This window comes from Pipistrellus kuhlii, unplaced genomic scaffold, assembly GCF_014108245.1.
Source record: "Pipistrellus kuhlii isolate mPipKuh1 unplaced genomic scaffold, mPipKuh1.p scaffold_m20_p_27, whole genome shotgun sequence".
Taxonomy (NCBI): domain Eukaryota; kingdom Metazoa; phylum Chordata; class Mammalia; order Chiroptera; family Vespertilionidae; genus Pipistrellus; species Pipistrellus kuhlii.
The window spans coordinates 3,468,904-3,678,722 of NW_023425526.1; the positions used below are offsets into that span (position 1 = coordinate 3,468,904).

The 209,819-nt window shown below is 50.7% G+C and overlaps 4 protein-coding genes across 13 annotated transcripts; 2 read left to right on the forward strand and 2 right to left on the reverse strand.

Annotated features, from left to right (window-relative positions):
- Positions 1–8,886: 8,886 nt before the first annotated feature.
- On the forward strand, positions 8,887–56,984 carry FHL2 (four and a half LIM domains 2). Of its 7 annotated transcripts, none has more exons than XM_045587271.1 (7): positions 31,433–31,451; positions 39,098–39,272; positions 49,661–49,835; positions 50,723–50,892; positions 53,751–53,937; positions 55,734–55,908; positions 56,570–56,984. In XM_045587271.1, the coding sequence occupies exons 1-6, from the start codon at positions 31,441–31,443 to the stop codon at positions 55,883–55,885; spliced, it is 870 nt and encodes a 289-aa protein (XP_045443227.1). In that variant the 5' UTR covers positions 31,433–31,440; the 3' UTR covers positions 55,886–55,908; positions 56,570–56,984. The 7 variants fall into 7 exon arrangements, with proteins under 7 accessions (XP_045443230.1, XP_045443231.1, XP_045443228.1 ...); XM_036453987.2 differs by lacking the exon at positions 56,570–56,984 and adding an exon at positions 56,528–56,547; XM_045587274.1 differs by lacking the exons at positions 31,433–31,451; positions 56,570–56,984 and adding an exon at positions 8,887–8,974 and having other exon boundaries at positions 55,734–55,966.
- On the reverse strand, positions 55,606–82,841 carry CUNH2orf49 (chromosome unknown C2orf49 homolog). Of its 4 annotated transcripts, XR_004990726.2 has the most exons (7): positions 82,685–82,841; positions 81,052–81,218; positions 77,208–77,559; positions 75,054–75,128; positions 73,006–73,189; positions 71,712–71,719; positions 55,606–55,617 (listed from the first exon to the last, which is right to left on the reverse strand). XR_004990726.2 is itself a non-coding variant. In XM_036453989.2 (5 exons), the coding sequence occupies exons 1-4, from the start codon at positions 82,781–82,783 to the stop codon at positions 75,072–75,074; spliced, it is 675 nt and encodes a 224-aa protein (XP_036309882.1). In that variant the 5' UTR covers positions 82,784–82,841; the 3' UTR covers positions 62,931–63,185; positions 75,054–75,071. The 4 variants fall into 4 exon arrangements, 3 of the variants coding, with proteins under 3 accessions (XP_036309882.1, XP_045443233.1, XP_036309881.1); XM_036453989.2 differs by lacking the exons at positions 55,606–55,617; positions 71,712–71,719; positions 73,006–73,189 and adding an exon at positions 62,931–63,185; XM_045587277.1 differs by lacking the exons at positions 55,606–55,617; positions 71,712–71,719 and having other exon boundaries at positions 71,970–73,189.
- An 8,591-nt stretch (positions 82,842–91,432) lies between these two features.
- On the forward strand, positions 91,433–142,563 carry TGFBRAP1 (transforming growth factor beta receptor associated protein 1). The gene is made up of 12 exons (XM_036454014.2): positions 91,433–91,491; positions 112,484–113,181; positions 119,588–119,782; positions 121,995–122,149; positions 125,787–125,869; positions 127,851–128,192; positions 130,445–130,502; positions 133,526–133,669; positions 135,850–135,993; positions 136,680–136,827; positions 139,006–139,433; positions 140,177–142,563. The coding sequence occupies exons 2-12, from the start codon at positions 112,494–112,496 to the stop codon at positions 140,351–140,353; spliced, it is 2,562 nt and encodes an 853-aa protein (XP_036309907.1). The 5' UTR covers positions 91,433–91,491; positions 112,484–112,493; the 3' UTR covers positions 140,354–142,563.
- A 9,786-nt stretch (positions 142,564–152,349) lies between these two features.
- GPR45 (G protein-coupled receptor 45) lies at positions 152,350–185,186 on the reverse strand. Its single transcript, XM_036454073.2, has 3 exons — positions 185,096–185,186; positions 172,627–172,749; positions 152,350–153,773 (listed from the first exon to the last, which is right to left on the reverse strand). The coding sequence occupies exon 3, from the start codon at positions 153,544–153,546 to the stop codon at positions 152,437–152,439; it is 1,110 nt and encodes a 369-aa protein (XP_036309966.1). The 5' UTR covers positions 153,547–153,773; positions 172,627–172,749; positions 185,096–185,186; the 3' UTR covers positions 152,350–152,436.
- Between the last annotated feature and the right edge of the window lie 24,633 nt (positions 185,187–209,819).

Here is a 209,819-nt window from a genome sequence, read left to right on the forward strand (position 1 = left end):
ACATTAGGGCTATTAATACTCTAACATACATATCATAAAATTTTCCTCCAGTTTGTGTTTCCTTTTACCTTTGTTTTGTTTTGTTTAAGGTATTACAAATAGTAGTACATATGTCTCTCTCTTTTTTCTCCCCACTGACCTCACCCCAGCCTCCATACCCCCTGGCACCTGCCCCCAGTGTCTTGTGTCTGGTAGTTGTGCTCCTATGCATGCGCACAAGTCCTTTGGTTGATCTCCTACCCCCCCAGCCCGCCTCTACCTTCCCATGTAGTCTGGTAGTCTGTTTGATGCTTCTTTGCCTCTATTTTTGTTCTACAGTTTGTAATGTTCTTTATTGTCCATAAATGAGTGAGATCATGTGGTATTTGTCTTTCTCTGACTTATTTCACTTAGCATAATGCTCTCCAGTTCCATCCATGCTGTTGCAAATGATAAGAACTCCTTCTTTTTTACTGCAGCATAGTATTCCTTTGTGTAGATGTACCACCATTTTCTTCCTTTTTACCTTTGTACAAGATGTTTTTTGCCCTGAGTGTGGCCTACTTCATTTTTTTTTTTTTTTAATCCTCACCTGAGGATATTTTTCCAATGATTTTTTTTTTTTTTTTTTTTTTTGAGAGAGAGAGAGTGGAAATGGGAGAGGCCTAGAGAGAAAGAAACATTGATGTGAGGAGAGACACATCAGTTGGTTGCCTCCCACATGCACCCAACCAGGGCTGGGAGCCTGCAACCGAGGTATGTGCCCTGACCAGAATCGAACCCGGGACCCTTCAGTCTATAGGCCGAAGCTCTAACCACTGAACCAAACTGGCTGGAGTCTAATTCATTTTTTATGGTTTTCGTCTTTTATGTCTTCCCTTATCTCAAGATTATGAAAATGCATTGAATGAATTTTAGCATGAGACAATTAGTTGGATATCAGCCTCCAAACTCAGAAATTCTATGTTTTACCTGGTAACTTACCACCACCTTTGTCTCCTGAACCGGTACCAGCGCCCATTCCTAAATCCTCTTCACAGTGCTGCGGGGTCAGCACCCACCTGCCCTCCGCCACAGGCTCAGAGGCTGTCCACCAATCAGCATCTGGCCAGGCCAGGGCCAGCGCTCCGGTCATCAATTCATTGACAGGAACGTCTTTGCCAAGATCGCAGAAAACAAACTTTCGTTATCACAGCAGCAGCTGTGTGGCTGTGCCTCCTGCCTTCTTTCTCACTCGGGCCCATGTCTGAGGTTGTGCACATGTGCAGAGCATAAGCTAGTGCCAGCGACAGTGGTCTTCAAGGGTTTTGATTCTCTCTTAACAATTTCATACACATGAGGTGAGTTTCCACACTGTAGGAGGCCCACACGTTTAATTCCACTCCGCAGAGCTAGAGTGCTAAAGATGAAGCAAAGTGAGTGAAGGCCATTAGGAGCTCAGAAAGAAGTCACTAAACATGAATTTCCTCTGGAAATTTCTCCTTAATATGGTGAAAGTAAAGGTATTTTTGAGGTAATGAGAAGCCACTCTGAGAAGTAAATACCTATGTTATGTATAATAACACAGCACCTTCCTCATAAAGGGCAACCTGTAAGGATGTGTTGAATGAATGCATGAATGAGTGAATGAATGAACCTTTCAAAGCACATTACTGGTGGCTAGAACAAGGCTAACTTACATACCTGTGGCTGGTAATGACAAAAAATAAAAAATGAAAAATGAGGAATTCTGATGTCTGGTTTCTTCTTGAGAAAGGATTGTCATAAGAGCCTTTGAGGCTGAGTTTGGAGCAGAGGCAGGGATTCTGTGAGCAGCTTCTTAAAACGCAACGCAGCCTTGTTTCCTCCTGGTGCGATGGTGCACGCAGTCCCTCCCTGAGCTCGGGTCCCTCAGAGTTCTGACCTCTGAGGAGACTTCAGCCTTTGGTGAAAGGGCGCCTGTGGGCTGAGCCCTCCCCTCAGGCACACGGTGTCAGACCTCAGGCACACGGTGTCAGAACTGAACTGAACTGCAGGACACCCGGATGGTGTCCAGAGGGCAGGAGGCTTGGCTGGTGTGCGGAGGAAAACACACTCGGTGTCGAAGTGAGATGCTGTGAGAGTACAAAGGAAAAGGTTTTGTTCCTTCAGCCAGTCACAAGGAGAAACACTTAGGATCCCACTCACATGAGGTCCCTGGAGCAATGAGAGAGAGAGAGAGAGAGAGAGAGAGAGAGAGAGAGAGAGAGAGAGAGAGATTGGGAGTTCCTGTGGGGTCTGGCAGGCTCCCAGGATGGGCTGTGTGGGCCTGCGGTTGTTTTGAGCTGAAGGCAGGGAGACCCTGCAGGCACAGGAACACTCTGCTCCCTCTTACCCAGAGGAGTTCCCATGGGGGTCTGCCCAGGGAGGAGCTATGGCTGGAGAAGAGAGATTCTTCCTGGCCGTTTGCGAGCAGAGCAAACCCCGCACTGAGCCCTGCGCTCTTATTGCCGGCAGCGGCCTTCCCTCCAGCGCCCGCGTCTCCCGCCTCAGCTCGGGCGCCCACGCCACCTGATTCTGTGTCTGCCTCCGAGCCTCCCCCTGTGGGTGTCCGAATGTCCACATGTAATGGCATTTCGCTGGTTTCCCTGGTTGCATTGTCTCGTGTCTGTGTGATGCTGGGACCGGCTGAGGGAACGGAGGGCGGAGGGAGGTTTCTGCCTCCCCACGGCCGCTCACTGGCCACAGAGCTCCATTCGGAAGACGGGAAGTTCTGGCTGTCAGACGATGTAAGCGTACGGCAGTGTGCATGTAGGCAATGCCACCCACTAAGCGGGCCACTCAGAGCGGTTAAAACAGTAAATTTTATGTGATGTGTATTTCACCACAGTAAAAGTGTTTAATTAAAACATGTATTTACCCTATGGTTTTCCTCCTGAGCCTGGGCATTTGGGGCGTGCACAATTACTGGCTTCTGCATGTACAGTGTGAGTCATGGGCCGGCGCTGTGAGTCACTCATAAAACAGCCTCGCCATCCGCCTGCCCCCGCTGGCCTGGTCTTTGCCATGAGGTGACCTACCTGGCCCTCAGGGAGGTGGCTGCTCGGTGCGCTGGGCCTGGCCTGGGACAGCGGGGACTTACCTGGAGCGAGGGGAACTCTGTCCCCTACTGCCCTGGCGATCGGTCGGGCAGAGTCAGCAAACACCCGGTCACGGGGACGGAGGAGCGGGCACCTCCCTGATGACTCAGGAGGGAAGGGCAGCCTGTCCCTGTGCCCTGCGGCTCCGGGGCGTGAGGAGAGTGGGCAGCGGGGAAGTGCAGCCTTGGGGAGGGGGCACGGTGTCTCCCTGCCGGAGAGCGGGGTGGGTGCAGGTCTGCTCTCTCCCTCTGCCCTCCAGGGTGGCATTGGCCTGGCGCTGGGGGCGCCCTGAGGACAGCCAGGCACTCAGGAAAGTGGGGGTTTCCAGCAGCCGGGCGGCGCCGCTCCCGAAGGCGCCCTCTTTGGGGACAGGCTGGGTTTGCCTCCGGACGGTCGGACGCCCTCAGCCTGGAGGTCGCCCACCTCTCCTCTGCAGGAAGGATACGAGCAGATGAGGACTGGAGTGACTGTAACAGTGACAGTGATGTTCATCCTGGCTTCCCGGGATGCTTCCGCCTAATGACTGTCCCGTGACCCGCAGGCCCTGAGAGGAAGGGCCCGGTCCTGTGAGTAGCTGCACGCCCGTGAGCGCCTCCCCTGCAGTCCTGCCCGCCCTGGGACTCAGCAAACGGCAGGCGCTATCCAAGCACGTGTGTGTCTCAGCCTATAAGCACGGACTTGCGGGAAATATTGCTTTATTTCCCAGGAAACAACTCAGGATTCTGGGCACCCACTCTCCAGCAGCATGGCAGCAAATCCCGCCTTGGCATTACTGGGACCCCTCCCCCCATCTCCATTGCACCGAAGTCTGGAGGCTTATGTGCCCCACCAAGTGGGTGCCAGGCGATCCCATCCTCTGAGGCAAACTGCTGGCCACATGGTGGCAGCACCAGGTGGAACCCACACCCCTCCCGGTCTCACAGCTTTGGGGAGGGGGGAGGGGGGAGGGAGGGAGGGGGCTGTGGACCAGTCCTCACTCTAACTGCGGTGGAAGGTGCTCGGCTTCCTCTCTGGGTCACTCTGGGTCCCGGCAGGAAGAGATGCCGCACCCCCCCAGCTCAGTGGAGCTCGGGTTTGGAAAGGAGCTGTGTGCAAAGGTGTGGGCAGCAGCTAGGGGTCAGCGAGGCCAGCGAGGACCCGGATGCAGCAGCTGTGGGAAGGCCATGCCTAGCCCTTCTGGTGGAGGACAAGGAACTGTTCCCTGGCTGGGAGAGGCCCAGCCCACCTGAGCCTTCCTGCCAGAGGCCCCCGGCCCCCGGCCCGTGGCCCTGACCTAACCCTCGGCTCATCTGATGGCAGGTTGCCGCACTGGCTAACCAACCAAAGCGCCAGCGAACAAAGGAGCCCTCTGATGGGCATTTACATCAGCCACCGGGGCAGGGGGGAAGGGGAGGGAGGAGGATAGGGGAGGGGGGAGCGGGGAGGGGGGAGGAGGTCCCTGGGGCCGTCCCTCCAGGAGGCCTAGCATCACTCTCGGAGGAGGCCAGGCTTCCCCTGGTCCCACCGCACAGTCCCTGTGATGGGTTCTAGGGTGACAGCCTGCCGGCCTGAGCCCAGCCCCTTCGTTAACTGGGAGCTGCTCAGTGTAAGCTCGCGGACTGGGAATGCCCGGCCCCTCCAAACGCGCCCTCCGCTTCTAACTGAGGTTTGACAAGTCGCCGGTTCAAATTCCATCCTGTGACTGGCCATGTTTGATCCTCTCTGGGTACCGATAACTCCAGGCGGAGAGCCGGCCGCTGTCAGAGGGAGAGCTGGGAGGTGGGGATGGTGGGGCGGGCTGCTGGCGTTTCCGGGAGAGACCGGGGTGCGCGGCCGCTGGCCGGACGGCTGTGCGAGCGCTGGGGCCCGCGTTGCGTGCGGTGCTGTCCTGGGCCCGTGGCCTGCAGCAGAGCCGTGTGCTGGGCCCGGATCCTGACGGAGGCGAGCCCAGCCCATCCCTGGCACCAGGGCTCCCCCTGCGAGGTGAGCACCGCCAGCCCGCACAGGCCACCTCCCTCCGAGGAGCAGCCTGGCTCTGCCGCCTGCAGGCCGTGGCGCGATTGTCCAGGGTGAAGCTTTCCAGAGCGGCTCCAGCGCATTCACACGCCCGGACGTTTATGCCGCCGCTCCTGCGGGTCATTCCGGGAGAGGAGGAATGCTCACGCAGGAATGCTCCGTGAGCGGAGGGGCCGTGAGGCCCTCGCTGGAAACAGGGTCTGGAGCCGGCGCGGCTGTCCCCCGGCCGCGGAGAATAGGCCCGGGGGAGCAGGCGCCTTCGTGCTCGCCACGCCGTGCCCGCCTGTCTGCAGCTCCTCTGACTCGCTGGCCTCCGCGGTCTGCGAGGCATCCACAGGTCCCCCCAGGGAGAGGTGCCGGGCAGGGACCAGCTCCGGCCCTGGGGCCAGGGCCTTCGCCAGTGTGCCTTCCCACCTCAGGGGGCGAGGAGGGAGGCAGGCCCTGCTGGCCTGGTCACAGGTGAGGGCACACACTCCCTGAGCCAGGCCCAGAGCGCCCAGTGCCGCGCTTGGGGGGAGGGGGGCGCCCCATCCACGGCAAACACCTCCAGAGCGCTGGCCTGGTACACAGGAGGACAAAGGCTGCCCACCCCACGGCAGGACATGAGGACAGTGATGGCACAGAAAGGGGACCGAGGGGCCCAGCAGTAAGTGGCACCTGCAGTGACCAGGAGAGGGGGTGCCGGGCCAAAGGCTCAGGCTCAGGCTTGGCTCAGGGTCAGGGTCAGGCTCAGGCTCAGGCTCAGGGTCGGGCTCAGGCTCAGGGTCAGGCTCAGGGTCAGGCTCGGCTCAGGCTCAGGTTCAGGGTCAGGCTCAGGCTCAGGCTCAGGGTCGGGCTCAGGCTCAGGCTCAGGGTCGGGCTCAGGCTCAGGCTCGGGCTCAGGCTCAGGGTCAGGCTCAGGGTCAGGCTCGGCTCAGGCTCAGGCTCAGGCTCCGGCTCAGGCTCGGCTCAGGCTCGGCTCCAGCTCAGGGTCAGGCTCGGCTCAGGCTCAGGCTCAGGGTCAGGCTCAGGCTCGCTCAGGCTCACATGCCGTGTCACAGACACGGCAGGCAGGGTGTGCGCTTCTCACAAAGCTCCCTCTGCTTGTGTGGGCTCAGGAGCCAGCAGCCACCGCAGCACTTGGCCATGGGAGACGTTTACTGACATTTGTGGGGGAAGAATTCATGGTGCTGATGAGCGGGGCGACTCCCTGGCCTGGGACCAGGGGTGAGGGCCTGGGAGCCGGGGTGATGGCAGGCGGTGCCAGGCCAGGCCGGTGCCAGGGGCAAACTCCCAGAGCCCAGGCACTGGCGGGGAGCTCCGTGGCTCCTGTGGGAGCCCACGGTCTCTGGTTCCGGGTGGGGCTCAAACGTGTTTGTGGACCAGAGTCAAGGTGTTTGATCCAGACCAACACGTCCTTCAGTTTGGGGGTCAGCATGTCATCTGGGCAGCGAGGGAGCGAGGCCAGCGCCACTGGTCCCAGAATCCACCACCCCCCCCCCCCGGCAGATGCGTGCTTCCCGCAGGCACAGCCCCCCACGTCCACCCCCCACACACACACACACACACATACACACATACACACACACACACACACACACACGCACAGTGTGCGAGCTGTGCCTGGAGTTTGTGAAGGAGCTGCACAGCGAGTGTGCCCTTACCCAGCCCCCACGGAGGCTGCCCGAGATGTGCGCCCAGCTCCTTGCCGGCCCAGCGTCCTCCAAGTAGAGCCTGCGCAGCCCTGTGGGCACTAACCGCCCTTTCAGGGAAACGCCAGCCCAGCACGGATCAATCCTGGCTACAGTCCCGTCTTCTGGGATCCCTGCAGGGCACGTGCCCATGTGAGAGGGCGGAACCCCAGGTAGGCGGTGACCACAGGCATGAGGGGACAGGCCAAGAAGGGCTTTGGTTCTGAAAGAACACTCCAGAAAGCTGCTCAGCCTCAGCCCCAGGCTCTGCCCCGGGGCCACTGTGTCTGTTTGAGAGTGCCCCCTCCAGTAACAACGTTCAACCCGAAGTGTGAAATGCCCCTCCTCCCCCTTACACCGGATCCGCTCATAGGAGGCCGGGCACTCTGGCCTCTCCAGGCAGAGAAGCAGAGAGGCAGTTACAGGGTTCTGGCCCCTGGGCCAGCAGCCTGGGCCCAGGGAGGAGTCCTCCTTCACACCCGCCCCACCCCTCCTGCCGTGCGCTCTCTGTTGCTGCCAGCCTGGAGGCCGGTGTGTAGGTCAGCTCCATGCTGAGGGAAGGCGTCTCCAGAACATGCGTTCAGTTAGGCCAGTGCCTCCGTCCGTCCGTCCGTCCTGGCCTCAGCTGCACAGGCTGCGAGGGCAGACAGAGGTGGCCTGGCGCTGGCTGTATTCCATCACCCCTGTTATAGTTCTTATTTCCTTCCGCCTCCCTCTTTTCTTTATCTTTTTTTTTTTTTTTTCCTTTTCCTTCTTTTGCCATGCTCTCTCCTTGGCTGACCTTGACCTTGACCTTGACGGGCGCATGAGAATTCTCTTGATGCTGCTGCATCATATTGTTGTATAATATAGCAGCATCAAAGAGTCAGCAGCTGGCATGAAAGGAGCTGCTGGTCCTATACAGGTCTTTTCAAAGGCTGGGGGAGACTCAAAAAACCCTGAAGCCCTAAGTAAAATTGGCCTCATTAATACAGAAACACAGAAAGCTCTCTTCTGATTCTGAGAAACTTTGGTTTTTAAATGAAATTAATGCTCTTATTATAAAAGGAATCAAAGGTCATTGTAAATAATTTAGAGGCTACATATAGCCAAAGAAGAAAATAAAACCGAACAAAATTCTGTCATCAGCCATAACCACATTTGCACATTCGCACATGTTCTTTCGAAGCATATTTACTGTGTGCAGTAATATAACGTATACACCATCTCCCCCTGAAGTGACCTGCTTTTTTCTTACCAATATGGTACAATGTCATCTCTGTGTTACTAAATATTCTTCTAGGCTGTTTCTAAAGGTTACAGTGTCTCCTAATGGCTGTACTATTCCAGTGCCTGTTGTTAGCCATTCAGATTGTTCCCACTTCGCCCAGTTATTTGAAAAGCTGTAGGAAAGATTCCTGTAGCTGTGTCTCTGCCACATCCACTATTTTCCTTGGGAAAAGTCCCTGGGCCCACTGTGTTAGGGCAGCAAGGTTGCCAAGCAGCCCTCCAGAGAGCCTGGGGGGCGTCCTCCACCCCCCTGCCGCCACAGAAACAGGAAATGTGAGGGCTCCCCCAAGTTAGCCTTCCTCTCCTCTCCAGCAGGTGGTTTAAAAGGCTCTGGTCAGGTTTCGGTTCAAATTCTGAAGGGGAAAAGGCATGTGGCTCAGGGCGCCCTCGCAAGCACCTATGAGCAGAGAGGAGGGGAGAGGAGCAGGAGAAAGTGCATCCCAGTCCTAGCTTCCCGCTGCCCCTCGTTAATCACGCTGATCCCTGGTCTTCCTGGATTCTTCTTCATCCGGTCCAGCGCCCTGCACCCGGGCAGAGGGGCCGAGAGCCCTTTCCTGGAGGCAGCGCTGAGCATCCACACCACCTCCCAGCGGTGCCGGGCGGCCTGGGCGAGGGTCCTCCCGCTCCGGGCCTCACGGCAGCCGCCTCAGCCAGGGCCGTGCGCTTGTCTGACGATGTGAGGGCCTCCCTGGCGCTGCCCTGTCCCCTTGGCCGGGACCTGGGCGAGGCCGGGATGTCCTTGAGGCAGCAGGCCAAGGGGAGCTGGCCGCCCCTTCCCCTCTGGATACCTTACAAGGCAGGGCAGCGAGGGGCTGAGCTTATCTCCTGCGCTGGGTGTGCCTTATTTATAGCCCTGGTGCAGGAGCCTGCCTTCGCCAGCGCTGCAGACAGCCGGGCCGTCTAAGGAGCGGCCCCTAGCTGCTGCCGTCCCCCTGGTCCGGCGGGGGAGAAGAAGACAGGCAGGTAAGGGTCCCAGCTTCCTCCTCCCCTTCCCTCTCCCTCGCCATCCATCCTGCCCTGTGGCCTCGGACCCAGGCTCTGTGCGCTGGAAGGAGCTCGCTGGCACTGTGCACTGGCAGACCCGCCGAGACCGGGTGCCCTGAGGCTGCCGCCCAGCACGGCCCTGCTCCCCGGTCTGCCGCAGGCCAGGGGGAACAGAGGAATGTGGAGAGCCCTGGCCAGCTCACCCTCTGGGCTGAAATAAGAATTCACTGGTGCTGGGTTCTGAGCACCACAGAGTTTTTCCTCAATGAGGACAGAAAAAGAAAAACCTAAAAATAAACACTGGAGGGGGAAGCACAGTCTTGAACTTTTCCTCCCTGGCAGGACTTCCAGGGAGCGGGGTGAAGGGCAGATTACTGCGGAGACGGCGGTGCTGGGAAGGAATGTTTGTGCAGGATGGCTTGTTCCGGCCGATGGTCCGAAAGCACAGATAGCTGTCTGTGGTGCTGTCAGAGGGAAATGCTTTTGTGTTTTGCTAACGTCTAGAGCAGACGTAGGGGGAACGCGGTGCTCAGTAACGCTTGCACCAGCGCGAGGAATGCCGACGCCGAGAATGGACGTGGGGGATGGGGTCACCGCTCCCACACCTGCGGAGCCTCCTCCGAGAGCCGCCCGGCTCTGCTCGCCCGCCGGCTCCTTCCTGGAGGAAGCTCCTTCTGTGTCTTGCTGCCAGGTTTATGACGAGATGCGCCGTCATCCAGCCGATCACATCTTGAGATCCATCCCGCTTGACAAAAGTGTTTAACGGACCAGCCGGGTACTCAGCCCCAGTGATTACATTTTGGAGGCTCTTTCTGATATTAATAAAATATTTTTGCGTAGGACTTTCCCATAACGCATTCCTGGCTGCTCACCCACCCTGGCCGTCTTCGGGCACACGTTTCGCTTTTAGACTCCATCGTCCCGGTCTCTGCTCCCACGCCTCCCCGCTGGTCCCAGATCTTGGAGGCCGGGCCACACTCTGCCTCTCTCTACATCCCACAGCTCTTAGCACAGAGACCTACACAGTTTAGAAACTACTGATTTCTAAAACATTTCATATTTAAAATAAAAAGCCAAGAAACTCTAAGTTTAAACTGTCCTTTCCCCACTGTTAGAAAATAAAAGTCAACAGAGTACGGTAAATGTTTTCATCTTATTGACTTTATCCCGTGACTCACAAGTCAGTCAGCCTCCCATCCAGTGGATGAGAGGAACTCCCAGGAGCTGTGCAGGAGGGAAGGCTGAGGCAGGAGGGAGAGGAGGGCACACCAAAGGCGGCTGACTCTGACTTTCCTTCAGGGACGGCAGGGAGCCCCCAGGCAGATGTCCTCGGTGCCGGTCAGGGAGCTCCTGACCGACCAGTTTAAGAGTCCGCTTTTGGGAGAAGCTGAAACTGTAATTAAATTAATTACAGTTTGATGACATGCGGCTTAGCATAAGCAATCCCATTTGGGGCCTGTTGTCTTGTTTTCAACACCATCAAGAATTCAGTGTTCATATTTTCTTTTCTTTTTTTTATTACTATACAAACTTATGTTTAACATAGAAAACATAAACCTGCAGAGATAAGGAAATACTCAGCATTTTATTGTTTATCTTACCTATTCTAAGAGGTCCTTGATTCTAAGACTAATCATTAACTTAATAATAGCTTTAAAAGAGAAGGGGGAAAGTCCCACTGTGATGTATATTAAGATGAACCCCAAAATAAATTATGGGGGGAAAAATAAATTACCATTAATAGGTATATATGAATACAGACATATGACCAGGTTGTCTACATTTTGTCCAGTTTATTATCAATGTATTTTTACTGTGTATTTAATTTTGAATTAATTGAAAGTTGATTATCTCTATATGACATTATGACTTCTTTCATTTAGCAGAATATTAAAATATTCATAACAGTCAGATAATTGGAAGTATAAAGCATAAACTAAAATTTAGAAAAGTAGCCAAAACCGGTTTGGCTCAGTGGATAGAGCATTGGCCTGCGGACTGAAAGGTTCCGGGTTCGATTCCGGTCAAGGGCACGTACCTTGGTTGCGGACACATCCCCAGTAGGGGGTGTGCAAGAGGCAGCTGGTCAATATATCTCTCTTGTCGACATCTCTAACTCTCTATCCCTCTCAATTCCTCTCTGTGTAAAATCAATAAATAAAATAAAATATATAAAAAAAGATTTAGAAAAGTAATTGTTATCAGACTATAACTTGCTTTGAAGGATAATCTGCTAATTTATGAACACTACCTACTGAATAGTGAAAACCTCAGCCATCTTGTACCTGATCTGGATTCTCCCCCAAAACTTCCTTACAGATTTTCTTCATTGCCGCTGATGTGCCAGTCTTTCATCACTCAGTCTCCAATGCACTAAAATAAGGATGAAAAATGAAAAGAAACTAACAAGTTCTGAACAATTTGGTACTTAACAGATGTATTTCATAAATACCATTAATTTTTAAGTGTGAGCTTATAAAAGTAAAATCCATTTGAATGTTGAGGACAATTTTACAATTTGGAGCTTTGTTTGAATTTAACAGATAAATTTGTATAGAGAGAGGAGGAATAAAAATTCATTTTAACAGTCCACTGATACAGTTTTTAAAAAATGACCCCAAAAAGTTAACCAAAATAAAACCATATCAAGGCAACACCACATAAAACATGCTCCATGTGTTTTACTAAGAAAGCTGTGTGATTAGATTTTAAAGGGAAAGGCACGGATTTCATTTTGGATGTAAGAAGTGAGCCTTGGGCTGCCCAGGACCTGCCCGATCCGCATGGAAGGGGCGGGGTGTCTGAAGGGCAGTGGAGCTGCCTGTTTGACGACATGGGGATTGGCATTTGAGCAATGAGCACGGCCACAGCTTGGCGGGAACACAAAATAGAAAAATGCATGATACTCTCTTTTCCATTCTCTCTTTTCCATATCCTTTGTAGGTAGACAAAATGAATAGTATTGAGGCACTAAGGTTTCTATGACAACATATTATATGTCACTAGAGGCCCAGTGCATAAAATTCATGCACAGGTAGGGTCCTTAGGCCTGGCTGGCAATCCTGGTCAATCTCTGGGGTGACCAGTGGGATGATCCGGGGCCCTCACTGGCACCTGCCTTGGCTGGCCTGGGGCCTGTGGGATGGGGGCAGTTCTTGCATTGAGCATCTGCCCCCTGTTAATCAGTGCACATCATAGCAACCGGTCATTGCACCAGTCGTTCAATCGATTTGCATATTAGGCTTGCATTATATAGAATAATTAAAATGCTAAACAATGCAATTGCCCAAAGTTGAGTATGGTTAAATTAGTTGGGATATACAGTCACAGTATGGAATATATACAACCATCAAACAGTTTGCAGGGAATTTTTATTTTTTTTAAATCAAGATACAAAGCTACATTCATAATTTGTTATCTTAACTGTGTAATATATGTATTTAAAACTATTGTTTCTAAGGGATAAGAGTGGCAGAAATTTTATATTTCTCTATGCTAAAATTTATTAAATAATCACTCTATCCAGAAACTATGTATTAGTTCACTTAATTCTCACAGCACCTGTAAGTATTATCCCTGTTTTCAGACACGGAAACGAGTTTGAATCAGTGTTATTCACTGCACAAGTTGCAACCAAGTTAAAGATATGGTCCGGCTTCTAAGCCTTCATGCCAAGTTGGCATTAGAGTAACAGGAGGGTGATGTGAAGCCCGTGCGGTGAGCAGTGTGGCTGAGCGGCGAACACGGACGCTGGGAGGACGGTGGGAATAGTCCCATAGGAATAATACTGGGACTAACGGACCTGCTTGGGGTGAATTTTGCATGGGAAAGAGATGGAGCTAAAGGAAGTAAGAAGTTCCAAAGGCCTGGCAGGGGGGGAATGTGAGCCATACAGACTTGGACATAAATAGAATTTGTCCTGCAGCGAAGGGTGTGGCCTGCGGTGCAGGCCTGTGTGCTACATGCGTGTTGGGGAGGGTAGCGGGGACTTTCTGAGACGTTTCCCAAACCAGCCTTTTGTGAGAGGCAATGAAGATGTCTCCTGGCTCCCCACGCCGAAAACACACACACCCCTTCTGTAAAGACTGAACCGGCAGAATCAGGATTCATTGTGAAATGGAAAGCAGCCCTGGGGGAGGGCTCCCCTCCCGGGTGAGCACCCTGAGGTGCACGGGGAAGCGCTGCTCTGGGCTGAGGGAAGCAGCGGCTCAGAGCCGGCAGAGCTATGCCACGCAGAACAGACTCTCGGTCTGTCTCCGCCATGGGGAGAGGATCTCACCTTAAAGATGACTGAGGGCTGGGAACTTACCCTGATTTCCTGTTTAAACCCTCCCTCAGTTCCAGCGCCTTCCCCAGCGCAGGGAAAGGGGTTCCTCTCCTCCCAGGCGTTAGGGCCACAGGGCTGAGCACGGCCTGCAAACACCTGCCAGCCCAGCTGCTGAGCTCAGGGTGAGTGAGGTCAGAGGGCGGGCCTCCCCCCGTCCCCGCACAGGCTGATCCGCACAGGCTGATCCGCACAGGTGGAGCGGTGAGCAGGGTGTTTCTCAGCTGAGCGGGTATTGGCCCTGAACACAGTGTTTGATGGGAATGTATCTACGGAGTCAATGCTCTCACTGACTTGGCAGTTTCATTCACCAAAGTCTATGTGTGTGGGGGGGCGGGGATGAGGGGGAGGTGAGGGATGGGAGTGTGTGCGTGTGTGTGTGTGTGTGTGTGTGTGTGTGTTTGGTTGGGGGACAGGAAAGAGGTTGGGGATGCTGAGTAAATTCTAAGTGGTGTAAGCTTCCTCTCCGATTTTATTCAGAATATCTTAATTCATTATTAGGAAAAAACATCATTTTGTTTAAATTTAATTTAGTAAACCACAACAGAAATACAGGTGAGAGAGAATAGCCTCCTTATTTCAAAACCCCCACTTTACACTGACTCATGGACCAGACAGTAAGCCCTTCCCATCCCTGAAGCACAGACAGAGGCCAGGGACCTAGCCCACCAGTGAGGAACTCACACGTGCTGTGACATAAGAGACGGAGGAGACTTAGAAAGCGCACAGACTGTGGGCACCGCCTCTCCTCCTGTAAGGTAAAGGCGGCATCCTGCAGCAGGCACTCAGTTCACCGGCTGGGCAGCCGCCAGGTGAGGGCGGGCATCTCACACCACATTTCCATGCTGCCACCAGGATTTGGAACCTGGGAGGGCAGCCAGGAGGCAGCGTGGGGTCGTCTCAGCAAAACTTCAGTGCCGTGTCTGAGCCTGGGAATTGGCAGTGACAAGTCAGGTCGTTTACGTATAAACCTGGTGGGACTGGCGGGGCCTCAGCCCTCTGGCTGCAGGATCCCGCCCGCCCTGGGCGGTTCCACTTCAGTGGCTGGCACTCCCTGCTCCTGGGAAGCAGCACAAACTCTGGCCTCGGTCAGGGGCATGGGCGGCCCCAGGGGCACTGGGCGGCTCCGCTGAACCACAGTCTCTTTTTAAAATGTTGTCATATTCGGAACAAATCAGACCATGCTCTCACCTGCTCAGAACTCTCAAATCAAAATGCCCTCTTTATGCTACAGGACGAGCCGGGCCCACTGGATCCACTGTACCCTCCCAGCACTGAGGCTGGGGAATCTGAGCTCAGCTCCCCACGCTCCCGCCCCACCCAGCACCCCAGGCACAGGGCCCTTCCCCCGCCCCACCCAGCACCCCAGGCACAGGGCCCTTCCCCCGCCCCACCCAGTCCTCCAGGCACAGGGCCCTTCCCCCACCCCACCCAGCACCCCAGGCACAGGGCCCTTCCCCCGCCCCACCCAGCACCCCAGGCACAGGGCCCTTCCCCCGCCCCACCCAGTCCTCCAGGCACAGGGCCCTTCCCCCGCCCCACCCAGCACCCCAGGCACAGGGCCCTTCCCCCACCCCACCCAGCACCCCAGGCACAGGGCCCTTCCCCCACCACGCCAGCACCGCCTGCCCTGGGCCTGGCACTCCCCCAAGAAAATCACACACCTCCCTCCCTCTTCATTCACCCACATCCGAGAGCCACCCTGGACATCCCAGCCAAAATTTCATGGCCTAGCTCCCGACCCCGTACACACTCAGCTACCTCTGTGCCGTGTTTGTCACGCCCTCAATAGCTTGTGAGCTCGGTGGGTGCACAACCGAGCGGGCACAGACTAGGTTCTAAGCATTTGTCAGGGGGCTGGTATGTCCTGACCAGGAATCAAACCTGTGACCTTTCACTGTACAGGACGATGCTCCAACCCACTGAGCCACAGTGGGCCCAGCTCTGGGAGGGACGGTGAGTCTCCTTCGCCCGGTGGCACTGTGAGGAGGAGTTGCTTAGCAAGTAGCAGGTTCCTGCCCAGCGTTTCTCCCTGCCCACCCTCCTCAATCCATCCGCTACAAGAGGACATCAGATGAGCTTTCGTTGTCAAAATAGCCCTAATTTCTAGGATCTTTTACAAATTTAAAGATTGGGATTTGGGGTGAGGAGGAAAACAGAATTCTAACTAAAACAAAAATGACAGATAAGGGCTTCTGAGTTGAGCTCGAAAATAATGAGAAAGAAATGTTGTACATTATACTTTGTTTTCTTTGAGTTTACTCTAAATGTGCGTGACAGCATTGATCTTTAACAATACTCTTTCTAAAGTTATCTATTTTTATTTTTAAAAGTTACATTTAAAACTAACTCAAAGGTAATACTGGAAAATTATGATTATGTCCTTTAACTTTGTCTACAGTTTAAAATATAGTGGGCGTCAGTCTGCCTTAATGTTCAGATCAGTTGTATTAACTGAGACGAGAATGAATGAGTCTAATCACCAAACGTGATGCGGTCCCGTGCACACTGCCCACAGAGGCCCTGTTGGAATTCTTCCATGTCGGCTCACATTCCTGCTCCCTCCCTCAAATCTCAGGAGGATTTGTTTCAGGGCCAACATGGTGAACATTTTATAAACGATAAAATGGAACTTGAAACCTGAGACTAGACCCCTGACATCTTCCCTGGCATTTGTTTAACAGACACGGGGTTGCTTCCTAAACTCACTCAGCATATTCCTGTCACCTCACTCTCCCACATGCTCACGGCCTTCACCGCGCCGCCTGCATGTGGCCTGGCAGCGCCGTTAGCTTCTCTCGGACAGAATGCCCGCCGCCTGCTCCTCACGATCAGGTCTGCATCTCTCTCCGCCTGAGGACCCTCCGGGGGCCGCACGATGGGAGCATGAGCTCATCCTCCGCCTCCCTCTGGCGCCTGTGCCAGGAAGCCCTGTGGCCTGAGAAAGGCAATCCGAGTGCTCGCTGAGGGTGCAGCTGGGATGGCCCAGACACGCCACACCAACAGGATGGGTTTGGACCCCGCCAACAACTAGCAGTGTCACGGATGACACATTCCCTGAGCTTAGCGGTCAGAATGGACTGCAACAGGCAGCGCCCTCGTAAGCCTGCCCAGGGAGCTTCTGGAAGTCCCAGAAGCTCAGACGAAATGGGCTCAAGCAGACTAACCCTCCCCTCCTCTCCATCTGCCAGGACACCAGCCTGCAACCTCCAGGCATGAGAAGGATTCTTTTTCTCACCAGGTCACATGTCGGTTATTGTCAGAATCGTAACGAGGCAGACAAGCCATTTCTAGAAGGTGAAGTAGTTGCCAACGAAAGTTTCAGATTTCCCAGGTCTTCTATGTCCCCTGACACCCTAGGTGTGAGCGCTCCCTTGGGGTCCCGGCCCCCACGTCACAGCCTCTGTGCCCAGCTCTGCCAGGGTGTGGCCGGAACCTCAGAGTGCCCACCCAGCCTCAGCACCGCAGGGCAGGCTTCGGGACTCCGTGCCCCCTGGAACGCCCGTCTCGGCTGGCTCTGCCACAGGCGCTGGCGGAGGGGAGCGGGTGGAGCCGGCTTGCTCTCCTGGCACGGGCCCCGGGGAGGCTGGCCAGGCCCAGCCCGTTAGCAGGTACGCGCGTGCCTTCCCGCCCGCCTGCGGCTGCTCTGGCCCAGGGCAGGCAGGCACCTCCCGAGATGGGTTTCCTGTCCCCTCTGCCCTCTTTCTGAACCAAGTCCCTGATAGGCATTTAAAGGACAATGTCCCGTTCCTGACAGCACCTCACTCCCAGGACTCTCCAAATGGACCAGAAGGTCCCGTTTATCAGTCCTAAGCACGATTACGATGCAATGAAACAGCTCTGTTAAACAAAACCCTAAAGCCTACCATTAATGTGGGCTGCCCACCACGCTGGTGCCCTGCGCCGGTGTGCGGGGCCAGCATCAGGGCTCCCCTGAAATGGCTGGGTGAGTGGGATGCTTCAGCGTTTCCCTCTAAAGCTGTCTGCCTTCAGGGTGAGTAGTGTCCGGCACCTCATTTGCCCGCATAAATAACTAGCCAAGTACCGTGCCTCGCACATTTCCCTGAGGGAAGCTTCCTTCTCCTTCCTCCTCCACGTCCCTTCTCCCTCGCTCCCTGGTCCCCACAGAGTCTCCCCTATTCCCGGGGCATCCCCAGCGGCCTCTGCGGCTCCTTCTGTGTCTCGCAGCCCTGTCCGCTGGACATGTCCCCTCAGGGCCACAGCCCCGCGGCCTTCCCAGCCCCGCAGAGCTCCTGGGGCCCCACGGGCTCCCAGCCTCCCTTAGGTCCTTTCTGCCACCGCTGGTGCCAGTTGGGTGGGAAGTTTCTCTAAAACCACCTCTCCCCCTGGCGTCTTGGACACAAAGGGGAAGAAATCAACCTCCCAAGACTCTGAGTCTAAACCCACACCCACCCTTCTGATCTTGCAAAAGCCAGTGCCACCTGTCAGCCGTAGAAGTGGTGATGGAAGACTGTGGCGGATGATCGCTCCTCATCCAGAATCAGGGATGTGAAGCACATCTCCGTGGACTGGCAGCCCAACTAGTTCACTCACACCGACACCGTCCTCTCCGGGGTGCCTGGCCCGGAGCAGACTGTCCGAACAGCGAGCCAGCGAACCGCACTGCAGGCTGCCAAGGCTCTCCTCCTGAGCAGCGAGCGGGCAGGCTGGGAAGGTCCCAGCGCCTGCTGGTGGGTGTGTGGACGTTAGGATCCCAGGCCGGCCTACCCTGGGACGCTTACATGGGTCACCTCCCAGGGGGGTGGTGAGGGGCAGAGCTATGTGCTTCTGTCTGGCCCATCTCTGCAGCCTTTTTATCAAAAGCAACTTCAGGAGTGGGGGACCCTCTCCCAAGCCAGGGCAGGCAGTCCAGCCCCCCCCCCCCCCCCCCGGCTCCCTGCCTCTCGGCCCAGCGCAGGCCCGTGCAGCTGTGGAGGGGAGAGCCTTGGCTGATTCTGTGGGAGGCGGGAGCTTTGTTTGTCTGTTCCATTGGTGTAGACTGACTTTTTTAAAGCATTTCATAGAAAATCAAACCTGCCCAAGCGTTATTTAAAGACACAAGCACTGCCTTCCGTTGCTAAGACTGAAGGCTGTGACTCCAGTTTGCACAGCGATGTAGATGTCAAGAAGGCCCTCAGTGAGCAGCATTCTTCGTGGCTGAACAGGACCCGGTGGGACAGGGGGAGCAGGAGTGGTCGGAGAAGCACCCCCCACCTCAAGACCTAGACGCTTGGAACACTACCCCATGAACGTCCCCACGCGGCCCTGCAGCCCCGGGTTCGGCTTCTTATCTCCAAAGCCATCTGGAAGGACAGGCCCTTCCGCTTTGCTTGAATTCAAGCTGTTTGCAAGCTGGATCTCAGGGCAGAGCCCGGAGCTGAAGTGCCCAATGGGAACTGGGCAGGGTTTCGTGGCTCAAGGAGGCCCACATGAGCCTGGCATGGCTGCCCGTGTTGGTTTAGGCATTTTAGGAACCAGAACTGAATTCAGTAACTATTGACCAAGTTGCAAACTGCAGAGAATAGAGAAATGAAGGTCTCAGTCCTCATCTTTGGTTGTAAATAAGGGAACAGTGAGACTGTGTGGGATGATAAAAAGGAGCCTAAGGGTGGGCTCCTTACACAGCCTCCTGGGGGCGCCCTTCTCTGTTCTAAAGAACGAACAGGAGCCTGCCAGGCAGAGCAGATGAAAGACATCTCCCCTTACTACACACACACACACACACACACAGGTGGAGTGTATGGGAGCAAAGAGAAGGAGCTGGACCGGCTCAGAGGCCTCCTAGCTTAGGATCACTGACCTGCTCCCCTGACCTGACTTTCCAAACATCCTTAGAAAAAGAAAGCCTGTCAGGCATGTCCTTCACCTGCTTGCAATGTGACCCGGAGACTCAGGAGCCAGCGAGAGCCCGGGAACAGACACCCACACCGACAGGAAGGGAGAGAGGAGCGAGCCCGCCGAGGCTGACAAGCCAGGGAGCCGGCTGCCGAGGCCATCTGTGAGACGGAACAGAACTTCAAACGCTGGAACGTAGGCCAAAGCGCAGAGAAAGGAAAGGGAAAGGCCTCTCAGATTGAAGAACGTCTCGCTGAACGTTTTTAGGAATCTGAGGACATTTGTCCCTGGAGACTCCGCCATCCCTGGGGAGACACGTGACTAACCTGGGACTCTGACAGAGCCGCTGCCTCACCATCTCCGGGCAGGAGTTTCCAAAAATGTCTGTGCAGCGAGGATGGCCCAGAATTGTAAAAGGCAGTGTGTGTGTGTGTGTGTGTGTGTTTGTGTGCACGCGTGCAAATAGTACTGCCAGTATACACTGAAGGTCAGATATATTAGAAAACCTTTTCCTGGTATTTCAACAGTCAATTACCATCTCAGCAATGTAGAAAGAAGCGTATCTGTTGCAGAACGCTGTCACGACTCTCAGGCCCAATGTCCACCCTAAGTAGGTGGACATACACCTTAACTTGCTTTTTAGAAGCGGGCTTTTCACCCGCTCCCCCCTGGAGTGCCACTGGCTGCAGCTGCTGGCCCGGGCTCGGGCTCCTGCTAAGCCAGCGCTGTCACCTCCACCGCCTTCAGGATCCTCTCCCTGGACCTCACAGCCGCAGGGAGCTGCTCGCCCGTATCTGTAAGATCAAGAAGATGGGGTGGGGTGGAGGGGGGATGGTCAGTAGGACGCAGAGTAGCACTGATGACTGCTGATTGGCGGGAATTGCTTCGCTGGAGCCCGGAGGGCGAAGGCAGGGAAAGCAGGATCGCTGGTGTTGACACTGCCATGAACGGTCATGCAGAAAACCACCTTCACAAAAGAAGCCCTCAGGACCTCAGGGCTCCATGAAGCCCATCAGAGGGATCTGGGAGGACAGAGGCCAGGAAGAGCACGGCCTCCTGGGACGGCTGCAGGACACACCCACCCTCCTGGCTCGTTTCAGACCCTCCGGGCGTGGTGAGAAGGCCTCCGCCGCACAGCGCTCCTCTGGGCCACGCGAGGATGCCGTGACCGCGCTGGTCTGCTTTAAGGATGGTTCAGAAATGAAAGAGTGGTAACTAACCTGCCACTGGGACCCACCGTCCGTCATCATACCTGGCTGCTTGTCTGCCACACGCCGGACAAGGACACAGCGGCTCATGTCATCATGTGCTCTTCACCTTGACTTACGTGGAGCGAGCATTGTTTTCAAGAAAACACATGTCACAGAAGTTGTCTAAAAATAAAATGCATTTAAATTGTTTAAAAAAGAACATACAACAACATCTGGCCGAAACTGGTTTGGCTCAGTGGTAGAGTGTCGGTCTGTGGACTGAAAGGTCCCAGGTTCGATTCTGGTCAGGGGCATGTACCTTAGTTGCGGGCACATCCCCGGTGGGGGGTGTGCAAGAGGCAGCTGGTCGATGTTTCTCTCTCATCGCCATTTCTAGCTCTCTATCTCTCTCCCTTCCTCTCTGTAAAATATCAATTAAAAAAAAATTTTTTTTTTAAAAACCTCCAAAAAAATAAGAATATATATAAAAAAAAAATTTGATACAGTTCTTATCCCACACCAATCCCCATCCTGGTGAAGAATCAGACAGGAGAATTCTAGAAAATGTGCAGTTATTGATCAGCCATCAAAATGACGAGAGAAATTGAGTAATTTGAAATAACCCTTTAAGGGAAGAAGAGAGGTGTGCATCCTTGTGTCACAGGGGAGACGGTGGGACGCACAGAGGTTAAGGGTATTCGTTGTTGCCCACTCGGCGTGGCTCAGTGGTTGAACCAGGTCACAGTTCAATTCCCGGTCAAGGGCACATGCCTGGGTTGTGGGCTCAGTCCCCAGTGTGGGGTCACGCAGGAGGCAGCCGATCAATGACTTTCTCATCTCTCCCTCTCCTTTCCTCTCTGAAATCAGTAAAAGTATATTCCTAAAAAAGGGCATTTGTGACCTGTGGCACGCTCTGCCTGGGCTTGAGCTCAACCCTTCACTCCTAGGGCCTGGCTCTTCCTAGGCAGAGCGGTGGACTGTGCTAAGGATGCTGATCAAAACAGAAATAGAGCAGGCAGACTGGTGGCAGGGAGAGCGCTGGCGGTTTACCGTGGCAGCACTGAGTCATGGCGTTACTTCACTGTGACTGGATTCCGGCGTGCCTGACCGCAGCATTCTGAGCAACAAGCGAGGCATGAGAAGCCCCATTCCCTGACGCCAGGGAACTGTCCTGGGCTAAATGTAAGAGCGTCAGGTAACCTTCTCTTGTAATTGAACAAGAATGTGGGGGGGGGGGGGGGGAGAGGGGGGAGGCTTCCGGAATTCCAGGGGGCAGATGTGGTGCATTCAAACTAAGGTGCCAAGACCTTATCACGCTCCCTCGCAGCGGGCTTGGAACAGCGAATGAAGGGGCGGCTGGCAAGCAGAGCCGTGGGTGGGCTGCCACAAAAGGGGCTGGAATCAGACAAAGGATCTCAGATTAGAAGCGGACTTTTCGAGTCCACATTATAAATAGCTTTCATCTGAATCAGTCCAGCATCATTTCCTAACCCACACTCACCACACCGCAGCGTGAACGGCTTCATTTCGTTGGTCATTAAGTCGCCAACGAGAAGCTTCCTTAATGAGTTATCAAATAAGATTAACCAGGGATGGCAATCCTGCACTCACGGAGTTGTTTGTGGATCTGGCTCAGAGTCAGATGTATTTTCAGACTTTAAACACGAGCTCCTCGCATCCATGAACTCCGCTTGTGAGAGAGATAGGAGAAATGAGATATGGTAATTTTGCATCTTCAGGAAAAGCCAAGCATTTTCCCTCCTAACCAGAGCATGCTAAGGGGGAGGGGAGGGAAGGAGTTTGCCCTGTGGAGGGCTGAGCTTTTCCCGGAAGTCTCACAGGCAAGGGGACAGCGTTCCGGTCCTACTAGGACGCACCGTAGCTACAACCAGACCAAGCTCATGGCACAAGCACGAGGCCATCCTGCCTGCAGGCCCTCTGCCCTAGCCTTTCCTGCTTTGTTAGGCAAAATCATGCTTTTAGGAAAAGCGAGTCCGTGTCTGGGCCACCACACTGGGGCTGGTGCTGTGAGGCTCCCAAAGGCCTGCCTCCTGACTCCCCCCTCTCCACCCTGAGAGAATGGAGAGAATTCACCCTTTGACCACCAGCTGTTAGGATGCGAGACACTTACTCACCCACCAGCCATCTGAGGCAATTAGAAGGATTACCTCTGCATCAAGGGCACGTCATCCGCTTCATTCCTGCCTGGTCTGAGAAATCCCTTCTGAAATGGGATAGCAGTGCTCTGAACATCCTCACTGAGTGGTCAGTTAGGGCACTAAGGTGGGGGGGGCGGGGGCTGACACCTCCTATCACCATGTTGTCCCGGGTTTCCCTTTCTCCGGGTGATGGTGGGTCTCCTGGTGCCGGGTGTGGGCCTTGGCCGACTGACTACGCACCACCAGGGCCGCAGTCCTGGCCCACGCCCGGAACTCCGCCTTCCTCGGGGCCTCTCCGTGGAGACAATTCAGTTTCCCCGTTTGTGCCTCTGAGACCCAGGCTGGAACTGTTTGTCTTTACGTTTTCTGCCTGCCGTTGGATTTCAAGTTCCTGAGTCTGGTCTGTGTTTAGTCTACCTCTACATTCCCACTCGCTCAGCCATAGACACTGCCACCTCTCAGGTTTCAGGAAAATGACCGAGTCCAGGGCTGGAATCCCTAGAGGGTTCTCTACCCAGAAGCAGTGTCAGTCATAGAGTTACCTGGGGGGCTGGTTGGCTATGTTTACCTCTGACAAGCTTCCCAGGACCTGCCGCTGCTCTCGGACCACACTGAGCACCATTGGCCTACCAGGGAATTCTTCCCTGCCTCCCCTCCTTTCCTTCCCTTCCCTTCCCTCCCTCCCTTCCCTTCCTAGCCACGCCTCTTCCTGAAACCTCCAGAAGGGAGGAAGAGGTGAGGGCCTTGCTGGCTGGTGAAGGAATTATAGGAGAATTGAATTAAACAAGAGAAGAACTTGAATAACCTATCATAATTGTCAGAAAATATAATTTCTTAATTTTCCTTTTATGAATTAGCCTTTTACCTATGGCAGAGAATTTTTCTCTCAAAAATGCAATATTTTATGTTTAGGACAAGACCTAACCCTTAATGCTTCCTTCTGTTGAGAATTAAGTATGTTTTCTTTTTAAAAAAAATTTAGATACACATAATTGACATATAACATTATATTATGGTGATTGCCCAGTGGGAGAGGGGATGAGGGGAAAGGGGGGATAAATGGTGATGGATGGACATTTGACTTGGGGTGATGAACACACAATGAAGTGTGCAGATGATGTGTTGCAGGATTGTGCACCTGAAACTTAATTTTCATTTTTTTAATCAGTGTCACCCCAATGAATTCAATAGAAAAGGAAAAAACACATTAGTATCAAGTGTACAACATCATGATCAGTATTTGTGTACATTACAAAGTGAGGACCACTGTAAGCCTAGTTAACACCCATCGCCACAATTTTTTTTTTTTGTCTAATGATGAGAATTTGAAGAGTTGCTCTCTTGGCAGCTTTCAGATCTGCAGTAGAGTTTTAACTATTGTCTCCTTGCTGTACATCACATCCCCGGGGCTTACTTATCTTGTAACTGAAAGTTTGTACCTTTTAACCACCTCATGTTTCCTTCTCATTCTAGATTCATCTGCCCAATCACTTGTTGAGGGCCTCCTATGTGTCAAGGACTGTACTAACAATGACTAAGTGGTTTGTATGCGTTGTGTGAAAGGAACTGCCCAACAATTTTGCAATGTGTATGTTATCAGCTCATTTACAGGTGAGCACACTGAAGGTCTGTGGGTGGCCCAGGCCACAGAGCATCATATAGGGATTCAAATCCAGGCTGCTCGCAGAGATGAAGCTGTACTGCCTACAGTGTGTTATATTTTCTACAACATTCTCTTATACTATAACCAACTACAAAATGTGTGATAAACAGTTAAACAGTTCTTCTGTAATCCATTAATTCATTATTATATTTATTAAGCACACACTACGTGCCATGCACTATAGTTAGGTCTGGGGAATACAATGGTATACAGATAGAACTCTTCAAAATTCATTTTACCAGAATGCTTTGTGAAATTTTAGGGTTTTTTTGTTTTGTTTTTGTTTTTTTAAAGATATATTTTATTGATTTTTTACAGAGGAAGAGAGAGAGATAGAGAGTTAGAAACATAGATGAGAGAGAGACTTCGATCAACTGCCTCTTGCACACCCCCTACTGGGGATATGCCCACAACCAAGGTACATGCCCTTGACCGGAATCGAACCCGGGACCTTTCAGTCTGCAGGCTGACACTCTATCCACTGAGCCAAACGGTCTCGGCGGATTTTTTTTTTTTAATAGTTTTTTTCTTTGATTAAAATTGTTCAGAAAAATACATATGCCATTAGGCCCAGCATTGCATCCCTTCTTCCTCTACTTCTAGCAAACCTCCTAATGACTTTCTATAAACTCAGTTGAACAAATTTGTTTCATGTTTTTCTTAAAGGAGATGTGTTGTGTGATTACTTATTTTTGACTGGATGATACATTTATATAATCAAATGTAGACAAACAATGGGTCTCAGTGAAAACTAATCTTGCTTTCACTCAATACCCGCAGCCCCAGGCCTCCCAGAGGCAACCACAAGAACTGTGTGTGTCTTCTCCTCCCTTCCTTTCTTCGTTTCTTAGCACAAATAGGTGTTGCTTTCTGCAGTGTTCTCCACTTTTCTTTTCTCTGATAGAGCTTGAAGATCATGCCAAATCAATCAGTGTAGCTACCTCTCTCTTGTTAACAGATGCACATAGAAATAATTGTTAAATGTGCCATTCGGTCTTAAGTAGGCCGTGCTGATGAGCATGTAATGGGTCGAGTATATGTATTACAAACAATTCCATAATGGCTCCTCCCCTATGTATCTCAATCTACACGTGATCGAGTCAATCTGTAAGGTAATTTGCTGTAAGGGGAAATGCTGGATTAAGGGCAAATGGTATGTATATTTATACTGTGAAGCTATTTATAAGACCTTCAATTCTAAATGATAGCTTTGCTGGGTAGAGTAATCTTGGTTGTAGGTTCTTGCTATTCTACACATTGAATATTTCTTGCCACTCCCTTCTGGCCTGCATAGTTTCTGTTGAGAAATCAGCTAACAATCGTATGGGTACTCCCTTATAGATAACTGTTTTTCTCTTGCTGCTTTTAATATTCTCTGTCTTTTGCTCTTGGCTTTTTAATTATGATGTGTCTTGGTGTGTTCCTCTTTGAACTCCTTTTGTTTAGGGTTTTGTGTGCTTCCTGGACTTGCAAGTTTATTTCTTTCACCAGGTAGAAATTTTCTGTCATTATTTCTTCAAATAGGTTTTCAATATCTTGCTCTCTCTCTTCTTCTGGTACCCCCATAATTCAGATGTTGGTACACTTGAAGTTGTTCCAGAGGCTCCTTACATTATGTTCATATTTTTTGGTTCTTTTTTCTTTTTGCTTTTCTAGTTGGGTGTTTTTTTGCTTCTTCATATTTCAAATCGTTGATTTGATTCTTGAGATCCTCTAGTCTGCTGTTGGATCTCTGTATGTTATTCTTTATTTCAGTCAGTGTATGCTTAATATCTAGTTGGTCCATTTTCATATCCTTGAAGGGCTCACTAAATTTATCGGCTTTTACTAGAAAATTCTTGAAAAACCTTATAACCGTGGTTTTGAACTCTATATCCAGTAGTTTGCTTTCTCCATTTCTGTCATTTGTGACCTCTTTTTTTGTCTCCGCATTTTGGCTGCTTCCCTGATTTGATAGAGTGGCTTTGTGTGCTAGGTGTCCTACAGGGCCCAGTGGCTCAGCCTCCCCAGTTACCTGAGGTGGACACTCTTGGTGCCCCCTTTGTGGGCTGTGTGCACAGTCTTGTTGAAGTAAGCCTTGATTGTTGGTGGTATCACTGGGAGGAATTGACCTTCAGGCCAATTGGCTGTGATGATCATCTGTGTGTAAGCTGGGAGAAATTCTGTGCTGAAGACATCCTTATGGGGCAATATTTTCTTCAGTGGGGCTCTGGTGCTCACTGAGTCTGCCCCCTGAGTGTGTCCCTTATGGAGCAATGAGTTGTGTGCTTGCATGATGAAGATGGTGTGTGTGTGGGGGGGGGGGGGGGAGGGGGGAGGGTCTGAAATATCTCCAGACATTGAGCATCAACCAAGAGAAAGCAATCCAATCGCTCTCCCTTCTCTGTGGCCCGCTGCATGTTAAACACCAACACGGCTCCCCCTCTCCCAGTATTTCTGCTGTGCCTTGGCTTCCAGCCCTCCTCCACTGCTGCCTGAGCCTGGCCACCTCCTGAAGAACAAACATCTCTTTCCCAGGCCGGAGACGCCGCCTGCGCCCTCTCTCTGCAGGTCCCTGGTGCCACCTGTCCCTGCGGGTGTGCTTCGTGCAGAGGCCTGGGCTTCCAGGTGGGGGGCATTCAGAGACCAAATCACTTCTGTTTTCCTGGCGGGGAGAGGATAAGAGACCAGAACCTCTGAACAGCGCCATCACCCCTTTTTCGGGCTGGGGCCTTATCCTGCCCCCTCTCCAGCAGAACAAAGAATTTGGCATTATTCATTCATTTGGGCCATTTTCTGGGTTCATTTCGTGACAGAGACAGCTAGCTCTACAGGGTAAGGTGGACAAAAAGCACACCTTGCAAATACATCTCAGGCGCCATGCCTCGTGCCCTGGAAAGACCTGAGAAGTGGCCGGTCCATCACCCCCCGCCCCGCCTCTCACTGTGCCCTCTGGGCTGGGGCCTGCCTCTGGGTCGGTGGGGGCCCAGCACATCCCTACCACCACCCCCATCCCCACCACCACCCCACCGCGCCCTGGGTCCTAGGACGCCTCAGGGGTGGCCCGGCGCCCTCAACCCAAACTCCCCACGTGAGCTAAGGCTCAGGACGCAGCTCCACGTCGCCCGTGCGCTCTGCACCGCGGGAAGGAAGGACAGCCAAGGACCCGGGTCCGCGCGGCGCGGTCCGGGCCGGAGGCCGGCGCCCCCGCACCCGCTGCCGCCAGCCTCTCGCGGCGCCGGGGAGGCGCGCCCGCGCCTTATATGGTCACAGGGCCCGGGTTCGCGGCGGAGGCTGCGCTCCAGTCCCGGCGGCGGAGCCGGGAGAGCCAGCCGGACCGCCCGCCGTCCGGAGCGCCCGCCGCGGTGAGTGCGCCCTCCGGCCGCGGGGAGAACGGGGAGGTGCCGCGTGGGGAGACCGGAGAGGGCGCCGGGCGGGGAGACCGGGGAGAGGGCGCCGGGCGGGGAGACCGGGGAGAGGGCGCCGGGCGGGGAGACCGGGGAGAGGGCGCCGGGACCGGGGAGAGGGCGCCGGGCGGGGAGACCGGAGAGGGCGCCGGGCGGGGAGACCGGGGAGAGGGCGCCGGGCGGCGGGGGAGGTCCGGGGACCAGGGAGCCGGGCCGGGGAGAAGCCCCGAGAGACGGGGCGCCGGGCGGTGGGGAGATGGGGACGGGGACGGAGACGCCGAACGGGGCGGGAGGCGGGGGGTGAGATGGGGAGAAGGAGCCCGGACAGAACCGTGCCGGAGGCCTCGGAGGTACCGCAGGCGGGGGGGGGGAGGGGGGCCGCCCCCTCCTCGGAGGGAGAGCCCCGTCCCCTCCAGGGCAGACCCTCCGCCGGAGGAGCGCGGGGCCGCCCCCCGCGAGGAGTCCCGGGCAGAGACGGGCTGTCCGTGCGGGTCTGACCTTCCCCTTTGGCAGGAAGACGTGGAGCTCGCATTGACTTGTGCAGAAACTAAAAAGCTAAGCCCCTGGGTTTATCAAAACAGGCCATTTTACAGGAAAAGAGCCGCTCATCTTAAGGTGCGCCTCTGACTATCTTGGCGAGCCTGAGATTGCCGGCGGAGTGGTGGGTGCTGAGCCCTCTCCTAAGTGAACAACCCGGTACCTCTCAGACCCACTCCGGGTTCCGTGGGCACTGACCACCGTGCGGGCTTACAATCAGAACTGCGATCAAACACAAGGCCAGTGCTCTGCTGCTTCGGCACTGCCTCCGTTTGCCTGGTCTGGAAGGAGTGCTATCCCCTGGCAGTGTTTCCCAAACTTTTGACATATGTGTACCCCTTCTATAATTTTCCTAACGCTGAGTACCCCTCATACTCATGAGAACATAGAATTAGGCGCAGCTAAGCCCGGTGCAGTGCATATCCCCATCGAACTCCGGTGCAACGCGGACCCCCACCAAACTCTGCCCGTACCCCTGGGGGTACGCGTACCACACTTTGGGAAACACTGCCCTAGAGGGTATAGACCAAGAAACATCTGAAGCACGTCTTAGAAGTACTTGGGACTCTGGTCGAACAATTAAACTTCCATAAAACCCAAGCCAATGAAGGACATTTCACTGTGCATTTATATAAGCTGTGATCCACCGCGATTTCCAGATTGAGTCCGAGCCTCAGTTTTCTCAGCTGGAAAACAGATCCCACAGTGTTTTGTTTGCAGGGTTGTTATCAAGCCCGCACGTCGAGAGCAGTGTATTGGTATTTGATGTTACGTTTGTTTTTACACGTAAACTGAAGCACAGAGAGGTGCAGGTAACTTTTGGTTAAGGTTTCCCCACCTGTAAATGCCCCTGGTCCTGAGATCTGAGCCCAGACAGCTTAACTCAAGAGCTGGAGGTCTCACCACTCAGCTGTGGGGCACACCTGAATATTGCATTGAGGTTGCATACTTTGACCCAAGATAGCTTGTGAAATCGCTTCCAGAATTGAAAGAACTCTAACTTGCAGGCAGAAATGCCCAGTGGATGTTGGAAAGAATTAGACGGGGCCTCGGAGGCCTGGGTTGCACTCCTGCCGGCACCAGGTCAGTTCCCAGCCTCCCTCCGAGCTCAGGCTGCCTCCGTGGTCAGCAAGGGGGCTGGAGCAGGGAAATTTCTCTGACTCAGATGCCACGCTTGGGTGAACACAGAGATCTTGGATACTTCCTGTCGTTTCATTATGAGAATTTTCCGAAGCCCATTTATCAGATGGAATTATACTGAGAGGCCACGCTCTCAAGACGGCCACCTTGAACACGATGCAGGCTCTTCTCTAGCGCCTCAGAGTCTGCTCTCCAGGGACCGCGCTGGCCCTGGGATTTGGGGGGTGGGGGGAAGGAGAAGGAGATGATGAATTGTCTCTGTTGTAGTAAATTATGGGTTTGGACTTTAGTCCCTGTGGCAATGGACTTTATGTCAGTTTGACTGGACGCTGGGGTGCCCAGACACAAGTTATTTCTGGCTGTGACTGTGAGGGTGCTTCTGGGTTCGATTAGCATTTGAATCAGGAGACAGAGTAAAGCAGATTGCCCTTCTCCTCGTGGGTGGGCCTCATCCAATCAGTTGAAGACCTGATATAACATGAAGGCCCCGAAGAGGGAACACCACCTGCCCAGCTGGGGCAGAGTGCTTTCCAGCTTCGGCCTCGGACGGAAGCATCAGCTCCCCTGGGGCCTTGAGCTGCTGGCTTTGGCACGGGAACTCGCACCACTGGTGTTCCTGTTCGAGGGCTTTGCAACCCTGTATATTCCCTCTCCTATTGGTTCTGTTTCCCTGGAGAACCCTGACTACTGTAGCTCCCCAGGAACTTGTGTGAAAAGTCTCCCACCACCTCTTCGTCGTGCTCTTTAAGACTCCATCACGCCTTTGCTCTGCTGGTCTTGACGTTCCCTTTGCTGTAAACTATAGTGTCTGTCCTCTTGGGAGCTAATGAGGGCTTCGGGGCAGCATTTGGTCTCTATGGTGATCCAGTTCTGATGAGGAATTCTCACACCTGGCCTGAACTTGGACATCACCTGTATCACACTCGTCCTCGGCCTTCGTCACCCTTTACTGCCCCATTTAGTCTATGACTTAGAGATCTCCTCTTGGCTTAGGGTACGAAGTGGGATAAGTGATGTCTATGTCAATGAAAAGAGCAGCTGCCCTGGTTCTGGGGGTAAATAAAATCCATGTCCAAGGGCATCCGTGAAGTCTGCAAATACTTAGGTTTTCAGTCAAAAAGAAAGATCTGTCTGTGATGATACAACTTTTAGAAAAAGGACAGCCACTCCATGCACAGAGTAGCGAGACCTGTGTAAGCGACCCCGACAGGACCCTGCCGCGGTCTGCTGGAAAGCACCGGGAGGTGCGGGCTGGAGGGTGAGGAGGCCAAGGCCAGGCTCTCCTGAAAGTTGGGGTCACCCAAGGAAAAGGCCACATGAGGGCCATAGTAGATGGAAGGCCAGGCAGCCCACAGAGCACAACAACAAGCTGCCTTTCGGAGACTGGGTGAGGGTGATGGTGACGGTGAGGGGGAGGGGGAGGGGGGGAGGAGGAGGGGGAGGGGGAGGGAGAGAGAGGGAGAGGGTGAGGGTGAGGGTGAGGGTGAGGGAGAGGGTGACGGGGAGGGAGAGGGAGAGAGTGACGGTGAGGGTGACGGTGAGGGTGAGAGTGACGGTGAGGGTGAGGGTGAGGGTGACGGTGAGGGAGAGGGTGAGGGTGAGGGTGAGGGTGAGGGTGACGGTGAGGGAGAGGGTGAGGGTGAGGGTGAGGGTGAGGGAGAGGGTGAGGGTGAGGGTGAGGGTGAGGGTGAGGGAGAGGGTGAGGGTGAGGGTGAGGGTGAGGGAGAGGGTGAGGGTGAGGGTGAGGGTGAGGGTGAGGGTGAGGGAGAGGGTGAGAGGCTCACAGTGAGGGAGAGGGTGAGGGTGAGGGTGAGAGTGAGGGAGAGGATGAGGTTTCTGGTGAGAGAGCACGAACGTGTAGATAACTTGCTCCAGGTCCCAGGAAGGCAGTGCTGTGGTAGAGCTGTGCAGTGGGTCCCCCTCACCCCTGCACTGAGGAGATTTATGAACCTGAGACAGCCCACCATTCTAGCTGCATAATTATGCTTGTCTAGCATCGACTGAACTGACATGTTTTGAGATTAACTTACAAGATAGCATCTGGAAGGTGATTTAAATTCTTTGGGCTTGAACTGGACTGGGACTCTTCCAGACATTGTATGTCTTATCTCAGTGTCCCAGTACCTAAGGCAGTTCGTGCGAAATAGTGGTTGCCTCACACATTCCTGGTGACTGAATCTAAAAGTCCAGCAGACATCAATTCTTGTATTTATGGAGTTAAGGTCAGAAATTTGACATTTATCATTTCCCCATTTCTTTTCGGTATTCCATATTTAAAAATATGTGCAGGACAGCAGTTACCTTATTCAAGCATTGTCTTTCACAGAAGACGTTTCTTTATGGAGACTAATCAGATTTTTGTTTTGCCTTTGAAAGTCACCAGTTTATATACCAAATCATGATACATCCCTGGCGCATGCTCATAGATGTACTCAGTTCAGAGTCATTCAATTAATTCATAAATATATCATATTTCTTTAGGCATAGTCAATCTTACAGCTTACCAATAATCTAAAAATCTGTTTCAGGAGAATTCGAAGGCACATTATTATATATTTTTTTTAATAGCAACATCTCTTGAACTGGTCCCTCTCCCTTTCACCAGAATTTTCACTGAAAAGAAGGAGTTCAGCCAGACCGTTGAGAAGTGCTGGCGGTAAGGGTCCTGCTTTCTGGTCACGCGGTGTCAGAGGACATTATATCGCTGATTGATAAAGCTCGCCCCTCTGACACCACACAGAGTCATTAGAACCTTACTGACTATTCCCCGAGCTGTACCTCACATCCCTGGGACTGTTCTGTAACTGCCGATTGGTTCTTTCTAACCCCTTCACCTCTCACCCAGCACCCCCTCCCATCGGCAACCATCGGAGTGTCTCCTGTGTCTGTCTGAGTCTGTTTCTGTTCTGCTTGTTTCTTTATTTTGGTTTTTACATACAATTGGTGATAGATATGTAATTATAGCCATTTTATTGATCATGTTTTTGTTTGTTTGTTTTATCTTTTTCCTTCTCTCTGAAAAGCTCTGGTTGATAGTTAACAAGCGATGGCATTTCCTAGCTGGCTCCCGGTGGCTTTAGAGGTGGCCCTGGCTTTGTCGGGACTGACTTCTCTTTAGGAACTGTTAGAGGAGTGTCCTAAGTCGCAGTTGACCTAAAAGACCTTGGGTTTGGAGAGGGAGAAGGGAAATGGTGTCTTGGGGGTCAGAGCAAAGTATTATAGGTAGTTAGAAAAGATATGATTGGCGCCCTGGCCGGTTTCTCAGTGGTTAGAGCGTTGGCCCATGGACCAAAGGGTCCCGAGGTGGACTCCCCATCAAGGGCACGTACCTGAGCTGCAGTTGGACTCCTGACTCTGGTCAGGGTGCATGAGGGAGGCAACCACGTGGATGTTTCTCTCTCTCCCTCCCACTGTCTCTCTCACGTGGATGTTTCTCTCTCTCCCTTCCACCGTCTCTCTCACGTGGATGTTTCTCTCTCTCCCTTCCACCGTCTCTCTCACGTGGATGTTTCTCTCTCTCCCTTCCACTGTCTCTCTCACGTGGATGTTTCTCTCTCTCCCTTCCACTGTCTCTAAGAAATCAATGGGAAAAAATGTCCTCGGATGCGGATTAACAAAAAGAGAGAGAGAGATAATCAGAAAGGAGGCGTAACTGAGTCTGTTATTGCACATCTGGCCGTGTTAGGTGAAGGTGACTCTGCGGGTCGCCCGTGTGGGAAGAATGGGTGAGCCTGAGAAGCAGAGGCTGGGCCAGCGTGCCCAGCGGAGGCTGTCCACCACTCGGGCCCTCCTGTGGTTCTCAAGAAACCCTCCGGTCAAAACAATGGATGCCGTCTGGCTGCCCATGTCCTCCCTCTCTCCCTTCACCTCCTTCTCAGCACTGCCCCCCTTCCCTCACCGCCTTCCTGTGCTCCTTCTCCTTCTCCCTGACTCTGACACTTACCCTCTCAAACTTTGTTTCACAGTTTTTGAATCTGAGAAGATAAAAATTATGCCCATCTAAACTGTAGACTTTCAAATAGTAATTATTCCTTAGGAGGTGAGCCCAGTGCATCTCTGCCCCAGGGCTCTCCGAACTTGATTCTTGCATCTGACCCAACGTGGGGCTGAGAGGACGCAGATCACAGTCTCTCCCTGCCCCCCCCCCCCCCCCCCCCCCCCCCCCCCCCCCCGCTTCCCCTGCCCCCTGAGCCTGGGACGGGCCTTGCCCACAGCAGTTCGCTCGGCCTGGAGCCACGCCTGCTGCCTGAGACCCAGCTCTTCACAGGCCCTGCTGCTCGGAGCCTGGGTGACGCCGGAGAATAACCTCTCCTCGCGGGGACAGGAACTCAGGACGCCGTGCTTTGGAGTCGATCACTGAAGGAACAAGTCAGCAGCCACACCTTCGGTTTGGGTGGCTCTTGCATGCTGTTGCGTCGTTCTGGCAGCACTGCTGTGAGCAGGCGGTGGACGGGAGGAATATATGTGTACCTTGTTAAGGAGTCCTGAGGTTCAGAGAGGGTCAGCGATCACACACAGTTAGGTTGAAACAGCCCTGATTGAACCAAGACGTCCTGTTTTTACTGAAGAAATGAGTCAGCAATGGACTCTGACTTCCTGGGAACTCATTGAGTCATTGCCCTCCGCCGTGTGGGCTCCCACCCAGCTCTCAGAAGGGCCCTGGGCGTCCCCTCCACGCGCACTGCAAGCTCGGAGAGCTACCGTGCTAAACTCCTGCCCACGTGTTCATGACTAAGGCCCCAGGCCCTGCTGTCCGGCCTCCGACTACCTTCTCCGCCTCATCTCCGCCATTCCTGAAGCGGCACCCCTCACTCCCGTCTTCCTGGGGTGGCCCCCGCCCTCCCCTGTTGCTTGTCTCCATGCCTCTGCTCACTCTGCCCTGGGCCGGCAGGGTCAGCCGCCACCCTTCCCCAGCACAGGAACACCTCCTGCAGGAGGCCTGTCCTGCCGTCCCGGAGGGAGCTCGGCTCCCCTGGCTGTGCCTCTGGAGCGCCTGCGTCAGGCTTTGAGCTGACAGGGAGCCCCTCCTCTGCTCAGAGTGACTCGCTGCAGTTACTTCTGTCCTGGGCTTGTGCACTCGGAGGAGGTAGCAAACAGATGCCGTGGCCACTGCCTTCTAGGAAAGAAGGTCCACCCTCTCACCAGCTGGGAACACACACATGGTGCTCTGGAGAGGTTATCGGAGAAGCCAGCAGGGCCTGTGCTTGTCCCAGCCCACTTGCTCTGAGACTGGGAGTTTGTTTTTTCAAATTTAGATGCCTAGCTCATGTGAAAACTCATGTGAATCACCCTTTCTCATGAAGACTCCCAGCCAGTTGTTCAGTGGTTAGAGCGCCTGCCCGCATAACAAAGGGTCTTGGGTTTGATTCCTAGTCAAGGGCAGGTACTTGAGTTGCAGGTTTGATCCCTGGCCTGGTCAGGGCATGTGTAGGAGGCAACCAATTGATGTGTCTCTCGCACATCGATATTTTTATCTCTCTCTCTGTCTCTCCCCCCACCCCAATTCCCGCTTTTCCAATCTCTTGAAAAATATACTCTGGTAAGGATTAACAATAACAGAAAGACTCCTGGGCTCCAGTTTTGCCTCCATAAAATGAAACTAGAAAATCTTGGGAGTTTCTGGCAGCTTTTAAAATTCCGTGATTTGTCGTTCTGTCTCCTTTTGTTTTTATTTCATATATCCCTGTTTCCTCCTCTCTCTCTTTTTTTTTTTAAATAAATCTTTATTGTTCATATTATTACAAACGTTCCTTCTTTTCCCCCCCTCCATTGCTCTACTCCACCAGGTTCCCACCCCACCCTCTGCCCTTTCCCTACCCCCCATTGTCCTCATCCATAGGTGCACAGTTTATGTTCAGTCTCTTCCCACATCCCCCCTCTCCCCTTTTCCTTGAGAATCGTCAGTCCACTCCCCTTCCATACCTCTGATTCTATTATATTCAACAGTTAATATTGTTCATCAGATTTTTTTTTAAATTTCCTTGGTTTTTAGATTGACTTGTTGATAGTTACATATTTGTTGTTCATAGTTTTTATCTTTATTTACTTTCTCTTCCGAAAGAACCCCCTTCAGCAATTCATATAATTCTGGTTTGGTGGTGATGAACTCCTTTAGCTTTTTATTATTATTATTATTATTATTATTATTATTATTAATGAAGCTCTTTATCTGGCCTTCAATTCTGAGTGATAGCTTTGCTGGGTAGATTATTTTTGGCTGTAGGTTCTTGCTATTCATCACCTTAAATATTTCTTGCCATTCCCATCTGGCTTGCATGATTTCTGTTGAGAAATCAGCTGACAATTGTATGGGTGCTCCTTTATAGGTAACTACCTGCTTTTCTCTTGCTGCTTTTAATATTCTCTCTTTATCTTTTGCTCTTGGCATTTTAATTATGATGTGTCTTGGTGTGGTCTTCTTTGGATTCCTTTTGTTTGGAGTTCTTTGTACTTGCTGGACTTGTAAGTCTAATTCTTTCACCAAGTGGGGGAAGTTTTCTGTCACTATTTCTTTCTGTATGTTTTCGATATCTTGCTCTCTCTCCTCTTTTGGGACCCCCATAATTCTGATGTTGGTTCACTTGAAGTTGTCCCAGAGGCTTCTTACATTATCTTCAACTTTCTGGATTCTCTTGTCTTCTTGCTTCTGCGGAGGAGTGTCTTCTGGCTCTTTACGTTCCAAATCTTTGACTTGATTCTTGCGATCTTCCATTCTGTTTTTAGGACTCTGTATAATATTTTTTATTTCAGACAATGCATTCTTTATTTCTTGTTGATACCTTATTATTTCTTGTTGATGTCTTATTATTTCTAGTTGATCCCTTTTCATATCCTCATAGGTCTTATCGACCTTTTCTAGGAAATTCCTGAAAAACCTTATAAGCGTGGTTTTGAACTCTATATCCAGTCGCTTTTTGTCCTCCATTTCTTTCGTTTGTGATCTATTTTCTTGTCTCAACATTTTCGCAGCTTTCCTGAGTTGGTAGCCTTAAAAGTCTCTGTGTTCTGCTTGGATGGGGCAGAGTTTCAGGGTGGAGCCTACAGCCTTGGCTTCCGTCAGCCCCGCCCTATTCGGCTCCTGAGTTTCAGTGTTCCTCAGGGTCCTTCGGTACTTGCTGCAAGCACCTCTGAGAGTGAGGTGCCCTCGAGTTTTGCCGGCTACCAAACAGTCTAGGCTCTCCCCCAATGAGTCTGGAACTGGAGTTCAGTTCAGTTGGAAGTGGGATTGGAAGAGAGGTTCAGAGCAGTCTGAAGCTTTTGTCTCCTTCCTGCCAGGGCAATCCCACAGCACAGCCACCCGACTGTTCTCTGCGCACAATGTGCGCGCCTTTGGGACCTCCTTTCGTCGCTCCCCTGGGTTTGCGTCTTACAGCCCAAGCTCCCTCTGTATGAGCCTGGGTCCCCGGGGTCTGGCCTAGAACTGGGGTTCAGTGCAGTCGGAACTGGTGCTCAGCACAGTCCGGAGCTTTTGTCTCCTTCCCGCTAGGGCAATCTGGCAGCAGAGTCAACAGTCTGTCCTCTACGCATAATGTGAGCGACTCCGGGGGCTCTGCCTTTCGCCGCTCCCCCGAGATTCTGCCTCACAGCCCGGGCTCCTTCTGTATGAGCCTGGGTCCCCAGGGTCTCACCCAGAACTGGGGTTCAGCACAGTCCGGGGCTTTTATCTCCTTCCCGCTAGGGAACGCCAGCCAGGCACTCAGTCTCCCCCTCCTCTCCGGCTCTGTCCTCTCTGCGCACGCAACCTGTCTCCGTACCTTAGGCTTTTACAGCTCCTCTGATTTTCCTTCTGGTTTTCTCTTTCCTTCTCGTTGTATTGATAGAATTTCCAGTCAGTCAACTTTCCTGTAGTTCTGGGTAATGTCCATTTTATATTTTAGTTGTATTTTATTGAAATTGTTGTGTGCAGCTGCCGTTAAGTGTTTACCTGTGCAGCCATCTTGGATTCTCTCCTCCTCTCTTTCGTTTTTATTTCATATTCTCGAGGTATTATTCTTATATTTGTGTGAATAAAATGGACCATAAACCTCTGGTTCCACAAATAAATGGCAGCGTTTATTGGAAAAGTATGTGTGTTGGAAGGACAGTGTTCAATTGTGATGAAATAAATGACAGCCACTTTCAAAACTGAGGAATTGCAGGAGAGCATCCAGTCTTCTTCCAGCATTGCTGCTGCAGTCTGTGAGGGCTTCTGTGCAAAGTATATTCAGTGTCTCTCTCTCTCTCTCTCTCTCTCTCTCTCTCTCTCTTTCACTCTCTCTCACACACGCACACGCACACACACACGCACACGCATGCGTGGGTGCCCACCTTTCCCCATCCCTTTCTTTCCCAGGCACATTGCCTCTGCTTCCTTCTCCTAAGCTCCGAGGGCCCTTCTCTTGCCTCTGTAACGTGTTCCTTGGGCCCACACAGCCCAGCTGGCTCACTTCTCCAGGGCTCACTTGTACCTCTGTGACTTCCTAAATAAACTTTTGCTAGTAAAAACAAAAATAAAGCATATTTATATGGTGGGTCACAGAATAATAATTCAAATGCTTAAGAGCCTCGTCTTGTGATGTTATTACAGGAACATCCAGACAGTGTTTTCTTTAACTCCAGGAAGAGCAATTCAGAAGGCTGGATCTTACCACATGTGTCCAGCTGCACATTCAATACTCTTGGGGGAAAAATGTTCTATAAATCTGGAAATAACCAAGTCCGGATACTTGAATAATGTTCATTTCTTAGCTTACAGTTGTCAAGACCTTGTATATACAGGAGTACAAAATTAATAAACACTGTCATATCTGCTACTATTATAAACCAGGCAACAATATTTTATTTGCATCATAGGGTTTTATTATGAAATCTCACACTTAACTGGTTTGAAATGACAGAGAATTGAAACAAGTTTAATTAGAATTCATGCAACATGGCTCAGAGTTACACAGCCAGTCTACATATTTAACAATTTATTGAACTTTTTACTTTTCACAAATAAAATATTGCCACTTGAGAATATATTCCTGCAGAATGTCAGCTCTGTGTCTTCCATGCCCCGGAGGTGTCTGTCCACACCGGGTATTTCTGGAAGCGCTCTAACCTGTACGGGAATGGCACACGGGGAGGAGGCCAGGGGAAAACCTGTCCCCGCCCCTCCCTGTCCCTTCCTGCTCATGCACACTCCAGGCTCACCCTGGGAAAGTGCAGTGACTGGCCTCAGACGCATCCTTGATCCTTTGGAAAACCGGGAGGCACTGCCTGAGAGGCCTCCGCCTGCAGGCGGTGCTGATCCCGTCCTCGGAAGCCAGCCTTCCGTGCTGCTCAGGCGGCGGGCATGGGGGGAAGGCCTTCTCATCTGAGGAAGCTGACTCTCCCGAGGAATGCATGGCACTTTTTCTGTGCCAGGGTAGGCGCTTCCCGGTGCAATGTCAAGGCCATGGGGAATGAATGCTGTCCGATAGGCCTCCAACCGAAGGTTCACCATCTCCAAGCCCTCCCTGGGCCACTGCGGTTTCTTACTGTTCACACTGACGAGCACATGGGACTCATGGAAAGTTCGTAGAAATGAACTCATTGTTTGTGAGCCTGCCTTTCTGTCTGGGGCCAGCAGGCAGGGAGGGCGCAGGCCATCACACACACACACTTCTGAAGCACATGCTCTTGTGCCCAAAACTGAGGTGGCTTTTCCTGACACTGTCGACACAAAACTGCCTCCAATGCTTTTTTAAAAAGTATTGAAAACGAGGATCATTTCAAGGCCCAGTTAGTTACTGGCCAGAGGAGGGAGCCACCGGTTGGCGGGAGGTGGCACTGAGGGCACGCCCGCCAGGCCCAGCACCCGGCATTCGCTGTGCTCACCGTGACACGATTGTCTCCTGTTTGGCAGGTCACTGAGGAGCCGGGTCAGGATGGAGCGCTTTGACTGCCACCACTGCGAAGAGTCACTCTTCGGCAAGAAGTACATCCTGAGGGAGGAGAGCCCCTACTGCGTGGGCTGCTTCGAGGCCCTGTACGCCAGCACCTGCGAGGAGTGCAGCAAGCCCATCGGCTGCGACTGCAAGGTACCGGCCCGCTGTGCCCGTGGTCCCTGCCCTCCCCCCACCCTGCGCCCCAGGAACCCGGGCCGGTGCAGGTGGTGCTGAAGTCCCAATGGTATCCCTGATGAAATCCCATCCCTGGGAGCCCCGCCCCACCCCCACTCCGAGGGCGGATCCTTCAGGGTCTTCGAGCCTCTTCCCTCTGCTGGTTCGGTCCCTGCCCGCTCCCCTTGGGTAGGCGTGCCCAGGCTTTCCCAGGCCGGGCGGAGCGTCCACCTACGTGTCTTAGGTCCAGGTATCCACGTCCTTATCTCACGCCGCCAGCTCCCACCCCAGCTCCCTCCGGGGCGACGCTTACTCATGTTTGCTCTGCGCTGACTCACAGAGCAGGTGCTCTCAGCCCAGTCCGCGGCCTGCGCCCCGGAGAGCAGGGAGTGCAGTGGCAGGGGCGGGCTCCTCCCTGTCGTGGAAGGAGGTCGGGATCTGCCCTTTCATTTTCCAGGGGAAAGGCACACGTGTGGGAATTCCCGCTGTCCTGCTGTGAGGGCCCAGCAGGTCCAGCCGAGGCCCCGGCCCTGGTGCCGCCCGCCTGCCCGGCCGGCCTGTGCTGCTCAGTGGGTTTGTCACACTGGCCGCTGAAGGACCCCCGGGGCCGCCTGTCTGAAGTCGCCCTCTTCCTGCAGGTCCGCTGCTGAAACACCCCCAGCGCTGTCCGCGATGGCCCCCAGGAGCCTAGACTGGGCACAAAGTGGGGTCACACTGGAATCTCTAAAGGGATTCCCGAATTTCAGGAAATTTGTGGCATTTCCCTATTTCCTGCTCTCATTCCTTTGTGCGCTTTTGGGATTGTGTCACTGTTATAAATGTCAGTTCCTCATTGCTGACTGACCCAGTGAGGCTGTGCACTGGTGCTGTTCTAACCCGTCCGGTGCACGGTCCCTGCACGTCCTTGCTGGCCACATGGGGCCGGCACAGGCAGTCGGCTGCGCCCTCCGTTCCTGCCGCGAGGCAGGCGGTGACCACCGCGGGTGGTTTCCATCTTGTGCGGACAGAGGCCTTGGTCCTGAGCAGAGACAGAGGCTGTGCAGTGCCCACTCCAGGCCGTGCGGCGTGTGGCTTTGCCGTCAGAGCAGGAGAGGCAGCCAGGGGCCCGGACAGGAAGCTCAGAGGTGGTCCTGTGAAACCTGCAAAAGGTCCAGCCTTCCGGCGCCCGAGCAACTCGCTGATTGCGAGCCTGGAAGTTGAATTCCATCTCCAGCTTTTCCTGGGGTGTCCCTGCCTCACAGCCCTCAGTCCCTGCTCGATCCCAGGGCCGAGCATGCAAACTGCCCGCTCCAGCCTGGCTGGCTCGCCACCTGTCTGCTCTGGGGCTGACTACTTGAGCCCTCTGGCCATCTTCACATCTCTCAGATGGAGGTGACACCAGGGTGCCCACTTCCTGGGGTGTAGGGTGTGTAGACAAGAGCCCTGGGCACCAGGAATGGCAGCCAGGCGTCACTACCAAATCCAAACTGCCACTTTCCTGCCCCTGGCTTCCCTGCCCTTCCCATAACATGTTCCCTCCACACACCTCTCCCTTTATCAGTTTCCATTATAAAAACACCAATAAAGGTGTCCAGTTTGAGGAACAACTAAACAAGCAGGAAAGAATCATCTATACCACACGTGTCAAACACAAGGCCCTCGGGCCAAATCCGTCCCGCCAGGCCTTGCAATGTGGCCCGCACCTCGCTGTCATCACGGCACTCCGCTGCGTTTCCATCACAATGACAGTTTATGGCTGTTCAGTAAACCATTCGGCCCGCGATTTAGGCTGGATTTTAGATTTTGGCCCCTTCTCTGATTGAGTTTGACACTCCTAATCTATACTAATAAAATGATAGTATGCTAATTAAACTGGGAGACCTTCCAACAAAGCCATGGTGGTAGGGCCGAGGCAGAGGTGGTTAGGGGTGATCAGGCTGGTAGGGGAGGGCAGTTGGGGACAAGCAGGCCAGCAAAGGGGGGGAGGGGGCAATTGAGGGCACACAGGCCAGCAGGAGGTTATTTGGCAACAAGCAGGCCAGCTGGGGGTGGCAATTGGAGGTGAGCAGGGGGCAGTTGGGGGTGAGCAGTTAAGGGCAATCAGGGAGGCAGGCTGGTGAGTGGTTAGGAGCCAGCAGTCCCAGATTTCAAGAGGGTTGTCCAACATTCCCCGAGGGGACCCAGATTGGAGATGGTGCAGGCCAGACTGAGGGACACTCCCCTTCTCCCCCCTCTCCCTCCCAGTGCATGAATTTTATGCACCAGGCCTCTAGTTATTTTATAAAAGCTTTACCTGGAAAAGACTTAAGTAGGTGTAAGTTTCACTTATTATCCTAACAAAGAACAACTAGTTTAAAGGAGGAAACATTTTGGATATTTAAAGGTACTCATCGTAGACTGGAGACTAATGTAAAAACAAAACAAACCGGTGTAACTAATTGGGTTGAGTGTCAACCTATGACCCAGGAAGTCACAGTTTGGTTCCTGGCCAGGGTACATGCCCTGGATGTGGTCTCAGTACCCAGTGGGTCATACAGGAGGCAGCTAACCAATGATTCTCACTCATCATTGATGTTTCTTTCTCTACCTTTTCCTTTCTCTCTGAAATAAACACACACACACACACACACACACTAGAGGCCTGGTGTATGAAATTCGTGCATGGGTAGTGTCCATAGACCTGACCAGCAATCAGAGTCAATCGGGGCCTTCTGGTTGCTGGCTGGGGCCTCCCTTCCCTGACTGCCGCCCAGGGTCTTCCTTCGTCCCACGCTGCCCCCTGGTGATCAGTGCACATCATAGTGAGTAGAACTCCCGCAGGAACAATTGGCATATTAGGCTTTTATATACTATTAGATAGCTATATTAAAAAGTAAATAAATGACAAAAATCACTTACCATTTCTCTAATACGATTTAGTGGAAAGACCCACAAACCTCCTTATTCTTTAGCACATACTTTATGAGCAAACACAAGAATCTTCCAAATGGGGCCAAAATCAATACAACTGCTGCAAAGTCAAGAGTTAATCATGCTGAACTTTTCAACCCAGATTATTGTTTGTGGCATTATGCCATGTGACTTTCCACATGTTGGAAGAAAAAGAGATGTTGACTTGAAGTTAGATTTTGCCATTTGGTGCTTTTGAATATTTGGAACAGTTTTCTTAACTCGGAAATAATGATATGATTGACTTTGTGGAGGAAGCAACGGTAGCAAAGAATGTTTGTTACTACTTCATAGGGAGCAACTGAGTGGGCAGAGCTGGGCCATTCTTTTAGAATAGCACAGGCACTTGAGCCTCATGTGATGCCCTCTGAAGGGTGGGGTTTGTGGGAATTGGGCTAATCTTGTGGTACTGACTGCCTTTTATTTTTATTTTATTTTTTAATTAAATCTTTATTGTTGAAAGTATTACACATGTGCCCTTTTTTATCTCATTGACCCCGCCTAGCCCACCCCCATCGCCTGCCCCAGGCCTTCACCACCCTATTGTCTGTGTCCATGGGTTATGCATATACACATACAAGTTCTTTGGTCTCTTCCCACCTACCCACCCTCTGAGATTCCACAGTCTATTCCAGACTTCCATTGTCTCTGGATCTATTTTGTTCATCAGTTTATTTTGTTGATTACATTCCATGCATGAATGAGATCATGTGATACTTGTCTTTCTCTGACTGGCTTATTTCACTTAGCATGATATTCTCCAGGTCCCTCCATGCTATCTCAAAAGGTAAGAGATTCTTCTTTTTTATTGCTGCCTAGTACCCTATGGTGTAATTGTACCACGGCTTTTTTATCCACTCATCTACTGATAGGCACTTGGGCAGTTTCCAGATCTCAACTATTGTAAATTGTGTTGCTGTGAACATAGGGGTGCATATATTATTTCTAATTGGTGTTTTGGGTATTTTAGGATATAGTCCTAGAAGTGGGATGACTGGGTCAAATGGAAGTTCCATTTTAAATTTTTTGAAGAAATGCCATACTGTTTTCTGTAATGGCTGCACCAGTCTGCATTCCCACCAGCAGTGCAGGAGGGTTCCCTTTTCTCCACACCCTCACCAGCATTTGTCATTTGTTGATTTATTGATGGATTGTTTGTCTTCCTTTTGTTAAGTTATATGAGTTCCTTTTATATTTTGGATGTTAACCTTCATAAGATGTATCATTTCCAGATATGTCCTCCCATGCAGTGGACTTTTTTATTGTTTTGTTGATGGTTTCTTTTGCTGTGCAGAAGCTCTTTATTTTCTGTAGTCCCATTTGTTTAGTCTCCTTATTTTCTTTTGCCCAAATAGATGTATCTGTAAACCTATTGCTATGAGAGATGTCTGAGATTTTGCTGTCTATGGTTTCTTCTAGGATTTTTATGGTTTGATGACTTACATTTAAATCTTATCCATTTTGAGTTTATTCTTGTATATGGTGTAAGTTGGTGGTCTAGTTTCCTTTTTTTTTTTTTTTTTTTTTTTTTTTTGCTTGTATCTGTCCAATTTTCCCAGCACCATTTATTAAAAAGACTGTTTTGACTTCGTTGTATATTCTTGCCTCCTTTGTCAAGTACTAATTGAGTGAATGGCTTAGGTTGATTTCTGGGGTCTCTATTCTCTTTCATTGATCTATATGCCTGTTTTTGTGCCAGTACCAGGTTGTTTTGATTACTATGGCTTTGTATTATTGTGATGCCTCCAACTTTGTTCTTCTTTCTCAAGATTGCTGTTGCTATTGGAGGTCTTTTTTGGTTCCATATAAATTTTTGAAGAGTTTGTTCTAAATCTGTGAAATATGCTGTTGGTAATTTAATAGGGATTGCATTGATTCTGTAGATTGCCTTGGATAGTATGAACATTTTAATGATATTGATTCTACCAATCCATGAACATGGTATATTCTTCTACTTGTTCATATCTTCCTCTATCTCTTTTTTCAACATCCTGTAGATTTCAGGTCTTATACATCCTTGATTAAGTTGATTCCTAAGTATCTTAATTTTGTTGTTGCAATGGTAAGTGGGATTATTTATTAAGTTTCTGTTTCTAAGAATTCATTATTGGAGAATAAAAATGCCATTGATTTCGGGTGTTAATTTTGTATCTGCTACATTGCCAAATTCATTTATTAAAACTAGTAGTTTTTTTGGTGGGGTCTTTAGCGTTTTCTATACATAATATGTCAAGGATGTTTCTTCAAACAGGTTCTCTATTCCTTGCTCCCTTTCTTTCCTTTCTGTGAATATTGTTACATTTCACATTGTCCCACAGTTCCCTTAAGCTGTTTTCTTGTTTTTTTTATTTTATTTTATTTTTTTCTTTTTGGTTCTCTGATTGAGTGATTTTTTTCAACCCTGTTTTCTAATTCACTGATCTGATCCGTAGCTTCCCCTAATCTGCTGTGTATTCCTTCCAATGTGTTCTTTATTAGTGCTATGTCTTTATTTCTGACTGTCCTTTTTTCATAGTTACTATATGTTTTCTCATACTGTTGAACATCTTTACCATCATTTCTCTGAACTCTATATCAGATAAATTTATCTATATCAGATAAATTTCTTATCTCCATTTCATTTATCTCTCAGTGAATTCTCTTGTTCTTTCATTTGGGGGTTGTTGTTTTTTGTCTCCCCATTTGGGCTGCCTGTTTGGGTTTGTGTCTGTGTATTAGGTAGATCTGTTATGACTCCCAATCTCTAGTGCAAAACAATGTCAGACGCTCTTTCTGATTGGTCCTGGGGCCCCCTGTTAGCTATCAGCATTCCACAGCTTATGGCTCCCTCTGCTGGGACTGGATGCCTTTGGAAAGGACCAGATGTGCAGCAGTGTCTGCTTTTCCCAAAGATTCAGAGGATCCAGAGTCCTGCCTCTGCCTGCGGTCTAATTGTTATCAGCCTTCACTTGTCTTAGGCTATGAACCATAGGTTGGGCAAGAGTTCTTCCCACTGGGTGTGGCTACTACTCACTCCAGGCCGAAACCACCTGGATAGCAAAGGTCCATAGGAGAAAGGTAGAGTCTGCAGCATGAGAGAATGACTCAGCACAGGAGACCGGAGTGCCCCCACCCCTGGCTTCTACTCACACAGCTCCAGTCCACTCAGCCTCCGTCTGCCAGAGTCCACAGTGAGTGGCTGCACATGCAGTTTTGTGCATTGGCCCTTTAAGAGGATGCCTGCATTTCCAGCCTCTCTCCCTGGCAGACAGCAACCCTGCTGCTATTCACAGCCAGATGTTCTGTGGGCACCTTTCTCAGTCCTGGTTCTCTGGGCTGGGGGGTCCAGCTTTGGGTTTAGACCTCAGAGTTCTCAGTGGTCACCCCCCACAGCTGAGATGTCCCTCCCGACCTTCGGCTGCTGTGTGTGGGAGCCTGGCCAGCCCTTTCACGCCTCCACCTCGCCTGCCAGTTTCCACTTCCCATTCTTGGCTATAGGGTTCTCTCCAGCCAGTCTTCAGTTGGTTTTTCAGGGTGGTTTTTCTGTGTTTTCGTCATTTCCAGTTTGGTCTTGAGAGAGTGTCCGTGTAGCTTCCACTTACTCTTCTGCCATCCTGACAGCCTTCTAAATGAGACAGACAAGACTTCAGGACCAATCACCGTAGTTGGATTATATGTATCTGAATATCATTTCTGTGCAGTCACTCAATTACGTTCTTTACTTCTACTTAGTTACTCTGAGGAAATGCTGTGGTCTCAAAGGGTAAAAACCATTTGTTTTTGTGGTCAATGGGACAGTTGAAAACACGTAATAAAAATAAAACTTTTGATACCCCAACATTACACTGTTCCTGTGGATACTAGCAAAAAAACATTTTTTTAACCTGATTACAGATTTTTATTTTATTTATTTATTTTGTGTGTGTGTGGATGGGTTTATCTACCTATGTTCTGGGCTTCAAAAATTCCACAAAGTACAGACAAGACGGGTTGGGCTGGAGCTCCAGAGATGGCTGTAAGAACCATACATTCATCAAATCAGCGACTTCAGCACACATGCTCAGCTCAGACTGAGTTTTCATGTCTGTGTGAGCAGGTCATAAGTCAGAGAGGCCACCTGACCAAAGCATGTGCCCTAGGCCTAGCCGGTTCTGGGAAGAGGAAGACAGTAGCAAATGGAGATCCATCTGTGGATCTAAGACTCGCATTCGGGGATAGCTTCCAGTCACCAAAGCTCCACGCACTGAGTGGAACTTCTGTTCCAGACCCTGGGAAATGCGCTAATTCCGTGATCTGAACTTCTCATAACACCCCCTGTGGAGGGACTTCTTCGTTCTATTTTGTGGAGAAGCCGCTGAGGCTGAGAGAGGCGAGGGGTGTTGCTGGGTCACAGGGTTGGGAGGCACCTGAGTCAGAATTAAGCCCAGGTGGGGTGACCCTGCCCCACATGCTTCCCCGCCAGCCTCACGCAGCCTTGGGGGGACTGTCTGCGGGACTCGGCCAGCTGCGGCCGGACTGCTGTCTGTGCTGGGGGTCAGCTGTCTGCCTCGCCTCCATCGCGGGCCTCAGCAACGGCTCCTGTTTCTGCTGGGCCTTCAGGTGGCAATGACTGTGCTGCAGAAGTGTCTTCCTTCTAGAACACTCTTTCCAGTCTCCTAATTAGTTAAAGGAGAAGCGTTGAACTGATGATCATATTGTCCTGAGTGGACTCATCAAACTATAAAAGTTTCTCATTTGACATTTGGAAAGCTCTTAAAGGACAGAAATGTCGGAGGCCCTTTGGCAAAAGGCAGCCTCGGGGAGGGGCCAGGAGCCTGGATTAGCCCCGTCTAGGTTAGAGGGAGCCCTCTGTACACCGGAGGACTCCTGGCCCGGCGGAGGGCAGAGTGAGACGGAGCGTGTCCCTCCCGCCCTCCCGCGGGTCACGCGCCTGCCCGGCCGCGCCTCCGGGAGGGCCCCCGCTGCTCCTTCTGTTGTTGCGTTAAGTGCTTCGTGAGTGGATCAGCTTTTAGAGTTTCCGTGTAAAGTGTCGGAGTTTGTAGTGAGCACTAACTATGTGTATGTATTTGGACATCCTCCTCTAAGAGAGAAAGCTGGGGGGACTGAGTAAAGCAGGCATCCTGGAATTGGGAACAAAACAACCAGATGGGGACTATGGGACCTCTCCTTCCACGAAAACCAGGGGTCACGGCCAGGCACGCCCGCACGCAGCCGGGTCACGCCCAGCCGGGTGGCACGGGGCCAGGCTTGCCCTGGAGCCTTGGTGCCCGGGTCTGAAAACGGTCCCTCTCCCAGGGAGCCAGAGGAGGGGCCCTCGCCTGCTCCCTGACCTTTGTTTTCGGGTTTGAAGGAACATGCTGTGGAAAGCCCGGTAACCTGATGGTCTGAGGCGAGGCCGTCGACCATCCGCAGAGCGGAGTCCTGTGGCTGTGGTTGCTCTGAACGCCCAGCCCAGGCGGGAGGTGCGCCAAGGGCGGGTGCCCGCGCCAGGCCCGCTTCGCTTCGGGTGGGCCGCCCTGAGCCCGCCGAGGTCCCGCCAGGACACCAGCCCACCCCTGCCCGCTGAGGCTCAGGGCGGGCCAGGCAGAGGCACTAACACCTCGGGGTGTTTCTGGATCGGGAACTGGGAAATCTGACAGGAAGTGTTTGTCTTACGTTATTCATCAACCTCTTACTGCGATTTATGACGTTCCTGTGAGCATAAGATTAGCGTTGCTGTTTTTTATGGGATGTATAAAAGATTGTTTTCTTTTCTCTTCTTCCTTCTCTCTCTAAAAGACTTTAAAACCAGGACATTTATTTGTTTCTGTTGTTGTTAACCCTCACCCGGGGATATTTCTCCACTGATGTTCAGGGAGAGTGGAAGAGAGGGAAAGACTGAGAGAAAGACTGATGTGAGAGAAACACATCGATCGGTTGCCTCCTGCAGGAGCCCTGACCAGGCCGGAGGCAGCCTGCAACCGAGGTGCGTGCCCTTGACCGGAACGGAACAGGGACCCTTTGGTCCGAAGGCCAGTGCTCTATCCACTGAGCCAAACCGGTCCCGGGTCCGAGCGGAGCCGGTGTCTCGGTCCCGGTTCGAGCGGAGCCGGTGTTTTGGTGTCTGTCCGAGCGGAGCCGGTGTCTCGGTCTCTGTCCGAGCGGAGCCGGTGTCTCGGTCCCGGGTCCGAGCGGAGCCGGTGTCTCGGTCTCGGGTCCGAGCGGAGCCGGTGTTTCGGTCCCGGGTCCGAGTAGAGCCGGTGTCTCGGTCTTTGTCCGAGCGGAGCCGGAGTCTCGGTCCCGGGTCCGAGCGGAGCCGGTGTTTTGGTGTCTGTCCGAGTGGAGCCGGTGTTTCGGTCCCAGGTCCGAGCGGAGCCGGAGTCTCGGTCCCGGGTCCGAGCGGAGCCGGTGTTTCGGTCTAACAAGGCCAGGATGTGTTTTCGCCCCTGCGCTGGCCCTGCTCCAGCTCCCACCTGGGCTGGCACCAGACGTGGTGGGGATGCTCTGGGCGGTGGTGTGAGCCGCGTCGGGCACTGAGCTGGGAGCAGCCCGGAGCCCTCGCCGTGGCCTCGGGTTCCGTTTCTGCCACGTTAGGAAGTGGACGGCGGTTCCGGCCAGAGCTGGGAAATCCAGGAACAATAGAAAGTAATCCCATTTAGGGTAGAGCTGCATGTAAACAGGCTCACTTTAACGTTGAACTGGTCCTTCCAAAGCCCTCTGAACAGCACAAGTGTGAGGAGGCCAGACCCAGGCCGCCGGGAGCCCGCAGCTCCCGGTCACTCGGTCCCTCTTCCTGGAACGCAGGCGCCGTCCCCTCAGCACCTGGCCCACCGGTTCCTCATTCACTCTTTCCACCGCCAGACCCCCAGGCATCGTCTCTGCGGCCCTCTCCCCTCCCTGTCCTCCTCCACCTGCACACGCACGTCCCCTGCACGGCCTTCAGGACGAACCTACACGCGTGCAGGCCTTACAGGGCCACCTGACCCCGCCTGGCTCCCCCTCGTCCATGCACACGCCACTCTCTGCCCGGAATGCCCGTCCCCCCTCCCTCCCCGCTCACAGTCCCCACGGGCGTCCAGCTCAGCTGGTGGCACCAGCACGTGGCGTCTCCTGACGCTTTCCGCCGGGTCCTGCAGGGCCTGTGCCTCGCCCTCCACCGGGGCTCCCCCCCTGCCGCCAGCACGGTGATCCGCTGTCAGGGGGCTGCCCACCTCCCTCGGGGCCGTCGGTGAGGAGCCTGGACTTCCATGTTTTCTGTCTCTTCCTCAGAGATGACACCTAAGGGGATCCATTCGCTCTCCATCCTCTCCCCCCTCTGTCTCTCACACACCCTGTCTGCACAGCGTTCCAAACGCAGTCAGGACAGCAGCCCGGCCTCACTCATCTGAGCGGTAGGCGGAGGACAGGCCCTTCGCCCCGTCCGCCTGGCAGGCTGGCGCAGGCCCTCCGCAGCGCCCTCTGACGGTGTGTCTGGCCTGCAGGACTTGTCCTACAAGGACCGGCACTGGCACGAGGCCTGCTTCCACTGCTCCCGCTGCGGGAGCTCGCTGGTGGACAAGCCCTTCGCCGCCAAGGAGGACCAGCTGCTCTGCACCGACTGCTACTCCCACGAGTACTCGTCCCGGTGCCAGGAGTGCAAGAAGACCATCATGCCAGGTCAGGCCCGCGCACGCCTCTTCCCTCCCTCGCTCCCAAATCTGTGCCGGGGTCCTGTCAGAAGCATGCCCGCCCCCGGCGCCCGGGCAGCAGCGGGTGTCCGAGACCAGTGGGTGGAGAGGCGACCGGGCTCCGTCCGGGAGCTCGCACTCTGCAGACGGCCCACAGTCCGAGCAGCTCCGACTGACTGCGGCAGGGACTTGCCCGTGGGGCGGGGGGGCTGTGTCCCTGGTTGTTTAGGAGGAAAGTAGTTTGTTTTCTTCGGGTTTTTGCAGGAGAGAGAAACGTTTCCTTTTTAAAACTAGAGCGAACAAATACATGTGACTTTAAAACATATCTCTCTCTCCCTCTCCCTTTCTCCCTAAAATCAATAAAAATATTTAAAATAATAATAATAATAATAATAATAACTCTCCATCTGGAGAATCCGTCTGCCATGCAGGTTCTGTTAGACAAGGCTTGCTGCCACCTGCTGGCCATGTTTTGCAGACCTTCTGCAGGTCTGTGCCCACGGGACGCCCTGCGGGGGACCGGGCGGGTTCCTGAGCCCTGGTGAGGAATCAGACTTACTTCAGAAGACACCAAGGATGCACTTGCACAGCGTTGCTTGGGGTCTTATGTTCACTGACAACGTCCTTGGCTGCTTGGTCAGAGGGAAGGTCAGAGATAAGAATATTTTCTACGTCATGTGCATACACACACACTGAGTGTGTCCAGATGTTCTATTATAGCAGCTGGGTGTACAGCAGTGGGCCCTTCTCTACAACCCACAAAGCCTCCCCCTTGGAGGCGAAGCCCTCACTGTGGGCAGATCGAGCGGGGGGCCGGTCCCAGGGCAGACTGCCCAGCATCAGTCACAGCGCCGCTCTGTTCCTGCCTGTCGCCAGGCACCCGCAAGATGGAGTACAAGGGCAGCAGCTGGCACGAGACCTGCTTCACCTGCCACCGCTGTCAGCAGCCCATCGGGACCAAGAGCTTCATCCCCAAGGACGAGCAGAACTTCTGCGTGCCCTGCTACGAGAAGCAGCATGCCCTGCACTGTGTTCATTGCAAAAAGGTACCGAGCCGCTGGGCCTCGCACACACTCAGTGTGGGCCACCCCACCGCTCACCCTTCCCGAAAGATGACGGCTGTGACAAGGAACAGCACCAAGTCACACCTGTCGCCCTCTGTCCATAATGCCCCTGTGCTCCGACACTGGGACCTGTGTTCCAGGCTTTTCAGGCATGAGCACTGTGGTCTGAGAGAAAATCCTCCCTTCCTCCCTCCCTCCCTCCCTCCCTCCCTCCCTTCGTTCCTTTCTTCTCCTTTCCCAGATGTGTGACTTGATGTGAGAACTTAGACCCCAGAGCGGTCTGTTATCTTGCTCTGGAAGCCAACGGCTGTGAAAGGAAAAGAGGCGGTGGGAGGGGGCAGTCGGGGGATGGCCGACCGGGGAGGGCAGCCCATCAGCTGCCCGTCCCCAGGAGCCCGGGCCGTGGCTGTGTGGCCGTCAGGTTAGAGAGGCAAGCCCTGCACCGGGAGGAGCCGTCTCCCTCCCACCTGTCCTGTCCCCTCTCATCTGTGCCCTTCGGGCGTAGCTTCCTTTCCCAGTGTCTGCTCACACACACACACACACACACACACAGGCCCTGACATGCGAGGACTGTGTCCGCTCACACACACACACAGGCCTTGACACGTGAGGACTGTGTCCGCTCACACACACACACAGGCCTTGACACGTGAGGACTGTGTCCGCTCACACACACACACACACACACACACACAGGCCCTGACACGCGAGGACTGTGTCCGCTCACACACACACACACACACACAGGCCCTGACACGTGAGGACTGTGTCCGCTCATACACACAGGCCCTGACACATGAGGACTGTGTCCGCTCACACACACACACACACACACACACACAGGTCCTAACACGCGAGGACTGTGTCCGCTCACACACACACACAGGCCCTGACACGTGAGGACTGTGTCCGCTCACACACACACACAGGCCCTGATACTGTGAGGACTGTGTCCGCTCACACACACACACACAGGCCCTGACATGTGAGGACTGTCCGCTCACACACACACACAGGCCCTGACACGTGAGGACTGTGTCCGCTCACACACACACACACACACACAGGCCCTGATACTGTGAGGACTGTGTCCGCTCACACACACACACACAGGCCCTGACACGGCCAGGACTGTGTCCGCTCACACACACACACAGGCCCTGATACTGTGAGAACTGTGTCCGCTCACACACACACACACACACACAGGCCCTGATACGGTGAGGATTGTGCACCTGCACCGCTACCAGGGCCCTGGCTGCTGTCACGGGACTAAGTCACCCTGCCCCGCCCGCTTTCTGTCTGTGTCATGTGCCCATCCCCTCCAGCCACCTGCCTGCACCGTTGCAGAGGGCAGAGCATTAGGCTCCACTTCCTTTCCTTCTCTTGTTTCCATTTTTCTTTACCATTTTGATTTCCATTTCCCCTGTGCCCCCTCTCACACCACGTGTCTGTGCTGTTTATTCCTTCGTCCCTCCATGGCCCCCTCTTCCCTGCACACTCCCTTTTTGTTGCTGTTCCTCAGTGAGAGCCCGGAGCTGCCCTTTAGCGGGTCCTCTGGCTCGGCCTTCCCCACCTCATTGCGGTTCCCGTGGGGAGATGCTGGCCGCGTGTGGGCTGCCCGTGTGTGTGTTCACAGCACACGTGTCAGCGTTCATGCCGAGGACTCCTTCCTGCCTCTGAGCGGGGTGTGGGGTCTGGATGGCAGAGCGAGGGTGGCTCCAGATGGAACATCTGCCACAGACACGCCTGTGGCCTCAGAGACACTTTGCCACCAACATAGTCTGCATAAATTTGGATAATGATTAATTAATGAAGAGAATACGGGATGGAAGGAAGTCCTGAACTCTTACATACTTTGCGTTTACTTGCGTTGAATTCTCAGGCAAGTCACTTACCGTCTTGGGGTCCCAGCTGTCCATCTGCCAGACAGAGTCCTGTCCGTCCGTATGAGGAGGGAGCAGACACAGGGCGGGCAGGGCGTTCAGGATGCACTGTGAGTGCCATGAGTGTCCTCCGTCCTGCATGACGGCCCGCGGCCAGCTGAGACCGGACTCGGCTCTGTCCTCATCTGTTGGTTAACTCAGTGGTCGGCAAACCACAGCTCTGGAGCCACATGTGGCTCTTTGACCCCTTGAGTGTGGCTCTTCCACAAATACCATGTGCGGGTGCGCATGTACAGTGCGATTGAAACTTCGTGGCTCATGTGCATATGTCTGTTTTCGGTCTGGGCGAGTCTATTTTGAAGAAGTGGCGTTAGAACACTCAAGGGGCCAAAGAGCCGCATATGGCTCTCGAGCCGCGGTTTGCCAGCCACGGGGTTAACTAAGCTCGGAAAGCAACAGTGCACACAGGCAGTAGCGGGTCAGGCGGAGGTGTTGCTGACCAGGGTGTGCCTGGCTCCCACGCAGTCCTGGAGCTGAGACGGGCAAGGAGGGGGCCTGGGGCCCTCCCTGCCACTCTGCGGCCCCGCAGACCCGCCCCACGTGGCCTTAGCCTCTTCCGCAGCAGTGACTGGACCAGGGAGACCCGGTCATTACAGACAAGGCCCCGGGCCCAGGCCTTCAAGGTCAGGGTTAGGTTAGGGTCGCCCTCCTCGCCGCAGGCTCCGCCTTCACCCCGGCACTGCCTCCTGCCCCTGACGCCTGCGCCCAGTCCAGCACCCAGAGGACGCGGAGGGCGGGCACCCTGTACTCACGTCACTAGCAGGAAGCCAGGTCTGCAGCAGGGACTGAGGGCCGGGAAGCGGTTTCTCAGTGACCTTGAACCAGAACTGACGTTCCCTGGAGGCCGCTCTGCCTCAGGACCTGACCCCTGACCCCTGCCCTCTTGCCTCCCAGCCCATCACCGCCGGAGGGGTCACCTACCGGGAGCAGCCCTGGCACAAGGAGTGCTTCGTGTGCACCGCCTGCAAGAAGCCGCTGTCCGGGCAGCGCTTCACGTCCCGGGACGAGTTTGCCTACTGCCTGGACTGCTTCTGCGACCTGTATGCCAAGAAGTGTGCTGGCTGCACCAACCCCATCAGCGGTGAGTGCCTGGGGCCAGCAGGCCTCGGCCCTGCCCCTCCTCACGAGCCGAGGCTGGCGGGGAGAGTCCGACACAGGCTTGTTGCACGGAAGACCCTGCAGAGGCTGCGGCCGGTGCGGGCCCTGCAGGAAAGAGAGCCGTGCGTGGTGCTGGCAGAGGTCCGGCCTTCGGTTTGTAAGAACCCGGCATCTGTGAAGCGCAGCAGCGCCCGACGGTGGGGGAGGCGGCCCGCGCTCCAGGCCTCAGCCTGAGCTGACCTTCCTGCCGCCTCTGGCATGGCACCCTGGGCACTTCGACAGGGAGCGCGTGCCCTCGGCTCACTGGGGCCCTCTGTTCCTGCTGTGGCCGGTTCTCTCAGAACCGCAGTCTGTGTGTCTGTGGCAGCCGTCTGAGCGGTGACGGGGTGTTCCCCTCGCAGCAGGCTGCCTCCCCAGCGTGCACCACCCTGGCCATCGAGGGCAGAGGGCGGCCCTCCGGATAGTTTTTTCCTCTCCCCAACGGCTGGGCAAAGCGGCTGGCAGACAGGCACTGGCCTAACCTGTGAAACACAGGAACCCAGTGCGGGGGCTGGTCAGACTGCAGTCTCCAGAGGGCTCCCCACAAGTGGCCACACAAATCGGGGCGCGGCTGGGAGGGAGAGTGGGAGACGACGCCAGTACAGAAGCTTGCGGGTTCCATCCCCAATCGGGTGCTTACAGGAGGCAAGCGATCCATGTTTCTCTCTCACACCCATGTTTCGCTGTCTCCCTCTCCCTCCAACTCCCTCTCTCTGTAACAAAAAAAAACAACAAACCAAGGCATAGCTGGGAGCCACTGTGGGTTCAGTCTGGAGTCAGACCACCACAGTGCACCCGTGTCACAACAGAGTGAGCTGACAGCTCCTGCCGGTGCGGTCCGGCCTCAGTGTGTACAGAAGGCCGAGTGTGGGCGCAGCGAGGCGCGGTGAGCGAGGTCGCCTCCCCACCCCCCACCTCCCCGTCCCGCTGGGGGTAAGCGCCAAGGCCCGGTCTCCCCACGTTAGCGATTTAACGCTATTCTCAGCCTCACCTGTTGAGTTACAAAGCAACTGCCTTTCCACGAATTACAGGCTTCTCCTCCTGGTCTGAGACGTCAGCCTGTGCCAAGGGGGAAGTCAGTGCGGCTGTCTCATGTTTAATGTGGTAGATCAGAAAGAACTCTAATTGCAATTCATGATCTACATCCCACCAGAATCGATCCCAACTCCCAGACAGCAGGACCCTGATCTACCTCAGTCCCAAGGGCTCTGAGGCCGCACCCTCACTGGTGACAGCAGCAGTGCCCTCGGGCGTGTGACAGGGGTCAGTCATCAGTCCGGGCCAGGCGCCCAAACTGAAAAGCGTTCCCACCGTTTTGTTCAGAGCCTGGCAGTTTCCTGCAGCCCACACACCTTCCTGAGCTGCCGCCTCGCCCTCTCCCGCCACCTCCGGGCACGCTTCCCGGGCTTCTCACGCTGCCCTCCTCCGCACCCAGCCATCCTGTCTTCGCGGTCCTTCCGGCATTCCAGGGGGAAGGAGCCTCTCCCCTCGCCCTCCTGGGAGCGCGCTGCAGGCACTAAGTCGGTGCCGGCCGCCCGGTGAGGGCGCTCAGCTGTCAGTGCCTTCTGGGGGCACCCGGACGCTGGGACGGGTGCGTCCCACACGCTGCTCTCTAGCTGTTTCTCTAGGAGTCCTGGCCCCTCGGGCTGTGCCTGGACCCACTCCCAGGAGCAGAGCCGAATCCCGGTGCAGCCCCGGGCCCAGCCGCTGTGCTCACCCGTCCCTCCCCTCCGCCCACAGGCCTCGGCGGCACCAAGTACATCTCCTTCGAGGAGCGGCAGTGGCACAGCGACTGCTTCAACTGCAAGAAGTGCTCCCTGTCGCTGGTGGGCCGCGGCTTCCTCACCGAGCGGGACGACATCCTGTGCCCCGACTGCGGGAAGGACATCTGAGCGCGGCTCCGGCGCCCGCAGGCCCGGCCCTGCAGCCCCGGCCCCGCGGCCCTGCCTCCCTGTCCCCACAGCCCTGTCCCCGCTGCCCTGCCTCCCCTGTCTCCGCAGCCCTGTCCCCCCTGTCTCCGAAGCTCTGGCCCCGCGGCCCTGCCCTCCCCTGTCCCCACAGCCCTGTCCCCCCCTGTCCCCGCATCCCTGTCCCCGCATCCCTGTCCCCCCCGTCCCCGCAGCCCCGTCCCTGCAGCCCTGTCCCCCCCTGTCCCCCCACATCCCTGTCCCCGCATCCCTGTCCCCGCATCCCTGTCCCCGCATCCCTGTCTCCCCTGTTCCCGCGGCCCCGTCCCCGCGTCCGTCCCCGCAGCCCCGTCCCCCCGTCCCCGCGACCCTGTCCCCCCGGCCCTGTCCCCGCATCCCTGTCCCCCCTGTCCCCGCGGCCCTGTCCCCCCTGTCCCCGCGGCCCTGTCCCCCCTGTCCCCGCGGCCCTGTCCCCGCATCCCTGTCCCCCCTGTCCCCGCGGCCCTGTCCCCGCATCCCTGCCCCCCCCGTCCCCGCATCCCTGTCCCCCCCGTCCCCGCGACCCTGTCCCCGCGGCCCTGTCCCCGCGTCCCTGTCCCCCCTGTCCCCGCGGCCCTGTCCCCACAGCCCCGTCCCCGTGTCCCTGTCCCCGCGGCCCCGGCCCCGCGGCCCCGTCCCCGCGGCCCCGTCCCCGTGGGGCAGCAGGGAGCGCCTCCTCGGGCCGCACCAGGCTTTCCTCTGCTTCTCAGCGATAGTCACTAGTCACATTGTGTAAACCCTCCCCCCTCCTACTAGCCCCATCCTGGGAGGAGAAACCCTTATGGAGACCTGAGATGGGAAGATGGTTGTCAGTTGTTATAACCAAGCAAGGCAAATCCAAGTGCAAACTTCCCGCTGAATATCTTTATAAATGTATCTTCCTTTCACCGCATATTTAATTTTAAGTGCAATTAAGATGTCAGGAACTTGGAAGTAATGACAAGCTGGTCCCTACAGCTGTCACTTCCTGACGTGTGAGGCCCGCAGCGTGATTGTATGACTTGCAATAAAGCTACCCAGCACTGAGTGGGAGTGAGCGCACAGTCAGGCTGCGTGATCCACTGTGCTGCGCCGTCTGTGCACTGTCCGGGGCGGGCATGTTGACTGAAACTGGATCACACCTTTCACTGACAAGCTTCCATCAGCACACGCTGCCTTCTCCGACCCTCCCCAAACTCCTGGACTTAATGCTCTGGCTTGATGCAGTGACATGAGTTCTGAGGGAGCCTGTGACAGTGGAGGCAGTTTGGGGCCCTGAGAGCTCAGAGCTTTCCTGTCGGGGAGCTTGCACTGACCTGCCTTCTCTCCGTAAGGTGCAGGACTGCAAAGGGCACTGCGCCGAGAGGCCGGAGATGGCAGCTCGCTCTGTGTATTCGCGGCGCCTGGGCATCGAGGGCATCTGGCACTGCCGGAAGTGCAGGATCACGGCTGTAAACACGCCACCCGGAGCTCCTGGCTAGGCAGCAGTCTGTCAGTCACCTGGAGAGCAGGCTACACCCCTGAAAGCACTGAGCAGTTTGTGAGCTCCAGCCTTGCATATTCAAAAGAGTAGCAATGCTGACCTGTGGTCCTCCATTTTCTGAGACAATGCCTCATGGTAAAACGATAGGGTGTCCAATCAGGAAGAATATATGCACCCCTCTGTTCATAGCAGTGCAGTTTACAATAGTTAAGATCTGGAACAGCCCAAGTGCCAATCAGTAGGAAAAAAGTGGGTAAAAAAGCTGAGGTTTCCCCAGCTGGTGGCTCAGTGGCTAGAGCACCAGCCAAGAACCAAAGAGTCCCGGGTTCGATTCTGGTCAAGGGCACATACCTAGCCTGCAGGCTCCCCACTCCATTTGGGGTGCATATGGGAGGCCACTGGTTGATGTGGCTTTCCCACGTCAGTGTTTATCTCTTCTCTCCTTCACCCCCCTCCCTTCTACTCTCTCTAAAACCAATGGAAGAGCCGGGACTGGTTTGGCTCAGTGGATAGAGCGTCGGCCTGCGGACTGAAAGGTCCCGGGTTCGATTCCGGTCAAGGGCATGTACCTTGGTTGCGGGCACATCCCCAGTTGGGGGTGTGCAAGAGGCAGCTGGTCGGTGTTTCTCTCTCATCGACGTTTCTAACTCTCTGTCCCTCTCAATTCCTCTCTGTGTAAAATCAATAAAATATATATTTAAAAAAAAAAAAAAAAAAAAAAAAATAAAACCAATGGAAGAAATGGCTTCCAGTAAGAACTAACAACAAAAAAGCTGTGGTACATTTACACCATGAAATACTATGCAGCAGTAAAAAATAATTATCTTTACCCTTAGAGACAGCATGGAGGGACCTGGAGAGTATCATGCTAAGTGAAATAAGCCAGAGAAAAGACAAGTATCACATGATGTCACTCATATGTGGAAGCTAATGAACAAAATAAACTCACAGCCGAAACCGGTTTGACTCAGTGGATAGAGCATCAGCCTGCGGACTGAAAAGTCCCAGGTTCGATTCTGGTTAAGGCAGGCATCTTCAAACTTTTTAAAGTGGGGGCCAGATCACGGTCCCTCAGAGAGCTGGAGGGCCGGACTATATGAACTACTAATTCCTACTGTAACACCTCGGCTGCGCTCACTGCCCAAAAAACCTGGCGGGCCGGATCAGACTCCTCTGCGGGCCGCATGTGGCCCGCGGGCCGTAGTTTGAAGACGTCTGGTTAAGGGCATGTACCTTGGTTGCGGGCACATCCTCAGTAGGGGGCGTGCAAGAGGCAGCTATCAATGACTCTCATCAGTGTTTCTAACTCTATCTCTCTCCCTTCTGCTCTGTAAAAAATATATTTTAAATAATAATAACAAATAAGTAAATAAACAAACAAAATAGATCCAGAGACATGGAAGCAGGGAACAAACTGAAGATTCCCAGAGGGAAGAGATTACCCAAAGAACTTGTATGCATATATGAATAGCCCGTGGACACACACCATAGAGTGGGGAAGGCCGGGGCAGCAGATGGGGAGGGTTAGAAAGGGTCACTGGAGGAAAGGGGACTTCTGTTAATAGTTCCATCAAAAAGATAAGTAGTTATAAAATGGAACGGTGCCAGGGAAAGCAGGTGGAAGCCCCGCCCGTCCGTCAGGCTGCCACCAGAGGGCGTCTGACCCCGTGAGCCAGGCCGCCAGAGTGAGTAAGCTGGAAGCTCTGCTCAGAAAGAATTAGTTGTTTTGCCACCTTCTACTTTATAACGTTAGTTGTTTTGCCACCTTCTACTTTATAACGTTAACGAGAAAACATTCAGACCGGTAAAGAACTTCTGTGCGTTTATTGGAGCCAAACTGTCGACAATGGATTGAGATAATGCTCCAGAGAATGGTGGGTTACACCTGTATTTATACATTGCCATCAAAGAGGGGACGTAGGTGGGTTACATGAAATCCATTGGTGATAGACTGGAGAGGCGGGAGAAAGCAAAGCGGGAACCCCTGGGATTGGATAAAAAGTAAAATGATGGACACATACTTAGATGGGTGCAGGAACAATTAACAGAATAATGAAGGAATTTGTGGTATCAGTCCTGGTGCCCAGCACATTAAGTTGTGCCCCAAGGGGTCCAGAAAAAGGGAAGTTACAAGTTACCCTGACATTTCAAGGGTATGTTATCACAGATGCAAAAGGACAATAGGCTCAGTTCAGGTAAAGGTTGGCCTTGTCAGTGATGATACCAGCCTAGGAGGTGACTACCCACCATAACTGCTTTCAGTTAAAGTCTAATTTCAGACCATCCTCTGTGGTTACTTTAGATCTCTGAGTTTGCAAGACTGCCATGCAGCCTCCCCTAAGCTGTCATGTCAGCATGTGGTCCCTTTCCTCCACAATAACATAGAAGTAAAAGCATTCTGGCAAATGTGCTTTTGAAAATAAAAATAGCAGTATTCCAAAAAAATAAAAGTAAAGCTTTCCAAATTTCATTATGGAACATCTTACTTGTTCCTGGTTAAAAACATAGCTACACTAAAAGTATCCAACCTTAAATTACCCAGCGTGTCAAAAACACAGATCTTAGTGGCAAGCAACTACCAGGGAGCTAGTAGCTCCATGAGATTAATAGCAAAAAGCAAAATGGCAGACTGGCCAGTTTACCCAAAACCCAGGGAAGCAGCGCCCTCAGGAGACCCACTTGCCGCTGGGGACCCAGGAGACAAGTGAGGAGCAGTGAAGGATGGGCAGGAGACGTGAGAGCATTCGCCAAGCCACACACGGAGCAACCACGCTCTTAGAAGCCTTGTCTGCTCAGAGGGCTGAGCAGAAGCTCTGACCTGGCTGAGCATTATTGTGAACATGTTCAAAGACCTAGAGGAAACCATGCTTAGAGAAGAAAGGAACATTTATAATAACCATTGCTCATCAGAGTGAGAATACCAATAACGCGGTGAACCTTTTTAAAAAGAGCCAAATGGAAATTCTGGAGTCTGAAAGTGCAATAACCAACATGAGAAACCACTAGAGAAGCTTGAGCTGAGAGGGGAGGAAATCAGGGAATGCGAAGACAGATCAATAAAGATCATGAAATCTGAAAAATGAGGGGAAAAGAAAACAATAAATAGAGCCTCAGAGAAATGCAAACCACCATTAAGTGCACCAACACATGCAAAACGGGGATACTGAGAGAGGAGAGGGAAAAGGGACAGAGAAAAATGCTTTTAAGAATTTATGGCTGGCCCTAGCTGGTTTGGCTCAGTAGATAGAGCGTTGGCTTGCAGACTCAAGGGTCCTGGGTTCAATTCCAGTCAAGAGCACATGCCTGGGTTGTGGGCTCCATCCCTCGTAGGGGGCATGCAGGAGGCAGCCGATCTATGATTCTCCCTCACCATTGATATTCCTATCTTTCTCCTTCTCCCTCTCTGAAGTCAATAAAAATATTTTTTAAGAAGAATTAATGGCTGAAAACTTCCCAAATTTGATGAAAAACATTAATCCAAAAATTATCCAGGAAGCCTGACACACAGTAGGAAAAAAATGCAAAGAGATCCGTACCCAGACATATCAGTCAAAATGCTGACATGTTGAAAGACAAAGACAAAGGGAAGACTCCTGAAAGTTGAGGACTGCGATCGGAGCCGCACCCACTCGGGGTCTGTGGAGCCCCAGGGGCCTCCACCCAGCTGGGGATCACGACATTGAACACTGCCGACTGGCTCAAAACAAAGCAGCTCTACGACAAACCACTTTGTGAGCAAGACTTTTTATTAAAAGGAAATAAAACATACAGAAAAGTGCATAAAACAAACGTTAGCAGGTAAAACTCAGCGATGGAGACGGGAGTCAGAACAGTGGTTCATTCTCTGGGGAAAGGGTAGAAGAGAACTTCAGGAATGCTGAGAAGGCTCTGTGTTTCCATTGGAAACGGCTCTGGCTAAGTCCTGCACACGGCCCTGCGTCCTCTTAAAAAGGTGTCTGGAAATATAGCCATGTCCCCTCAGCCACACGGCCTGTCCAGAGGCCTAAAATGTATACTGTTTGAATCTTTCTGGGAAGTTTGTTCTCTATCTTGATTTGGGGAGTGGTATCTCTCTCTCTCTCTCTCTGTCTCTCTCGCTCTCTCTCTCTCTCTCTCTCTCTCTCTCTCTCTCTCTCTCTCTCTTTCACACACACACACACACACACACAAAATTTACTGAGCTGTAGATTTTAAACTTTACAATGTTATGACATTTCAGATAAATGTATGTTATACTTTTTTAGTTTCCTATACTGACAGTTAATATAAAGCAAATTTGCTTGATGTGTAGCAGATTGCTCAATACCTGAAGCTCTGGGACCAGTCTCTCCCACCCGATGTTTCGGCAGCACCTGGCACTGAGCGCGTTTCCTCGTGTGCCTGGGTGAGCGACCTGTGTGGTCGCCGCGCCCCGCACCGCCCGCAGCGTTTCCTCTGCCCGGCAGACAGGGCTCCCGGCCTCGGCGGACTGCTTCCCAGGAAGCCTCCCGGGCGTGCTCTGGCTGCAAACTGCAGGAGCCTGCCTGCTCCTTCTTCCCACCTCCCTGCTCTCTCTCCTTCCACCTCCCCCTCCCTCAGCAGACAGGCTGACTTCTAGTTCTCCTCTATCAGTGGGACGGGTGCTCTCTGGAGGCCTGGCCCCAGGTTTCCCGTCCTGCGGGGCTCCGGCCGTCTCCTCACCCTAACACATTGGTTGATGGCACATCAAATGGCCTCCGCCAGTGGTGGGCAAACTCGTTAGTCAACAGAGCCAAATACCAACAGTACAACGATTGAAATTTCTTTTGAGAGCCAAATTTTTTAAACTTAAACTTCTTCTAATGCCACTTCTTCAAAATAGACTTGCCCAGGCCGTGGTATTTTGTGGAAGAGCCACACTCAAGGGGCCAAAGAGCCGCATGTGGTTCTCGAGCCGCAGTTTGCCAACCACGGGCCTACTCTGCTGGGTTCTCGTGGTCTCTTATGTTGTTGTGACAATTCTTCAGGCCTTTGGATTATTTTCAACAGAGGGATGTGTTCTGCTGAGGTGTGTGTAAGGGCAGAGGAAGGGTGTCCACGGCAGGGAACACTCCGGGAAAGGGTGACTGACAGTATCCATGGAGATCCCACACGAACAGCGATGCCCGCCCCACCCCAGAGCCCTGAGCCTTGACACAGAGCAGACACACTTACAGGAGGCATGACAGAATGCCGACAGCAAGGAGGCCGGGAGCAGGAGCCCCTCCTCTGCAGAGACCCCAGGCTGAGGCACCAGGCACACGAAGTAGAGCTAGAAACGAGCAAAAAGCCTTACAGTGCTCCCCGTGGGCTTAAATGCTCATTCTGACAGGGAGGCTGCCTGGCCTCAGAGGCAGCCTGAGGGGCTCAGGATGAGTAGGAGGTGGAAATAGAGAACTAAGATCCAGGAGACCCCGGCTCCGAGTGAGCATGGGAGCCCAGAAGGAGTGATGCTCACACAAGGCCAGCACAGGGGCAGGCTCCTGACGCAGCCCCGTCCTTCCGGGGGGAACTGCCGGCCGCACCTGCTGCGGTGATGTCTGTTGTCCGTTATGTCCCTCCCCTCTCCGCTCGCTAGTGGGCCGCTGTGTGAAAGCTGGGCCAGTGCACTTCACTCCAGGGGTGGGCGGGCGTGGAGGGGCCCAGGAAGGGGCCTGTCTCTGGTGTAAGAAAAGGGCAGGGTCCCGGTGTGGGCCGCTGCTGTCACCAGCCAGCGGCAGCCTTCAGAGTCACTCCCTCCGCACGCCTCCTCTTCCACAATCAGTGCTGCATCCCATTGCCTCCCGTCTGAAACTGAGAAAAAGCCATGGCGGGACTACGTTTAGGGAGGGCATTATTCCTAACATGCAGCACAATTTGTTTTCTCACATTGGAGATGACTGTGGGGATGCAATCTCTGAACACGAGTTTTCCTGAAACACCGAGAAGGAAAGGTCCCGGCATCACTGGCACGGAAATCAGAGCAGGGCGACTCCATCAGACACCATCAGCAGCCATCCCACTAGAAGCACGTGAACAAAAGCCCTCCCAGGTTCGGAAGCAGCTTCTAAGAGAAAATCCACTGTTTTTGGTTGGTTTCCTTAGGCTTCAAGGAATTAAAAACATAACTAGTAAACCATCTGGTACACAGAACATTTTGACTTTAATTATTAAATGTTCTTCAGTTTTTTTCTCAAACTATTTGAATGTTTAGACCGAATCAACGGAGATTAATAAAAGGGTAAAGTCCCTTGGGGCAGAGACATGTCTTATTTCAACTCCTTACGTAGAGTGTGAAAGCACAGCAAGTCCCTACTGCGTGAATGATATGTCTGTCCGGAGCATTCACGTCCGCTAGAGCATCGTCCACAGTCGGGGCACATACGAGAATCAACCAATGAATGCATAAATAAGTGGAACAACAAATCATTGTCTCTCTCTCTAATCAATCAAATAGAGAAAAGTTAACTTGACATCTCCTGTTCATTAAAATATAAAACTCCCATTGTAATTTTAAGCGGCATGACTTAAAGTAACACTGGAAATGAGTGGCGTCCGAAGGCCAGAGGCAGAGGGAGAGTATAAATCACTGCCCTCTATCCAGTTGATATGTTGTTTCCCACATGGCACAGGTGGGCCGTGGCCACTGCTGCACTGGGTACCAGAAGCGAACAGGTAAGTACACGGACAGCGGGTGGTGGGAGCCTGGCTTCTCACTTCCAGGCTGGCACTTAGAAACAAGCACAGGTCTACAGTGGTCCACACAGCATGAACTCACGTTTAGCTCTGTAGAGATACAGTGAGCTAAACGTGAGTTCATGCTTACATATAAAAACATGCACAGGCGTGTGCATATCCCAGGGTCCGCATAAACACATAGGTATTTCCTTGCTGTCACCCCGGTATCAAAGAGCACCCTAGAGCCCAGATCTTGCTTTCTAATACCATCATCCTTCAATGAAAGGAACCAAGACTCCTTGGAGAAATGGCCAAGTCTAGGATTAGAGCAGGAAATATACAAGAGGAACCTGGAGCCCTTTGTACCACCAGAAAGTAAGGAAGTGCTCCAGAGGAACCATGGGGATGTAAGGCAGAGGGACACAGCAGCCAACGGAATCCGATTTCAGTGGCCAAAGCTAAGCAATCTGAGCAAAACCAACAAGAAAGCATTACACCATTACCCAAAGTGCAAGCAGCTGAGCCCACAGACATAATTATTAAATTCTGCAGGGAATTCCAAATGGGTTATGTGGCCACTTGGCCGCTAGGTGAAGGTAATTCCACACTCCTCCCATGAAACCCTTCTCGAGCACAGCATGAGAGGAGGAAAGAAAGTAACCCCTTATAACCTGACAGTGCCTGAGCCAGGTGGCAAGGGTCTCCTCGAAAGTGTTAAAGTCGCCGGGACCGGTTTGGCTCAGTGGATAGAGCATCGGCCTGCGGACTGAAAGGTCCCGGGTTCGATTCCGGGCAAGGGCATGTACCTTGGTTGCGGGTGCATCCCCAGTGGGGAAGGGGGGGGGGTGCAAGAGGCAGCTGATTGATGATTCTCTCTCATCGATGTTTCTAACTCTCTATCCCTCTCTCTTCCTTTATATAAATCAATAAAATATATTTTAAAAAAAGAAGAAGAAGAAAGAAAGTGTTAAAGTCGCCATCAGGAGAAAATTTGGGGATCAACTGAGGTGGGGCACAGACCCTCACCCCCAAAACTTTGCAGGGGCCTGAAACCTGCTGAGGGAGTCTCCTGCCCCCATGCTGCTTAACGTCCCATGTCCAGCTCAGATTGGGTCCCGGGTAAAAGAGACTTGGCTGACAGCAGCTGACCTCTTGTAAGACTAGTTTGAGTTGTCTTGTACCCATGGTGTACAAGGGTTTTTGATATCTAAATCCAGCCTACCACCAGGAATGCTCAGGGCCTACTCAAAAAGGCAAATAATCCTTTCCCCTAATATTTACATAGTAAAATAAGATTGTTTTAGAGTAATAAATTTGACAGTAAAATAGTAGACAAGTTTTCTTTAAATTGGCTAATTGAAATAAGTGAACATCCCAGAAAAAACTAATCGCACTGGACAAAAAGCTGTTCCTAAAATGTTAACTAAAATTTTTATTGGTAGTTCATCTCAGGATAAAATCTCACAATAGGAAAGAACCTAAAGCAGTCATGTTATAGTGCAAAAAATTAAAATTTAAAAGCTATCAAGACTACATTATAAAATTTTCAAAAGCCTCCTAATATTTAAATCAAAAATGGGGGAAAGTAGAAGAATATCATGTAAAGAAAAATATCCTGAATGTAAATTACATCTAGAAAATTTGTACTTTAGAAAATTAATTGTAATGCTATCAGCAAGACACCCATAAAAAACACACATGGTGTCAAAACAAGCCAGAGGAAAATCATTTGGGCAAAAAATGAAAAAGGATCACAAGTCAAATTTATAGAAAATATCCCTTTATAAACTTTTGGTCGAAAATATGTTTGTATATTTTCAGAAAACAACTCAGAGACCATGTGGATTCTGGCAACAGAGAGGGATTGACAGGACTACTCCAACCATGCAGACAGAAGAGAAACAGTCCAAAGATGGAAGACACTTTGACACCTTGCTATACTAGCAGTCAGCAAATGTGTATCTCTGCAGGTTGCCCAGGACCAAACCAGAGAGGGTTGGATCTGCATTACCACCATTTGTCCACCATCCAGAACTGAAATATCATTGTTGACATGTACACATAAGGAACTGTTTGACATTGAAATTGGGTCTCAAAAGAACTGGTGGCCCAGAAACTCTCTACAGACTGATTCATATGCCTTTCAGCATAATAATTATTGCTTTGTCTCATTTTCAATTCTCATATTTCCAGTAGGACATGATCTCACTCATCTGTGGGAAACGGTGAACAACATAGACTGATGAACAAGAACAGACCCAGAGATAAGAAGCCTTGGGTCAGACTCTTGGACCTCAAAGAGAGGGTGGGGTCGAAACTGGTTTGGCTCAGTGGTAGAGCGTCCGTCTACAGACTGAAAGGTCCTGGATTCAATTCCGGTCAAGGGCATGTACCTTGGTTGCGGGCACATCCCCGGTAGGGGGTGTGCAAGAGGCAGCTGGTCGGTGTTTCTGTCTCTTCGACCTTTCTAGCTCTCTATCTCTCTCCCTTCCTCTCTGTAAAAAATCAATAAAATATATTAAAAAAACAAACAAAAGGGAGGATAGGGATAAAATGGAAAGATCAACCAATGGACTTATGTGCATATATGTGAGCCTAACCAGTGATCGAGGACAATAGGGGGTGGGGGCATGAGTGGAGGGTGGGGGATTAAAATGAGGGGTTGAGGACAAATATGTGATATCTTAACCAATAAAGAAATTTTTTAAAAAAAGAAAGTGTTAAAGTCGTTAAGAGAATGCACCCTAATATGATGTGATGGAAGGGCTCTTTCCTCTGATCTTCCTGAAACTCGTAATGTGCCCAATCATGAGGGGCCTTCTTCAAAACAACTAACCAATATGCTCCCAGTTGTAAAGGCTGAGAAACCTAAGGAGAGTCTGAGAAACTGGCACAGCCCAGCTGAGTCTAAGGCGTTATTGTAAAAACAAAGGTAAAGGAAAGAAAGTACACGGACAAAGTGGTATCCTGGACAGGGAAAGGACATTTGGTAAAAACTAATAAAATCGGAATAAAGTTATGGACTTTAGCTAACAATGTGTCGACACTGACTAGTCTCAAGGAAGACTACCAGCTATCAGTGGCAGGAAGCTGCCGGGAGAGGGAAACTCTCAATACGGCTGCAGTAACATTTCTATACACCGAAAACTCTACAAGGTTTATGTTTTGAAAGTTTATTTCAAAAAAAGTATGTAGCAGGGCAGAACAGACCTAACAGAAGGCTTAGCCAGATATTGTGTTCTTATATTTATAAAACTATCTTTAAGTATAACTGGTATTTTAGTCTCCTAAGGTTTAATTATTAGTCAAAGAAATGTAAATGTTTTGGTTCAAACCATTTACCTAAACACTAAAAATCAAGGCACCTGGTCAATTTTATTAGAGATTAAAAAATATTTCATGCCGAAACCGGTTTGGCTCAATGGATAGAGCGTTGGTCTGCGGACTGAAAGGTCCCAGGTTCAATTCTGGTCAAGGGCATGTACCTTGGTTGTGGACACATCCCCAGTAGAGGGTGTGCAAGAGGCAGCTGATCGATGATTCTCTCTCATTGATGTTTCTAACTCTCTATCCCTCTCTCTTCTTCTGTAAAAAAAATCAATAAAATATATTTAAATATATATTTCATGCTATTGTACACTTAACCAACCAGTCTTGTTTCTGTCTTTTGATCCAACTTGGCAAAGTCTGAACACCGCTAACAAACAGCTTCCAATTTCTCAGAATCACATACGAGGTCCTTTATGGCCTAAGATCCACCTTACCCTGGCTTCTGCCTACCTTCTCTAACTTCATTTTATACTACCCGCCCCACCAGTCTTTCTGATCTAAAAACCCATGAAGACTCAGAGTGTTCACTTCACCATGGAGACCGATGTCTGCTATCTAGTGCTGGGTAGCAAACCATCCCCAGCATTTGGCGGCTTAGCACCACCCCTTCTATTCCCTGTGATTGTGTGAGTCAGCTGCCTGGGCTCCTGCCCTGGGACCTTATGCAGTCACCACCTGGCCGGTGGAGGGGAGTGGTGGCTGTCAGCGGGGTGTATTTTTCTAACTTCTTCCCTTCACAGCTGCAGCAAGGGTCCAGGAGTGACAGCAGAAGCATTTGCTTGATCACAACCTACCATGTATAGGATGTTTTCCCCAAAAGCTTCCCATAGCTGTCACCCCTTAAAATACCAGCTTCAAAGAGGCTTTCCTAACCACTGGATTTAAAGTTTCTCACCCTGCCGAAACCGGTTTGGCTCAGTGGATAGAGACTGACAGTGGTCTGCAGACTGACAGGTTCGATTCCAGTCAAGGGTATGTACGTTGGTTGCAGGCACATCCCCAGTAGGGGGTGTGCAGAAGGCAGCTGATCCATGTCTCTCTTATAGATGTTTCTAACTCTCTATCTCTTTCCCTTCCTCTCTGTAAAAGATCAAATATATATAAAGTTTCTCACCCTAAGCCTGATTTTTTTTCTCTCACTAGAATTACCCATCATTCCTGTTCACTTTTCTGTGTCTTTTCTTTAGAAGCAGAGCTTAGTTCACATCTTTATTTTTGCTGCCACAACAGGGAAGACAACCAACTTTATAACAACTGGCAGGGCAAACCATGTCAGTTAATACTAAGAGCACATTAGTAAAAATCTAAATGGAAATAAGATTGTTTTGGTTACTTCTGTCCAGACAAAAAAATCAAGGACCTAATTTTTAAGTTCAAGGCAGGTGACCTGAGGCTCTTCCTAGTAAATTTAGAGCTTCACTATCAACATTAAGACACCAGTTTAGAAATTAACTTACTTAAGACCACCCAAACACAAATAAGCCCTCAAAGAATCTCTGCTTTGTCCCAGTTAAATAATCTTACAAGGGCCCAGCGGGCATGGCTCAGTGGTTGAGCGTCGGCCTATGACTCAGGAACTCAAGGCTCAATCCCTGGTGGGGGTGGGAGGCTGCAGGAGGCAGCCAATTTTGATTCTCATCATTGATGTTTCTCTCTCTCCCTCTCTGAAACCAATTTAAAAAATACATACATATATATATATGTATGTATATATATACTGTATATATATATATATGTATATATATATACTCTCACACACACATATATGTATTTTTTGTTTTAATTTTTTTAAATAAATCTTTATTGTTCATATTATTACAAATGTTCATTTTTTTTCCCCTCCGTTGCTCCCCTCCACCAGGTTCCCACCCACCCTCTGCCCTTTCCCCACCCCCCATTGTCCTCATGCATAGGTGCAGTTGATGTTCAGTCTCTTCCTGCAACCCCCACTCCCCCTTTCCCTGAGAATCATCAGTTCACTCCCCTTCCATACCTCTGATTCTATTATATTCACCAGTTAATATTGTTCATCAAATTTTTTAATTCCCTTTGTTTTTAGATTCACTTGTTGATAGTTGCATATTTATTGTTCATAATTTTAATCTTTATTTTCTTCCTCTTCCTAAAGAACCCCCTTCAGCAATTCATATAATTCTGGTTTGTCGGTGATGAACTCCTTTAGCTTTTTTTTATTTTATTAGTGAAGCTCTTTATCTGGCCTTTGATTCTGAGTGATAGTTTTGCTGGGTAATTTTTGGTTGTAGGTTCTTGCTATTCATCACCTTGAATATTTCTTGCCATTCCCATCTGGCCTGCATGGTTTCTGTTGAGAAGTCAGCTGACAATCATATGGGTGCTCCTTTATAGGTAACTACCTGCTTTTCTCTTGCTGCTTTTAATATTCTCTCTTTGTCTTTTGTTCTTGGAACTTTAATTATGATGTGTCTTATGTGGTCCTCTTTGGATTCCTTTTGTTTGGGGTTCTGGGCGTTTCCTGGACTTGTAAGTCTAATTCTTTCACCAGGTGGGGGAAGTTTTGTCACTATTTCTTCCAGTATGTTTTCGGTATCTTGGTCTCTCTCTTCTTCTGGGACCCCCATAATTCTGATGTTGGTTCGCTTGAAGTTGTCCCAGAGGTTTCTTACATTATCTTCAATTTTCTGGATTCTCTTGTCTTCTTGCTTCTGTGGAGGAGTGTCTTCTGGCTCTTTATGTTCCAAATATTTGACTTGTTTCTTGCGATCTTCCTTTCTGTTTTTAGGACTCTGTATGATATTTTTTTATTTTAGACAATGTATTCTTTATTTCTAGTTGATCCCTTTTCATATCCTCATAGGTCTTGTTTATTTCATTGGCCTTTTCTAGAAAATTCTTGAAAAACCTTATAAACGTGGTTTTGAACTCTATATCCAGTCGCTTTAGTCCTCCATTTCTTTCATTTGTGAGGTTTCCTTGTCTTGGCATTTTTACTGCTTCCCTGAGTTGGTAGGGTGGCTTTGTGTGCTAAGGTGTCCTATATGGTTCAGTGGGTCAGTCTCCCAGTTACCTGAGGTGGGCACTCTTGGTGCCCCCGTTTGTGGACTGTGTGTATAGCCTTGTTGTAGTTAAGTATTGATTGTTGTTGGTATCACTGGGCGGAACTGACCTCCAGGCCAATTGGCTGTAAGGATCAGCTGTGTCTATGCCAGGGGACAGCCTTATTTGACTAGACTTGGAAAATTGCAAAAGCCTCTGTGCTCAGCTTGGATGGGGTGGAGCCTACAGCTTTGGCTTACCCTTAGCCCCACCCTATGAGGTTCCTGAGTTTCAGTGTTCCTCAGTGTCCTTTGGTACTCGCTGCAAGCACCTCTGAGAAAGGTGCCCTCAAATTTCGCCTGCAACCGAATAATCTAGGTTCTCCCTCAGAGCCCAGAACTGGGGTTTAGTGCAGTTGAAGTGGGGTTCAGAGCAGTCTGGAGCTTTTGTCTCCTTCCCACTAGGGCAATCCAGCAGCACAGTCAGCAATCCGTCTTCTGTGCGCAATGTGCGTGCCTCCAGGACTTCCTTTCACCGCTCGCCTGAGTTTCTGCCTTACAGCCCAGACTCCCTCCGTATGAGCCTGGGTCCCTAGGATCTTGCCCAGAACTGGGGTTCAGTGCAGTCGGAACTGGGGCTCAGCACAGTCCAGAGCTTTTATCTCCTTCCCGCTAGGGAACGCCAGCCAGGCAGTCAGCTGCCCCTCTCCGGCTCCGTCCTCTCCCCATGTGCACACTGCATCTCCGTACCTTAGGCTTTTACGGCTCCTCTGATTTTCCTTCTGGTTTTCTCTTTCCTTCTAGTTGTAGAATTTCCAGTCAGTCAACTTTCCTGTAGTTCTGGATAATGTCCATTTTGTATTTTAGTTGTATTTTTTTTAAATTTGTTTTGTGAGGCTGCAGTTAGGCGTTTACTTATGCCGCCATCTTGGTTTCTCCCCCCCCCCCCCTTTTTTTTTTCCTTTAAAGAAAGTTTACAAGGGATGAGGTTTGGGAACTTGTCTCCTTCCCCGAGCACAGTGGGGTCAGTGTCAGCCTGTCGCCCTGGGGAGTCCGGGATGCCAGGCCGCTGCAGCCACGCTCCTTCTGCTCCTTTCCAGCAGCGCCCGAGGTGGGGGCATGTCGATCATGCTGGAGCTCAATCAGTCCAGAAACAGACTTTACTATAAAACTGACAGCATTCAATAACACTTACCGTATTTTTCGGACCATAAGACGCACTTTTTCCCCCCCAGAAGTGGAGGTAAAAGTCCCTGCGTCTTATGGTCCAAATATAGCCTACACATATACTTTAAAAAAAAAGTTTTTTTACTTGCCCGGCTCTGTGTGGTCTCTGTGTGCTTGCCCGGCTCTAAAATGGTTCTAAATGCTGCTGTTTACTTTACAGGGCTGATTACATGTGTTTATGACTGTGATGTTGGGTTTTAATGCACATAAAATATTTTAGGACACTATTTGTTTCAGAATCTTTTTTTCTTCATTTCCCTTCTCTAAAAACTGGTGCGTCTTATGGTCCGGAGCGTCTTATGGTCCGAAAAATACGGTACTCAAATAAAACGAGATCAAGTCATTACGGAGTATTTTTTTCATTTTATTTTTTTACAAATGACAGGCCTACTCAGTCATTTTATTCAGTTTATTTAAATAAGGATAAGGCTACTTAAAAGACTTTTTACATACAAAAAAATGTACATTACAAGGTTAAACTTTCTGTACTCAATTACAAAACCTGTACGAGCATTTAATAAAAGAGCACACTTAAAAATATGTGAAGTCCCACAGTAGAGAACAGAGGAGGCTCTGACATACATGTGATTTAAGCTACTGGCAGTTTTACTTAATGTAAGTTTTAAAAAGGTCACTGCTATTGAATGAGTCTCTAGATCAGTTTAGAATTGTTTCTGAAAACTTAAGCAACCAAAATATTACTTCAAAAAAATAATTACAATTCTGAGGAACTTGAATATAGCAAAAACAGCAGCCTCACGGCAGAAGCTGAACCAGCTTCCCACAGGCCTGGCTGCGGAGCGTGGGGCGCCGCAGCCGCAGCCCCGAGGCCGTGCGCCTGGCCCCGGGCTGGTACTCAGAGCTCTCGCGCAGCCCGATCTCCCGGCTCAGGGCGGACCGGGCGGGCTCCGCCGCAGCGAATGAGCAGGCCCCGCTGTGTGACCACGCCTGAAGCTCAGGATGTACAGAAAGGAGGAAGGAGATGAAGGCAAAGAACATGAAAATGTGGGAAAGGAAACATGAGCAAGGAAAACGGGGAACCAAGAGGGGGAGGAAGAAAAGAACGAGACCACCTGGCAAGGGCAGGCAGCGGTCAAGTGCCTGTAACTCCACCTCAGAGGCCACCCTCTGACACCAATGCCATTCGCCTTCCTGCCCCAACAAGAAGCACTGGCTCTCCTGGACGACAGAATCGAGAGCAGCAACAGTAACCTGTGTCAGGGAGTACAGAGGATTCCGAAGTTGTCAGCCATTCAAGGCCTTCTCAGCTCCAAAGCTCACCAAAGCAACACCCCTTCCCGATTCCCGTCCGCCCTGGCAGGCTTGGCGGGCTCGGCGGGCTGCTCCCGCACGGAGACGTGGAGGACGGCTCGCTGCACCGGAAGGCACCCGCTCCGGGAGGTTGGTGTCTGGGCCACACAGACCCAGCTTAGCTCCTCCACATTTCAAACTCAAAGTAGGTCGAGAACATGCTGCTATATGAGCGCTGACTCTGAATGTTCATAATATAAACTTCAATTTGAAGCAACAATGTTACACAGTTCAGCTGTTAATACCAACCTACTTCGTAAGTTAAATATACAAATTAAAAATTAATTTTCTGAATAACTAAAAATAAGTTTCCACTGACTTAAAACTGTCAAATGGCTAATTCTCCCTTAACTAAGAGAGAAATGCAGATGAAAGCAGAAGGAACAACTAAATAAATGTCATTCTATCCTAAAATCTGCACTTTTCAAAATGTCCCTTAACATAGTTATACATCAGCGCTGCAGACAACTGCGTATTTAATGATTTACCATAACATTAACAATTTATGCAACACTCAGATGCATCCACTTTGTCTTATGTGAACAGATGCAGGCTGGAGGACAGGACTGAAACCACAGGGTAAAGTTTCAGTACAGCCTTCACCAGCACGGTGGAATTCCTTCTTCCTAAGGCTATTCAATAGCTCCATTAAAATGCTTGTTTTCACAAATCCAAGGAGGAATGAGACTGCTCTAAAAAGTACTGAAAAGACAAACCCCAATTTGAAGATCAATCGTACAAGGGAGAAAGTATAAGGGACAAAGTATCAAGTGTTCGCGCACTTGGCTAAAAACACACGGTAGAAAAGTGAACACTGGAACTCACGAGTGTGAGGAATGACCTTGCTCACTGACTCAATTATGCCGCTGGAACAAGACCACTCAGCACACACCTCAGAGATGCCGCGGGACAGCCCTGTGGGCAGCGAGCGCTCTGTGCTGCACCAGCAGGGACCCGGCCAACTGGCCCTCTGTGCTGTCACTGGTCCTGACTTCCGTCCTGCCCCTCCTGTGCCGGCCGATCGGGGTCACACCGAGGTTCCCCCTGCACCACCATGCTACACTCCTGGACTCTCCTAACTTCTACAATTCCTCCTCCTCTTCCTGTTCACTACTTCCTGCCAACAGGCACCACCCAACACGATTCCTTCACCTGGAGGCTCTCAGTCTGCCTCAGTAAGCTCCTGGAGGGAGAGCCCTGAGCCGATGAGCTCAGCCGCTCCTGAGAAGAGTAGGAAGGACAGCTGTGCGACACGGACATCCTGAAGGGTGGGCCTGGGCAACCCTGACCAGTCCACTCATGAGAAACCAATTCTGTTCTGACTTCAAGGGAAGGAGCTACTAGCAAGCACTTAGGGAACAGCAAGTTTATCTGAATAGTCTGAGTAGCTTATTGGCAGCGAGGCAAATATGCTTTCCTCGGTGAACTTCAAGGATGAAAGGGCAGTATTTACTAAAATACTGTGATGAGCTGTTATATCCTTTTGCTTGGGAAAAGAAAAATTGTGAACTTCTAAATATTTGAGTAAAAAAAAAAAAAATCTCAAAGTTCTCTAAAGACTGAAACAGATAATGAGAATAATTCCTAAAATTCATCAGATGCTTTATGATACACCAGACTTGTAGCTTCCTGATTTGACTAGGGTCAACATAAACGACTTATAGTAAGCCATTCATTTAAAAAGAAATTCCTTCCGCCCTGGCTAGTGTGGCTCAGCTGGCTGGGCGTCGGCCGTGCAAAGAAAGGTTGCTGGTTCAGTTCCAGGTCAGGGCATGTGGCCCAGCTGCGGGCTTGATCCCCAGTAGGGGGCGTGCAGAGGAGGCAGCCGATTAACATTTCTCTTACATGGATTTTCTCTCTCTCTCTCTCTTTCTCTCTCTCTCTCTCAAATCAATAAAAACATATTTTTTTTTTTTAAAAAAGATAAATTCTTACCCAATCAGGGAATAAAAGGCAATTTTTTTCCTTTCAAATGGAGGGAGGAAGGCAGGGAGAGAGGAAAAGACTTTATTCTTTGAACCTAATTTTAAACCTTTAGAAATTTTTCAAAATAATCAAGCTCTCTATAAATACTGTCAATATATGTGAACTGTTTGAAAACTACAGTTATATTTACATTTTTGGAACCTTTCCTTCATGGCCATGTAACGTGTTGTATCTTCCTCTTTGCTTCTGGGGGTTTCTGGTTATCCTAAAATAACATAAACAGAAATCAGTTTATACTTACAAAAGTGTCAGAGAACTGAATGACTATTTTTAAACCACCAAGGTTTACTACCAACATACACATGGTAGATCCCTGCTGCCATCTAGTGGAGAGACCTTAGATTAGGAAAAAAAGCAAGCCGCCTTGGCTCCCACTTTTCTAGCTGTGGTTCTCAAAGGTGTGCACCTTAGAATCGCCCGGGGCACTCACAAGCATGTCCGGACCTGGCCTATCCCAGGACCAATCACATGCGAGGAGGCTCTGACCCTGACTTTCTGAAGCTCCTGTAGGTGGCCCTAGGGTACTCAGGGTTGGGACCACTTACTGCTCCTGGGCTGCTTCCCCCTGCAGAGCCCATGTCCTCCCTCAATCTCACACTCCAAGACCTTAACAGGAGAATGGATTTCTTTTTTTTTTTTTTTTAATCATACCTTGGAGCCTAGTGTGTAGCTCAGGTGGGTGGAGTATCTATCTACCCACACACCAAAGGGTGGCAGGTTCAATTCCTGGTCAGGGCATATATGGGAGGCAACTCATCAATATTTCTCTCTCCCTCTGACCCTAAAATTAACAGAAAACATATTTTTGGGTGAGGATTAAAAATAATTAAAACCATACCTCTGAAAGAAAAATTTTGAGAAAACGTTTTCTCAAAAAAAAAAAAAATCCTTGAAGCTCACTCCTCACTGTAGTATTTGAGGGTGGATTCCTCTTCCCATTCCTACCCCCTCTTTCCTGCTAAGGTGACCGAGTTAAGTGTGGAGGCAACATGGTGCCATAAGAGCATGTCCTGGGGCCAGGTGTGAATTCTAACTGCAATCTGGCTGCTTATTAACTCTGCAACCCTGGACACAAGTTTATTTAAATTATCCAGTCTTTTTCTCATCTGTGAAATGGAAATAACTGTTGTGTCTACATCACAGGATTACTAAAAGGATTCAAAGAACTAATGTAAGAATTTAAGGATGGTTGGATACACAATAGCTTTCTTTTTCTAGAGTATACTATTTTAGATTGAACTACTGAGTTTTGATCCCTTTGACACACAATTTGGAGATAATAAACCCAAGTATATACTACAAAAATGTGCTACAGATTCAATGTCAGTGTCCCCTCTCAAAAGTCGTATTAAAACTGAGCTCCCAATGTGGTATTTGGAGGTGGGGCCTCTGGGGTGATAGTTAATGGCAGAGGAGCCCTCATGAATGGGGCTGAAGCTTTTATACAAGAGACCCAGAGAGGGGCCTGTCCCTTCTGCCACGTGAGGTCCCGGACAAGCAACTATGAACCAGGAAGAGGGCTCGCACCAAATCTGCCAGGGCTGTGGTTTTGGACTTCCCAGCCTCCAGGGCTGTGAGAAATAACCGCTTGTTGCTTGAGTCATCCAGTCAATGGTACTTTTTGATAAACAAAAGTTATAAAACTGCTGGACCTTTACATAATCTCATAAATTGAACTCTAAATAAACTGTGTAACTGTATCATGTTTTCCAGCATCTAAAATGCTTAAGTTCAGCAGAACACAACGTAGTCGATTCCTCCAAGTGCCCTCTACCCTCAAAGGAAGGGACATTTAAGGGGCAGGGGAGGCAAGTGGTAAATCCTAGAGTGGCTTCAGTGAAGTGCAAAACAATGTGACCCTGCACCAATTACTTAACATGCCGAGCCTTGCTAACAAGAGTATTTCTTTCTGCCCTAGCCGGTTTGGCTCAGAGGAAAGAGCGTCGGCATGAGTCTAGCATGGGTTCGATTCCGGTCAAGGACACATGCCTGGGTTGCGGGCTTCATCCCCCATGAGGGGTGTGCAGGAGGCAGCCAATCAATGATTCTCTCTCATCACTGATGTTTCTACCTCTCTCCCTCTCCCTTACTCTCTCTTTACACATTTTAAGCAGGAAAAAAAACCTGCGTGTACTTTTAAGAAAGCATCAGTTTATCAACATGGATTTATGAGAAATGAGATGTGAACATCGGACAGATCACGTGAGGGCTAACGACCGGCCTGCAGCAGTGACTACTCAGAGCCCTCGCTCCCTTCCCATGAGCGTGGGACCCGCCCACTCACCGCGGCCTCGGCTTCTTCTTTCGGAGCAGCTCGCTTTAGCTTCACCGGCGTCGTTCCCACGGGGGACAAAGGACTTTTCCCATGCGCTAAGTCATGGTTCTGTTTAGTGTCATTGTTACTGTGTTCCGTCTTATTGTTCACGGGCAAATTGGAAGACAGAATTAGGGGTGACACACTCGAAGAGGAACTGGATAACTTTCGAAAGGCATTACTGGTAGCGCCTGCCTGAGGCGGAGGCTTGAGTCGATCATTGTCCCCATTCTCCGTCTTTCTCACTTTTATGCTTGTACTTGTCGAACTTCCGTCAAACACAATGAGAGGTCTCTTCTTTGACACATCTCCACTGCTGCTCCTGAAATCAGAGACACAGCTTCATGAAAGATGCCATCTGGAATGGATGGCAAAGCAGTTACTAGGATGTAAAGTTAAAACAAACAATGACCCCAAAAAATTTACTGATAAGACGAATCTATTGTAAGTAGGGCCAATGGGAAAGAAATTTTCTTTTACTCTCTAAATGAAATAACAATTTTCTGGTGCTTTAAAGTTTAAATATTTGTTGACATGATATTTAAAGAGAGTGTTGTTGTATACACAAGAGTGTTATTTTTAAAACATCAATTGACCAACTAACCCTAAAAGGTAGAACAGAATTTCCTAGCAATTAAAAATTCTTTTAATTTTTAAAAATCACCATCTTAGCCGAAACCGGTTTGGCTCAGTGGATAGAGTGTCGGTCTGCAGACTGAAAGGTCCCAGGTTCGATTCTGGTCAAGGGCATGTACCTTGGTTGCGGCACATCCCCAGTAGGGAGTGTGCAAGAGGCAGCTGATCGATGTTTCTCTCTCATCGATGTTTCTAACTCTCTATCTCCTCCTCTCTGTAAAAAATTAATGAAATATATTTTTTTTAAATCACCATCTTATTGATAGGGTTATCTTGACCATGCACTACTATTTAGAAAGGATAATAAAATACAAAACTATACCAAGATGACCATAGCAGCAGTCTATATACAACGATATGGAGCATTCTGCTCCATTCATGAAGGTCGCTTAAGCCAAGGCATTTTCTACAATAACTGGAACTGTAACATCTGTTTGATTTGAATTTTAAAATTCAGCTTCTGAAAAGCTAATTTCCACTCTTAATTGTAAAGATAATAAAAGCATTTCATTTGTTCAATGAACAGGTTTATGATTTAAAAAAAAAAAACCTTTTATTTAAACAAGCTTAGCAGGAAGAACTCTCCAGCCTTGCTACACAAAGTGTGGTCCAGGGACTAGTAGCATCTGTGGTATCTAGGGAGCTTGTAAAAAATTCAGACTCTGCCTTTTATCCAAATCCCAGGTGATTAGCAAAATTCACCGACAACCATTTGACAGAAGATGAAAAATAAACCCAGTGGAATCCACTGCCACTGCAGGAGGCGAACAGGACTGCGAGCAGGCGCCATGAGAGTTCAACCTCAGAGCAAGGGGCGCCTCAGGCCTGAGCAGCACTGCAGTGAACACTGTCCAGCTCGGTGGGACCAGGCACGTCACAGCACTTCTCCAGAGCTCAGTTCTTCCAGAGATGAGACAGCAGGCGACTCAGTAATGCTTGGTGATCTTAGATCCTTTCAGCTTTAGTGCTCTGATACTGGAGTCAAATTGTGATTTTTAAAAACAGAGCCAAAGATCCTTTCAAAGTGACTGTGAGGGCCTAAAAGAAGCCATCATATGAAATAAAGTATGTCAGGATTGAAAGCTTTGCCTAAGACAGTGGTTGGCAAACTGCGGCTCGTGAGCCACATGTGGCTCTTTGGCCCCTTGAGTTTTTAGAAAAAGCCAACTTAGGAGTACCCTAATTAGGTCAATAACAATGTACCTACCTATATAGTTTAAGTTTAAAAATTTTGGCTTTCAAAAGAAATTTCAATCATTGTACTGTTGATATTTGACTGAGTTTGCTGACCAATGGCCTAGGACACATGTGTCAAACACAAGGCCCGCGGGCCAAATCCGTCCCGCCAGGCCTTGCAATGTGGCCCGCACCGTGCTGTCATCACTGCACTCCGCTGCGTTTCCATCACAATGACAGTTTATGACTGTTCAGTAAACCATTCGGCCCGCGATTTAGGCTGGATTTTAGATTTTGGCCCCTTCTCTGATTGAGTTCGACACCCCTAGCCTAGGACAATGTGCCTGAATGTGCAGATAAAGAATACTTTCCCAGTAAGAGTCAAAGAAAGTAAATGAAAGATATGCACAGCATAATCCAAATTTATGAAAGTTGACACTAATACACAGCCTGTACCAATAAGCAACCAGCGAGCTAACTGATGCTCAATCTGAACCGCATGTGTTCCTGATCAAAAGTGGGACTGCACGCTTATTTACTTTCCAAAAGACTCTGAGCACGTGTGCCCATTATTCCTCAACTATTCTACTCCTTGGAGAATAACCTCCCTATTGGTCATGAGTTTTTCTTCATTCTTCACAATGAGTAAAACCAGGAACCAGAGTGAGCATCCTGCCCTCACTCCATCACTACTGCACTGCCCGTGCCAGTACCTTACCAACAGAAGGCCTCGAAGAAGATTCAGTAATCAATAACACCCACTTGCCATGTAAGTGACATAGGAAAAGAAACTAGCTCACTTAGGGATCTCTGGGTACTTTGTCCTCATTAACTAACCAACCGTACTGATTAATCACATGTACCTTTAAATGGGAAATTCATCTGCTGTGGTTCTAAAAACACTTTCCTGGAATTTAGAAATCTGAAATAGTGTCCCTGAAGCTGTATGAGTCTCTCCATTTCTGTATTATTCAAACACCTTAGAGTCTTGATTCTATTTTTTCTCACAATTCAGCACATGTTGTTGGCTCTGGCTCTGCCTAAAATACATCCAGACCCAACCACTTCTTATCAAGTCCAGTGCCACCTCGGCCAGTCTCCACCAGCTGTTGTCTGGATCACTGCAGTCTGCTAAGTGGTTTCCCCGTCCCTCCCCCACCTTCAATCACTTCTCAGCATGGCAGCCAGCATGACCCTGTTAAAATGCACTTCAGATGGTGTCACGACTCTGCTCAGAACCCTCCACTGCCTTCTCAACAGACCAGACACAGTTCTCACAATGCCTCACAAAGTTTTCTGTGATCGACAGTCTCCACTCACCCCAGTCAACCTCACCCCCTCGCCCTCTGAATCTCCCCGCCCAGCCTGTGGTCTCCTGCTGTTCGAGGGCACTCTCCTGACCCGTTACTGCATTCTGCCTGGAATGCTAGCTTGCTCACTACTCGCTACGTCTCTCTACTGAACTGGCATTTCTCAATGAGGCTGTTCCTGGCCACGTTAACTAAAACTGTAAATCCTCTCACTGTTTTTTCTTCTGTCATGATGTAACATACAATATATTTTACTCAATTTTTTATTATGTTCCTTCATATTAAAATATGAGCAAGAAATTTTGTCAGTTTTATTCATGGTCTATGGACAGTGCCTGGTGCTCAATAAATAGTTGAGTAAATGAAATCCTTTTTACCTAAATTTACCTAGGGAGGGGGGGGAAAAGGCAAAATTGTTTAGTCCTAGCCGGAGCCGGTTTGGCTCAGTGGGTAGAGCGTTGGCCTGCGGACTGAAAGGTCCTGGGTTCGATTCTGGTCAAGGGCACATACCTTGGTTGCGGGCACATCTCCAATGGAGGGTGTGCAGGAGGCAGCTGATTGATGTTTCTCTCTCATCAATGTTTCTAACTCTCTTTCCCTCTCAATTCCTCTCTATAAAAAAATCAATAAAATATGTTTTTTAAAAAATTGTTGAGTCCTATAAGATGAAAACCAGAAGCATTAAAAAGTACCTTTTAGTCTCGTTTTTTAGTTCATGTTGCTCTCTTTTCTTTTCCATCATTTTCCCCCATCTGTTCTTTGGCAAATCTCTCTGAGGCAATGGTATTGCATGTTGGACATACAGATCAGTAAGATTGTCTTTGTTTATTCTTATATCATTTTCAACAGCTATGTTCTTCTGTGGGAAAGAAAACAAAAATAATTTCAAAACAGCATCCTACTTTTAACAACTAACCAACTACCTACCTAACAGGGCAGAACATCACTGCTTAAATAAAAAACTATAAAACCATTGTTACAATTAGACACATGCTTGAGGGTCCTTTATAATACTGAAAAAAACAGTATTATAAATAGGTCAAGCTCTGGAAATATTAGGTTCAGCCTCATCTTAAAGGCAAAGGGCACATGTCCTCGGGGTGACCAGCACTGCTGGTGTGTAGCCACCATCCCAGGCAGTAAGAGCATGTCCACTGACATCCCTAACTTATGAAGAGAACAACGAAGGAAAATTAGAACAGAAATGTGGTCATGGGCTCACCTACAATTCTGAAAGGCTTGCAAACGCTTGTGTGTAATAGAACCAACTAAACAAATCCAATCCTTGCCCTCTGTTAAACTTTTTCCAATCCCTTTTTCCCTTAAAAACTTAAAAGCACAATTTTACTCCTTTTCTATCTTATACTAGATGGGCCTTTATATCAATTTTCACTCTATTCACTCACTCAGAGATGTGTGGAAACCCTGAGGGTCCTCTGAGATGGCATTCTGGTAGAATGCACTGGCCGGTTAGATAGGGAAGCACTGCTTAGGGGCAGAGGTGCTCCAACTGTGGTCCCTGAACTAGAAGCAAGAACTTGCTAAAAAAAAAAAAAAAAAAAAAAAAAAAAAGCAGATGTTCAGGCCACGCCTCAGAACTACTGACTCCGACAGAAAGGGGATGAATCTCGCAAAATACGTGTTTTAACAAGTCCTGTGGCGACTCTGCTGTGCCTGTTTGAGAAACACAGGCCAAAGGTAACTGGCATCACCAAAGCATAGGGCTTGGTGAGATTAGACAGAGATACAGTACTGAAGGTTCAAAAACAGAAGCAAAACAAAGTATTACACATAGGACCCCAAGGAAACGTTCAATAATTCTCTACCACTTTGCACAAAACATCACTTTTTGTCTTCTTTTTCGTCTACTATCAGCGGCCACAGTAGCTGAAAAGGAGCGAACGCTACCCCGAGAGCCCCGAACCCCGGACTCTCTTCCTGGCTGATCCCTCACCGCAATCGCGGTGGGTGAGCCGGAAGCCAGGCCGTGCACCTGCTGCCCTCCCTCCTCTGTGGCCGCGGGGAGCGAGCGGAGCGCGGGCCGTTCTCCGGTGCAGCCCGGTCCCCGACCCCGTCCCCGTCCCCGTCCCCGCCCCCCGCGACCCTCCCGTCCCCTCTTCCTGCTCATCACAGGCCGCGAGGGCCGCCGAGGACTCCTCTTTGCGAGCCATCAGGAACCCCAAGAGGTAAGTCCGAACCCCCGGGAATCCCTGATGTGCGGGACGGCTCCTTCGCGTGGGGGCGCGGGGACCGGGTCGGCCGGCGTGGAGTCGCCGGCCGGCGGAGTGTTCCCGCCAGGGCACCCGCCCCGGGCCCGGCGCCGACCTGCTCCAGCGTGAGCAGCAGGAACTCCCGGGACAGCAGCTCCGGGTGCAGCAGCAGCTCTGAGTCCGGGCAGCGGCGCCCGCCCGCGTCCCCCGCCATCGCCGTCGCCCGGACCCGCCGGCTACCCACAAGGCCCCGCGCAGGAAGCGTCCCGGAAGTGACGCGTGGGCGGGCCGAGCGTGTCATCCCCGGGCGCCGCGCGTGCGCTCCGGCGCGGGGCGGGGCCTGCGGGGTGGCGGGCGGGCTGCGGGGAGTCCGCCCTGGGGGACTGGGGAGCAGAGGTGTCTGCGGCGGCCGGAGGAGAGCGCGGGAGCGGGGCCGCCCTCCGCCGCGGTGGCGGCTCGCTGTCCCGTGGTCTGCAGTTTGCGCTAACACGCTCACTGTGCTGAGGCCCGGGACGTGGTGCGGGCGCCGCACAAGCAGGTGGAAAGTGAACACGGTGCAGGGCGCCCCGAGGAGAATTTATGGTTTAGGGGGCGGGAGGGCTGCACAGCACCGCCCCGGGGGCACGGGGTGGTCGGCGGCAGACCTCGGCGCTGGAGTTCCATCTCTGCAGTCACCGCGGGGACTGTCGGCGGGGCTGGGCGGGGCTGGAATGCAGGCGTGCGGTCTGTGGCCCGAAGCTTACTAATGGCCCTTAAGGATCACATTGCCCTACGGTCCTAACATTTCCCCCCCTTCCTATCTGTTAATAATTATTCTTAATGGAATGGGGCAAAGGTCTCTTCTGTCCGTGGGCCCAAGGGACTAGGCCCACTGGTGCTGTGGACAGGGGTGTCTGAATAAAAGTTACTCCACACATCAGAAACCAACCAGTTAACATTTTATTTAAAATAGCTTTACTTGAGATAGTAATGTTTATTGCATGTAACATTATATTTAAAATCGTTTTTCTTTAATTTAAAAACGACAAAAATCAGATGGCAGCTTAGTATGTCCATTACTATAAGGGAGAGTGAAATTATAATCATATTGTAGTGGTTAGATACTGAAAGACAGTAACTAGGTCACCTGGGAAGTCAGCCGTTAGCCACAGGGAGCTACTGCAGCATCCTTTAGAGAAAACATCCTGCATCTTGTTAACATAACATTCAAACCTGTAAGGAATTTCTGTGAGTTTATTTGGGCCAAACTAGCCACAATTGCCGGGAACTAGAGTCTCAACATACTGGGATAAAGCTCCAGAGAAGGGCGATTTTTCATCTATTTTTATACATCGCAATCAAAGGAGGGGACATAGGTGGGTTACATGAAATCCATTGGTGATAGATTAGGGAGGCAGGAGAAAGCAAAGTGGTGGGGTGGGGGCCTCTGGGATTGGATAAAGAGTAAAATGATAGACACCTACCTCTTTTATTCAGGTGGGTGCAGGAGAGTAACAGTCAGCAGTTAACAGGATGACAACAACAATGAAGGAAGTGGTAGTCTCTGTCCTGGTGCCCAGGCACATTCGGTTATGCCTGAAGGGTCCAGGAAAAGGGAAGTTACAAGTTACCCTGACATTTCGCAAGGATGTTATCTTAGATGCAAAAAGACAGATAGGCTCAATTAAGATAAAGATTGACCTTTATTAGGGAAGATATTGGCCCAGGACATGTCTACCCATTATAAACTGCATGTAGTTAAAGTTTCAATTTTAGACCATCCTTTATGGTTACTTTAGGACTTTTGAGTTTGCAAAACCGCCATGCAGGCCTTCCCTGAGTTTGTCAGGTCAGCATGTGTTTTTCATCCACAGTCCTTTTCCCGGACAGTGGGTGCCAACACATAAAGGCCCCATATGGGACTTTATTCCCAAAATGAATAGAATAATTCTGTATGTTAGCAATAGGTGTCCCAACTCCCACTAGGCAGGATGGAAAGGTCTGTTCTCCATAGGTTTCTCCTTGAGGTGTTTCTTAGGTTCAGTCCCTCATTATTCCCTTTCTAGTCCCCTCTTCACTCTGGTGTGAAGGATCCAGGGCTTCGGAGCATTTGGAGTGTGAGAAGCACGTCCCTGGGTCCCGGCCATGTTGATTGTCTTGTGATCTGGCTTTCCATGTTTTGAGTAGAATTTTGTCTCCTGCTAAGAAGGGATGTGGAGAGAAAAAAAGTCTGTAGCACATGCCAAATCATTGCCCAAGGCTGAGGACACAATGTGGAGTGACCTGGGAGGTAAAAGCTGGTCCTGAGGCAGCCATAGTGTCCCTCACCTGGTTTTGCTGTTTTTCTTGGCTTGGAGCTGAAATACAACTGAGGCCTAGAGAGGAAAAGGTCTCGGGTTTTATTATTTATTTATTTATTTATTAAAATATATTTTATTGTTTTTTTACAGAGAGGAAGAGAGAGGGATAAAAAGTCAGAAACATCCATCAGCTGCCTCCTGCACACCACCCACTGGGGATGTGCCCGCAACCAAGGCACATGCCCTCAACCGGAATCAAACCTGGGACCTTTCAGTCTGTAGGCCAACGCTCTATCCACTGAGCCAAACCAGTTTCAGCAGGTCTCAGGGGTTTTAAAAGAGCTGGGGTGCAAACCACAGGACCAGTGATATGCTAGGGGAGGATAGGTTACCCTGGGGCGAGGTTCTTGTTTTCTCAGTTTTGCCCCTTGCTGGGAATCCGGCATCCAGGGCTTTTGGCCTTAGTGAGTTGCCATACCTAGCCCATCGTCCTTGCTCTGGGGGTCTAACAGTAGGCACTCAAGTATTTATTCACTGAAATAATTCTCCAGTTAACCTGCTCACGTATAAAAGTAACTGAGCGCTGATGACAATGTCCAAATATTAGTTAGATATTGGCTGTGCCAGGAACTGCATTTGTATAGATCGCTGGTCCCTCGGAGCAGCCTTCTGAGGTGCAGAGTACTGGGATGCTTATTTTTTTTCATATGGGAAATCGGGCATTTGAAAGAGGTAATTTGCTCAAGATCAGAAAATGAGAAAATAGCAAGACCAACATTCAAGTACATTTTGTTTGCACTTATAACTGAAAGGGCAGGGTGGGGCTAACTCCTCAGAATGAAAGGGCAGGGCGGAACTCCTGGTAACTGGACCCTAGCCCTCATCCAACCAATCAGGGTGAGCCAAAGCAGTGACATCACCACCCCTATAAAACCCCTTGATCTGTTGAAGCTCCGGCTCTGTTGGTGTAAGTGGGACTGAGCCCGTGCTAGCATGGAACAGGCTTTCTGCTATTGCATCGGACTCGGCTCCCTGGTGGTCCTTGGGGATCAAGAAATCTGGGCATAACAACTACAGTGAAGTAGTAGTTTTAGTTTAAACGGAATCTAGTAGTGTTATGATCTAAACTCTAGTAGTTAATTTATTGAAAAATCTTTCCTACTTCTCTTTCATCTTTTGTGGAGGGGATATACATCCCAAAACGACTTGCACATTTAAAACTTAAACTTGCAGACAGTTCTCAAAGCTGTGGCTTGCATCCTCTATAATGTATTGTTTTATTGGAAGTGGTTACAGTGTCTAAAAAGATCTGAGGGTGCCAAAAGATAAACCTTGAAAGGGAATTGGAAAATTAGTGAGATGCTAAATCAAAAGTCAAGATAAAGTTGAGAGGTGTCTTGCAATTTTTAATAATCCTTTATGTATATGGTGCTTTATCTAGAACTTGAATTTCAGAGCAGGACAGAATTAAAAGGTCAGTCCTTCCCTTTCAGTCCTGAGGAAGTGGCTCTGAAGGAGATGAAATGGCGGGTCAAACTGCACAGTTTCAGAGCTGAGCTGAGCAGGTGTCTGGTGTCCTTACGGGAGCTGAGTGATTTAACTTCATGGTATGAGCATCCTGGCATGCCGTGTCCAACACCTGATTTGATTGTCATGATAATAGTGCAATTAGTTTGGCTAGCACTATCCCCATTTCCTCCTCCAAAAGGCACATACATCGTGTTAGTGGCAAAAGCAACTGCCTTGAAGGGAGCCTTGGAGACTGGACTTCAGTTCAGATTTTGTTCTGCTGCACTAAGGCCTTAAGTGAGTCACTCAAGTCTCTGAGCTGTCTTATCAGAAAAATGCTCTGCCAACACCTTCCACAAAGAATATCTAAGGAGCAGAGATTCTGTAACACACGTGGGCCTTAGGAGGTAGCTCAGTTGATTAGAGCAGCGAGGAAAAACGCCAAGGTTGAGGTTTGATCCCCCATCAGGGCACATACAAGAATCAACCAATGAATGCATACATAAGTGGAACAACAAATCGATACCTCCCACTTCTCTCTTTCAAATCAATAAGTAAAACAACGAGCACACTTGACACAGTGTAGGTGCTTAATAAATGGTAGCTGGTTTTGAGAAATATGTCATGTCTTCCCACTTAGCCTCCTCACCTGTGAAGTGGAAATAACACACCTCATAGTGTTAAGAGGTTGGAGCTGACGTCTGAGCCCTTGCCTCCCCGGAGGCCTGTTGTAGGCCCTGACTCAGCAGAGGAGAGAGGGGGCAGCGTGGAGGGGAGCGGGGAGAAGGAGCTTCAGTCCTGAGATGGGAGAGGTCCTTGCTGTGCGCTCCCTCCCAGTGGTGCTCTGGACGGCCCCCTGCCCTGTGTACGTCCCACTTTAAAATGAAAAGTACTTCCCGGTTTCAAATCCAATCCATTAAGGTCATTCTAGGTGTCTCTGAGCTAAAACCTTAGGGTACCGGCCGTGTCTGCTGAGGCGGGACAATACCCAGGTTCAGAGAGGAGGAAGTAGAATGAGATCCGGACCCCTCTCGGGAGGAGAGTCCTCTCCATCCGGCAGAGCCCGGGAGCGTGGAGCCTCAGTGTATTTGCAACCTGCTGTCTGGGTTTCAGCCAGTGTTTCTGCGGTGGGAATCTGGGAAGGGGAGGATTTTCCTTCCCAAGAAGTTCTGGTGTTTCAAATATGCTGGCAGCAGGGCCGCCTCCCAGCGGTTTCTGCCACCTCACAGGCAAGGAAGCCACCGCCCGGCCCTGACCCGCAGCCAGGCCGTTGCCATAACTGGAGGGCCAGACGGAAAACCAGCGCCAGAGACCAAGAACATCCAGAGTCCTGTGGGTGTCTGGTGTCTCTGCTTCCCATCGTGACACTTCAGAGATCCCTGATCTGGCACAGCCCTGAGGAGGGGGCAGGCCTCTGTGGATAAGATCATTGTTACGGCAGCCAAACGGGGGCTTAAAATAGAAATAAAGCTCAGTTACAGAAAAGTTATTCTATTTGTTACCCATTTGAATATGTAGACTGAAGTTGACTACTACAAAGTGTGTGAGTATCGTACATAACTATATTTTTAAGTTCAGAATTGTGAGAGTTTCTGCGTTGCCTGGATCTCGGGGTTGCATTCATTAACATTTTGGGGGCCTGTGGTTGGCAGACCTAAGCTGAGGGCAACAGCCGACACTGCCTTGCCTGGCACCCCCTCTTGGGGGGCGCCACTCCCCCCCGGCTGAGCTACCCCAGGACAGGGCCACACATGTGCTTTGAGTCTCCAGCCTGGTCACCAGCATGCAGCGAGTGGTGAGTAGGTATTGAATGCACCATAAGTGAAATACATACTGAGGACTTCGGGTGCTGATTCCTCTTGCCCATAATGTAATATTTAAGATGTTTACGTTACAAATATTTTACCATTAGTTGTCAAAAATATATCTGAGCATAAATCAAATTAAGAGCTTCAAAGTGAATGTAAAAATTTAAAAAACACTTTCCACTTGGGACCTGTATTTTTAGCTATTTAAAACAACAGTTCTGCTTTGAGTTTTAAATAACTACCTTTAGTACCATAATGATTATTAATGATCATATTTTTTACTATTGTCAATTCTCATCCCTTTTACAATCTGATTACCATAAAGATGCGTTAATGTACTTAAACTACCTACTGGCTTTTTTGTAAACCCATGAAGACACCTGTGTAGTGAGCTCCCTCCTCTTATTCCTGCCTCACACCCAGCACAGTGCCGTGCACACCGTGAGAACAACGTGTGACAATGAATGTCGGGAAATCTCCCCAGCTCCTCAGGCCCTTCCTGCCTGACCTCCCGATCACCACACCTCGAGCACATTCTGTGTTACTTTGGGATATGATCAGGAGAGCATTCCACAGGCCCCACGAATGCCACGGTGCTCTAAACTGAGCGTTAGTCACCTGGAGAGCTGGTCACCCCCTGTTTCTGACTTAGGAGGTTGATTAGGGCCTGGGAATTTGCACTTACAACAGCTCACTAGGTGATGTTGGTTTGCTGAACACCCTTCATGCTTTAGAAACCACTGAACTAAATTAAGCTCCCTGAGGTCAGGCTGTGTCCCATTTCAGTGCCCCAGCAGCCTCTGCCATAGTACCTGGCACGGAGGGGCTGCTTGGGAAAGAGTTGAGTGGAAAAACAGTTCAAAAGTTTATTTTATTGGATCTAGTTTACAAATACATGAACATGTGTGTATATCTTTAAATCAGCTAATACACGTAAAAGCTCCTAGAACATGTTTGCTAAAGAAAAAATCATAGCCCTGGCTGGTGTGGCTCAGCTGGTTAGGTGTCGGCCTGTGTACCAAATGGTTGCCGGTTCGATTCCCAGTCAGAGCATAAGCCCAGGTTTCCAGCTCAGTCCCCACTGGGGGATGTGCAGGAGGCAGCTGATCCATGTTTTACTCTCACACCGATGTTTATCTCTCTCTCCCTCCCTCTTCCTTTCTCTCTCTCTCTCTAAAAGTTAATAAAAATATTTTTAAAATAACAAATATAACCTTTCTTTGCTTAACCTCACATTCTAAACTGCTATCCAAACTAGATGTGTACTTGTAATGAGAGCTTATAAATTAGAGTAACAGAATCTTAGCATGAAAAGCCTCTTTTAATGATAGCCTAATTTATCTCTATCAGGAATTTTATTTATTTTTATACATTTGTGTGTTTTTTTAAAATACATTTTTATTGATTTCAGAGAGGAAGGAAGAGGGAGAGAGAGATAGAAACATCCAGGATGAGATAGAATCATGGATCGGCTGTCTCCTGCACACCCCTCACTGGGGATTGAGCCCACAACCTGGGCATGTGCCCTTGACCAGTATCGAACCTGGGGACCTTTCAGTTTGTAGGCTGATACTCTCTTCACTGAGCCAAACCGGCGAGGGCAGGAATTTTAAATGTTTGTTGGGTGCTTCCTACATGCAGATAGACACAGCAAAAACTTGATAGACACACCTGTCTGTAAGAGCTTACAGCCAGTGAGGAACCTTAAGTGTACTTGTGAGTGGGAGGATGTTACGTTTTGAGAGTAAAGGGCAATTATTAAGAGCATTCAGTTGTAGCTATTTAACTCTTAATCTTTATTAATCTATTAGAACACCACTTCACATGCTATACTTATAACATGTTTCGGATGGACCCAAGGGATATTGAATAAATATTAATATATATTAATAAATGAAGTTAATTAACAATTCCTTTGAGAAACATGGCTGATATTTCTTCTTAAATGTAATCAAGCTAATTTAGAATTAGTCCTGATGCAGATATTTTCATGGTTATGGAATAGTTAATTACATAGAAGCTCCTGTCATATGTGAAATAAATTCCTCAGAGTTCCAGGAAGCACAAATGTTTCAAGATGGAATATTGTGCATATGTGGAGTTTGACATTGTAAGAATCCTATGGTGAATCCTTTCATAAAGGAAATAATTATTTCTGAATTATTTTTTAATATATTTTATTGATTTTTTTACAGAGAGGAAGGGAGAAAGATAGAGAGCCAGAAACATCAACTAGCTGCCTCCTGCACACCCCCTACCAGGATGTGCCCACAACCAATGTACATGCCCTTGACTGGAATTGAACCGGGGATCCTTCAGTCCGCAGACCAACGCTCTATCCACTGAGCCAAACCGATTTCGGCTATTTCTGAATTATTTTTCTCTTTTTTGTTAATATACACTTTCACTCCTATATTGTTTAAAGCAGAACACTAAGTGTTATTCCACGAACTATTCAATCAATAGAACTTAATTTTATGCATATAAAAAATTCACTGGGTTTGAATTCTGGGTTTGTATCTTGTTCTGTCCTTACTACCATGGAATTTGGGATAGGCGATTCACTTATTTTTGCCTCAGTCAACTCATCTGTAAAATGGAGAGATTAATAGCGCTTTACTTGATAGGGACACCGGAGGCTTTAATGAGATAACCTCCGCCAGGCCCTTAGGCCAGCGTCCTCCCCTCAGTGGGTGTCCCCAGTGCGACTGGGTGCGTGCAGCTCTGCTCATGCAAATGTGGAGTCCTGGCCTCTGTCTGTGATTGGCTGCTCAGCACAGCCAGGTGGCCCGGTGGTTAGCTTTCCCCAGGATTGGTAGGTAGGTAGGTTCGTTCGTTCATGCATGCATTCACTCATTCATTCATTCATGCATTCATGCATGCATGCATTCATCAGCCAGTGTTTCCCGGGCCTCCCCGGTCCAGCCGGTTTGGTGTGAGAAAAGAGCGGCGAGCGAAGCAAGACCAGGCCGGCGTCCCGGAGCCGCGGCCGCGGGCGGAGCAGGTGCGGGAGGACCGCCCTCGCCGCTCCGCACGGGCTGCCGGTCTGTGCTTCCAGGAGCTCCGCACCGGCCGGCCCTCAGGACGCCCGCGAGTGGAGGGGAAGCCGCGGCCCGGCCCCGGCCGCCGCCCGGGGTTCTCTGGGCCGCGTGCGCCGGGAGCGGACCGGCGGGCGGCGCAGGGCCCGGCTCCCGCCCCGCGCAGGGCGCCGCCCCACGTGACGGGAAGCGGCGGCGCGGCCGGCCCAGCCCAGAGCCGCGGCCGGAGCGGCGGGCCCAGGCCCAGGGCCGGCGGGACGGGACGGCGCCGCCGGGGAGTGCGGGCCGGTGAGTGCGGGCCGCGGGGCGCGGGGCGCGCGGGGCGCCTGGGCGGGTGGCGGAGCGGGCGGGCGTGTGCGCGACAGCGGTGCGCGGGCATGTGCCTGTCAGATCCGGACGGGGTGCCGGAGGGGTGCCGGTGTGGGTGCCGGAGGGGTGCCGGTGTGGGTGCCGGAGGGGTGCCGGTGTGGGTGCCGGTGTGGGTGCCGGAGAGGTGCCGGTGGGGGTGCCGGTGGGGTGCCGGTGTGGGTGCCGGTGAGGGTGCGGGTGGGGGTGCCGGTGGTGTGCCGGTGTGGGTGCCGGTGCGGTCCCAGTGGGGTGCCGGGGTGGGTGCGCCCGTGCACACGCGGGGCAGGCGGCCGGGCGGGTCCCGGTGCGGGTGTGGTGGCGGGAGGAGGGGGTGTGTGCCCGGGAAGGTGTGAGACAGCCCTTGGTTTGGGGTGACTGCTGGTCCGGAGGGAGGACCCGGAGGACCGTGCCCCTGTGGAGCTGCTCAGCACAGCCAGGTGGCCCGGAATGTGGCTGGAATGAAGCTCCTGGGATCTCAGAGCCCAGTTCCGGGTCACGCCGCCGGACTTGTTGCGGAACTGGGAGGCCAGCGGGGTGCGGGGAGGAGGCAGAGACCTCGCCCGCTCCGCCCACGGTGTGCCTGTCCCGGCGGGGGGCCGGGGGGCCGGGCCCAGCTGCCTCTGGGTGTCCAGTGGGGGTGGCTCTGGAGGCAGAAGCTGCCCTCCGTGGCCAGTTGTCTGCCTGCCCTGTCATTGTTTCTGCTCAGGGGCTGCTGGGGACCCTCACCACGTCCCCAGCTGCTCTGGGCCCTGCCTGGCTGTGGAAATGGGGTTCACACAGTGCTTAGTGCAATGACTGTATGGGTGCTGGGTTTACCCCTGATGAATGCCCCAGTGGTTACAGCGACGGGGCAGGCACAGGGAAGGGGAGGAGGCTCCTGCAGGGAGCTGCCCCCCGGGCCAGCACTTTGGCACAGGGGCCTGTGGGTGCCGGCGTGCCCTCCTCCCAGACTTGCTTCTCTCTGTCAGCCAGAAGCTTCCAGCACTAGCTCACATAGGAAGGAACATCTGGCCAGCTGCTTCCTTTTTCCTTCCAATTGTGCCAGCCAAGCAGCCTCAGCAGTCACAAGAGCGGCCTTTCTGTGGTGTGGCCCTAGAAGCAGCCCTGACGGGACTCAGTGGCCGCTGCCTTCAACCAGTCCTTCCCAGGCCCAGTGTGTCTGCTTCCTGTGGGCTCCAACCTGGTTCTGCCAGTCAGTCCTGCACAGGCAAAATCTGTGTTTGGACTCCCCCAAACTTTGCTAGTACAATTGTCCTCGCAGACACCAAGTCCTCAGATTCTCAAGTCCCTTATATAAAACTAGGGGCCCAGTGCACGAATTCGTGCACTTTGAAAGCAACTGTGGGCTGTGGTGGGCACAGGGGCGGGTCTCGGCCCAGCCTCTGTGCCCCTGCCCAGCCCCTCCCACCATAACCCTGGTCCCCGCTTCTGCCACCACTGCTGACTGCGCAGAGCGATTGGGGCTGGTGCCAGCAGCAGGTGCAAGCAGGCTGGGTGCTGTGAGTGGGTGCGAGTGCTGGGTGGGACCTCGGTGTGTGGAGCAAATTCATGTACTAGTGGACCCATGAAGGATCAGATCGCCCCTCAGGAGCAGGGGGAGGTGGAGAAGCCCTCAGGGACCATTGGGATGGACACAGGTAGCAGGTGCAAGCTGCGGCTCTGGCGCTGGCTGCAGGTTTGAGGGGGTCGGTGCCAGCAGCGGGTGTGAGTGCTGGGTGGGACCGCGGCATGCGGGAGCAAAGAATTTTTAGTAACCATCAGAGGCTTGCCCCAATGATAGAACACCCCCACCTTGGTCTGGCGCCCACACTCACCCGCTCCACCATCCTGCCGCAGCTCACACTCACCATGTTCCACACTGTCATCTGCTGCCGATGCCCACCAGGTTCTGCACGTACCCTCTGGTGGTCAGCACACGTCATAGCCACCGGTTGTTCCAATGTTCGGTCTATTTGCTTATTAGGGTTTTATATATATATGACATAGAATGATGCATATAGTTGGTCCTCCACATCTGTGGATTCTCAACTGCAGATTCCAAATATTGTTTTCAGCCCTAACTGGTTTGGCTCAGTGGATAGAGTGTCAGCCCACAAACTGAAAGGTCCCAAGTTCGAGTCTGGTACCTCAGTCACAGGCTCAATCTGGGGCAGGCTTGATTCAGGGCATGTGTGGGAGGCAACCAATTGATGTGTCTCTCTCACATCAATGTTTTTCTCTGTCCCTCCTCCCTTCTACTCTCTCTAAATCTCAATGGAAAAATATCCTTGGGTGAGGATTAACAAAAAAATAAATAAAATGTTGTTTTCAACTGTATATTTGTTTTTGAAAAATTCATGTATTAGTGGACCCATGCAGTTCTAACCCTTGCTGTTCAAGAGTCAGCTGTCATGGTCAAAACAGGGAGTGCTTTTCTCTGGAGTTAGCTTCCTGGAGGGCTCTGCCGATTCCTGTGCACTTCACAGTGTGCACCGCACAAAGCCAGGTGGCACCGCCTTTCCGCCTCCGTGCCGCCTCCAGCGCGTCCTCCGGCCTCGCACGGGAGGAGCGGGGGCGCCTGCAGGCTCCCAGGATGTGGGCTCTGCCTGGCCCTCGGCACGGGCTTTGCAAGGGCCTGTCTCCCATTGAACAGCTCAGCGGACACGTTCTAAAAGCACAGAGCGTGCTGTTTAAAAAGTGCTCAGTATTCTAGGCCTGGTTTGCAGCTAGCTTTTCTTTTCAGGAAAACCAAGTTGTTCTTATGACTTATTCCTTCATGCCAATGTTAAACATCCGCGATCCTTTAGCAAAGCTCGAGGAAGGTTTCCTTGATGTGTTACCTATCTTCATCTTGGGCTGAATCCAGTGCTCATTAGTAATACATTAATCGTTTGTTTTATAGGTAAATATTCCGGTGTTTGGGTACTGACTGCCGAGTCATATGGCCCACACTTTACAGCTCCTCTCTGCCGTGGCAAACCTGGCCCGTTTCTCTTTATTAGCAAATGCTAACTACGAGCCGAAACCGGTTTGGCTCAGTGGATAGAGCGTCGGCGTGGGGACTGAAGGGTCCCGGGTTCGATTCCGGTCAAGGGCATGTACCTTGGTTGCCGGCACATCCCCAGTAGGGGGTGTGCAAGAGGCAGCTGATCGATGACTCTTTCATCGATGTTTCTAACTATCTCTCTCCCTCACTCTCTGTACAAAATCAATAAAAAAAAAAAAAAAAAAATATATATATATATATATATATATATATATATATATATATATATAAATGCTAACTACGAAATCTGCATGTGGAAGTAGCAAGCTAATGGGAGGCCCCCATGAGCCTGGGTGTGCTGCGCAGACTGGGAGCAGTCACTGGGCATGTTGTGAAGTCTTGCAGGTGATTTGAGACCAGGATCTTTTCTTGGTAGTCAAGTAGCTGCCGTCAAGTAAAGTAAAGATTCAAGAAAAACAATATATATATAAAAGAAAAATTGCCCAAGGCCCAGGAGGCACTGGGTAATTCTTTGTAGCTGTGTGAGGTCCGGTATTGAGGAAAATGTTAGGAGAAAATGCCCTGGAGACCCATCTCCCAGTCTGTGCCTCTTCCCTCCTCTCCCTCCCCCAAGTCCCTTCTTCCGGTATGACTGTTGACATTTATATTATAGGGTATATATGATATATACATAGGCAACACACATGCGGATATAAGGTGTATTTAAATGGTTTGTATGCGTGTACATATTCCCTTATGTATATTTACATATGTAGTTGAATAAGTTTGATTAGTGTTGCCCAGAAAAAGGGTACTGTCTGTGAGAGTCGCACATTGGTACGTGCCAGAATCATGTCAAGGTGACCAGTTAGATGTCAGGCTTGAGCTGTATTTTTTAAAAAATATTCTTTCAGGTCATTGGAACGGTTTATTGTGCCATAACTAGTCCTCTGTGATCTCTGGTACATGAGCACAAGCGAACGTGAGCTGGTTGTCCGGTAGGTCCTGGTTTTCAAAAGAGGGGCACGCTGTGTTTGGCACAGGTCAGTGAATTTGTTGTGGATTCCTGGCGGATCTCAAGATGGAGCAGGTGTCTGTGAGCACTTAGGGAAGAACCTGGGCCTAGCATGGGTGTGGCTCTGTAAGGACAACTTACGTCACATAAAACCTATCCTGCGTTGATAAGATTACCAGGTTGGTGGTGAAACATGTAAGGAGATCATTCTGTATCCGAAATTCAGCAAGGCAGTGCTGACACCGAGGCCCACTGGCTTGTGACAGGAGGGGTCAGAGAGTAGGAAGCCGTTCTGGTGCAGAGGAAGCGAAGGGGCAGGTGAGGGGGATGACAGGGTGCCTGCTCCAGCTCAGGGTGAGAAGGCCGGGCAGTGCTGAGCGAGGGCCCAGAGGAGGCACTGCAGCCGGACCGTCATCACAGGCCTCACACCGCAGTGGCCTGGCGGGCAGAGTTGTTGATTTCTTCAGGATGGAATGCTAAGAGCATCTGAAATCACACTTGCCCTCTTCGGTCAACAGAGTGGAGAGAATATGTCCTTGGAGACAGAAAGTGAAACGGTTTGAAGTCCTGTTTTATCACCTGGTAGCTGTGTAATCTGGAGCAAGCCACCAGAAATCTGTCTGTCCGTAATAATCCTACCTCTTACTGTAATGTGAGTGTGAAAGGACATCACTTCTATCCAGTACTCAGCGTCTGCCCAAACCCAGTGACTAGGGGCTCTCGGGAGGCAGCCATCAAGGTGTCGCCAGGGCCGCAGTCGGAGGTGCCTGTCCTTTGTCTGGATTTGGAGCGACAGGAGCAGCTGTACCCTGGGCAGCCGGGTGGCTCAGTGGGTAAGGCGTGTGCTCTTGAGGCTGCCTGGGTTGGAATCTCCGCTCTCCGTGGTCATTCAGCTTTTCGAACCTCTCCCTGCGGGTGACAATCATAGTACTCGCCTCTAGGCTGGTTGTGAGCATGAAGGGAGCATGTAACAGGGAGCCTTCCAAACGTCTTAGCTCCCCGACAACAGTGCCACCACCTTGTGCTTCAGAGGAGCGAGATAACCTGCAGGGGAAGCATGCCAACTGGTCCCATTCCTGCTTTACAAAGAGGTGACAGGCCCTGAGGTGACTGAGCGACTTGTCTGAGATCAAAAGAGCTGGCCAAGGCTAATATGGAGAATGTCTGCTTTGCACCAGGCCCACTGACCACCTCACTGCCTGGCCCACGTCAGCTCCAGGGCCTGGAAGCCCATGCAGAGGGGCGCTAAGAGGCCTCTTCTCTGCTCCGCCCGCTCGCACACCTGAAGCCCCCCTGCTCACCACAGGGCCTCCCACCCGCCGCTTCTCTGGAAGCTTCTTCGGGCCCAGCAGGAGTCAGCTGACATTTCCCCCAATCCGGCCTGAATTCGTCTGTGAGAAATGTTTCAAATGAGCAGAGGTCCCAAAGCCTCCCCTTTGAAATACACTCTCAGGAGAAAAACAAGTAATAGGTGGATGATTCATCCCTGTGATTTTAAGTTAGGACACTAAATTTAGAAAATTCACCCCCAAAAGTTACTGAATAAAAGAAGATCATAGGGCCTGGCCTGTGTTGCTCAGTGGTTGAGTATTGACCTATGAACCAGGAGGTCATAGTTCAATTTTCTTTCTTTTCTTTTTAAAAAAAAATATATTTTATTGATTTTTTACAGAGAGGAATAGAGAGTTAGAAACATCAATGAGAGAGAATCATCGATCAGCTGCTTCTTGCACACCCCCTACTGGGGATGTGCCCACAACCAAGGCACATACCCTTGACCAGAATCGAACCCAGGACCTTTCAGTCTGAAGGCCAACTCTCTATCCATTGAGCCAAACCGGTCTCGGCGATAGTTTGATTTTCGATCAGGGCACAAGCTCGGGTTGCAGGCTCCATCTCCAGTTGGAGGTGTGTAGGAGGCAGCTGATCAGTCATTCTCTTTCATCATTGATGTGTCTATCCCTCTTTCCCTCTCTCTGAAATCAATAAAAAACGTTTGTTTTAAAAAGATAATGGAATTGCTTCCACGGCCTGAGTTCCCTCGGGAGTCTGCTGGGCCGCTGGCCATGGGTCCGTTTCCTCCTTTCTCGTTACGGCATCTCTTTCCTGCTAGAAAAGGAGATTCTCACCTCTCTTTTTTGAATAGTCCCAGGTAAGATGATAAAAAACTGTGATTACATTTGCCTTTTTATGTTCACTTTCTGTTTGGAAATACCTGGCTTACCAAGGTAACGAACAGGACACGCTCCCCTACACCCTGGCCCCTGCTGGCACCGGCACGGCCAGTGGTGACCAGGATAACACGCACTGTCAGCACCGCTGGCCACACTTCCCTTGGCCTCACCAGTTATCCTGCTAATGTCCTTTCTGTCCCATGGCCCTGCTCTTGATCTCTAACCTGTGACGGTTCCTCGGCCGCCTCGTTTTTCATGGCCCAGCACTCTGCGGACATCGGGGCTTCGGAGAGTGTCCTCAGTGGGGGGTAGTTTGGGGTGACCTCATGGTCAGGCAGTGGGGATACAGCTTTTTCAAGAGTCCCGCATGGATGTGCTATTACACAAGTGGCATGCCTCAAGCACTGTAACTTCATGTCCAGTTGCATTCCGGTCCCTCTGGAGCGACAGGAGCGTGGTCATGACCTTCCCGGGCCCCTGGGAAGGCGGATCATGGTGCCCGGCCCCGGAGGCAGCTCTCCCGCCTGCGCCCGAGGGAGGGGACAGACGTGCCACTTGCTCCCTTCACGTTTCTCTCCGTTCCGTGTGCCCGGTCTCCCAGGCCCCGCGGTGTCACCTTGGGGATGTAGGAGGCTCTTTGTGAGGCAGCTGCAGGTTAAGGAACACAAACGTTAAGCCTTCTTTTCACACAGAAAACCAGGTTCGTGACCAGCGAGCCTTCGAGCCCTGTCAAATCCCAGCCGCCCTTGGAGCGGCAGGGAAATGCTCCGTTTCCTTTGTGCTGGAGATGACGCCCATTGTAATTATGGTCGATTTTGTCTTAAGAGAGCTGACGGGCCCACAGACCATTCGGATTCACCGCTCGGTGCTAACTGGAGTTTTGGTCGGGTGGGATTTTATGAAGTGTTTTATTTCTGCAGACCGAGCCGGTGACCATCAGTGCCAGTGGGTCACCCAGGGGGACGAGGCGCTTAGCTGTGTGTTTGGAGCAGAGGACTCAGCAACGTTTCATTGTGCTGAGTTAGCATGAGGAGAGCATGTGCAGGTCGCTTGCCATGAAGAGCTTTGCCAGCAAGGTTTGTCCAAGCCCACCAACGAAGCACGCTGAGTTTGTGATGTGGCTCTTCACGCGGTCAGGACCGCAGGCGGCCGAAGGAGAAAAGTGTCCATCACACCTGCCCACTTGCTCCGTCCCTACGCCAGCGTGGCCGGGAGAGGAGAGATGAGGCGGGGTGACCTGGGACAGGAGAAGGGGAGGGTCAGTGCCCCCAGGATGTGACACGGAGGCTGGACCCTGGGCAGCAGGTCCGTGGTAGCTGCACACACTGTTCCTGCTTCTGAATTAGCAGCTGCCCTGAGCCAGGCTGAGCCCGCCCCGCCCGCCGAGCCCTGCCTCACTGCTCTGGCCAGCCCATCCAAACTCCAGGCAGCCTCCACTGTGAGACCGAGGAACTGGGAAACAGCGGGTTCCTTTTGTGTGTGTGTGTGTGTGTGTGTGGCAATTTTAGTAAGGCTGCTCTGCCTATTCTTGTGTGAGTCTTTGTGGATATTGGTAACATTAAACGTGGAATTGTGGGGTGACAGGATAAAGGCATGTTTAACTTTATAGAAAAGCAGCAGCTTTCCAAAGTGATGGTACCATTTTGTACTCCTTCCAACAAAGTATGAGACTTCTAGTCGTTCTGCATCCTCATTAACATCTAGTGCATTTTTTTTTTTTTTAGTCTTGTCAACTTTTTAATTGTAGGGATTCTAATAGTTTTGAGATGGCTTTTTGTTTGTATATTCTGGTTATGTGTGAGCCCTTTGTCACAGATATTATTGCGATTTTTTTTCTCCCAGTCTGGGGATTGCCTGTTCATTTCCATAATGGTGTCTTTCAATGGATTCAAGTTTTATTTTAGGTTTTGTAAAATCCAGTTTATTGACCTTTTCTTTTATGGTTAGTGCTGTTTGTATTCTAAGAAATCTTTATGTACCCCAAGTTCCCAAAGACATTCTTCTATGTTTGAGATTTTACTTTTAAAATAATTTGATGTATCTCAAATTAATTAATCTGTCCGGCGTGAGGTAGGGATAATTAAAGTTAAATTTTTCCTCATAAGGTTATCCATTAGTTCCAGCACCATTTATTGAAATGACTTTCCTTTCTTTATTGAATCGCATTGGTGCCTTTGTCAAGAATCAATTGAATGTATATGTGGGTCTAATTTTGAACTTTTTCTTCTGTTCTATTGATCTGCCTGTCTGGACTGCAATTTTATAGCATTTTTTAAATCAGTTAATGTAGGTCTTCAACTTTGTTCTTCATTTTCAAGGTTGTTTTGACTATTCAAGGGAGTCACGTGCTGCCTAATGACTTGGATACATTCTCGTGCGAACATCATAGGGTGTGCTCACACAAACCTGGATGACATAGATAGCCTACTTCACACTTAGGCTAGCATATCGCTCCTGGGTATAAGCCTGTACAGCAGTTACTGCACAAAGCAGCCCAAGCACACGATAAAACGATGCCATCAGGAGATGAGGAAAGTGTGAACTGTGTGAGGCTGCCGCCCGTGTAACATGGCATTCTGTTTTACAGCACACTTTTTTTTTTAATAAGTAGAAAGAGCACGTTCGAAGATAATGATTAAAAGTGTAGTCTAGTAAATATATAAACCGGTAACATGGCTGTTTATTACTGTCAATAACTATGTATTATACATAATTGGATGTGCTATACTTTTATATGACTAGCAGCACAGTAGGGCTGTTTGCACCAGCATCACCACAAACAAGAAAATAGTGCATTGTGCTGTGATGTCACCACAAGTCCAATGTCAACAGGCAATAGGACATTTCCAGTTCTGTTGTAATCTTATTGGACCAGCCTTGTATACACTGTTTGCTGTTGACCAAACATTATGTGACACATGGTAGCATTTTGATTTCTATTTAAATTTTACAACCAGCTTGTCAATTTCTACAGAAGAGTTTGCAGGAGTTATAATTTCGGTCTTCTTTAAGTATTACAAGATTTTGTGATTTTCTTCATAAAGATCTTATACATCTTTGTTAGATAAAATTGCCTCATGTCTAATTTTTTATGCCATTGTAAATGTCTTTGTTAAGGTTAGTGTTTTTAATTGTTGTTCTGTGTAGGAATGCAGATTAATTTTATCAACTGATAGGGGTTGGCGCCAATTCAGCGCCTACAGAAGTGCCCAGTTTGGGGGCAGTGAAGAAGGAAAGTTTACTCAGTGCAAACCGCTCAGTCGTTGTGGGAACGCTTAATAGTGTTACAGCTCAATTATGAAGCAGCACAGCGTGGCTGCAGGACAGCCTGGGACCCGCAGGCCCCTCTCCCGCTAGGAGCTCTGCTCTGCTCCGCTCTGCTCTGCTCCAGCGAGACAGTCTCATGGATTCAACTCCAGCCAGGGACAGTGTTCAGTCTTCGGTGGGAAGGGAACGTGCCCTCCTGGAGCTAGAGGGGAGGTGGTTTATATGGACAGAAATCCTCACTCCTGAACAGATTGGTCTGTCCTCATGCAAATGAGAACTCCAAATCGTCATAGTTTGACTGGCCCAAAAAGCACCGTCCGGATTGGCCTGAAGGGAGCCTCTGCTTGGTTAGTGGAGATGGGGTGGAGGGAGAATATAGCTATACAGCTGCACAGCTCCGATTGGATGGGAAGCCTCCGCCCTATTGGTTGAAATGCTATTCCAGGAACTCCTTTTCAGGGCTGGCTCAGATGACACAAACTCAGTGCAGGCTCCTCCCTGAAGTATAGTTTGTGAGAGGTCCCTGTATGCAAATGGTTGTTAGGCTCTGCTTATTAATTTTTTTAATTTGAGCTCCATTAGCCACCAAGAGCCCTTTTTAGTAAGTATCTTCTTTCTCAGGGTCCACATATATTGATTTTTTTAATTAAACAATATTTCTAAACTTTAAAAAAATTGTAATAAATTGTGAGAGTCTGTGCAAACATTAAAGTCATCTGTAAATATAATTTTAAATTCTTTACAACTGTCTCCTTTTTCAGCCTGGCAAAGTCTCCCAGGCCAGTGCTGGGTAGCAAGAGTGTTAGTTTGCTGGGGCTGCCATAACAGCCTACCAGGACCTGGGAGGCCTATACAGCGTAGATTCATTGTCTCACAGTCTGAGGGGAGAGTCTGAGGTCCCGGTGATGGCAGTGTTCGTCCTTCTGGGGGAGAATCTGTTCCCGCCTCTCCCCTTGCTCTGGGGCCTCGGGCATTCTGTGGCTCTACTGTCCTTCCTCCTGTGTATCCATCTCTGTGCCTAAATCCCCCCTTTTTCTAAGGACACCAGTCCCATTGGATCAGGGCCCACCTAATGACCTCATCTTAATCTGACCATATGTAGGGACCCTATTGCCACAAAGGGTCATCCTCACAGGACTGGAAGGCAGGACTTCATATTTAGGGGAACATAATGTAATCCTTAACAGACGGTGATAATCTTGTTCTTTGTTTTCTGTTTTTTCTCTTTTAACTTGTAAACATGGTGTGCTAATTAATATTTAATACTTTTGAATATGAGTAAGAATGATTGATTATTTTTCCTTTTCCTACATCCTTATCTGGTTTGGATATCAAAGTTATACTTTATGCTGGCTTTATAAAATGAAGTGGGATACGTTCCCTCATTTGAATTTGTTTTCCTAGAGTTGGCAGCGTGCCGTGGGAAGTAGCGGGACCTCTGAAAGCCTAGATGGCTGTGGTGAGGAACACAGAAAACGTTTTCTGGAGCTTTGGGTGGTATAAAAAGCTGCTGCCAGGCCCATGTAGCCCGGAGAACAGCATTGCTGTAGAGCTGAGGCTTGGGAATCATGAAGAGCCGCAGGGAAGCTGCCCCAGCGACATGTTCTTTTATCAGTGGCGACAGGTGTGAATTAAAAGGAAATTTTCTGGCCCTGACCAGTTTGGCTCAGCGGACAGAGCCTCAGCCTGAGGACTGAAGGGTCCCAGGTTCGATTCCAGCCAACGGCACGTACCTTGGTTGCAGGCACATCCCTGGTGTGCAGGGGGCAGCTGACCGATGTTTCTCTTTCATCGATGTTTTTAGCTCTCTTTCTCCTCTATAAAAATAAATAAAAAATATATTTTTTTTAAAAAAGAAGAGAAAAGGTAAAGTTTCTGTGTACAACTGTAGAAGAAAATTAGTATTTTCAAAGACACTCTGATTCTCGTTGTCGCCAGTGGCAATGTGCATACTTGTATTTGGAAGAAAATAATTACTAATATTTTCATTTTGGGCCTTAGCACATGCTGCTTTATGTTGTTACTTGATTGTTTTTCTAGTCCTGTCTCCTTAATGAGATTGGGAGACTCTAGGGATATGGAAGTGTTTCCTGAAATTTTATTTTACACACTTAGAGGTGCTTGTTGTATGTGTAGAACCTTTTTTTAAAAACTGTTGTCCATGAATGTACTATTTTTAAGTCTCTTTCCCTGACTAGGTATATACTTTGGAATTTTGAGAAAAATATTAAAATGTTGATCTTTTATTTTTTTATTTTTTATTTTTTATTTTTTTATTTTTATTTATTTATTTATTTATTTATTTATTTATTTTTTTTACATATTTTAATGATTTTTTTTTGCCCCCTTCCCTCCCTCCCCCAAAAATGTTGATCTTTTAAATATAACCTTGCTTTAAAGGTGACATTCTAACAAAAAGTTAGTTTAAACTTCAGGTCAGTTTGAGATCACACAATAAAATGTAAATTGTACACCTTAGAGAAATTTTTAATTTTATTACCATGTTAAAACCTTTCAATTCAGCCCCTAGTAAGTTGGATTTAATAATAATACAGGTTTGACCAAAAGTCTATCTTTTATGATTCATATTTAATCTAAGTAAATTTATCACGTGAACTAGATCATGGAGAAAATTTCTCCACTGCCTAGAGGAATAAACCCTTTTTAATACCAGATTGTTACCTTTCCCTTACCTCTGTGCAGTTCTGTTTTGGCAGCTGTGACGTTAATAACAGGATTGTGGGTAGTCACCGTGCTGTGCTTTAGGTCTCTAGGAATTATTCATCTCCCCGTTCCAGGTTCCTGCCCTTAAACACCATCTCCCCCCCCTCCCCACTCCTCAGCTCCTGGTAACCACCGTATATGTGACAACATCTTTATCCAGTCATCTGCTGACGCTTTGAGATCTTATTGTAATGTTCTGTGGATATACACCAGAAACAGGAAACGGAACTGCTGGGTCACATGGCAGTTCTGTTTTTACTTTCCTAGGAACTCCACACTGGGATCCATGTGGCTGCCCCGATTCACATCCCCCCCGCAGTGCCTACGGTTCCTCTGCCGCTACATCCTTGCCAGCATTTGTTATCTCTGGTCTTCTAGATGATAGCCCTGTGGCAGGGGTTTTGGTTTGCATTTCCCTGATAATTACTGATGTGTGTGTTTTCATGTGCCAGTTGGGCATTGAATGTCTTCTTTGGGAAATATCTTCTATTTATTTCTCTGGCCACTTCTATGGGCTGTTTTTAAAAAATTAGTAATTTTGAGAGAGAAAAGAAGGGAGAGGGGAAGAGAGAGAGAAACATCGATGAGAGAGAAACATCGAGCAGCTGCCTCCTGCATACCCCTGACTGGGGATGTGCCCGCAACCAAGGTATATGCCCTTGATCGGAATCGAACCTGGGACCTTTCAGTCCACAGGCCGATGCTCTATCCACTGAGCCAAACTGGTTTCAGCTGATTTCTGATGTTTTCTAACATTGTTATGTTTGTTTGTTTTTTAATATATTTTATTTGATTTTTTACAGAGAGGAAGAGAGAGGGATAGAGTTAGAAACATTGATGAGAGAGAAACATCGATCAGCTGCCTCCTGCACACCCCCTACTGGGGATGTGCCCGCAACCAAGGTACATGCCCTTGACCGGAATCGAACCTGGGACCTTTCAGTCCGCAGACCGACGCTCTATCCACTGAGCCAAACCGGTTTCGGCACATTGTTATGTTTCTAATGTTATATCTCTAAAGTTAATATCTAATATTTGTGATCTTACTAATGCCGACTTACTATTTTCTGGTTGTTTTGTGTTTTATTGTTCCCTTTTCTTCAGTTTCTGCCTCCCTTTGTAAATTGGTGATTTTCCACGGTGATATGCTCTGCATCTCCATTATTTCCTGTGCATCTGCCCTACATTTTGGCTTTGTGGTACCACGAAGCTTACAAAGACATAACATAGTAACTGCCCATTCTAAGCTCCTAGCAATTCAACTTAGACCATCTACAAAAGCCCCACCCTTTCACTCCCCTTTTTATAGTTTTGATGTCATCACTCACCTCTTTCATTCGTTAACAGGTAATAGCTGTAATTATTGTAATACTACTTCCTTTGACCTTTATGCTGTGTTACGTGGTTGGTCCATCTCCCTGTTCGTACTGAGTTCTCTAAGTTTGACTACGCGCACCTCTACTGGTCTTTGTGTCTTTATGTACATCCTCATGTTGCTGGTGAGCGTCTTTTCACTTCAGCTTAAAGAACTCCTTTCAGCATTTCGCTCGTTCGTTCGTTCTTTCTCTCTCTCTCTCTCTCTCTCTCTCTCTCTCTCTCGTGGGAGGGAGGGGGAAAGATACGAGAAAGATACATGGATTGGTTGCCTCCCACAGGAACCCTGGGCTGGGGATCCAACCTGCTACCAGGGTATGTGCCCTTGACTGGAATTAAACCCTAACCCATGGCCTAAACAGTTTGGCTCAGTGAGAGCGTCAGCCTGCGGACTAAAGGGACCCAGGTTTGATTGTGGTCAAGGGTATGTACCTTGGTTGTGGGCATATCCCCAGTAGGGAGTGTACAGGAGGCAGCTGATTGATGTTTCTAAGTCTCTATCCCTCTCCATTTCTCTCTGTAAAAAAAAATAAAATAAAATATACTTTAAAAAAAAAATAAACCCTAACCCTTCAGTGCATAGGCCAATGCTCTAACTACTGAGCAGTGCTGGCCAGGGCTCTGTTAGCGTTTCTTGCAAGGCTGGTCCAGTGATGGTTTTGTTTGGGAAAGCCTTTACCTCTCCATGTCGGAAGGATAACTGCCAGGCAGAGTTTTCTTGGCTGGCAATTTTTATCCTTCGTCACTTCAAATATTCCTCCTCTCTCCTGGCTTGTAGGGTTTCTGCAGGGAAATCTGCTGATAACCTAATAGGGTTTTTTGTTTGTAGGTTATGGTGTCCCCTCCCCACCCAGCCACTTCTAGATTAGTTTTGTTTTGGGCAGTTTCTTATGTGTCTTGGAATTTTTTTTTTTTTAATTGAGATAATAGGGTGATTTATTAGCTTTCTGAGCTTTGATATCCAGTTGTCTTCCTGGGTTTAAGAAATTATCAGCTATTATTTCATATATAACTAGTGGTCTGGTGCACGAAGTTCGTGCACATTAAAAGGGGGCCCAGAGTCAAGTCCCCACCCACTCACATGTGCCTCAAAATCATGTGAGACCCAGACTTGGTCAAAACCCCCACATTGGGTTAGATCCAGGCCCGGTCAGTGGCACTGCTGCGAAGGGGGCATAGCCTCAGCTCCCCTGGCCTAGCACTGCGACAGGGGGCGTGGCCTGAGGTCCCCCTGATGGGGCAGGGGGCGTGCCTTGAGGATCCCCAGTCAAGCCCCACCAGGCAAGGGACATGGCCTGAGATCTCCTGTCAAGCCCTGCTGGGTGAGGGGCACAGCCTGAGTTCCCCCAGCCCAGCACTGGGGGTGCAGCTTGAGGTCCCCCGTCAAGCCCCGCTGGGTGGGGGCGTGGCCTGAGGGCCCCAGCCTGGCACTGGGCAGGGGGAGCAGCCTGAGAGCCCCTAGCCCAGCACCAGGATGGGAAGCGCACTTTGGGGTTCCCTGTCAAGCCCCTTAGGGGCGGGGAAAGCAAAGCCTCGGGTCCCTGCTGATTGCTCTTTAATGGCCTCCGCTGTAGGTGCAGCCACTTTTGTGATGGAATGACGATCAATTAGCATATTCCTTCATTATCAGATAGGATAATTTTTAAAAATTGATTTAAGAGAGGAGAGAGAGATAGAAACATCAATGATGAGAGAGAATCATTGATCGGTTGCCTCCTGCACGCCCCCTACTGGGGATTGAGCACACAACCCGGGCATGTGCCCTGACCGGGAATTGAACCGTGCCATCCTAGTTCATAGGTCGATGCTCAGCCACTGAGCCATGCCAACCCGGCTCAACTATTATCTCTTTTAATATATTGCCTGCTCCTTTCTAAATTCTTCTGGAATCCCATTGATCACATATGCTTTTTTCACTCTTCATTCTTCTTTCTTTGATCTCCCCTGACTGTTATTTCACAGTTCCTGTCCTCTAGCTCACTCACTCCACCTTCCATTTGCTCTGCAGATGCCTCTGTTGCACTTTTCATCTCACTCTGAGTTCTTGAGCTCCAGAATTTCTGTGATTTCTATCCCTTTGGTTAAAACGCTCATTTTGATCATGTATGTATTTTTTGACAATTTGGTGAATTGACTGAGTTTTGTCAGGACAGCAATTTTGAATGCTTTTTCAGCTAGGTCACACATTCTGTGCCTTTGAACTCGGTGGAGAATTGTTTGTTTTGTTTTGTTTTGCAATGACATGATGTCTTGATTTTTCATGTTCCTTGCAGGTTTTCATTGCTGTTTTCACATTTGAAGCAGCAGACCCCTCCTGCATCTGTGCTAGTTAGCTTCTATGGGGTATTCTGTTTGATGGTGCTACATCACCTGGGTTTTCTCCCTCTCTCTGGGGGCACCTCCTGCATTCTTCATTTCCCTCCTGTGACTGAATCCTCCAGCTTTTATGGCTTCTCTGGTTCTCATAACTCGCTGCAAACCTCTCTTGTTTCCCAGAAGGTGGTGGTATAGCTCCAGTATGTGGTCGCTCCCCTGCCCGCTTTCTGAGTGGGCTCCTGTCTGCCGGGGTGTTCTCTCTCTCTCTCTCTCTCTCTCTCTCTCTCTCTCTCTCTCTCTCTCTCTCTCTCTCTCTCTCTCCCTCTCTCTGCACACAGAGCACACAGGAGCTGGCACAGAGGGTGGGGAGGGGGGCTCAGTGCTCAGGCGCCGGGGGTGCCTGCAGACCCAGGGGGAGATGCCTGGGTGTGAGACACCCAGAGGCTGGCGATGGGCTTCCTTCTGCATCTGATTCCTTTCATTCCCTTTGAAATTCCCATCTGCCTCTTTCCAGCCCTTGGTCCTCCCAGTCACGGAGGTCCTGCTGGCGTCTCCAGCCTCTTCCTGCACAGCAGGCAGCCGGCACTCACTCACCGCCGTCCTGTCCTTTCCTCCCGGCCGGGTGGCCACGGCGGGAAGGTCCCCCAGGCAGTTTCCGCAGGTGGTGCTGGAAGTTTCCCTCCGCTGCCTCTGCTGTCACCAGCTCCGTGTGGTTGGTTTGTTTGTTTTGCTCTCGTGCAGTGGTTCCCAGCCTGTGTTTGTCCACGTCCCACCCCAGCATCTCTGAAATCCTGATGCCTCCTCGCCCCCTGGTTTTCACTCCAGCCGTGGGGAGGGGTCAGGGAGGCTGTACTGAGTTTGTCTGCCTGTCACTGCGGGTCTGGGTGGGTGTCCGCCCCGTCCCACCGCACCCACAGGGAGCGTTTGTTTGCGGACGGCTGTCTAATTTGTTGTTTAGAACGGGCAAGAAGGAACGTCTCACTCTGCTGTGTTATTGGCAGCATTCTCCTGCGTTTTATAAGTTGCCATTTAATTATTAAAGCAGGCCCCTCACTTAAAGGCCTAGAGTGGGACACTTATTTTTAGCAAGACTTGAGTCACTGATTACCACGTAATGAAACAATATTGCATGTCTTTTTAAACATTATAGAAATAGGACTTTTTAACAAACTGAAGTTCCTTTTAACAACTGTCTCCTCTCCTTTCCTTCGCCGTCCACCCCAGGATTTAGGCTGAATACGAGGTGTGTGGTTGCTTTCCGCATACACTTGGCCTCGGGTTGAACTGTGTGGGTCCGCTTATGCTGGATTTTCCTCAGGGGACCCTCCGTCCACTGGGCCTGTGCAGTTCAAACCCGTATTGTCCAAGGACCGGCTGGCGGCCGGGAGTCCGCGTGTGCCGAGGGCACTTTGATTTCTGTGGATTTTCAGCTACGTGGGGGGCAGGCACCCCAAACCCCATGTTGTTCAAGGCCATGCTGTATTCTTTACGGCAAACGTCTTTGTTTGCCTCTTTGCTGGGTAGAGGTTAGAGACTAGAATATGGACAATAATCCTAGTTAAATGGCGGAGTGGGAGTCGGTGCCTGCAGCCTGCCCCTCGGCCGCAGGTTTCACTCCCAGAGGAGGGCCGCCCCTGCGCCCGCCACGGGGAAGGACTGTCGGTGTGACTGCACTGAGCTTACGTTCCAGCGTCTGTCTGTCATTCGTCAGGATTTCCGTGGAAGCAGCCGTGTCAGGGTGGGTTTGTGATGCCGCTTGGTCACGGCACGTGGGCTGTGATGTGTAAACTTGTCCTACCAAAGCCTCTTCCCAGCCCGAGGCTTTCCCGGGCCCGGGGTGTGACCCCGAGAGATGGATGGAGGACCCCCCTCCGAGGCCGCTGAGCGCCTTTCCCAGCGCCGTGAGGACGGGCCCCTGTAAATGAAATGACTGCATTCCAGTCTGTCAGTCAGGGCCACGGGCCGCCAGCTCAGGGCCGCGGACAGAGCGCTGGCTCTTGGAGCAGGTGTGGGTGGTCACGTGTGTGCAGGTGTGTGATGTGCAGGTGTGGGTGGTCACGTGTGTGCAGGTGTGTGATGTGCAGGTGTGGGTGTTCACGTGTGTGCAGGTGTGTGATGTGCAGGTGTGGGTGGTCACGTGTGTGCAGGTGTGTGATGTGCAGGTGTGGGTGGTCACGTGTGGGCAGGCGTGTGATGTGCAGGTGTGGGTGGTCACGTGTGGGCAGGTGTGTGATGTGCAGGTGTGGGTGGTCACGTGTGGGCAGGTGTGTGATGTGCAGGTGTGGGTGGTCACGTGTGGGCAGGCGTGTGATGTTCCCCTCAGGTCATGTAGCTCCCCCAGGCCGAGTAGCTACGGTACTAAGTGACAGGCAGGGACAGGGAGAAGCTGAGGTGCCAGTGGGATCCTTGCCCCAGCCCTGGGCCCTCTGACCACAGAGGGGAAGCGGAGGCTCCCGTGTGTAGAGTCGCCCCCCAGTGGACGGGGTAAGAAATTAGAGCAGTCTAAAATCTGAGTTGATTCCTACCCTCCCCCGATGCATACATCTCTCCTGAACATTTCCAAGGACTCGTCCAGCTTTTGCAAGGAGGTTAAGGAAGTTATTTCGCAGGAGGCACCGGGTCCGGGGCAGCTTGCCGCGGCAGACAGTTCTCGAAGCCTCCCGCTCAGTCCCCTGCAGCCCTCGGAGCGTGCTCCCTCCCGCGTGAGGGTGGCAGGGACGGAGGTCAGGACAGGCCCCCTTGCCTCTGCCCTCGTGTAGTGAAAGCTCAGCCCTTCAGGGAGGAGGAAGCCAGGCGAGCGTGGGCAGCCTGTGCTCATTGGGAGGGACCGGTACCTTGCCAGCCCTCCCTAAGATGCGGGATGTGCCCATCTTTCCTCCACGTGGACACTCTCTCTCTGGGAGACACACTCTCTCTGCGGGACACTCTCTCTGGGGACACACTCTCTCTGGGGACACACTCTCTCTGGGGGACACTCTCTCTAGGGGACACTCTCGCTGGGGGACACTCTCTCTGGGGGACATTCTCTGGGGGACACACTCTCTCTGGGGACACACTCTCTCTGGGGGACACACTCTCTCTGGGGGACACTCTCTCTAGGGGACACTCTCGCTGGGGGACACTCTCTCTCTGGGGGACACTCTTTCTGGGGGACACACTCTCTCTGGGGACACTCTCTCTCTGGGGGACACTCTCTCTGGGGGACACTCTCTCTGGGGGACACACTCTCTCTGGGGGACACACTCTCTCGGGACACACTCTCTGGGGACACACTCTCTCTGGGGGGGACACTCTCTATTGGGGACACACTCTCTCTGGGGGACACACTCTCTCTGGGGATACACTTTCTCTGGGGGGGACACTCTCTATGGGGGACACTCTCTCTGGGGGACACACTCTCTCTGGGGGACACACTCTGGGGGACACACTCTCTCTGGGGAACACACTCTCTCTGGGGACACATTCTCTCTGGGGGACACACTCTCTCTGGGGGACACACTCTCTCTGGGGCACACTCTCTCTGGGGGACACACTCTCTCTGGGGGACACACTCTGGGGGACACACTCTCTCTGGGGACACATTCTCTCTGGGGGACACACTAGCTCTGGGGGACACACTCTCTCTGGGGCACACTCTCTCTGGGGGACACACTCTCTCTGGGGGACACTCTCTCTGGGGGACACACTCTCTCTGGGGGACACTCTCTCTGGGGGACACACTTTCTCTGGGGACACACTCTCTGGGGACACACTCTCTCTGGGGGACACTCTCTCTGGGGGACACACTCTCTCTGGGGGACACACTCTCTCTGGGGGACACACTCTGGGGGACACACTCTTTCTGGGGAACACACTCTCTCTGGGGACACATTCTCTCTGGGGGACACACTAGCTCTGGGGGACACACTCTCTCTGGGGCACACTCTCTCTGGGGGACACACTCTCTCTGGGGGACACACTCTGGGGGACACACTCTCTCTGGGGAACACACTCTCTCTGGGGACACACTCTCTCTGGGGGACACACTCTCTCTGGGGGACACTCTCTCTGGGGGACACACTCTCTCTGGGGGACACTCTCTCTGGGGGACACACTCTCTCTGGGGACACACTCTCTGGGGGACACTCTCTCTGGGGGACTCTTTCTCTGGGGGACACACTCTCTCTGGGGGACACACTCTCTCTGGGGACACACTCTCTCTGGAGGACACTCTCTCTCTGGAGGACACACTCTCTCTGGGGGACACACTCTCTCTGGGGGACACACTCTCTCTGGAGGACACACTCTCCCTGGGGGACACACTCTCCCTGGGGGACACTCTCTCCCTGGGGGACACACTCGCTCTGGGGGGGACACTCTCTCTGGGGGACACACTCTCTCTGGAGACCTCGGTGGTGCCTGACACGGGCACCCTCACAGGGAAGAATCCGAGGAAGCGAGTGTGGTTCTGCCCAGTGTTCCTGCCAAGGCCCAGGGGGCAGGAACATGTATGCGTCCCACCATTCACCACATGCCGAACTCATGGCCGGGCCGGGATGGTCGTTCCTGCCTTTTACACAGTTTCATGTTGTCTGTGGGGAGAACGTGTGCTTGCCTTCTGCTCACAGGTGTGTCTCCTCTGAGCGCGAGGAAGCCCACGTGGACCGCAGCACCCTCCCCTCTTGGATGGATGAGCGCTGGCCCTCCTGCTGGCCTCTCCACTGGTCTGGGGCCGTGGTCGGCAAACTGCGGCTCGAGAGCCACATGCTGCTCTTTGGCCCCTTGAGTGTGGCTCTTCCACAAAATACCACGGCCTGGGCGAGTCCACTTTGAAGAAGTGGCGTTAGAAGAAGTTTAAGTTTAAAAAATATGGCTCTCAGAAGAAATGTCAGTGATAGTACTGTTGATAGTTGGCTCTGTTGACTACTGAGCTTGCCGACCACTGGTCTGGGGGGAGGAGGCACGTGGGAACCCTGCGCCTTCAGGTTCTAACAGAGTGAACGCTGCGCTTTCCTCTCCCTGCCGTGGTGACTGAGGGGTCAGCGCGTGCTTGCTGTGCTGGGAAACGGCTCTGCTCGCTCCCGTCGGTAAGCACTGTCTCCCGTCCTCTCCCTGCAGGCCAGCGGGCATGATGGGCACCAAGGCCTTCACGCTGGTGTCCGCCGTGGAGCGGGAGCTGCTGATGGGCGACAAGGAGCGCGTCAGCATCGAGTGCGTGGAGTGCTGCGGCAAGAACCTGTACGTGGGCACCAACGACTGCTCCATCCACCACTTCCTGCTGGAGGAGCAGAGCCTGCCGGCCGGCACCGCCGCCTTCACGGCCACCAAGCAGCTGCAGCGGCACCTGGGCCTGCGCAAGCCGGTGAGCGAGCTGCGCGCCGCCTCGGCCCTGCACAGGCTGCTGGTGCTGTGCGACTGCTCCATCTCCCTGGTGCACATGCTGAGCCTGGAGCCGGTGCCCTCGGGCGCCCGCATCAAGGGCGCCGTGGCCTTGGCCCTGAACGAGAACCCGGTGAGCGGGGACCCGTTCTGCGTGGAGGTCTGCACCATCTCCGTGAAGCGCCGCACCGTGCAGGTGTTCCTGGTGTACGAGGACCGGGTCCAGATCGTCCGCGAGGTGTCCACGCCGGAGCAGCCCCTGGCGGTGGCCGTGGACGGCCACTTCCTGTGCCTGGCCCTGACCACGCAGTACATCATCCTCAACTACAGCACGGGCGCCGCCCAGGACCTGTTTCCCTACTGCAGCGAGGAGAAGCGCCCCATCGTCAAGCGGATCGGGCGGCAGGAGTTCCTGCTGGCGGGCCCGGGAGGACTGGGTGAGCTCCTGCTGGCACCCGCTGCCCTCGCTCCGCCTGCCCATTCTCTGCAGTTACCTCCACAACTTCACGCTGACATCAGGGTGGTCACGTAGCCAGTGTCTTTTAAATTATTTTCCAATTCCAGTTCACATTCCATATTACTTTGTCTTAGTGTCCGGTGTACAGCATCGCACGCGGTTAGACAGCCATGTATTATACTTTACAAAGTAGACCCTGGTATCTCACACAGCCACCTGGCACCTTGCATAGTTATTATAACACTAGAGACCCGGTGCACGAATTCCTGGCCTGCGGGATCAGCCCAGACTGGCTCTCTCTCCAACATCCCTCGAGGGGTCCTGAATTGCAAGAGGGTGCAGGCCAGATAGGGGGACCCCACTGATGCATGATTGAGGCCAGGGAGGGACATAGAAGGTTGGACAGCCAGGGAGGGGCCACGGGAGGGCCCCAGGCATGTCTGACCCGACTTGCTCAGTCCCGATTGGCCGGATCCCAGCCTTCCAAGCTAACCTACTGGTTGGAGTGTCTGCCCTCTGGTGATCAGTGCATGTCATAACAATTGGCTGACCAGGCACTTAATATATTAGGCTTTTATTACATAGGCTTATTGACTGTTTTCCTGTGCTGTGCCTCACAGCCTGTGACTGTTTTCTAACTGCCAATCTGCACTTCTCAATCCCTTCACCTTTTTCATCAAGTTCCCCAGCCCCCCTCCCCTCTGACAACACGCAGTCTGTATCTGTGAGTCTGTGTCTGTTTTATTTGTTCTCTAGTTTTATGTTGTATTGATATGGAGCCAGATTTGCTCTGGGAAGAAGATTCCTTTAAGTAAATAACTGTAAAATAAAGGTCCGCAGCCTTCCGGGTAAGATTTCCTCTGGTGCATGGGGGTGTCATGGATTGTCTTTGCTCTTCAGTCTCTAAAGGATTTCAGTAGCTCACCAATAGGTCTTTTCAGATGCAGAGACTCAGTGTTACTGACACAATTTTCTCTTAATTGACTGAGATTTCATCCCGGCAAGAAAGATCTAGTAGCCAGCACCTTGAGAGGGCTGTGGGGGTTTTGTAAGGTCTTCCTCATTCTCTGCCCTGCCACGCTGAAGCTAAGAATCAAAGCTACCGACTTCAGTGGCAACCTGTGATGTTTACTTCCGCAGGGTGGCTCCCCCAGGGTGTGGGCAGGGGTGTGAGGTGTGGGTGTGTGAGGTGCAGGTGTGGGTGGCTCCCTCAGGGTGTGAGGTGTGGGTGTGTGAGGTGCGGGTGTGGGTGGCTCCCTCAGGGTGTGGACAGGGGTGTGAGGTGCGGGTGTGTGAGGTGCAGGTGTGGGTGTCTCCCCCAGGGTGTTGGCAGGGGTGTGAGGTGGGGGTGTGGGTGGCTCCCTCAGGGTGTGGGCAGGGGTGTGAGGTGCGGGTGTGGGTGTCTCCCCCAGGGTGTGGGCAGGGGTATGAGGTGCGGGTGTGGGTGTCTCCCTCAGGGTGTGAGGTGTGGGGGTGTGAGGTGCAGGTGTGGGTGTCTCCCCCAGGGTGTGGGCAGGGTGTGAGGTGTGGGTGTGTGAGGTGCAGGTGTGGGTGTCTCCCCCAGGGTGTGGGCAGGGGTGTGAGGTGGGGGTGTGTGAGGTGCAGGTGTGGGTGGCTCCCTCAGGGTGTGGTCAGGGGTGTGAGGTGGGGGTGTATGATGTGCAGGTGTGGGTGGCTCCCTCAGGGTGTGGGCAGGGGTGTGAGGTGGGGGTGTGGGTGGCTTCCTCAGGGTGTGGGCAGGGGTGTGAGGTGCAGGTGTGGGTGTCTCCCCCAGGGTGTGGGCAGGAGTGTGAGGTGCGAGTGTGTGAGGTGCAGGTGTGGGTGGCTCCCTCAAGGTGTGGGCAGAGGTGTGAGGTGCAGGTGTGGGTGGCTCCCTCAGGGTGTGGGCTGGGGTGTGAGGTGGGGGTGTGGGTGGCTCCCTCAGGGTGTGAGGTGTGGGTGTGTGAGGTGCGGGTGTGGGTGGCTCCCTCAGGGTGTGGACAGGGGTGTGAGGTGTGGGTGTGTGAGGTGCGGGTGTGGGTGTCTCCCCCAGGGTGTGAGGTGTGGGTGTGTGAGGTGCAGGTGTGGGTGTCTCCCCCAGGGTGTGGGCAGGGGTGTGAGGTGTAGGTGTGTGAGGTGCAGGTGTGGGTGTCTCCCCCAGGGTGTTGGCAGGGGTGTGAGGTGGGGGTGTGGGTGGCTCCCTCAGGGTGTGGGCAGGGGTGTGAGGTGGGGGTGTAGGTGGCTCCCTCAGGGTGTGGGCAGGGGTGTGAGGTGCAGGTGTGGGTGGCTTCCTCAGGGTGTGGGCAGGGGTGTGAGGTGCAGGTGTGGGTGGCTCCCTCAGGGTGTGCACAGTCTGTGGTGCTAGGGCTCTGTAATGTGCATGCACGTGTGTGAAAGTGTGTTAGTGTTCACTTTCCAGTTTGTGTGAGTCATTAATTCCAGGCCTAGACATTACAACTTCTGTTCAGTTTCTCTTATCTTTAGGTTCCCTCATCTTTCTCTTTTATTTTTCTTTAATTTTCTGTTGTAAAAGCTGGATCATTTCCATTGCATATTGTTGAATATGTGAGGCTGACTTTTGTGTCTCCTGCAAACTGGGAACAGGAGAGGTTTGGTCAGATTCAAGTGTCGTTTTTGCTGGTTTCTGAGGAGAGGCAAGACTTGCCGAAACCGGTTTGGCTCAGTGGATAGAGCATCGGCCTGCGGAATCAAAGGTCCCAGGTTCGATTCCGGTCAAGGGCATGTACCTTGGTTGTGGGTACATCCCCAGTAGGGGGTGTGCAAGAGGCAGCTGATCGATGATTCTCTCTCATCGATGTTTCTAACTCTCTATCACTCTCACTTCCTCTCTGAAAAATCAATAAAATATATATATATAAAAAAAGGCTTATTCATAGGCAGGGAACTTCTGTCAGGTAACTTCTGTCAGGTTACACACTTTCTTGTGATTGCGTCTGGGTTGTTAATAGTTATTGCTGAGTATTGCCTATGTATTTTTAAAAACAATATATTTTTTTATTGATTTCAGAGAGGAAGGGAGAGGGAGAGAAAGAGAGAAACATCAATGGTGAGAGAGAATCACTGATTGGCTGCCTCCTGCACACACACACACACACACACACACACACACACCCCCCCCGCACTGGGGATCGAGCTTGCAGCCTGGGCATGTACCCTTGGATAGAATGAACCTGGGACTCTTACGTCCACAGGCTGACACTCTGTCCACTGAGCCACACTGGCTAGGGCCTGCCTACATTTTTAAATCTACAAACTAGTGGCAACATTCTCGGTCTGTCCCTCCTTCACGTGTGAACTGTAGTTCCTTGAGGAAGAGAAATGCTTCTATTTGGGCAGGAGGAGGTTTTCAATAAGGTGTTCCCTCTGTCTTCCAGAAGTGACCTTTTAACATTATAATTAGGAACCACTGATTTTAATATATACAGTGTACTTGCAGCCAAGCCATCGTCCGTGTGGGCGTTTGTTAAGGTTGAAGGATAATCCCTTCCCATGGCCCTGCACTGTGACAGCTTCCTTGCCTTTAGGATGGCAAGGTGCTTCTAGTTCACCTGGCACTTTCTGCCCTAGACCAGTTTCCCACGTTGCCAAGGAGCCCTGCCGTTTAGAGACCACAGTCTGAGTGCCAGAGGAGCTTCTGGCTGTTGTTTCTAGGCCTCTTCAGTGGACAGAGCTTAGAAGTTTGTTTTTAAATGTTATTTATTCCATTTTATTGCTTTGAGAGAGAGGAAGGGAGAGAGAGAGAAACATCAGTGTGAGAGGTAACATCAATCGATTGCCTCCCATGTGTGCCTGAGTCAAACTCACCACATTTGGCAGTCTGTGGACACGGACTGTTCTGCCACTTGTTTACATCTTCCTCTCTCTCTCTTTTAGGTCTTGTAGTTTTCTGAGTACAGGTCTTTTATCTCCTTGGTTAAGTTTATTCCTAGTCGCATTGGACCATTTTTAATTAAATTCAAAATATCATGGCAGTTAACTAGTTAAAGTCCTCTAGAAAGTTTTAAAATATATTTATGTGTTTCTATATTGGACGCATATATGTTCACAGAATCCCTTTAGTATTACGTAGTGACCTATGTTGTCTCTTGTGATGGCCTTCATTTTGAAGTCTATTTTGTCAGATATGAGTATTGCTACCCAAGCTTTTTTTTCTTTTCTATTTGCATGGAAAGTTCTTTTCCATCGCTTCACTCTCATCCTGTGTGAATCTTTTTTTCTGAGCTGCGTCTCTAGTTGACAACATATAGTTGAGTCTTGTTTTTGTATCCATCCAGCTATGCCTTTTGATTGGAGCATTTAATCCATTTACATTTAGGGTTATTATTGATAGGTACTTATTGATTGCCATTTTAATTCTGAATGCTTAGGTTTCTCTTTCTTCTTTTCATGACAGCAGTCCCTTTAGCGTTTCTTGCATTGCTGGTTTGGTGATAATGAAATCCTTTATCCTTCCTTTTTTTTTTTTTTTTTTTTTGTCTGGGAAGCTCTTTATTTGACCATCTATTTTGAATGATAGCCTTGCTGGATATAGTTGTCTTGGTTCCAGATCCTTGCTTTTCATTACCATAAGTACTTTATGCCTTTCTCTCCTGGCCTGGAGAATTTCTATTGAGATGTCAGGTGTCAGCCTTTTGGGAGCTTGTTTGTAGGTAGCAGTTTGCTTTTCTCTTGCTGCCTTTAAGGTTCTCTCTTTGTCTTATAGTTTTTGGCATCTTAATTATGATAGTGTGGGCATGGGCCTATTTGGGTTCTTCTTGCTTGGGACTCTCTGTGCCTCCTGAACTTGTATGATGTTTACCTTCACCAGGTTAGGAAAGTTTTCTGCCATTATTTCTTCAAACACATTCTCTATCCCTTGCTCCCTTTCTTCCCCTTCTGATTCACCTATTATACGAATATTGTACATTTCATGTTGGCTCCCTTAAGCTGTTTTCCTGTTTTTTAATGGTTTTTTTCTTCTTGGTTCTGATTGAGTGATTTTTATACCCTGTCTTCTAATTCACTGATCCGATTCTCAGCCACTCCTAATCTGCTATGTATTCCTTCTAATGTGTTCTTTATTTGTGCTGTCTTTCTTTATTTCTGGTTTCATAGTTACTATATCTTTTCTCTTGCTGTTGAGCATCTTTATTATCATTTTTCTTACTCTATCAGATAAAGTTTTTATCTCCATTTTATTTTTCTCTTCTTCTGGAGAATTCTCTTATTCTTTCATTTGGGGATTGTTACTTTGTCTCCTCATTTTGGCTGCCTGTTTGGGTTTGTGACTTTGTATTAGATAGATCTGTTACACCTCTCAATCTTTAGTGTAGGATAGTCAAACACTGTTTCTGACCTAATTAGATCAGGCAAAGACTCTGAGACTCTGGAGACTGCTTCTGCTTGCAGACTGATTGGATTTAGTCTCAACTATCCCTACAGATATGACAAGTTTTCCCCAACAGGGTGGGGCAATTGCTTCTGCCGGGAGGCTAATTCTAATTCTCAGTCTCTTAATGGGCCTCAGTAATTCCACACTGTGGGACTAGGTACTTTCCAATAGAGTCTGTCAACTGTCTTCCCCCAGGCAAAGCTGCCTGTATAGCAAATGTCTGTGTGAGAAAGATGACCTCCACAGCATGAGGGAATGACTGAGCACTGGAAACTGGGGTGTCTACCTTTTGAAGTAAACCCCAGAGTCTCCAATCTTGACTTCTGCTCATACAGCTCCAGTTCACTCTGCCCTCCTTCTGCTGGAGCACAAGGTGAGTGGCTACACAGGGAATTTTGTGTGTTGGCCCTTTAAGATGGTGCCTGCATTTCTAGCCATCTCTTTCTGACAGACAGCAACCCTGCTGCTTTTCACAGCCAGATGTTATGTGGTCACCTTTCTCAATTCTGGTGCTTGCAGCTTGGGGCTTAGATCCCAGAGTTCTCAATGGGAACCCCTTCCTCTTCCCCCCCTGGAGCTGAGCTATCCTCTGGAACTTCAGCTGGTGTCTGTGGCAGCCAGCTAGACCTTTTGCACCTCTGCCCCTCCTACCAGCCTCTATGTAGTCCTCACTTTCGGTCCTCATTTATCAGGGTCCTCTCAAGCGAGTGTTCAGTTGCTTATCCAGGAAGTTTCTCTGTTGTAATTCCAGTTAGGTCCTGGGAGCATGTCCGTGCAGCATCCACTTACTCCACCGCCATTTTTAATCCCCCAGTTTACCTTCATTTTTAGTTGGAAGTGAGTATAAGATATACATTCTGGGAAGCTAGTTCTCATGGAAATGAAGTCACATAGAGATCTTCACACATGCAGCAAATTATGTTTCCTATCTGAGATATAAGGAAAGTGGGTGATATTTGATCCAGATGCAGGAAAATAAGTAGTTATTGAAGGCCTCCTAATCCCTGTTTTCCAGGCATGTTTGCCACCGTGGCTGGGATTTCTCGGCGGGCTCCTGTGCACTGGTCAGAGAACGTGATCGGCGCAGCTGTCTGCTTCCCCTATGTCCTGGCCCTCGACGACGCCTTCATCACGGTCCACAGCATGCTGGACCAGCAGCAGAAGCAGACCCTGCCCTTCAAGGAAGGCCACATCCTGCAGGACTTCGAAGGTACCCGCTTAGACAGAGATCTTAACGAAATTCAGTTATCACTTCTCTTGTGACATTTCCTCTGTAAATACTGCTCCGGGCCTGTTAGGAACCAGGCTTTATACTGGGCATAGCAGATACACAGGTGATGGTAACACACATTCTGCATTGCGGGGGCCTCGGGGTCAGTGGGGAGGGAGACATTAAACAGAAGGTACAGCTGTTGAAGAGCCTGGTAGAATGAAGTAAGGGGAGAGCAGAGGAGGAAGTATTTCCTAGGAATATCAGGGAGGACTTCCTGAAGGAGGCGGTATTTGAGCCAAACCTTTAAGGGTGAGGACTCAGCCAAGCACATGTGCTATGAAAGAACCTTCAGGGAGAGAGCAAGGTGCATGCAGACCTGCACTGCAGGCCCCGGAAACAGGCCGGTGGCTGTAGTGCACGGTGTGGGAGGAGGATGGTGTCAGGTGAGGAGACCCGGGCAGTCAGGGAGGGACTGCCTCTTCTGTGCAGTGGGGAGCCAGGGGCAGATTCGTTTTCCTTGTAAACTTTATTGAATGTTTGGAAATGTGCCGAAGAGTTGAGAGAAGATGAAGTGAACCTCTGCATACCGCCCACCTAGATGCAGCACCTAGCGCTGAATGGAAGTGGAGGACCACACGGCGTTTAAGCCGTAATGCTCCAGCGTGCCTCCTCGGAATCAGTGCGCTTTCCTCCGTAACCACAACGCCCTTCGCACCTTAGAGTGAGCTCCCGTGTCCTGCCAGTGGCCAGAGTCTCCAGGGTCCCTGAGGAGCCTGCTGTGATCTCTCCTTCGAGCCAGGAACTAGTCTAGATTCATGCATTGCATGTATCGTTTAAGGTCTTAGCTGACCACATGCTGCCCTTCCTTTTTGAGATGCTGGGGATGTGAACTTGCTAGGGGTCCTCTGGCATGTTAAGCCCCTCACATTCCAGCTGAAGGCCTGACACGGGCCTCAGAGGACACATCTCACAGCAGTATTGTGGTGCCGTGTACCTCGGGTGCTGGAGGTGGGCGGGTCATGTACACCGAGAGGCTGGTGAGGTGCCCACCCTAGGAGGGAGCGAAGGAGGCTTCCTGGGAACAGGCACTCCAGCACCGAGAGGGGACAGTCTCCCGAGTCTGTGCTAACAGAAGACAGATAATCTAGACGAGAGCAGAGCAGGAGGACCAGCGAGGGAGACGCGGTGCGATCCAGGCCGGGAGAGGGCTGGCTGGGCTGCAGTGGGCAGGAGCGCAGGGGGAGGAGAGCTGACAGCAGCAAAGGCGAGGCTGGCCGGAGCTCCCCTGGAGGCAGAGAGAAAAGCCTGCCATTGCTTCCTGCGAACGTGTAACAGTCGGCCTGCCACGTCCCCGGGGCGCAGCAGAGCGCACTTTAAAAGCTGTCCTGGCCCCTGGCTGGGTCACTCCGTTGGTTGTAGCATCATCCCATGCATCTAAAGGTTGTGGGTTCGATTCCAGGTCAGGGCACATACCTGGGCTGCGGGCTCTATCCCTGCCTGGGGCACATGCGGGAGGCAAGTGATTGAAGTTTCTCTCTCTCTAGCTCGCTCTCTCTAAAATCAATAAACATTTCCTCAGGCGAGGATTAAAAAATGAAGCTTTGTACTAGGAGCTGGTCTCGGGCTGTAGTTGCACTCCTGGGTGGATGCTATGCAAGGTCCCCGGGGGAACGAGGGTGACGTTGGCTGCGGGTGGGGTGGCTCGCAGCTGCTGGGGGAGTGAGGAAGGTGGTGCTGAGATGTGGAGGAGTCTGTAGGGCAGGTGAGTATGAAATACTGTCTCATCATTCAGAACGTTGTGTTATAATCCTATTTCCTGTGAAGTAACTTACACAAACAGAAGGTAAAATTTTGAAAGTTTTATATGAGGTACATCATAATTCGGACTGACAATTTTCCATAACTGATCTGTATAACCTCATTAGACTGTATATTGTGTATCTACTCAACTGGTTGTAAATTTATCAGCACTTTCAAATAAAAAACATGCAGAAGAGGATATTTTATACTTTGGAAAGGTAGTGTTAAGAGTTTGGCCTTTGCTGACAGTGGAAGTTTGGGATGTAATTTCTGGTTTCCACGGTGATTCTGTGTGGGAGAACGCCAATGATATCGATCAGCAAGTCAGAGCAGGGTCGGCCTGGGGAGCAGTGTGTGTTCTTGCCGGGAGAATGCCTTCCCCTTTCCAACTGGTTGACTTTTTTCCCAGGAAGAGTGATTGTCGCCACAAGTAAAGGAGTTTACATCTTGGTTCCCTTACCTCTGGAAAAGCAAATACAGGACCTTCTAGCAAGCCACCGAGTGGAGGAGGCACTGGTTTTAGCAAAAGGAGCCCGGAGGAACATTCCAAAGGAGAAATTCCAGGTGTGTAGCTACGGATCGCAGGAAGCAAGCGTCCGGGGCAGTGAGCAGAGAGCACTCAGGTTAGCCCACAAGAACCTTCCTGGGTGCCAGTCTGCGCTCCCGGGCACACCCCCTGCAGGTGAGGGCACAGGTGCAGAGCGCAGACGGCCCAGGACACTGCCGAGAGCCAGGCCAGGCCAGGAGCCTCCGGCTTCCGTGCTGACTACACAGAGCTGTGTTTCTGGTCAGCTTCCTTCCTCAGGGGCCTTCAGAGAAGAATCCAGGCATAATTCTGAAAACCAAGAGTAGCAGCATGTTATTTTGTTCCCTCATTTAGAATTTGTATTTGTTGGGATGGGACTGAATGATAAAAGTTTAGGTTTATATTATCTACAGGTTGACCATACTGATAACTATCTAATATTGCAGGAGTCCACCTAATTAATTTCCTTAGGAGCAAACTTAATGCCCTTAAGAAACATGAACTTTCACAGAGTTGGCATGGATAAATGTAATGGGTATAATAATCACCAGTTATTCTTATGTCTAATGAAATCACATTCCCTAACAATTGCTGCTTGATGGACTGTCAGGTTAGTTCAGGTCACTCTGGAGCCGGGAGAAAAGAAATGTGACGTGGGTGAGGGTGCATTCCTGTGAATGTCTGAGCCATCACTGAAAGGGTGACACTGCGATTATGACAGAGGGGTCAGGTTCCCCATGACTGATGCTGTGGAATGAAAGGTGGCTGTGTGCTGGAAAAGGTAGGTTCTGAGAGTGAGAGGCAGGAAGTAGACTTACTGGTTATGGGGAGAGGAAGAAGGCATCTTTTCTATATTTAAATGGCGATAAACTTTCATCTTCCTCATTTTTTAAAGTAAGACCTACCTATTAGCACTGAGCAGGGGGCAGCAAAGGCAAAAGGAAGAAGGTGCCTGCGCAGGGCCTGCTGTGCTGAGCCCCCTGAGTGCCCTGTGGTGCTTTCCTTAACGCTGCCAGCCGGGCCGAGGAGCCGGGAGCCGGGCCCTGAGACCCTGCTGGGCCCCTCGCCCCTCTCTCCTGTGTATCAGGGACCATGGGCTGCTGCCTGCAGACAAGGTGAATGGCCGGACAAGCCGGTCCTGGGGCGTCCTCCTTGTGCACACACTCACATGCACACTTTAAGTTTGTAACATTACTTTTCTTTTTCTTTTTTAAAAAAATATATATTTTATTGATTTTTCACAGAGAGGAAGAGAGAGGAATAGAGAGTTAGAAACATCGATGAGAGAGAATCATTGATCAGCTGCCTCCTGCACACCCCCTACTGGGGATGTGCCCGCACCAAGGTACATGCCCTTGACTGGAATCGAACCTGGACCCTTCAGTCTCCAGGCCGACGCTCTATCCACTGAGCCAAACCAGCTATGGCTGTAGCATTTTCTTAAAGAGGCTCTCCTGGTTCTTTATCTGCTTTTGCTTTTCTCCTCTCTTCTTGCCACAGCAGACACATGCAGTGAGTGTTAGACATTACTAGCCGTCTTGCTCTCTAGTCCGATACCTCAGTTGGCGTGTCCCCTTTCTAACACGCTCCCTGCCTTCTCCCTGTTGCTGCCAACACGCACAGCCCTGGGACCCTCAGGAGGACCTCAGGCTCAGCCCTTTCTCCGTGCCCGTCTGTGCCGCTGGTTGGTGCCAGCAGCCTCCTCGGTGTGCCTGCTCCATCCCTGTGCCACCCTGGGGTGACCTTTCTAAAGGGCAGACCAAGTCCTGGCGTACAATGCCTCTGTGGGGGCCTCCCTGCCTACAGTCAAGTCCAACCTTTCAGGTGCTCCAGCTCGGCCCCGCCCGCTCCCCTCCCCTCCTCTCCTTCCCCCGCCCCTCCTCTCCTGCCCCCTCCCCTCCTCTCCTACCCCCTCCCCTCCCCTCCTCTCCTGCCCCCTTCCCTCCTCTCCTAACCCCTCCCCTCCTCTCCTGCCCCCTCCCCTCCTCTCCCCTTCCCTCCTCTCCTGCCCCCTCCCCTCCTCTCCCCTTCCCTCCTCTCCTGCCCCATCCCCTCCTCTCCTGCCCCTTCCCCTCCTCTCCCCTTCCCTCCTCTCCTGCCCCCTCCCCTCCTCTCCCCTCCCCTCCTCTCCTGCCCCCCCTCCTCTCCTGCCCCCTCCCCTCCTGCCCCCTCCCCTCCTCTCCTGCCCCCTTCCCTCCTCTCCTGCCTCCCTCCTCTCCTGCTCCCCCCTCCTCTCCTGCCCCCTCCCTCCTCTCCTGCCCCTTCCCCTCCTCTCCTGCCCCCTCCCCTCCTCTCCTGCCCGCTCCCCTCCTCTCCTGCCCCCTCCCCTCCTCTCCTGCCCCTCCCCTCCTCTCCTGCCCCTCCCCTCTTCTCCTCTCTCCCCTCCCCTCCTCTCCTCCCCCCCCTCCTCTCCTGCCCCCTCCCTCCTCTCCTGCCCCCTCTGTCGCCCTGTGAACACGCCTGAACCACGGGGTGGAGGACGGGAACAGCGGCTGAGCCCTCTGAGGGGCAGGTACCACATTTTAGTCCTCAGAGCAGTTAGAACATAACCAGTACCTCAGGCAGGAAGGCGCGGCAGCTGGGGAGAGTGGAGCGCTGGGCCTGTCTCCGGTGCGGGCCTGCTGTGTGCTCGCCACCATCCCCTTCCCCGCCTTGCTCTACTGGAGCTACCTCCGGACTGTAAGTGCCTGTTCCGTGCCTTGCCGAGCCATGCCTGTCCCCGGAGCCCCCTGCTCCGGCAGACTCCTCTCTCGGTTCCATCTCTGCTCATCTCTGGGCTGAGCTAAGGAATGGGTCCGTGCGGTCCCCCCTGTGGCCTGGGCTCCCGGCAGCCATGGTGTGGTGCGTGGGACAGAGGTGGTGTTTAGAGCTACCTTCTCCTAGAGTAGGGGTGTCGAACTCAGTCAGAGAAGGGGCCAAAATCTAAAATCCAGCCTAAATCGCGGGCCGAACGGTTTACTGAACAATCATAAACTGTCATTGTGATGGAAACGCAGCGGAGTGCAGTGATGACAGCGCGGTGCGGGCCACATTGCAAGGCCTGGCGGGACGGATTTGACACATGTGTCCTGGAGGTTTGTGTTTTTAGGGTTAGATGAGACTCTTACCATAGGCACATCACTTATTGTAACTGTAGGATGATGGGTCCAAGTGCCGGCCCCAGGCTAAGAGGAGCCGGAAAGGGAGAGGAAGGAGACCAGGCAGTCAGCAGGCTGGCATCTCACCGCTCACCCTGTTCTCTTCAGTTAAAGCCAGAACTGATCTTGCTCCTCTGAGAGCTACGGAGGGCTTATCAGAGTTTGACTGAGGGGCTGGGAGTAAAGGAGTACTGTCTCTTCTAGAGATCCAAAGAGACACAGAATGTGGCGCTTTAAGAAAGACATCGATGCCGAAACTGGCTCAGTGGACAGAGCATCGGCCTGCAGACTAAAGGTCCCAGGTTCAGTCCAGTCAAGGGCGTGTACCTTGGTTGCGGGCACATCTCTCTCATCGATGTTTCTAACTCTCTATCCCTCTCTCTTCCTCTCTGTAAAAAAATAAATAAAGTATATTAAAAAAAAGAAAAAGAAAAAGAAAGAGGCATCAAGGAGACGAAGGCCCCTTGCTTGGTGCCGTGTGCTGTGGGGGTGTGTCTGCGGAGCTCCTGGGCGTGCTCTGAGGCTGCCTTTCTTCCAGGGCATGTACAGGAGGATCCTGCAGCAGGCCGGCTTCATCCACTTCGCGCAGCTCCAGTTCCCGGAGGCCAAGGAGCTCTTCAGGTAACTCCGTGCCGGTGGCCAGCTTCCGAGGGTCCCTCTGGGCTCGGGGCTCAGTCCCCTCGATGCTGTGCCGGGAGGGGCCGCCTGGCTCCCTGGTGCTTCAGGGCGGGCCCTCCTGCCTCTCAGCCTTTAACGGTCCCGGCCTTAGAGGGTGGGCTGATGCACACGCTCAGGGCAGGAGAGGGGAGTTTGGAGTGGGTTTGAAAGCGTGGAGGGTTTTTAGGAAAACACTGTTGTTCACTTTTCCTTTTCCCCAGAGATTTCACAAGAAGCTATGAGTTTAGCACAAGAGCAGGTAGTTTTGGAAGGACTTAGGAAAACGATTTTCTAAAGACTGTAAATGGCCCCTCATAATTTGCTCGCTCAGGAAGTTGTGTTTCTCCCTGGAGGTTCCCGGCTCCATGAGTAACCCTGTCTGTACCTGGGCCGTCTCGCCCTCCGCCCTCCACCCTCCACCCTCGCCCCTCACCCGCCCTCCACCCTCCACCATCGCCCCTCACCCGCCCTCCACCCCCCACCCTCGCCCCTCACCCACTCTCCATCCTCGCCCCTCACCCGCTCTCCACCCTCCACCCTCGCCCCTCACCCACTCTCCCCCATCCCCTCTCCCCCACTCACCCGCTCTCCACCCTCCACCCTCGCCCCTCACCTGCTCTGTCTCACCCGTTCTGCTGCCCTTCCCACTCACACTGTGTGCCCAGCATGCTTTGCAGAAGATCAAGTGAAACCTGTTCCGTCATCTGAATACCCACTAGCGCGGTGCCTGTGAGCAGCTTTCAGAGTGCGGGGCCAGAGCAGAGCCTGCGGCGGGGCCGCCTCGGGCTGGGTCTGTGCAGCCGCAGGGCCTGCCGCCAGCACTAGCCGTGGCCGCGCACCCTGACGGGATTTGTCACCAGACCAGCTGCAGAGAACAGGCTCTGGGTGAAGAAGGGGTTCCCTGAGAGCCCGGTGCCCTCTGACCTCTGCCTGCGGGAGTTCTCGCTGTGGTCACCTGCGCCGGGACAGCCACTAGCTTGGGGTCGGAGAGGGGTCACGCCCGCTCTGTCCTGCAGGGCCTGTCACCGGCTCATTGAACACCCGTGTGAACGGTCGTGGGCGTCCCTAGAAAAGTGGCTGATTCTGGGAGAATGAATGCAGGCCTGTCCGTGGCTGGTGCAGGCTCCTGTGCTGTCCACGTCAGCCCTGTGCCCCTCACCGTTACGGGGACTGCTGCTGGCTTTGTCAGCGAGCCCGGAGGAGGGAGGCTGGAGGAGGACCCTCCTGGGACCAGCACGAGTCCGCCTCCCCTTCCTGTGCCCCCGCAGACGGGCTAACAAACTCACAGCTCTTCTCTCACTGCCGGGCTGGTCCTCGGTCCTCCGCCCTGTGCTGCTGGAGGTTGGCTGGCAGGCACCTCGCCCCTCCCGGGCCAGGCTGGGCATTGCTGCTTTAGCTCCGTGGCAGGACTGGGGCGGAGGGAGGCGAGGGGAGAGGGAGCGGCGATGCGGTGGCCATGGAGGGCGTCCTGGGCCTTGCCAGGTTAGGACTGCTGGCCGTTTGAGTCTTCAGGAGTCACAGCGAGGGCCGCGGGCGCTGTGTCCCTGGTCCCAGGAGCCTGCCGAGGAGGCTGTAGGCTGGGGTCTCGCAGAGCCTTTAGGACGGTCAGCATCCTGGAGGGAGCAGTGAGGACCCGCCCGGTGCTGTGGGGGTTGCCTTTGTGTCTCTCTGCCTGGGCCTGGGGAGCCCACAGCCCACGTGGGTCAGCTGTGTCCGAGTGTCACTGCAGCACGCGCTGTGCGCCCTCCCTCCGCCCCTCCCTCTGTGGGAGTCGGGCGGCACTCGGCTCGGGGTGCGGTGCCGCACACGCAGGCGAAGGCGGTCTCCAGGGGCTGGCCGCTCTCCGCCCTGTGCCAGAGTGCACGCCCTCCCTCCAGTGCTGTGTGTGTGCCTAGTGCACTCTCTCTCTCTTTTTGCTTCATTTAGTTTGACACTGTAATTGCAGAAGCGGCCAGCTTGACGTCCGGGAGCTGATCTCTCTGTGCCCCTTCCTGTTGCCCACCTCCTCTTCCTTCGCGCGGTCTCACCCTCCTCTCCACGAGTACGCAGACCTGAACCAGCTGGCGCAGGGCGACCAGGAGAAGGCGGCCCGGTGCAAGCGCTTCCTCATGAGCTACCTGGACGAAGTGCGCGGCACGGAGGCCGTGCGCAGCTACCGGGAGGACGTGGACACGGCGCTGCTCAAGCTGTACGCGGAGGCCGGCCACGCCGGCCTGCTGGGCCTGCTGGACGGCGAGAACGCCTGCCTGCTGGCCGACAGCGCGGCCTGGCTGGAGAAGCACAAGCGGTGAGTGGCCTTCCGCCGTGGAGGCTGCTGCTGAGCTGCTGAGCCCGGGGGTTCGAGCTGACGAGGCCCTTCGAGGGGCTGCCCTGAAGTCCCAGAGACAGCCAGCGCCCCTCGGGGCACCTTCCGCGGGAGCTGGCCGGCCTGTAGGGAGGGAAGTGGTCTTAGGTCACCCCATGTTCCAGGCAGGATTCGCTGTGGGAGACACCAGTCTGTGTTGGCACAGTTAATGGTGTTCGTTAGCCCCTGATGACCAGTCTGAATAGACAGACAGACATCTGGATGAACAGATAAAAGGGGCTTCTTGGTCTCGTGGTTAAGAGGTTCTGGCTTAAAACTGTCTTGGTTATGCGTACGCGTTGGTAGAAGGCCACCCTCCCTCACTCGAGGGCAGCAAATCCGAGGACATGGACCAAAGGCTGTGGTAGCTTCCTCCTGCTGCCAGTGTCACGTGGTCCAATCTTTACAAGTGTTGGGTGACCCCCATGCTCCACTCAGCAATCAGGTGCTCTGGCTGTGGTGGTTGTTATGTATTTGAAATGACACCGCCCTGGTGAAATCTCCCGGGCCTGTGGTGCGTCCAGTGCTGAGACCAAGACCAGCGTCCGGTGGCTGGTCTCCACGTGGCGCTGGCTCCTCCAGCTGCCCCTCCGATTCCTGAACGCGCTGTGGAGCGGAGTCATTTGGTTTAGGACAGAAAATACACGGACACCTCATGGTAGCAATGGGATGACAGGTCCGGAGAGTCAGCGTGAGGAAAAGAGAAGGAAGGGGCCCAGCAGGCAGTGGTGTCCTGGGAGTTTGCTCTTTGTGGAGGAATCCGACACCTCTGTGTCCCTTGCTCCAGACCCTGCTGGGGAGGAGGGACCGGAGCAGGACACACTTGCAGAGCTCGTGAGGGTGGCCGTGGCTCACTCCTCAGGCAATGCCAATGTCATCGCTCATCCTTTCTACTTGCTCAAGGTCACACAGGCCATAAGTAATAAAGCCTAAATAGAAACTCATGTCCTTAAACTCTGGTCCTCCCCCAGGACCTGCCCTGACGTTCTGTGCTTTGTGATGCCTGGACCCTGTTGGTCTTTACTGCTGTTCAAACTCCTTACTCCTTCTTGTAATAATAGTTCAGGTAGCAAACCTTCCAAACAGTCCTTTAACATTAGGTTAAAATGGCTAACTGAAGAGATATGAAATTATAGTAATATTTGCAGCAAATTGTAAAGAAATTTCAAATGTCATTTTCCATAGTAAAGTCATATTTATCAGCTTAACTTGAATGTGATTTTTTTTTGGAAATTGATAGGGCACAAATTTTTTATTTTAATCCTCAACCAGCTAATATACTTAGAGAGAGAGACAGATAGATTGATGTCAGAGAGAAACGGTCTGGTTGCCTCCTGTACATGCCCCAACCAGGGATGGAACCCACAACCTGGTTATGTGCCCCGACCAGGAGTTGGGCCTGCTGACTTTTGGTGCCCAGGAGGACACTCTATTTGCCACCAGCCAGGGTGTTGGGCATGCATTTAACACCAACCTATATAATAAAAGCCTAGGAGGCGTCACGCAACATCGTCACAAGATGGCTGCTGTGACGTCATCACAAGATGGCCATCACAAGATGGCTGGCAGGGGAGGGCAGATGGGGGCAACCAGGCCATGCGGGGAGGGCCATTGGGGGCCATCAGGCCAGCAAGGAAGGGCAGTTGGGGGCCACCAGGTCAGCAGGGGAGGGTAGTTGGGAGCAACCGGACCTGCAGGGGAGTGCAGTTGGGTGCGACCTGGCCTGCAAGGGAGGGCAGTTGTGGGCAACCAGGGCTGCAGGGGAGGGTAGCTGGGAGTGACCAGGCCTGTAGGGCAGGGCAGTTGGGGGCAATCAGACCAGCAGGTGAGGGCAGTAGAGGGCAATAGGGCTGGCAGGGGAGGGCAGTTGGGGGTGATTGGGCCAACAGGGGAGCAGTTAGGGGGCGATTAGGCTGGCAGGCAGAAGTGGTTAGGGGCAATTAGGCAGGCAGGCAGGTGAGTGGTTAGGAACCAGTGGTCCCAGATTGTGAGAGCAATGTCCCCCAAGGGGTCCCAGGTTGGAGAGGGTGCAGGCCAGGCTGAGGGATATTCGTGCACTGAGCCTCTATAAGTAAATAAGCAGAAACGAGGATCTTGTTGCTGAACTCGGAGTGGAGTAGAATGCAGGGTGGGTGTCGCTGTGTGGGTGCCACCACAGAAGGCGGGAGGGCACTCACCGCACTGTTTCCTTGCAGGTATTTTGCACTGGGACTGCTCTACCACCATAATAACCAGGATGCGGCTGCAGTTCAGGTTAGTTCAAAAGCATGTTGGCATTACTGAGAAATCAGTACCCTTTGCCTTCGTGTGCTTAAAGCCTCATAAGTTGAAAGAGACCACTTTCCCCTGATCTATAAGCTTTTTAAAACAACAAGATGACTACTGCTTTTAGAAAGCGAATGTCTTGAGAATGTTGGCCAAAAATTTTCCCTCTGACTTTACATCTCTTTAAATATATTTTATTGATTTTTTACAGAGAGGAAGGGAGAGGGATAGAGAGCTAGAAACATCAATGAGAGAGGAACATCGACCAGCTGTGTCCCACTGGGGATGCGCCCGCAACCAATGTACATCCTTCACCGGAATCGAACCTGGGACCTTTCAGTTCACAGACCAACGCTCTATCCACTGAGCCAAACTGGTTTTGGCTCTTTACATCTCTTTAAAGAACATTATGAAGGCTGAGTTTTTTGAAATCTTAAGGAATAAAAACATGATTTCTTATTGAGGTTTCAGACTCTTGCCTTCCCTGCCTTGTTGGAAAATTAACACTGGGAATAACAGTTTGCTTTATCATTCCCTGCTAATGTTAGTGAATTTATGATATTAATAACTGTTAATGACGTCACGATCACCAGAGAGCTGGGTAAACTATGTCCCTGTGTCATCTGGACAAAGCTAAAGCTGGTTGCCGGCAGGGTTAAGGCGCTGACCCATGGACGGGAGGTCATGTTTGGCTTCCCAGTTGGCACACAGACCCCGGTTGCCGGCTCCATCCTCAGAGTGGGGTGTGCAGGAGGCACCCCATCAATGATTCTTTCTCATCATTGATGTTTCTATCTCTCTGTTCCTCTTCCTTCCTCTCTGAAATCACAAAATTATTTAAAAACACACAGAACTGAAGGTGGTCAAGGCAGGTTCAGACCACTGGCCAGCAGGAGAGCTGGGGTGGAACCAGAGCTGCAGGGGCCCTGGCAGGATGCGGAGCCTGAATCACGTGACCCCAGTGTTAGTCCTGCTTCCGCAGCGTCTGACTGACTGACGCTCTCACGCTCCTGGAGACTGTTCCTGTGGTAGCTGCCAGCCACTGGGGCTGCTGTGATTTTTATGGAAAGTCTTTTTTTAAAATTATAGTTTACATTTAATATTGTTTTGTATTAGTTTCAGGTGTACCTCATAGTGGTTAAACAATCCATATACTTTTTAAAAAATTAGTGTTGAAAGTATTACATATGGCCTCTTTTCCCCCATTGACCTCTCCTGCCTGCCCCTGCCCACTCCCACCCCCCAGCCCCGGCCTTTCCCCCTATTATCTGTGTCCATTGGTTTGCTTATGTGCACGGATACAAGTCCTTTGGTTGATTTCTTACCTCCCCCTCCGCTGCCTTCCCTCTGAGGTTTGATGGCTGTTAAAAGCTTCTATGTCTCTGGATCTATTTTTGTTCATCAGTTTATGTTGTTTATTATATTCCACAAATGAGTGAGATCATGTGTTATGTATCTTTTTCCGACTGGCTTATTTTGCTTAGCATAATGCTCTCCAGCTCCATCCATGCTGTTGCAAATGATAGGAATTTCTTCCTTTTTACAGCAGTGTAGTATTCATTGTGTAGATGTACACGGTTTTCTAATCCATGCATCTGCTGATGGGCACGTGGGCTGTTTCCAAATCTTAGCTGCTGTAAATTGCTCAGCTGTGAACATTGGGATGCCTATGTCCTTTCTGATTGGCGTTTCTGATTTCTTGGGCTATAGGCCCAGAGTGGGGTCCCGGGTCCAATAGGAGCCCATCTTTAATTGTTGAGGAAACGCCACACCATTTCCCACGGAGGCGGCAGTCGGCAGTCCCATGGGGTGCTTTGTGCCCCCCTCCTCATGGGCCTTCTCTGTGCGTGTGAGAGCCATGGCCACCAGCTCTCCCCAGCAAGCCGGAGGCAGCGCCGCGGCTCTGGCAAAGCACACGGCATTTGCTTAGACTGCTGTGGCAGAACTGCTGAGAGGGGAAAGGAGTCCTGTCGGCGGCACCCAATGCTGAGAGCAGATTTGAGTGTCAAAGATAAATTTTTATCTTTACATTACATAGTTACATAAGGATTATAGCTTGATATACCTGTAATAATAATATCAGCAAGAGTATATAGAGATTTACAAAATTGAAATAATATGAAAAAAATCTCACTATATGACAGACATCCACCATGTTTTTAAAATGACGCATTTAGTGTGTGTGATCAGATTATTTGGTTTAGGGAAGTGGTCAGCAAACTCAGTCAACAGAGCCAAATATCAACAGCACAACAATTGAAATTGCTCTTGAGAGCCAAAAACCAACTGTAGATGTGCTTCCACATGTGGTATTTTGTGGAAGAGCCACACTCAAGGGGCCAAAGAGCCGCATGTGGCTCACAAGCTGCAGTTTGCCGACCACTGGTTTAGGGCATTCAGTGTTGAAGAAACTGGTGCCATGGAATATGTTGGCCCCTCGGGCAGCGCAGTAGCGGGCGAGCATCCTCCCCACTGCCCTCTGCTGCTCCAACTGAGTTTGAAGATAAGCTTCCCTTTACGGCAGGAAGTTCTATAAGAAACGGCAGAGACCCTTCCTTCCTCGTCTGTGCCGAGGCTTGTGCAAAGGCTGTCGGACGTGAGGGGATAGAGGCGGGCGTCTGGAAGGACAGTGTCGCCGCAGGAGGAAAAGGACTAAGTGAGGGGTTCCGGTGGAGAAGGTGGAGCGGCCTGCCAGCGGCGTGGTGGCTTCCCTGCTGAGCTGTCAGCCCCGCGTTGCTTTGTGCACAAACATGCTGCACACCCCCTCTCCCCCACGGGCCTGTGACCTGTGTCACGACGTCGCTAAAGAGGGGAAAGGACAGGTTTTCCTGGTTTCCTGCGCCATGTCTTCTACACGTCTTTATTTCTCTGAGAAAAAGTTAAATTGACTTAAGCACTTTAAACGTGTCTGTCTGCTGTTAAGTATTGAAAGGCGGAGTGAGTGAGGGTGTGCCTTCTCAGCCGGTTCCAGCCGGCACGTCAGCCTGTTTCTCCTCTCGTTGCCCCTGCAGCTGTGGGTGAGCATCGTGAACGGGGAGCTGGACGACCCCACGCGCGCAGACCTGTACGACCACGTGGTGGACTTCCTCACCCACAGCCCGGACCCCGCGCTGGTGTGGCAGCACGCCGACTGGGCCCTGCAGAAAAGTGAGGAGGTTTGTGCTTCGGAGACTCATCGGGGGTGGGTGGGGCGGGGGCGGTAGAAGCAGACAACGCCTTGATGTGGGTGGGTAGGCCAGCCACGCGCTGAGCTGTGTCCCTTCCCTGGCTCCCCCTTCATACGCCCTGAGCCCCTGGCGTCCCGGCTCTCAGAGCTTTGGAGACGCGCCGTTCAGCACCCTGTCCGGGCGGGCCACCTTAGAGCCGCGGCAGCATCGCCAGTCCCCTTCTTGGCATCTTCTGGAAAACCCCACCTGCCTGAGGCTGGCGGCCGTGTGGTCTGTGGTCTGTGGATCCGATGGCTGCTCTGCAGGCCAGGTAGCCGGCCTGGGCCACGCCGGGCTGATGCTGCCCTGTCTGCTCCCAGCCATGATGGGGCTCGTGGGTCTGGAGGAAGGAGGGCAGCGTGAGCAGGCCTGGCCCATCTGGGAGGCCGAGGAGGATGTCAGTGAGAGCGCCTGTTGGCCCCGGAGGGAACAGCGTGCTCGGGGTAGGCGGAACCCCGAGGACAGACCCAACGACGCCCGGAAAACAATGGCAGTTCGTTCTTGCGTTGAGAATGTCTGCGTGGCCACGCTCCTCTGGGGACACAGCATAGCTTTCCGACGCAGGGCCTTGGCCGCCCGTGCGGACTTCTGCCCTCTGCAGTGGGAGTCGGCCATGTGCTCCCTGTGCTGTCCCAGCTGGAGGGTCGGCCATGTGCTCCCTGTGCTGTCCCAGCTGGAGGGTCGGCCCTGTGCTCCCTGTGCTGTCCCAGCTGGAGGGTCAGCCATGTCCTCCCTGTGCTGTCCCAGCTGGAGGGTCGGCCATGTGCTCCCTGTGCTGTCCCAGCTGGAGGGTCGGCCATGTGCTCCCTGTGCTGTCCCAGCTGGAGGGTCGGCCATGTGCTCCCTGTGCTGTCCCAGCTGGAGGGTCGGCCATGTACTCTCTGTGCTGTCCCAGCTGGAGGGTCAGCCATGTGCTCCCTGTGCTGTCCCAGCTGGAGGGTCGGCCATGTGCTCCCTGTGCTGTCCCAGCTGGAGGGTCAGCCATGTGCTCCCTGTGCTGTCCCAGCTGGAGGGTCAGCCATGTGCTCCCTGTGCTGTCCTAGTTGGAGGGTCGGCCATGTCCTCCCTGTGCTGTCCCAGCTGGAGGGTCGGCCATGTGCTCCCTGTGCTGTCCTAGTTGGAGGGTCGGCCATGTCCTCCCTGTGCTGTCCCAGCTGGAGGGTCGGCCATGTGCTCCCTGTGCTGTCCCAGCTGGAGGGTCGGCCATGTCCTCCCTGTGCTGTCCCAGCTGGAGGGTCGGCCATGTGCTCCCTGTGCTGTCCCAGCTGGAGGGTCGGCCATGTGCTCCCTGTGCTGTCCCAGCTGGAGGGTCGGCCATGTGCTCCCTGTGCTGTCCCAGCTGGAGGGTCGGCCCTGTGTACGTTTTATGCCATCTGCACGCTGCCACTGGCACACAGGACCACGTGCTCACGCCCGCTCACAGCCCAGGCCGTTGCAGCGGGGACTCTCCGCAGCTGAGAGGCGGTCCTGGCGCTCGGGCTCTGGGTGCTCTGCCCCTGACCCTGCACCGGTCCCCGACACGTGGCACCTCTTTTAAACAAGGAGACGGCCCCCAGCGGGCGCCTAAGGGTGGGAGCCGGGCTCCGAGAGCTCTGAACGTCCCCGAGCACTAGAGTTGGCAGAGCCAGCTGCGCTGTCCCGCTGATGGGTTTGTGGTGTTCGCGTGCACACAGTGCCCAGGCGGGTGCAGGCGGGTTTGCGTCCTGCGTGCCCCTCAGCACGTCCTCGGAGCACGGCATTGAGCCCTGGGCCCCGGACACGGGCCGTGGCAGCTGGAAACGAGGCCGCCACAGGCGGTGTCAGCGTCAGGAGAGCGGGCGCTGGGCGGGCAGCCCTTCAGATCTGTCCCCTTCCTGGTCAGCCCGTGAGCATCCTGGCTTGGGGATGATCTTAACCTTACAAGGTTTCGCTCTGTGGGCTGTTTCCAATCAATGCTTCGTTCTCAAACTCTGTCCCTTTAAAGGGAATCGCCAGGCTGTGAGGGGGGCAGGGCCCGCAGCCTCGGCTCCGTCTGCCAGCTCCCTCCCTGCACACGGCCCCCGGCCTGTGGCTCCCGCCGAGCATGGACGGCGGGGACACGGGGAGCGGGGCCTGTGCAGAGCCGGCCCTCAGGCGCGCTCTCCCCTCAGGTCGGAGTCCAGCTTTTCACCAAGAGGCCTTTGGAGGAGCAGCAGGACAGCTTCAGTCCAGACCACGTGCTCAGCCGCCTTAAGAAATACCCCAGCGCCCTCGTCCGCTACCTGGAGCACCTGGTGGTGGACAGGAACCTGCAGGTGAGCCCGCCAGGAGCCCAGGTGTGCAGGGGCGGCACCCGCTCCAAGCAACGGGTTCAGCGCTACGACGGGCGATGGCCCTCGTGGAACGCTGTCTGTGCCGCTGGTGGGCTGCGGGGAGCTGCGGTTGTGAGAGAGACGGGAGGAATAAGTGGCTTCTTGCCCTCATCGCATGTCCACCAGCTCGTGCTTTTCTCTAGTGCTTCCTGTTAACTTTCTTTAAGGAAATGGGAGAAGCTGCACCTCTCTGGAGAATATTGACATCCTGTGGCCCTTCTCAAAATGAGAAGTAGCCCTTTTATATGTAAGTTTTATATTTACTTATGTTTTTATTGACTTCAGAAAGGGAGAGAGAGATAGAAACATCAGTGATGAGAGAGAACCATTGATCGGCTGCCTCCTGCACGCCCCCCATGGGGATTGAGCTTGCAACCCGGGCATGTGCCCCCGACTGGAATCGAACCTGGGACCTTTCAGTCTGCATGCCAAGGCTCTATCCACCAAGTCAAACCGGCTAGGGCCCCGTAGGTTTTAAGTTCACCTTCTCTGTGTTGTGGTTTCTGAGAGGCTCTTGCCCAGCCAATGTGCTGTGGGCTGTCCTTGCGAATCCGCCAGACCCCCTCGGCGCTGCGGCCGGGCACCCGTCTCCCCCTCGCGAACACGCGTCTGCTGGCCGTGTCCTGCAGAGGGAAGAGTACCACACGCGCCTGGCCCTGCTCTACCTGGACGCGGTGCTGCAGCGGACGCCCGGCGCCGGCGAGGTGACGGAGACGCAGGCGAAGCTGCGCCGCCTGCTGCAGAAGTCCGACCTGTACCGAGTGCACTTCCTGATGGGTGAGGAGAGCTCTGGTCTCCATGAGGACCGCGGGGCGGGGGCGGGGGCGGCGGCTTCGCTCCTGTGGTCCCGTGGGGCTTCCTCCAGCCTTTAAGGCACAAAGCCAGCCCTCCCGCCCAGCGGGCAGCGGCCCTTCCCTGCGGCCTGGGCTCACCGTCACAGGCCATGCTCTGTAGTCTCACAGACAATCAGTGAGGACCCGCTGCGCTCGGGAGAGCCGGGCCAGCTCCCTGCGCATCTGGTCCCTAGCTCTCCCTCGGCCGCTCCATGTGAGCCTCTCTGCTTAAAGGCCCTTGTGTAACAGCTGGCCTGTGAACGCTGTCTCACGGCAGCCGAGCTCCGAGTCAGCCTCCCGAGGCTTCTGGGAGGCCCCGGCCGCCCTGTGCTCCCGCGCAGACGCGTCCAGCACTGTGCTCGGGCCGCTTCGATGCTGACACCACCAGGAGGCACAGCAGTGCTCCCCTGGGGCCTGAGGGGACCGTGACCAGCACAGCCTGTGCCCGGGGAGGGCCGAGCTCCACCTGTCACTGGCCCACCTGATTGGCTGCGCTGGGCCAGGCCACAGGTGCCTCAGAAGCATTGCTTTTGGAGTTACAAATACGTGCTGGTGAGGAGGCACAGAGAATCTGCAGACACTAGGCCTGACTGTGTGTATCCCAGACATAGGTCACCACGCTCAGCACGCAGTGTGACGCTTGTTTCCTGACCTCGATAGCAGAGGAGTGTGAAGCTCAGAGCAGGCGTCCCAGCAGGCATGGGCTCAGGGTTCCGCGTGGAGGCCAGCGCTAGCCCCAGCCCGCACTTGGTGTTGGGCCGGTCGGTCGCCCACAGCCACCGGCCATTATGATTGGTCCGTGCCCGTGCCGTCGTGCTTGTTCAGCATTTCTACTGCCCCTGCCTTATGTCCTACTTTATGCCGTACCGATCCCTTCATAAAAGCTTCACGCCACTCATCGTTTGTTGATGAGTGTTTTTATCCAGCCGCCTTTTTGGAGCATGCGTAGTGTCAGACATGCAGGGAGGATAGAGAGTGGTGTGGCTGGATTCCTGTCCTCGTAACCGAAGGTCAGGTGAGGGCCCAGGGAGCAGCAGGCCAGGCCTTGGGTGGATGGGCCGGGAGCCACCAGAGGCAAGCCTGGGAGCCGGCAAGAAGTGGGTGTCCCAAAGCCTGGAACAGCACTGCCACTCAGATGACCGACCGCCCCCTGTGAGCCAGGTGACTCCGGGGTCACTGGGGCACGTGGTGTAGTAGTTCCTGCCAAGCCCACCCAGGGGGGCAAGAGTCGAGCATGAAGGCTGTTGGCCCCGGGCTGGCACGCAGGTCCCGGGCCTCTGAGACCAGGGTCCTGTCTTTCCTTCGTTCTCTAAACTCTGAGCCAAAGCTGTGCTCTGCGACCTGCCTGTCCTTAGAGAGAGGCAGCCGTGGCGTTAGCGTGAGGGCCACGGGTGCGCAGTGTGGGCACGGACGCTCCCCGCGTGGTCCGGGCGGGCGGAGGGGCACGGACGCTCCCCGCGTGGTCCGGGCGGGCGGAGGGGCACGGACGCTCCCCGCGTGGTCCGGGCGGGCGGAGGGGCACGGACGCTCCCCGCGTGGTCCGGGCGGGCGGAGGGGCACGGACGCTCCCCGCGTGGTCCGGGCGGGCGGAGGGGCACGGACGCTCCCCGCGTGGTCCGGGCGGGCGGAGGGGCACGGACGCTCCCCGCGTGGTCCGGGCGGGCGGAGGGGCACGGACGCTCCCCGCGTGGTCCGGGCGGGCGGAGGGGCACGGACGCTCCCCGCGTGGTCCGGGCGGGCGGAGGGGCACGGACGCTCCCCGCGTGGTCCGGGCGGGCGGAGGGGCACGGACGCTCCCCGCGTGGTCCGGGCGGGCGGAGGGGCACGGACGCTCCCCGCGTGGTCCGGGCGGGCGGAGGGGCACGGACGCTCCCCGCGTGGTCCGGACGGGCGGAGGGGCACGGACGCTCCCCGCGTGGTCCGGGCGGGCGGAGGGGCACGGACGCTCCCCGCGTGGTCCGGACGGGCGGAGGGGCACGGACGCTCCCCGCGTGGTCCGGGCGGGCGGAGGGGCACGGACGCTCCCCGCGTGGTCCGGACGGGCGGAGGGGCACGGACGCTCCCCGCGTGGTCCGGACGGGCGGAGGGGCCCGGCGCCGTGTGACGGTGGTTCTGCCCACAGAGCGGGTGCGGGGCGCGGACCTGCCCATGGAGAGGGCCATCCTGCACGGGAAGCTGGAGGAGCACGAGCAGGCGCTGCGCACGCTGGCGCTGGAGCTGCGGGACTTCTCCGCGGCCGAGGACTACTGCGCCTGGCGCGCCGCGGGCCGGGAGCCGGCCTTCCGGCGGCGGCTCTTCCACACGCTGCTGGCCCTGTACCTGGGCCCCGGCCCCGCGGAGCTGGCCGTGGCCGCCGTGGACCTCCTGAACCGCCACGCCGCCGAGTTCGACGCCGCCCAGGTGCTGCAGCTGCTGCCGGGCTCCTGGTCGGTGCAGCTGCTCGGCCCGTTCCTGACGGGCGCCCTGCGGGACAGCACCCACGCCAGGAGGACCGCGCAGGTGGCGCTCGGCCTGGCCACGGCCGAGAACCTGATCTATCAGCACGACCAGGTGGGTTCTCGGTGTGCGTGCGTTTGCCCGGGGAACGACACTGTCGGTGTTTTCTCTGCAGCGGCAGTCTGTGTGTTACACTCGGAGGGGCTGTGTGTGGCAGGGGCGGGCCGTTTTGGAAAAAGATCGGGACTTTTTTAAAACGCCACAGGACACGGGACAAATTGTTAAAAATCCGGACGTCTGGTCGCCTTATCCTAGAGCGAAGCCAGGCGTCCGGAGGGCGTTGAATAAATGTGGGATGACTGGTGTGACCAAGGAGAACTCACCAGGCTGCTGCTCAGTCCCCACAACAGGGAACTGTGGCTCTTAACCGGCGATGGAGTCACAGCACGGCTCCTTAGTCCCTGAAGGAAAGAAGACGTGTCCCAGGCCGTCAGGATTGTGCCGCTAAGCAGCCCCGCGGCTTTGACCAGGGGCCTTGTCTCGCCTCCTCGGCCTGTGTGTCGGTGAGAGGCCGGGGTGAGGGTGGTGCGGCCTTCGGCCGCGGGGAGCAGGCTCGCGGGGGCGCCCCAGCTCACGGAGCGCCCGAGGGCCGCCCGGTGGAAACGCTTCGCCAGACGAGCTCGGTGACGTCTGTGAAGTGAGAGCGGTTCCGGGCCCCGTGCTCCTCCGGGCGCTGAGGCCGAGTTGGTTTATTTTCAGTGTGCTGTTTTGTCTCGGAAGTTGCTCCTCGGTGACGGGTCCCGGGGGAGGGGTCTGAGGCCGCACAGCCGCCGTGACCCCCCGTCTCTGTCTCGCAGGTGAGGGTGAAGCGGAGCTCGTTCCGGCTCTCGGACAGACAGCTGTGCCAGGTGTGCCGCCGTCCCTTCTGCGAGCCCGTGTTTGTCAGATACCCGACCGGCGACCTCGTCCACACCCACTGTGCCGCCAGCAGACACTCGAACCCCAGCGCCCCCCGCCCCGGCGCTCGGACTTGAAGGGACCACCTGGGCGCCAGGGGGACCCCGAGCTCTCCTCACACCGATGCAAGGAGCAGAGAGCGGCGGCGCCGGGCCAGCCAGGCAGGGACACCTCGGGGCCGGCAGACTCGGTCCGTGTGAGACGAGGACGCTTCCTGCTGACCAGCGGCACGAGTGCCCAGGAAGCCCGAGCGGAGAGCCCGCCCGCATCCGGGGCCGGCGCCCACGCCCGCCTCGGGCGCACGCTGGCCCGGGCGTCTCCTCAGGGTGGCACGCGGGTGACTGCTCAGCCCGGCGAGTGCCGGGGCAGAGTCCTGTGCGGACTTTCCCCCGGGTGGTGCGTGCTCCATCCACGGCACCGCGGCTGCTTCCCGTGACCCCGGGGCTCCGCCCGCCTTGGCGTTGGCTGGCCTGGGAGGGGTGTCCGTTCCCTCCTGTTTCCCATCCGGCCCCCACCCTGAGAGCGTCCCTTCGGGTGAACAGTGTGCTCCTGGCTTCTGGCAAGTGAACACCACGACGAGACTGATGAAGGCCGAGGGAGAGGCTGCCTGCCCGGGGGACGGCGGCCGAGACAGGGAGCCGTGGGGACAGGGCCCATGCGTGTGCCCCTCACTGCAGGGCCCACGCGCCTGCTGGTCTCAAACTCCACGGTCAGTGTGCTTGACTAAGCATTTTATTTGAAGTTATATTATCTTTGTAATATTCCTCTTATTTAGAAAATCATCTGTCATATTTGGTAGGGATGTTTCTCATTGACATGTACCTCCTGTGAACACTGGGGAAATTAAAAGGGAAACAATGAGCACAACCCGCTGTGTTCCCGGGCGAGGCCGCTCCCGCACGCAGCCGGGGGGCGGGGCTGGCGCTGCTGCTCACACGTGAGGTGGTCGCCTTTCCCGAGGTGATGCCAGCGAGGGAGGCCGGCCGCCGCCTCCCCTCCAGCACCACACATGCCGCCCTGGGTTCCTGGCCACAGGGAAACCAGGGCCCGTGGTCCCAGACTGCGATGGGTCTGTGGTTCCGCTCTGCCCTCGGATGGCTTCGTTTTGGTGGCTGAGTCTGTTAGGGATGGAAAATGAAGACACTGTACCCCGATGCCAGGCTTGCAAGCAAGCATCAGCGTCTGAGGGGAGCGCCCTGGAGCACGCCCTCCCACGCCTGAGCCTTACGGAGGGGGGTGAAGAGCCCACTCCGGTCTTTAAAGACCTTCTGCACTGCGAATCGTCAGCCTTCCTTTTCCTTTGTGGTTCCGACTGGGCCGAGAAGGCAACGGCGGCCACGCCTGCTTTCCTAACTAGGTCTCCGTGAGCCCAGCAGAGAAGGAAGGCATTCTGCCTGCGCGCAGCCCCGTGCTGCTGCTGGGGGGACACAGCCTGGCCGGCGTAACCTGCGGGTGGTGTGCAGATCACCATGTTACTGTGCATATCACCGCCCAACTGTGTGCTCCGATCTGCTCCTCGAAGAACGGGCGACTAGTCCATGCAATATGCACTTTGCAAAGCACTGTTCTCTACTCAGAATGGGTACAACCTTGAAAAAGTCTTGTGATTGCTCATTTCTAACTTGGGGCCCCTGGTCAGTCTCTTTTTTCTCTGAACATTGGTCTATACTTTGAAATGTTTGTTTTCCTTTAGAATAATGGGAGTTGCAGTCAAACAGTTTTCCAGCTCTCCCAAACCCTTGAAGACAGGCAGGACTCTCTGACACTGCAGAATTGTCTCCTGTGTTCAAAACCCTTCTCTAATCTTCCTCCAACTCCCACAAGGCTCTTTTCTCAAATCACATTTTGAAAAGAAATACGTGTTCGTCCCACAGGCCTGCTGCTCGTGAGTGTGCTGTGGGAGAGAGCAGTCCGAAGCACCGCTCAGCCTTCCCCTCCAGGCTCTGTGTGACCATTTTAGTTAGAACAGCAGGCACCGAACCAGCTGTCACTTATGTTCTGTGGGCAAGACTGTCTCGTTTGATGGCCTGTGGATCTGCTGCTGCCCATCGAGCACTAACGGGGAGTGAGGCTGTGGGCGGGCCTGGCTCTGCCCAGGTCCGCTGTGGGGAGGGCCTCGATCGCTGTGGAGCGAAGCCTGTCACACAGCCGGGGTAGCCCTTGCTTTTTGCTTGCTCTCCTATGGAAACCGATGTCCGTGAAACTCTATCCTTTGCCCCTGGTTGGGTCCCAAATACACAAGATGTACAAATGTAAACTTGATTTTATTAAAATTCTTTTAATTCTTTGTCCTTTCTGTAGTTTTTGCTTTTTTTTTTTTTTTTTTTTTTTTTAATAAAATTCACTTGATAAATGGAGGGTGTCCACTCGCCCAGTGATGCCTGCGGAGTTCCAGAGCTCATGACCGGGTTCCTCCCGGCACTGGCAGGTTTCCATGGCCATCCGTGGTTTTTTTGTTTGTTTGTTTGTTTTGTTTTGTTTATACAATAATTATTTTTATTATTTATATTTTTTAAATATATATATATATATATATATATATTATAATAAATCTTTATTGTTCAAATTATAACAGGTGTTCCTCCCCCCCACCCCCAATAGCTCCCCTCCACCTAATTCCCAACCCTAACCCATGCCCTTACACCACTGTCTTCATAGGTGTAAGATTTTTGTACAATTTCTTCCTGCACCCCTCAGACCCCCCCTCCCCCTGAGAATTGTTAGTCCACTTCCTTTCTGTATCCCTAATTCTATTGTATTCACCAGTCTATTTTGTTCTTCAGATTTTTTATTCACTTGATTTTTAGATTAACTTGTTGGTAGGTATGTATTTGATGTCTTTTTGTTGTTCCTAATTTTTTACCTTTACCTTTTTCTTCTTATTCCTCTTCTTAAAGAATACCCTTCAACATTTCATGTAATCCTGGTTTGGTGTTGATGAACTCCTTTAACTTTTTCTTGTTTGTGAAGCTCTTTATCTGACCTTCAATTCTGAATGATAGCTTTGCTGGGTAGAGTAATCTTGGTTGTAGGTTCTTGTTGTTCTTCATTTTGAATATTTCTTGCCATTCCCATCTGGCCTGGATGGTTTCTGTTGAGTAATCAGCTGACAATCGTATAGGTGCTCCTTTATAGGTAACTACCTGCTTTTCTCTTGCTGCTTTTAATATTCTCTCTTTGTCTTTTGCTCTTGGAATTTTAATTATGATGTATCTTGGTGTGGTCCTCTTTGGATTCCTTTTGTTTGGGGTTCTGTGCACTTCCTGGACTTATAAGTCTATTTCTTTCCCCAGGTGGGGGAAGTTTTCTGTCACTATTTCTTCCAGTATTCTTTCAGTATCTTGCCCTCTCTCTTCTTCTGGGACCCCCATAATTCTGATGTTGGTTCGCTTGTAGTTGTCCCAGAGGTATCTTACATCATCTTCAATTTTCTGGATTCTCTTGCCTTCTTGCTTCTGCGGACGAGTGTCTTCTGGCTCTTTATGTTCCAAATCTTTGACTTGATTTTTGCAATCTTCCATTCTGTTTTTAGGACTCTGTATATGTTTTATTTCAGACAATGTATTCTTTATTTCTAGTTGATCCTTTTTCATATCCTCATAGGTCTCGTTTATTTTATCGGCCTTTTCTAGGAAATTCTTGAAAAACCTTATAAGCGTGGTTTTGAACTCTATATCCAGTTGCTTTTTGTCCTCCATTTCTTTAGTTTGTGATCTGTTTCCTTGTCTTGGCATTTTCTTTTCTTTTTTAAAAAAATATATTTTATTGATTTTTCACAGAGAGGAAGGGAGAGGGATAGAGAATTAGAAACATCAATGAGAGAGAGACATTGACCAGCTGCCTCCTGCACACCCCCCACCGGGAATGTGCCTGCAACCAATGTACATGCCCTTAACCAGAATCGAACCTGGGACCTTTCAGTCCACAGACTGACGCTCTATCCACTGAGCCAAACCAGTTTTGGCTTGTCTCGGCATTTTCACAGCTTCCCTGAGTTGGTAGGGTGGCTTTGTGTGCTAAGGTGTCCTATATGGTTCAGCGGGTCAGCCTCCCAGTTACCTGAGGTGGATAGTCTTGGTGTAGCCCTTTGTGGGCTGTGTGTGCAGTCTTGCTGTTAAGCCTTGCTTGTTGTTGGTATCACTGGGAAGCGTTGATCTCCAAGCCAATTGGCTATGAAGATCAGAAGTGTCTCAGCTAGGAGGGTTTCTGTATTCCGCTTGGATGGGACAGAGTCTCGGGGTCGCACAGCCAAGCTTTGGTGAATCCTGCAAGATTGGTTGCAGGCGTGTGCACCTCTTTGATATAGGCGCAGACAAGCTTTGGATTTCTGTCTGCCCCTCCCTAGAAGAGTCCTATTCGTGGCAAATGAGAAAGCTAGCCACTGGAAGGGCTTCTGTGCTCCACTTGGATGGGGCGGAGTCTCGGGGTGGTGCAGACAAGCTTTATTCAGCCCCTCCCTACGAGGTTCTGATTTCTGAGTCCCGCAGTAATGGCTGCTGGCTTCACATACCTCCGAGAGATCTCTGCCCACTGCCTGACAGTCTGGCCTCTCCCTTTCTGGGGCCATCTATCAGGGCAATAGGGTGGTTCTGTTTTCCTCCTGAACAAGAAAGCCAGCCGCGCATTAGCTGTCCGCCCTCTCTTTTCAGCGAGTAAGCCAGTAGCGAACTCAGCCCGGCCCGCCCTCTCTGTGCTCTGCAAGCAAGCCAGCAGCAAAGTCAGGCGGCCACCTTTTCGTGCACGCAGTTCACCGCACCTTCACAGTTCCTGAGGTTCAGCGCGCCTTCTCTCTCCTTCCGAGATGGTAGAGCTTCCTCACAGCCAGCCGTCCAGTGCTTCAGGGCGATGTTTCCCCTGTTTTCCAGTTCTAAATTCAAATTTGTTGTGGTAGACTGCATTCAGGTGTCTCCCCTATGCTGCCATCTTGGTTTCTCTCCATTTTACCACATTTTAAATGGTCCATTCTCATTTCTCTCCTGCACGCTCTCATGCTGCTCCTTGACTGCCCCTTCAGGTACATGGTACCCTGAGGAGTCAATGGAGGTTGCTGGTTACTTCTGACATACTTTACCTTTTAGCTAAACACTCTAAGTAAGCCTGCTGCCCTTACATTGTTAATCCTCAGTGTATTCAAGGAATAGAACCTTTAAAAAATTTCACCTTGTAAGAGTTAATTTCCCTCTTAGAACCCTGTTCATAGCAGGTCTGGGATGTTCTATGCAGTGACTGGGCATTCTCTCACCCAGGCCTGTCCCTGCCCACCTCTGTCCTGGGCTCTTTCTCTCACCCAGGCCTGGCCCCGCCCTGAGCACAGGGTGAGCTGACATAGGCTGACTGTTCTGTGCTGCATGCCACCCGGCTGGTAGGGGGAGGTGCACGAGTCATTCTTATTTCAAGTTGAAGAAACTGAGGCAGGGTGTTGGGTGGTTGTCCTATGGCTGAGGCACATCAAGCCGGAGCTCTGCCAAACCGCAGGTCCCTGCCTGCTGCTTCACCAACCATGAACAGAAGCAAAACCCAGGAACCAACCCGGGCTGACTGTTCCTGCAGAAAACCCTGGGGCAAAATATGGCTGTTCTTTTTGCATTTCCATGTCATTGGTATTGAGGGCTCATTCGCATGCTAGGGTGAAGAGGTGGTGCATGGGCTTACACCCCTGACCAGACTGGGCAGGGTGTGGACTCACTGCCTGTCCCGGTGACTGAGTGAGAAGAATAGTGAACTGATGGACGGAGAGAAGCGCCAGCTCCGTTAAACGGCCGTGGCTGTGATAGGAGTAATTAGAAGCTAACTAACACCCCATCTGCTCTTAGCAGATCTGTCAAGCTTACAATTGAAATGAAAACGTGCAGGAATCTAGCCCATATGGACGAGAGGCCCTTTTACCATCTCAGAAAGCTCAGCGGCGAGAGCACTGTCTACCAGTGTGTTAATGCCGCGCTCAGAGACGGAATTAATGAGGCCTGCTTTTCTTTGCTGGCAGCTGGGGGCACACCGCTAATCCAGTCTGCTCTCCAGAGTGGTCGATTAGCTAAACGAGACGGCAAGAAGGGATTACAAAGCAGCACACGCCCAGCAGGCCAGGGGTGATTTGAGAAATACATGCTATCATGAGGTGTCAGGAAACCTGGGTCTCACTCCACCAGCCAACTGTGGTCCTGGGCAAGTCACACCGTCTGTATTCTGGTGCCATCGCAGACAGGTAGAGCAGGTGGTATCTGAGGACCCTTCGAATTAGTCAGGCCAGAGCAGTGGGGGTGGCCAGTTCTTGGGTCTCAGGGCAGCATCCAGCTAGGACCTGGGCTGCAGGGTCCCCATGGCTGTCTGAGCTCTGAGTCCCAACCCCCGGAGTCACGCTGTGTTGCAGAGACTAGGAAAGTGCCTCTGTGGCTGCCGCCTCCTGCTGCGGGAGGAGGTGGTCTGTAGAGCCCTTTTCCATGGCTGGCTCTCAGACATCGCTCTGCCGGCAGTGTCCAGTCTTGGCTGCACAAATCCCTTTGCCTTTCCTCAGGGCTCCCACGGTCCCTCACCATGATAGCCCTCTTTCCCCGGAGAACACTTTCTGTTCGCTCACTTGAAATACTAGTTTTTCCCTTTCGGATTCCATTGGTGTTGACTTCTCAGCCATCCCGTTTGCGCGCGCGCGCGTGTGCGCACACACACACACACACACACACACACACACCATGCTTGTGCTCAGCACCCTTCTATTCTTAGGGATCCAGATAGGATGGGAAGCCCTGACTTTCCTTGAATAATGTAATCACCAGGGCGTGGCCTGTGCCCCTTCCACACTGTGAGGTCTTTCTTGTCACTGGCGACCAGTCTCCACCTTTTAATAGGCAAAGCTCTGAACTTTTTCCTTTAACAAACAAATTCTCAGGCAAAGGTGGTCTCAATCACTGTCAGGACTTACAAGTCACTAGAATTACAGCCATTTGTAAGCTTCCCCGCCTCAGGAGGACAAACATAGGAAGGCTTGTCGCACCAGAAATGCCAGACACCAGGAATCAAACCACTTACGGAGCTAAACTGCCAAAAGCACCCGGTTGACCCAACCTACTGCCCAAGGCCACCCACGCCCCCCAAACCCACTGATGACAAAAGCTTCCTGCCACTGACTGCTTATGAGGCAGGATTTGAGCTCCACAGGGCTGCCATCATCCATCCAGTTCCCTTTGGCTCGGTGCCCTGCAGCCCTTCCCTTTGGATATTCCCATCCTCCAACTCCTTTTCTTTAAATAAATTCCATTTTTCCTTATTCACTGTCTAAAATTGCTATTTTGCCTGCCCATGCACCAACGAATTGAACTTTCATTCACTGTTGATTTTGTTTTAAATAGTATTTTTTTTCTTCTTATTTGGCAACTTTATCTTTTTGCAGCTGCAAATTTTCAGGTTAGCCCTCCTGTCCCATCTGTGTGTAAAAGGTTGCCTGTGGCTCCTCTCTTCCTTGGCACAGGTGTAAGTGTTTGCAGACTCTTGTCCGGGAGCGGGCCCCTGTATGGGGGGGTGGGGGGTGGAGAGAGAGGCAGCCTTCCGGGTGGCTGTGACAGAGATGTGCTTACGTTACAACAAGGAAAGGGCCAGTGATGCGATTTCTATTTCAGGTGTGAGAAGTTGTGTAGGTGCTACGATCCCTTGTTTTTCAAAATTGTGCATGTCTTGGCAGAGGCTGCTGGGAACACACCAAATCCTTCTCCTCTCCTTCAGGCTAAGAAAGTCACAGCTGGCACACATTTTAGAGCAGTGGTTCTCTCAACCTTCCTAATTCCGCAACCTTTTAATACAGTTCCTCATGTTGTGACCCAACCATAAAATTATGCTGTAGAGCCTAAGACTATCGGAAAACACAGATATTTACATTACGATTCATAACAGTAGCAAAATTACAGTTATGAAGTAGCAAGGAAAATAATTTTGTGGTTGGGGTCACCACAGCATGAGGAGCTGGATTACAGGGTCGCAGCGTTAGGAAGGCTGAGGACCACTGCTCCAGAGTGTAGGCTCCCCTCCCAGCCTCTTGTGCAGCTGTGTGGTCATGTGACTCAGTCTTGACACGGAAGCCCAGGGTTCTGTGGGTGTCTTACCTCCCTGCTTTCCCACACCTTTTCCTCTCCTCAGGGGCCAGCGGGAACCTGGACGGGAGGAGGGAGTCCCGAACCGCCTCCCGGCGAACCCGCCCACTGCCCTGGACTTCAGTGAGGGACACAGGGTTATTCTTCACAGGCACTTCCAGCTGGGCGCCTGTTAAAGCTGCCCACCCTCCCCCTTGTCACGCTCCTGCCTCCCTCCCGCTTCCCTGCACGCCCACAACCCTGCTCAGCTCTGCACGAGGAGCCCCTCCGAGCAGCGTGCCCCAGGATGTGCCCGGAGAGGGCTCCTGGGCTCTGTCCTTCTCCGGCGCCATGAGGCAGCTCGCAGCCCGGGGACAGTTCGGACGCCGCCCGGTGCTGCAGCCCAGCCATCGGGAATTCCGCTCTTTAAAGCCAAACCTGTGCTCCTGGCTTCTGTGGATGTTGTGTTATCCACAGAACCCCGAACTTTAGGGCCACCTGAGAAAAGAAACCAGCAGCCAGTTCTGAAACAAATCACTGCCCTTGCCCTGAGTACAAAGGTTGGCCTTAGAGCAAGTGGGCAGTACAGCTGTAGTCATTCCTGCCGCCGTGTGTGCAGCCGCTGCCATGGCCCGCGGGACCGGACCCTTCCTGGGCACCATTCATTTCCCCTCACGGACCCCGTGGGCGGGCGTGTCTACACCGCGCAGGAGCGGAGAAAGCTGGGACACCAAGTCACTTGCCCGGAATCACGCAGAGAGCAAGGTGGCCCTGGGTTTGGGGAGGGTGTGCCTTTTGGCTCCACGGCCCACCCCCCACCTCCTGTGCATTTCCTAGGAGCAAAGCCGGGGTGCTGGCACTCAGAGACTTTGGGGGCCCTGGGAGGTGGGGCTGCTGACTGTGTGAGCAAGGGGGCAGAGCAACATTGTAAAGACTTAACCAGCCGAAGCCGGTTTGGCTCAGTGGGAGAGCGTCGGTCTGCGGACTGAAAGATCCCAGGTTCGATTCCGGTCAAGGGCATGTACCTTGGTTGCAGGCACATCCCCGGTAGGGGGTGTGCAAGAGGCAGCTGGTCGATGTTTCTCTCTCATCGACGTTTCTAGCTCTCTATCTCTCTCCCTTTCTCTCTGTTAAAAATCAATAAAATATATTAAAAAAAAAAAAAAAAAAAAAAAAAAGACTTAACCAGCAGGCTTTTAGCCCAAAAAGTGCGCTGGAAGTCACACAAGGGGAAAGCACACCCAGGTCTCAGAACAGCCAAGTAGGAATTGATCTAGATTTTCGTCACTTATCTGGGTTGGCAGGATGCCCTGGGTAACCTTTGCTTTTATTTCACCCCGACAGGAGGGAGCAAGATCCAAGATGAAAAGGCAGTGCATTTCCCAGGGGACTTGGAATCGGGATGACGCCTCTGAGACGTGTGCCTCGGTTTTCTCCCACGGAACCGGGGGCTGCCCCTGGGGAGTCACTGCCGTCGTCACCTCCTTTTCAGGCACCGGATTTGGGTGACTCTAGGGCTAAAGAAGAGACAGAAACAGAGACTGAAAGAGCCGTGGCTGTTCTCCTCACAGGAGACCAGCTCGGACAGCTGCTTTGGGCACGGCCTGGGCCTTCCGCAGGGCTCAGGGGAGGAGGTAGAGGTTCGAGAGGGAGAGGCTTCTGGAGGCGGAGGTGAAGACCACAGGGTACTCAGCAGGGCCGTGATTTAAAGCGATCACCACCACTGAGGCCACGGCTCACACCGTCTCCTGGTTTTCATCTGCCCTCAGTGTCCGTCAGCCAGTCCAGCTGGAGTCACTGCCGGCTCTGCGTTTCCTGAGGCTGCTATGTCTTAGGGGGCGCCGGACTCCAGGTGGTTGGCTTACTGTTCGTGGCCTCCGTGCTAATTATGGCAAGAGCATAGTCTTATACACAGAAAGAGCAATAACACTTTATTTAAAAATATGTACAAAATTATTAGTTTGAAACATTACTTTTCAACATACATCCTATAACACTGACGGGTGTAAATTTTGGTACCTGCATTCATTCATTCATTCAGTTTTGTGATTTCTCTTTACTCAAGGCTCTGGGGAAGCATTTTCTTAAACGCCCACAGGGGGAGGGGCCACTGGCCTGGCCCTGGGGGCTGGCTGTGCTCTGGGCCTACTAAGGCTGAACTGGATGGGAGCCAAAGGCAAACCCTGCCCCTGCTGGGAGCACTGGGACACGAACTGACAGGCCATCTCCATCACAACCACCTGCCCATCTTCTTCCTCTCTGCACCTGGGTAAAGTGAGCGAGAAAAAATACCAGTCACTTTCACAGCAATCCTGCTCTGGGCTTGGATACCAGAAATTATGTTTTCTTTGATCCCGCCCTTCCCTGCCTGTCACCAGCACCACAGGAAGTGAATGCGAGACGGGGAGCTGGCCTCTTCCTACAACCGGGACAAGGAACCGAGCAATGAGAAGGGAGCATCTGCGTTAGGCCGAATTTGAATTAAATAATGTTTTTAGAAATACATTTTTATTTATTTCTGAGAAGAAGTGAGATGGAGAGAGAAACATCAATGATGAGAGAATCATTGATCAGCTGCCTCCTGCACATTCCCCACTGGGGATGGAGCCCACAGCCCAGGCATGTGCCCTGACAGGGAATCAAACCATGACCTCCTGGTTCATAGGTTGATGCTCAGCCACTGAGCCATGCCGGCCAGGCTTGAGTTACAATGATCTTGAGATAAATTGGACAACTGCCTTTGGGTATAGCCCAGACCTTATCCATCCCTCTTTCTCCCACAGTGCCTTGCGTCTAGCAGGCACTTAATAAATAAAGGCTCATGGTGTGGGAAATAAACAAATGTAGGAACTGTAACTACGAGCAGACAAGATACCCTTTTAGGATCCGAGTGTTTGAGAGCTGACAGGGACGTGGGAGGTCATGTAGACTTGCTTCTTCGCTGGGGAAACGGGCCCACAGAAGTCGGGTGACGTGAACAAGCTCACACACTAGCTCCTGTTAGAGTTAGACTTGGGTTCAGATTTTCTGAATTTCTCCCTAAATTTCCCACTCTCTTCAGATTGGAAACTGTAAAAAGAACTGTATGAACTTAGTGGTGTGCCTCAAATTCAGGAAAACCTACCCCATGTCAGAAGCTCTGGAGTAATAGGTGACCTTGGCCGGGAGGCAAGAGCACAGCGCAAGCAGCCAAGCTCCCGTCGGCAGCCTCACTCCGGGGGCCCAGTCCTGCCTGGGCTGAGAGGACCACGGCCCCGGACAGGCGGGGGCCCCGAGGACGGCGCAGGATGAGGTAGGAGGAGCACAGAAGTCCGCGGGGACTTGCAGCAGGCCGTGTCTGTCCGGTCTGTCCGGCCCCTGCCCGCAGGCCCAGCGCAGAAGTCCATGCGGCAGCTCTGAGGCTGCAGCCTCAGCGTGTTCGGAGGAAACGTGTAAACAAGCCCAGGACCACTTCGGAGATAGGAAGCAAGTCGCTTCCAGGACTTGCCCAAAAGGTGAACTACGAGAGAAGGACTGTGCCTCTTCTGCCCCCTGGCGAGGACGGAGTGAGAACAAAGGGAGGCAGGAGAAGCAGAGAGAGGAAGAGGGGCAGAGGGATGGTCCTGGCAGACAGGAGGATGGAGGGCCCTGGGTGTGGGCTCCTCCTCTCCGCTGAGCTGCCCCCAGCCTCCCACCTGCCCTCCCGGGAGCTGAGGCACTGGCCCCTCTGCTGCCAGCGTGATCTTGGTTTACGGAAAGGACGATGTGGCCTGGTGGGAACACTCATGTGATCAATGTAAGGAAACCACAGGCTTTCTCCTAAGCAGAGCCTTCTTCCTGCACACACTCACCCGCCCAGCCCTGCTCCCTCCTCTTCCCTGACTGTCTGCCCGCTCCCTGCTCCCCTCCAGTTCCAGGCACCTTCCTCCTAAAGCCTCCATCAGATCCACCCGTGCTCTCCTGCAGCAAAACACGGAAACCATTCGCCCAGCTGCTTGTCACAGATGAGCACCTTTGTGCTTCACTGGCCGCCACGGCATGCCTCTGGGGCTCAGGGCCAGGAGGCAGAGCAGGACAGCGGGCCCAGGCCCCAGGCCCTGTGCCCCTCCACCCACCGCCTCTGGCTAGACAGCCGACTGGCTTTCGCTGCACGTGTAGACGGTGCTGGGCTGGACGCGCCTTCGGACCCGCTCGGGCACCCGGGGGAGGATTTGGAAGGTCTGGGGCAGCAGCTCGATGCAGGCCTCGCGGAACTTCTTGATCCTCCAGCAGTAGACGATGGGGTTGAAGACAGACTTGAGGTAGCCGAGCCACAGCACGCAGGAGCTGGTGGTGTAGAAGGACGGGCTGCAGTAGAAGCGCCGGCTGAACACGGACAGGAGGCTGTAGACGGCGTGCGGCAGCCAGCACAGGGAGAAGCCCACGAAGAGGATGAGGATGGTGGTGAAGGCCTTGGTCTTGAAGCTCAGGTCCAGGCTGACCTGCTGCTGCCGGCGCCGCAGGCCGGCCCGCGCCCGGGCGAGCTGCCGCAGGTCCAGGCTGTCGGACTGGTTGCGCACGCGGACGGCGTTGCGGCGCACGGCGCGCAGGATGCCCAGGTAGGCGGCCAGCATGACGCCGCAGGGCGCGAAGAAGGCGGCCACCACCAGCGTGACGGCGTAGGCGCGGCCGGCGGGCAGCTCGGTGTAGCCCAGCACGCACTGCGGCGCGCGCGCCGGCACCTCCACGGGCGGCCGGCCGGCCAGCGCGGGCGCCGACACGCACAGGGACAGCGCCCAGGACGCGGCGATGACGGCCTTGGCGCGGCGCGGCGTGAGGCGGTCCTGGCGCTGCGCGATGAGCAGGAAGCGGTCCACGCTGATGATGAGCAGCGCCGCCACGCCCTCCAGCACGAAGAGCCAGTAGAGCGCCGCCGACAGGCGGCAGAAGGAGTCGCCGAAGCGCCAGCGCACGGTGACCAGCGTGGCGGCCGCGAAGGGCATGCAGCACAGCGACAGCATGATGTCGGAGAAGGCCAGCGTGGCCAGCAGCAGGTTGATGGCGGAGCGCATGGCCGGCCGCTGGTACACGATGACGCAGACCACCGAGTTGCCCAGGAAGCCCACGGCGATCATCAGCACCAGGACGCCCGCCAGGCAGCCGCGGAGGGGCGCCGCCGCCGCCGCCGCCCACGCGTGGCTGCCGTTGGGCAGCAGGTGCTCAAAGGGCTCCGCGGACGAGCGGTTGCAGGACATCCTGGAGGGAAGCTGCCAGTCTAGGCAGGACCGCCGGCGGGGCGCCCCTCAGCGCCTGCATCCCCCGCGGCCCTGGCTCTCCGGGGCGTCGTGGCTCTCCGGGGCCGCGGGAGGGTCCGGGAAGGGCCTTCCTCGGGGAGCATCCGCCAGGATCTGTGACTCCTCAGGGACATCCGCCGGCTCAGCCCGCGGCCTGTGGCGCAGCTTCCCAGTGGACGCTCTCCCACCTGGCAGGGGGCAGAGGAGACGGAGTTAGACCTGCCAGCGTGCTGAGCTGAGCATTTAACCCCGCGGGTGGAGAGAAAAGGGGATCACCCAGTTACCGTGCGGGACAAGGTTTGCTGTTCACAAACACTGTGACTCTTGTGAAGTAACACAGACACCTAATCAGACCTGGTTAGCAATGGATTAGTAAGTGAGTACTTTCTAATCACCATCAAATAATGAGCACGGATTTAATAACGAATTCCAAGCAACCAGGCAGAGGAAAGTGTGGGGAAGCGGGCTTCCGTGGGCGGTCAGGGAGTGTCTGCCTCCTCCCTGCCTCCCGCACGGCAGGCCTGCACACAGGAGCTGCCAGCAGGTATTCAGAGTAGGTGAGTCCAGGCAGCTGCCACCGTGACATTAATTCAGCTTATTCTGAGACACGTAGGTAGAGTCACGTGCGGTTGTATCGATAAGACATAAGCGGGTAGATCCTATAGACCTGTATCCACTCTACCGCAGAGACATCTTGGGTAGCCGTGTTGCTGGAAAGAAGGGAAAGAAAGATAAGCTCTTTTAGAAGACCCCTGGCCGGGGTGCTCAGTGGTTAGAGTGTCAGCGGTGACTGGAGGGTCTCGGGTTCCGTTCAAGGTCAAGGGCACTGACCTGGGTTGCAGGTTTTGATCTTCCACCCAGGTGTGTGCGGGAGGCAACTAGTTACTGTGTCTCACATTGATATCTCTCTCTCTCTCTCTCTCTCTCTCTCTCTCTCTCTCTTTATATATATATAAATATCAGGGACATCCGCCCTCTTCTTGCCATCTTGTGGTTTGGGTTTTGCTGATGTTTACCCCATAACCAGATAGTTACTTATGTCTAATTTTCTGGTTTTGCCATTAGAGACACTATCTGCTGGCCTCACCATGTGAAAGACGAGGTTTAGCTCACTCTGCTTGACCTCACTCTCTTCCTAATGATTTTGATTCACTATTTTTTAAATAATTTAATTTAGTGACCATTGTAACTATAAAAATATACTTATATGTCTGTATGGCCTTCTTTCAAATATAGACATTATCTCTTCAACACTGTAAAATATGGACTTGGTACCTCTCCCCACCCCCCACCTCCTCTCTCCCCTTTCACATTCATACTGTCATCCACCACGCCTGTCATTAATATTTATGTCCTTTCTTGAATCCACTACCAAGCTCCTATGCCTTTTATCAGTTGGCTTTAAGGAGATAACTACCATGAAAGGTTTAGATTCTTATGTCTACATCGCATTGCTCAGGGTTGAGTCGGGTTGTCTGGTGGAATCCCATCTTCTCGCCTGGTGTACTTGATCCCAGAGGGATTTCTGTGTGAGGAGCACACGCCAGCGTCACAGTCCCATGGCACCAATGCTAACAGCTCGTCGGCTCCGATGCCAACCACGTGCCCTATCACAGCTGCTCCGTGTGCTGCCCTGGCTTCCCAGCCGCTTTCTGTTTTCCTGGGAGCTTCTTGTTGCTGTTCTCATTTCTCCACCAGCACAGCGAGCCTTCTCCTGGCTTCTCAATCACACATTCTTTCCGAAGATGATCCTTTCTCCCAAGGATCCCCTCCTGGAGCCTTTGCACCTGCTTCTCAATTTGCCATTTTTAAAATAACTTAATTGAGTGACAGTTGTAACTATGAAAATATACTTATGTGTCTGTATGGCCTTCTATCAAGTGTGGGCAGTATCTCTTCATCTCATGTTCCTAACCTATGTCATCTTCTGTCTTAATTTCCTTTATTTTTCTGGACCAGTAGTCGGCAAACTCATTAGTCAACAGAGCCAAATATCAACAGTACAACAATTGAAATTGCTTTTGAGAGCCAAAAACCAACTTCTGCGCATGGCCCATAAAGTTTCAGTCACACTGAACGTGCACACCTGCACGTGGGTGGGATTTTGTGGAAGAGCCACACTCAAGGGGCCAAAGAGCTGCATGTGGCTCGTGAGCCGTGGTTTGCCGACGTGACAATATCCTTAAAACACTTGCTAAGAAAGGGCTTTCTGAATCCTTGCTCACCTGGAACCTTCTGCCTTCCTGCTGGCTGCTGGTGTGCAGGCTGGCATGCAGGCCAGAGTCATTTCCAGGAGGCTGGATGGTGCCTCCTCTGGCATCTGCATTGCTGGGACGAGGTTGCAAGTAGATTGGATTCTCTTCCTTCGTAGGTGACAATCTTTTGCCTATTAGCGGTTTGATAGTTTCTCTCTGCAAATGTCTTTATAGGGGTGTAGCTCTATTTGGGTCTTTTCTCCTTTATTGGCTGGATGCTCGGTGGGTCTTTTAAATCCAAAGCCACGTACATCCCAACTGGAAATGTCTCTGATCCACACCTGTATTCGTTCCTCCCTCCTGATTGATCAGGTCAGTGCTGGACTCACCCACTGGGCCTTCATTTTTCTTTTCTTTTCCAGGATATATTTTTAAATGTTGTCTCATTAGTCCCTTTTTATACTATGCTCTGGGATTTTTAACTTTATGTTTAGTCCTATTTAATTTTTAATTTTGGCATTCATATTTTTTCAAAATCTGAGAGCATTCTTATTTTCTGTGCTTTTTGCATAGCACTCTATTCCTTTGTGGATGTTCTGTACTGACAGGCACCGAGTAAGAAACCCAGTCCCCACTCTCCACAACCCCCAGCGGAGGCCCAGGAAGCCTTAGAGCACATGCGTCAAACACAAGGCCCGCGGGCCAAATCCGTCCCGCCAGGCCTTGCAATGTGGCCCGCACCGCGCTGTCATCACTGCACTCCGCTGCGTTTCCATCACAATGACAGTTTATGACTGTTCAGTAAACCATTCGGCCCGCGATTTAGGCTGGATTTTAGATTTTGGCCCCTTCTCTGATTGAGTTCGACACCCCTACCTTAGAGTAACGCCTGCCCTCTCTGAGCAGGTGGGAAATGGACGCATGGAAGACAGCTCTCATTGGAAATCTGCCGGGGAGGAAGGAGTCTCTTCCTGCTCTCTAGATATGACAGCTTTATGTGGAACCCGTTTTACTCTGGCAACACCCTTACACGCTCCCCAAGGCTTTTCCGATTCCCAAGGACCCGTCTTGCCAAGATGCCCAAAACTGTGGAGATGAGGCCAGACGCTGGCAGCCCTGCATCCTGAGGTGCTGGGGCCGCCTCTAGCCACTCGAGCAAAACAAATGCTGAGGCTATTTTCTCTTTCTCCTTGTTTTCTTAAAAAAGTGAAAGTCCTCTTATTTCTTTCGGTTTGTGAAAACAGGTACTAATGTGGGTCTTTTGTAGAAGTGAAGTGGTGTAGCATGAACTTTTGAAAAGTGGGTAATATATACATACATACACTGGAGTACATACATGTGCGCGCACACACATATGTACACTAGGCACATACATGCATGTATGAACATGTGCACACATATCGCCAACAGAACCTGTTGCTTCTATTCCAGCCAGTGGCAGGGCGTTGGTGGGCTGTGAGGTTGTCCCTGCTGCTTCAGGGAAGGAACAGGCTCTGGCGTGGATTGCCTATCCTGGCGCCGAGAACGTTTGGTGCATGGATTATTGCAGAGCAGGGTGACTCTGCCACTACCTGCACAAGCATCATCTGTCTTTTTGATACAATCTCTCACACAGGTGGTATATTTCAATTTCAATAACTTTATTGGCAATGAGGAAATAGGCAGGGACTACCAAAGTTAGACATTAAGTAGCTGTGTTTAGAAGACAGATTTTTTATTTCTCAACTCAGACAAGGCCCTTGGGTGGGGGTTTCAAATAGAACTGGATTGGGAAGCCATTTAAGGAAGCAAATCTTTATTGATGATCCTTAGCAATGCCTGAAATTTATTGTGTGCATATTACATGTTGGCTAAGCCCTTAAGAGACCAGTGCTTCCCTGGACCTGCATCAGGCAGAGAGGGTGATGCCCTGTGCACTTCAGCAATCCTCCCTGCACCCAGCAGCCTCTCCTACACCTCAGCAACCTTCCTTGTACCCCAGAAGCCCTTCCTGTTTCAGGGCCAGGTGCCCCAGGTGCGAAACTTTAATTCAAATTGCCAAAATTCAGCGCTCTGCATATACAAGGTCTAATCTTGATGTAATTTTTGCTCTGACCAAACAAACAGTAATAACATTTGTATAGAGAAACCAAGATGGTGGCAAAGGAAAATAACTAAACTGCCACTTCGCACAACAATTTCAAAACTACAACTAAAAGACAAAACATCTATCACTCAGAACCACAGGAAAGTTGGCTGAATGGAGGTCTTACAACTAGAAGGAAAGAGAAAGGACCACAAATGCTGAAAAGCTGAGATACAGAGGAACGAGAATCAGGCTGGTGGCAGGTGACTAGGCACACATTCAAGAGGCAGACTCAGTGAGCACCAAAGCCCTACTGGAACAAGTCCAGCCCCATAAACGTTTCTCCAGCATAGCAATTCTTCCATTATAGATACAGTGGGTCCTCACAGCCAATTGGCCTGGAGGTCAATTCCTCCCAGTGATACCAACAGCAATCAAGACTTAACTACAACAAGACTGTACACACAGTCCACAAAGGAGTGCACCAAGAGTGTCCACATCAGGTAACTGGGAGGCTGACCCATTGAGCCATATAGGACACACAGCATGCAAAACTACCCTACCAACTCAGGGAAGCAGCGAAAATGAGGAGACAAGGAAACATATCACAAACAAAAGAAATGGAGGAGAACAAACGATTAGACATAGGTTCAAAACCACAGTTATAAGGTTTTTCAAGAATTTCCTAGAAAAGGCCAATAAATTTAATGAGACCCTCGAAGATATGAAAAAGGACCAACTAGAAATTAAACATACACTGACTGAAATAAAAAAATATACAGACCCAACAGCTGACTAGAGGAATGGAATAATCAAGTCAAAGATTTGGAATACAAAATGGCAAAGGACACTCTTCCAGAGAAGCAAGAAGAGAAGAGAATCCAGAAAATTGAAGATAGTGTAAGAAGCCTCTGAGACAACTTCAAGCGTACCAACATCAGCATTATGGGGAAGAAGAGAGAGAGCAAGACACTGAAAACCTATTTGAAGAAATAATGACATAAAACTTCCCCCACTTGATGAAAGAAATAGACTTACAAGTCCAGGAAGCACACAGAACCCCAAACAAAAGGAATCCAAAGAGGACCACACCAAGACATATCATAATTAAAATGCCAAGAGCAAAAGACAGAGAGAGAATCTTACAAGCAGCAAGAGAAAAGAAGTTAGTTACCTACAAAGGAGCACCCATATGATTGTCAGCTGGTTTCTCAACAGAAACTATGCAGGCCAGATGGGAGTGGCAAGAAATATTCAAAGTGATGAATAGCAAGAACCTACAACCAAGATTACTCTACCCAGCAAAGCTGTCATTCAGAATTGAAGGGCAGATAAAGAGCTTCACAGATCAGAAAAAGCTAAAGGAGTTCATCACCACCAAACCAGTATTATATGAAATGCTGAAAGGTGTTCTTTAAAAAGAGGAAAAAGAAGAAAAAAGTAAAGATAAAAATTATGAACAACAAATACATATCTATCAACAAGTGAATCTAAAAGTCAAGTGAATTAAAAATCTGACTAACATAATAAACTGGTGAATATAATAGAATCAGGGGCATAGGATGGGAGGGGATTGATAATTCTCAGGGGGAAAGGGGTGTCTGTGTGGGGGGTATGGGAAGAGACTGGACAAAAATCATATACTTATGGATGAGAACAGCAGGGGAGGGAGGTAAGGGCAGAGGGTGGAATGGGGACCAGGTAGAGGGGAGCTATGGGGGAAGGGGGAGAAAGGAGAAACAATTGTAATAATCTGAACAATAAAGATCTATTTAAAAAAATAAAAATAAATAAATAAATAAATAAATAAATAAAAGTGACAAATCATGAACATGTTTGTGCTGAGAATTTGTTTTTCCAAAATGAAGACTAGGGACTGGCAGCCCCCAGGGCTGTGGCGATGGCAGGTGGCCTCACTGCACCCCTTACTTCCCCGCTGGGCAGGCGCACTCTGTGCTGTTCTGTCAGCAGCACGGAGGGGAGCCTCCTGTCCCTGGGGCTCAGATCTATAAATATCCATGGAAACAGATTCTCCCCAGAAATGAAAAGAGAGAAAACTGCTGAGAAAGTGAGGAGGAGCCTCCTGTCTCTCCAGGGGGCAGGGCTCCAGTGATTCCCACCGGCCTGGGGCATCGCAATGCGGTCTGTGCACGTTTCTTAGAAACCCTCTGCAAGCTTCTCCCCAAAGATGCTGCCGTTTCCCTTCTCCAGGGGGTGGCCACTGCCTTCACACCCAGCCCCAGCAAAGTGAAAGAGCAGAGGGACAGAAAAAGGGGACATCTGTGATCCTCTCAACAATAAAGATTATTTTTAAAGTGGCAGGATGTGACTCATCTGCCAGATTCCAAAAATAAAAAATAATAAAAAATAAAGTGAGAGAAAAAAAACTCAAGCAACCAATTATCCAAACAAGGCAGATAAGCTACAAAACATTGGCTATTTTCCCATTGAATTTTAGAGAGAGTGGAAGTGGGAGAGACAGAGAGAAGGAGACATGGATGTAAGAGAGACACATCAATTGGTTGCCTCCTGCCCAGAGCCAGGAATGAGCCTGCGACTGAGGTACATGCCCTTGACTGGAATCGAGTCTGGGACCCTTCAGTCCATGGGGTGATGCTCCATCCAGTGAGCCAAATGGGTGAGAGTCTGTCTTCTTGTTTGGGCCTTGAGGAGGAGGAAAAGAAATGGAATGAGGTGAGGCAAAAATGTCATTTCCTAGTTGCAGGCTCTCTCTTGGTGGCATGCTGGGCAGCCACGAATTAACCACCTGGAGCCCAGCCGTGGGGCTAAGGCATGTGGGGAACTCATACATTGACCAATATGTCACCCACACTGACCCGGATATCTTGGAACAAAAAGTCATGGAAGAAGCAAACTGCAGATCAGGTGGACCCGCACTGCCATCTGCCCTTTCTCAAGGCGCACGTTTGACGGAAGAGCGAGTGGACAATGGAGACAGTGTCTTGTTTTTGTTTGTTTTGTCTTTTAAAGCATTTTTGTGTCCACAGGGCCGTGGTGACCTGGCCTGCCACTTGTCTGTTATTTAAATTAGTAACGGCCTAGCCCCACAACCAATGCCACCCGCAGTGGGAGGAGGCAGAAAGGGGTATTGAGGACATGTCACATGCTTTACAAATGCAGTTTCATTTAATCCCACAGCAGCTCCCTGCAGCCTTTATTCACTGCATCCCTCTTTTACAGATGAGCAAACAGGTTAGAATGGCTGTCATCACTTGTGCAGGATTATACGAGAGAAGGGAGGGGCGCCCCAAGGATTCAAAGCCAGGCCCCCTTCCTTTAGAATGCCATGACTTTTCAAACTCCCCCACAGGACAAGAAAGGCCTGAACCACACTGGGATGTTCTGCTGCTAAAATCATGTAATGACTTATAATGACAGCTTTTCCCAGTTTGCTCAAAAAGTTAATTGACAGAATTGTCTTAATTTCTTGTTTTTCTCTTATTACTTTTTCCTAAATTTTGGTGCTAGCCACTCCTTGTTTGATAGTGATACCAGCAGCCCTAAAAAGAGTGAAAAAATAGGAAGAGATGATTAACAAGCATTCATGCTTCATTCAGTAGATTTCCTTTTATTGCGGAATGAATGCTCCCGGTTTTGATTTCATATTGAATTTGTGCTCCGTGAGACGGGCTCACGGGAGAGTTCTGTGCACAGTCCATTAGAAGATGTTCGGACTGGATGTCCTGAGGAGGGCTGCCATTCGGGGAGAACATTCGGGGAAGCTCAGCTCCAGATTAGCAAGGACACCCAGGGGCGAGGAAATCAATTTCCTTTTCAGAAGTGCTGGTCCTGCTCCTTCCTCGCCTTCAGCAAGCAGCTCGTCTGTGCTGCTTTCTATTAGGAACAGAAGCGGTTCTGGTCACTCAGTAAATCAGCACTTTCTCGCAGAACACACGTCCCCTTCGTTAAAGGAGGGAAATGAGGCCACTGCTTGGAGCCATAGATCAGTATTGTCATTCTGCAAACCATCATATAAAAGCCAGGGCCCACTGAGCAGCAGCCTGCCGGGACGGTAGGCAGGAAAGAAAGAGAGAAAGAGCTTCTGAAAACAGTCAGAGCTGAGGCTCTACAGCCCTGTGGAGAGGCCCGTTTTTCTCCACCGAGAGCCATTCATTCAGTTACCCTTTGTTAACCCGTCCAACCTTTCTCAGCCCCACTCCGTGCTGGGAGGGACTTTGCAAGGCCCGCATTAACAGACATTCCCTGCGCAGGAAGCTTACAGCCTGTTAAGGAGAATCGATAGCTTTGGGATCCAAGGCTCTGCTCGTGGGTAAAGGGTGTGGGCAGGTTCATGGTGGAGAGATGAATCCTCATTGCAACAATGCTCCAAAGATTCTCCAGGTTTGGCACAAGCAACAAAAGAAAAAACAGATAGACTGGGCTTTATCCAAATTACAAACTTTCCTGCGTCAAAGGACACCATCAGCAGAATCAAAGGGCTGCACAGGATGCTGGACCCGGGGCACAGCATCTACCCGACAAACTGCTCTGCAGACCATGTGATGAATGCCTACAAGTCACCACAAGAATAGCAAACAAGCTGATTTTAAAACGCACGGACGTGAACAGACATTACTCTGAAGAAGTACAAGACAAGACCTGCACAGGACAAGTAAGGTACAGGACAAGAAGTCGAGAGGACCAACAACCAAGAAGCACGTAGAAAGATGCTTATCACCACTGATACTAGAAAAATGCAGATCAAAACCACAATGAAGCACCATGTTGCACCATTTGGATGGCTACTATAAAACAACCACCACCCAGAAAATAGCAAGTTTGGGGAAGGCTGTGCCCAGCTGGTGGGATGTAAAATGGTGCAGCCATGGCAGAAAGCAATATGGTGGCTCCTTAAAAAGTTAAAAAGAGAATTACTGTGCGATCCAGCAAGTCCACTTGTGGGCATGTGGCCCACATGACTGGAAGCAGACACTCAAACAGATATGTACACCAATGTTCAAAGCAGCGTTGTCAGCAATAGCCACAAGGTGGAAGCAGCCCATGTGCCCGCTAGGGGATGGTGGGTAAGCCAAATGCACTTCACACACGCAGTGGAGTGTCACACAGCCTCAGGAAAGAAGGACATTCTGACGCAGGCCCCAACATGGGTGCCCCAACACGGGTGCCCCAACATGGATGTTCCAACATGGGTGTTCCAACATGGATGAACCTTGAGGACGTTATGCTCAGAGAAGACAGTTACAAAAGGACAAATGCTGTGTCGTTCCTCGAGTGGTCACATTTATTGAGACACAAAGTAGAATGGTGGCTGCCAAAGGCTGGGGAATGGGGAGATGCTGTGAGCACAGAGGTTCAATCTGAGAAGTTATGGAGCTGATGGTGGACAGCACTTCATGCTGCTGAACGTGGATTTAAAAGGGTTAGACTGGTAAGTGTTATGTGTATTTTACCACAGTTTGGAAAAGAAAAAGCAGCTCTCCAAGCCAGAGCTCCCCAGCCTCTCCCACATGAAGAGCACACGTTCCCCTTCAGGAGGAAGGCACGCATGCGCTGGGCACGGAGCGCGCACTTACTGTCAGCACCGGCCATAGAGTCCTCGGTGGCACCTCCATGTGCCTGGGCCTCAGCAGGGAGGTGAGCCAAAGCTGGCAGAAAGCTCGCGCCTTGGGGCCTTCTCATATCCAAGGTGAGATCACGGAGTGTCCCAGCAGCAAAGAGAGGGCGCTTCCCATTAGGGGCGCTTGGGAGAACTAATAAAGATCAGGGAACCCATGTGGGGATAGTTCAGAAAACCAGATAACAACAGAGCTGTTACCACCCAAAGGCTGAAAGGCTGTCATGAGAGAAATCATGAATTTGATGGACAGACATAATCACCCCCAGTCACTCAAAGTTATCCCCACAGTCACCCCAGGCTGTCCCCACAGTCACCCAGGAATCCCACAGGCAGTAAAGAGCTAACCTTACTCTCCTCTCCACTGGGCCCTCTGGGAATGCCTTGGTGGCCAAACTGGAGCAGATGTCAGTGCAAAAGAGCCTTCCTTGGCTGCAAAGGCCAAGCACTCAGCAGTAGACATGGGGAGTGGGGCGGGGGAAGCACATGTTCCAGGAGGGGCAAACAGAAGACGTTGGGCACCAGGAAGAAAGAATGAAGTGGAAGGCGGGGCAGTCTGCAGACAGTGGCAGTCCAAGGGGAATCTGGGCCTTTTTCTATCTTCAAGCCAGCCAGGGAATCAGGCTCAGCCTGAGAGTTGATAGGAGGCCATGGTAATTCAGTCTCAGTCTCAGCAAGTACTCGGCTCAGATACATGTATGTGCGCAATTCTGTGCATGTCATCACTCGTATAGATTCCTACAACCACCACCAACCAAAACACAGAACTGTCCCAACACAGAGATCTGCCTGTGCTACCTTTTACAGTCACACCCACCTTCCTCACTCCCCTGTCCCTAACTCCCGACAGCCACAAAACTGGCCTCATTCCCTATAGCTTGCTGAGAGTGTTATTTGAATGGAGCCATACCATGTGTGAGCTGAGGTGGCCTTTGTTTCCAATGTATGAGCCACTCAGAACAGGGAACCACCCACCACGTTCCCAACATCATCACTTCATGTCTTTTGAATGCTGAGTAGTAAACCCCTGGTGTGACGTGCCACATATTTGACTATCCACTTATCCAGGGTGTGGCTGGTACAGATGAAGCCACACGAGCAGTAGGGGGCAGGTTTTGTGTGGACATTGCCATCACTCCGAGGTCCATGCCCTGGAGTGTGGTTGCTACGGTGGATGGGAATCATGCTTAGTTTTTGTTTTTCTTTCAGTTTTATTGAAATAATTGACACAAAGCACTGTGTAAGTTTAAGGCGCACAGCATGACTTACATATACTGCAAAATGATTCCCACAGTAAGCTATGTTAACACCTATCACCTCATGCAGGTACAGGACAAAAAAACACACAACAAAACCCCAAATGTCAATGTTATTTTCCTTTTGATTCAAACTTGTAGGATTTACTCTCTTAGCAATTTTAAAATATGCCACACAGTAGTGCCAACTACAGTCATCGTGTTGTGCTTGCTTGTCTTATAACTGGAAGCTGGAAGCTAATGCCACAAATCTGGTACCCACAAATATGATCTCTTCTTTTAGATTCCACATATAAGTGAGGTCACACAGTATTTGTCTTTCTCTGTTTGACTTATTCACTTGTGCTTGTTTATTTAAGAAACTGTAGAACTGGTTTCCAGGGGGGCTGTAACACCCTGCATCCCCATCGTGATGGAGATACAGTTGATCTGCCCCTCGCCAGTATGTGGCATTGTAAGTTGTTCTGCCAGGTGTGTGGCAGGATCTCACCAGGGTATGAATTTGCATTTCCCTGGTTGTTGGTGATGCTGGTATTTTTTCATGTGCTGCTTGCCATAAATATATTCTCTTCAGTGAACTGTCTCTTTATGTAGTTAGTCAATTTCTGAGTAGAATATGTTTTTACTAGAGGCCTGGTGCACAAAATTCGTGCACGGGGGTGTGTGTCCCTCAGCCCAGCCTGCACTCTCTCCAATCTGGGACCCCTCAAGGGATGTCCGACTGCCCATTTAGGCTTTATCCTACTGGGACATCCTCTCACAATCCAAGACTGCTGGCTCCCAACTGCTCTCTTGTCTTCCTGATTGCCCCTAACCACTTCTGCCTGCCCACCTGATCACCCCCTAACCACTCCCCTGCCAGCCTGATTGATGCCTAACTGCTCTCCTGCCAGCCTGATTGCCCCTAACTGCCCTCCCCTGAAGGCCTGGTCCCCCCCAACTGCCCTCCCCTGCAGGCCTGGTCCCTCCCAAATGCCCTCCTCTGCTGGCCTGGCCACCTCTAACTGCCCACAACTGCCCTCCCCTGCAAACCATCTTGTGGTGGCCATCATGTGTCCACATGGGGGCAACCATCTTTGACTACATGGGGTAGCTATCTTGTATCTTGGAGTGATGGTCAATTTGCATAGTACTCTTTTATTAGATAGGATACTGTTGAATGTTGAAAGGTTTTTATATATTCCAGGCAAGAGTCCTTTGTCAGGTATGAGGTTGCAAATATTTTTTCTAGTCTACAGCACAGAAAACAACCTAAATTTTGATGAAGTCCAAGGTATTGAATTTTTTTTTTTTTGGTATCATGTCTAACAACTCTGTAGATCCTTCCTATGCTTTCTTCTACATTTTTATAATTTACTAGTGCCCTAGTGCACGGATTTGTGCACATTGGAAAAAAATTAACTAGAAGATGGTTGGTGGGCCAGACTGGTCAAGATGGGCCAGACATGCCCTAGAACCAACTTCCTGCAGTGCCTCCTTGGCCAGCCACACCTGGGGCAGCACCGCAGCTCAAAGGACATCTGTGGAGTGAGCAGGGTGCATCTGGCAGGTGGAGTCCCTTGGCCTGGCCTGTGGGGATAGGCTAAAACCCGCTCTTTGACATCTCCTGAGGGATTCTGGATTGCGAGAGGGCAGTTCTCAGATAACATACCCTGAAACTGGGCTTCCTCCACTCTGGTTCTGGGGTGCATCACTCAAGAACCGCCACTGCCAAGTCATTGCAGCTCGGCAGCTCCTGCATTGAGCGTCTGCCTCCTAGTGGTCAGTGTGCATCATAGTTACCAATCAGAGTGTCTGCGCCCCTGGTGGTCACTGCACATCATAGCTACCAGTAGGACCGTTGGACTATCACTTAGCCTTTTATATATACATGTACGGTAGATGTTTTACTTTGAAATCTATGACCCATACTGAGTTATTTTTCTTTTGAAAGATGTAAAGTCAAGATTATTAAAAAATTATTTTGGAGAAACCAAGATGGTGGCATAGGTAAACACCTGAACTTGCTGCTGCACACAACTACTTCAAAACTACAACTAAAAGACAAAATGGACATCATCCAGAACCCACAGAAGGCTGGCTAAGTGGAAATTCTACAACTATTTGTAGAAGGAAAGAGAAAAGCACACTGAGACACAGAGGAGCTGCAGAAGTAAACTGCAGAGGTATGAAGGTGCGCACACAGAGAGGGCTAGCAACTGAGTACACAGCTGGCTTTTTCAAAAATTATTTTGACTGTGGAACATCCAATTGCTCCAGCACCACTTGTTGAAAAAATATTTTCCTGTCCTTGCTTGTATGCTAAGTGGTTAGACTGTCAGCCTAAGGACTGAAGGATCTTGGGTTCAATTCCCAGTCAATCCCTTGCCCCTGACACTCTCTCTAAAAATCAATGGAAAAAATATCCTCAGATGAGAATTTTTTTAAAAAAAGAAAATATATTTTCTCATTGAATTGTTTTTGAATCTTTGTCAAAAATCAGTGCTGCATCTTCCTGGCCTCCTTCTTGGTCTTCTCTTCTGTCCCACTGGTCTAGGAACCCGTCCCTCTGCCAATACCACACCAGCCTGACTTTTTCTACAGAAAATCTTAAAATTGGGGTAGACTAACTCCTCCAATTTTATTTTTTCCCCCCAAATTATTTTAGCTACTCTAGTTCCTTTGTCTTTCCTTATAAAGTTAAAATCATCTTATTTATATCCATAAAATATCACCCTATGTGTTGAATTATATGAGTTCTTTTTATATTCTGGAAATTAACCCCTTATCAGATGCACCATTTGAACAATATGTTTTTCCATACAATAGAACCCCATATTTTTAAAATAAAACTATCTTTCATATCTGGCTTCCTCACTTCCTTCCATTGCCAATATTGAAGCAATATATAAATATTTCACCTCTTAGTACACCTGAAATGAAAAGAATGGCTCTTTCCATGCTCCGTACTTTTGAAGTGTTCAGAATATCACTATCTCTTGCTCAAATTATTTAATGGCTTCTTAATTAGTCTTTAAACTGACAACCTCTCCCTTTCTTTCAATCATTTCTACTCTTTGGATTCTGCCAGTTACATTTCCTTAAACATAACCACCTTCCCTTCACTTCCTCTATAACTTTTGAAAGATCATTGCTGGTTACTCAGTCAAAATTAAACTCTTTAGCATGGGGTTCAAAGCCATCAGTATAAAAGCTCAGTTTCCCATTCTTACATACAATCTGATGCTGCAGCTGAAATGCACCATTTCTGGATCCCAGTAACATGCTGTGCAGTTTGATCCTAGGCCTTCACTCGTGTTTTTCCTGTTTGTAATGCTCTTCTTTGCCCAGTTGGGTCAAAGTGCCCAGTAACCTTTCTTGATCATCCAAGACAGAATTAATGCCTTTTCCCCACTGGAAACCCCAGCTTTCTGCTCACACCTGTCTTTAAACCGATTTCCAACTCATTTCATAGTGTAAAGAGAAAAATGTATGGTCTCTGCAGTGTCTCCTATTGTTAAAAACCAAGATTTCTTGGCTCAGTGGTCCAATAAGGAGAACAGGCTCATCAGTGGTTGTCAAAACTGGAACTAGCTTAATCAGGAATCAGGAAGTATGCAGGGAAACATTTGTTTACTTCTAGAAAATGTGATGGTTTCAAGAGATTCTGTACTGTTTTTGGTTTCCCTCAAAATCCAGCGAAGGAAATTTTACATCTATCATGCTTGCCTTAAAGTTAATTTTGGAGAACCTCTAAGCAAAGCTCCCCTGCCTTTCACCAGATCTACCTGTCATATCTAATATAGATAGCTCATGCTTTGGGATGTAGGTACTTTCTCTGAAAGCCAATCATGTCAAACTCGTGGGCAGAGGATGAGGCATGTGGCCTACCAGCAGTGAGTTTGACATGCTTGCTATAAGGGGTGGGAGGGGTAGTGACAGCATGAGAAGTGAGGGAAGCCTGGCCATTGTGGCTCAGTAGTTGAGCAACAACCTATGAACCAGAAGTTCACAGTTCAATTCCCAGTCAGGGCAAATGCCGGGTTGCAGGCTCAATCCCCAGTAGTGCTGGAGGTAATTGATCAGTGATTCTCTGTTATCATTGATGTTTCTCTATCTCCCACTCCCACCCTCTCTATGAAATCAATAAAAACATATTAAAAAAAAAAAGAATCTAGGAAAGAGAGAAACTGCTTGGATTAGCTTGCTGCTTACTAGCTGTGTAAACTCTGAACAAATTATTTAACTTCTTTGTGCCTCAGATTCCTCATTTTCAAAATGCATGTAATTACATAACCTACAGAGAATCACATAAAAATGCTTGGCCACAACCAGAAACAAGAAATTATGAGGAAGGAAAAATAATCTCCCAAGTAAAGCCAAATATTGAACAAATATAGTAAATCACACATTTAAAAAGCTATTATGAAGGTTAAAAATGTATCAAACTCAACTGAAACTATAATAAGTAGGAGATATAAAACACAAAAAGATCTTAAATATTACATCAATAATATAAAGAATGGAGGGTGGAGTAAAAAAGTAGTTCTTATAGGATATATTCAAATTTAAAAACCTAACAACATAAAATAGATACAGAATTATATACATAAATCTCATGGTTAGCACACAGCAAAAACCTACAAAAGCTGCACAAAGAATAAAGATAGCCCAGCAGCTTGAGTTACGGCTGACTTTATTTAAAAAAAATAAAAAATAAAATAAAAAAATAAAGATAGCCCAGCTGGTGTGGCTCAGTGGTTGCACATGAACCTGTGAACCAGGAGACCATGGTTTGATTCCTGGTCAGGCCATATGCCTGGATTGTGGGCTCAATTCCCATTGTGGGGTATCCAGGAGGCAGCTGATCAACAATTCTCTATCATCATTGATATTACATCTCTCTCTCCCTCTCCCCTCTCTGTTTCTCTCTGAATCAATAAAATACACTTTAAAAAAAAAAAAAAAAGAATAAAGAGAATAAAAGAAAATAAAATACTAAAGAAAACCAGCAGACAACAAGCAAGGGAAGAGATCAAGAAAAGAAGAAAGAAAATGAGAACTATAAAAACAACTCTCCCAAATTAAAAAAATGCCAAAAAGTATATATCAATAATTTTTTAAAAGTAAATGGATTAAATTATCCAATAAAAAGATATAATATAGTTGAATGCATTAAAATAACTCATTAATATGCTGCATACAGGACTCACTTCAAATCAAAAGTGAAGGAATGGGAAAAAATATTTTATGCAACAGAAATGAAAAGAAAGCTCTGGTAGCAATACTCATATCACACAAAATAGACTTTTAAACAAAGAAATGTGTGAAAAGGCAAAGAAAGACTACATAATTATAAAATGGTCAGTTCAAGAAGAGGATGTAACTATCAAAAATATCTATGCACCCAACATAGGAACACCTCATAAATGAAACAGTTATTAATGGACATAAAGAAATCCACAGTAATACAATAATGGCAAGGGATCTTAATACCCAACTCACATCAATGAATAAATCATCCAGACATAAAATTAATAAAAAATAATGACTTTAAATATCACATTAGATCAGATCAACTTAGCACATCTATAGCACATTTCATCTTAAAAACTGCAGAATATACTTTTTTCAACTAGATATGAAACATTCTACACTCAGCATGGATTACTAGCCTTAATAAGAAGACTGAATCACATCCAGCATGTTTTCTGACCATAATGCGTGAGACTAGAAATCAACTATTGGAAGAAAACTGGAAAAAATCTACAAATATGTGTAGACAAAACAACATGCTACTAAATAACCCATGGATCAAAGAGAAAATCAAATAGAAAATAAAAATCTATCTTGAAACAAACGAAAGCACTACTTTTCAAAATTTATGGTAGGCAGCAAAAGCAGGTGTACAAAGGAAGTTCATAGTTATACAGGCCTATCTCAAGAAACAGGAAAAATCCCCAGTAAACAATCTACTTTTCACCTTAAGGAATTAGAAAAAGAAGAACAAACGAACCCAAAGTCAATGTAAGGGAGGAAAATAGGATCAAAGTGGAAATCAAAATATAGAAATTTAAAAAACAATATAAAAGATCAATATAATTAAGATCCTTTGGAACGATAAACAGAATCAACAAATCTTTAGCCAAACTCACCAAGAAAAACAGAGTCCAAATAAATAAACTTATAAATAAAAGAGAAGTTACAAATGACACCATAGAAATACAAAGAATATTAAAAAATACTACAAACAATTATATGGCAACCAATTTGATAACCTAGAAGAAATGGATATGTTCTAGAAGTATATAACCTTCTAAGAATGAACCATGGAGAAATACAAAATCTAAACAGACCAATTACCAGCAATGAAATTGAAGCAGTAATAATTTTTTAAAAAGACTCCCAACAAATAAAAGGGCCAGACAGCTTCACACCTCAATTCTACCAAAAATTCAAAGAAGAAAGAATGCCTATTTTTCTCAAGTTATTTCAAATAATTAAAGATGAAGGAGTGCTTCCAAACTCATTTTATGAAACCAGCACTACCTTGATACATACAAAAACTTTACAAAAAAAATTACAAATCAATATCCTTGATGAACTTATATAAAAATTATTGAAAATAATGTTAGCAAACTGACTCAACAATACATTTAAAGCATTTTACACCATGATCAAGTGGATTTCATCACAGGGATGCAATATGGTTCAACATCTGTAAATCAATCAATATGATATACATACATCATGTTAACAAAATAAAGGATTGAAACTTCTGGTCAAGATGGCAGTGTAAATAAATGTGGTATTCAAATCCTCCCACAACCACAACAAAATACACCAAAACTACAGAACAAGCGTCATTCAAAACCACCTGAAATCTAGCTGAATGGAAGCCCTACAACTAGAAATTTAAAGAAGCCACATTGAGACTAGTAGGAGGGACAGATATATGGAACAGGCTGGTTCCACACCCACAAGTTGCGGATAAAAATCAGGAGGGATCAGCTGCAAGGTCTCTCCTGAGAAGTGAGGGGTCCCAGCCCATGCCAGGCCCCCAAGCCCAGGGTTCCAGAGACAAGAAGAGAAGTCCCCATAACTTCTGTCTGTAAAAACAGGTGGGCATTGTGGCTGCAATGGAGGGCTGCTAGAGTCACAGGCAGTTCCCTTTAAAGAGCCCACACAAAGGTATACTCAGACTTTTTTCCTCTGAGCCCCAGCACTGGGCAGTAGCTTGAAAGGAGCCAGGGGCATACAGATAGGAATTGAATTGTCTGGCGTCAGGTTAAGAGATGGGGGGCAGGTTTCTGCCAGACAAAAATGCTGGCAGAGGCCATTGTTTCTTTTCTGAGAATCCCCCCATAGGGCCAGCAGGTGGATGCCATATCTGAATCTCCATCAATCTGACTCACAATGTTCACCCTACCCTGATGATTCCCTACCCAATTTGTGGGCCCAACCCAAACTGTTTCCGGTGGCTTTTCCATACAAATGGCTTCTTTTGCATTATGCTTTGGACGTTGCTTAAATTTCTCAAACAAGCAGCATATGGCCTCTATGTACACTGTACCTCTTGCTAAGTGCCCTCAGACTCAAAACTAGCAGCAGCCCACCTTGGTTCATAGCTTGACCTCTCCCGGGCACTCCAAACCCAACACAAATAGCAGCCATCTGAAATCATTCTGTATCTCATGTTGGGTGGCCTGAGGCAGGCCACACATGGTGGCTGACCTTGCACCAGGGCACACATGGTGGAGGCCCCAGAGCCAGGGCACTGGTGGATAGCTTCAGATCAGGCTGGATTACAACTATACCATCTCCATGAGTGGCTCACATGCTGGCTCTGGGAAACTGCATGAGACAGAACATTCTAGAAAGCATTCCGCATAGCAAGTAGACTTAGTTAACAAAACCCGCTGTGATGGAGAACACTGCTCTGTGACTTACACGATTGCTTGTCCATTCATTGCCTGTAGACTTGGAAAGTCATGGCCATTGAATGTCAACAGTAGTCAGCAATGAACTTCTGAAAGTTTTTCTTGTTTTATCCATTTCATTCCTTTGCTGTAGCTGAGAGAAAAGATTAGCAAGGGCAAGCAGTAGGATTTTAACTGGCTATTGATAAGGCTAATTTCAGTTCTATTTTTATTCCTGCTATTGCGCTGTGGACATCAGGTAAACGAACGGTCCTACACGAAGGAGTACATTTCTCAGGCCGGCACCACCTGCAGGAACCTCAGCAGAGTCGGCGCTTTTGGAAAGAAAGCACAGCAGTTTCCTAAGGAAATCAGCTGAACTCTCACGAAACAGGCAGGGTATGTACGAAACAGGCAGGGTACGTACGGCTGCAGCTGCAGGTGTGTAGCTCCCACTCCCGAGGGTGAACATGAACACAGCCCCAGCCAGTCATTCACAGGCCCTCCCACCAAGCTTCCTGTAGAAAAGGAGAGGCTGGGCCACTGGAGAGAGCCGATGAGCTCTTCTCCTTCACTAATCGCGACCACTGTCACGCGTGCCTCACCCAGGCAAGCACCCCTTGCAGCTGGGCCTGGGGTCTTGGCCAGTAAATACCCCTGAGAGGCACCCTGCTGCCACCAGGAGCCAAGCCCAACACGAGAGAGGCGCACGGGAAGCCCTGCTCTGTGATGACGGAAACACGAGCCTCTCTGGGAAGAGGTTACAGGTGACCCCTGGCAGGAAGCAGCAGTGCAGTTGGAAACAGTCTCTCCCTCCACATAAGTGAGTCTGAGGCCATTGCTTGCACCAGAGATGCAGACACCACTAAATCACATTTCTCATCGAAGGTATATTCTTTTTTTTCCCTGTTATTTTTTTTTAATTTTAAATAAATCTTTATTGTTCAGATTATTACAAATGTTCCTCATTTTTCCCCCTCCATTGCTCACCTCCACCAGGTTCCCACCCCACCCTCTGCCCTTTCCACACCCCCATTGACCTCATCCATAGGTGCACAGTTTATGTTCAGTCTCTTCCCGCACCCCCACTCCCCTTTTCCCCGAGAATCGTCAGTTCACTCCCCTTCCATACCTCTGATCCTATTATATTCACCAGTTAATATTGTTCATCAGGCTTTTTAATTCCCTTAATTTTTAGATTCACTTGTTGATAGTTACATATTTGTTATTCATAATTTTTTAAAATATATTTTATTGATTTTTTTACAGAGAGGAAGGGAGAGAGATAGAGAGCTAGAAAAGCCGATGAGAGAGAAACATCGACCAACTGCCTCTTGCACATTCCCTACCCGGGATGTGCCCGAAACTAACGTACATGCCCTTGACCAGAATCGAACCCGGGACCTTTCAGTCTGCAGATCGACGCTCTACCGCTGAGTCAAACCGGTTTCGGCTGTTGTTCATAATTTTTATCTTTATTTTCTTCTTCTTTCTAAAGAACCCCCTTCAGTAATTCATATAATTCTGGTTTGGCAGTGATTAACTCCTTTAGCCTTTTTTTATTTGGGAAACTCTTTATCTGGCCTTCGATTCTGAGTGATAGCTTTGCGGGGTAGAGTATTTTAAGCTATAGGTTCTTGCTATTCATCACCTTGAATATTTCTTGCCATTCCCATCTGGCCTGCATGGTTTCTGTTGAGAAATCATATAGGTGTTCCTTTATAGGTAACTATCTGCTTTTCTCTTGCTGCTTTTAATATTCTCTCTTTGTCTTTTGCTCTTGGAATTTTAATTATGATGTGTCTTGGTGGGGCCCTCTTTGGATTCCTTTTGTTTGGGGTTCTGTGCGCTTCCTGAACTTGTCGGTCTAATTCTTTCACCAGGTGGGGGAAGTTTTCTTTCACTATTTCTTCCAGTATGTTTTCTGTATCTTCCTCTCTCTTCTTCTGGGACCCCCATAATTCTAATGTTGGTTCGCTTGAAATTGTCCCAGAGTTTTCTTACATTAACTTTAACTTTCTTGATTCTCTTGTCTTCTTTCTTCTGCGGACGAGTGTCTTCTGGCTCTTTATGTTCCAAATCTTTGACTTGATTCTTGCAATCTTCCATTCTGTTTTTAGGATTCTGTATAATATTTTTTATTTCAGACCATGTGTTCTTTATTTCTAGTTGATCCCTTTTCATATCCTCATAGGTCTCATTTATTTTATCGGCCTTTTCTAGGAAATTCTTGAAAAACCTTATAAGCGTGGTTTTGAACTCTATATCCAGTTGCTTCTTATCCTCCATTTCTTTTGTTTGTGATCTGTTTCTTGTCTCGGCGTTTTCACTGCTTCCCTGAGTTGGTAGGATGGCTTTGTATACTAAGGTATCCTATATGGTTCAGTGGGTCAGCCTCCCAGTTACTTGAGGTGGACATTCTTGGTGCACCCCTTTGTGGACTGTGTGTGCAGCCTTATTGTAGTTAAGTCTAGATTGCTGTTGGTGTCACTGGGAGGAATTGACCTCCAGGCCAATTGGTTGTGAGGATCAGCTATGTCTATGCCGGGAGACAGCCTTATTCGACTAGACTTGGAAAATTGCAAAAGCCTCTGTGCTCAGCTTGGATGGGCGGAGTTTTAGGGTGGAGCCTATAGCCTTGGCTTCCTGTCTGCCCCGCCCTATGAGGTTTCTGAGTATCAGTGTTCTTCAGTGTCCTTTGGTATTAGCTGCTTTGGTACTCGCTGCAAGCACCTCTGAGAGATAGGTGCCCTCGAGTTTCGCCCACTACCAGGCAGACTAGTCTCTCCTCCAATGAGCCTGGAACTGGGGTTCAGTGCAGTTGGAAGTGGGGCTGGAAGTGGAGTTCAGAGCAGTCCAGAGCTTTTGTCTCCTTCCCGCTAGGGCAATTCAGCGGCACAGTCAACAGTCAGTCCTCTGCGCACAATGTGCATGACTCCAAGGCTCTGCCTTTCGCCGCTCCCCTGAGTTTCTGCCTTACAGCCCAGATTCTCTCCATATGAGCCTGGGTCCCCAGGGTCTGGTCTAGAACTGGGATTCAGTGCAGTCAGAACAGGAGCTCAGCATAGTCCGAAGCTTTTGTTTCCTTCCCGCTAGGGCAATCCAGCAGCACAGTCAACAGTCTGTCCTCTGAGCGTATAAATGTGTGTGCCTCCAGGGCTCTGCCTTTTCCTGCTCCTCTGAGTTTTCGCCTTATAGCCTAGAATCCCTCTGTATGAGCCTGGGTCCCCAGGGTCTTGCGCAGAACTGGGGTTCAGTGCAGTCGGAACTGGGATTCAACACAATCCAGAGCTTTTATCTCCTTCCCGCTAGGGAACGCCAGCCAGGCACTCAGCTCCCCCTCCTCTCTTTTTTTATTTTATTTTATTAAAAAAAATTTTTTATAAGGTATTATATCACCCCCTCCTCTCCAACTCCATCCTCTTCCCACGTGCACACCGTGTCTCTGTACCTTAGGCTTTTTCAGCTCCTCTGATTTTCTTTCTGGTTTTCTCTTTCCTTCTAGTTGTAGAATTTCCAGTCAGTCAACTTTCCAGTAGTTCTGGATAATGTCCATTTTGTATTTAATTGTATTTTTTTGAAATTGTTGTGTGAGGCTGCAGTTAGGTGTTTACCTGTGCCACCATCTTGGTCTCCTAAGGTATATCCTTTATGTTCTCTCTTGTTCTGGTACCAACCCTCCCGCAGCTGGGTTGCAAATGTCCTGCTTAACAGAGTCACTCAGAGTTAGGTTTTAAGATGGGAATAGGATGCTGAGATGGCAGCTGAGACCAGGGACATGAAGATGGGATGACGCCTTTCATGGGAAGCTCTGCCTTATTGTTGGGGCCATGGGAGGGAGGGCCCCTGGCAGCAGCCTGGTGAGGGAGGGCGCCATCAGGCCCCACCATGCCGTATGGCGCGGTGTGCATCACAAAGTGCCTTCCCAGTCAACGTTGTGTTGGAACATCCCAAGTCAACTGCCCCATAGGAGGGTAGGTCTTGTCAACTTCCGTGGCTCCTAAGGAATCTGGCAGAGGACAGAAAAGACGAGACTACGTGTGCTGCGTGTGCTGCGTGTGCTGGAGGCCTTCGGTTCCCAACACGGACTGTGCCTCACCTACTGCTTCCTGTCCTGCAGCATGCCCTGAGGACTGAGTTAACATGGGAGGCATTTAGCATGGTGCCTGGTGCACAGGAAGCACCCGTTTAAGTGTTAGCACATCCTTACAATATCCTTACAAGTGTCCACTGAACCCTCCCTCTTACAAATAAAGAGACTGAAGCATAGGAAGGAAAACGACCCAATCAGCCAGCACATGATGTGGCGTTGTCAGGTCCCCATGCAGACCTGAGTGAATGCAGAACTGTTCCTTCCTCAGGAACATGCTTATGCCCAAGTTCCGGTGCCACTTCCACACTGTGCGCACCGTCCTTGAGCCATCGCTCTGTCTCAGAAAATGCACAACCAGCCCATCATCATCCCAACACCATGTTTCATGAGGACGTTGATATCAACAAGGGAGAGCTCAGCAAGTCCCTGGAGCTGGGAAGCAGCTCTGCAGCAGAGCCGAGTGTGTGTGGTCAATAACTGACATGAAAGTCAAAGGATATTCTCATCAGTCTTCCTACGATTTCAAACATCCTTTCAACTTTTGATAATTTCCATCTCAGTTCTTTTTATATATCTATCTATATCTATATCTATATCTATATCTATATCTATATCTATACCTATATCTATACCTATACCTATACCTATACCTATACCTATACCTATATCTATATCTATATAATAAAAGCCTAAACGACCATTACAGCAGAATGACCAGAACAACTGGTCACTATAATGCACACTGATCATCAGGGGGCAGATGCTCAATGCAGGAGCTGCTCCCTAGTGGTCAGCCAGAAGCTGGATTCAAAGCCAGCAAATGCAGCAGCGGTGGTGGGAGCCTCTCTCACCTCCACAGCAGCACTAAGGAGCAGCAAGCTGAGCCGTAAGGAGCAGTGAGCATGCGGGAAGTAAGGAGCAAGGGGTCCTGAACTATGAGAAGGATGTCTGACTGTCTGTTTAGGTCCAATCCCTGCAGGGAGTGGGCCTAAACAGGCAGATGGACATCCTCTGAGAGGCCCTGGACTGTGAGAGGGTGCAGGTTGGGCTGAGGGCACTCCCTCTCCCCCAGTGCCAAAATTTCGTGCACTGGGTCACTAGTATATGTGGCTTCCTGCATGTAGTAGGCATTCCCTAAATGCCTGTAAAATGTATGAATAAATTGATTATGAATAAAGGCATTTCTTTTCCTCTTGTGAGTTGGTGCCAGTTTTGCAGGCACCAACTAAAAGCTGCAACCCCCAGAGGTTGCAAGTGTTTGTTAATGCTTTGCTACGAGGCCCACTGTCCTTACATTTTAGATGCCTGCCCCTGATGCAAAGGGTGTCCCCACAAACCCTGCCAGAGACTCATGGGATGTGCCAGTACAGCCAGAGCTCACACCAGCTTTGCAAGCATTCAACTTGAACTTGACTAGGAGGCTCCCACTCTTACACTAGGATCCACAGCCAGGTGCTGTGTTCCCTTGGGTGCTGTGTTCATTATGTGCCCTTTGCTGGGGACTGGCCCATTCTGATCCATTTGCACCCACTTGAGGATTCTTCAAAAGAATCACCAGTAACAAGATCACCAGTTGACCTCTGAGACATGACACTGCTGGGAGCTCCGTCACTGAGGGATGCTCCAGCAAAGAGAGCTGGACTCCTCAGCACACCTGGGTTGGAGTCTTGGCTCTGTGGTCTCAACAGGGGCTGCCACGCCTCTCCTTATCTATGAAATGGCCATGGCAATACCTACTGAGCAGAATCGTGTGCACAAAAATCTTTGTGAAAGATTTTGCACACAACAAGGAGATGAGTTGGCCTATCTGAAAGCGGCTAGAGAATAGCTCACTGTGTGCCACTCGACTGGAAAAAGGGCTCATGCTGATTCTCAACAGCAGGTAATAGCTGATTCCTTTATGCACCTACTCTGATCAAGAGCTGGAGTTGGTCCAAAGTCAGTCCTTTGTATGCATGCTGCCTTCGCAATTTTTTGCCATATAATTCAATCTCAACTGTTATAATTTATCATATATATTCCCTTATGTCAAATTTAAATTAACTTTATTTCTGTACATTTTCATTTTGTTTTCATCGACATCACAGATTTGACATGCTGGTAACATGTGCTTCTGTGCTGCATCCCATATGTGGGGAATCTTTGTATTAAGCCAAAGGTCACTGTACCAGCTAATCAACTAAAGAGAATGTTGTGTGGGCTGGCACAGGAATCACTTGCATGTCCCAAAAGCTGAGCAAAAGTGCCGCCCTAACATATATAAAAGCAATATCCAACTACAGCCCATTGTCTAACCCTCTGTAAGAATTACTTACATTCCTGCTACACTTTACAGCTTTAACACACTCGTGGTCATTATACAATCCGGTCCTGACCGGAAACTTGGCAATAGGTGGGGTGGCCGATACACAATGTTAAAGGATTTGGACAAGATCACATTATGCAAAGGGGTCTGTGTCTTCAGCTCATTTCACTGTACATCCTCAGGGGTATTTGTTTTTCGCTCTTTAGACAGAATAACTCTCTCAATCCACTTTTTTATCCATCTATCTACCCACCTATCCATCCACCTACCCATTATCCACCAATTAATCTAGCCGCTAATCCATCTACCCAACCATCTATGCATACACCTTTTTTCTTTTATCTGCCCTTCCAGACATGTGTCCACACCCCTCCATTCATTTAGCCATCCTCCCATTGATCCATCCTTCTGTCCATCCACTTTTGAGAGTGTTCTTTGTGCTCATCAAAGCACTGAAACCACCTACCAGGTTTCATTCATAGAAAATGAAGTTTTCATTTTGAACAGGAATGGCAATATCTGCGTCCGTTACTTCTTATTTGGAAATCTACCATAGATTTTCCGATGATAGCAGAATAGAGATGCTCTAATTCCTCCTGAAGATGGAAATAGAATGCCTGGGAGCCTGACAATGGAGGAATCAGGAGAGTAGTAAATAAGAATCTTCCCCCTCATAAGCACATTAAAAATACAATAATTATGCTTATGCTACTGGATCAGTTTAAAGGACACACTTCCAATTACTTCCCATAAATACCAAATTCAAACAATTAGAAATTGGTCCCTGAAGGAGTCTTGGAACTTTTGGGAAGAGCCCGTTTAAGCATCTCGGTGATTTCTCAGGCTCCGTTCAGATCCCCTTGTCTTGAGGATTGCACTCTGTTGGGGAATTTTAACTCCCCAATTTCAGGGTTGAGGGCAGTGAACCAAGCATCAATGATGCAGGCGGCCTAGCATAGTGAGACCTCAAAAAGGGATGTGTTTCCTAGTAGAGAAAAGGAACACTTCAGCAATCAGATGGAACAGAGTGAACCAAAATATGAATTTACTGTTCTATCAACGAATATAAGGGAAAAAAACTCAAACATGCAGAAAAATTTTAACTTCTAAATAAAAAATAAAACAAAACTTGAACATTCCTTTTAAAAACTTTTAAAATTTGGCCAAATAGGATATAACCCAAGGAAATCACTGTCACCGAGTTTCCCAGTCACTCAGGACTTCCTCATCAGTCCGTGCCTTGGGTCGGTGGCTCTCCCACGTTAGTGCGCCTCAGCATCACCTGACAGCTGTTAAAACAGCTGCTGGCCCCCGCTCTCAGGCTTCCAAGGCAGTTTCTGTGGCCTGGGTGGAGCCCAGGAACTTGTATTCCTCAGTTCCAGGGGTACCACTGCTGCTGGGGCGCCCACTTTGAGAAGCATAACAGTACTACCGTCTCTTGTCCTCATCTCACGTAACTTCTCAGATGCCGCAACACTGGGGACCACTCCTTAGACTTCTGAAGGCCACTCTTCTCTTGCTTTCCCTGCCAGCTCTCCTTTTCTCCATTTTATATTCACCCCGATGCTCCCTGGGGTTTGAATCTAGGCTTCTGCTCCTTCCCCGCAATTTCCTGAGCAGCCTCGTTCCGCTGAAGCCTCTGGTCCCACGCACATCTGGTTACACCCAGCCTGACAAATGGGACTTCCCGAGGACGCAGTCCACTGCTCACAATTGCACCGCAAGTGACAAGTGTCTGCCTGGCATGTAGAATGTGCCCAATAACTATTCGTCACAACTTCCTCGTGGATGTTTCTAGCGAAGTGTTCCACAAGCTGGCCTCCAACTGAAGCTAAATGTGTTCAGAAAGAAATATATCAAAGTACGTATAGTACATAAGCTAGATTCTTCGCCCACCTTTTCAGTGGTACTGTTATTGTCGAAAGTGTGTAGTTATTAATATCAATAACAGGAAGAGAGCAAAGGGGACCAGACATTATAAGCATGGCCACCCGGGCAGCTTCACCAGGAAGCTATGGCATCACACGCCCCAAGAAACCACCCGTCCCTTCCCTGCAGGTCACTGGGGGAGGTGGGCACCTGCACAAGAAGTCAGGTATGCGGGGAAGGCGCCTGCCTTCAGTCTAGCCTGGGATTGGCTAGTGGAGCGAAGCCCCTGCAAGTGTGCAAATCCTGAAAGGCTAATTGGTGAAGCTCCTGACTGTAACCCAGACAGGGTTCCCTCTCTTGCCCACGAGACTCTGGACAGTGGCCTCAATTCTGCCTCCACTGAAGACAAGATTAGACTTCTTCCATGGTGAGCTGGACAAAGATGGGGCCTTAAAGGGGAACCCCCTTAATTTCACATCAGCAGTAATGCACTCCATGTGATGCCATCCTGTGAGGGCTCAGGAAATTCCTTTCCCCACAGCACCCCAAGAACTGCACTCCCACCGGCAATAGTACCATCGTGCACCCATTCTGTGAGATCTAATAAACCGAAGGGTCATCCTCGAGTCCTCACCTGTCAAACACCAAGTTGTGTTTTCACCTTCTAGACTTCTTCCCACTCCATCCGTTTCCCCCATTCCCGTTGTCTCCGCTAGCCCTCTCTCACCGGAATGCCCAGGGAGCCTCCCTCCCAGTCCTTCATACAATCTGCCCCCACTCGGCAGTCAGCGGGGAAGTCAGATTCTCTCCGGCCACACCCCGCCCGGAAGCCTCGTCCCGGAGCGAACAGCCCTCAGCACAAATCTAGTCTGACTGGGACCTTCTGACCCTCAGCTGTATCTTCCGCTCTTCTCCACCCACCCTGTACTCTATTTCATTTCCAACTTAACTCACACTCCATGCTCTTATTTCTGAGGGTGGATGGAAAGGGGACTGCATACTAAACCTGACAAGGTCAGGGGAGGCCCACACGATGGCCTTACAGACTCAGAGACCGAAAACTTCCTAACTGAAAACGAGTCACGGCAGGCAGGCATGTCCTGCCCGCATCTTCCCTGACAAAGGTCCATCTTTACCTTCACTGAGCCTGTCTGTTGTCCTTTTGCAGCTACAGTAACATGCCTTTGGAATGTCAGACCCCCCCACTACCCTGGAGCAGAGAGCACACATCCCCATTGTTAACTGTTCACCACCCGTACCCACCGTGTAAAAGTATGTCTGTTTTATCCAATCCCAGAGATTGCTTTCTCCGGCCTCCCTAATCTATCACCAATGGATTTCATGTAACCCCTTCCGCCGCCTTTGATTGTAATGTACACAATAAAATGCCATTCTCTGGAGCATTTTCTCAACCCGCTAAGATTCTGCTTCCTGGTAATTGCTGTCAGTTTGGCTCAAATTCATCAAAGTTCTCTACAGGTTTGGACGTTTCTTACGCCAACATGAGACATGACTCATGGTGTTTCTTCCAGCTGGAATACTCCTTACCCTCCTCTTGCATATTTTAGCTGGCCACTTTCTATGCAATTTTTAGTCCCTAACTTAAATTCACATCCTCCAGGCAGCCTCCCCCTCCCCTTCCAAACCAAATCAAAGCAACCCTCCCCCCCTTAAGTTAGGATGGGTCTGCCTGTGTCCCCTAACAGGGACCCTGCACGTGCGCAGCACCACTGGTCTAATTTCTGCCGAATCTGCCTTTTTGGGGCGAGGCTCCTATCTGCGCAGTGCTGGGCCCAGAGCTCGGACCGTCCTGTTTGTCAAAGAAATGGTCCACCAGATTTTGGGGGTGAGGGGGTTGGGTAAAAGTAGTTATTCAAGAACCACTTTAAAAGAAGTGTTTCTGTTCGCGGCAGTCAGTAGCAGTGAGGGCTGGGCAGGGGCACGAGGGACACGGGGATGATGGACCTCCGGCAGCTGTTCTGGGTGCTGGTTATATGGAGCACACGTGGGTGAAAAATTCACCAAATTGTGCCCTTGAAGAACTTTATGTACGCAAGTCACTCCTCAATAATGAATTATCTTAAAATATAACTCATATGGGGACATAAATATTCACATGGGCTAAAACAATTCATGTGGGATGTAAAAAATTCAGTAACAACCAAAAGCAAAGTTCCTTAAGATGCTAAGTATTTCCCAAAGATCCAGAATTATAAGCACAGTGAAGTAATTCCTTAAGTCCTTGTTTTGAAAATGTGATTGTTTTGGATCTGCTCCACCTCACTTAAATCCGAGACCCCAAAATCTTGTTAGGGAAAGAAATGATTGCCAAGTCATTCCTCACAGAACGGCATATACGATTTAAAAACCCCGTTTCACTGCTTAGCGAGGCTGGAGTTGATGGTGGGCAGTCTGCACTTCAGCGCCTGAGGGGTGTGACCCGGCAGTGCCCCGGGGCAGCTGCTGGCTGGGCCTGCGTCACTGCCGCAGTCACTGTGCCCACAGTCCTCTTCACGGTGGAGGGACCGGGCCGTGCGGGATGGGAAGGAGCCCTGCTGTCCTGACTTCGGAGGAAGGAAACTTTCCAGAAAGTTGCCAGGAATTTAGGGGCTGTAACAAAGTACAGGAGTTCAAGGCTCGTTTTCTAACCAGGAGGCAAAGGCAGAGCGTGGGAGCTTGCTTTCTGAGTGACTTCCCATGGGTCCCTGCTCCCTCCCATAGGTCCCTGCTCCCTCCCATAGGTCCCTGCTCCCTCCCATGGGTCCCTGCTCCCTCCCATGGGTCCCTGCTCCCCACAGGGCAGGCGGAGGGAGGCTGTGGGCTGTGGGAGCCCCAGCACTGAAGCGGCTGCCGGTGTTGGACAGAGCGGGGACCACGTGCCTCCAGCACCACGAGGCAGAGCCGCTGGCCACTGAAATGGCACTTCCGGGTAGCCTCCAGCCTCCGGGGATTTTTCTACAAAAGTACCCGCTTTGCTTCTATTCTTGGTATTATTTTAGTCAGAGTTTCACATTTCTTAAGTCTCTATTTGCTGCCGGTATTTTGACACTCAAAAACCAGAGGAGAGAACAATGTAAAAGTCCTGATTATGGAATTTAGTGAAGACACGACTGCATCATCATCATCATCATCATCATCATCACCATCATCATCACCAGGTGGAAGAAAACACTTAAACTCCATGGAACCCGTGCATAGCGGGTTAGCAATGTGGGGAGCAGGCGGCCATCTCGGCCTCACTGAGCAATGTGGCAGCACCACTGCGCCCCTTTTCCTGACGGGAAAACTGAGGTCCCCGGCACCCGCAGGAAGACAGGACACCCCGCAACAGGTGCACTTGTTCCTGATGGGAAAGGCCGGAGCTTTCTCCTAGTACCCCTCGAGAAAGGAGAGACCGGGCCAGGCTGGCGTGGTGGGGGTGAGTGGGAGAAAGGCTGGGCCCGGGTGTGCGCAGTCAGTGACGGTGATGGTGATAGTGACAGTGACGGTGGTGGTGATGGTGATGGTGGTGATGATGATGGTGGTGGTGGTGGTGGTGATGGTAATAGTGGTGATGATGGTGACGGTGGTGGTGATGATGGTAATGGTGATGGTGGTGGTGGTGATGGTAACGGTGGTGCCGGTGGTGGTGGTGGTGGTGGTGGTGGTGGTGGTGGTGGTGGTGATGATGGTAATGGTGATGGTGGTGGTGGTGATGGTGACGGTGGTGATGGTGGTGATGGTGGTGGTGGTGGTGGTGGTGGTGGTGGTGGTGGTGATGGTAATGGTGATGGTGATGGTGGTGGTGATGGTGATAGTGGTGATGATGGTGATGGTGGTGGTGATAATGGTGATGGTGATGATGGTGATGGTGGTGCTGGCGGCCAGCTCCACTTCCTTCTCCATCTCTGCCTGTCCTCTTTGCGCCTTGTTCCCGCGCCTCTGCCGGAAGAAACAAGCCCACAGGACCTGCACCCACGCCCACGCCGCCCGCCGGTCTGCGCTTCCCCCCCCCCCACCCGCATGCCCCGCACCCCCAGGCGGGCGCCGTCGAGCGCCCCCCCCTTCCCCCGGCCCCAGCCCCAGGTCCCGGCTCCCCCAGCCCCGGCTCCCCCGGCTCCAGCTCCCCCGGCCCCCAGCGCCCCCGGATCCCCCAGCCCCGGGGTCCCCCGGCCCCCGGCCCCCAGCCCCCGGCCCCGGCTCCCCCGGCTCCAGCTCCCCGGCCCCGAGCCCCGCGGCGCGGCCGGCACTTACGCCCGCGCTGGGCCCGGCCCGTCGCCCTCCGCCCGCGACAAAGGCCCCGCCGCTCCAGAGCGAGGCTGCGGGACCAGAGGATGGAGGCAGGTGGAGGAGGAGGGGAGAGGGAGGGAGGGGGAAGGGAGGGAGGTGGGAAGGGGGACGGGACGGGGTACGGGACGGGGGCGGGGAGGGGAGAAGAGGGAGGTGGAGGGAAAGGAGGAGGAGAAGGAGGAGCAGATGGAGAAGGAGGAGGAGGGGGAGGAGGAGGAGGAAGAGATGGAGGAGGGGGAGGAGGAAGAGATAGAGGAGGAGGAGATGGAGATGGAGGAGGAGGAAGAGATGGAGGAAGAGGAGATGGCGGAGGAGGAGGAGGAGGAGGAGGAGGAGGAGGAGGAGGAGGAGGAGGAGGAGGAGGAAGAGAGGACGGGCGGGAGGGCCGCGGGGAGGGGCCGCTGCGGCGCCCGCCACCCGACCCCGCGGCCCGGATTCCAGAGGCTCCTCCAGCCGGAGCTCCAGGGCGCCGTCCTTGGTCCGCAGCCCAAAGCCTACCTGGAGGGACCGGGTACCGTCCTCAGGCTGCCTGGGTGGGAGGCAGAGGAAAAGGAGGAAGCGAGGGCGTGTGTGTGTGTGTGTGTGTGTGTGTGTGTGTGTGTGATCCTCTCCATCCGCCCCCGCGGCCCTGGGCGAGCTCAGGGAATGGGGCCGCCTCACCTGTGCCACTCGGTCGGGGCGCTCCCACTGCCTCCGCCATCAGGACCCCTCTCCCCGCTGGCCCAGCGGAGGGAACCGCAGTCCTGCCTGGGGATGAGGATGCGGGGTCCGCGCCCCAGGAGGGGCCGGGGCTGCTCCGCTCCCCTCCGGGCGGGAGGGTCAGGTGGAGGGTGGGGACCGGCCACGCTACCCTCCTCCGCCGGGGTGGGGGGCGTCCGGGCGGCTCCCTCTTTGGAGAAGTAACTGCTGTCTGGCGCAGTCATTGATCCTTGCTGTGAACAGTACCTTTGTTTTTATCTTAAAAACTTTATTATGGAATTTTTAGAAATCAGAAGCAGAAAGAATAGTATAATGAACCCACAAGTGCTCAGCTCCAGCTTCAAACTTCTTCTTCCCTCCCTCCTTTCTTCTTAAAACGTGTATTTATGGAGGTAACATTGGTTAAGGCAGTATATAAGTCTCAGGTGTACAACATGATAGCATCCCTTATAACTGTATCGTGTGCTCAGTCACCTGTCCTGCCCGCTGCGCCCTCCTCCCACCCTGCTCCTCTCTAATAACCACCATTCTGTTGACTGTATCTGTCATTTTGTCTGTTTCATTAGTTCATTTGTTACTTTTTCTGTTTTATATTCTACATGAGTGGAATCATATGGTTTTTGTTTTCATCCAACTAGAGGCATGGAAATGGGACAGACTTATGATTCTCAGAAGGAAAGAAGGTGGGGATGGGTGGGAAGAGATCAACCAAAGAATTATATGTGTACTATCGATAGAAGCCTGGTGCATGGGTTCAGGCACCCATGGGGTCTCTTGGCCTGGCCAGCGGAGATCGGCTGAAACCGGCTCTCCGACATCCCCCAAGGGGTCCCGGATTGCCAGAGGGCGGTTCTCAGGTGACGCACCCCAGGATCGGGCTCCCTCCTCTCTGGTTTCAGGTGTGTCACCCAAGAACTGCCACTTCCAACTCATGGCAGCTCAGCAGCTCCTGCATTGATCATCTGCCCCTTGTGGTCAGTGCGTATCATAGCTACTGATCAGAGCATCTGCCCTCTGGTGTCGTTGTGCATCATAGCTACTGGTTGAACAGTAGGATGGTCACTTAGGCATATATATATATACATACATACACACACACACTAGAGGCCCAGTGCACAAATTCATGCATGGATGGGGTCCCTCGGGGTGGCCTGAAGGGATAGGATCCCAGCTCACACCCCCAGGCTTGCAGTCCCAGCTTGCGCCCCCAGCCTCGCAGCCCTGCAGCCCTGCCTGGCACCTGCTGCTCCCTGGTGCCACCCCCTCACTTACTCCACCATCCAGCCTGTAGGTGATTAATTGGGGCTGCTCCCCCACCTCCCATGGCTCTCTCAGTGCCTGGGAGCCGGGCAGCAGCCCTGTCCCCACTGCTGCTGATGGTTGCCATCTGTGGGGTGATTGTTGGGGCAATCGGGTCCCCACTCGCACTGTTGTATGGCAAATCAGTGAACTGGACAAGTCACCATAATCAGCCCATTCCTTAGAAGTCATCTTTATTGCGTGCGAGTTCAGGGCAGATTACCTCTGTCACATTCTGAACAAACACAGGATGGTTTCCTTTGTATATCCTTCTATGTCTTTGTGTAAGTTATTTTTGGATACAACTTGTAACCTCGAGTACATATCATATCTAACAAACACCTGTCATATCTATACAGACAACTTGTAACCTTGAGTACATATCATATCTAAATAGACACTGTAACCTTGGATGAACAAACACTTGGCAGAACATGAGAATTATCATCAGTAGCTGTGTATCAGCCCCTTTAGATGGCTAGCTTGTAAGGTCAGACAGTTAAGTTTATCTTTTCTATTATTCAAGCTAAAAACAAAGTTATTTTGCCAAAACCGGTTTGGCTCAGTGGATAGAGCGTCAGCCTGCGGACTGAAAGGTCCCAGGTTCGATTTCAGTCAAGGGCATGTTCCTTGGTTGCAGGCACATCCCCATGGGGGGTGTGCAAGAGGCAGCTGATCGATGTTTCTCTCTCATCGATGTTTCTAACTCTCTAACCCTGTCTCTTCCTCTCTATAAAAAATAAATAAAATATACTTAAAAACAAAGTTATTTTGTAATCTAAAAACAACAGATTTGACCTACAGAATAAGAGACTGTCTAAGAGTAACAGAGAAATTCAAATAGCAGTTTTCCAAAGGAGGGGCCGCTAAGCTTCAGCACCTGTCTTGGCCTGGTGCTGCCTGCTCACCTGTTCCACCATCCCTCCTCGGTCCAGCTCTCATGGGGCGATAATGACCCTACCCCCACCCCTGCCAGGCAGTGCATTGTTCACCATTTTTATGGCCTGACATGCCTTGTAGGACCAGTTTCCTCTTCATTCCCGCTCTCCCCCATTTCCCCCTTGTCCCACAGGTCTCAAGGCCCCAGCACATAGGGGCTCTTTAAGAATTTGCAAAGGAAGTCGAAAACACTGTATATTTGAGAGACAAAGATGGTAAAAACATATAAATAGGGAACATTCCTCCATGTTGGGGCCAAGATTTTGAGAGACATTTTCCTCTGGACCTGCGTGTGATACATGTAACTCCATCACTCTAAGTATTGCTTGGTTCTTCTCCGGTTTTCTGTAACAGAAACACCGGTATTCCTCTGGGCAGGACGGTTCCAGGGATCTTTGTCTAATGGAGTCAAAGAATGCAACCATGTTCGGAAGATTGAATAGCAAAGGTGGAATTTTATTGAGAAACAAGCACAGACTCCCATGTGGGGAGGGAGACTCCCACAGCACAGACCCCTATGTGGGGGCGGGGAGAGTCCCACTAATACCATTTTCCCATGACTTATAAAGGCTGCAGTTTTTTGTGCCTCAATATCTCCTCTGATTTGGTCACTATTCCCCTTTAATTTGGTCACTATAGCAACTCCTGACTCAAGTCTCAGCGAAGTTACAGAGGTCCCTCCTTCTTCTCCCTATTGTTCTCCCGTTTCCTCTGCGCTCCTCTTCCTCCCTCTTATTTTGTAACAGTGTGCCTTTTGCTACTCCAGCTCCCTCATCTCACGGAAATGTAACTTCTGTCACTCCCAGCTCCCTTGTCTTATGGAAATGTACCTATTGCAGCTCTGTAGCCCTGTGCTTTTTCCATTTCTAAAATTTCCTAAACCTGCCTATATCCCCCCTAAAAATCCCTTTCAACAGGACTGGCAGGGTGACATTACGGGGATGTGGACCTGGCTGACTGGGTGCAGGTGCCCTTGGACCCACAGCAGAGTTCCTAAATCCTGTGGGTTTCCTGGCTGGCAGGGCTCCAGGAAGTGGTCTTTGAGATGCTGAACAGAGAGTGTTCATTCTCTGCCCACCCTTCCAAGCAGACTGGTCTCAGTGAAGGAACATGGGACCTCTCGCCAGCCTCTCAATGCCTCAGGCCTCTGTAAGGTGCCCCTGAGGACCGTGGGCACAGAGAGGCCCCTGCAGCCTTGGCTGGGGGCCTGCCCTGCACTCAGGGTTAGAGCTGTGGTTCTGTGTGGACTGTGGCCGCCTGGCTAGACTGTAACTGGATGGAGAGCTGGTACCCTCGTCAGCCAGGTCAGCATTCCCATAATGGCCTGTGCATACATGCAGCACTGGTGCAGAGTCCTTCCGATAATGTCCGCATTGTTAACGTAAAAACAGTCAAACCTGTGAAGAATTGTGAGTTTATTTGAGCCAAAATGTCGACAATTGCTGGGAAGCAGAATCTCAAGCAGAATTGGGCTAATGCTCCAGAGAATGGCGGTTTTTCACCTTGTTTTATACACGTAAGTGGGTTACATGAAATCCATTGGTGATAGAGTAGGGAGGCAGGAGAAAGCAAAGGGAGGGGGACCTCTGGGATTGGATAGAGTAAAAGGATAGACAGGCTTCCTTTACTTCGGTGTGTGAAGGAACAGAGCCACATGCTAACCTGACAAGCTCAGAGGAGGCCTGCAGGCAGTCTTGCAAACTCAAGAGACCTAAAATAAACACAAAAGATGGTTTGAAAATTAATATCTAACTACAAACAGGTTATAGTGGATAGTCATATCCTAGACCAATATTTCACCTGACAAAGATCAACTTAGATCTTCTTTACTGACCCATTCGCCTTTCCGCCTCTAAGATAACATATCTGTGAGATGTCTGGGTAACTTGTAACTTCCCTTTTTCTGGAGCCCATGGGGCACAACCAAATATGGTGGGTGCCAGGACAGATGCCTCAAATTCCTTCATTATCATGTTAATTGTTCCTGAACTCACCTAAGTATGAGTCCATCATTTTACTTTTTATCCAATCCCAGGAGTTTCCCACTGCTTTGCTTTCTTCCACCTCCTTAATCCATCACCAATGAATTTCATGTAACCCACCTATGTCCCTCCTTTGATTACAATGTATAAATAGAAATGTAACCCGCCATTCTTTGGAGCATTATCTCAATTCATTGAGGTTCTGCTTCCCAGCATATGACAGTTTGGCTCAAATAAACTCACAAAATTCTTTACAGGTTTCATTGCTTTTTTTGTGTGTTTTTTGTTGTTGTTTGTTTTCCTGTTAACTGGTGGGTGCAGGATAGATAATTGTGAACAATTAACATGATAATGTTATGCCCAGATTTCTTGATCCCCAAGGACCACCAGGGAGCCGAGTCCGATGCAATAACAGAAAGCCTGTTCCATGCTAGGTGGGCTCTGTCCCTCTTATGCCGACATTGGAGAGGCGGAAGAGAGCGAGCTTCAACAGATCAAGGGGATTTATAGGGGTAGTGATGTCACTGCTTTGGCTGACCCTGATTGGTTGGGTGAGGGCTAGGGTCCAGTTACACACAAATGGAGGATAGCTCCACCCTGCCCCACAGTACAAAATGGAGTCAGGAGTTAGCCCCACCCTGCCCTACCCTTTCAATAACAACAAAGAAGGAAGTTGTAGTCTGTCCTGGCACACAAGGGTTGCACTGTGAGGGGTCTGGGAAAAGGGAAGTTACAAGTAACCTTGACATTTCAATGATATGTTATCATAGATGCAAAAGGACAATAGGCTCAGTTAAGGTAAAGGTTGACCTTGTCAGTGAAGATACTGGCCTAGGATGTGTTAATGAAAAAAACCATTGAAACCTGTGAAGAAGTTTTGTGAGTTTATTTGAGCCAAACTGTCTGCTGGGAAGCAGAACTTCAGTGGATTGAGATAATGTTCCGAAGAATGGCAGGTTACATTTCTATATTTATACATTGCAATAAAAGGAAAGGGATGTAGATTAGTTACATGAAATTCATTGGTGATAGATTAGAAGGTGGGACAGAGTGAAGCAGGGAAACCTTTAGGATAAGATAACAGGTGAAATGATGGACATGAGCTTCTTTTACAGAGAGGATACAGGAAGTTACAAGTTACCCAGACATCTCTCAGATATGTTAACTTAGAGGCAGGAGGCAGATAGGCTCAGTAAAGAAGATCTAAGTTGATCTTTGTCAGGTGAAATATCTGAGACATGACTACCCACTATAACCTGTTTGTAGTTAGATATTTAATTTTCAAACTATCTTTTTTTTAAATAAATCTTTATTGTTCATATTATTAAAAGTGTTCCTCATTCCCCCCACTCCATTGCTTCCCTCCACCAGGTTCCCAACCCACCCTCTGCCCTTTCCCCACCCCCCATTATCCTCATCCATAGGTGCACAGTTTATGTTCAGTCTCTTCCCATACCCCCCTCTCCCTTTTTCCCCGAGAATCATCAGTTCACTCCCCTTCCATACCTCTGATTCTATTATATTCACCAGTTCATATTGTTCATTAGATTTTTTAATTCCCTTGGTTTTTAGTTTCACTTGTTGATAGTTACATATTTGTTGTTCATAATTTTTATCTTTATTTTCTTCCTCTTCCTAAAGAACCCCCTCCAGCAATTCATATAATTCTTGTTTGGCAGTGATGAACTCCTTTAGCTTTTCATTTGTGAAGCTCTTTATCTGGCCTTCAATTCTGAATGATAGCTTTGCTGGGTAGATTATTTTTGGCTGTAGGTTCTTGCTATTCATCACCTTGAATATTTCTTGCCATTCCCGTCTAGCCTGCATGGTTTCTGTTGAGAAATCAGCTGACAATCGTATGGGTGCTCCTTTATAGGTAACTACCTGTTTCTCTCTTGCTGCTTTTAATATTCTCTCTTTGTCTTTTGCTCTTGGAATTTTAATTATGATGTGTCTTGGTGTGTTCCTCTTTGGATTTCTTTTGTTTGGGGTTCTGTGCGCTTCCTGGACTTGTAAGTCTAATTCTTTCACCAGGTGGGGAAAGTTTTCTGTCACTATTTCTTCCAGTATGTTTTTTGTATCTTGCTCTCTCTCATCTTCTGGGAACCCCATAATTCTGATGTTGGCTCGCTTGAAGTTATCCCAGAGGTTTCTTACATTTTCTTCAACTTTCTGGATTCTCTTGTCTTCTTGCTTCTACAGAGGAGTGTCTTCTGGTTCTTTATGTTCCAAATCTTTGATTTGATTCTTGCGGTCTTCCATTCTGTTTTTAGGACTCTGTATAATATTTTTTTTAATATATTTTATTGATTTTGTACAGAGAGGAAGGGAGAGAGATAGAGAGTTAGAAACATCGATGAGAGAGAGTCATAGATCAGCTGCCTCTTGCACACCCCCCTACTGGTGATATGCCCGCAACCAAGGTACATGCCCTTGACCGGAATCGAACCCGGGACCTTTCTGTCCCCAAGCCGACGCTCTATCCATTGAGCCAAACCGGTTTCGGCTGTATAATATTTTTTATTTCAGACAATGTATTCTTTATTTCTAGTTGATCCCAGGGGTGGGGCGGGGCAGACCCTGAGGAGGAAGGGACAGCCGCTGGGCGTGGGTGTCACCCTGATTATGACACTGAATCTTCACCTTCTTTGTTCCTTTCCTCCTTTCCATGGGTGACTGGTTTCAGAGACATTTTTCTAAAGAGAATCAACCTTTCTTTTTCCCTCTACATCTTTCCCTTTTCTCTCTCACCTCCCTCTGGCTTCCCTCCTCTCTCACAACCCTTTTCCTTTACTATCTCACAATATGAATTTTATTGATTTATATATAAAAAAAAAAGTTTGATGTACTCTGCCGGTATCAATTAGGGATAATGTAGGTGAGTGAAATCAAGACTAACACTTTTGTAGAATGAGGTGAACAGATGCAAAATAGTGCCTGGCTCCACTAGGGAGAATTTCCAAGCTGCAAGTTTTCTTGCAGAATGTAGATTTCTAGGGATATTCTGACCTTATGGGTATTCATGGGAATAAATTTACCAAAGAGCCTTAGGGTTAAGAGGAAAAAGACAAAGAATAATTAGCATTCATTGTTCTTTGTGACCAGTCTGACACTCTGCCCATATTAAGAAAGAACTCCAAACTATTAGCATGACAAAGACCTTCAGTTGTGATAGAGAATAAAGTTTGGGTTTGCTAAACAGAGGACCATACAAATGCGAAAGGACAGCTCCTGGTGATGAATGGATTCAAAGGCTATAGAGATCAACTTGGGGAAGATTAATAGAAGGAGAGAGGTATAATATCGGGGCTTCCAGCTGTTGAAGAATGTTAAACTTATTGACACTGAAGATAAGCTGAGATAAAAGGCAGTCAATCTAAATGGAGAGAAAATACTTTAAAATAAGCCTAATGCTCCCAACTAAATTAAGGCAGTAAAGAAATCTGTGGTTCCAGCCCATTTACTATTATAGGGACTACAGATCATTATAATGAACAGAAGATTATTAACCACAAAGTGCCCTATGCATCAAAGAATTCTAGCTTTTCACTCCTCATCAAAGGAAATCCGGTTGTCCTACAAGGATGCTTCTACACACTAGCTGGAAACCAAGACACTTGGGGCTGTCATCGGGGATGGCTTTCCAACATCCAGAGGTGGGTCTGTATACCTCCCCTGGAGCCTGGATGGGCTTGGGCTGCCTCAGGCAGCGGAGAGTGTCAGCACTCATCCCGGGGCCCATCAGGAAGGTCTGCGGCTTCTGCTTGTCTGGAGTGCTTACCCCAATGCTCCTTCTTGGGGCGGCCCACCAGAGCCCAGCCGCCATGCTGGGAGAGGCCCGGCCTCGGGCAGAGGTCATGGCGGGTCAGCCTTCCAGGCCTCTCAGCCCGGGCCCCAGGGTGTGAATGACTTTCCTCCAGCTGCTAGTCTTTCCACCAGAGACTGCAGATATCACGGAGAAGAAACTAGCAGGCCTCTTGGTGCCCTATCCAAATGCCTGACTCCATTGTCTGTGAGCACAATACAAGGGCTGCTTAACGCCACGAAGTCTGAGTCATGTGAAGCAATAGACAACTGGAATCCTATGTAATAAAGGGGTGATATGCAAAGTAACCCTCATGCCATAACGTCATAAGATGGTAGTGCGCACAGTGGGGGTGGGGCCAGCTGCTCTGCGTGCCTGCCACCACAATTCCTGCAGCCCCGCGGGGGTGGGGGGATCCAGGGTGCTGCTCCAATCGGCTTTCACTACGGTTCCCTCAGCCCCGTGCATCACCCGGGCAGCTCTGCAGGGGCTCCCACGGCCCTGTGCAGCTTGAGGCTGCATCTGTCTGCGTGGGTACAGGCAGGTCTGGATTTCGTGGGATTTGAGGCACATGCAAGTGTGCGGGGACTTAACTCTGGGTCTCCCAGCACAGGCGGACTTGGTGCTGTGCCCCTGTGGGCGCTGGCCCAGACTCTGACAGCAGGGAGGAGGGAGTCCCATCCCCCACAGAATCAGCCAGAATCAGCTGTTGGTCAGCCAGCTCTCAGCAGCCTGACAGCTGGGACTCTCATTCACCTACATCCCAGACCCAGACAGCAGGGAGGTGGGAATATGTCTAAAGAGCAACTATTGACACAACATAGCCCTGCAGCTGAAAGAAGCTGGAGTCATTGACAGAAAATGTCTGAAGACCAGGTGATGACAGAATATGTCTAAAGAACGGTCATCAACAAGTACTACCAATACTACCGTGTTTCCCCGAAAATAAGACATCCTCCGATAATAAGACCTGGTGCATGGAAAGATAATATATCCCCTGAAAATAAGACCTAGCGCAACTTTGGGAGAAAAAATATAAGTCACTGTCTTATGTTCAGGGAAACAGGGTAGTGGGAACTGCCTTCTCAGCAAAAATGGAGTACATGAGGATGTAATTCTTCTTCTTTTTTATAAAATATATTTTATTGATTTTTTACAGAGAGGAATAGAGTCAGAAACATTGATGAGAGAGAAACATCCATCAGCTGCCTCCTGCACACCCCCCACTGGGGATGTGCCCGCAACCAAGGTAAATGCCCTTGATCAGAATCAAACCTGGGACCCTTCAGTCCGCAGGCTGACGCTCTATCCACTGAGCCAAACCGGTTTAGGTGAGGACGTAATTCTTGAAAATAGTTGTGGTGGAATGACTGTTAGATGTCAATTTTGCCTGTCACTAAATTTCCCTAATGAAAAACCATCTGATAGAAAATTTACTCAATGTTGTAGCAAAGATGAGGTTTGTCCAAATGATATGCATTTTCCAGAATATCCAGCATATTTAAAAAGATTAATGACAATGAAGATTCTGACAGTAAAAATTTCATGGAAAATATTTATTCCATAAATAGTTTTTTGCTTTTGCTTTTGCTTCAATGGGTGCAAATATTGCATCATCATCAGGATATGGGCCATACTGTTTTAACAGAGAGAAAGGGAGAGAGATAGAGAGCTAGAAACGTCGATGAGAGAGAAACATCGACCAGCTGACTCTTGCACATCCCCTACCGGGAATGTGCCCTCAACCAAGGTACACGCACTTGACCAGAATCGAACCTGAGACCTTTCAGTCCGCAGACCAGTGCTCTACCACTGAGCCAAACCAGCTTCGGCTGGGCCATACTGTTTTAGAATATACAGACAAGTTTATCACTGTACTGAAACTTTACAGCCTTTGGATGGTGTTTCTCGGAAGTTTACTCAACTCTATATTTTAGATATGGTTGAAGTGACAAGTAAAAGATTAGCAATACCAGAAAACCAGGGCTGCTCAAAAAGACTCATGATCAACATCAACAACTTCATGCATGAAATAAATGAATTAACAAAATCGTACAAGATGCTACATGAGGTAGAAAAGGAAGCCCAATCTGAAGGAGCAGCAAGAAGTATTGTTCCCACAGAAGTAACAATGGAGATTAGGAGAAACCAATATGGTGGCATAGGATAGACACCTGAATGCAGCCTACCACAACAATTTTGAATTTAGAACTGGAAAACAGGGGAAACATCGCCCTGAAGCACCAGATGGCTGGCGGAGAGAAGGCTCTGCCATCCGGGAAGGAGAGAGAAGGCACGCTGAACCTCAAGAACTGTGAAGGTGCGAAGAACTGTGCGTGTGAAAAGGCGGCCGCCCGAGTTGGCTGCTGGCTTACTCCTGGAGTGCAGAGAGGGCGGGCTGAGTTCGCTGCTGGCTTACTCCAGGCGCGCAGAGCAGCTAATGCGCGGCTGGTGTTCTTGTTTGTGAGGAAAACAGAATCACCCTATTGCTCTGATAGACGGCCCCAGTCAGGGAGAGGCCAGACTGCCAGGCAGTGGGCAGAGATCTTTTGAAGGCGTGTGAAGCCAGTGGCCATTACTGTGGGACTCAGGGAAAGGCTGATGGGAAACAAAAGCTTGTCTGCTCCACCCCGAGACTCTGCCCCATCCAACCTGAGCACAGAAACCTTCCTAGCTGAGACACTGCTGATCCTCACAGCCAATTGGCTTGGAGATCAATGCTTCCCAGTGATACCAACAACAAGCAAGGCTTAACAACAAGACTGCACACATAGCCCGCAAAGGGCTGCATCAAGACTGTCCACCTCAGGTAACTGGGAAGGCTGTGCTACTGGGCTCTACCAGAACACCTAGCACAAAAAACTATTCCATCAAATCAGGGAAGCAGCTAAAATGCAGAGAAGAGGCAGGACACAAAAAAAGGAAATGGAGGATAGTAAAAGAATGGGCATTGAGTTCAAAACCACAGTTATAAGGTTTTTTAAGAATTTCCTAAAAAAGGCTGATAAAATAAACAAGACCTATGAGGATATGAAAAGGGATCAACGAGAAATAAAAAGGGATCAATTAGAAATAAAGAAAACATTGTCTGAAATAAAAAATACTACACAGAGTCTTAAAAACAGTCTGGAAGATTGCAGGAATCAAGACAAAGATTTGTAACACAAAGAGCCAGAGGACACTTCTCTGCAGAATCAAGAAGATAAGAGAATCCAGAAAGTTGAAGATAGTGTAAGAAACCTCTGGGACAACTTCAAGCAAACCAACATCAGAATTATGGGGGTCCCAGAAGATGAGAGAAAGCAAGATACCGAAAACATATTGAAAGAAATAGTGACAGAAAACTTGCCCCACCTGGGGAAATAAATAGACTTACAAGTCCAGGAAGCGCACAAACCCCCAAACAAAAGGAATCCAAAGAGGACCACACCAAGACACACCATAATTAAAATGCCAAGAGCAAAAGACAAAGAGAGAATATTAAAAGCAGCAAGAGAAAAGCAGGTAGTTACCTATAAAGGAGCACCCATATGATTGTCAGCTGACTTCTCAACAGAAACCATGCAGGCCAGAAGGGAATGGCAAGAAATATTCAAGGTGATGAATAGCAAGAACCTACAGCCAAAAATACTCTACCCAGCAAAGCTATCACTCAGAATTGAAAGCCAGGTAAAGAGTTTCACAAATTAAATAAAGCTAAAGGAGTTCATCACCGCCAAACCAGAATTATATGAATTGCTGAAGGGAGTTCTTTAGGAAGAGGAAGAAGGTAAAGATAAAAATTATGAACAACAAATATGTAACTATCAACAAGTGAAACTAAAAGCCAAGGGAAAAATCTGATGAACAATATTAACTGTTGAATAAAATAGAATCAGAGGTATGGAAAGGGAGTGGAATCAGAGGATTCTCGGGGAAAAGAGGAGTTGGGGCTGCAGGAAGAGACTGAACATAAACTGTGCACCTATGGATGAGGATAATGGGGGGTGAGGAAAGGGCAGAATGTGGGGTGGGAACTTGGTGGAGGGGAGCAATTGAGGGGGGGAAGAGGAACATTTGTAATAATCTGAACAATAAAGATTTATTTATAAAAATAAAATAAAATAATAATTGTTTCATCTTAAAAAAACATAATGGAGATTAAATATGATAGTAACAGTGATCAGGTAGATATAATTCTCTCCATGTAACCGAGGTTGCCATCATATTCAGAAATGAAGACGGAAAACCTCCTTTTGAAAAGAACTTGCTCATTCGTTATAAACCAGATCTCAATAATCCAAATGCCACTAAAATGAAATAAACCAGTATCCTGTTTCCTACATTAGATGCAATGACATATCCTATTCTTTTTCCACATGTGAAAAAGGCTGGAGAATGGATACTGCATTAAGACTTAGAGATGACAGTGTAATCAACAGACAAAATGTAAGGACACGAGTCACACAGATGCAGTATTATGGATTTCATTTCTCTTTGCAGGACACGTTCAATCCTATTTAAAACGCAGGAAAATTAACTCAACAGTTTATTGTGGGTTCATATTAAAAATGGAGGCCAATTGGATAAATTTCATTAAAGCAAACCAATCTAAGTTGAGAGTTGAAAAACATAGTGGTTTGATGGGTTATCTCACATCTAGATCTGAACATGACAATGTGCTGATTGCTAAAATGATACCTCCATCGTCTTTTGAGGGTAGTCCCAGAAATATGCAGCAGCGATGTCAGGCTGCAGTGGCAATTGTAACGAAGTATGGCAACCCGATTTATTCATAACAATGACATGCAAGCCCAAATGGACAGATATTACAAACAATTTACAACACTGGCAAAAAGTTGAAAATAGACCTGACTCGGTAGCCAGAGTTTTTAATATTAAGCTGAATGCTCTTTTAAATTATATATGTAAATTCCATTTATTTGGCAAAGTAAAAACTAAAATTCATATCATTGAATTTTAGAAATGTGACTGCCTCACACTCACATATTATAGATATTAGATAGTGAATCCAAATTATGAACAGAAGATGACATTGACTGTATAATTAAGGCAGAAATTCTGGATGGAGATCAGTGTCCTCGCTTTTTCAAATTGTAAAATCAAATATGGTACCTGGACCATGTGGAATACATGGTCCACGTGGTCGGACACCCCCGAGGGGTCCCAGATTGGAGAGGGTGCAGGCCGGGTTGAGGGGCACCCCCACCCTGTGCATGAATCTTGTGCACCGGGCCTCAAGGATCAAATAATGAGCAGAAGCAGGCCAGGCGCAGTGAGACAGTTTGCCCTGCAGCCTCAGAGGGCAGTGGGATGCAGTGAGCGAGAAGGCTGGGCTTGCGGACCTCCATGCTGTCCTCTGCCCTCCTCGCCGCCTGACCCCGGGAAGGCCCTTGCCTGGTGTCCTCGTCTACAAAATAAGAATAACGAGATACCTGCTTTCCAGGCGGCTGTGGAGAGTGAACACACGTGAAGCACTTTGAGCATGGTCAGCTCGCCATAACTGGTCAGCTGTCAGCCCGGGCCTCCATGTAGGAGGCTTCCTCTGAATCAGTTTCCCAATCCTTTTGGACTGTGACGCACAGTAGGAAACACCTTCCCTCTGGTGACTTACTACACACAGCATCACCGCTATAAAACCACATTAAACGTCGAATGAGCCCTGGCCGGCATGGCTCAGCTGGTTGGAGCATTGCCCTGTATACCAAAGGGCGTGGCGGGTTTGGTTCCCAGTCAGGGCACATACCCAGCTGTGGGTTCAGTCCTGGTCAGGGCACATGGAGGAGGCAGCTGAGAGTAATGTTTCTCGCTCTCTTTCTCTCCCTTCCTCCCTCCCTCCCTCGTTCCCTTCCTCTCTCTAAGATAAAAAAAAAAAAACATTTAATGAAACAGTATTTGCCCTTACTATGTGTAATGCACTCTGATAATTTCTATTTTGTTCTAGTTAAATTTTCAAGACCCACTAAGTTGATTTCATAACCTACAAAATGGGTCAAATCTGTGCTTAAATAATAATGTTTATATGATTTCCTTGTCCTAAACTTGTTGCTGCTTTTTCCTTTTTGCGTCTAACTCCCCCTCCACTTTCTGGAAGCCACATCTTTCCAGGAGGCCCGCTCCTGGCTCCCCCTCTTGGGGGCTGTCGGTGCTTGCAGAGTCTGCAGCGGGCACATCTCTCTGGCTGCGCCCACGCACTCCCGCTGTCCCCACAGGCCCAGCACTGGCTGGCACAGACCCAGCGCCAGACCAAGGTGTTTACATTGATTTTAGAACAAGGATAATAACTCTGTTTTTCTGCTTGTGAGTTATGTGTGCTGAGCACTCAGTCCTCAGATGACTTATAATGCGATGTTGTTATGGATAACAATGCCGTGTGAGTGCCAGTGGCAGAGATTCGGCCAGCCTCTGCATGCTGGGTGCCTGTCTGAGCACACGTGCAGACAGTTCTACATCCTCACAGCTCAGAATGCCTGTCTTGAAAGCTGTTTTCACGTTATAACCACAGCGTATTTAAAACCAGACTCCAACAAGTGCCTCACAATTAAAAGTTGCACTGCCTGTTGTTGCATGTCGTTATAAACAATGAACCTAGCGTGCTTTTCGTTACTAGAGCCATTAGCCAAGCACACAGCTCCGCTCTCTGAAACCTTCACTGGACAGTTCTTCCTGTATATTTTCCCTTTTCTTTTCTTTTTCCTTTTCATTTCTTTTGCAGAGCCTGATGATAATCAATAAAACAAGCAAGTGATAATTTCAGGAAAATGCAAATTAGAGCTACTGACCCTTCAGAGGCACTGCCTCTGGCTCATAGTGCAAAACATTTTGTCAACTCTTGGGCCGCTGTACCAACAACACGTGATTGTATGTGCACAGGATGTCCCATCTTAATTCCATTTTATTTACAGATAAAGGAAATTAACTTCCCCTCAAGAAGGTAAGATGGCCCTAACCCATTTGGCTCAGTAGATAGAGCGTCGGCCTGTGGACTCAAGAGTCCCAGGTTCGATTCTGGTCAGGGGCATGTACCATGGTTGCAGACACATACCCAGTAGAGAGTGTGGAGGAGGCAGCTGATCTGTGTTTCTCTCTCATCGATGTTTCTAACTATCCCTCCCCCTTCCTCTCTGTAAAAAAATCAATAAAATATATTAAGAAAAAGAAGGAGGAGGAGGAGGAGGAGGAGGAACAAGAGGAAGAGGAGGAGAAAGAAGAGGAGGAGGAGGAAGAGGAGAAAGAAGAGGAGGAGGAGGAGAAGGAGGAGGAGGAGGAGGAGGAGGAGGAGGAGGAGGAGGAGGAGGAGGAGGAGGAGGAGGAGGAGAAAGAAGAGGAGGAGGAGGAAGAGGAGAAAGAAGAGGAGGAGGAGGAAGAGGAGAAAGAAGAGGAGGAGGAGGAGAAGGAGGAGGAGGAGGAGGAGGAGGAGGAGGGGGAGGAAAGATGAAGAAAGAGGTGGTTTTGGGGCCCCACAGACCAGAGTGTTGAATCACAGCTCTACACTCATTCGCTGAGCCACTAGGGCCCCTTGCTTTATTTAGCTCTTGGAGCCTCAATTCCTTCATCTATAAAGTGGGGGATAAAATATCTCTCAGGGTCATGGTCGTAGAGGAAAGTTCGTTAGTGGTCAGAAGCCATTCCTGTGAGTGATGCATGCTGTGCACCATGGCATTCTGGCTTCCCGACCTAAATGGAAGGGCCAGGAGCTGAGGGCCAGGTGAAAAGCAGGCGGAACAGGCTGGCCTGGAGTCATGCTGTGGCCACTAGAAAGCCATAGATAGTGATGAATGGGTAATCAATTTAATTTAAAAAACAGCTTTATTTTTAAAAAGCAACTACCAGAAAAGCTTAGAATAAAAGCAGCCAAAGTGCCCATGTCCGAATCCTCAGAACATGTTCATGTGTTATGTTACATTGGCAAACAGGGCTTTGTGGGTGTGATTAAATTAAGGGTCTTGATATGGGGAGATTATGCCGATTGTCTGGGTGGGTCCCATGTGTCCACCATGGTTCTTATAACAGGGAGGGAGGCAGGAGGGTCAGACTCAGAGAAGAAGATCTGAGTTCAGAGGTGAGAGTGATGCGGGGCCATGGCCCAAGGGCTCAAACAGCCTCCCGGAGCTGGAAAAGGCAAAAAGTGATTTTCCTCAGGCCCCCCCACCCCCGCCCAAAGGAAGCAGCCCTGCCAGCACCTCAGTGTTAGCCTGTAGAATCCATTTATAGACTTAAAAAATGTTACTGATTTTAGAGAAAGACAGGAAGGGAGGGAGAGGAACATTGATTTGCTGTTTGCTTATTTATGCATTCATTGGTTGCTTCTTGTATGTGTCCCGAACAGGGATCAAACCCACAACCTTGGTGCATCAAGATGATGCTCCAACCAACTGTGCTACCCGACCAGGGCTCACTTTTAGACTTTTGATGGCCAGAACTGTCAGCTAATACATTTGTGTTGTTTTAACCCACTAAGTTTTAACCCACAGCAGCACTAAAAACCTCATCTCTGAATGAAGCAAGGGGATGGTCATGGGAAAATATATGAGGTCAGGTGAACAGGAGTGCTGGGCAGGTTCTTGTTTTGGATCTAGGTGAACATGGCTGTTCAATTCATAACTACACGTTCAAGGGAGGTGTGTGTTATGTCCACTCTTCTTCATGTAAGTTATATTTCACAATTTAGAAAATAGCTTTAGCCGAAACCGGTTTGGCTCAGTGGATAGAGCGTTGGTCTGCAGACTGAAGGGTCCTGGTTCAATTCCGGTCAAGGGCATGTGCTTTGGTTTTGGGCGCATACCCGGTGGGGAGTGTGCAGGAGGCAGCTGATTGATGTTTCTCTCTCATCGATGTTTCTAGCTCTCTATCCCTCTCTTCCTCTTCGTGAAAAAAAAAAAAAATAACTTTAATGACTTTTCATATTTGAAAATATCTAGCAGGAAATAAAGGGCAACCTCAAACTGAGAAACTGAGGGCAGTTAAAGGGAGCAGATATTACACAGATGATGCCAAGGATTAGAGAAAAAAACAGGCTAGTCCAGGGTCCTGATTAGCAGAGACGGAAGTCATTACCAAGGTCAGGGCTAGAGCAGCTACGGGAGAGGACGGTCACAGACCCCGGAGGAGATCTGTGAAAGGATTGGGACAAGAACTGCTAGTGCAGCCAAAACCGGTTTGGCTCAGTGGATAGAGTGTCAGCCTGTGGACTGAAAGGTCCCAGGTTCGATTCCGGTCAAGGGCATGTACCTTGATTGCGGGCACATCCCCAGTAGGAGGTGTGCAGGGGGCAGCTGACCGATGTTTCTCTCTCATCGATGTTTCTAACTATCTCTCACCCTTCCTCTCTGTAAAAAAAAAAAAAAAATCAATAAAATATATGAAAGAAAGAAAGAAAGAAAGAAAGAAAGAAAGAAAGAAAGAAAGAAAGAAAGAACTGCCAATGTGGGGACCAGCAGGGGTAGGTGTGGGAACACACAGCCCAGCCCCCCACATCTTTCTGGTGCTGCCCACTGACAGATCCCACCCAGAAACCAGAGCACAGCGACCTGGCAGATGCCTCTCACCCACAGGCTGGAGTGGAGAAGGTTGAGGAGTGGGTGAGAGTGGCCAGAAGAAAGCATCCTGTACAGCCTAGCCCCTCTTGTCTTCAGTCCAAGTAAAAAATTCATGGTCTCCACTGAGGACACAAAATCCCATCAGATATCCTGGGCCTCGTCAGCTCAGCTCACGTAAAATGTGAGCTGACGGTGCTCTTCATGTGCTGTGATGCAGGCTGTGGGACGGCGGAGAGAGAAAGCAGTTTATATAAACATTCTGCTCCTCACTCTCTCCTGTGGCTGGTGATGAGGCATAAACTGCATTACTCAGCCAATTTCTCCTCCGCCCGCGCTGGGTCCCTTTCCACTGCTCCCAGGGCTTCAGCGGGGGAGGCGATATTTTGTTTTATGATGGTGACACAACCCTTCAGTCCTGAAGACTGGAGCCCGTGGGGCCTTGATTTTACTGCAGTTTTTTGTGGGTGAAAACTGTGGGAAAGTAAGTACGAAGAGACTGTAGTCCCAGGAATCCCTTGGTTCACCCACATTGTATAGCAATAATTCACTTGTTTTTCTTTCATGGTAAGTAATGATTCATCATCAATACAATTTTTTACAGCTTTATTTTATATGTTTCCATCACTATTTATTCCCACATACCCTCTTTACCTCTACCCGCCCCCACACCCCGACCACCACACTACTGTTTGTGTCCATGAGTTCTTCCTCTGTTTCTATTTTGCTCAATTGTTCCCCCTCCCCAACACCACCCCAACAGGGCTGTCTGCCTGCTCTCTGTTCCCATTCCTGTTCCTGTTCTCATCTCTGTGCAGCCAGGAGCCTGCCGCCTCTGCAGAGGAAGAGGGACTCCGAGCCATTTTCCTCCTGGCCACTCAGTATTTCTCATCTTAGGTGACCTGGGAAGCTGTTGTGGGGTGAATCCTGGAGTCAGAATAAGACCACCAGAGGCTGCTGATAGATTTAAAAAGCAGGCAAGGATTTATTGAACTGGCCAGGACAGCCGCGAGAGCACCACACACAGGTGGCCACACTCACGACCGTGCTGTTCCAGATGTAGTCAGTCCTTTCAAAGGTCTAAACCACAGACATTTTTCTTTTTTCTAAATTCTAAATTCTCATTGGATGTGGCCCTATTTTGTGAAAGCAGACAGCACAGAAGCAGAGCTGAGCGGTTAATCTCTAAAGGTTATCTACAGTTTCTACTCCTGAAGCTACTGAGTCAGTGGGAATCAGTCTCCTGTGGTCCTGGTCCACAGGCTCAGGAAAACTGCCTTAGCCTTCAGGTCTCAATCTGGAAGCTGAGGCAACTACCCTATTGTTTAAGCAAGTAAGTGAGTGACGAAGCCAGAATAGCAGGGTTCAAATTCAAACAGAGGTTTTTACCTAGGTATGGTTGCTACCATACTTCAAAGCCATGTCTGTAGTTTCAAAAATTGGTTTGCTCGGTAACATTTATGAGAGAATTAGTTCTATTTTAAATTACATAAAGTCTCTTCTTGTTAAATTGAGTAGGTGCTTTAGTTAGAGAAATGGAGTCCATGGATGGAATCATATTTTTATTTTATATTTTTAATATATGTTTTTATTGATATTTTTTTACAGAGAGGAAGAGAGAGGGAGAGTTAGAAACATTGATGAGAGAGAATCATCGATCAGCTGCCTCTTGCACACCCCCTACTGGGAATGTGCCCACAACCAAGGTACATGTCCTTGACCAGAATTGAACCCGGGATTCGATTTCAGTCCACAGGCCAATGCCCTATCCACTGAGCCAAACCGGTTTCTGCTGGAATCGTATTTTTAACTAGGCTACCAGGTTTGGCTCTTCTCTGAACACAAAAGGTATGCTTTTCATGGTGAGATCTAACACCCATACAGACACCGTTTCACAAATAAAATGAGGGTGAACAGGAGACAGACTACTGCCCGGATCAGAGATACAGCCTACGGGCCCTCGGAAGCCGCGAGGGCGCGCCCCCTCCAGCGCCGTCTCCCTGGCCGGTCAGCACAGCCTCCCAGGATGGGCCTGGCCTGTGGGCTCTGAGCTGCAGGCCATGGAGGCTTCTACCTCGCTGGGGTAACTAACAGGGGCCTTCCCAGAAGGGACATTTTCCGACCATCTACAGGGCCGGGCAAACTGCTCTCATCATCCTGTGAATGACCCTCTGCCCTCCGAAGGTGCCTCTCGGATCCTTAGCTCAGAATGGAGCCCTAGATGGTTTGGCTCCGTGGATAGAGTGTCAGCCTGTGGACTGAAGGTTGGATTCCAGTCAAGGGCACATGCCTGAGTTGTGGGCTTGATCCTTGTAAGGGGCGTGCAGGAGACAGCCAATCAATGGTTCTCTCTCATCATTGATGTTTCTGTCTTTCCCTCTCCTTTCCTCTCTAAAATCAATAAAATATATTTTTAAAAATATTTAAAAAAAAGAATGGCATGCCTACCTCATCTTCCCTTCCCGTCTCTGAACCTCTCCTGCATGCGGGTTCCCATGCACATGCATGCTCTTACACCTGCCATTTCCTCCTGCTGACCTGCCCCATGCAGCTGTAGTTACTCCACCAGCCGGAGACCTGGAGAGTCGTCGTCCCGCGTCCCCCCCCCCCCCCCCCCCCCCCCCGCACACTCATTATTGTTTGTGTTTCCCTCCTACCAATGGATTCCTGAACAAAGATCCCTCCTTTTCATTCTCTCTCTCCTTACCCTTTAACTGTAAGTGGTGCTCACATCTTTCACACCTTTCCTCTCAGACCCTCCTCTCCTGGCTGGTGTCATTCACTCTTATGGCTTCAAAGACCAGCCGTATGCCCCAGCCCTGCCTCTGCTGCAGCCTCCCTCCTACACCCCACACACCCCTCCACTGCCTGTCCCATACCTGCATGAGGCAGGCATCAGCGCCTGCACAGAAACGCCAGCTCGCTCTTCCTCTCCCACTCCACCTCCAATCCAATGGCCACGAATTTATGCTTCTGTCTTCCCAGCCACCACTCCAGCCACCTGCTCCTTCCCTTGATTGCCAGTCTAGTCTCTGCCATTCCTCCACCATACATGGGATGCCGTGATTTGTATAAGTAAATATTTGGTCTTCATTCCTGTTTCTGGCACAGAGACCTTAAGACCTTGGGGTTTTCTGTGTGATGAGAACCCTGAAGGTGACGTTGGTTATTCGTAAGAAGCCCCATTTTGGAGCTCACATGGGTGATGCTAATGGGGTGACTTGGGTTGGAGCTGGTCCCCAGAAGGACCTGTGAGGAGGGGAGCTCCCAGCCTCGCCCACCAGCCTCTGGGAGGCAGGAGGGGGAGGGGCTATGGCGGGGGCTGTGTAAAGACCCTTGAGCAGTGGGCTGTAACTGTGTCGACATAGCTGGAGGGAGGTACCCACTTCCCGGGACAGAAGCTGCCGTGCTTAGGACCCTCACAGACGCCCGTGTGCGCCTCTCCATCGGTGTCCTCCGTATTCTTTATAACTGACTGGCGGCTGGACGGGAGGCTTCCTGTGCTTGGTAGCCATACTAGCAAGTCACAGGACCAAGGAGAAGGTGAAGATTCTGTTTTTAACCAGTCATTCACAAGGACAGGTGACATCTGGACTTTTGATTGGCGTGTGAGGTGGGGGCGGTGTGTGGACGGAGCCTTTACCTGGGGCCTGATGCTCTTCCAGGCAGACCCTGTCAGAACTGAGTTACTTCTGGGGGACACCCGCTCCATCCCTGAGGACAGGACTGTTCGGCGGCGTTGGACAACACATTGCTGGGAGAGTGTGAATTCATCCCGCCTTTCTGCCCGCACTTTGGCAGCTTCTTATAAAATCAAGCACAATTATGACACGACCCAGCAATTGAAGACTTGGGCATCTGCTCCAGACAAAGGAAGACAGGTTCCCACAGAAATACTGCGTGGCTTTCACAGCAGTTCTCCTGGACCTTGGATCTCAGTAAAAGATACTTTAAGGTGGAGAAAAGTGTTTTTAATTAGCCATATTCACCAGTGCTCGCAAAGATAACTCCCTGCACACATAACAAATTAAGATCAGTAGCTAAAAATGCCTCACCTGCTTCGTAGATGATGCAAACTAGTGGACGGTCAGAAAAGCTCTGGAATGATAATAAGGGAAGTTTTCTATTTAATTTATTAGCATTCAAAGAAGATTTCCTGACACCTGTGATGAGTTCTGAGACAGAAGTAGAGACATCTCCCTGGTTTAAACGCAGAGTCCTGCCGACCTCAGCCAAGAGGAGCACGCTTGGGCCCTCCTGTCAGCTAGACACCTCATCGGAAATTACCATGCGAGCGAAGGCTTTCTTCCTCTTCTTTCTCATTAGAGAAACCCATAAACTGTAAACCTTGCACGTTAATTTATCTTATAATCGCCTTATGAAGTAAATGACATTGTTATCCCATTTACAGACAAGGAGAGTGAGGCACAGGGTGGCAAATAACCTGTTCGTGGTCACCTGAATAGGTCAGGATTCAGATCGGCCTCCCACTTGAATGAATGAGTGGGTGGGTGGGTGGATGGATGGATGGATATACAAATGATTAAATAAACAAGTTTGTCTAATGTGGCCACAAGCCTGGGAGGTACAGTTCCCAGGCCTGTCTGGCCTCGCTCCCGGCCCAGGACTTGCCTTCTCAGGAATGCCCTGGTTGTGGAAGTGTACTATCAGGAGTTCGACGAGGGAGGCTGCATCTCCACGTGCGGCATGTTCTCAGGTAAATTGATGACCTCTCTCCCCATCTGTAAATGAGAGTTCACCTAGAGTCATTTGTAATATTCCACAATTCTCTGTTTTGGTTTTGTTCTAGCGAAGTCCAGCAGGAGACCAGAAGTGAGGACGTGGGCGTGGATCAAGCCGCAGACACGGAGGCGAGGCCCCGAGGGCCCCGGAGGCTGAGTGTGTCCAGGTTCCCAGCACGAGGACAGCGTCCAGTGGAGGGGCTGCTGCTCGGGGAGCAGCAGGAAAGGAGGCCCGGACGGTGGACAGACAGCCTCAGCTCGGGCCGCATTCTCTGGTGCTGCCATTTTGTGGGCAAAGAGGAGATACTGAAGGTACTTTTTCATTATGGTAAAAATTATGTAACTTTTACTCTTTGATCATTTTTACTGTACCGTTCAATGCCACTGAGTACAGTCACACTGTGTGCAACCATCACCACCATCCACCTCCAGAGCATGTTCGTCTTCCCAGTCTGAACTCCATCCCCATTAAACACCATCCCTCTGTCTCCCGCCCTCAGGCCTGGCACTTTGCTTTCTGACTCTGTGACTGACGGCTCCATGCGCCTCACAGAAGTGGAACCAGACGGTGTTCATCTTCTGTCCATGTATCCTGTGTGGAACGAGGAGAAAGTGGAGACTGCAGCCGAGGGACTGACAGTCCCCAAGCCAGCGAGAGGGCACATTAGGGTTTGCAGACGTTAGAACCGCTACGACACCATTGCCCCTGGGCGTTCACCTTGCTGTGCTCCCGTGTCAGGCAACACCAGTGGTTGGGGGCTGGGTGAGCAGAGATGGTGACATTTGCAGGCGAGTGTCATGAGGGTAGGAGAACATGGACGCTAAGCAGGAGGAAGTTTCCAGAAGGATGGTCTCCAATGCCTTCTAGCTCAAACATTTCAAAGGGGCCTGAAAGATGTGCCTGGACCTCTGCATGCTGTGGAGCCGTTCCCAGAAGAGGTGGAAGCAGGAGCCGGTCTGCCCTGCACTGAGCATGGCAGAGGCAGAGTGTGCCTGGGGCAGGAAGTGTGGAGAGGCACCTGGGAAGGCGGGGACGGGCCGCAGCCAGTGGGGAAACGCGATAAGGGCACAAGCTTCCTGGAGGGACACCCTGAGACTCAGGGCAGGGGTGGAGAAGCGTGGCCCCTGGCAGGGAGCGTGGGAAGCTGGAGCCTTCTGAAATGAAAAGGCTCAGTGCTGAGCGCCCACTCTGGCTGTGGCCGGTGGCCTGTGGAAGGTCATTTGGCATCAGGTGTAAAGTCTCAGTTCCGCCCATTGACTCCCTGAAGTCAGTTCTAGGGACTTACCCTCAGGATAAATGACTGAGAACATATGCGCACATACAATGTGCTTGCGGCATGTTATTTACAATATTATTTTAAAAGGCACATGTGGCTAATGGTATGAAAATTAGTTAAGTAAATCTTGGAACATATGCTCAATGGATGAAATATTATGAGGCCATTAAAATTATAATTACAAACCTTATAGCTACACAGAAAATGGTTATGGTAGCAAATGGAAAATCAATTTTTAAATGTATATACACTCTAATTACAATGATGTGAGATGTAGTTTGCCATGAAAATATGTCAGGATTCTTGTCCCAGTATTATAAAGGGCTCAGCAAATTGGAGAAAAGAGCTGATTAAGAAGGAGTAGAAGGACAAAAGATAATTTTGAAAGGCACTGGGGGTCAGAGGAGCT

Excerpts from the sequence above, each read along its gene's own strand:
- FHL2 (XM_045587271.1), top strand. Across the intron at positions 50,893-53,750 it reads ACTGTGTTCATTGCAAAAAG|CCCATCACCGCCGGAGGGGT; the intron begins GTACCGAGCCGC and ends CTTGCCTCCCAG. Across the intron at positions 53,938-55,733 it reads CTGCACCAACCCCATCAGCG|GCCTCGGCGGCACCAAGTAC; the intron begins GTGAGTGCCTGG and ends CTCCGCCCACAG.
- CUNH2orf49 (XM_036453989.2), bottom strand. The coding sequence starts at position 82,783 with ATGGCGGGGGACGCGGGCGGGCGCCGCTGCCCGGACTCAGAGCTGCTG. Across the intron at positions 81,219-82,684 it reads TGCTGCTCACGCTGGAGCAG|AAGAACATAGCTGTTGAAAA; the intron begins GTCGGCGCCGGG and ends TCTTTCCCACAG. Across the intron at positions 75,129-77,207 it reads AAGAAGAAGCCGAGGCCGCG|GATAACCAGAAACCCCCAGA; the intron begins GTGAGTGGGCGG and ends ATGTTATTTTAG.
- TGFBRAP1 (XM_036454014.2), top strand. The coding sequence starts at position 112,494 with ATGATGGGCACCAAGGCCTTCACGCTGGTGTCCGCCGTGGAGCGGGAG. Across the intron at positions 130,503-133,525 it reads AGGATGCGGCTGCAGTTCAG|CTGTGGGTGAGCATCGTGAA; the intron begins GTTAGTTCAAAA and ends TTGCCCCTGCAG. Across the intron at positions 139,434-140,176 it reads TGATCTATCAGCACGACCAG|GTGAGGGTGAAGCGGAGCTC; the intron begins GTGGGTTCTCGG and ends TCTGTCTCGCAG.
- GPR45 (XM_036454073.2), bottom strand. The coding sequence starts at position 153,546 with ATGTCCTGCAACCGCTCGTCCGCGGAGCCCTTTGAGCACCTGCTGCCC.